Below are 284,596 nucleotides of genomic sequence, written 5' to 3'. Positions count from 1 at the left end.
AAGGACGGGGACCCTAATGTGCAATATTTTCGTTGTACATGCAGTACACTGTATTTTGAGGATCACACTCCGTGGGAATTGTACACTTCAGACAGCTCCCCCTTTTCACTATACCTGCGCTGAAAGTGGCTCTGTGTGTGCACGCCAAGCACTGCACCATTGCTGAGCCTGCTCCACCTCACCACTTGGCCTCTTAGACCATTTGCCATCCCACTCAGGTGAAGATGATTTCCTTCTCCCTCCCCCGTTAAGCTTTATCTTCACATAAACTTGTACCAGTTTAACATGAGCCACTGTTTGCCAGAAGCTGGTAATGGGTGACAGGGGATGGATCACTTGATTACCTGTTCTGTTCATTCCCTCTGAAGCACCTGGCATCGACCATGGTCAGAAGAGAGGATACTGGGCTAGATGGACCTTTGGTCTGACCCAGTATGGCCGTTCTTACGTTGTGCTGGTTTAACTTAAATTGATTTTTAAACTGGTTCATTTGAACCAATGTATATATGTGACAGGTTTCAGAGTAGCAGAAGTGAGCTGTAGCTCACGAAAACTTATGCTCAAATAAATTTGTTAGTCTCTAAGGTGCCACAAGTCCTCCTTCTCTTTTTGTAGGCATGTGGACGCTCTTATTTCGGTTTAGTTTAATCCTGTGGAGAAGAAAAAAATAGTAAGATGGACCAAAATTAGTCCACTCTTAAATAAATTTGCACATGCATTTGTGCCAGCTTAATTAAATCAGTTTAAAACCACACCTCTAGTTAAACCTGTGAAGGTTTGTGTGTAGATAAGACCTTAAGGGGCAGTTTATGTAGCTTAGAGAATGGTGAAGGCTGAAGCTGAGCAGCATTGTTAGGGTGTCAGGAATCAGGTGATACAGGGTTTAGGGCACAGCTGCTGAACAGGTTAGTGCAGGAAGAAGCAAAAGCAGTATCTGGACTGTTGTGGCTGCGAGGGGATAGAGAAGGTAAAGAGAGAGCATAGTTCTATAGCATTATGCAGTAAAAGAATAAAGTGAGCTGAGCAAATACCTGAGCAAGGAAAGGTCTCCACTGAACTGATGGCTGCAGACCTGAGTCTGGGTGGGATGTTGCGTAAGTTGCCTTTGAATGAAACCCTCTGTCATGGTGGCCATATGAGAATGCAGCTAATTATGTGGTGATCATTCAGTTAATCAAGTGTCCTCTCCAGGTGAAGCAGATCGAAAAGCGTGACTCTGTTTTAACGCCAAAAAACCAGATTGAGAGACTGACTCGACCTGGATCTTCCTATTTCAACCTGAATCCGTTTGAAGTAAGTCTGAGCCCTCTCCTTCTCATTGACTCCTACTTAGATCCTTGTGTACCTACTGGATATTTAATTACCATAGAAAAATACATCTAGGCATAGTCCCATATAGCAAGGGTTCACCAGATGGACTGTGTCCTCACGCTCCCTGCTCAGCCAAGAGGAGGCACAAGCTATACATGCACCTCCTGTTGGCAGGTTTCACTGGTATACTGTGTCACTGACAGACTTGGCAGGTTTATGGCTGGCATCTTTTGGGTGAGGGTGTAACACGACTGTCTCACCAACTTCTGGTCTTATCAGACTCTCGACTCCATTGGTATTTACTGTTTGTGCATATTAGTTTGGACATCTGAAGCAAAGCTTTAGAACAGATTACATAAAACTTTGTTCCCTGGAGCAATTTGCAGGGCAGTAAGTAAATTCAAGTCAGTTACCTATGGCACTTTAGAGGATCATCAAGGTGTGAGAAATTGGGGTGTGCCCCCTAGCTCTCAGTGCATCATGCATTCATGCTGTAACAAAGCCTTGAAGCTGTATTGTACATATAACAAGCATTAGCCTGAGCTGGCTCTTCTGAGCGTGCCTTTGTGCAAGATCTCCTGTTCCTGTCTCTAGCCTGAGAAACTCTCAGCCTTTTATGTTCCTGAGTTTGAGCTAAAAAGAAGCCCAGTTGCTCAGTCTGCCAGGGTGAATCTGCAGAATAGTTCTACACAGAATCCTGACACTTGGTTAGAAAGTGGACACATTTTTTCTGAAAACCCTGTGAAATCCAACAGCTGTACAGGGGTTTTCTCCATGGAATTAAAGTTAATTTCCAATTTATTTAATTAACATAATCCTCTGCAGTGCCTATAGACTCAAGAGTTGAGCTCGCACAGAAGTTCATTTCCCAGATCTTTCATTCAGAAGACCAGTTCATAAGAGAGATTTCCTAAATTCAAATGCAGCCTAATGGGCACTTCCTTGGACAAACTTCCAACCTCTGGACTGCTAGGCTGTCACTCAAGAACCAGGCAGTGAAACTCACCAGTCTGTTTTCATTTCAAGATGAGAAAAATGCATAAGTTAAACAAACCGTGTAAATGGTAAAGCCTGACATAGATGTTTGATCAGATCAAAAGTGATGTTAGTAATTTTGGGCAGGAAACAGATTGTTAAAAATGACTTAACCTGCCAGTATCTCACTGAATACTACCAGCTCTGATTTTCTATTCCAGACAAGTTGAGCTGTACTGCAGGGCTGAAACTGGAGTTAGCAGCTAAAGGTGGCTTCCTGGCACCTTTGCATCACTGAGATACTGGGGCCAGGTGGAGACTGGAACAGCAACATGTCCAGCCACGCCCCCTCTGACTGACTTTTTGTCCCTGTATGCCAGTGAAACAGGTGTTACAGGGCTGGGCCGCAGGGAACCTGACAATTGGTGCCTGTCATGAAACTCTCTCTGCTGTGGGTACTTCTAGGTACTACAGATGGATCCTGATGTCACAGATGAAGAAATAAAGAAGAGGTTCCGGCAGGTATGTGACCATTTTGTTGGTCTAGCTATGGTAGTGCCGAATGCCTCTGGAGGGACCTTGAGAACTTGAGCAAAGCTGGGTCAGCTGTGTGTGACCATAAGGAGAATGCCCATTAGCAGCTCTTGCTATTTATAGTGGCCGGGGTGTGAAGGCTGCAAGTTGCCGGGGAAATACTTTGCTGCAGAGCAGTGTGTGGCCAGGTCTGCGAAGAAACTGGTCTTGGTTTGACCAAGAGAGCGTTGAAGTGCCCAGTGCGTATTTATGTTTGCAAAGTCCATGACCCTGCCCTGCATGATGGATTGTATGTGTAGCTAAGGACTCCAGTGAGCACTTGACTTCCCAGTATTGTGGGAGAACAGGATGCGGTGAAGGGGATTCTACTCCAACTGTTGCATTGCATCTCCCCCAAGTACCCCTGTGGCCTGAGGAAATGAGCGTGGGGCTGGGAGTCAGGAAGCCCTGAGTTATTTCTCAATGTCTGTGACTTGCTGGCCTTAATTCTCTGCACTTTGCATCCCTTGCATAGAGAGGGTGTTCAGGCCTCTCAGCTGAAATATCCCATGCCCTAGAAATAACCTCACTGAGGAGCAGGGCATATCTGTGTGCAGCAGAGTTTTGAGCTAAGCCCAGTGAACAGAGGCCTCTGGAGCAGCGGGACTTAAGGAAGGGTGTTTGTTCTACAATCTGATCAGCACAAGCTAAGGACTGAGCATTCTGTTAGAATTCCTTTTATTGAGCTCTTGTGGATCTGCAGAATCATGATGCCCACCTCAAATTTAGCCCTAAAGCTGCCACTGGTTAGAATGTCCCCTTCAGATCTTTACTGATACTACACTGAGTGGTGGAAGCTCCAGTGAGTCAATTTTCTCTTCACTAGGAGAGAATCCTGTGCTATATAAGCAGTGTGATGCCTTTTTAGCTGATGCTTTTCTCCTGTCGGATGTCGTTTACCTCAGAAAGGGTCCTTTGTTTCCATGGAGGCATCTATGAAATATCCATTATCTGTAAAAATGATTATAATCTTGCAATACTTCTTCATTCTTTGTAGTTATCCATATTGGTGCATCCTGACAAAAATCAAGATGATGCTGAAAGAGCCCAGAAGGCCTTTGAAGGTAATACCCCTGACAATGTCACATATGGTGCTATTGTACTGGTGTTTCTCCTTAGCTGGTTTTGATGCTTTAGTTTATTAGATCAGGAGAGAGCTTGTTCTCTTCCCTGGGTGGTGAGGGGCTGCAAACTGGGCCTTGAGTGCAGATGTATTTGGAGAGAGAGAGAGAGAAATATAGCGAAGTGAGCTGTAGCTCACGAAAGCTTATGCTCAAATAAATTTGTTAGTCTCTAAGGTGCCACAAGTACTCCTTTTCTTTTTGCGAATACAGATTAACACGGCTGCTAGTCTGAAACCTATTCAGTATGCATCCGATGAAGTGAGCTGTAGCTCACGAAAGCTTATGCTCAAATAAATTGGTTAGTCTCTAAGGTGCCACAAGTCCTCCTTTTCTATTCAGTATGGTTACTTTCGCTTATAGCTGCAGAATTCCTCTAGGTGGCAGCAGTTGCTTTGTTACAGTCTGATAATACGGTGGTTTTCAAACTTTTTTTTTTTTCTGGCAACCCAGTTGAAGAAAATTGGTAATGCCTGCGACCCAATGGAGCTGGGGCAGAGGGATTTGGGGTGTGGGAGGGGCCTCAGGGCGGGGGCAGGGGGTTGGGTGCTGGAGGGGATCAGGGCTCTGGGCTGGGGGGTAGGGCTGGGGATGAGGCGTTTGGGATGCAGCAGGGGGCTTGGGGTTGGAGGGGGCTCAGGACTGGGGCAGGGGGTTGGGGTGCTGGCTTTCCTTGGGAGGCTCCCAGTAAGTGGCACAGCGAGGGTGCTAAGGCAGGCTTCCTACCTGTCCTGGCACCGCGGCCCACACTGCCCCCCGGAAGCAGCCAGCAGCAGGTCTGGCTCCTAGGCGGAAGCGCGCAAACAGCTCCATGTGGCTCTCTCCTGCAGATACCAACCCCCACAGCTCCTATTGGCTGGTTCCCAGCCAATGGGAGTTCGGAGCCTTTGCTCTGGGCGGGGACAGTGCATGGAGCCCCGTGGCGCTGACCCCCCCGCCCCCCCAGCCTAGGAGTCCGACCTGCTGCTGGCCACTTCCAGGGTGCAGTACGGTGTCAGAACAGGTAGGAACTAGCTTACCATAGCTGGGCAGCACTGCTGTTGGGACTTTTAATGGCCCAGTCGGTGGTGCTGACCAGAGTCTCTGCAACCCAGTACTGGGTCGTGACCCGCAGTTTGAAAACCACTGTGATAATAGACAAATTGAAACTCAAGTGGCTTATAGATCTAGTGGGACTTCTCTAACTGGAGTAGAAAAATATGTGGACTGTGTGTAGGGCAGTGTTGTGTGGGTTTTAGTCACACACTTTGCACTAAAGCCAGGAGGAGTCATGCAGCATAAAACTAACTGCCTAATGCTCTAAAACCCCACTACTTACTGGGACTGACAATTTCAAGCTTAATGAATCCTAATTGTGGCCCAAGGAAGGTCTTTGCCATTGGAATCTGTATTGATATTTCTTCTAGCTAGTCAAGTTGTGACTGACTTAGGAGATCCCTGGAAACAGTCTACAAAAGTCACGTAGTAGCTTAGACTAGTAGTGTTTTGTGAATATGTTTTTTATCAAATGGAAAAAAAAGTCCCATTCAATTACATCATGTAATGGCAGACAACTAAAAAGTGACAAGTTTTTAAAGTGCTTGTATACAAATGCTAGAAGTCTAAATAATAAGATGGGTGAACAAGAGTCTCTCATATTAAAGGAGGATATTGATATAATAGGCATCACAGAAACTTGGTGGAATGAGGGTAATCAACGGGGCACAGTAATACCAGGGTACCGAATATATCGGAAGGACAGAACAGGTCATGCTGGTGTGGGAGTGGCACTGTATGTGAGAGCACAGAATCAAATGAAGTAAAAATCTTAAATGAACCAAACTGTACCATAGAATCTCAATGGATAGTAATTCCGTGCTCTAATAATAAGAATAGAGAAATAGGGATATATTACTGACCAGGATGGTGATAGTGACTTTGAAATGCTCAGGGAGATTAGAGAGGCTATTAAAATAAAAAACTCAATAATAATGGGGATTTCAGCTATCCCCACATTGACTGGGTACATGTCACCTCAGGACGGGACGCAGAGATAGTTTTTTGACACCTTAAATGACTTTTTCTTGGAGCAGTTAGTCCTGGAACCCACAAGGGGAGAGGCAATTCTTGATATAGTCCTAAGTGGAGCACAGGATCTGGTCCAAGAGGTGAATATAGCTGGACCGCTTGGTAATCATGACCATAATATAATTAAACTTAACATCCCTGTGTCACGGAAAACGCCACAGCAGCCCAACACTGTAGGGAGACTGCACAAAAATAAGGAAGTTAGTGAAACAGAAATTAAAAGGTACAGTGTAAAAAGTGAAATCCCTGCAAGCTGCATGGAAACTTTTTAAAGACACCATGATAGAGGGTCAACTTAAATGTATACCGCAAATTAAAAAACATGGGAAGAGAACCAAAAAAGTGTCACTGTGGCTAAACAACAAAGTAAAAGAAGCAGTTAGAGGCAAAAAGACATCCTTTAAAAAGTGGAATTTAAATCCTAGTGAGGAAGATAGAAAGGAGCATAAACTCTGGCAAATGAAGTGTAAAATATAATTAGGAAGGCCAAAAAGGAATGTGAAGAACGGCTAGCCAAAGACCTAAAAAGTAATAACAATTTTTTTTTTTAAGTACATCAGAAGCAGGAAGCCTTCTAAACAACCAGTGAGGCCACTGGACGATCAAGAGGCTAAAGAAGCACTCAAGGATGATAAGTCCATTGTGGAGAAACTAAATGAATTCTTTCATCTGTCTTCATGGTTGAGGATGTGAGGGAGATTCCCAAACCTGAGCCACTCTTTTTAGGTGACAAAGCTGAGGAACTGTCCCAGACTGAGGTGTCATTAGAGGAGGTTTTGGAACAAATTGATAAACTAAACAGTAATAAGTCACCAGGACCAGATGGTATTCACCCAGGAGTTCTGAAGGAACTCAAATGTGAAGTTGCAGAATTACTAACTGTAGTCTGTAACCTATCATTTAAATCAGCTCCTGTACCAAATGAGTGGAGGATAGCCAATGCGATGCCTATTTTTAAAAAGGGCTCCAGAGATGATCCCGGCAATTAAACGCTGGTAGGCCTGACTTCAGTATCAGGAAACTGGTTGAAACTATAATAAAGAACAAAATTGTCAGACACGTAGATGAACATAATTTGTTGGGGAAGAGTCAACGTGTTTTTTGTAAAGGGAAATCATGCCTCACCAATCTACTAGAATTCTTTGAGGGGTTCAACGAGCATGTGGACAAGGGGGATCCAGTGGATATAGTGTACTTAGATTTTCAGAAAGCTTTTGACAGGGTCCCTCACCAAAGGCTCTTAAGCAAAGTAAGCAGTCATGGGATAAGAGGGAAGGTCCTCTCCTGGATTGGTAACTGGTTAAAAGATAGGAAACAAAGGGTAGGAATAAATGGTCGGTTTTCAGAATGGAGAGAGGTAAATAGTGGTGTCCCCCAGGAGTCTGTACTGGGCCCAGTCCTAGTCAACATATTCATAAATGATCTGGCAAAAGGGGTAAACAGTGAGGTGGCAAAATTTGCAGATAATACAAAACTACTCAAGATAGTTAAGTCCCAGGCAGACTGCGAAGAGCTACAAAAGGATCACTCAAAACTGGGTGACTGGGCAGCAAAATGGCAGATGACATTCAATGTTGATAAATGCAAAGTATTGCACATAGGAAAACATAATCCCAACTATACATATAAAATGATGTTGCCACTCAAGAAAGTGATCTTGGAGTCATTGTTGATAGTTCTCTGAAAATATCCACTCAATGTGCAGCAGCAGTCAAAAAAGTGAACAGAATGTTGGGAAACATTAAGAAAGGGACAGATAAGACAGAAAATATCATATTGCCTCTATATAAATCAATGGTACGCCCACATCTTGAATACTGCGTGCTGATGTGGTCGCCCCATCTCAAAAAAGATATATTGGAATTGGAAAAGGTTCAGAAAAGGGCAATAAAATGATAAGGGGTATGGAATGGCTGCCATAGATTAATAATGAGAAGAGATTAATAAGACTGGGACTTTTCAGCTTGGAAAAGAGATGACTAAAGGAGGATATGATTGAGATCTATAAAATCATGACTGGTGTGGAGGAAGTAAATATGGAAGTGTTATATATTCCTTCTCATAACATTCCTTCTCAGAACTAGGGGTCACCAAATGAAATTAATAGGCAGCAGGTTTAAAACAAAAGGAAGATTTTTTTCATACAGCACACAGTCAACGTGTGGAACTCTTTGCCAGAGGACGTTGTGAAGACCAAGACTATAACAGAGTTAAAACAACAACAACAACAAAAAACAACTAGATAAGTTCATGGAGGATAGATCCATCAATGGCTATTAGCCAGGATGGGCAGGGATGGTGTCCCTAGCCTGTTTGCCAGAAGATGGGAATGGGTGACGGGATGGATCACTTGATGATTGCCTATTCTGGTCATTCCCTCTGGGGCACCTGGCATTGGTCACTGTTGGAAGACAGGATACTCAGCTAGATGGACCTTCGGTCTGGCCACTCTTATGTTCTTATGTTCTTGTTAGCTGTGGACAAAGCATACAAGTTGCTGCTGGACCAGGAGCAAAAGAAGAGGGCCTTGGATGTGATACAGGCAGGGAAAGAATATGTGGAACATACTGTAAGTACTCCATGTGTGACAGCCCTTGGTGCTTAGAGAATTGTTGTCATTTAGTTGTACAGCACAATGTATGCTAAAGGCAGAACAGGTGAGCTGTCCAAAACCCAGAACAGATCTGTGCCCCAAGGAGCTACTGTCCAGGTGCATGAACAAGAACGAACTTTAGTTAAACACAAGTAATTGGGCTCAATACAGGGGTAACTAGGTGAAATGTAATGGCCTGCGATATACTCGAGGTCAGACTAGATGGTCTGATGTTCCCATTTGGCCTTAAACTCTAAGAATGAATGATACTGAACAAACACAGGGAGGCAGAAGGTGGTTAGAACTGGGTAGTGGGGCAGGTGGGTTTTGGGAAGAAGCCCTGTAAAGTGAGGGAGGGAGCTGAAAGGTAGGCTTAGTTATACACACACTAAACTTGAGAAACAGGCTGATAAGGGGAAACTCAGGGGCTCTCTAAACCAAGAAACTCTCATCTGTTCTGCTAGCGATTGTGGCAAACTTCTCAGTAGACTGGAACAAAGTGTGTGTGTATCTATATCTATCTAGAGCCACGCACTTGGGTATAATGTAAAACACAAATCCAGGTTAAGTTCTCTGCAAAACACCTACTTCCATGGGTGTGTCGGAGTTGCAGAATTAGCTGGACACCACTAACCGAACACCAATAAAATGCTCTTTCTGTTCTGATATTTGTTGCTCTTTAGGTGAAAGAGAAAAAGAAGTCGTTAAAGAAGGAAGGAAAGCCAACCAACGTAGAGGAGGATGATCCAGAATTAGTAAGTTGCATGAAAGCAGATATTTTTTGGGACTGTTTAAAGGGGCTGAAAGTCAAAGAGGAATCTGTTCTTGGCCCAATGTAGTTTTGAGTGATCCTTTCCCAGTCGTCCCATGCCAGTTTCTGGTAGTTGGAGGTTTAGGGACACCTGGAGCAGGGGTTGCATCTGTGACCATCTTGGCTAATAGCCATAGATGGACCTATCCTCCACGAACTTATCTAATTCTTTTTTTAACCCAGTTACACTTTGGCCTTCACAAAATCCCATGGCAACTGTGCATTGTGTGAAGAAGTACTTCATTTTGTTAGTTTTAAACCTGTTGGTTGTTTTATCAGGTGACCCTAGTTCTTGTGTTATGTGAAGGGATAAGTAACCCATCCCCATTCACTTTCTCCTTACCATTCATGATTTTGAAGACTCTGTCATATCAGCCCTTAGTTGTTTCTTTTCTAAACTGAACAGCCCCAGGCTCTTTAATCTCTCTTTGTATGGAAGCTGTTCTTCTAATCATTTTTGTCTCTATACCTTTTCCAATTCTAATATCTCTTCTTTGAGATGGGGCGACAAGAACGCCATTCAGTATTCAAGGTGTGGGCATACCATGGATTTATATATTGGTGTTATGATGTTTTCTGTCTTATTATTATCTATCTCTGTCCTAATGGTTCCTAACATTGTTAGCTTTTTTGACTGCCGCTGCACATTAAGTGGATGTTTTCAGAGAACTATCCACAATGACTCCAGGCTAGAGGTCAACTAGGTGATCGCAGTGGTTCCTTCTGACTTTGAAATCTGAGACTATTATTTTATTTCTACAATGATACAGAAACATTTGTCTGTGACTTTGAAGAGTGTACAGCATTACAGAGAGACTGATTAGAGAGTATGCTATATAACCATGATGGCTCTTGCTGGGCATGTAAGCTCCTCTCTAAAAGGAATGCAATTAATTGTGTAGGTTTAGTATCTTTATCTCCAGCATTAATACCCTGTTAGAGGTCTGAATGCTTCACTCATTTAGGCCTTTATTGTTTGGCCAATATCTCATTTCACTGTGTTTCTAGTACTGAATAGCTCTGTGTCACTGTACTTTGTGCACTAGAATAGTGACATCCTTGATGTCAGCAGAAATATGTAAAGCTTTGGGGGGACTCGGAGCCCTTGCTAACACTATGGGCTACAATAAATTTTTGGCTTGGATAGCCTCTTCCAAACCAAATGTGTCCTCAGCTGCTATTCCAGTAATACTCAGACCTCGGGGGTTCAGGAGCCAAATCAGTGAGATCAGCATTACCCAACAGAGTCACGCTAGTGTGAATGACGGGGGAAATGTTTAGTTTATATACACACATAGTATTCGCACAGCAAATAAGTTAATAGCTTAGTGCAAGTTGATACCTTAATTGGTTAATAACATAGTATAAGCATCTTGATTGGTTAATAACTCAGATTGGTTAATAATTGAATCACACAATGTTTTAATATGTGCTGCAAAGAGCCACAGGAGACAGGTTAAAGAGCCACGTGCAGCTCGAGAGCCAGTCTGAGTATCACTGCTGTAAACAATGGCATTACATGATAGCAAAAAATACTCGATGTAAGTTCCTTCTTCATCACTAGATTTTTACAAAGTGAAAGCCAGAGGTGTTCATGGCTCTAACAGGGCTTTGGGGGATGCTCAGTCAGTGAGCTCACAAAGAAGTCTGTTTCAATAGGTATTTGGAAACTAAAGGATATTCTACAGTTTCAGTTTTTTGTTCTTACAAAGGGACTTTCTGTTGACAGCTAATAAAGAGCCCTTAGTGAAGTGCCACTGTTTACTTTCCATTTGTTTCTAGAAGTTCCTTGCTATGTATGCTTGTTATTAAAGGTTCTTTTATTTAAATCCAGGTTTCCCATTTTTCAGCATGTTTTGTTTTTTTTAGTGTAGAATGATTTTGCAGTGAAGTCCATAATACCGGGGTAGTGACCTCATGTTCTTTCCATAGCAGCAGTCAAGACTACATTGCAGGACTCAACAGAAGGGTAGCAGGGCTTGTGAGTGAGAGCTTTGATTCTGACTCTGCTTTAGTAATAGCAAGTGGGGGGAAAAAAGACCATGTCAGGCTAACAAAGAGCTCTTTTCTGATGCAGGCCATAATGTGAGATGACTCCTCCCTGTCCCCATTAGGTTGGGTTGCTATTAAGGTGGGCTGCCTTGAAAATAAGAGAGCGTTACAATTTTTTGAGCATTAAAATTCTATCCTGTGGGCCTCCAGAAGGTACATGATTCTGACCTTGGGTGATACTTGGCTCTCTTGCTGTGGGAGGAGGTGCTGGGTAGGGATGTTGGGCAGAGTGGCTTTGTGGGGCAATACCCAGCCCCTGCATGCTTTCCCCTCTCTTTCCCACCAACGATGGAACTGAAGTGGGGTGCACTTCTTCACTCCAGCCAACCTTACCCAATAGGCTGTGTTACCAGAGTGTTTCTGTGCAGCATTATCCCATTCCCCTGGCTCTGCAGCTGCTGGCAACAGGGATCCTGATGTAAAGGGTAATTGTCCCCCTAGCAAGGGAAGGCTGGAGTGGCCTGCTGACCTGTCAGCTCCTGTGGAAGTCAATGGAAATGTATTAACTTGGATGCCAAGAGTTGAGCTTTTGTGCCACACCACATTGATTAACGCCTCTTAACTATGGGTCTCATATGGAGCTTCTTGTCCCTAATAACCCATGGATGCTAGACTGTAGAACTGAAGGGCTAGTGTAAAACAGAGGCTTACGTAACCACATTACGATGCATTATGTTGTTGAAATAAAGTTCTGTTGCTTACAGTTCAAACAGGCTGTGTACAAACAGACAATGAAGCTCTTTGCTGAACTGGAAATTAAAAGGAAAGAGAGAGAAGCTAAAGAGATGCATGAAAGGTATGACAACATTGGAGTTCCATCTGTGTGAATGAGGATCTTTTTTCAAGTTTACTGAGAAGAAACAATGTGTCATGACTGCAGAATTCTGTCTGTAAATTTATGGTGTGGAGACTTGGTTCGTAAAGACAATGTTATTTTAAACTGAGGATGCTGGCATTTCCCAGAGGAACAATTAAATAAATTGGCGCATATGTTTGTATGCAAGTAGTGTGCAAAGGGCTAAATTCCTAATGTTAATTATGTGCCTGAAATCTTTTGGGTGTTGTGTGGTGTCATTTGGTGACATCCATGTCCTGGTGGCTCACCAGTCAGTGTTTTATATGGTCTAGTATATATATGTTCTGCCGTTTTCATCTGTATGGTTTGCAAGTAGGTCTTGTGTCAATAATGCTACCTTCAGTTGCACTTTTCTTCTACTAGATGCTTAGAAGTGAGTATTTCTTCCATCTGTTCTGATAAAAAGTTAGTCTCCCCTTTGCAGTCAGAACAGATGTCTCAGATGTCTCTGTGGTGAGGGGTTTTGTGTGTCTTTTTAATGTAGATGCTGGTTGGTCCATAACTATTGCTTTATGACCTCTTGTACAGGAAGCGACAGAGAGAGGAGGAAATTGAGGCTCAAGAGAAAGCCAAGCGAGAGCGAGAATGGCAGAAGAACTTTGAGGTAATCTGCAGCATAACCAGTTGCCACCTGCATTTAGGGAGTCATATCTGCTCTTGGGTAGGCTGCAGAGCATGTACATGAAGAACAAGGAAGGTCATCCCATTTTGTTGAAGACACGAGGCACTCCAAGTAGGCACGTTTTAGTGAAGGATCCTACAGGAACCTGTTTACTGCCTTATTGATGGGCAGGAACTACCCCCTTGCGTGTCTCATGAGTACTGAAGGGTGTCTCACAGCCAAGGGAAAGGATGTGATCCCTGCTCCTTCTGAGAGTAGATGTCTGGTGAATTGCAGTCCAGTGTCTTTCACCTCCAGGTCACCGACTGATACCTACCCCAAGTCAGGAGATTGGGTTGCCTCTGAGCCCAGGTCATTGGTGACCAATAAGAGTTAACCTCTGATGGCTGTTCAACAACCAGTGTGGAATTGGAATTAGTCGGTGGGTCCCAGGCTAGTTTCAGGTGGTTAGGTGTTCACATCACAAAAATTGCCATCTCAATTTGCTGAGATTGACAGAGACGCATAGTATCAAAGACCAAAGGGGGGCAGAGGTGGAGCTCCCCTCTGGGTATGCTAATGTTGGGAACTGGAGTGATTGACACACCCCCACACCTCCCTCTAGCTGGGAGAGAAGGTTTAGAGACAGAAGAGCATGTGAATTCTTGGTCAGAGCATGTGTGTGTGATTGGAGTGGAGACCCTTGCTGAGGTTGTTTCAGGTTTCTTGTTTCTAGGAGAGATTCTCCTTTGAGTTCTCAGTGCTGCAAGACAAATGTTTTTGCTTTAAATGAGATTGGGACCCGGAAAGTGACCCTGAAAATGGCACCCTAAAATTCCATGTTTCTCTGAATCCATTTCAAACCCACTGAGTTCACAAATAAAAAGCTCTTCCTGGCAGCCAGTGGTATATGCTCCTGCTGGTCACTTGAGGCTCTTTCTGGCATGTGCATTAACACCAGCAACAAAGGTCTGGCAATCGGAATGTAGTGAACCATTCTGGCCTGAGAGCCAGAGGGGAATCCAGCTTCCCTCCCAGAGCTGTGAGGCTCTGCAGGGCAATTTAACCTCATTTTGTGTTACTGAAGCCAGTATCTCTGACAGCTTCACATAGGGAGCAGGTCTACAGAACAGGAAGAACTGCGTTTATTCAATTGCATTCCAGACAATAACTGCACTTTATATGTAAACTTGACCCAGGTTTGTATTTTAGAATGGATTCACTCCTGCTGCATCTCCATTTGACTCGTTAGTGTTTGTTCATGTATGTCTTGCTTTCCTCTCTGCTGCCTCATGGTTCTGTCTGAGTCTGCTTCCTGGAATTCCAGGAGTCAGGAAAGGAAAGGATCGGTTAGTGCCTTGTCTGTCCCTGGACAGTGAGAGATGGTTTCCTATGTTGTCAGATGCCACCAATGTGGTGCTCTGCTCTGTTCAATGTTGATAACAGTCGGCTGCGTGCGTGCGTTCCCTCTGTGTGCTGCCCCGGCTCTGCGCAGATAGCTGACACAGTAGACCCCGAGAGAACCCCCAATGACCACAGACGAGTGGCACCCGGCCAGGTTTATTGTCAAACGAAGCACAGTAATAGTTTCCCACAGACTCTACAGAACATACTACGAATGTGTGCCCCCTGACAACGGACCGGCTCAGTCAGCGGTGAGACTCTCCACTGCCCCCTAGGCCAGACAAAGACATCCCCTCAGGGGTGCATTCTTGTACACAGGTACAAACAAGTTACACATCACTCCTGAGGCATCGAGGTACAACCCCTCTGCGTGTTGGGGTGCTGCCTCTCTCCTGGTACATGTTGATTTGAACAAATGAGTCTATCCATCATATTATCCTTTTGACCCTGTCTTTTAGGATGGGTCAGCCTGGTCCTCGTTATTTCTGTGGAATGTGTTTGTACCAGACTGTTCTGGTGCCATCCTGGCACCTGTTTATCCTATTAGTGCTTGATCCTCTTTAGATATGTGTATACGTCCAATTAGCAGCCTTCTTCTTGCCAACTTTTGTGAGCAGGGCCTGCCTCTGGCTCGCAGCTTAACTTTGCTTTATGTTAGCAAAGTCTTGACCATTCCTTTGGTTCAGGCCTCAGGCTAATGCTGGGCCTCTGATACAAGGCTTATGTTTCAGGACCTCATCTTACTACATCCTACAGGGCATTTGGCAGGGTTTGGCCAAGACATTTTGAGGTGACCTGCAAAGGAGGAGCCCTGGAGAGTTGTCTCTTTGGCTGGCCTGAAAGTTCTCTCAACTTTTCCTGCTGTGTTTTTATGTAAAAAATTCAGATTCTGTCATGTGAATTTTGTTCTATGGGCACCTGAAGAACTGAGAGGGCTCTGACATCATCAATATAACAGAAATGCAACTGAATAATTGAAAGAAGGGATTTTTATTCAGACAGTTGAAAACTCTGGTTTTGTTTAAACCATTTAATTCAGACAGCCTGCAGACACTTGTGAGAAAAGCTCTTTGCTCAAGATTCAGCTCTTTACCTATTCAATTATGGGCCAGCAGAGTCCCCAGCCCAAACTGGGAAGCAAGTCTAGAGATTCTGGATATTGGTAGGATTAAAAGCAAGAGGAAAAAAATGCTTTTAAAAAGCTCCGAATCCTTTTTGGATATTAGCAACAACAGGCACGGTCGCCCATTCTGTGCAGGTCACCATCCCTAACCGAGACTGGGGGGTGCGGCTGTGGAATTGCCAGCTTGGTACTTGTGGCCCTTTCCCTAATGTCTATTTTCTGGTACTTTTGTCCCTTTCTGTGCTCCTCCTTGTCTTCTGAGTTGGTCTGGATCAGCTGTATTGTCTATTTCCACCCCAAGGGGCTTTCTACGATATGCCCCCTCCTGCATTTCCAAATGCTCACAGCTTTATTTTACAACAATTCTAGTTAAAGTTGGAGCGTGTGGCTCAGTGGGGGCTATTTAGGCCTGGCTTGAGAGTTTAGCCGTTTACAGTGATCATTATGAAGAACAAGCAGGTCAGAACATCCCACCATGCTCATGCAGACTCTGAAAATTCTCATTCACACCGATTCCAAGCCTGGAAAGTTTCCCGCAGTTGGGAGTATGTGAATCAGGGGCCTAGATTGGAAGCAGTTGTGCAGCTTTCTCCAGGCAGGGAGCTGGGGCTGCTGCTCTGCGAGGATGCGCAGGGTTTTCAGCCTGAGGCCCAACGCGTCCGCATTCGTCCATGCCCGCTTTCGGTACTAGTTTAACCATCTGTGTAGAAACTATTCTAGTTAAATCAGGCCAACCTCCTAGGGTGGCTGCAGTTATTCAGGTATGGAGGTGCCCCACTCTGGTATAGCTCATTTCCCCTAATGGGTGGAAATGAGTAATACTGGCTTAAGTCTTTTCATACCAGGAAACCCTAGGGGGTGCATAACTGGCACCCTAGGGGGTTGCTCTGATTTAACTGTTGTGGTTAAAAAGTCATCCCTGAATTGAAATATTTAAATTGGTACAAAATCTGTCTAGACCTGCCTAAGTTCAGGAGGGCCCAGAGGCCATAATCAGTACACTGAGGCAGACTCAGTGCTTGCTCTGCTTGCTGCATGCTGCTCAGATGATGTGAAGGAAACACCCACCCACCAGGACACTCCTTGTTCTGTCCCACTGTCTGGGCCTTCAGCCTGTTGGCTAATAGGAGCAAGGTCTGTGGGGTGTGCTCTTGGCCCCGCTTGAGGCTGGTCTTGCTTACCCACCTTCCAGTCATGTCCTAGAGCTAGCAGAGGAGGAGAGTAAAACATACTGCCAAGAGCCCTTCCTCCACCACACCTCTGTAATGGGGATGGCTTGGGAAGGGGGTGGTGTGAAGAAAGGAGGAAGGGAGAGACTGAAAAAGTGGTGTCTGGGGTGGAGGTTAATGCTGAGGCTCTACTGGGATGTGGGGTGGAGGGTGGGGAAAGGCTGAGAGCTGTGACCAAGGACTCAACAGGGGCTTGGTTCTTGGATGATTAATCAGTGATTTAAGGCAGAGATGGGAAGTGAGGTTTCTTGTTCGCTTTGTGCTAATGAGGATTTGATGGCCCCAATTACTGCTGCAAACCCCTGGCTGGTCTTTGCTAGAGCAAGACACCAACATACTTCTCTTGCACTGGGAGGTTGGAAACCTGCCAGCAGCTACTCTTGTTCATATTCTTGTTCATCTGCTCTTCTCAGTCCCTGTCTGCTGTCCAATGGCCTTCAAGCAGCTGGCAGTCATCTGCACTCTTGATAGGGCAGTAGTCCCCAAACTTTTTCAGTTTTGGCTCCCCCCCACCCCCCACCTGGTCTGCACCCCACTTAAAAGCTGTGGTCAGGAGCCGGGGCTGAGAGCAGGGCCAGGTGGTGCTCCCTCCCCACTCCCTGTGGGGGCTGGCCGAGGACCCCCCCGGTGCCCTTTGAACATTCCTCCGTGCCGCCTTTGGGAGGGGGATGCACCCCACAGTTTGGGGACCACTGTACTAGGGGATCTCTGTGGGGAGTCCCCTCTGCTGGGTGAAGAGGAAAATGCCAGCAATCTGCTAGAGTTGGTAGGACGTGACCCATTCTTGTCTCTTGTTAACCCTTCCTCCTCCTTTGTCCTGTTCAGGAGAGTCGGGATGGCCGTGTGGACAGCTGGAGAAACTTCCAGGCAAATACAAAAGGGAAGAAAGAAAAGAAAAACAGGACCTTCCTGAGACCCCCCAAAGTAAAAATGGAGCAGCGCGAATGAGTCCAGCAGCAGCTATGCACGAGCAAGTCTCCTCAGCCCCTCCCTGCTTTTAAGGACTTATTGGCCTCTAGAATAATACTTGCTTTTTAGTAGATTGCTTGGTTCCAGTACAACTGAATATTGGTCAAAGTATTTTTTGTACTCTGTACATTTGAATTAGGATCGTGGTATAAAATCAGTCATGAACCAGCTGCTCGTAAAATAACTGGCTTAGGAGGGTCCCGCTGTTGTTACTGTCCTGTTTGTTTGCAGCCCTGTAATTTAATGTTTTGTACTTCAGAGATTGTGTTGTTCCACCACCTTCATGTATAGTTTTGTGAGAGTCGAATTAAACAAGATGCTTGAAATGGTGCCCGGCACCTTCCCGGGCCTCGTCCTTCTCAGCAAGTCAAACTTCGGAAAGATCTCTACCAGCCAGGGGTCATTTGCCAGCCCGACACGGGTGGGGAGCTTGAGCCTGACTTGGAGTTGTGCAGTTAAGTCTTCTGCAGTTCCCCACCAAAGTGCGTGGTGCTGAAAGCCACCCCCTGTGTGTGATTCCTAAACTGCAATCTCCTGGCTCTCCAGTTCAGAGCTCTGGGAATCTCAGACTTGCTAGTCACCTTCTGTAAAGAAAAAACTCTCTGTTCTGTATGTAAAATAAATTTTTACCCAGGTTATTTGATTCTTGCTCAGAATTATTCCAAAGATGCAAATTTGAGCTGTTGAGGGAGAACATGAGCTTCTGGTACTTGGCACTTCTTTGCTTGGTGTGAATGCTTCCTCAGGCCAGCTCCTGCTCCAGCACCTGCTTGCAAACTCATTAGATGGTCACTATAGAAATTGCTATGACTTGACTCTAGAGCGTGGAGATCCCTTCTCCAAGTCACTACTTTGGCACTTCATTCCATAAGCAGATGCAATGGGCGTTAATGTGCCAAGTACAGAGTCAGACTGGTGAAGAGCTGAGCGAACGCAGTTTGCTGCTGTTCCATGAATCCACTTCACTCTCGTCTCCAGTTGCAGGGGCTGCACTTCCTGTACATGCTGGAAAGCCTCCTGCCATTCTCTGCCGTCCGTCTGAGGGCGTGGACTGGGTGTGAGCTCAGGTGGAGTGCTGCTGGTTCCTGCAGGGAGGTGACTGTTTCCATGCTCTTGTTCCTGAGAGGAATTAACAAGTGTTGCTGGATTCTCTCTGGAGGTGGGATCAGTTGGTTGTGGCGAACTGGCTGTCTGGAGCACGACTAGGATGTTTGCCAGAGAAGTTTCCATCCATCCTGCTCAGTCTGGTTCTGGAGATGCTGGTGGAGCTTTGACATGTGACCTGCCAAGTGGGTTCATTCCCTCATGGCTGGTAAAAGCTGTTGAGTCCAGTGTTGGTAGAAATTGCCCCTACTTCCTGACGGGGAGATAATTTGTCAGCCTGCCTCATGGGCACTCTATTCACTGTGAATTAGTCACAGCAATGACTCCATTTTCAAGGTCGAATCTCCTTTCCATGAGGCCACGTTTCCCACAAAGCTCTTCTTGCTTGCAGGATTGCTTTTGCAGGCTCATACCACAGCAGAACTAGTTTTTTAGCAAATTGGAGCTGTATTGGAGCAGCTGCCTGTTGATTGGCTGTGAGAAAAGGTCTGCTTGGCTTTGCCATGATAGCTCAAAAAATCTAGCAATGGCTCTTGCTGTCTGTGCAGGCTTCATAATTGTGGTAATTTCCTCCTCCAGACTCCTGCCTGTGTCCCGTCTACTCTGGCCAGGAGGCTGGATGCCCTTGGGCACTGGAGCTGTCTATCTGTGGCATGTAGAGGCCCAAGCACCGTGCCATTGCTAGATAAAGACTTCTCCAGCCCCTTGAAAAGATGCTGCTGGGTTGGTTTGGGTCCCATGTTCAGTTTGTAAAACAAGGTGGCTTTTATAGATTCCAAGGACAGAAGTGACCACTGTGATTACGTAGTCTGACCTCCTGTGTAAAGCAGCACAGAGAACATCCCCAAAACAATTCCTAGAGCAGAGCTTTTAAAAAACATCCTATCTCGATTTAAAAATTGTCAGGGATGGAGAATCTACCACAACCCTTGGTAAATTGTTCCAATGGTTAATTACTTGCACTGGTAAAAACTTATGCTTTATTTCAGTTTTAACTTCCAGCCATTGGATCATGTTATATCTTTCTGTTAGACTGAAGAGCCCATTATTAAATAGCGGTTGCCCATGTGCCACCTATCGACTATACTCGTTACCCCTTTTTCCTTCTTTCTTAAGCTAAATCAGTGGTCTCTTCTTTGAATGGTCTCTGCCCATTCCTGCTGCTGAGGATGTACCATGGGTGCAGCTAGTGGCTGTCCCTCTTGGAGGGCTTGTGCACCCCGGGCCCCTCCCCACAGCACTGAACAGTCAAAGGTGGGGCTCTCGGGGGCATGGCACACCAGCAACTTCAGTTCCTTCCAGACTCTGTAGTAGATGGACCAGGAGCCATACAGGGTCTGTCTGACCCAGACTCATGGGAATAGATCATTACCACTTCCGCTACCTTAGCTGGCCAATTTTTATCATTTAAAAATGTCTTGCGTTGCCTTTCTTTTCTCCCAGGATCTCCGCACCGGCTGCAGAGCCCTCCCCACCCCAGCACTGACACTAATGCAGAGCATCCCATCCCCACCCTCGGCACCCTGCTGTAGAGCCCCCCTCCCCCAGTTGCCAGATGTTAGAACCAAAGATTGAGAAACCAGGGTTCAAGAGTTGGGTCACTTGCCCTGCTGTTTTTCCTGCTTCAGGCACAAGTCCATTTGGCTTGCCCGGGGTGGGTGGGTGGTAATTCCCCTCGCTGCTCCACCCCCAGGGCTAGAAAGCAGCATCTCTGGGCTGTGCCATTGCAGGAGGAATTAGTAGCTCCTCCTTCTGGCTGCAAGATGCAGCAGTCCTGTGAGGTGCCTAAAAAGCCTGGCAAAGTCTTGTCAAGCTCCTAGACTGGAGCCAGTCCTAAAAAATGCTCGGCCTTAGAGGTGTCTGCGTCTGCTGACAGCCTGCCCTCAAGGGTTTTCCCCTCAGGATCCCGCTCTTCTGGTACTGTGCACTGATGTGTAAAAGTGTCCCCTCAAGGCTCCAGCCACCAAAGCCAGAGTCAAAATAAAGTCTGGTTTCAGAGTAACAGCCGTGTTAGTCTGTATTCGCAAAAAGGAGTACTTGTGGCACCTTAGCGACTAACCAATTTATTTGAGCATGAGCTTTCGTGAGCTACAGCTCACTTCATCGGATGCAACTGAGGGCCAAGGCTCTAATATGGATTCATTCTCTGTGCTGGACCTAGGGCTACAGTGCCAGTCTTATGCTCATGATAAGCCTGATAAGGTGCCTGACGCCCTTTCAGAGCCATCAGTTCCTACAGGATCCATAGTTACCGTAGTGACATAGGTTCATCTCATCAAGCCCCTGAGATTCCCTTGTGAGGATCCACCCTTAGATCAGGCGCCCCTCAGTGGCACTGGATACTTTATTCGCAGTGCAAAAAGACAGTTTGGGGGTGGGGGGGAATGTAAGGTAGTAGGGATGGTTCCTCCTCTGGGGGAAAGGGAGAAAATTGTACAGGGCTAAGCTAGTTTCCCCAGTTATGCAAACCTCCCAGAAACAGTAACCGCCCCTTAGGACTCTTGCTGGTTTTCCAGGGCAATATCTGACTCTTCCCAGCTTCGCATTTATTAAAACAATTATCATCTTTGGAAACCTCTGAATCTACGCTCTACTCTGGAAAGAGACTGACTGACTTGACACCTTCCTTATCCTTCCCCTCCTAGGAAACCTAGAGAGCATTACCAAGGCTCTTGGCTCCAGCCCTTCATACCATGAGATCACCCTTTTTCATCCAGGTATATGTTCATAGAATCATAGAATATTAGGGTTGGAAGGGACCTCAGGAGGTCATCTAGTCCAACCCCCTGCTCAAAGCAGAACCGATCCCCAATTAAATCATCCCAGCCAGGGCTTTGTCAAGCCTGACCTTAAAAACTTCTAAGGAAGGAGATTCTACCACCTCCCTAGGTAATGCATTCCAGTGTTTCATCACACTCCTAGTGAAAAAGTTTTTCCTAATATCCAACCTAAACCTCCCCCACTGCAACTTGAGACCATTACTCCTTGTCCTGTCATCTGCTACCATTGAGAACAGTCTAGAGCCATCCTCTTTGGAACCCCCTTTCAGGTAGTTGAAAGCAGCTATCAAATCCCCCCTCATTCTTCTCTTCCGTAGACTAAACATCCCCAGTTCCCTCAGCCTCTCCTCGTAAGTCATGTGTTCCAGTCCCCTAATCATTTTTGTTGCTCTCCGCTGGACTCTTTCCAATTTTTCCACATCCTTCTTGTAGTGTGGGGCCCAAAACTGGACACAGTACTCCAGATGAGGCCTCACCAGTGTCGACTAGAGGGGAACGATCACATCCCTCGAAATTAGGAATTAATTCCCTGCTGGGTAGTGGCAGGGCTGGAAGGTACCACAATGGGAAATGTGGCCATAAAACCCTTCCCTCTGGTACTTCCCCAAAATCAAAAGGACTGAGCAAGGGCAGCTGCAAAAGGAGCCTTTTCACGTAAGGGCTCAAAGAGAGGGCCCTACACTGGCTTTGTCCTGCTTGCGTTTGTTACTCTTGCTGCTACCAAAGGAACAGTCTACTTCACTAATCCTGCATGTAGTGGCTGGGGATGAGATGGAAAGTCCTATTGAACTCACAAGACAGATGTACAGATCTGGACCTTCAGACTCTGCTAGATGACCATAGTTGCATCCTCTCCCCCAGAGGATATGCTATAACTTCATGAGCACAGAGAAGGAGGCTACTACCTTACACGTCCCTTCAGTGACCTAGGAGGAAATGACATACCTAGCTTTCAATATCCTGGGTTCACCATCTAGGAGTCAGATTACCTTGCCAGGCCTAGGTGACCTACTGTAGCCAACAAAGAACACCTGAATAAACCCAGCTGCTGGGCAGGCACTTTCTAAATCTGCAGACAAGTTGTACTATCTGCCTCATGAGGGCTTCTTGCTTTCCCAGCCCCAGATTTGTTGGTAGTGGTGGTTGCCAGTCAAAGGGCTGTAGGAGATTGAGTCCATTCTAGCCCTTCAGACAGTGAAGGTAAGAAGCTAGATGCTCCTCTGCCACACTAGGCATTAGAGTAGTGAACTCTCAAGCGCTGATGTCCCAATACCAGTATCCCTTCTGGGAGAAAATAGCACTGTTTGCTCAGTCACTGCTGGAAGAACAGAGAAAACTGGCCAAAGCCCTAATCCCTGACACTCAGCTGATAGTTAAGCATGGCCTGAGGGCATCCACCATCGCTTCTGATATGAGATCTAGAGCTGTACCATATGCAGTTGCCCCAAGCCACCATTCGTGGCTGTTTACTTAGACTGGGGAGGAGACTTCCCATTGGATGGTGGAGGGCTGTTGCTGCAGAACAGAAGAGGTTCTAGAGAAACTGAAAGAGACCAATCCTATTGCAAGGGCTCTGGGGACATCTCAACCCCCCTCTAAAGAGATTCAGGGTGCTGTTGTTTTGTTATCAGAGACATTAAACCCAACTTATACTTCCCTTTCTGTTCAAAGGAAGCAATGCTGACAACAGTTCCCTGCTCAGCAGTGACAGAAGTATAAGTCCTAAAACCCCCAAGAGAGGAGATCTGCCATATCATCTTCCGCTGCCCCAGCCTTTCAGCTTCAGCAGGAAGCACGAGACCCCTTCAACCTTCTCACTGTTTTCCCTTTTTGGAACTTGTGTCAAACAGTGATGTCCTTCCTCAAGCTGAGAGGCCTTCAGGGGCATGCACAGCTCTGTACGCTCATCCAAAGATGAAGCCTCTACATTGGCTAGCAAAATACTGTATACCAAATTCAGACAGCATGTTTATAAGATTGGCACTGCCCAGAGATGTGTTCCTGTCCTTCATGATGGACTCAACTTTGCAAAATCTCAACAGAGTTGTCTTCAACCCTTCAGCTCTCTCGGCCACAATCACTTCCAGTATTTCCAGGCAGGGCTAGGAAGCTCATTACAAGACGCTGCCAAGGCACCATCACTGGAATTTCTGCAAGAAAAACCTAACAGCAACATTCTAGAATTAAGAGCAATTTATAAGGTTCTCACGTCCTTTCCTCCCCAGCCAACAGCACCGTTCTATATGAGCAAGCGGGTGCGCAATTCCAGCCAGCTGTACGAAGAGGCCAGAGCTCTGTGGGAGTGGTGCATAAATATAAATTTGTGTATCTGAGGTAAATGTATACATCTAGAAGCAACTATTTTAGCCATAACTGCAGGATGGAGAAATCTATCCTGGGAAGCAGTGACTCTGAAAAAGATTTATTTGGGGTGGGGGGGGGAGGGGAAGAATGTGGGGGACAGTCAGCTGAACATAGGCTCCCAGTGTGATGCTGTGGCCAAAAGAGCTAATATGATCCTGGGATGCATAAAAGGGAATCTTGACTAGGAGTACAGAGGTTATTTTACTTCTATATTTGGCAGTGGTGTGACTGCTGCTCGAATCCTGTGCCCAGTTCTGGTGCCCACAATTCAAGAAGGATGTTGAAAAATTTGTGGGGGGGAGGGATAGTTCAGTGGTTTGAGCATTGGCCTGCTAAACCCAGGGTTGTGAGTTCAATCCTTGAGGGGGCCAGTTAGGGATCTGGGGCAAAAAACAAATTGGAGATTGGTCCTGCTTTGAGTAGGGGGTTGGACTAGATGATCTCCTGAGGTCCCTTCCAACTCTGATATTCTATGATTCTATGGAGCAGGTTCAGAGAAGAGCCATGAGAATGATTAAAGGATTAGAAAACCTGCCTTATAGTGACTGACTGAAGGAGCTCACTCTATTTAGTCTATCAAAGAGAAGGTTAAGGGTGACTTAGTTATAGTCTGTATATACCTACATGGGGAACAAATATTTGATAATAGGCTCTTCAGTCTAACAGAGAAAGGTCTAACACAATCCAATGGCTGGAAGTTGAAACTAAACAAATTCAGACTGGAAATAAAGTGTACTTTTTGACAGTAAGGGTAATTAACCATTGGAACCAACTTACCAAGGGTCGCGGTGGATTCTCCATCACTTAAATCAAGATGGGATGCTTTTCTAAAAGGATCTGCCATAGGAATTGTTTTGGGGAGGTTCTCTGGGCTGTGTTATATGGGAAGTTGATCACAATGGTCCTGTGTGGCCTTGGAATCTATGAATCATACACTGAATTTATTCTATAGTTCTCTGCTTTGCAGGCAAGGAGAGCATACAGGCCAATCTGCTGAGCAGAGACCTGTGATGAGCCTGAGCAGTCACTCAAGGGCTCGGAAGCAAGCAATGTCTTCTCTCTCTGGGATTATCTAGAGAGAGACCTGTTTGCAATAAGGTACAACTCCAAATGTGCTCCAGAACAGGAGCAGACAACCTGTCCATCTGGATGAATTTTTTCTAGACTGGGGAGTAGGTCTCCTCTTTGTGTTTTCTCAATTCCTCCAATTCAGGGAGTTCTCGGGAAAATCAAACACGATGGAGCAATGGCTATCCCTATTGGCCTGGCCTGAGCAAGACAACAGGGGTGGTTCTTTGAGTGATTGCACATATCTGTTCCACTGTAGAGGTGTGCTGGGGACTGCTCCTCTCTATATGCCTGTGTGAGGCAGCCGGGCATGCTCACGCCGCCCCAACAGGTACCACTAAGGGAAAGTCTCTGGCAGCTGTGCACTGGAGCACGCATACGCCTACAGTGGAATGGACGTGTGCAACACATAATGCAGAACGACTGCTACGGAGAGGGTGTGAACCGTTTCTTCTATGATCTACTGCAGCTATCACAACTGATTTATCTGTTTTCCCCCCCTGCAATTCCAAACCTAGTGAGCCAGCAGAAAGGTTGGATTTGCCATCCGGCGCCAGACTCTCTCCGCTTGGCAACATCAACTGTAGGACTTTCAGAGATCTGGAACTGTCCTTTGGAAAAGGCACAGGAGATTCTGCTAAACTCCGGGGAGCAATCAGTTCACCACTGTTATGATCATAAGTGGAAATGATTCTCTTTGTGCACAAGCATCAGTAACACAATCGCTGCTGCAGTTGCTGTTCCACCCATCCCGCAGTGCCAGCTTCATTTAAAACACTTGGGACACTCCAGCTCCTCTGTAAACGTACATCTCACAGCTAGGTCAGCTCATTGCAGCTTAGTCTAGCAAGAGGCTGTTTAGCCAGGCAATAGTAAACAGACCTGAAGGGGTTAATGAACATCTGCCCTCTAGTTAGCAACCCTCCACTGGTGTGGGACCTCAGTGTGAAGCTGAGTAATCAGCTCATGAACCCTGCATTCAGCCTATGGGAGAATGGTCTCTGTTTCACCTATCAGTTCAGACAGCCTTTACTATAGCTATAAAGGGTGAGTGAGCTGCATGCTCTCATGACTCACCCCCCTTCTACAGTCTCTTACAAAGATGAAGCCAGATCCAAATTTTCTCCACAAGGTGGTTACAGAATTCTATCTTAACTAGTCCATAAACTTGCCAATGTTTTCCCCTAGGCCACACTCTTGCTCAGGGAAGCTTGGATGCTAAGAGAGCATTCACCTTCTCATTGAATTAGAACCCAGGAGCTCCCCAGTGCTGTCTCTCCTGGGGAGAGCAGTAGAGTGCAGGCAATCACATCACAACATCTCTCCGAGTAGATCAGACTCTATTGAAAGTGTTAAACATGCCTGGTTTCAGAGTAACAGCCGTGTTAGTCTGTATTCGCAAAAAGAAAAGGAGTACTTGTGGCACCTTAGAGACTAACCAATTTATTTGAGCATGAGCTTTCGTGAGCTACAGCTCACTTCATCGGATGCATACCGTGGAAACTGCAGCAGACTTTATATATACACAGAGAATATGAAAAAATACCTCCTCCCACCCCATTGTCCAGCTGGTAATAGCTTATCTAAAGTGATCATCAGGTGGGCCATTTCCAGCACAAATCCAGGTTTTCTCACCCTCCACCCCCCCACACAAATTCACTCTCCTGCTGGTGATAGCCCATCCAAAGTGACAACTCTTTACACAATGTGCATGATAATAAAGTTGGGCCATTTCCTGCACAAATCCAGGTTCTCTCACCCCCTCACCCCCCTCCCAAAAACCACACACACAAACTCACTATCCTGCTGGTAATAGCTCATCCAAAGTGACCATTCTCCCTACAATGTGCATGATAATCAAGGTGGGCCATTTCCAGCACAAATCCAGGTTTTCTCACATCCCCCCCACCCCCATACACACACAAACTCACTCTCCTGCTGGTAATAGCTCATCCAAACTGACCACTCTCCAAGTTTAAATCCAAGTTAAACCAGAACATCTGGGGGGGGGGGGAGGAAAAAACAAGAGGAAATAGGCTACCTTGCATAATGACTTAGCCACTCCCAGTCTCTATTTAAGTCTAAATTAATAGTATCCAATTTGCAAATGAATTCCAATTCAGCAGTTTCTCGCTGGAGTCTGGATTTGAAGTTTTTTTGTTTTAAGATAGCGACCTTCATGTCTGTGATTGCGTGACCAGAGAGATTGAAGTGTTCTCCAACTGGTTTATGAATGTTATCATTCTTGACATCTGATTTGTGTCCATTTATTCTTTTACGTAGAGACTGTCCAGTTTGACCAATGTACATGGCAGAGGGGCATTGCTGGCACATGATGGCATATATCACATTGGTGGATGTGCAGGTATACGAGCCTCTGATAGTGTGGCTGATGTTATTAGGCCCTGTGATGGTGTCCCCTGAATAGATATGTGGGCACAATTGGCAACGGGCTTTGTTGCAAGGTGTCACGGTTCCTCCCCCACTCTGAACTCTAGGGTACAGATGTGGGGACCTGCATGAAAAACCTCCTAAGCTTATCTTTACCAGCTTAGGTCAAAACTTCCCCAAGGTACAAAATATTACACCTTGGACTGGCCGCTACCACCACCAAACTAATACTGGTTACTGGGGAAGAGCTGTTTGGACGCGTCCTTCCCCCCAAAATACTTCCCAAAACCTTGCACCCCACTTCCTGGACAAGGTTTGGTAAAAAGCCTCACCAATTTGCCTAGGTGACTACAGACCCAGACCCTTGGATCTTAAGAACAATGAACAAGCATTCAGTGTTTTACAAGAAGACTTTTAATAAAAAAATAGAAGTAAATAGAAATAAAGAAATCCCCCCTGTAAAATCAGGATGGTAGATATCTTACAGGGTAATTAGATTCAAAAACATAGAGAACCCCTCTAGGCAAAACCTTAAGTTACAAAAAAGATACACAGACAGAAATAGTTATTCTATTCAGCACAATTCTTTTCTCAGCCATTTAAAGAAATCATAATCTAACACATACCTAGCTAGATTACTTACTAAAAGTTCTAAGACTCCATTCCTGTTCTGTCCCTGGCCAAGACGACTACAGACAGACACAGACCCTTTGTTTCTCTCCCTCCTCCCAGCTTTTGAAAGTATCTTGTCTCCTCATTGGTCATTTTGGTCAGGTGCCAGCGAGGTTACCTTTAGCTTCTTAACCCTTTACAGGTGAGAGGAGCTTTCCCCTGGCCAGGAGGGATTTCAAAGGGGTTTACCCTTCCCTTTATATTTATGACACAAGGATAGGTTCCTGGGTTAGTGGTTCTGTTGTGTGGTATGTGGTTGTTGGTGAGTATTTGCTTCAGGTTGCGGGGCTGTCTGTAGGCAAGGACTGGCCTGTCTCCCAAGATTTGTGAGAGTGTTGGGTCATCCTTTAGGATAGGTTGTAGATCCTTAATAATGCGTTGGAGGGGTTTTAGTTGGGGGCTGAAGGCGTTCTGTTATTTTCTTTGTTAGGCCTGTCCTGTAGTAGGTAACTTCTGGGAACTCTTCTGGCTCTATCAATCTGTTTCTTTACTTCTGCAGGTGGGTATTGTAGTTGTAAGAAAGCTTGACAGAGATCTTGTAGGTGTTTGTCTCTGTCTGAGGGGTTGGAGCAAATGCGGTTGTATCGTAGAGCTTGGCTATAGACGATGGATCGTGTGGTGTGGTCAGGGTGAAAGCTGGAGGCATGCAGGTAGGAATAGCGGTCAGTAGGTTTCCGGTATAGGGTGGTGTTTATGTGACCATTGTTTATTAGCACTGTAGTGTCCAGGAAGTGGATCTCTTGTGTGGACTGGACCAGGCTGAGGTTGGTGGTGGGATGGAAATTGTTGAAATCCTGGTGGAATTCCTCAAGGGCTTCTTTTCCATGGGTCCAGATGATGAAGATGTCATCAGTATAGCGCAAGTAAAGTAGGGGCTTTAGGGGACGAGAGCTGAGGAAGCGTTGTTCTAAATCAGCCATAAAAATGTTGGCATACTGTGGGGCCATGCGGGTACCCATAGCAGTGCCGCTGATCTGAAGGTATACATTGTCCCCAAATGTGAAGTAGTTATGGGTAAGGACAAAGTCACAAAGTTCAGCCACCAGGTTAGCCGTGACATTATCGGGGATAGTGTTCCTGACGGCTTGTAGTCCATCTTTGTGTGGAATGTTGGTGTAGAGGGCTTCTACATCCATAGTGGCCAGGATGGTGTTATCAGGAAGATCACCGATGGATTGAAGTTTCCTTAGGAAGTCAGTGGTGTCTCGAAGGTAGCTGGGAGTGCTGGTAGCGTAGGGCCTGAGGAGGGAGTCTACATAGCCAGACAATCCTGCTGTCAGGGTGCCAATGCCTGAGATGATGGGGCGCCCAGGATTTCCAGGTTTATGGATCTTGGGTAGTAGATAGAATATCCCAGGTCGGGGTTCCAGGGGTGTGTCTGTGCGGATTTGATCTTGTGCTTTTTCAGGAAGTTTCTTGAGCAAATGCTGTAGTTGCTTTTGGTAACTCTCAGTGGGATCATAGAGTAATGGCTTGTAGAAACTCGTGTTGGAGAGCTGCCGAGCAGCCTCTTGTTCATATTCCGACCTATTCATGATGACAACAGCACCTGCCCTGTCAGCCTTTTTGATTATGATGTCAGAGTTGTTTCTGAGGCTGTGGATGGCATTGTGTTCTGCACGGCTGAGGTTATGGGGCAAGTGATGCTGCTTTTCCACAATTTCAGCCCGTGCACGTCGGCGGAAGCACTCTATGTAGAAGTCCAGTCTGCTGTTTCAACCTTCAGGAGGAGTCCACCTAGAATCCCTCTTTCTGTAGTGTTGGTAGGGAGGTCTCTGTGGATTAGTATGTTGTTCAGAGGTATTTTGGAAATATTCCTTGAGTCGGAGACGTCGAAAATAGGATTCTAGGTCACCACAGAACTGTATCATGTTCGTGGGGGTGGAGGGGCAGAAGGAAAGGCCCCGAGATAGAACAGCTGCTTCTGCTGGGCTGAGAGTATAGTTGGATAGGTTAACAATATTGCTAGGTGGGTTGAGGGAACCATTGCTGTGGCCCCTTGTAGCATGTAGTAGTTTAGAAAGTTTAGTGTCCTTTTTCTTTTGTAGAGAAGCAAAGTGTGCGTTGTAAATGGCTTGTCTAGTTTTAGTAAAATCCAGCCATGAGGAAGTTTGTGTGGAAGGTTGGTTTTTTATGAGAGTATCCATTTTTGAGATGGGATGTGAGAAAACCTGGATTTGTGCTGGAAATGGCCCACCTTAATTATGCACATTGTAGGGAGAATGGTCACTTTGGATGAGCTATTACCAGCAGGATAGTGAGTTTGTGTGTGTGGTTTTTGGGAGGGGGGTGAGGGGGTGAGAGAACCTGGATTTGTGCAGGAAATGGCCCAACTTGATTATCATGCACATTGTGTAAAGAGTTGTCACTTTGGATGGGCTATCACCAGCAGGAGAGTGAATTTGTGTGGGGGGGTGGAGGGTGAGAAAACCTGGATTTGTGCTGGAAATGGCCCACCTGATGATCACTTTAGATAAGCTATTACCAGCAGGACAGTGGGGTGGGAGGAGGTATTTTTTCATATTCTCTGTGTATATATAAAGTCTGCTGCAGTTTCCACGGTATGCATCCGATGAAGTGAGCTGTAGCTCACGAAAGCTTATGCTCAAATAAATTGGTTAGTCTCTAAGGTGCCACAAGTACTCCTTTTCTTTAAACATGCCTGCGTTCCTCCTCCTTGGGGGCTTAGAGTTCACTTGACTACTTGGATGGCTGCTTCCCTCCACCTAGCTATGCCGCTGGCCTCAGCCTGGTTTAGTTAGCATCTGTAAATGACAGGGCAAGCTGCCCTACCAGAAGGCAGGTTTAAACTGCTGGACAAGTGTGTACACTCTCCCTCTCTCTCTCTCTCTCTCTCTCTCGCTGTGGTTTAACTAACATGGTTTAAAATTGCACCTGTAGCAGCTTTGTATGTAGGGCCATCATAAATCTGTAGTGCTGTTCTCTGGGGAGATTTAGGGGACTATTTCCATAAATATTAGGAATGAAATTGTGTGTCTAAGCTGCATATTCAGTAATCTTGTGTGACGTTCCCCTCTGGTGTTATCCAGACCGGTGATCTGCTAGGTCACTCCAATCTTTGACTCAGGGAGCCAGCCTTAGCCTGCTCTGTTGTGAGAACCCCCACTCCTGGGCTGTTCCCGCACAGCCTCTGGCATGTAAGCTGCTCCTTGGATTGTGCAACTGAATGACACTAGCCAATATCTCTGGCCCCAGACATAACCCTAGGAACCTCCGTCTTGCAGCGTCCAGTTATACCTGCTGGATGCTGCTAGCTTATATGAGTTTGCCAATTTAACAAAGAAATTGATATGTTATCCCAAGGGGAGTCTCTGTTATGCTTCAAACCAAACACACTGCTTCAGGTAGAATAAACAAACAGGTTTATTAACTACAAAGATAGATTTTAAGTGATTATAAGTCAAAGCATAACAAGTCAGATTTGATCAAATGAAATAAAAGCAAAATGCATTCTAAGCTGATCTTAACACTTTCAATGCTGTTATAAACCTAGATAATTCTCACCACAGGCCAGCTGGTTGCTCTTCAGCCAGGCTCTCCCCTTTGATCAGCACTTCAGTCACTTCGTGTGGTGTCTGTAGATGTAGGTGGAAGAGAGAGGAAGAGCATGGCAAATGTCTCTCCCTTTTATCATGTCCTTTCTTCCCTCCTGGCTTTGCCCCCCAGCTTCAGAGTCAGGTGAGCATTACCTCATTGCAGTTCCATACTGACCAAAGAGGGGGGTGATTCCCTCCAGAGTCTAACAGATTCTTTTGTTGCTGCCTAGGCCAGCATCCTTTGTTCCGGTGAGGCTGGGCTGGGTTTGTCTCATACCTGCCCTAATGAGGTGTGAACTGCCTCTCTGCTCTTGGAGAGTTTTTGCCTGGGCTTATTTTAAGCCATGAGGATACATTTTCAGCCTCATAACTACATACATGAAATTACAACCTGTAACATTACTGTAACAACCATGCTCAGTGCATCATGAGCCTTCCAAAGACACCCAACATGACAAACTTTGCATTGGTTACCCCACAGTCATTTTACAAGGATGAACACGGGCGTGTAGGGTGTTCCCCCGAGGCACAGAGCATCACACCTCGCTAGTGCACTCTAATAGGATGGTGAAGTATGCAAATGGTCAGTTTCCTCCCCCAACTGCAGGGATTGCATGCACCAATAGACACGTGTGGGGCACACATTTGTGCATCTAACACTTGTGAACGTGTGGCCCTTAGCTGGGGCCTGTGACTTTGTTCTCACAAACTGGAATTTTTCTCTCCTTTCGAAACCAGTGTAATTGCAAAATAGCACACAAAAAATTCCCCTGCAATGCTCTCTTCCCACCTACATTGGGCAAGTCCTGTGAGTGAGTGCACATGTGAGCTGTTGTTACATCAGAGTCTCAGAGCTGGACAGTCTTCCCATGATTCAGCAGTGCCACAATCTGCAATCTTTATAAGCATATGAGGAAACAGCCTGTCACATCTGAGTGCAGTGCTCCCAGAGCAGCGTATGCCAGTGCCTAAGAAAGGCAGACCTGCCATGGTGCTGGTGAGCAGATCCCTTGTTTAGTTGCTAAGGCATGAGCAGCACAGTGAGGGTGGGCAGGGCTTATGCCTTCACTTGTACTGGGGACAACAACCCAAGAAAAGTAACCAGGATTGGGCCAGTCACCTAGGCTGCTCGTGTCGCAGGAGGCCGGCTCCAAAGCTCCATTAACACCAGTTTTCAGAGTAACAGCCGTGTTAGTCTGTATTCGCAGAAAGAAAAGGAGTACTTGTGGCACCTTAGAGACTAACCCATTTATTTGAGCATGAGCTTTCGTGAGCTACAGCTCACTTCATCGGATGCATGTAGTGGAAAGTACAGTGGGGAGATTTTATATACACAGAGAACACGTATATAAAATCTCCCCACTGTATTTTCCACGGCATGCATCTGATGAAGTGAGCTGTAGCTCACGAAAGCTTAGGCTCAAATAAATGGGTTAGTCTCTAAGGTGCCACAAGTCCTCTTGTTCTATTAACACCAGTGTGTTGCCTGAGGCACCAGTGTGTTGCCTGTCCTGGCTCCATCCCTTCCCTGAGGCCCCACCCTGTCCCACCCCTTCTCCAAGGCCCCGCCCCCGCTCACTCCATCCCCCTCCCTCTGTTGCTTGATCTCCCCCACCCTCACTCACTTTCACCAGGCTGGAGCAGGGGGTTGGAGTGCGGAGGGGGGGTGAGGAGTCCACCTGGGGGTGCAGGCTCTGGGGTGGGGCTTGGGATAAGGTGTTTGGGGTGCAGGAGGGGTCTCAGGGCTGTGGCAGGAGGCTGGCGGGTGTGGGCTCCAGAAGAGAGTTTGGGTGCAGGAAGGGACTCTGGGTTGGGGCAGGGGGTTGGGGTGTGGGGTCTCGGTAGGGTGACCAGATGTCCCAATTTTATAGGGACAGTCCCGATATTTGGGGCTTTGTCTGATAGAGGCACCTATTCCCCCACCACCCCGTCCCGATTTTTCACACTTGCGGTCTGGTCACCCTAGGTCTCGGCGGCACTTATGGGAAGTGGCCGCCAGGTCCCTACAGCCCTTAGATCAGTGGTTCTCAAACTTGTGCACTGGTGACCCCTTTCACATAGCACACCGCTGAGTGCAATCCCCCCCTAATAAATTAAAAATACGTTTTTATCTATTTAACACCATTATAAATGCTGGAGGCAAAATGGGGTTTGGGGTGGAGGCTGACAGCTCGTGGCCCCCCAGGTAATAACCTAGCAACCCCTTGAGGGGTCCTGACCCCCAGTTTGAGAACCCCTGCCTTAGCTGCATGGGCGGCCAGGGAGGCTCTGTGCGCTGCCCTCGTGCCCACAGGTGCCACCCCCAGAGCTCCCAATGGTCGTGGTTCCCAGCCAATGGGATCTGTGGAGCCAGCCCTCGGGGCGTGGGCAGTGCACAGAGCCTCCCTGGCTGCCCATGTGTCATTGGGCTGCAAGGACCTGGTGGCTGCTTCCGGGAGCCGCAGAGAACTAGGGCAGGCAGGGAGCTTGCCTTAGCCCCAGGCCCCCGCTGTGCCGTCGACCAGACTTTTAACAGCCCAGTCAGTGATGCCGACTGGAGTTGCCAAGGTCCCTTTTCAACTGGGTGTCCCACTCAAAAACCAGATGCCTGACAGCCCTACCCTGTGTGGGAGGGAAGTTCTGAGGGGGAAAGCGGGCCCAAAGGAGTGACTTGCCCATGGTCCCATGCTGGGTAGGGTTGCCAACTTTCTAATCGCACAAAAATGAACACCCTAGCCCTGTCCCTTCCCTGAGGCCCCATCCCTGCTTACTACATTCACCCTCCCTCGGTGGCTCACTGCCCCCCACCATCCTCATTCACTTTCACTGGGCTGGGGCAGGGAGCTGGGGTGTGGGAGGGGGTGAGGGCTCTGGCTGGGGGTGCGGGCTCTGGGGTGGGGCCAGAAATGAAGGGTTCAGGGTGCAGGAGGGGGCTCTGGGTTTGGGGGAGCTCAGGGCTAGGGGCAGGGGGTTGAGGCTCAGGGTTGGTGTGTGGGCTTACCTCGGGCAGCTCCCGGTCAGTGGCGCAGCAGGGCTAAGGCAGGTTCCCTGCCTGTCCTGGCTCCATACTGTGCCCCAGAAGTGGCCTGTTGGTCCAGCTCCTAGGCGGGGGGACCAGGAGGCTCCATGCGCTGCTCTTGCCTGCAGGCACCACCACCCCTTCCCCCAGCTCCCATTGGCCACAGTGCCTGGCCAACTGGAGTACGGAGCCGGTGCTCAGGGTGGGGGGGGCCAAAGGTGAAGCTCAAGGTGGGGGGCCTGTATCCTGAGCCCCGCCATCCAGGGCTGAAGCCCTTGAGCTTTGGCTTTGGCCCCAGCAAATCCAACACTAGCCGTGGCAACCCACTTTGGAGTCCTGACCCACAGTTTGAGAACTGCTGAATAACACCACCAACAGTCCTGATTTACAAGGGGCTATGCACGGCCTCGTGCCTCCCACAGCCTCCTCCCTGGGAGGGGACCTGCCGTTCAACTTCTCAGCAGCAGCCCAGTTGCCAGAAAAGCTGCTAAACGCTGTGTGAGTCAGTGGGTGGGATTCCCAGTGCCTGGTCCAGGCCACACCCTGAGAGGAGCAGCAAGTCTGGGGAGTACTGCAGCTGCCAAGAGGAAGATGACTCACCTGCGAACCCATGCACCCCTCCCCTTCCACACCTCCCCTTCTTGCTCATTACTCTGGGGCAGAGTCTTCTGAGCATACAGGAAACAGGCTCCATTCTCAGGGATCCCTCAGAGCTTGGCCTTTGCAAAGGCTCCTGGTGGCTCCAGTTCCCAGTGCTCTGCTGCTTCATGTCCCGAAGGTAAGAAGGTCCTTTCCTGTCGTTCTCCTGGGGGAATCTCTCTCCCCCATCACTGGGCTGATCCCTTGGCTGCCTCCAAAACCCCTCTGCTTCCTCCACCTGCCTGGGCCAGAAACCGTCCTGTGCATCCCTATTTGAGCTGGGGCCTCTGCCCGTCCCTGGGCTGTGCCCAGCACTTGTTTTCGGTGCAATCAGCGCTCCCTATGGCTCCCTGTCTGAGCCTCCAGGAGAGCATCCAAGGGCACGTGAGAATGAATGGATGTCTGCAGTTCCCCCCCCCCACCCAATCACTCACGGGGCTCAGAAGGCTTCTGCCTGTGCTCCATTGTGGTTCCGGGACAGGGGGCCAGTGGGAAGATGGGGGCTACATGGGGGCTACCTTCCTCATGCTGGTGATGAGCTATCTTTAGCTCATCACACCCAGCCTCATCAGGGTGGCAGGAAGAGAGTTCCTGCTAAAGCTCAGTGCAGAAAAAAGCAACATTTCCTCCTGCCGCTAAGGGTGTCTGGTGTCTCGGTGGGATCCAGCTGCAGTCGTATCTGCACCTGCATTCTATAGGGTTGCCGGGTGTCCAGTTTTCGACTGGGAAGTCCTGTCAGAAAGGGGACCTGGCAGTGTCTAGTCAGCACTACTGACTGGACACCAAAAGTCCAGTTACCTGAGTAACCGTCCGCAATCGGCCTCTGATCCGCTCGAGGATGGTGGGAAAAGCAGGGGCTGCTGAAGTGGGAGGAGCACTCAGGAACTGCCTGGCTCTGGCAGAGAGAGGTACAAGCAGCTGGTGTCCAGGGGGAGGGCTCTTGAAGCATGCGGCATTTGAGGAGCGGGGTCGGTGGCCAGATTCACCACCCGGGACCCCTTCTCAGCCTAACTCTGTACTAGGTTTAGCCACCCACCCTCCCACCCCACAGCGGAGCTAGTCTCCCATTTTGCAGGGAAACTGAGGCAGAGAGTGGAGGTGACTGGTCCAAGGTGTCACAGGGAGTCCATGGCAGAGCAGGGAATTGACCCCAGGACCCAGGCTAGCAACCTAACCACTGGTCCTTTCAGCACCCCTTATCTGGGCCTTTGTCCCTTCCAGACTAGTGCAGTGCGTGTGCTTTGGCACCTGAAGGCACCCTGCAATGGGCAGCAGGGTTCAGCCTGTGTCAGGAGCAGTGCACTGTGCTGAGGACCCCCTGGTGGCCTCTGGGGTTCTGGGTTGAATTGAGGGGGCCTGGCTTTGAGCTGTAGAGTCCTATCTGGACTGGGCGCAGCCTGTCTGGGGGCTGTCTCTCCCCAGGTCACACTGCCATGGCTGCGGTGAGAAGAGGCACTGGCTCTGGAGCCACCTGGGATAAAAGGGCCATGGGATTTACTGCCCCTGGGTCCCCCAGGAGTCCCAGTATGGGAACCCCCAGGGTGCCTGGCAGGGCCCATCTCCATTCCCAGGCCTTTGGGGAGCACCGGCCCGGGGCTGCCATGTCACAGGTGGCTGGTCATTTCTGGTCAGCTGTTTTCTGCCAGCTGCTGCTTTGTTTGAGACATGGGGCAAAGGTGCCCAGAGGTGCTGGCGCTTTGGGGGCTGCTCTAGCCAGTCACAGGCCAGGAGAGGTTTGGCACCATTTCACTTGGCCAGGGAATATCAAGCTGGGAGTAAGCAGAGATCTGAGGAGCGAGCAGGCCAGGCCACTGTTCTCCAAACAGGATGTTCTGTGCTGCTCTCTCCTGCAGCAGGTCCATAGTGCTACATTCTCACCAGAAGCCACTGGTGCTCGCTCCAGCAGCGCCAGGAATTTCCCAGGGAGAGACCTGCACACGGTGCGGGGAGGGGGGGGATGGACACAGAGAGCCAGGAAAATCCCATTCTTGGGTGGCCAAGGATTGAACTGCGGGGGCCAGAGTGTGGTACTCAGCTCACAGCCCCTGAATTCCCCACGCCCACCACTACTCTCGCCACTCCTGCGCCTACCTGCTGGAGGTGTCTGCACCAGTCAGAGGCAGCAGGACGGACAAGGAGCAGAGATGCCCGTGGACCCACTGCCTGCTCTTTGGGACACGGCATCCAGTCTGAATCAGTTCCACACCCCAGCTGAACGTTCCCTGTGCAGGAAATGATTTCACAATTCTTGCTACAATTAGAAAGCTAATGATTTCACAGCACCATCACTTTGTTAGTTTCGCCTTCATTAATTAACAGAGAAGCTGCCAGAGTAGATCAGAGCGGAGTGCCCAGGATCCTGTCTCTGACAATGCCAGCACCAGCTGCTGCAGAGGAAGGTGGAAGGAGCCCTGCAGCAGCAGTTACAGGATAACCTGCCCTGGGGGAAGGCACCTCCTGACCCCTTTGACCCCTTTAGATAAGGGTTGGCTCCTCCTCTGAAACAGGAAGATTTGTGTCCCTTCAAAAACTCTTGCTTAGGTTTAATAATAATCTCTACTATCATATCTCTGCACATTCTTGTTCTCCATACAAACGGCCAATCTAGTTTTTAATTCAGTTAAGCTCTTGGCCTCCGTGATACTTTGTGGCAGTGAGTTCCATAGGTTAATGTGCATTGTCCAGAATGTATTTGCTTTGCTCAGTTTTAAATGTGCAGCCTCACATTTTTATTTGATGTGCCCTTCCCTGCCCAGCCACCAGGTGGGACTGTCTTATCCACAGCTCCTCGTGGTGGGACTGGAACCCATGACCTAGGGTTGAGAGGTATCACTGGCCCATCCCCAGTCTCTTGCAGTCAGTAGTTCTGATTTTGCTTAGAAGCTCCCTAGGAAATGAGCCCGTTCTCCCCGCACCCTGAGTCTGTCCACAGAGACAGGAGGAACTGGCTGTGCACACAGCCTGAGCACGCCAAGGCTCTTGGTTTCGTCACACGCTGGAGCCGCCCAGCAGAGCCTCCCCAAGGCTGCGGTGTCTGAACTGTGAGCAGGGCAGAGCAGGGGTGCTAAGTGTGCGGCTGGGAATAGGCTGGAGAGAATCAAGACTCCAGGAAATGGCAGGGAAGCAGGCCACTGCCTGGGTTATTTATTTTTGCTGCGGCAGTCGTGCCATAGGACCCCAGATAGGGAGCAGCACCCAATTATACGGGGCGTTCTGCAAACACTGCAAAGAGTGTGTGTCCCTGCTGCAGAGCACCCACAGTCTAGGACTGACACAACGGGCAGGTGAGCAACCGACACCACAGGGATGGGCAGCAATGCGGGTTTAGCATCAGGAGTCAGTGGTCACCAGCTGAGGGAATGCCAGCTGGGCCGTAAGACAAAAAGTCTCTGCCTGATGGAGATGTGCTACCTGAAGGGTTAGGGAGGAGGGGACAGCATGGCTTCTGGGAAGGAAAGAGGAGCAGCTGCTTTCTCCAACCTCAGCTCTGGGGGACAGGGAACTCCCCTTGTGCTGATAATCACCCCAGCCAGCAGGAGGGTGCAGGGACCCACTGCTTCCAGGTGTTAGGTCCAAGGACATCATTTTGGGGGTGTTGCTGACAGGCAGGCAGGCCTGAGTTTGGCGGAGGGAGGGAAGAATACAGCATGGAGCTGGGAGGAGCTAGCCCCAAATCTCTGGGGATGCAGCAGCAGGGGGTGAAGGGGACTCCCAGAGGATTTGCCTTGTGCACAAATGGCTCCTTCCTGTTTTTTGGGTTCAGTTGAATAATGCTGCAGAGGCACTGAGCCCAGAAGTCTATTCGAAGCCTTCATGCCCATTGCAATACGTAGCCCCTCCACAGTGCCCTTCTACCCCTAGGAGGCACAGAGCCCAGGCTAGTGCTCTGCCCACTGGACTTCGCTGCCTCTTCAGGCTGGACCAGTGACCAGCCAGCCAGCACTCAAACACAGTGTCCTGCTGCATCCCAGGGATGGTCCTCCATTGGCTCTTGTGGGGAAAGCACCAGAGACAACCGCTGTGGGAGCTTTTCATACAAAAGCCACATGCACAGTTTGGAACGTCCTCCTCCTTCCAGATAATATGGCTTCCCCTGTGCAGCCAGCGCCCAGAGGTGCCACACCACAGGACAAGGGACTAGGCACTTGCCTCACAGCCACCCCAGCCCAGCCCAGGTTGAAGGCTGTGAACATACTCCAGGCCTAGCAAGCCAGCCTTGGGAGATGTTGCTCAGCCCCCTCCAGCTGGCTAGAGTCTCTGGAGTGAAAAGTTACTGTGAATCCTGGTGACTTAAGACATGGACCCGGCCCTGCACCTGAGAGCAGGTCTGCTCCTTCCACCTGTGCAAACTGAATGCTTCCCCACTTTGCAAGCAGCTCCTGCCCTGTCCCTACCAGGCTCCAGCACTTGGGCTCTGAGCGATGGGCTCCTGCCCACAGGCTAGGGGTGCGACCGCTCTGCTCCTGTGGCAGGTCTCTGCAGCGTTTGCCACTGTGCTGTGCTACTTGCCTGCAAAGGAGGACAAGCAAGGCCCTGAAATGGCTCCGGCCTTTCATCTCTGACTGAAGCCCAAGGTCATTCTGGGCAACGACTCCTCAACCTCCAGGACTCCCATCTCCTGGGGCTCATCCCCCGCCCTCCCTATTCATCAGCTGCAGAAAACCAACAGGTGAGCTGCCAAGATACCCAGGCTGAGGAACCAGCAGGGCACAGACCACACCTAGCTTTGCTCTGGCTTCATGGCCAATGTTACCTGCCCTGTCTCCTAGGCCTCTCGCTACCTGGCCAACATCAGCAGTGGGGTGAGAGGAGCGGCAGTAGCCACCCCACACGAGGCGGAGCTGATTCTGGCAGTGAGAGGGGAGTACTCTGGAGAACTCTGCCAGAGCAACCCCTTCCCTTGGCCCTAGACAGCTCGAGGGGCCCCTGGCCTTGGGCACCTCCTGTGCTGGCTTACCTGGAGCGGGTATTCCTGTGCCAGGCTGTGTGGACACTCCTCTCTGGGAAGCAACGTGGCTAGAACAGAGTTAGCTAAATTGGGTTTGTTACCAGCCATCGCTGACTCCACCCTGAGCCAGGTTTGTTCCAGAGTCAGACCATCCACACAGACCTGCAGCAAAATACCCGCATCACCACTAGGCATCCCGTTTAGCTGAACCGTCTGCCTCTGCGCAGGCCAGACTGATTCTGCCCTGCTCCTGCACACTCCCCCAGCAGAACACCCTCCCATCTGTCTGCATCCGGCCAGCAGGTCACAGCTGATCTTATCACCTGCTGAGCTGGCCACGAGTTAGGTAAAGGCCCTGATAAGGCTGCTGCAGTTTCCTGTCTTCAGGAAATGGAGGCTCAAGCTCTGAGAATGCGCCACGTGGTTCACAGTGCGGCAGTGTCTGCCCAGCCCTACGGGCTCCCAGGGACACATTGCCCGGGTCTTTGCTCTTTGCTCTGGCTCCCCACTGAACACCGCGTTTAGGCTCCTTGCCCTCGGTTTCAAAGCTTTGCCTGACACTGGCTCCACCTGCCTGAGATACCGGCTTTCTTCCCCCTCCGCCATGACTTTCCACAACAGCTGCTAACTGAGGGGGAGACCAACAATCGGGTTTGACAGAGTCCTCATGGGAACCAGACCCAGACGACGCAGCTCGCTGGCAGAGGAAACCAGGATGGACAGCCTGGCTGCCTTTAAAGCTAATGCAAACCCCATCACTATGGCCAGCACCACACTCCTGCTCTTCTGCATTCAGGAGCAGCTGGAGCCTGCCTACGGCAAGCAGGGAAGAAAGACAGAGAGGCCCTGGATGCCATTATTTTCTGCTGGGAGATGCTCAGATACTGCAGTGATGGGCCCAGTGCAAGAACCCAGATGAGAGAAAATGGATGTGAAATGCTGCTATATCAGCCTGGGAGCACATTCCACTGGCTCTGAGCTCATGCACCTTTCTCTTTTCCTCAGCAGGATTTGACTTCCAATTTGTAAAGGCTGCCTTTTTGCCTCTGACTCTTTTTACTCTGTTGTTTAGCCACGGGGACGCTTTTTTGGCCCTCTCACTATGTAGTTAAATTTGGGGTCACAGGTAACATTTCATTTGAGCGGCTATTACTCTGCTTCACAGAGCTTTACACGGTACACATTTCATTTCGTGTTGCATAACTTCCTGCTGTGTATTTGAAACCCTCTGGTTTGGAAATGGCCAGCAAGGCAAGCCTGTTTCCTGCTAGTCTATGGAGTGCTAACAAGGTGGAAAGCTACAGGTGCTGATTTAATATTTTTTTACTGGAATGAGTAAAAGAAAATACTGCTTAGGGCCATGGAAGCTTGAGCCACTTTGCTGACTCCTGCTCCCTGGAATGTGGCTGAGATGGGAGTTGACATACTCAAGCCATTGGCGAAATTAACCAGGCAAATGAGTTCACATCAAGGCCCATCTCAGGACTGCTCCCCACTGTGGTATGCTTTGAGAATCTAACTCAGCACTGACGCTTCTAGCAAAGGCAGAAACACTGAGCTGTGTTGCCTCCCACCTGAGCCCCAAGAAACCAGATTATGCAGCAGCTCACAGAGCAGTGCTTTGAGCTGTCCCTCGTGCTCTGCTGCAGGAGACCCCACGCTGCACTGCTGAAGCAATCAGGTTGGACAGTGCCAGTATCTGTGTGACCATGAATTAAAATAACAAAATAGACGAAATGTGGCCGGGCTGCACATGAGCTGTGTGTCTGGGGCACCCCTGGAATTGTAAGGCCAAGAGTTCAGAGAATCGCTCTCTGTTATTGCCAAGTGCAGTCGATTTAGAACGAGCATCTTATGTGGCTGAGTCACACGTCCCCCGGCTCAGTTGCTACTGAGTGGTGGAAGTACAGGTCTGTCCTGACCCCAGATCCTGCTGTTATTGGAATGACAGGGAGGTCTCTGAGAGACTTTCCAGTACTGCTGTGGCCAGAGCAGAACGATAGCACAGTCAGGGGCTGTCTTCATGTCTCTTTCCCAACAGAAAAAGCAGCAGGATACTTTTAGTGACAATGACTTTCAAGATGACAGCGTGTGCCTCCTCTGTAACATGCTGCAGCTACTCTGCGGCACGAAATGGCAGCTGTCTCTGCAGCCTGAAGACGCCTAGACACATAAAGGTACGGTACACAGAACACAAAACCATAACAGCTACATAGCTACATGTCCCCGAGTTATATGTGGTCCAGAATGAGGTCCTGATTCCTAATGTCTTGTATCTGATGTTGCTATTTGCACCTGTGCAACGGGGTCTCATCTGCTACCAAACAGCAGGATAGTGCATTACAACCACTCTGCACAGCCCTAAGTGAAAGCACCAGGCAGAGCCAGGCCCTTAATTTCTGCCTTTCCTGTGCGAATGCTGAATTCCTTGGGTTTCAGAAATGAGTGCCCTTAACATTCAGCAGCTGCTTAATGGAAATACACAGACCACAGCATTTCGCATTGACTCATTAGCTGTGTGCTAGATCCAGGCCAGTTGGGTACAGCAGAGTAGTCGAAGGCAGATATACTGGCCACTGGATAAGCAGTTTTCTGTTCCCTGAGTGACCACAGCAGGGGCTGCGCCAGGCTAGGGTGGACACCTGACTCCAATTAGCCTGCAAAGAGTCAGTTGAAGCTGTCAGGCTAATGAGAACACCTGACTCTAATTAAGGCCCCTCTGATACTATAAAAGGGCTCACTCCCATCAGGCTGAGGAAGTGTGGCTGATGGTCTGGGTAATGAAGATGCCTTCAAACCACTGGAAAGGGAGCCCTAAGGTAAGGGTGAAGAAGGCATTAAGAGAGAGAAGCGGGGGAGCTGTGGGGAAGTGGCCCAGGGAAATGTAGCAACTCTGGCAATGAAAGGTCAGCTGCTGCTATTAGGGTCCCTGGGCTGGAACCAAGAGTAGAGGGTGGACCTAGGTTCCCCCAACACTACAGAAACACCTCCTGGGAGGGGAAGACAGGCCCCTGTCAGGACAGGAGGCTAAACTGTTCTTGAATAAGCCTGTAGGGACAACAGAGACTGTGGGAGTTCTCTAACCAAACTCCTTGCTGGCTTATGATAAAAATGGCTCAGGAGACCCTTCCCTGGCCCTAGAGAGAGAAGGGCTATGTGGAGGGTCGCAGTGAGCCTCTGAGGCTAGCATAAACTGCCTGGAAGCACAGGACCTATGGGGACAAGGTTAGAGCTCTGCCACAGCTGCTAGTCAGTAAAACTGTAACAGACTTGTCATTATACCTTGCTGGGACAGTGACCAGCACTACCTGTGTGTTTATGCAGTGCCCAGTACAGCAACATCCTGATCCTGACTGGTCCCTCTGGGCATGATGGCAATTAATAACCGCATGTCTGACTGCAGGCAGGAGTACAGAATCTGCCTGCCTCATTCTTTATTTCAGAGTAGCAGCCATGTTAGTCTGTGTCAGCAAAAACAGAGGAGTCCTTGTGGCATTCTAGAGACTGAGAAATTTATTTGGGCATAAGCTTTTGTGGGCTAAAACCCACTTTATCACATGCATGGAATGGAAAATGTATATGTACATGAAAAGATTGGAGTTGCCTTATCACATGGAGGGTCAGGTCTAATGAGACAATTCAATTAAAGTGCGCTATTATCAACAGGAGGGAAAAATCATTTTTGTAGTGGTAATCAGGGTGGCCCATTTCAAACAGTTGACAAGAAGGTGTGAGAAACAGTAGGGGGAAATTAGTATGGGGAAATTAGTTTTTGTAGTGACCCATCCACTCCTAGTCTCTATTCAAGTCTAAGTTAATTGTATCCAGTTTGCAAATTAATTCCAATTCAGCAGTCTCACTGGAGTCTGTTTTTAAAGTTTTTTTTGTTGTTGAAGAATTGCAACTTTTAGGTCTGTAATCGAGTGACCAAAGAGATTGAAGTGTTCTGACTGGTTTTTGAATGATATAGTTCTTGATGTCTGATTTGTGTCCATTTAGTCTTTTATGTAGAGACTGTCCAGTTTGGCCAATGTACCTAGCAGAGGGGCATTGCTGGCACATGATGGCATTATCACATTGGTAGATGTGCAGGTGAATGAGCCTCTGATAGGCTGGCTGATGTGATTAGGCCCTATGATGGTGTCCCCTGAATAGATATGTGGCCACAGTTGGCAACAGGCTTTGTTGCAAGGATAAGTTCCTGGGTTAGTGGTTCTGTTGTGTGGTGTGTGCTTGCTGGTAAGCATTTGCTTCAGGTTGGGGGGGCTGTCTGTAGGCAAGGACTGGCCTGTCTCCCAAGATCTGTGAGATTGATGGGTTGTCCTTCAGGATAGGATGTAGATCCTTGATGATGCGTTGGAGAGGTTTTAGTTGGGGGCTGAAGGTGATGGCTAGTGGTGTTCTGTTGTGTTCTTTGTTGGGCCTGTCCTGTAGTAGGTGACTTCTGGGTACTTTTCTGGCTCTGTCAATCTGTTTCTTCACTTCAGCAGGTGGGTATTATAGTTTTAAGAATGCTTAATAGAGATCTTGTAGGTGTTTGTCTCTGTCTGAGGGATTGGAGCAAATTTGGTTGTATCTTAGAGCTTGGCTGTAGACAGTGGATCGTGTGGTGTGGTCTGGATGAAAGCTGGAGGCATGTAGGTAAGTATAGTGGTCAGTAGGTTTCCGGTATAGGGTGGTGTTTATGTGACCATCACTTATTTGAACTATAGTGCCCAGGAAGTAGATCTCTTGGGTGGACTGGTCTAGGCTGAGGTTGAGGGTGGGGTAGAAATTGCTGAAATCCTGGTGGAATTCCTCAAGGGCTTCTTTCCCATGGGTCCAGATGATGTCATCAATATAGTACAAGTAGAGTAAGGGCATTAGGGGATGAGAGCTGAGGAAGCATTGCATTATTCTCAAATAAATGCATTAAAATTATTTGTGCTCATTGACAGCTCTCTGGACTTTCTTTTAGAATATTGTTTTTTGCTGCCTGATTCATACAAGAAAATAGCATCTGCAAAGCTAGCATCTGGCAATCACCATTTATTGTCCTCATCATGTTCCTATTACGCCTCTGGGGTTTAGGGCAGTGACAAAGCTCCTCCACTCCCGTCTGTTTCTGGCGAGTGTTTCGGGTTCCCCAGCTGTGCCCCAGGTTTCTCAGCTTGGCTTCCACAGCTCTTCACCATGTTTTCGGCCTCATTTTCACTTGCCTTCAGGTGTCCATCTTATTGCTACTCTGGTGATGGAATCACATGACCGATCCATCTCCAATGCCTCCTGGCAATGATTGTGCTCAGATCCTCTTCGCTGCACTGTGTCAATAGATCTTGGTTTGAGATTGTTCTGGGCCAACCTCTAAGTAAAAGAAACCGCATGAGCCTGTAATGAGCCATGAGCCAAGGCTAATGTAGTGCCAATTTTTAAAAAAGGGAAGAAGGAGGATCCTGGGAACTACAGGCCAGTCAACCTCACCTCAGTCCCTGGAAAAATCATGGAGCAGGTCCTCAAAGAATCAATCCTGAAGCACTTGCATGAGAGGAAAGTGATCAGGAACAGCCAGCATGGATTCACCAAGGGAAGGTCATGCCTGACTAATCTAATCGCCTTTTATGATGAGATTACTGGTTCTGTGGATGAAGGGAAAGCAGTGGATGTATTGTTTCTTGACTTTAGCAAAGCTTTTGACACAGTCTCCCACAGTATTCTTGTCAGCAAGTTAAGGAAGTATGGGCTGGATGAATGCACTAGAAGGTGGGTAGAAAGCTGGCTAGATTGTCGGGCTCAACGGGTAGTGATCAATGGCTCCATGTCTAGTTGGCAGCTGGTATCAAGTGGAGTGCCCCAAGGGTCGGTCCTGGGGCCGGTTTTGTTCAATATCTTCATAAATGATCTGGAGGATGGTGTGGATTGCACTCTCAGCAAATTTGCGGATGATACTAAACTGGGAGGAGTGGTAGATACGCTGGAGGGGAGGGATAGGATACAGAAGGACCTAGACAAATTGGAGGATTGGGCCAAAAGAAATCTGAGGTTCAATAAGGATAAGTGCAGGGTCCTGCACTTAGGACGGAAGAACCCAACGCACAGCTACAGACTAGGGACCGAATGGCTAGGCAGCAGTTCTGCGGAAAAGGACCTGGGGTGACAGTGGACGAGAAGCTGGATATGAGTCAGCAGTGTGCCCTTCTTGCCAAGAAGGCCAATGGCATTTTGGGATGTATGAGTAGGGGCATAGCGAGCAGATCGAGGGACGTGATCGTTCCCCTCTATTCGACATTGGTGAGGCCTCATCTGGAGTACTGTGTCCAGTTTTGGGTCCCACTTCAAGAAGGATGTGGATAAATTGGAGAGAGTCCAGCGAAGGGCAACAAAAATGATTAGGGGACTGGAACACATGAGTTATGAGGAGAGGCTGAGGGAGCTGGGATTGTTTAGCCTGCAGAAGAGAAGAATGAGGGGGGATTTGATAGCTGCTTTCAACTACCTGAAAGGGGGTTCCAAAGAGGATGGCTCTAGACTGTGCTCAATGGTAGCAGATGACAGAACGAGGAGTAATCGTCTCAAGTTGCAGTGGGGGAGGTTTAGATTGGATATTAGGAAAAACTTTTTCACTAAGAGGGTGGTGAAACACTGGAATGCGTTACCTAGGGAGGTGGTAGAATCTCCTTCCTTAGACGTTTTTAAGGTCGGGCTTGACAAAGCCCTGGCTGGGATGATTTAACTGGGAATTGGCCCTGCTTCGAGCAGGGGGTTGGAGTAGATGACTTTCTGGGGTCCCTTCCAACCCTGATATTCTATGTAACTGCTACTGCAGGCCCCTGGCTCCTTCCTCCAGAGCAGCTGGCGATGGCCATTATCCGAGACAGGATTCTGAGCTAGAGGGCCCCTAGTCTGAGCCACTTCTGGCAGCTCCTCCAATTCTCTGTTAATTAATGAAGGTGAAACTAATGAAGCAGTGGTTTTGTGAAATCACTTGCTTTCTGCTTATAGTGAGAACTGACCTCATTTCCTGTGCATGGAATGTCTGGCTGGGCTCTGGAAATGATTTGGTTCTTTTAAAGAATTAAACACTTTGGACTGTTTCTATGTCTTGAATTGTCTCAGTATAAATCACTATTCAGCAAAAATGAGAAATTGTCCCTTCATTGCCAGCAAATAATCCTCCTCCCCACAAAATAACATGAACATTGGTGCTCTGTGTCTGTCTCTCTAACAGAAACTGACCACTGAGGCAGTGACGCAAGGGAGTCAGGGACACACAGGCATTCCCAGCCCCAGCTCCAAGGGGGTGGCTTTGGAATCCTATGTGCTCTGTTGGTCAGTGCATGTGATGTGTTGTCTTGTCTCTTCTATCTCTGGATGTGACTGCCCAACTAATCTGTGGCCCTTGGATCATATGCTAAGGCAGCATGGCCTAGAGCAGCAGTTCTCAAACTTCATTGCACCGCAACCCTCTTCAGGTAACAAAAATAACTGTGACCCAAGGAGGAGTTACTGAAGCTTGAGTCCACCCAAGCATGTGGGCCCAAGCCCAACCAGCCCAGGTGGGCAAGCCGGCCAAAGGTGAAGCCCACGGGCTTCAGCCCTGGGCAGGGGGCCTGTAACCTGAGCCCAGCCACCAAGGACTGAAGATCTGACTTCAGCTTCCACCCCAGGCCCCAGCAAGTCTAATGCCAGCCCTGGCAATGACATTAAAATAGGGTCATGACCCCCTTTAGGGTCCCAACCCACAGTTTGAGAACTGCTGGCCTAGAGGAACAACAGTTTACTCACTCTTGCAAATTTATCATAACATGATTTTTGGCCCTTGCTGCAGGCATGCTCACAATACTGCACACGAGACTGGGAAGCCAAATGAGAAACAGTGCCCTGGCACCAAGGGGAAGGGATAATGACCTGCAAGCCCAAAGACCACTCCTACCCCAGCTCTTCCACTGACGGCTGGAGACACTTGCTACCAGCAGTGGCAGATAGGCCACATGCTACTGTCTCAGCGTAACATCCCCTCCATAGACTTATCAAGCTCAGTCTTGAAGCCAGTTTTTTTTTTTGTGGTCCCACTGCTCCCCTTGGAAGGCTGTTTCAGAACTTCACTCCTCTGATGGTTAGACTCCTTTGTCTAACTTCAAGCCAAAATTTATTGATGGCCAGTTTCTATCCATTTGTTCTTGTGCACTACTGGTATGGAAATTCAACTTCCCTTCCTCAGGATTCATAGGCGCCAACTTCCCCTCTGCCTGGTGGGTGCTTGATCCCCCTGGCCCTGCCTCTTCCCACCCTGGCCCCACCCCCATTGCACCCTTTCCCCCAAGTCCCTGCCCCTGCTCCGCCTCGTCTCTGCCTCCTCGCCTGAGCGCTCCATGTCCCTGCTCCTCCCCCTCCCTCCCAGAAAGTCCTAAGCGCTGCCAAACAGCTGTTAGATAACTGGGGGGATGGGAAGCGCTGGGAGGGGGAGGAGCGGGGACATGGTACGCTTGGGGCTGGGAAGAAGGAGGTGAGGAGAAGGGAGCTTGGCTGCCAGTGGGTGCAGAGCACCCACTAACTTTTCCCCATGGGTGGTCCAGCTGTGGAGCACCCACAGAGTCGGGGCCTATGCTGGTATTTATCCCTCTGGTCTATTTATAGAGAGCAATCATATCTCCCCTCAGCCTTTGTTTGATTAGGCTAAAGCAGGCAAGCTCCTTAAGTCTCCTCTTGAAAGGTAGGTTTTCCATTCTTCTGATCATCCTCATAGCCCTTCTCTGCACCTGTTCCTGTCTGAATTCATCTTTCTTGAACATGGGAGACTAGAACTGCACACAGTATTCCACATGAGGTCTCACCAGTGCCTTCTGTAATGGTATCTTTGCTGTCTCTACTGAAAATCCCTTGCCTAATGCTTCCTAAAATGGCAGGTTTCAGAGTAACAGCCGTGTTAGTCTGTCTTTGCAAAAAGAAAAGGAGTACTTGTGGCACCTTAGAGACTAACCAATTTATTTGAGCATGAGCTTTCGTGAGCTACAGCTCACTTCATCGGATGCATACCCTGGAAACTGCAGAAGACATTATATACGCACAGAGACCATGAAACAATACCTCCTCCCACCCCACTGTCCTGCTGGTAATAGCTTATCTAAAGTGATCACCAAGTTGGGCCACTTAGGACGGAAGAATCCCATGCCCTGCTACAGACTAGGGACCGAATGGCTCGGCAGCAGTTCTGCAGAAAAGGACCTAGGGGTGACAGTGGACGAGAAGCTGGATATGAGTCAAGTGTGCCCTTCTTGCCAAGAAGGCCAATGGCATTTTGGGCTGTATAAGTAGGGGCATTGCCAGCAGATCAAGGGACGTGATCGTTCCCCTCTATTCAACATTGGTGAGGCCTCATCTGGAGTACAGTGTCCAGTTTTGGGCCCCACACTACAAGAAGGATGTGGAAAAATTGGAGAGAGTCCAGCGGAGGGCAACAAAACTTATTAGGGGTCTGGAACACATGAGTTATGAGGAGAGGCTGAGGGAACTGGGGTTGTTTAGTCTGCGGAAGAGAAGAATGAGGGGGGATTTGATAGCTGCTTTCAACTACCTGAAAGGGGGTTCCAAAGAGGATGGCTCTAGACTGTTCTCAGTGGTGGCAGATGACAGAACAAGGAGTAATGGTCTCAAGTGGCAGTAGGGGAGGTTTAGTTTGGATATTAGGAAAAACTTTTCCACTAGGAGGGTGGTGAAGCACTGAATGCGTTACCTAGGGAGGTGGTGGAATCTCCTTCCTTTGAGCTTTTTAAGGCCCAGCTTGACAAAGCCCTGGCTGGGATGAATTAGTTGGGGATTGGTCCTGCTTTGAGCAGGGGGTTGGACTAGATGACCTCCTGAGGTCCCTTCCAACCCTGATATTCCATGGTTGTGGGGCAGATGGTCTTGGCATTTTCTGGCCTTTTCCTGAGCCCACCAATAGGGCCCAGCACTCAGGTTCCCCAAGATTGCTGCTTTTGTTTGTGCAGCCATGGCCGGAGCAGGCAGCTGAGCCTCTCTCCTTGATAGTGGAGAAGAGGCTCAGGGACTCCCAGCCAGCTGCGTAGCCAGGTGGAGGGAACAGGGGGCGCGAGCCCAAAGGAAGGTGCCACCCGCTGCAGCACTTTTACTCACCTGGCAGCGCTCCAGCATCCAACCTTCACCCGCTCCGGGTCTTCGGCGGCAGGACCTTCACCCGCTCCGGGTCTTCGGCGGCAGGACCTTCACCCGCTCCGGTCTTCGGTGGCACTGAAGGTCCCGCTGCCAAGGCCCCGCTGCTGAAGACCCGGAGCGGGTGAAGGCCCCGCCGCCGAAGACCCGGAGCGCCCTGGGGGTGTAGGAGTGCCACCCTGGGTGGTGCCTGTCTTTGGGATCGCTCCCCCTCTTCCCTCAACGGGGGAACAGTGACAAGGAGCCACTTGCGCTCAGTGGGGGAGCAGCTGCTGCCCCGCTCCCCCCAGCTACGCCACTGCTCCCAGCTCCGCTAAGCAGCCAGACAGACATTTGGACACTGATGATCAGAGAACGCTCTCGAACCTGCAGAGGTCCCCTTCCCCACAGCCCTGCCCCCTGCAGGCTTTTCGTTCTTTCCAGTACAGCCTCTCCCCGCAGCAGCCCCAAGCGCCCCCTGCAGGCTGATTCTGACCAGAGGGGACGTTAGGGTTGCCAACTTTCTAATTGCGGACAACCGAACACCCTGTCCCGCCCCTTCCCCGAGGCCTCCCCCAACCCTGCTTCTTTGGGGCCCTGCCCCCACTCACTCCATCCCCTCTCCCTCTGTCACTCGCTATCCCCCACCCTTGCTCGCTCGCTCACTTTCACTGGGCTGGGGCAGGGGGTTGGGGTGCAGGAGGGGGTGAGGACTTCAGCTGTGGGGGCGGGCTCTGGACTGGGGCCAGGAATGAGGGGTTTTGGGTACAGGAGAGGGCTCCAAGCAGGGGGGTGGGACCAAGGGGTTCAGAGTGTGGGAGGGGGCTCTGGGCTAAGGCAGGGGAATGAGGTATGGGCTCTGGGCTGGGGGTGCAGGCACCAAGGTGGGGACAGAAATGAGGGGTTCAGGATGTGGGAAGGGGCTGGTGCAGGTGTGGGAGGAGGTTCAGGGTGAGCGCTTACCTCCAGCAGCTCTTGGGAGGCAGCCGGCATGTCCCTCCACGTGGCTCCTAGGCAGAGGGACGATTAAGGAGGCTCCATGCACTGCCACCCCTGCAACTCCCACTGGCTGCAGTTCCTGGCTAATGGGAGCTGCGGAGCCAGTACTTGAAGCTCCACGCACTGCCCCTGCCACCCTGGCTGTCCCTCTGCCTAGGAGCTGCAGAGACAGGGAGCTGCATGGAGCCTGGCAGGGAGCCTGCCAGCCCCGCTGTGCCACAACTGAACTCTTAAAGGCCTGGTCAGGGATGCTGACTGGAGCCACCAGGGTCCCTGTGCACATCTCAGTTGAAAACTGAACACCTGGCAACCCTAGTGGGAGGGCACACAGGGTAATATGCCCTCCCCCAGATTTGCTGCTTGTCTGTTACTGAGCACGCTCAGTATAATCTGCTGAAGCTGGCTGTTCTCACTGTGCCCCCCTGTTGGCAGGCTGCTGTCTCTGTGATTCTCCCGGGGGAAAAGCCAGCAGGTACATGCAGATTTGCACTCGCAGGGCTCGCAATAACACTCTAAAAATACCTGTCTAGGTAGCTCTTTGAAGTTGGGCCTCGGGCTGGTGCTCAGACCCTAAAGCCAAGGGAGCGTGTGTGGGGGATGGGGGGTGCTGTCTATCTACTATTTTTAGAGTACTAGCATGAGCCTTGCAAGCTCAAGTCTGACTCAAGGTGGGAGGCTTGCTCCAAAATGCTGTGTAAACATACCCATAGTGACCTTTAGTCACAGTGAGCTCTTGGGCAATGAGTTGGCCCACTGTCCTCTAGAGGAGACTTTAACACCACATTGTGTGTATGCATTACAGCAGTGAACAGAGGAGAAGCAAACACAGAGTTTGCTTGGGAACTGGCAAGTGCCAGGAGGATGAAGGGGTGATCACTAGCAGCCAGCCTGGATTTACCAAGAACAATCATAGAATCTCAAGGTTGGAAGGGACCTCAGGAGGTCATCTAGTCCAACCCCCTGCTCAAAGCAGGACCAATCCCCAACTAATTCATCCCAGCCAGGGCTTGGTCAATCCTGACCTAAAAAACCTCTAAGGAAGGAGATTCCACCACCTCCCTATGTAACCCATTCCAGTGCTTCACCACCCTCCTAGTGAAAGTTTTTCCTAATATCCAACCTAAATCTCCCCCACTGCCACTTGAGACCATTACTTCTTGTTCTGTCATCTGCTACCACTGAGAACAGTCTAGGTCCATCCTCTTTGGAACCCCGTTTCAGGTAGTTGAAAGCAGCTATCAAATCCCCCCTCATTCTTCTCTTCTGCCGACTAAATAATCCCAGTCCCCTCAGTCTCTCCTCATAAATCATGTGTTCCAGTCCCCTAATCATTTTTGCTGCCCTCCGCTGGACATCCTTCTTGTAGTGTGGGGCCCAAAACTGGACACAGTACTCCAGATGAGGCCTCACCAATGCCAAATAGAGGGGAACGATCGCATCCCTTGATTACCTTCTTTCACAGGGTAATTGGTTTGGAGGCTAAGGGGAAACACCGTGGACATAATATACTGGATTTCAGGAAAGCTTTTGAAACTGTCTCACTTGACAGGCTGATAAGTAAGCTGGAGAAATGTGGGCTTACACAGTGTCAACAGATGTTGGCTGTGTGTGTCTCTGCGTGCTGCACTGGATCTGGCCAGATAGGAACCTGCTGTATAGGCTATCAAACTGCCCAATAACTACAGACCTGTTTAGTAGCAAAGGCATCCGGCCAGATTTATTGTTAACAAAGCATGGTCCTAGTATCCACAGTCCACAGGATCATGGACACCAGTATGCCCATCACAATGGACCAGCCCAATCAGTAGCAGGACTTTCCACTGCCCCCTGGCCAGCCAAAGACACTCCTCATCTGAGACTCCATTTTATACACTGATACAAACAAGTTCTGTATTGCCCCTCTGACATGGTCCATTTCCACCCTCTTTTGAGGTTAGTTACCACCCATTACCTTGTACATGTTAGTTCAATCAAAACGTACCTATCCATCCCACTGTCAGCCTGACCCCCCTCAGAAAGGGGGTCAGTGTATTTTTGTATCATCCATAGGGCATGTGTTTGTACCACACTTGATATTAGGGTGTTCCGGTACCATCCTTCTGGCATGTGTCTGCGTGAGTGTCCTGTGCCCAGCACTTCTCAGGAGCGTGTGTGTGTTTGCAATACCAGCCCTGTTCTTGCCAGGTTCTGTGAGCCTGCATGCAGGCAGAGCCTGACTCTGCTCACAGCCTGTCTCTTGCTAACTTTCCTTCTTATTAGCAAGGCTTGACCACTACTTTAGTTCAGGCCACAGGCCGGGTCTCTGATACAAGGCCTTCTGTCTCCGGCTCTTTCTACTACAGACAGAACCACAATTAAGTGGACACAATTGGTTAAACAACCACAAACAAAGAGTAACTATTAATGGAACGATGTCAGATTGGAGGGAGGACTCAGGGGGGTTCCCCAGGGATCTGTTCTGGGTCCAGTATTGTTAAAAATATCTGTTAATGACCTGGATGTGGGAGTAGAGAGAACACTGATCACCTTTGCAGATGACACTGGGCAGGAGGTTGCCAACACTTTGGAGGATAGAGCTAAAATTCAAAGGGCTCTTGATAAACTGGAGAACTGGACTGTAGATGACACAATGAAATTCAGCAAAGACAAATGGAAGCTGCTACCCTTAGGGAAGAGAAACCAAATGCACAAATACAGAATGGGGGGAAACTGGCTTGGCGGCAGCAGCAGCACTGCTGAGAAGGATCTTTGAAAATTCGTGGCGAACAGGGGAAGTCCTGGATGACTGGAAAAAGGCTAATGTAGTGCCAATCTTTTGAAAAGGGAAGAAGGAGGATCCTGGGAACTACAGGCCAGTCAGCTTCACCTCAGTCCCTGGAAAATTGGTCCTGCATTGATCAGGGGGTTGGACTAGATGACCAACATCTCAGGTCCCTTCCAACCCTGATATTCTATGATTCTAACAACCATTCTCCATCTTTTTCATGGCAGTCTTTCAAATACTTGAAAGACTGAAGAGGCACATGATAGCAAACTAAACATACCAGTTCCTTCAGCATTTGCTCAGTTGACTTGGGGAGGGATAGCTCAGTGGTTTGGACATTAGCCTGCTAAACCAGGGTTGTGAGTTCAATCCTTGAGGGGGCCATTTAGGGATCTGGGGCAAAAATTGGGGACTGGTCCTGCTTTGAGCAGGGGGTTGGACTAGATGACCTCTTGAGGTCCCTTCCCAGGAGGTCATCTAGTCCAACCCCCTGCTCAAAGCAGGACCAATCCCCAATTAAATCATCCCAGCCAGGGCTTTGTCAAGCCTGACCTTAAAAACTTCTAAGGAAGGAGATTCTACCACCTCGCTAGGTAACGCATTCCAGTGTTTCACCACCCTCCTAGTAAAGTTTTTCCTAATATCCAACCTAAACCTCCCCCACTGCAACTTGAGACCATTACTCCTTGTCCTGTCCTCTTCTACCACTGAGAACAGTCTAGAACCATCCTCTTTGGAACCCCCTCTCAGGTAGTTGAAAGCAGCTATCAAATCCCCCCTCATTCTTCTCTTCCACAGACTAAACAATCCCAGTTCCCTCAACCTCTCCTCATAAGTCATGTGTTCTCTGTCCACAGAGTGCAGGAGAAGAGGCAGTCGGTTCAAACTACAGCATAGCAGATTAAATCTCAGGATAAACTTCCTAACTGCAAGAACAGTAGGACAATGGAACAGACGCCTCGGGAGGCTGTAGAACCTCCTTCACTGGAGGTTTTCAAACAGAGGCTGGAGCCATCTGTCTTGGATGGTTTAGACACAACAAATCCTGCATCTTGTCAGGGAGCTTAGACTCACTACATGACCTTTGTGGTGCCTTCTAACCCTATGATTGCTGCCCAGTTACAATGGCTGTGGGAACCAGAACTTTGCATTTGCTGGCCCAGATCCTGGGCTGTTCCGTAAATCATCTTTGGTGCCCTGATCTTGGGGCTGTCAAGCACTAAGCCAGTTCTCAGGAGCAACACAGTAGCCCAATGCTGCTTTAAGTTGCACCAGCAGCCAATGGCCCCAGGGCTGTTCTGGGAGCTAGGGATTCAGGCACAAGGATACCCCAGGCCATGTCTTCTTTCTTCCAGTCTTAACCCCTGCACCAGTGCCTGGTAGAGGGGAGGGTAGGAACTACTAGGTGGCTCAGCAATCCCTGAGGATCCCCTTGCAAAACAGGAGTCCTAGTGTGGCTGGATTCCCTGGGTTTAAGTCTGTTTAGTTCTGGCGTAAAGATGCAGAGCTGACTATTTACTGGAGAATCTGCTCCTGTAGCTTTTGTGCATCAAAAATCCCAGCCTCTGTGGAGTGGCCTGTTCTCAAGCAATTAATTTTCTTGGATTTGTAAAGGAAAAAGTACTCCGTGCACAGGCCAGCCCTGCTGCTGGGAAAGATGCCATTCAAGTGCGGTTTCCTTCCTGACCTCACCACAGGCAAGGGACCGGATTCCTCCTTGGCCTCCAAAGGCTAATTGTGATGTCCCTGTCTCTCTCTTTCAGGAACACAGCCATTAGAAGTAGAGTTCCTTTGAAATGCTACTGCTAATGGCTTTTCAGGGACACCCAGTCTTTGCTGTCAATTTGGTTTTCCCCCCCATGTCTTAGTTTATTTCTCTTTTCCTTCACCCTGCTATCACATGACATTTCCTCTTCTCTAATGACTTGGCAGGAAGCTTTTGCAATCCTTTCAGTTCTGCAATTCTGATCAATAGAACTGTGGGTGGAGGGAAGGCTGTAGCCACAAGCTGGGAGGGACAGGACCTGGAAGCAGACCCAGCAAGCTGAATACGCCGCTGCTCTTCGAAGGCTGGCATTGGAGAGATCACTCTGCATCCATGTGACTCTGGTAAGCAGGGACTAGCTTCCACTAGTGCTAGTCATATGGAATTCACATTCTATCCTGAATGTCTTAGAATGGTTTATCTGCGTTGGATTGCTGTGCCAAGCTGCGATGCTGTTGTCTGTCATGTATTGGGACAACATGGCCCAGTGGACTGGGAATCAAGGGACCGGGGCTCTGTTCCTAGCTTTGCCACAGCCTCACTGGCTGATATTGGGCAAGCGACTTCCCTGCTGTCTCTAAGTTCCCCTAGTATAAAATGGAACTAATGATGCTCACCCTTGTTTTTCAAGTGATTGGAGCTCGCTGGATGAACATGAAGTATCTTTATCTTGGAGACAGTGTGTATTGCCTTCGTTCCTGGCTTTGGCCATGGACTTTCTGATTTCAGAGTATAACATACTGATGAAGTGGTGACCCTTCCCATATTGAAAAGGAGGACTTGTGGCACCTTGGAGACTAACCAATTTATTTGAGCATAAGCTTTCGTGAGCTACAGCTCACTTCATCAGATGCATACTGTGGAAAATACAGAAGATGGTTTTTATACACACAAACCATGAAAAAATGGGTGTTATCACTACAGAAGGTTTTCTCTTCCCCCACCCTACTCTCCTGCTGGTAATAGCTTATCTAAAGTGATCACTCTCCTTACAATGTGTATGATAACCAAGGTGGGCCACTTCCAGCACAAATCCAGGGTTTAACAAGAATGTCTGAGGAACAGTGGGTGGGGGGGGGGAGAGGAATAAACAAGGGGAAAATAGATTTCTTTTTATAAAGACGCAACCATTCCCAGTCTCTATTCAAGCCTAAGCTAATTGTATCCAATTTGCAAATTAATTCCAATTCAGCAGTCTCTCGTTGGAGTCTGTTTTCGAAGTTTTTTTTGTTGAAGGATAGTCACTTTGAGATCAGAAATAGAGTGACCAGAGAGATTGAAGTATTCAAAAACCAGTCGGAGAACGTTATCATTCTTGACATCTGATTTGTGTCCATTTAGTCTTTTACGTAGAGACTGTCCAGTTTGCCCAATGTACATGGCAGAGGGACATTGCTGGCAAATGATGGTATATACCACATTGGTGGATGTGCAGGTGAACGAGCCTTTGATAGTGTGACTGATGTTATTAGGCCCTGTGATGGTGTCCCCTGAATAGATATGTGGGCACAGTTCACAACAGGCTTTGTTGCAAGGATATGTTCCTGGGTTAGTGGTTCTGTTGTGTGGTATGTGGTTGCTGGCGAGTATTCGCTTCAGCTTGGGGGGCTGTCTGTATACAAGTACTGGCCTGTCTCCCAAGATTTGTGAGTGATGGGTCGTCCTTCAGGATAGGTTGTAGATTCTTGATGATGCATTGGAGAGGTTTTAGTTGGGGGCTGAAGGTGATGGCTAGTGGTGTTCTGTTTTTTTTGTTAGGCCTTTCCTGTAATAGGTGACTTCTGGGAACTCTTCTGGCTCTATCAATCTGTAGCCGATGGGCAGGGGGAGCCTGCCAGAGCACCTTTCATCCCACTGGATCCCAGAGCATTTTATAAACCACATCCACAGGAATCACTTAATCTATTGCTGAAATGCAGTCACCTCTGACCTGAGCCCTTAGCATCAGCATTACTTAAGAGTTTACAAGAAGAAGCAGAGAGAACAATGTACCCCACTAAAGCTGCTGGGGGAATTCTTGGTAAACAGAACACAGTACCCAGGTTGGAATCTAGCCAAGACATCTGTAACAGGTGGCTTGGAGAGTTGGGTAGCCTAGTGGTCAGAGCTCTCAGCCTCCTACTTGGTTTAGGAGCCTGAGTCTTTAAAGCCAGTGGGGTAAGGGGGACCCAAGCCCTCCCTCTCCACCAGGGCCCAGCCCAGAGCCCTGTGCAAGTCAAGCTCTGAACTGAGGGATGGGGAGATGGACGGACAGAGGGAGGGAAGGGTGGCCCCAAGCAGGGCATCAAAACATACTGACCTTGGCATGTCCTACCAGACTGGGGTGTGGCCCCCTAGTCCAGTTTGCTTGGCAGCTTGCTGACCTCTCTTGGGTCCTGGGCAACTCCTTGGGGGGCCAGCCACAAGGTGGTTAGGGCAAGCCCCACAACATCTGTGGGGCCGTTCCCTCAGTTTCTTGGGGTTCTGGGTACGTAGGTCCCCTTGGCTGGGAAGACCATGTCCCCAGGTGGCAGCCTTGGCTAGTAGGCTAGCACTTCTTCCCCTCCTCCTAGGGACAGAGGTGCCCCAAGCACACCCTCCCCCCACTTGTCCCCCTCCCACCGTGCCTCCTGTATGCCATGGAACAACTGAGCACCTGGCTGCGAGGCACTGGGAGGGAAGGGGGAGCAGGCTGTCAGCCAGTGATAAGCAGCTGATGATTTTTCCCCGTGCGAGCTCCAGGGCTGAACGCCTACGGAGTCGGTGCCTATGGGTAGGAAGGCAGCTAGCTCCTGCCTTTCCGCCAGTCAGCCCTGAACTGGGCCAGGCTCTGTCCTTTCCTCCCCTCTCCAGGCCTGGCACTGTCTGCAGGAATAGCAGGGCAGGGCTAGCTGGGCCCAAGGGCTCTCCTTAACCCCTGCTGTTCTGGCTGGCAATTTCTCAGCTTCACCACAACACTGGAATTCAGACCCCGATTGAAAAGTACCATGGGATCTTTAATGATCAGAAGCAATTAGTGCTTCATGTTACATCTCATTCTAACATCAGGCCCTCAGCAGAAGAGTGCTCCTAACACCATCCTCTGCCATGGGTGCAGACAGACAAGTCTGACCTCTGGGTACTGTCACCCCTTCCCAGCTCTGCTCAGCAGGCCAGAGGGACTGAGTGGACGATGTGTACCTCAGCTGGGTCACTTTCAGCACATTGTACCAGGACCTGCAGAACACGTTGTGCTGAGCAATGAGTATGCAGCTGGGATGCACTGGACACATTGTGCTGGGACACCTCTTCACTGGGCCAGGACACACACCCAGGCTGAGATCCCCTGGCCCAGCTATCGTTGGGATGGGAGTGCTGGACAAGTTCCATCAGGCAGGTACTCCTGGGGCTGGAATACGTGAGGCTTATTTCCCCAGGACACAAGTATGTGTAGCACTCTCCATGCTTTATGGATGGGGAAACTAACAGACAGAGATGCAGTGACTTTTCCTGCATCACACAGTGAGTCAGGGCAGAGCTGGGAATGGAACCCCAGTTTCCACTCCCACCCTGGTGCCCAATCCAAGTCTAGATCCTACTGAGTGGAGACAGGCATGTGATGAGCTGGATACACCTGGTCAATCTGGGACCCAGCCTGATGTGGCCAGACCGTCCAGTGCCCTATGACAGCTCTGTGTCATGCTGGTGCAAAGGTTACAATGGCACAAACCCCTCCTGGCAAAGGGTGTATCCCCAGGGTTCCCTCTTGCCCAACTGGATCCCTGATTGCTGGGCAATATTGGAGATAGTGGCAGCTGTTCTAACTTAGAGCAGCCTTCAGGCTCAAGTTGGGACTGGGACCAGGATGGCTCCTGGATAAGGGGAACACAAAGATAATTTAAAGCTACTTTCTTAACCTGACTTCCTAAGGTGAACTAAATGCCTTGGTTGCAACTGAGGATCTTTCCATTTGTGCTGGGATGCACACTTGGTGTGCCAGGATATCCTGAATGTGCGGCACTCACTGGGCTGCAATGCTCACTCCCTGGGCTAGACCTACAGGATGTGGGGGGAGACGGGAACATGGTTGTTGGGGACACTGGGGCATGGCCACTAGGTAACCCAAGGGGCTGGAAGACCACGAGTGTCGATGAAGCCCCCTCGCACTAGGCCCAGGTGTCTTTGGCCCTCCCTCCCGCCTGGAGGCACTCGCAGCAGCTCTGCGTACTGGGGCCAAGTGTCCTTGGGGGGGGCCCCCCCCCGCCTGGAGGCACACCCAGCAGTTATGCTGAGAATCTGCAACATATTGTTGCAGAGTCAGACTGCCTGAAACTAAGCAAGGCCAAACAGGGGAGATATGGAAGAACAATGCTGAATAAAGCAGCTTTATGTATAGTTTAACAAATGATACAGAGTATCAGGGAACTAGCTGGGAACTGGATTGGCTGGCTATATGGATACTTGGGGCAGCTTGCTATTGGATAAGTATGCTGGGAAAAAGGATGTATAAAAGCTTGTATAACTTCCTGCTCTGGGTGCAGGATTTGAGATTTTATTCTCCCTGTACCTTTTTGCAGCTGCAAATAAACTTTTCTGCTTCTCTACCCCTTTGATTATTGGGTGTAGCACACTGGGTAACGAACCAACTCAAGCTGTTGTTCAGCCTCTCGGCACTGGGTGCCGGCAACATGGTTATTGCATTAAATAGGCAGAGAAATCCTTTCTGTTAGGGCAAGTGTGACGCACTAGGAGCAGGAAGCCTCTAGGAACTTGGTAACTGAATTCCTTTGTTGGCTGTCCTCTGCTATATATTCTGTACTTCAGTGCATAAAGCTGGCTTCCCTGGCACTGTGTATAATTAATACAAAGGGTTTGTTGTACATTCAGCATCAGCCTCCATTCGCTGTTAATTGGGAAGATGTTGCTGGTTTGACAGCCAGGAGCCTAAAGTCCCCTCTCTCAGGCACAGCATGGGTAGCTTCATGCACACACTGACCTAGAGGGGTCACTTCTGTTAGGGGGCTTATTCCTTCACCCACTTACTTCCCTGGTCCTTCTCACATGAACAGAGAGCAACAATACCCAAAGTCCAAAGGTGCAAACAATTTGATAGTTTATTGGGGTGAACTTCCAGCAAGCATGATTCCAGTTTCCTTCCTTAGTGTCCCCCTTCCCAGCTCTGACACCACAGAGCCTTACCTGTGTCCCTGTTCCTATTCCTGCCCTTAGCCAAACAGGATTCCAATTTCCCCACCCCCATTCCCTGTTCCTATCCCCCCACATACCCACCCACTTTCTGATTGACTGCAGACTATATAGTAAAACTTGAGTTCTGCTTAGCTATACCTTAACCAATCATTTTCCTGAAATTTAACTAACCATTCCTAACATATTGTAACATGATTATGTAACCAATTATATCCCACCACCTCAATTAGTTTACACCCAGCAAAATTAATTATACAGCAGACAGGAACAATCACAGAACCAGACCAAGATTATACAGACAAACAATAGCAAAGTGGGAACTATAATGACAAAACAACACAGAAGTGAGGATTTCACATCCCAGCTATTGATAAGTGAGTCCTTGCTGCAGTTTCCACGGTATGCATCCGATGAAGTGAGCTGTAGCTCACAAAAGCTCATGCTCAAATAAATTGGTTAGTCTCTAAGGTGCCACAAGTACTCCTTTTCTTTTTGCGAATACAGACTAACACGGCTGTTACCCTGAAACTTGCCAGACAGGAGGCTACTAAACTAAGTTTCCTTTTACATCTTCGAGGCACTTCCCTTTCTCTGGAGGCGATAGGCATTATCTGGACAGGATTGTATTCCTAACAGCCCCATAGCACCTTATTTCAATGTGACTAGTTTGGAATGTGAGGATGTGACCGGTCGCTTCCCAGCTTATGGCTGCCTCTGCTGCTTAGCCAAAGGCCTTAGCCTAAGCACAGGGCCTCAGACTGTCACAGTGAGAGAAGGCCCTTACAGTGGCAGACAGTGATTTTGATTCTTTCTTTTATACCTCTAGAACTAGCCAAGTGATAAGAATACACCTAAATTCTTAGAGTATAGGCCTTTACAGACAGGCCTGAATATCTATCTCCTAACAACTTCCACGAAAGAGAATGAAGAGTACTTGTGGCACTTTAGAGACTAACAAATTTTATTTGGGCGTAACTCCTTGTTCCTTTTGCTGATACAGCCTAACACAGCTACCATTCTGAAACCTGTCACCATTCCAGGAGAGAGTACAATTCAGTCTCCACAATCCAATCCCAGGTTGGATGGATGGACGGACAGAGAGAAGCACCTTCAAAGCCCCTGGTTGGTGCAGAAATTTGATTGTATTTCCCCAAAGTGCAAATTCCAGACGACGACTCTTGCCCCTTGCTTGAATAGTGACTCCTACCCCACTGCACTGAGGAAGGAAGGCTGGCCAGGAGGTGGCCTTGCTTGGAATGATTCCTGGATCTGATCTAAATTAGCACATGGAGGCTCTGTCTGGACATCTCCAGGCTACTAAATATAGTGTAGCAGCCACATGAGTGAATCTCCAGGTACAGCAGACAGGTTGGATTGGAACAAAGCCACAAAAAGACTTCTTTACTGAACAGGGTGGGGAGGACCAGGCTCAGAGGTTAACCACCATTGAACAGCATCACCTCAATCCAGAGCCCTCTGCACATGCCAGGGCAGGAACACTGTGCTGGCTGTCAAAGCTGATGGACCCCACAGGTAGCAACCGGTGAATTTGGAGCAAACCTCTAGCTCTCTCTTAGCAACACTCCCCTCTGTGCTGCTGGGGGTGATGCAGCCAGGGCAGTATCTTCTCACAGCAGTCAATATACGGGCTGCTTCAGTGATGCTGCTGAGTGAGCAGCCTGACTGAGCAAGAGCTTCTCTCTGCCGTTCCCTCAGCAGGTCCCAGTCTCCCAGCCTACAGACTCTCTTCCTCAACTTGCACGACTAAGAATTACCTCTTTCCCTTTTGGGGCACTCCTGCTCCCTGGCCAGGGCTCTTCTCTCGAAGACAGGCAAGTTGCTCTCGAGAGGTGCTCTATGCGCAAGGTGACCTAGTGAGGAAAACAGGGGCATGTGTTTGTGTTTTCTACTCAACTCCTGGCAGGGTGTTAGGGGCGGATTAGTTTCCTGTATGTTCTCTTCCACTGATAAGTCAGCAGAGACTCCATGGGGCCTTTCCAGAGTGTGACTGTGCCCAAACTCCAAGTGCTGCTGTAGAAAGTCTCTGAACACACCCACTGCCAAGGGCTGCTTGTTTGTAAACCTCCAATGGAATGGATCTATTTCATGGGGCATGCATGCACACCACACTGCACCCTGGGGGGACCAAAGGGAGGGGAAGGGCTGGGCACCACCACCAGGGGCTTTGATTATGCATTGGTTGCTTCAGCAGGCATTGTAGCTCACAGCATGGGGGATATATTTATACAGTAAAGTCATGTTACAAGAAACTCGGCATCTATCCCTATACAAACACATCCCGCCCTCAAAGAAATGGGTGAGCTCTTAGAGGTGGAGCTAACAGAGCTCACTGGGCCTGCTGCCCCATATACTCTATGGGGTTAACTAATGATTCTGGTTTCTCTGTGTTTATGTGGCAATAGGTTGTTGCTTGGTCAACAGTAAAGGAGAAAAGAGAGGCAGTAACCTATGTGAGAAGGGACAGTGAGGCACAATTAACCTTTGGAACTCTTTGTCAGGGGATGTTGTGAAGGCCAAGACCATAACAGGGTTCAAAGAAAGAACTAGATAAATTCATGGAGGATAGGTCCATCAATGGCTATTAGCCAGGATGGGCAGGAATGGTGTCCCTAGCCTCTGTTTGCCAGAAGCTGGGAATGAGCAACAGGGGATGGATCACTTGATTCCCTGCTCTGTTCATTCCCTCTGCGGCACCTGGCTCTGGCCACTGTTGGGAGGCAGGACACGGGGCTAGCTGGACCTTCGGCCTGACCTGATAGGGCCGTTCTTATGTTCAGTGCAAGTCAGACGGGCCAGCAGCAATTAAAGAGCAACTTCCCCACCACACAACTCCGGGAAAGAGGCTGAGATTGGAGGGGCAGGCGGCGTAGGCAGATATGAGCTTGTAGGGTGACTGGCCATTCTGTATTTTAAAGAACATGGCTTATGTGGTGCCTAATGCCCTGTGATATGACCAGTGTCCAAGAAGTAGACATTAGGAAGCACATCAGCTTTCCAGTTATAACCATGGAAATGCTCAGGCCCTGTGATACCAACACAGACTTTGTATCGCGAGTAAAACAATTTCAGGATGAGCTCTGTCCCATACTTTACAGTTGGCTCCTTCAAATCCCTGGAGAGGCAGGGTAGGGAAAGTGGTAGAATGGGTGGGGAGTAGCTGGCTGTGGAACTAGAGAAGTAAGGGAGGCTGGACCACAGAGCAAGCGGGCATAGGATGTAGGTGGGTATGAAACTGGAGTAATACTGAGAAGAGGAAGGAGCAGAGTGGGTGGGGGGCAGACAGCAGGGTGGGTGTCGGAGGTTGGAGAGTGAGAGGAGCGCTCAGAGGGGTGAGTGGGCACAGAGGAATGCGGGATATGCAGTCAGAGGGGATATGAACTGAGAACAGATAAATTTCAGAGTAGCGGCCGTGTTAGTCTGTATCCACAAAAAGAAAAGGAGGACTTGTGGTACCTTAGAGACTAACCAATTTATCTGAGCATGAGCTTTCGTGAGCTACAGCCCACTTCATCGGATGCATTTGATGAAGTGAGCTGTTGCTCATGAAAGCTTATGCTCAAATAAATTTTTTTAGTCTCTAAGGTGCCACAAGTCCTCCTTTTCCTTTTTTGAGAACAGACAGGTGGCTTTGGGGCTTGGCAGTGACCCTACACCCTGTAATCCTAGTTCATATGTTTTGTGTTCTTAGAATAAGAAGAAAAGAAGTGGACAGAAAATTTTCTGCCTTGGAAGAGTCGGGTCAGTGACACAATGTCCACGAAGTGGGGAGATAGCACTCTTTCACCTCTGAGTGTCTCCACCCTGCCCACTAACACCTCATGCAGGGTGGACTCTGAGTTCAGATACCCCCTTTTCACCATCTTGTACAGCTTCATCTTCATTCTGGGCTTCATTGCCAATTGCTATGTGCTGTGGATTTTCTGCCAGGTTTATGCTTGGAGGAAACTAAACGAAATCAAGATATTCATGGTGAACCTGATAGTGGCTGACCTGCTGTTCCTGATCACGCTGCCCCTGTGGATTGTTTACTATCACCACCAAGGAGACTGGATTATGCCTACATTCCTGTGTAACGTCGCCGGCTACTTGTTCTTCGTTAACACCTACTGCTCCATAGCCTTCTTGACAGTCATTACATACAACCGATTCCAGGCAGTGACCAAGCCCATCACAGCCGCTCAGTTCCCCACCCGGAGAAGGGGTATCTTCCTCTCCGCAGCTATTTGGGTGGTGATAGTGAGCAGTGCTTTGTACTACCTCATTGGCGATGGCACTAATGAGGAGAAGATTAACCAAGGCACCGTCATGCGGTGTTTTGAGCGCTATGACACCTCTGGCAACACTGTGCACATCCTCGCCACCCATGTTGTCATATTCGTCATTTTTGTCTTAATTTTCCTGTTTATACTGGTGTGTAACTTGTTCATTATCAGGACACTGCTGACCAAGCCAGTACAGCTGCAGAAGAGCACCCATGTCAAGCAGAGGGCACTCAGGATGGTGTGTACTGTCCTGGCTGTATTCATCATATGCTTTGTACCTCACCATTTCATTGACCTCCCCTGGACCCTAACAGTCCTAGAGTGGTGGCAGAAAGAAAACTGTCTGTTGCGCCGGCAGATCAACGATGCCCATCAGGTTACTCTATGCCTCTTGAGCACCAACTGCATGCTGGACCCTGTCATCTACTGCTTCCTAACCAAGAAGTTCAGGAAGCACCTTTCAGAGAATCTTAAAAACATGAAAGGGAGTCGCAAGTGTTCCAGGCCAACCACTGAAACAGTGACTGAGGGCATGGTGCCCATCAATGACCTCCCCACCAACCCCATGAGAAACGAATACAGCCCTGTCTCCTACTGAGCAGGGCTGGGCCACTTGTGTCATCAGCTTCCTCTCACTAAGCCAGGCCCGAGAGGGACACATCAGTGGGCCAGATCTCTGCATTTCCATCAGGAAGAGGAAATATGAGCATTCAATCCCCATACCCACAAATGCAACCAGAGGAATAGGGACCCTGCAGGGGCTGCAAAGGAGCAACTTCTGCCACATACTGATGCTTCATGGGACACTAATCACAGCTCAGTTGGTTTTCTTTTCTGTTGACCTTGTGCCCTTCCCACTCCTCCTATCTCCTTATGTGATCTGTCAGCACTTTAACATGGGAGGGCAAGGGATTGCCATGCAGAGAGCTCACCCTTATGAATGACAGAGATTCTATGGGATCTGATCCAAGTAACCAGCCTGGGGATAAGGGGGTGGTCTGTGAAAGTTGATGGGTATTGGTGATGTGCTGGAAATCTCTGCCATAGATCTCCCAATCTCTGGGATCTGTATGTATAGATTTTTAAGGTCACCAGGGACCATTATCTAGCCTGACCTCCTGCACATCACCAGCTAGAGAATGTCACCTATTCCTGGACCCAGGCCAATAACTTCTGGTTGAGCTAGCACATATCTTTCAGAAAGAGACCAAATATAAACTGAAAGCTCCAAGTGACAGAAGGTGATTGCCAGCATAGGAGTTAAGATAGCAAATGAATGGGTTTTTAATGCTTCATTCTCATTGCTTTTATTTATTATAGATGGGGATTTTTAAGAGGGAGTGGCTATTGTCCCTGCTTGTACTTCTACTGCTGGAAACAAAGAAATGTAGCTGGTTGCTTATTTGAAGACTGTTTTCTAATATTTTATCATTAAAAAACTAACAGGTTGTGGCCACACCCCAGGGCAACCTCCAAGCCACTCAACTGCTACTGTCATGTTAAGTCCAGTGCAAAAATATCAAGGGTTTTAAGCTCAGGCATTCAGTCCAGGGTGAAAGGGACCCTGCTCTAAACAGTGCTGGCTGCAGACAATATGGGCCCACAGAAAGCTGGTTATCCTGAGGGTGCTAGGCTTGATTACGGATCAGAAGACACTTAAGGCTCCTTATCTAACCCTGAGTTGCTCAATATTAAACTTCCTTCAAGCACAGGAAGTGGAACAGGGTGGGGAACTTACTTACATGAGTTTTTGGTTCCTAAACTCTTCTAGAAAAATTTCCCAGCTAGTGATTGGAAAAACTCATCTACCATGTCAACATTGGAAAAGGTTATTTATACCAGTTAGCAGCAGCCTGGTGATTCCAGCCAGAGAACTGCTAGGATTGTTTGTGTGGCAAACTTCAAACCTCTCCAATCATCCGACCAACAATGGTATTATATTATGCCCATATTTCACTGAGAGGATTCCCAACTCTTCAATCCCCAGACATCACTGGTGGACCACTGAAACTTTGATATCTGTGAGTGGGCAAAAAGTTCACTTTTCCTTTCTACTGTGGACCTCACAATGGTCACCTATGCATTCAGATGCTACAGTGCAGGACATGGATAAGAACCCAATCAGAACTGCATGTGCCTTTGCCTCCTGTAGGCTAGACTACTGCAATGGCCTCTGCTGAGGGCTGCCCACAAAGACTACACAGGGGCTTCTTCTAGTGCAGATATGGCATCCACTTGGTTATTAGAGCAAACCATGTTGATGTTTGCATTTATTATCAAAGGGCAAAGACAAAGATATTTGCACAGGACAGACAATGCACTCCAACTGGATTTTTTTTTTTTAAACTTAACCAAATCACTTAAAATATATCTGTTTAAAAATATTGCTGAGATTTTTCACTTCTGCTTCTGGGATGATCGTTTAAATTTTAGAGGAGGAACAGGATTATACTAATGGGAAATTGTTAAACTGCATGCAGGACAAGGATGACCTGACCTGACTTAGCAAAATGGATCCTCCAGAAGAGTCTTAAATAAATTTAAAACTTTTCCCCCTTGTGCTCAATCCTCTGATATTTTTTTCTACATTCACCAATAAATGGGGGGCTGAAAGGGGAAGTGAAGAGAAATGGGGGAGAAAAAAGTGACGTTCTCACTCAGCCCAAAGGGTAGAAATTCATAAATCAAGCCAAGCTGGATGCTTGTGATGAATCAAGTTACATATTTTTAAGCATAACATCTGTAATGATGAACAGAATCAGGGGATGAGGACTCAGACATAAAGACCAGAATGGACAATCATGATCATCCAGTCTGATCTCCTGCACAATTGCAGGCCACAGAACCTCACCTACTCACTCTTGCAATAGATCCATAACCTCTGGCTGAGTTACTGAAGTCCTCAAACAATGATTTAAAGACAGAAAATCCACCATTTATTCTAATTTAAACCAATGCCCACGTTGCAACAGAAGGTGAAAAAACTCCAGAGGAATATTTCTATAATAATGAATAGAAGTTGGGGTAGAATTCAAAGGCAACTGATATTGAATTTAACCTTCATTTATTTCCTCTGGTGCAGAGGAAAGTACAACTAAGGTCTACAGCCCTCCAAAGCCAGGTTGCCATGTGTTCACTGGCAGCGATTTTTCTTTTTTTAAACCACAGCAAGTAGGCCAGCCGGGACGATGAAAGAGAAGAATAAAACACAATCTAACCCAGTTAAGAAAAAAGGGAAAGAAATGAGGTTTCAGTCGGAAACGAACTTCTGAAACATTGGCTTGAGCCAGTAGCCAGTAATAGGCCAATAACAAGGAGCACTTTCTAAAAGACTGGGAAAGGGAAGAGCTTTGGACTTTGCTTAGAAAGGTGGGCATGAAATACGATGGGCTTGAACAGTCAGACTGAAATGATTTAAATGGCCAAAAACCAATTATTTTCAGAAACTTTCTGTAACAGAACAAAACAGAGAGAAGAAAAGGTGGTTCCATCCATTACAATAATGAAGTGAAGGTAGTGGACAGTACAGAGGACAAATGGTTGTGGAGACCCATAAAGTGACTAACAGTCATACGAAGAATCAGTATGGTGAAGAGCATTTCAATTTTTTTTTTTTCAGATTAAATTTTACATTGTGATTTCTGGTAGGTGAAGTCAAGACCGAATCACCATCTTGCCTGCTGAGAGGATTGATGGTAGCTGTATTCCATGAGCATAAATATTCTCTCTCAGGGCTGACTGCCATACCCCATTCACATTGAGTAGTCCTACTGAAACCAATGGGATTATATGAGAGATAATGTACAAATCAGTGTTAAGAGTATTAGCTTGAGGGCCAGATTATAAAATACTAGGGGCCAGGACTCTCTCTTTAGTTGTCTCGTATTGCACTGAACATGTTATAATTATTAAACAAGTAGCATTCTCAATAAACCACTTTCACACTCATTCAACCTGGTTTTCATTTCTCAGCTGAGTGACAGTTTTTTACTAGAGGAATTTTGGTTTGGATGTGCTTGTCCTTTCTCCAGTTGCATTTAGCTAGGGAGGTGCTGGTTTTCCAATGCCAAGGAATTCTACATGTAGTCAAAAAGATGTGCCAGATTGGCAAAGTTTATCTTGCATTTATTCTTTGGGCTGCTTGCAAGGATATGGAGGATGGAATTAAAGAGTATGTTCATCCACACATCTTCATCACATGATCCATTACATTGTGCCCAAATTCCTGTATCGCTAGCCCTTCCCAGGCAACAGGTTGAGACTTAACATCAGGGACAATTCAAGTTCCCCTCCTCTTTACTGGCAAAGAGTTTTTAAAGATTAACCTGAACCAAAACTCTGGTTTTCAAGTTTGGGCCCATTTCTGTTAAAGGTGACTGTATGACCTCAGCAAAGTCAGTAACTGTGATACTCAAACTACCAATCATTCCATGTGGGAATCCCAAAGCACTTTTCAAACAATGCGTTAAGTCTCACAGCACTCCTCTGTGTTAGGAAGTATTATTATCCTTGTTTTACAGAGGGATTTACCCACAGGAAGTTAATTGTAGGAATGGACCACACTTCTTTTAGTGTTAGGATACTGCAAGCTGCTTAGGGGAAAAACCCCAAATCAGCAATGAGTAACTAGATTGTTTCCTCCCTGATATCAAGAACAAGGGCACATTTAAAACTGATCAAAGGAAATATTTGTTCACACTGCACAATTAGCTTGTGGAACTCACTACCATGAGATATCATCTATAAAAAAGCCCATTCTGTATTCAGTGCAAAGTTTGGGTGGAGTGCAGTGAATAAGGCCAGAGACCACACACTGAATTAAGTTAAGGAAAAAGACCTAAGTAACCATTCCCTGAGCATCATCCAGTCTCGGCACAGAATGAGGCAGGGGTCCTGGAGAAAAATAAAATGTGATTATGTATTTAAAGACTATCACATGGATATGCATTGGGCAGGTGAATTAGGGTTGCCAGGGCAACAGTAATTCTGGCATTTCCTAATTTCTGAGTGCTTGATTTTGCTTCACTTTCTTTCAACAGTGTCTTTTGGTAAGCAATCCATAATTACACTGATGGCCGTAAATGTTAGTAAAAATTACTACTAGTAGTACAAAACTGGGTTTTAAAAATAAAGCAAACACTGGTTTACTAAGTATACCTCTCAACCTTCAAACCTGCCAGGGTGACACAATCATTCAAAAGGTCAGGTTTCAGAGTAGCAGCCGTGTTAGTCTGTATCCGCAAAAAGAAAAGGAGGACTTGTGGCACCTTAGAGACTAACCCATTTATTTGAGCAGAAGCTTTCCTGAGCTGCAGCTCACTGCATGGGATGCATGCAGTGGAAGATAAGGTGTGACTAAAGACCAAAATGTGGAACACCTGTGTTGTTACGTGTAGTACCAGGACCCACCACATGGACAAAATCCAGCCAGGCTGCTGTGGTGATAAAAACCTTTTTGCTTTAAGTTCACTCAGCTTGTTAGTTTAGATATTTTTTACCTTTTATTTCTTTGTAACCAATTCTGACTTTTATGCCTCATTACTTCTAATCACTTAAAAGCGATCTTTCTGTAATTAGTAAACTCCTTTTATTTTTTTTAATCTAAACCAGGGTGTGTTTGGATTGAAGCGTCTGGAACCTCTGTTTAAGATCACAGGGTTTGTGCATATGATTTTTTATAACGAAGTGACAGACTTTCTATGAGCTTGCACTGCACAGAAGGCAAGAGCTGGGCAGGGCATATCTGGAACTGGAAATTTGCTGGTGTCACTGCAATATAATTCAGGAGTGGATGGCTAAAAGCACTCATAATTCAGCTGGGAGTGATTTTGCATACTAGAGGCTGTGTGTATACAGACTAGGAGTGGTTCTCACAGCGAAGCACTGTAAAAGGCACCCCAGTTGGAGAGTTGAGGAGACACAGCTGTCCAACAGTCCAGCTTATACCCTGGGGAATGTCATAACTACTGGTAATTGGAGCTGAATTATTTGTACTCCCCAAAGGACTGAACTTCTGCTACACCACAAAACCCGATGTGACCCAGTGTGCCTGGGGCAACCCTTACTAGAAATGCCAAAGTCAGGGCAGGCTGCAAAAGGAAGAGCAGATACCCACCAGTCTTGTGAGTAACACTGAAGTTAAACTCCCCAACCAGTCACAAACTGTGCTTCTGATCCCTACACTGGTTATCAAGAAGCAACAGAAAAGGAATCACACAGCCCCCTTAGTGCATTCCAGTTCTCTGGCTCCCAGTCAGCATCTAGGTCCAGTACAGTGAGAAGTTATTTTAAAACTCTGCTCGCTATACAAAATGTTCTTCTGACCCCAAAGCCCCACATTGCCAGGTCAGTATTAGGTTGGATCTTACCCAAAATACCACATTGCCAGCGAATCCTTTAGCATCTAAAATGAAAGGTTTATTATAAAGCAAAAAGAAAGAACAAGAAGACCGTTGTTAAATGGTAAAGTGGTCACATACATACAAAGATTCAAAGTCCAAGTATCAGGTTTTTAGCGGTAATGGTCAGTTTGCTGGCTTGAAAGTCCCTCTGAAATATATCCACAGCTTGGATGGGTCATTCAGTCCTTTGTTCAGAGCTTCAGCTTGTAGCAAAGTTCCTTCATGGGTAAGAAGCAGGAATAAAGAGAAAATGGAGATGATGCAGCTGCACTTCATAGTCCTTTTGACATGTGGCTGGTACTTCCTTTGTTCCAAACACAAACTCATAGGACATGGCATTCAAAGGCCTTAGGGATGCCTTGCTAAGTCATAAGATGTAGTCGCTGGCCCTTTCAATCAGTTCATTGTACAGTTGATGTCCCTTAATGGGCCATCAGGCAGGCTTAGTGCTGATGCCATTTTGTCAGGAGGTGTCAGCCAGAAACACAGCACAAGTTCAGCAATATATCTGTAATATAAACGTGATACAAACATATAAACAAGATTATCATACTCTTCAAATCATAACATTTTCAGATACCTATACCTTACATTGCAAGGAATCTGACCAGATATGCTATTTTACCAATATTGGTATCAACACTCTTGTAAAGTGACCCGCATATTCCATACAGCATCATACCTGATACCACACTAATGTGGAGAATTAGAAGAATTCTTCCACAAACTCCGCCTCAAAGAATTCTTGCACAAGAATGATAACACCACCCACAGTTACCACGTCCTCATATACGGTCATAAGAAAAAATAATCATCTGACTGGACAGCCACAATGGTTGAAACCACAATCTTAATAATTACATTGATTGTCTTAGGAAAAAATTGAGGAAAGCGATCAAGAACAGTCAGCATGGATTCACCAAGGGAAGGTCATGCCAGACTAATCTAATCGCCTTCTGTGATGAGATTACTGGTTCTGTGGATGAAGGGAAAGCAGTGGACGTGTTGATTCTTGACTCTAGCAAAGCTTTCGACACGGTCTCCCACAGTATTCTTGTCAGCAAGTTAAAGAAGTATGGGCTGGATGAATGCACTATAAGGTGGGGAGAAAGTTGGCTAGATTGTCGGGCTCAATGGGTAGTGATCAATGGCTCCATGTCTAGATGGCAGCTGGTCCCAAGTGGAGTGCCCCAAGGTCAGTCCTGGGGCCGGTTTTGGTCAATATCTTCATAAATGATCTGGAGGATGGTGTGGATTGCACTCTCCACAAATTTGTGGATGATACTAAACTAGGAGGAGTGGTAGATACGGTGGCAGGTAGGGATAGGATACAGAGGGACCTAGACAAATTGGACGATTGGGCCAAAAGAAATCTGATGAGGTTCAACAAGGACAAGTGCAGAGTCCTGCACTTAGGACGGAAGAATCCAATGCACCGCTACAGACTAGGGACCGAATGGCTAGGCAGCAGTTCTGCGGAAAAGGACCTAGGGGTTACAGAGGACGAGAAGCTGGATATGAGTCAACAGTATGCCCTTGTTGACAAGAAGGCCAATGGCATTTTGGGATGTATAAGTAGGGGCATAGCCAGCAGATCGAGGGACGTGATCATTCCCCTCTATTCGACATTGGTGAGGCCTCATCTGGAGTACTGTGTCCAGCTTTGGCCCCCACTCTACAAGAAGGATGTGGAAAAATTGGAGAGAGTCCAGCGAAGGGCAACAAAAATGATTAGGGGTCTGGAACACATGATTTATGAGGAGAGGCTGAGGGAACTGGGATTGTTTAGTCTGCAGAAGAGGAGAATGAGGGGGGATTTGATAGCTGCTTTCAACTACCTGAGAGATGGTTCCAAAGAGGATGGTTCTAGACTATTCTCAGTGGTAGAAGATGACAGGACAAGGAGTAATGGTCTCAAGTTGCAGTGGGGGAGGTTTAGGTTGGATATTAGGAAAAACTTTTTCACTAGGAGGGTGGTGAAACACTGGAATGCGTTACCTAGAGAGGTGGTAGAATCTCCTTTCTTAGAAGTTTTTAAGGTCAGGCTTGACAAAGCCCTGGCTGGGATGAATTAGTTGGGGATTGGTCCTGCTTCGAGCAGGGGGTTGGACTAGATGACCTCCTGAGGTCCCTTCCAACCCTGATATTCTATGATTCTATTACTGCGAAATCCTTATCACATCACATCAGCACAATCTCTTCACCGCTGAAAGGACAGCAATACAGTCCCTGAAGTGCAAACACCAAATAGTGATTAAATCAGTAGACAAAGGGGGTGCCATTGTAGTCCTCAACCGTGACGACTACGTTAACAAAGCCAACTGACAACTCTCTGACACCACCTACTATAAAGAATTCAAAGAAGACCCCATATCACAATTTACCAAGGAATGTACGGGTATTATCCAATCCTTCTCCAAATAACTCCAAGGCCTGGTCTACACTACGAGTTTATGTTGGATTTAGCAGCAGGTAATAATTCGTAGTTAATTATTACGATTAATACGATTCGTAGTTAAATCGAATTAACCCTGCACCCGTCCACAAAACGAAGCCATTTTTTTCGATATAAAGGGCTCTTAAAACAGATTTCTGTACTCCTCCCCAATGAGGGGATTAGCCCTGAAATTGACATCGCGATTTTGAATTAGGGTTAGTGTGGACACAATTCAAAGGTATTGGCCTCTGGGAGCTATCCCACAGTGCACCATTGTGACCACTCTGGACAGCACTCTGAACTCGGATTCACTGGCCACGTGTACAGGAAAAGCCCCGGGAACTTTTGAATCTCATTTCCTGTTTGGACAGGCGAGCTCATCAGCACAGGTGACCATGCAGTCCCAGAATCGAAAAACAGCTCCAGCATGGACCGAATGGGCGGTACTGGATCTGATCACTGTATGGGGAGAGGAATCCATACGATCAGAACTACGTTCCAAAAGACGAAATGCCAAAACATTTCAAAAAATCTCCAAGGCCATGAGGGACAGAGGCTATAGCAGGGACGCAACACAGTGCTGTGTGAAATTTAAGCTCAGAAAAGAGTACCAGAAAACCAAAGACTCAAACGGACGCTCCGGGACAGAGCCCCAGACATGCTGCTTCTACGCTGAGCTGCATGCAATTCTAGGGGGGGCCGCCACCACTACCCCACTCCTGTCCATGGACTCCGAGGATGGGATACTCTCCGCCATGCCTGAGGATTTTGCGGATGGGGAAGATGAGGAGGAGGAGCATGACGAGCTTGAGGAGAGCACACAACACACCATTCTCCCTGACAGCCAGGATCTTTTTATCACCCTGACTGAAATACCCTCCCAACCCAATGAAGCCGGAGAAGGGACCTCTGGTGAGTGTACCTTTTAAAATATATGTTATAAAAGCAAGCGTTTTTTAATGATTAAGTAGCCCCGAGGACTTGTGATGCATTCGTGGCCAGTACAGCTACTGGAAAATTCGGTTAACATATCTGGGGATGGAGCTGAAATCCTCCAGGGACATCTCCATGAAGCTCTCCTGGAGGTACTCTAAAAGCCTTTGCAGAAGGTTTCTGGGGAGAGCAACCTTATTCCGTCCTCCATGGTAGGACACTTTACCACACCATGCTAGTAGCAAGGAATCTGCTATCATTGCATGACAAAGCCTGACAGCGTATGGTCTCGGTGTTTGCTGGCATTCAAGCAACATCCGTTCTTTATCTCTCTGTGTTATCCTCAGGAGAGTGATATGGTTCATGGCAACCTGGTTGAAATAGGGGAATTTAATTAAGGGGACATTCAGAGGTGGCCATTCCTACTGGGCTGTTTGCCTGTGGCTGAAAAGAAATCCTCCCCGCAGTTAGCCACGCAGTGGCGGGGTGGGAGCATCGGCGCTGAGCTGTTTGCGATTGGCTAGCAGGGATCTTCCCTGATACCAGCCACGCGGTGGGGGGAGGGGTAAAGCGATCATCTCAGAGAAATGGAGGGTGGGGGTGTTAGTTTGTTTTCTGCTGCTGCACGTTAAACTTTTGAAAGTTTTGTTCAGAGTTACAAAAATGTCCGTTCATCCCATTCACAAGTTGTTTGTAACTCTGAGCTTCTACTGTAGAAGTTGGTTCAATAAAAGATATTATCTCATCCACGGTGTCTCTCTAAAACCATAACTGACAGACTATGTTTAACCATTTTAAAGGCTGTGTTCTCATTGTGTGAATATCATTAAAAAAACAAAAAACAAAAAAATTCCAAATAATCTCCTAGGCAATCATAGAATCATAGAACTGGAAGGGACCTCGAAGGGTCATCTAGTCCAGTCCCCTGCACTCAAGGCAGGACTAAGTATTATCTAGACCATCCTGACAGGAGTTTGTCCAACCTGCTCTTAAAAATCCCCAATGATGAAGATTCCACAACCTCCCTAGGCAATTTATTCCAGTGCTTAAACACCCTGACAGTTAGAATGTTTTTCCTAAAGTCCAAACTAAACCGCCCTTACTGCAATTTAAGCCCATTGCTTCTTGTCCTATCCGCAGAGGTTAAGAAGAACAATTTTTCTCCCTCCTCCTTGTAACAACCTTTTATGTACTTGAAAACTGTTATCATGTCCCCTCTGTCATCTCTTCTCCAGACTAAACAAACCCAATTTTTCAATCTTCCCTCATAGGTCATGTTTTCCAGACCTTTAATCATTTTTGTTGCTCTTCTCTGGACTTTCTCCAATTTGTCCACATCTTTCCTGAAATGTGGTGCCCAGAACTGGACACAATACTCCAGCTGAGATCCAATCAGTGCGGAGTAGAGCGGAAGAATTACGTCTCGTGTCTTGCTTACAATACTCCTGCTAATACATCCCAGAATGATGTTTGCTTTTTTTGCAACAGCATTACACTGTTGACTCATATTTAGATTGTGATCCACTATGACCCCCAGATCCCTTTCCGCAGTACTCCTTCCTAGGTAGACATTTCCCATTTTGTATGTATGCAAGTGATTGTTCCCTCCTAAGTGGAGTACTTTGTATTTGTCCTTACTGAACTTCATCCTATTTACTTCAGCCCATTTCTCCAGTTTGTCCAGATCATTTTTAATTTTAATCCTATCCTCCAAAGCACTTGCAACCCCTCCCAGCTTGGTAATGTCCACAAACTTTATAAGTTTGCCATTTATCTAAATCATTTATGAAGATATTGAACAGAACTGGACCCCGAACCGATCCCTGCAGGACCCCACTCGTTATTCCCTTCCCGTATGACTGTGAACCACTGATAACTACTCTCTGGGAATGATTTTGCAACCAGTTATGCATCCACCTTATAGCAGCTCCATCTAGGTTGTATTTCCCTAGTTTGTTTATAAGAAGGTCATGTGAAACAGTATCAAAAGCCTTAGTAAAGTCAAGATATACTACATTTTCCACTTCCCCCCATCCACAAGGCTTGTTACCCCCTGTCAAAGAAAGCTATCCGGTTGGTTTGACACAATTTGTTCTTGACAAATCCATGCTGACTGTTACTTATCACCTTATTATCTTCTAGGTGTCTGCAAATAGATTGCTTATTTATTTGCTCCATTATCTTTCTGGGTACAGAAGTTAAACTGACTGTCTGTAATTCCCCGGGTTGTCCTTATTTCCCTTTTCATAAAGACCCCTCCACCCAGCAACTTCAGATTCCTAGCACAGATCTGAAGTATTTGAGCCATAGGAACATTACTACCTTTTCTGTGGACCGGCCTCTAGAGGAGAGGTTCCCAAACTTTTCTTATTGCGTACTCCCTTTGAGATCTACCAGCTCCCCATGTACCCCCTTCCACATTCAGCTGCCTGCCTCATCACTGAGACTTTGTGTGTTCTTCTTAACACTACCTGTCTTTAGCCATCTGTCCATATTTCACTGTTACGTACAGATATAGTTATAGTGCAATGTACACAACTGAGAAAAAAAAACCCTGTTTCTGAGCTCAGTTAGACTGGACAGTTGCTGGACAATTGAATCCGTGCTGTACAGTGACTGGAGGCAATGGCTCTGTACCTCAGCATCTCTATAATCTCATTGGTAAAGCTTGAAGTAAATTAGCTACCATATTTATATAACAAATTCCCATGGAGTTTTAAAGTTTCATCTGTGTAGTTTATTATGAAAATACAATAAATAAAATTAATAAATAAAATCCACCATTACACAATTTCTCCCACATATCCCCCAGATATGTCTCACATACTCCCAGGAGTACACGTACCACCATTTGGGAACCCCTGCCGTAGAGGGAGTCTTGACACATACAGAGAGTAATTCACAGACCTATTTGCTAGGCAGAATATTGGCAGTTAGAACTGCAGTTCTATCCCTGGCTCTGGGAAGGAAGTGTGATCTAGTCGCTAGCAATAGGATAAAGAAAACACATAGGTTTGGCACATTTAGTCTGACAGGCAGTGTAGATCAGCAGATAAAGATAGGGTCTATCATGTTAGAAACCTATTCCTAGAGTTCTATTCCCAACTGCAACCTCTCTGGCGATTTGTAAAATGGGGTGGCTACCACTTGACTACCTTCTAGGATTGAAGTCTTGGTCTGTCATCTGGGCTATGAAGTGCACAGAAATACAAACAGCAGTCTGTAAAGTTCCCAACTCAGTGCACCTTCCCTTAAGATCTGTGGATACTTTCACTCAGTAGAACAGGCAACCTGAATAGTCTTAAAAAGTTGAACAGTCTGCAAAATCTAGTATGCTTTAGAGACTTGCAACTTGGTTATATAGTCAAGTCAAAGGGAATGTACAGGTATTAAAAAATTTGAAGGGTTCCTAAATGCAATATAAACACAGTGAATATTGTAATGTGAAATTTAAAAAAAGCCTGACAAGTATTAAGGCTATCAAGTATGTTCTCTAATTTCTAACAAAGTCCACTTGAATGCCACACATCATGAAAATAAAATACTCTACTCTTCTATGGTGCCTTCCATCCATGGTTCTCAAAGTGTTTTATAAATAGGCCTCACAACACTTCTGAGATATGTTTTGCTTTTTTGAAGCAGAGAAAATTATTTAGAAAGTTTAATTATATGCAGAACTTTTTTGGATGATAATCAAAAGCTGAAAATATAGCAATGCATTCAGGAGCAATATGAAAAATAAATGGAGAATTTCTCATCTTCATTTAATTTCCTCCTTCCCCTCCTCTGGACTTTCTTATATGCTGCTCATTACACCTGTAATTAGTTTCCAAACCTAACTGCCATGCCATCTCTCTCCCCTTCCTTCACATCCCTCCTAACATTCACTTTGGCTTGAGAGTACAAGTTTAAAAAAAAAAGAAAAAAAAAAGGTAAAATAGCAGAGTACCTGTATGATCTTATTACTGCAACCATTGTCCTACCTATTTTCCCTTCTCTCCCTCTGCCACCCCCTTTTTAATTAGAGACAAGGTGGGTGATCTTTTATTGGACCAACTTCTGTTGGTGGGAAGAAGCTTTCAAGCTACACACAGCTCTTCCTCAGGTCAGTGCAGCTCTGTGTTGTTTGAAGGCCTGTCCCTTCCACCAACAGAAGCTGGTCCAATAAAATATATTTCCTCTCTCACCTTGTTTCTCTTACCCTGGGACCAACATAGCAACAACAGCACTGCAAACTCCTTTTTATTACTCTAGTTCAGGGATTCTCAAACTCTACCCCTTCACCTGACCCCTTTCTGACAAAACGGGGGTGGTGGGGGTGGCGGCGGCAGCAAAGCCCAAGCTCCACTGCTCTGGGCGGGGGAACCAAAGCCAAAGGGCTTTCAGCCCCCGGCAGGGGGCCTGTGACCTGAGCCCTGCCACTAAGGGATGAAGTCCTTAGGTTTCGGACCTGTCTGGTGAGACTCAGGCCTCAGCTTTGGCCTCATACAATGGGGCACAGTCTTCAGCTCCAGACGGTGAGGCTTGGTCTTGGGCTTCGGCTGCTGACCCCAGAAAGTCGAACACCAGCCCTTGGCGATCCCATTGCACGATCAGGATCTCACCCTGTAAACTCCCGCGGGCATGGGTCACACCTTCACTTGTTCCTGTGTCATGCCTAGCTTGGGTGCTCAGCTACCAGTAGAGTAAGCGAACCTTCGGGTCAGGCAGCCGTGGTGCTCGCCACCTTGGCAATCGCAGGCCTCCTCCACGCGTCCTGGCTGTTTCACTGCACTTCAGGACACGCCAGAGCAGGGGTGGGCAGACTACAGGCCGCGGGCCGCATTCGGCCCGCCAGCTATTTCACCCCTGCCTCAGTCTCCTGCTGCGGAGCAGGGTCTGGGGCTTGCCCGGCTCTGGCATTGCGCCTGGGGAACAGGGCCGGGGCCGCTCCAAGCGCTCCTGGGAGCAGCAACGTGGTCCCCGTCCGGCTCCTACGTGGAGGGACAACCAGGGGGCTCCGCGCTGCACACTGCCCCCACCACAAGCGGCGCCCCATTGGCCGGCACCCGCAGCCAATGGGAGCTCCAGGGGCAGTGCCTGGGGCCCCTTCTCCGGCTCGCTGTAAGGGACATGCCGCGGCTCCCGGCAGCCACCTGAGGTAAGCGCCGCCTGGGGCCTGCAGCCTGGAGCCGCGGCCCAGGCCCCAGCCCAGAGCGACCCCCCGCGGCACGGTCTGTCCCAGGCGGGGCCCCCGGCCGGGCCCTGGCAGCGAGAGCCGGGGCCGAGCAGCTCCCGGGTGACCCCTCGTGGCCGGGCGGCACCTGCGGCGGGCGGGGCTCAACCGACCCGGCTGCCCGCGCTCCCCAGCGCCCGGCGCCGCCGAGGGGAACGCAGGGGCCGGGCCCGGCCCGCGCCCGAGCCCAGGACGAGGAGCGAACCAGCGGGACAGCCGAGCCGGCCGCCCCAGCGTCACTTCCGGCCGATCGGGGTTCTGCTTCCGGGTCACGCCGCCCTGACTGGGCTCCGAGCTGAGGGCGGCTTGTCTCGACCCGCTGCCGCTGCCATGCCCCCCGCGGGACGCGCTGCCGCTGCCGGCTCCCGAGCTGCCGCCCCACGGTGAGAGGCTGCTCCGCTGGCCCCTGCAAGCGCCTTCCCGCGAGACCCAGGGCCCCGCCGGGAGAGGCCCACGCGCGCCCGGCCCCCCCGCGGGGCCCCGCCCGGCCTCGGCTGCGGGGCCCGGGGGTGGGGCTCCTGGGGCCGCGCCGGGGCGGGCGTGGCGGCTGCGGGCTTGCGGCCCCTGGGCTGCCTCAGGGCTGGCTGGGGAGGGCGCAGCCCCCGAGCGCGCCGGGCGGCCGAGCCGTCTCCCTGCTGAGTCCTTCCGCCCAGCCCCAGTCGCCTCTGGAAACCGCGACCTCGCTTGCGCCCGAGCGGCGAGCGCGGCTCCTGCCGCGTGGAAGGCTGCCGAGCGTGAGCCGTGGGGCGACGCGTGGTCGGGGCTCCGCGCACAGCCCGTTCCCGGTGGTTCCGAGCAAGACAGCGCGTCCTGGGGGGCCGCTCAGCGAGCCCCTCTTCTCTGTGTGCAGCGAGCGGAGAAAGGAACAGCGAGATGTTCGGGCACATAAGAATGGGAGGGAGTCCTCAAGACAAAGCGCAATGCTATGATACAAATGAGAGCTGCACCTTCGCTGTGCTGTGCTGGCCAGGCCGCCTCAAAAAGAATGTTGTAAAATTAGAGGGGTTTTAATTCACTCTTCTCTTCTGAATCATAGAATATCAGGGTTGGAAGGGACCTCAGGAGGTCATCTAGTCCAACCCCCTGCTCAAAAGCAGGACCCATCCCCAATTAAATCATCCCAGCCAGGGCTTTGTCAAGCCTGATCTTAAAAACTTCTAAGGAAGGAGATTCCACCACCTCCCATTATGACAGGTTTCAGAGTAACAGCCGTGTTAGTCTGTCTTTGCAAAAAGAAAAGGAGTACTTGTGGCACCTTAGAGACTAACCAATTTATTTGAGCATGAGCTTTCGTGAGCTAAAGCTCACTTCATTGGATGCATCCTGTGGAAAGTACTGAAGATCTTTTTATACACACAAACCATGAAAAAATGGGTGTTTACCACTACAAAAGGTTTTCTCTCCCCCCCACAAACCCACTCTCCTGTTGGTAATAGCTTATTTAAAGTGATCACTCTCCTTACAATGTGTATGATAATCAAGGCGGGCCATTTCCAGCACAAATCCAGGGTTTAAGAAGAACGTCTGGGGCGGGGGCGGGGGGGTAGGAAAAAACAAGGGGAAATAGGTTGCCATTCATAATGAGTTAGAAACTCCCAGTCTCTATTCAAGCCTAAGTTAATAGTATCCAATTTGCAAATGAATTCCAATTCAACAGTCTCTCGCTGGAGTCTGGATTTGAGGTTTTTCTGTTGTAATATCGCAACTTTCATGTCTGTAATCGCGTGACCAGAGAGACTGAAGTGTTCTTCGACTGGTTTATGAATGTTATAATTCTTGACAGCTGATTTATGTCCATTTATTCTTTTACGTAGAGACTGTCCAGTTTGACCAATGTACATGGCAGAGGGGCATTGCTGGCACATGATGGCATAGATCACATTGGTGGATGTGCAGGTGAACGAGCCTCTGATAGTGTGGCTGATGTTATTAGGCCTTGTGATGGTGTCCCCTGAATAGATATGTGGGCACAGTTGGCAACGGTCTTTGTTGCAAGGATAGGTTCCTGGGTTAGTGGTTCTGTTGTGTGGTGTGTGCTTGCTGGGAAGCATTTGCTTCAGGTTGGGGGGCTGTCTGTAGGCAAAGACTGGCCTGTCTCCCAAGATTTGAGAGAGTGTTGTGTCATCCTTCAGGATAAGTTGTAGATCCTTAATAATGCGTTGGAGGGGTTTTAGTTGGGGGCTAAGGTGACGGCTAGTGGCGTTCTGTTATTTTCTTTGTTGGGCCTGTCCTGTAGTAAGTGGCTTCTGGAAACTCTTCTGGCTCTATCAATCTGTTTCTTCACTTCCACAGGTGGGTATTGTAGTTGTAAGAGTGCTTGATAGAGATCTTGTAGGTGTCTCTGTCTGAGGGGTTGGAGCAAATGCGGTTGTATCGCAGAGGTTGGCTGTAGACGATGGATCGTGTGGTGTGGTCAGGGTGAAAGCTGGAGGCATGTAGGTAGGAATAGCGGTCAGTATGTTTCCGGTATAGGGTGGTGTTTATGTGACCCTGGACATTACAGTGCTAATAAACGATGAAGTGGATCTCTTGTGTGGACTGGACCAGGCTGAGGTTGATGGTGGGATGGAAATTGCTGAAATCATGGTGGAATTCCTCGACGTCTTCTTTTCCATGGGTGCAGATGATGAAGATGTCATCAATATAGTGCAAGTAGAGTAGGGGTGTTAGGGGACGAGAGCTGAGGAAGCGTTGTTCTAAGTCAGCCATAAAAATGTTGGCATACTGTGCGGCCATGTGGGTACCCATAGCAGTGCCGCTGATTTGAAGCTATACATTGTCCCCAAATGTAAAATAGTTATGGGTAAGGACAAAGTTCAGGCACCAGGTTAGCCGTGACATTCATAGAATCATAGAATATCAGGGTTGGAAGGGACCTCAGGAGGTCATTTAGTCCAACCCCCCTGCTCAAAGCAGGACCAATCCCCAATTAAATCATCCCAGCCAGGGCTTTGTCAAGCCTGACCTTAAAAACTTCTAAGGAAGGAGATTCTACCACCTCCCTAGATAACACATTCCAGTGTTTCACCACCCTCCTAGTGAAAAAGTTTTTCCTAATATCCAACCTAAACCTCCCCCACTGCAACTTGAGACCATTACTCCTTGTCCTGTCCTCTTCTACCACTGAGAATAGTCTAGAACCATCCTCTCTGGAACCACCTCTCAGGTAGTTGAAAGCAGCTATCAAATCCCCCCTCATTCTTCTATTCTGCAGACTAAACAATCCCAGTTCCCTCAGCCTCTCCTCATAAGTCATGTGTTCCAGACCCCTAATCATTTTTGTTGCCCTTTGCTGGACTCTCTCCAATTTATCCACATCCTTCTTATAATGTGGGGCCCAAAACTGGACACAGTGCTGTAGATGAGGCCTCACCAATGTCGAATAGAGGGGGAAGATCACGTCCCTTGATCTGCTAGCTATGCCCCTACTTATACATCCCAAAATGCCATTGGCCTTCTTGTCAACAAGGGCACGCTGTTGACTCATATCCAGCTTCTCGTCCACTGTAACCCCTAGGTCCTTTTCTGCAGAACTGCTGCCTAGCCATTTGGTCCCTAGTCTGTAGCGGTGCATTGGGTTCTTCCATCTTAAGTGCAGGACTCTGCACTTATCCTTATTGAACCTCATCAGATTTCTTTTGGCCCAATCCTCCAATTTGTCTAGGTCCTTCTGTATCTTATCCCTCCCCTCCAGCGTATCTACCACTCCTCCTAGTTTAGTATCATCCGCAAATTTGCTGAGAGTGCAATCCACACCATCCTCCAGATCATTTATGAAGATATTGAACAAAACCGGCCCCAGGACCGACCCCTGGGGCACTCCACTTGACACCGGCTGCCAACTAGACGTGGAGCCATTGATCACTACCCGTTGAGCCCGACAATCTAGCCAACTTTCTCCCCACCTTATAGTGCATTCATCCAGCCCATACTTCTTTAACTTGCTGACAAGAATACTGTGGGAGACCGTGTCAAAAGCTTTGCTAAAGTCAAGAAACAATACATCCACTGCTTTCCCTTCATCCACAGAACCAGTAATCTCATCATAGAAGGCGATTAGATTAGTCAGGCATGACCTTCCCTTGGTGAATCCATGCTGACTGTTCCTGATCACTTTCCTCTCATGTAAGTGCTTCAGGATTGATTCTTTGAGGACCTGCTCCATGATGTTTCCGGGGACTGAAGTGAGGCTGACTGGCCTGTAGTTCCCAGGATCCTCCTCCTTCCCTTTTTTAAAGATTGGCACTACATTAGCCTTTTTCCAGTCATCTGGGACTTCCCCCATTCGCCACGAGTTTTCAAAGATAATGGCCAATGGCTCTGCAGTCACAACCGCCAATTCCTTTAGCACTCTCGGATGCAACTTGTCCGGCCCCATGGACTTGTGCACGTCCAGCTTTTCTAAATAGTCCCTAACCACCTCTTTCTCCACAGAGCGCTGGCCATCTACTCCCCATGCTGTGATGCCCAGCGCAGCAGTCTGGGAGCTGACCTTGTTAGTGAAGACAGAGGCAAAAAAAGCATTGAGTACATTAGCTTTTTCCACATCCTCTGTCACGAGGTTGCCTCCCTCATTCAGTAAGGGGCCCACACTTTCCTTGACTTTCTTCTTGTTGCCAACATACCTGAAGAAACCCTTCTTGTTACTCTTGACATCTCTTGCTAGCTGCAGCTCCAGGTGCGATTTGGCCCTCCTGATTTCATTCCTACATGCCCGAGCAATATTTTTATACTCTTCCCTGGTCATATGTCCAACCTTCCACTTCTTGTAAGCTTCTTTTTTATGTTTAAGATCCGCTAGGATTTCACCGTTAAGCCAAGCTGGTCGCCTGCCATATTTACTATTCTTTCGACACATCGGGATGGTTTGTCCCTGTAACCTCAACAGGGATTCCTTGAAATACAGCCAGCTCTCCCGGACTCCTTTCCCCTTCATGTTAGTCCCCCAGGGGATCCTACCCATCTGTTCCCTGAGGGAGTCGAAGTCTGCTTTCCTGAAGTCCATGGTCCGTGTCCTGCTGCTTACCTTTCTTCCCTGTGTCAAGATCCTGAACTCAGCCAACTCATGGTCACTGCCTCCCAAATTCCCATCCACGTTTGCTTCCCCCACTAATTCTTCCCGGTTTGTGAGCAGCAGGTCAAGAAAAGTTCCCCCCCTAGTTGGCTCCTCTAGCACTTGCACCAGGAAATTGTCCCCTACGTTTTCCAAAAACTTCCTTGATTGTCTATGCACCGCTGTATTGCTCTCCCAGCAGATATCAGGAAAATTAAAGTCACCCATGAGAACCAGGGCGTGCGATTTAGTAGCTTCTGCGAGTTGCCGGAAGAAAGCCTCATCCACTCATCCCCCTGGTCCAGTGGTCTATAGCAGACTCCCACCACTACATCACTCCTGTTGCTCACACTTCTAAACTTAATCCAGAGACACTCAGGTTTTTCTGCAGTTTCGTACCAGAGCTCTGAGCAGTCATACTGCTCCCTTACATACAGTGCTACTCCCCCACCTTTTCTGCCCTACCTGTCCTTCCTGAACAGTTTATAACCATCCATGACTGTACTCCAGTCATGTGAGTTATCCCACCAAGTCTCTGTTATTCCAATCACGTCATAATTCCTTGACATCACCGGGACCTCCAGTTCTCCCTGCTTGTTTCCAAGGCTTTGTGCATTTGTATATAAGCACTTGAGATAACCTGCTGATTATCGGGGATATTATCGGGGATAGTGTTCTTGATGGCTTGTAGTCCATCTTTGTGTGGAATGTTGGTGTAGAGGGCTTCTACATCCATAGTGGCCAGGATGGTGTTATCAGGAAGATCACTGATGGATTGTAGTTTCCTCAGGAAGTCAGTTGTGTCTCGAAGATAGCTGGGAGTGCTGGTAGCGTAGGGCCTGAGGAGGGAGTCTACATAGCCAGAGAATCCTGATGTCAGGGTGCCAACGCCTGAAATGATGGGCCGCTCAGGATTTCCAGGTTTAGGGTGGTGACTTCTTTCTGTAGCTGCACAGGAATCCTAATTTTGGCTAGGGGAGAAAAGTTTGCTGTTCTGCTGACATCATGTAGCTGTGGCCTTTCCTTTCCTTAAAATCATGTAATTGTGAATACCCGTTGTGCTACTTGTGATGTGAGTCTGATTGCTTAGTATATTTTCACAAATTTTTAATTAAACTTTAATGCTTCTTATCACTTAAAATCTTAGGAGTGAGCACTCATTTGTGGCTTAGATGGTTTAAACTTTATGTGAAATTGGACTTCGAAGTGGTCACTGGCCCATCAGCCTAGAATTGTCTGTTTTGCACTTTGTGGTACTGACTGTAGCAAGTCCTAGATATTGGCTGACCATAATTCTCAGTCCTCATTCATTTACCATCTGTAAGCATTTTAAACCTTTAAGTGTCTAATTATAGGATAACTTTGAATTGGGCTGTATATAAAAAAGTATCCGTATTTTACAGAATGTGTGTTAATAGGATTTGTGGAAGGATCTCCATGATAAGCTAACATACTGTTTATTAGCTTTCATGTGCCACAGACTGAGCTTGTTGGTGTAAATAGCGGGCCCCACAAACAGCTGATGACTGTCCTGGATTTATGGTGAGCTTGATCTGGGTCAGGATCCAAAGACAGACAAGAAGGCTGGGTAAAGCAGATTGGAAGGTTTTCATTTGGTAGACAAATCTAATCATTAAAATAAAGTGGTCCCAAAATGTTGTTCTCCTTGGGTATTGAGGTGTGCTAGAAATGTATACAGTACATAGATATTGGCAAGTCAAAATTGCCCCTGAATTAATATTTGGAAAAATTCAACCTGATACCAATAGATTTTTTTCCCCATGCTTTGCAGTGCTAGGCTAGTGCAGGAGAATTTGAATGTGAAATTGACTAAAAACTACTTTCAGTCTCCCACCTGAGAGAAATGGAAAAAGTAAATGACATTAAAGGTGTAAAGCTAATTAGATTTTTAACATTTTCAGTTTTAATCTTTGCAAACTTGTAAAAATGATACTTAAGATGACTGCCTCTTTAATATCCCAAATCAGGGTGTAAGGTTACAATATTAGGAAGTCAGAGATACATGAGATGGTTTGAGATAGTGTCAAGCTTTGCTATAACAGATCTTTATGGTGGGGAGAGACTGCTTAAGGGAACTCTCTTCTCCTAAGCCCATAAACTCTAGGGTTAGTGGCAGAGACTGCTAATTTTTATTTAGTACCACTGTGGTTAGTGCACGTCTGGACAAATGACAATGTTCCTGCCCAAGGAACTAACAGTCTGAAGCCCTGATCCCACTAGCTAATCCATACAGACTCATGTGTCCATGTGGATGGATGAGGTCAGTGGGGCTCTAAATGAGCATAAAGATCTATCACTAGAGATCAGCTTGTAGTATCACGATCCAGGTTACTACATAATGTGATGATGCATTATGGTGATAAATAAGGAGATGGGGGAAAAAAAGAGGACAAATATTACAGCAAGATCTACTTTTGCTAGTAAGACATACATGTTCCTCGTGGGGTTTGTAACTTGGATACTTCTACTATAAGAGCAAGAGTAAGGTTTTATAGACCTCACTGAAGGGGTTTGTTTTAAGCAGGAGAGTCTTGAGAAAGAAGATGAGGCATGGTGATCTGGGTGTGAACAGCAGCAAGGAAAAAGGCCAGGAGATGACACTGGGAAGGTGGCTCATTGTGTGCTTTGAGGGGTAAAATCAGTTGAGTGGGAAGTGCTGAATTGTGAGGGGCTTTGAAGATAAAGGTCAGGTCAGGAGCTCAAATTTAAAAGATATAAAGGCATGGGGAAGCCAGAGCTAGATATACGAGATCTGGTCAGAGCATCAGGCAAGGTACCTTTTTTTTCCTCTCTCTTTTTTTAACAGTAGCATTTTGATGGTTTGGAGAGTCTAGAGGCAAGGAGACTGCACAAGGAGGTGATGGCCAGTTTGACTACTGCATTATCCTTACGTAAACTTCTTTTCCATCCACCTCCTGACACCACCTACAATGCAGCAATCCATTTTTAATACAGAAACTTACAGCATATTGTCAAGTATCAGGGGGTAGCCATATTAGTCTGTATCCACAAAAACAACAAGGAGTCCGGTGGCACCTTAAAGACTAACAGATTTATTTGAGCATAAGTTTTTGAGGGTAAAACCCTCACTTCTTCACATGCATGGAGTGAAAGTTACAGATGCAAGACGTAAATATACTGACACATGAAGAGAAGGGAGTTACTTCACAAGTGGAGAACCAGTGTTGACAGGGCCAATTTGATCAGGGTGGATGTAGATGAGGCGGTGTCAATTCCAGGAGAGGCAAAGCTGCTTCTGTAATGAGCCAACCACTCCCAGTCCCTATTCAAGCCCAAATTAATGGTGTTAAATTTGCAAATGAATTTTAGTTTTGCGGTTTCTCTTTGAAGTCTGTTTCTGAAGTTTTTTTGTTCAAGGATAGCTACTTTCAAATCTGTTATAGAATGTCCAGGAAGATTGAAGTTTTTCTCCCACTGGCTTTTGTATGTTACCATTCCTGATGTCCGATTTGTGTCCATTTATTCTTTGAGGTAGGGACTGTCCAGTTTGGCCAATGTACATGGCAGTGGGGCATTGCTGGCACATGATGGCATATATCACATTAGTAGACAGACAGCCCCCCAACCTGAAGCAAATACTCACCAGCAAGTACACACCACACCACAGAAACACTAACCCAGGAACCAATCCCTGTAGCAAACGTTGTTGCCTACTCTGTCCCCATATGTACTCTAGTGACACTACCAGAGAACCAGCCACACAAGCCACACCATCAGAGGCTCATTCACCTGCATGTCTACTAATGTTATATATGCCACCAATGCCCCTCTGCCATGTACATTGGCCAAACCGGTACTCCTCCCCGCGCCTCTGCCCTGAGCCCCCTCCCGCACTCCGCACCCTTCCTGCACCTCAACCCCCTGCCCTGAGCCCCTTCCTGCACACCACACCCCCTCCCACCCTCTGCACTCCCTCCCGCACCCCAGCCCCCTGCTCCAGCCCTGCATGCATAGCCCTGCATGCAATTTCCCCACTCAGATGTGGCCCTCTGGCCAAAAGGTTTGCCCACCCCTGTTCCAAACTTAGCACGGAGTCCCATTGGGTAGATAGAAAGATTAACCTAAATAATCTATACAGAAGCCCCTGGAACCCCATAAGATTCGATCCTTAATCCATGAACTATTGGAATTCATCTACAAAACTTTTCTCAAACATTACATGAATATATTGTCTCATACTATAGAATTAGAATTTATCATCCCTATTCCATGATGAGATCTTTGAGCTATAATGTATCTTAATTAAAACTATCTTTTAGATAGGTTCTTTCCTCTACAAGCATTTTATCAAAAAAATCCAATTTAAATTAAAAAAAATCCGATTTTTAATTTTTTTTTAAGATAATTGATTTTTATCCACCCTGTTATTATCTATCCCTTTCCTAATGGTTTCTTACATTCTGTTAGCTTTTTTGGCTGCTGCTGCTCATTGAGCAGATGTTTTCAGAGAACTATTCACAGTGATTCCAAGATCTCTTTCTTGAGTAGTAATAGCTAATTTAGACTCTATCATTTTGTATGTCTATTTGGGATTATGTTTTTCAATGTGCATTGTTTTGCATTTATCAGCATTAAATTATATCTGCCATTGTGTTGCCCAGTCATCCAATTTTGTGAGATTCCGTTGTAACTCTTCCCATTCTGCTTTGGATTTAACTATCGTGAGTAATTTTGTGTCATCTGCAACCTTTGCTTCCTCACTGTTTATAAGAATATAAGAATGGCCATACTGGGTCAGACCAAAGGTCCATCTAGCTCAGTATCCTGTCTTCCGACAGTGGCCAAAGCCAGGTGCCCCAGAGGGAATGAACAGAACTGGTAATCACCAAGTGATCCATCCCCTGTTGCCCATTCCCAGCTTCTGGCAAACAGAGACTAGGGACACCATCCCTGTCCATCCTGGCTAATAGCCATTGAAGGACCTGTCCTCCATTAATTTATCTTGTTTGTTTTTGAATATGTTGAACAGCACTGGGACCAGTACAGACCCCTGGGGGACACCACTGTTTACCTCTCTCCTTTCTGGAAACAGGCTATTTATTCCTACCCTTTGTTTTCTATCTTTTAACCAGTTACTGATCCAGGAGAGGACCTTCCCTCTTATCCCATGACTGCTTATTTTGCTTAAGAGCCTTTGGTGAGGGACCCTGTCAAAGGCTTTCTGAAAGTCCAAGTACGCTATATCCACTGGAGCACCCTTGTCCACATGTTTACTGACACCCTCAAAGACACCCTCAGGCATGATTTCCCTTTACAATAGCTATGTTGACTCTTCTCTGACAAATTGTGTTCATCTGTGTCTCTGATAATTCTGTTCTTTACTATAGTTGCAACCAATTTGCCTGATACTGAAATTAGGTTTACTAACCTGTAATTCCCAGGATTGCCTTTAGAGTTATTTTAAAAATTGGTGTCACATTCTATCCTCCAGTCATCTGGTACAGAAGCTGATTTAAATGATAGATTACATACCACATTGAGTAGTTGTACAATTTCATATTTGAGTTCCTTCATAACTCTTGGATGAATACCTTCTGGTCCTGGTGATTTATTACTGTTTTGTTTATCAATTTGTTCCAACACCGCCTCCTAATGACAACTCAATCTGGGACAGTTCCTCAGATTTGTCACCTAAAAAGAGTGGCTCAGGTGTAGGAATCTCCCTCCCATCTTCTGCAGTGAATACTGATGCAAATAATTCATTTAATTTCTCCATAGTGGCTTTATCTTCCTTGAGTGCTCCTTTAGCACCTCAATCATCCAGTGGCCCCACAGATTGTTTAGCAAGCTTCCTGCTTCTGATGTATTTAAAAAAAAAAATTTGTTGTTATTTTTTGAGTCTTTGGCTAGTTGCTGTATGTGGCCTACCTAATTGTTCTTTACACTTGACTTGCCAGAGTTTATACTCCTTTCTATTTTCCTCAGTAGGAAAGAAGCCCTTTTACCTCTAACTGCTTCCTTTACTTTGTGGTTTAACCATGGTGGCACTTTTTTAGTCCTCTTACTATGTTTTTAAGGGGTATACATTTAATTTGAGCTTCTGTTATGGTGTTTTTAAAAAGTTTCCATGCAGCTTGCATACATTTCATTTTTGGGACTGTACCTTTTAATTTCTGTTTAACTAGCTTCCTCATTTTTGTGTAGTTCCCCTTTCTGAAATGAAATGCCCCTGTTGTTCTCCTATTTACTTGTCACATGGAAGTACATACAATAATGCATACAGAACTGTATTTGAATACAGTGAACTTCCAAGATGTTTAAAACAAATTCAGTAAGGATTAATTTAATTCAATAAAGTTCATTCAGGATATTGCAGGAAATTTTCAGTCTGTCACACTGCTTTTCCCTCTTGTATCCCAACTGCGACATCATCTCTGCAATGTCCAGATTATTTCTTAGGGTATTCCTCAGCTGGGCTTGTACTGCCTCTTCTCCCCACAGGCAGACAGAAACCAAGATTTCTTTCCTGGATTAGGCAGCAGCACACGGCTTTCCTGCATCTTCAGTTGGAGCCAGGTGGGCTATCAGGAAGAGAAAGATTTTAAAAAAACACTGGGATTTGCAAAGGCTTCCAGTCAGTGAGCAGCAAAGAACAGAACTGTGTCCAGAACAGTCACTGTTGTGGGGCAGGGGCACTGTGGGACAGGGCTGGAAGTCTGTTTTTACGAGTGCGGTGTCGACACAGGCATTTTATTGGTGGAACAGCGCTGGTAGTTAGGTGGCTTTTGTCATTTGGGGAGGTGGCTTACTTTGATCAGAAAGTCATGGTTTTACCGGTAGGACTCAAAATTGAGTGTGGATGCTCACAAGGATGTGCCAAATAAAAGCATGTTTTACCAGTAAAACTTTTTAGTGTAGACCAGGCCTAAGTCACCTTAAATGTCTTTTTTAGTTGACAGAAACAATATTTTTTTTAAAGCGCAGTGATCCTCTTTGCTACTTTCAACTAAAAAACAAACTGAATTTTAGTTAAAACTGAGACTTGGCAGGCTGGTACATACCATGTGCTACACCCATCCAGTGATTAGGTCTTCTAAAAACCTGTTTCAGAGTAGCAGTCGTGTTAGTCTGTATTCGCAAAAAGAAAAGGAGGACTTGTGGCACCTAAGAGACTAACAAATTTATTTGAGCATAAGCTTTTGTGAGCTACAGCTCACTTCATCGGATGCATTACCTGTGTTATTCAAGTTTGAAAAGCGACATTATCAGAAGCCAACTAGCTAGAGACCTATATATAAAAGTGACCTTCCCAGCAATGTTCAGGAACAGCACTCTGACAAGAATCTGAGCAGCTGCAAGTGAGGACTGGTCTTCTTACCAGAGCATTATCTATAGCATTTGCTGGTGGGCCCTATGACTAGGAGGTTAAGGAGAGCCTTTTTTTCACTTTCTTTCCGTCTTGCTGTGAATTCTCTCTCCCTTTTTGTAATTTATTGGAGGAGTTATGGTCTAATTTATTAGGAGGCAGCCAGGGGAGTCTTTGCTTCTTCCAGCAGCTCCTTTCTTTGAAGTACATCTCAGTAGTATTTCAGAGGGATGCCATTTTACCATTCTGGTACCTTGAGTGGCTGATCTATCTCCTTGTTCCAAATGTAGGTGCTGAAAGGTCTTCATGAAGCAGTGCTACTTGTACAAACTCGGCAGATTGCTTACTCACAGACCTACTAGTTTGTCACTCAAGACTGATGCCAAGGTTACTGCTGTGGGAAGAAAATGTCCACCAATGCCGTAACAAACTGCTAATATGGGTGAGGTCTAGTTGCTGTGCTCCACTCCTGTTCTCATTCCCCAGCTCTCTTGTCTTCTCCTCAAGGTCTTCACTCATCAGCCTCTCTGGCTCGGCCATGTAACTAAGCTACAGGCTGTACATCCAAAAGGTTACCCGGTATTATGGCTTTCCATTTCTCAGATCAGCCATCATCTTTTACCTCAATAGTTTAAACTTTAACTCAAAAGAAGACTTGAATGATTGTGCACAGGCCTACATCCTTTCTTGGGGATGTCCCAAACTAGATATAACACATGGGTACAGAAGATGGCCTCTCCATACCCTTGGAGCTGTAAACTACAGCTCTCAAATTGCTCTTTGGCTAGGCGGCTATATTTACTTTCCAAAAGCCGCCCCTTGCCAAGTCTTGAATCAGTGTTCCTCATACCTGAGGCTATCACAGATCTTTCTCCTTCAAGAACCATAATCTGAAACACAAAATCAGGTCAAAACTCAGTACCGCTTTGTCCTTAGAAGATCGTTCTTATCAGTCTAGATGCCATATCATCACAAGGAATTCCTCTCTGAAAATTCTCCAGTATAATCATCTGAGTTGGATTATACTGGTCTTTTCACTGCTGACTTAATCTGCTTGAGAGAGATTGAGACACTCTCCTCCTTAACCAAGTGGGATCATAGAATCATAGAATATCAGGGTTGGAAGGGACCCCAGAAGGTCATGTAGTCCAACCCCCTGCTCGAAGCAGGACCAATTCCCAGTTAAATCATCCCAGCCAGGGCTTTGTCAAGCCTGACCTTAAAAACCTCTAAGGAAGGAGATTCTACCACCTCCCTAGGTAACGCATTCCAGTGTTTCACCACCCTCTTAGTGAAAAAGGTTTTCCTAATATCCAATCTAAACCTCCCCCACTGCAACTTGAGACCATTACTCCTCGTTCTGTCATCTGCTACCATTGAGAACAGTCTAGAGCCATCCTCTTTGGAACCCCCTTTCAGGTAGTTGAAAGCAGCTATCAAATCCCCCCTCATTCTTCTCTTCTGCAGACTAAACAATCCCAGTTCCCTCAGCCTCTCCTCATAAGTCATGTGTTCTAGACCCCTAATCATTTTTGTTGCCCTTCGCTGGACTCTCTCCAATTTATCCACATCCTTCTTGTAGTGTGGGGCCCAAAAGTGGACACAGTACTCCAGATGAGGCCTCACCAATGTCGAATAGAGAGGAACGATCACGTCCCTCGATCTGCTCGCTATGCCCCTACTTATACATCCCAAAATGCCATTGGCCTTCTTGGCAACAAGGGCACGATGCTGACTCATATCCAGCTTCTCATCCACTGTCACCCCTAGGTCCTTGTCCGCAGAACTGCTGCTGAGCCATTCGGCCCCTAGTCTGTAGCTGTGCATTGGGTTCTTCCGTCCTAAGTGCAGGACCCTGCACTTATCCTTATTGAACCTCATCAGATTTCTTTTGGCCCAATCCTCCAATTTGTCTAGGTCCTTCTGTATCTTATCCCTCCCCTCCAGCGTATCTACCACTCCTCCCAGTTTAGTATCATCCGCAAATTTGCTGAGAGTGCAATCTACACCATCCTCCAGATCATTTATGAAGATATTGAACAAAACCGGCCCCAGGACCGACCCCTGGGGCACTCCACTTGACACCGGCTGCCAACTAGACATGGAGCCATTGATCACTACCCGTTGAGCCCGACAATCTAGCCAGCTTTCTCCCCACCTTATAGTGCATTCATCCAGCCCATATGTCCTTAACTTGCTGACAAGAATACTGTGGGAGACCGTGTCAAAAGCTTTGCTAAAGTCAAGAAACAATACATCCACTGCTTTCCCTTCATCCACAGAACCAGTAATCTCATCATAGAAGGCGATTAGATTAGTCAGGCATGACCTTCCCTTGGTGAATCTCGATTAGATTAGTCAGGCATGACCTTCCCTTCCCCAGTACGTCCCTCGGCCCGCGCCGCTTCCAGCAGCTCCCATTGGCCTGGAGTAGGGAACCGCGGCCACTGGGAGTTGCGATCGGCCGAACCTGCAGACGCGGCAGGTAAACAAACCGGCCCAGCCTGCCAGGGGCTTTCTCTGCGCAAGCAATGGAACAAGTTTGGGAACCACTGCTCCAAAGCAGCATAAGCTTTTGACCTAGACTTAATCACCAGTTCTTTCACTAAAATTTACCAAAAATTACTTCCCTAGTTCAAGTCAGCACAGCTCTCCCTGAGTAGCTCTTGGGAGAACACTCCCAAACAAAGAATTGTTGTTACCCCAGGAACTTCAAGGATTTAAGGAGAAGGCTGAGATTTTTTTTTTTTTTTAATTTCTGGCACAACATCTAATATGTGAGCTCTTGAAATTATAGGAGTTCTTAAAATTTCAGGAGCCCCTTACCTTGATTTTCCTAGCTTCTCAAACTTCTGCTCCCCACACGATCTGGGCGGGGAATAAGCCAAGCCTTCCTAGATAATGTAAAAGATATAAAGGTAATAGTGGATGCAGTACTTTTGCACTTGGGGGGGGGGCCTTTAATTCTGGTAGGTCCAAAAAAGAGATTCTAAAGGTTTTACTCCAGTTTTCTATAGTATCCAAAAGACATTGAGGTTTCTCCTTAATGCTTGACCTATCCACACTAACCCTATTGGTGATGAAGGCCTAGTTGGATATGGGAAAAACTGGTTCTGGTCCAGAAAGTAATTGCCCTGAACCACAGCTGACCTGAAGGAAGCCTGTTTCCATGTGCTCTTATGACAATGACACCAACACTTCCTCCATTTTGAAGTAAAAGGATCAGCACAATTGATTCGGCCTGTGTTTCACGTGGTTACAAGATTAGCAGTACTGTTTTGTCTGTCGTCTCTGCTGTGATCAAATCTAGTGGTCATTCCAATGATCTGTTTGAGCCAGCAAAGGTAAAGATAAAGGTACTGTTGTGCAGTATTCCACACAGTCAGGATGAGTCCTTAGTGATTATGTCATGATTTCATTATCGACCTGCAAAAGAGTTCCCTTGTTCCTTTTTGAAAAATGTTATTAATCTGATAGTTCTCTAAGACATAGAAGACTCCTGTTTTCTCAAGAGAAGTTAATAAAGATCCTTAATATGCTCAACCCATTGATCCAATCTCTAATTGTATTGGCCCTGCTGTGTCTGCCCCGACCAGCATGAGGGGATTTTGTGTGAATGCCATAATATAGGTCTCACACCTTTTGGGGATCCCTGCAAATGTGCCTTTTTAAACATTGGAACTTTCAGGACCAATATGTCTCATACTGTTTCTCCCAGCAATGGTGGAAATAAAAAGTGAACCAGCTCAGGGAAAATTCCTGGCCGACTCTTCTGTTTGGAGTAGAGTCAAAATCAAGAAAAATGATCCTGTTGGGGAAACTCATCACAATATCAGTTTGTTGGAACTAATGATGGTCGTAAATAGTGTAGAGTCCTTACTTCACGGAATTCCACAGTGTCTCAGCCTGGCATATCAAACGTGTCTGTGATGGGGCATACACACTCCGCGCTAGCATGGATGAGGTTAAGGAGCTGTTTTGAGCTGGAGTGGCCCTGCCCCTGTGCATCTATGGATCAGGCCAGGTCTAAAGGAGTTAACAGGAGGAAACTCTGCTCAGATGAGGACAACCCTGGGAAGAGAACAGGCTGTAAAGTTCTTCAACCCTGAAGAGAGGGCTGGCAGCCTGCAGAGCCCCTGCTCTCACAGAACATGGGAGCAGATTCCCCTAACAAAAAGGAGGAAAAAAGAGAGATGTAAACTAGAGCCCCAGTGAACTTTGGAGTATGCTGTGAAATTCCCAGGGCCCTTTGAAAGAAGAGGGGCCCGTATCCCTGAAAGGAGCTGTCTACAGGTGTTTCTTTTTCATTCTTTGGTTTAACTTTGTTTATTGACTGTAGATTGTTTGTTGTTTCACCTGAGACCCTGAGAGAGGGGCTGAAACAGCCAAGAGGCTTCGGCTGAAGGTTTGAGCACTGGCTGTCTAGAGAGACCCACTCTGCGGCACCCGCTGGGATGGGAGTAATTAGACTCTCACATGTGTGCGTACCGCATGTATTTCCTAAAGGGGAACCTCTATCATGTTCACATTCGTGACAGTTGGTGGAGAATATGGGCATGTTGATAGCCCTTGGGATAAGGGAAAACGATGTTGCTTAAAAAATAATGGACAGATTATTAACATGGGTTGTGGAGAACCCTCAGCTTGCCCAGCAGGAACAGCAGCAGTTGCTGCAACAGTTGGCCACTCAGCAGCAACAGCAGATGGCACAATAGCAGCAACAATTGATTAGTGATCTAGTGGCCCAGCAACAGCATCCGCAGCAATGCCTAGTGCAATAAATGCTGTTCTTTTTCCAGTCTGCGGGGGCAACAGGGAATCCAACAGCAGGGACCTGAAACCCAACCACATCGACTGCATCGATCCTGGTGAAGTGTATGAAAATGGGCCCTGGTGATGACCCTGAGGCATTCCTTATGACATTAGAGTGCGTGGTGGTAGCAACATAGTGGCCCCAGAGGAGTGGGTCATCTTGTTGGCCCCCCTCATCTGACCAAATGTTCCCAGATGGCCTACTAGGAGATCAACCTGGTGACTACTCAGGATTACCCCAGAATTAAGGCCACCGTCCTCAGCTACTTGTATATCACACAGGAGACACACCAGTGGCTAATGGACTCAGTACTACAGCTGGAATGGGCAGTATGCAGCCACTCACCTGGATGACATCATCCTTTATAGTCCAGAGTGGGACAGCCACATAAAGCAGTTCAGAGCAGTGCTTCAGGCCCTCGCACATGGTGGCCTAAAAACTACCCAAGAAAAACGTAAAATAGGGAACCACAAAGTCACCTCTTTGGGGTACACCATGGGAGGGCGCTGTCTGCAGCCATTAGTTAGTAACATCCAAGTGTTGACAGCTGTCCAGTGCCCACACAAAAAAACAAATCCAGTGCTTAGTGGGTCTGGCAGATACTATTTGCACTTTATGCCAGGATTTCCCACAATTGCAGCCTCCCTCCCAGACCTCATAAAGAAAGGAAGGTTCGAGTGGTCTGATAATAAGGCTTTCAAGACATTGCAGGAGCTGGTCCTTTTTAATCCAGGCTTTTCAAAAGGATTTATCCTGCAAACTGATGCTTCAGACGTGTCCTAAGGGCAGTCCTTTTGAAGGAGATTGAGGGAGAAGAACACCCATTACTTTATATAAGCCAGAAGCTTTTCCCTCGAGAAAAGATATAGTCCATCATAGAGAAGAAAGCATTCGCAGTAAAATGGGCTGTTTACTCCTTATGGTATTATTTGTTGGGAAACCCCTTTTCTCCAGTCACAGACCACGGTGAGTTAGGTGGAGTTGTCTTCCTGGATTCTGGCATCAATTGTTTTTGCCAGTAACCTTTCATGAGATCTGAAGTGGAGTATATCTGGTAGCTTCCAGACTATGGAAAATACTAAATCACAGATACTGTGCTGGTAGCTGTCATTACAGGGGAGCACACTACCACATACAGATTCATGACAGTGACAAACAAAAAGGGCTTACATAGACTGGCATGGAGGAATAAGAGCAGGTCCTGAACTGAAGTAGCCACCAGGATCTTATCCCTGCTGGTCAAGGCCTGTTGATGAAAGCTACCTACATACAGGGCAAAATGAACCTTCGAGCTAATTGGCACAGTCACAGAGACCTGTTACTGAGCAATTGAGAATTAGGTCTGTGTGATGGGGTGTGCATACCCCACGCTCTACTGGGCATGCACCAGGTGCTATGCTAATATAAAAGGGAGCAGCCCAGCTCAGTCTGGGCTGACTTTCGGAGAGAAAGGACCTTTGGTGGAGGCTCCAGCTGAGGAGCTGTCACAGCCCTTGCTTCCGGGAGCCGGAGATGCCGAGATCTGGATTGGAGATCTGTGGCCAACGGAGCCCCAGGGAATTACCTGTGCTGAGGAGCCCAGAGACCCTGATTCCCCATGGACTGCAGCTTCACAAAGTGTGATAGGAAGTGACCTAGAGAGGGTGAGCAAGTGTTATCTCCCACGTGTGTGAGGTCAGTGTGTTTTGGTGGGATTCTCCGCTGACCCAGTAGCAGACCACTCCACCACTGTTGGGGCCCAGTAGAGTCAGGTGGGCCCAGGACCCCCTACCCGGGCTGCCCCCCTGGAGGTGGGCTCTCAGGTCTTGGCCATTAGGCATCACTGCCCTGTACCTGAGGGCTGCTATGCTACCCTGCCTCATATCTGAGGACTGCCATATTGACTCTAGCCATTAGGCAACGCTACCCGGCACTCAAGGGCGGCAGTATTGACACTGGCCACTAGGCCACGCTGCCCTGAATTCGGGCTACTGTATTCACTCTGGTCACTGATCTAAGGTGCCCTGAACTCAAGGACCACTGTATTGACTCTGGCTATTGGGTCAAAAGTTCCTGGGGCTTTTCCGGTACACCTGGCCAAACTCCAGTCTTTTCCGCTCACGTGTTTCTCACTTCTTTAAAAGTTGTAGCTTGGGGAAAATGTTAGGTCAAAAAAACCCACTGGGACACAAACTTAGTTCTCAGAGTAGCAGCTGTGTTAGTCTGTATCCGTAAAAAGAAAAGGAGGACTTGTGGCACCTTAGAGACTAACCAATTTATTAGAGCATTAGTTCTGCAAGTGTGGCTGTCAGGGCTTGTCATATTGCCCCCATCAGCTTTACAAAAACAGTATTTTGTCCCACTTTGTAAACCCTGCACACTGGCTAGCTATGCCAGTAAAATTGGCAGTCCGGCTGAAGCATAGTCAGGGACTAGCCCATGCCCTACCTGTCATGTGACTACAACTGAAATCCTCTCCACTCTACTTTCTTTACTGCTGTCCTCTCAGAAAGCCCCCACACGCTCTTGCATAAATCCTTCAGCTGTCTCTCTTCCCTGTGCATAGACTCAGATTAACTTGGATTTGGAGACTCACTGACTGGGGTTAGTGGTGAGCCTTGAGGCCGATCAACTCCACTGCTGCCATCTGAAGGCAGCAGCTGACCCAACCCAGGCTACTGGCTGCACTTCTGAAGTTACTACTGGGGGAATTCTGCAATACTGCGGAATGCAGAATTTTGCAGAATTCCCTGTTTCCCCTGCAGAATTTCTGGCTGCACTAGGGGCCGCTGGGCACTGCAGAGCCCAGTTCACAATGAGCGGAGCGCCCAGCCTGGCGTGGCTGGAGGTTGCATGTTCTTTGATCCTCATTCTCCCGGCGGGACAGTGAAGAAGTTGGGGGGGGGGTAGTAAATGCTCTGGGGGTGTTGGTGTCTGGCCAGAGGCTGCCCCCCGGCTGGGCTCTGTGGGGATTGGGGACTGGTGTCTGAGGCTGCCCCGCAGCTCAGCTCTGTGGGGAGGGGGTGTGATGGAGTGTAGGCAATGGGGAGTTTTGACCTGGGAATATTGCATGGGCGTTTTACTGGTACTGTCTGCATTGGTGCTGGATGGTGGTGGGATATCAGGGTGTGACTTCTCTTGAGCGATGATACCTGAGCACATAACCTGAGCCCAGGAGGGGGTTGGGGCCAGGTGACACCTTCTGCCCGGGAAACTGGACAAAGGCTGGAGGAGGAGCCAGGGTGTGTGGCTGGGTGAGATTGCTGGAGGGGGTTTCAGAGTGGAAGGCCCAGAACCGGGGTCTGGCCTCCCTGGTGCCCAAGATGGACCTGACTGAGGGGTCCTGTTTTCTATAACTACAAGCTCTGTTTTGGACTGTGTTCCTGTCGTCTAATAAACCTTCTGTTTTACTGGCTGGCTGAGAGTCACGGTGAATCGCAGGAAGTTGGGGGTGCAGGGCCCTGTCTGCCCCGCAGTTGGGCTTTGTGGGCAGTGGGGGCTGGCATCTGGGCAAGGGACTGCTCTGTGGCTGGGCTCTGTGAGTAGGGGGAGCTGGTGTCAGGGGGCTGCCCCGCGGCTGGGCTCTGTGAGTAGGGGGAGCTGGTGTCAGGGGGCTGCCCCGCGGCTGGGCTCTGTGGGTAGGGGGAGCTGGTGTCAGGGGGCTGCCCCGCGGCTGGGCTCTGTGGGTAGGGGAGCTGGTGTCAGGGGGCTGCCCCGCGGCTGGGCTCTGTGAGTAGGGGGAGCTGGTGTCAGGGGGCTGCCCCGCGGCTGGGCTCTGTGGGTAGGGGGAGCTGGTGTCAGGGGGCTGCCCCGCGGCTGGGCTCTGTGGGTAGGGGGAGCTGGTGTCAGGGGGCTGCCCCGCGGCTGGGCTCTGTGAGTAGGGGGAGCTGGTGTCAGGGGGCTGCCCCGCGGCTGGGCTCTGTGAGTAGGGGGCTGCCCCGCGGCTGGGCTCTGTGGGTAGGGGGAGCTGGTGTCAGGGGGCTGCCCCGCGGCTGGGCTCTGTGAGTAGGGGGAGCTGGTGTCAGGGGGCTGCCCCGCGGCTGGGCTCTGTGAGTAGGGGGAGCTGGTGTCAGGGGGCTGCCCCGCGGCTGGGCTCTGTGGGTAGGGGGAGCTGGTGTCAGGGGGCTGCCCCGCGGCTGGGCTCTGGGGGTAGGGGGAGCTGGTGTCAGGGGGCTGCCCCGCGGCTGGGCTCTGTGAGTAGGGGGCTGCCCCGCGGCTGGGCTCTGTGAGTAGGGGGAGCTGGTGTCAGGGGGCTGCCCCGCGGCTGGGCTCTGTGGGTAGGGGAGCTGGTGTCAGGGGGCTGCCCCGCGGCTGGGCTCTGTGAGTAGGGGGAGCTGGTGTCAGGGGGCTGCCCCGCGGCTGGGCTCTGTGAGTAGGGGGAGCTGGTGTCAGGGGGCTGCCCCGCGGCTGGGCTCTGTGAGTAGGGGGCTGCCCCGCGGCTGGGCTCTGTGGGTAGGGGGAGCTGGTGTCAGGGGGCTGCCCCGCGGCTGGGCTCTGTGAGTAGGGGGAGCTGGTGTCAGGGGGCTGCCCCGCGGCTGGGCTCTGTGAGTAGGGGGAGCTGGTGTCAGGGGGCTGCCCCGCGGCTGGGCTCTGTGGGTAGGGGGAGCTGGTGTCAGGGGGCTGCCCCGCGGCTGGGCTCTGGGGGTAGGGGGAGCTGGTGTCAGGGGGCTGCCCCGCGGCTGGGCTCTGGGGGTAGGGGGAGCTGGTGTCAGGGGGCTGCCCCGCGGCTGGGCTCTGGGGGTAGGGGGAGCTGGTGTCTGGGGGCTGCCCCGCGGCTGGGCTCTGGGGGTAGGGGGAGCTGGTGTCAGGGGGCTGCCCCGCGGCTGGGCTCTGGGGGTAGGGGGAGCTGGTGTCAGGGGGCTGCCCCGCGGCTGGGCTCTGGGGGTAGGGGGAGCTGGTGTCAGGGGGCTGCCCCGCGGCTGGGCTCTGGGGGTAGGGGGAGCTGGTGTCAGGGGGCTGCCCCGCGGCTGGGCTCTGGGGATAGGGGGAGCTGGTGTCAGGGGGCTGCCCCGCGGCTGGGCTCTGGGGGTAGGGGGAGCTGGTGTCAGGGGGCTGCCCCGCGGCTGGGCTCTGGGGGTAGGGGGAGCTGGTGTCAGGGGGCTGCCCCGCGGCTGGGCTCTGGGGGTAGGGGGAGCTGGTGTCAGGGGGCTGCCCCGCGGCTGGGCTCTGGGGGTAGGGGGAGCTGGTGTCAGGGGGCTGCCCCGCGGCTGGGCTCTGGGGGTAGGGGGAGCTGGTGTCAGGGGGCTGCCCCGCGGCTGGGCTCTGGGGGTAGGGGGAGCTGGTGTCAGGGGGCTGCCCCGCGGCTGGGCTCTGGGGGTAGGGGGAGCTGGTGTAAGGGGGCTGCCCCGCGGCTGGGCTCTGGGGGTGGTGGCGTCTGGGCCAGGGGCTACCCCATGGCTGGGCTATGCAGGGGCTGGTGTCAGGGAGCTGCCCTGTAGCTGGGCTCTGTGGGGAAAGGGGGGCCTGGTGTAAGGGGGCTGTCCCACGGCTGGGCTCTGCGGGGAGCGGGGGCTGCTGTCATGAGGTGCCCCATGGCTGGGCCCGGCAGGGGCTGGTGTCAAGGGGCTGTCCTGTGGCTGGGCTCTGTGGGGAGGTGGGGCTGGTGTCTGGGGGCTGCCCCACTGCTGGGCTTTTCAGGGGGCTGGGCTCTGTGGGGAAGGGGGTCTGGTGTGAGGGGGATGCCCTGTGGCTGTGCTCCATGGGGGTGCGTGTGTCTGGGGGCTGCCCTGCTGCTGGGCTTTGGGGGGAGGGGGCACTGGAGTCTGGGGGCGGCCCCATGACTGGCCTCTGCAGGCGGGGGAGGGAGGGCGGCTGGGCTCTGGGGGTGCAGGTGTTTGGGCCAGGGGCTGCCCCGCGGCTGGGATCTAGGGGTGCAGGTGTTTGGGCCAGGGGCTGCCCCGGGGCTGGGCTCTGCGGGGAGGTGGGGCTGGAGTCAAGGGACTGACCTCCTGCTGGGCTTTGGGGAAGGGGAGCTTGTGTCAGGGGGTTGCCCCACAACTGGGCTCTGTGGGGAGTTGGGTGGGCTGATGTCTGGGTTCTCAGGGCATGGGGTGTCTGGTGTCTGCCGCTTGGCTGGGGTCTTTGTGGAGGGTGGGCTGGTGTCAGAGAGCTGCCCAACGGCTGGGCTCTGTGGGGAGGCGGGGCGCTGGGGGCTGCCCCACCGCATGGGTCTGGTGGGGGCTGGTGTCTGTGGGGCTTCCCTGCCACTGGGCTTTGTAGGGAGTAGGGATTGGTGTCTGAGGGGCTGCCCTGCAGCTGGACTCTGTCGGGAGTGTTGGCTGGTGTCTGGGGGGTGCTACACAGCTGGGCTCTGTGGCGAGGGTGGGGGAGGGGCTTGTGTTTGGGGTGGGGGGTGTCCTGTGGCTCTGCTCTTGGTGGGGGAAGGGATTGTGGGTGTCAGGTCTGGGGAGACAAAAGGGTATCTGTCTGTGGAATGCAGGAGAAGGGAGAGCAAAGGACTAAGAGCAGATGTGTGGCCAAAAGAAGTTCTGTAAAGTCCATTTTTGTCTCCTCTGGCATTTGGAGAAGAGGCATTTATGTGAACAAATTTCAGAGTAACAGCCGTGTTAGTCTGTCTTTGCAAAAAGAAAAGGAGTACTTGTGGCACCTTAGAGACTAACCAATTTATTTGAGCATAAGCTTTCGTGAGCTGCAGCTCATTTCATCGAACGCATTCAGTGGAAAATACAGTGAGGAGATTTATATACACACAGAACAAGAAAAAATGGGTGTTTATCATGCACACTGTAAGGAGAGTGATCACTTAAGATGAGCTATTACCAGCAGGAGAGTGGGGGCGGGGGAGGGAAACCTTTTGTAGTGATAATCAAGGTGGGCCATTTCCAGCAGTTAACAAGAACGTCTGACGAACAGTGGGGGGGGGAGGGGAGAACTAAACAAGGGGAAATAGTTTTACTTTGTGTAATGACTCAACCACTCCCAGTCTCTATTCAAGCCTAAGTTAATTGTATCCAATTTGCAAATTAATGTGCATGATAATCAAGTTGGGCCATTTCTCTCACCGGGGGTGAGAGAACCTGGATTTGTGCAGGAAATGGCCCAACTTGATTATCATGCACATTGTGTAAAGAGTTGTCACTTTGGATGGGCTATCACCAGCAGGAGAGTGAATTTGTGTGGGGGGTGGAGGGTGAGAAAACCTGGATTTGTGCTGGAAATGGCTCAACCTGATGATCACTTTAGATAAGCTGTTACCAGCAGGACAGTGGGGTGGGAGGAGGTATTGTTTCATATTCTCTGTGTGTATATAAAGTCTGCTGCAGTTTCCATGGTATGCATCCGATGAAGTGAGCTGTAGCTCACGAAAGCTCATGCTCAAATAAATTGGTTAGTCTCTAAGGTGCCACAAGTACTCCTTTTCTTATTATCTAAGGGGTTAATCTCTTGTTCATGCAGCAATTGAATAGACTGCGTGTGATGTAAGCTTTTAGAAATGGTTCTTTTTGAAAAACTGTTTGTTTTATAAAGTAGCCAGATGGCACTTAAATAATTAAAATAAATAATAGAATTGAAGGACAAGGAAAAAGAAATGGGGGGAGTAGACTGAAGGACAAGGGGAAAGAGAGAGAGGAGAAATAGGTGTCTGTTGTTCACTGTGAAAATCTGGTTACCATAGCTGCAAGACCTCACTAAACCTCTTGAATCCTTGTAGATGCCTTGCCATTATTTTATGCGTCAAGGTAACCTTTTTGATACTGATTATCTTAGCCAGGACAGTAAGTGAACTTGATGCACTCTCAATAAAGAACCATATCCCTCTATTTCTGTTTGGTTGAAGTGGTACTAACCTGCTCTGGACTTTATATTCAGAAAAGTCTCCGGGTTACGTCTGAGACTGTCAGCAGTAACAACTTTATGCTAACTATGGTTAGGCTTGCCAGAATTCAATTTTTACTTTTTTATAATTTCAATGGACAATAAATATGTTCAATTTTAAGCATTGTATTTTTATTTTTTATTTAAATTTTCAAAATTGTGGGAAATCATGGAGGGGGATCAGAGAATAATTTTTTAATGACAGTAGATGTTGAAATTAAAAAAGTTAAAGCTTTAAAACAATTAAAGCCTAATTTTTCAACATCACATGTCAAAATATATGAAGTAAATAGTCTTAAATTACTCTAATAAATTCTCAAGCAGTACTTTTCTTTCTTTGCCTCTCTGTAAATTTCCATTATTATCAATGGAAATATCAGTTTTCACCGGTTTGTGTGTCTGGTGAAATCAACGTTTATTGACATTTGTTGAAAAAAATCTAAGCCTTCCAAGCCTAACTATGATTAATACTTGAAAAGATCCCAGCTCTCTGCCAGAAAGGCAGTTGGGCTAGCTGTGGAGAGAGGGATGGAGAAAAATAGGAGTTTTAAGTTTATTCTTCTTCCCCAGTGAACCCGGAAGCCCCTTTAGGCAGGGCTTAAAAAATTTCTCAGACAGCTGCTTGTCTGAGGGGAAGATACAAAAGATATGGGGATGGGGGCCTCAGTCTGTAAGGTCCGGGTGAGAAGCTTGGGTTTACCTGCCAATAGTGGCTGAGAAGGATGAGGGAGCTCAGGATTGTCTTAGGGTGCTGTCGCTAGACCCTGATTGGAGTCTCTACCTTTTTGCATTAGTCTGTCTCAATGGTGTCTAATAAATCTACAGCTACTCCCCTTCCCCATGTGCTGGTAGGGAGGAGTTTTCTGATTCTTCTCCATCCTAGAGTTTCCTGGCTGCAGGGGAGGCAGGGATTCCTACTATATGCTTTTCCCAGTGTTGTGGATCCTGAATAGGGGGAGAGAGATCCCTCTTGGGGGTCGGTGGGGGGTGTGTGTGAGATAGAGAGGGAGAGATGGTCTTACCTTGTGAATAGCTTTAGGTCCTTTTTCCAATGCAGTTCATAGCCTTGCGAAGTAGAAGAGGTAATAAACTAACATGATACTTGGGTTTAAATCCTACTCACCAGCTCCTGAACAGCATCAATAAAACTGATAAGAGTTATGTTAATTTTGTTCTGCTTTTTCAAACAGCCTCAGTGAGCCTCAGCAGGCATGTTGGAGCTGTCTGTCTGCAGACTCATGGAGACAAAACTTTTAGTTACTTGTTGGACATAAAAAAAATTTGTTTTTTTGCAGCCATAAGGGCAACAACTTAATTTAAAGAAAAAAGTGGAATCTTATATTCTGCAGAACATATTCGAGTAGCTCCGCCCCCATTTGTCAAGGGAAGCTTCCCAAATTGTGTTTAGAAGTTTGTGGTTCTGGGACCACTTACGCTCACCGTTTTTATTTCAAGTCCACACATGTAAATTAGGAGCTATTTAATGTACCCGTTTAGTTTTTATCATAAAAAGTGAAATGAAAATGAGCATTACTGCTCATGGAGCATTGAGGGGTGGGGTGGGGTAAAGGCTCACCTATTTCAGAGGAACCTTCATTAAAAAAAAGATTTTGGAACCGGTTACTGTGGCAGCCTGTTGTTGCTAAGACACAAATTGCAACAGATGCCTAAAACTGCTTGCACCATGATAATATCATGGCTGATTCTAAAGAGAAATAATATATCACTAAATTGGTCACAGATACAACATTTTATCTACAGTCGTGGCTTACTGCTGAGCATGGAAACAGATTTGGGGAAATGATGAAAGATCTATTTAGAGATTAATCTTCAAATATGCTGGATCCTGGCAGCCTTTAATAGTCAATATATGAAGTCAAGACATGCATTTGCAACATATTTATCACTTCATGTTGAAAATAAAATTGAGGGCAGCCTGAGGTAAATAAATACAGGTCGCTCTTAGTGACTGATGTGCTGTGGCTGTGTAAGCTGACCTGCTTGAGTGCTGAAGAGGCTTGAGTCTACCCAGTGTTCTGGAAGGTTACTTACCTATTGTGTTTTAACATGCACTGCAGTCTGTGTAGGTTAGCTACAGGAAAAGTTTAGCAGTGGCCTGTAGAGGGTGGTGGTGTTTTTTAAAATGTACTTAAAAGAGTATTGTAAACTTTATTTAGGATAGATTTTCCCTAAGAAGGTGCAGTTCTAGCAATTGTCATAATGTGATATATAAAAGTACAAGCAAACCACAGAGACATAGCTTGCTTGCATGCATAGATATGTGTATAGCACATGTGCATAATTTAGTTTCACAGGGCAGTGTTTAAGGACCCCATCATTGCATGTTGACTGAAAACAACAATTATACTCTGGACATCCAATTTATTCAGCACAGGTGTAACTGGATTGTGAATTTAGAAAGTATGTTTTTGATCAAGGTGTAAATTCAGTTACCACCAAAACAGGAAATAATTAATCTCGCTGTCGTTTATGATGTTATGTTTCAGTGATCAAGTCTTCTATCAGGAAGCTAAAAATGAAAATGTTATAAAGGTAGATCATTTTATGTTTATGATCTAATTTTGTTCACTCTAGATTGGTTTGAAGGGACACTTACATTTTGAGCCTAAAACATCCCAAGGTTTTGGTTAAAGAAAAAATTATTTTACGTAACTTAAGATAAAAATAGAATTTTTGCTTTCACATGTTATGTTTTTGAAATTCCGGTGAAAACAAGATTTTCTATTTAAAATTCTCCAGTGTTTGCAATCCAACTATTAGAGCACTGTATGAGTGGAAAAGAACTAAAAACAACAAAACTGACCAATGAACGTAACAGGACAACTTATTGAGTGATCCATCCCCTGTCATCTTGTCCAGGCTTCTGGCAGTCAGAGGTTTAAGGCATCCCAGAGCATAGGGTTGCATCCTTGACCATCTTGGTTAATAATAACCATTGACGGACCTATCCTCCATGAACTTATCTAATTCCTTTTTGAAGCCACTTACGCTTTTGGCCTTTACAACATCCCCTGGCAATAAGTTGCACAGGTTGATGGTTGACTGTGCATTGTGTGAAGAAGTACTTCCTTTTGTTTGTTTTAAGCCTGCTGCCTATTAGTTTCATATGGTGACGTGCTGGTTCTTGCATTATGTGAAGGCGTAAATAACACTTCCCTATTCTCTTTCTCCCTGCCATTCATGATTTTATAGGCCTCTATCGTATCCCTCTTTAGTTATTTCGTTTCTGAGCTGAATAGTCCCAGTCTATTTTCTTTGGAAGCTATTCCATAACCATCATAATCATTTTTGTCTCTGTACCTTTTCCAATTCTAATGTGTCTTTTCTGAGATGGAGTGATCAGAACTGCTCAGAATATTCAAGGTGTGGGTGTCCAATAGATTTATATTGTGGCGTTATGATATTTTCTGTTTTATCATCTATCCCTTTCCTAGTGGTTCCTAACATTGTTAGCTTTTTTGACTGCTGTTGCACATTGAGCAGATATTTTCAGAGCACTATCCACGATAACTTCATGATCTTTCTTGATTGATAACAACTAATTTAGAACCCATCATTTTATATGAATAATTGGGATTATTTTTTACAGTGTACATTGCTTTGCACCTATCAACGTTTATATATAGTGTGCATGATAATGTTAATAATATGGGACTTTGCAAAGAAGCCTTCATAAATTTCTTGTGAGGCATTTTGAATGAGGAGGAGATTCAGTAATTGTTAGTGTTAGAATCCCAGTTGTTTTGAGATTACTTGTTTTGAAGTTAAAACCTTGGGTTGCCTTTTCTTCTTACTGTAATTTTCTTCCTATTTCTAATTTCAAAGGCTAAAATATATTAAAAAAATCCATGTATCATTAAATATAACAATGATCAATAGAACGTTTTCCCGTCTATAATAAAGTACTACTTTAGGCTTCAGTATCACTGCAAAGAGAGAAAATCCGACTTCTCCAAGAAAATATTTGTAATACTGGTTATATAATTTAAGTTAAATCTCTAGGGACAAAAGGCCAACATTCAGACAAAAATCATAGAAATGTATGTTTGGAAAGAACCTTGAGAGGTTAGCTGGTCCATTGCCTCCATGCTGAGGCAGGACCAAGTATACCTAGACCAACCCTCACAGATGTTTGTCTACCCTGTTCTGAAAAAGCCTCCAGTGATGGGGATTTCACCACATCCCTTGGTAACCTGTTCCAGTGCATAACTGTCCTTTTATAGGTTTCAGAGTAGCAGCCGTGTTAGTCTGTATTCACAAAAAGAAAAGGAGGACTTGTGGCACCTTAGAGACTAACAGTTTTTCCACTGAATGCATCCGATGAAGTGAGCTGTAACTCACGAAAGCTTATGATCAAATAAATTTGTTAGTCTCTAAGGTGCCACAAGTACTCCTTTTCTTTTTGTCCTTTTATAGTTAAAGTTTTTCCTAATATCTACCTAAATCTCTGTTGGTGCAGATTACTACTTGTCCTTCCTTCAGTGGACATGGAAAACAATTAAGCACCATCCTTTTTATAACAGCCATTAACATATTTGAAGACTGTTATCAGGTTCCCCCTCAGTCGTCTTTTCTCAAGACTAAACATGCCCAGTTTTTTAACCTTTCCTCACAGGTGAAGTTTTCTATACCTTTTATCATAATAGTGTGGTAATAATTCTAATGCTCTGAGGTGAATCACCTAACATAAAATTACTAATATATTTAATATATAATAATGTATTTCTCTTATGACATAACACTATTTAATAAGGGGGTGGGGAACCTAAAGTCACCCTGCCTACAAATTAGGTAACAAGATATTGGAAAGTTCTAGCTCAGAGACAATTTCACCACTATCTGAAAACTTGCTCTTTAGATTTCTGGGAATCCAGGTGCACACCCGAGCAGCACCATAGCCATCACATAAGTACATTTCGTTTTTCCTGATCAGAGTTTAACAGGAAACTGCTGATGAAAAGTCAGAGCGCAAAATTAATTCTTTCATTTGTGCATGGAACATTTTTTAAAATTCAAGCGTCCATCATTCCTGGAAGGTTTTACAATTTCCTTTCTAAAATTGGTCCAGGTAAAAATTGACTGGTCTGTCTATAGAATTGTTTTCCTCTTTGATTGCTTTTGTCCTTTTATTATAGTGGAGATCTAAGTCTCAGAGACTTGGGTTTGGAATATTTTTCTGTTTATTTTTCACATGCTTGACCTATGCAGAAGTGTCTGAAGTGTTTCTGTCCTGTTGGGTTTTGTTGGACACATACTGCATATCCTTTTCTGTGACTTTTCATTTCAACAGCCTGTAGACCTGCAAAAGTTATTGTGGGAAAGAAAGAAAAACTTATTTCTTTCACTTGTTTAGTGTTGATTTAGGTTCCTAATTACTGCTGGTAAATACTTTGAGAACAGAGTTTTATATCACAACTAAGGTGCAAGTGCCGAGGTCCTGTGAAGAGGAGGTAATGGAGGAGCTGAGGTAAAACTGATCTTGTGATTCAATTTAGCTTCACATCAACAGAGGGCTTCATTAGGAGGACATCGGGTAACATGTCCACATCTCAAATTGTTCTTCAGGGTTTCCAGCCAGCTAAAGTAAGAACATAAGAATAAGAACATAAGAATGTTTTCCTGCTTTGAGCAGGGAGTTGGACTAGATGACCTCCCATAGAATTCTGTGATTCTATGAATGGCCCTACTGGGTCAGACCAAAGGTCCATCTAGCCCAGTATCCTGCCTTCTGACAGTGACCAGTGCCATGTGCCTCAGAGGGAATGAACAGAACAGGTAATCATCAAGTGATCAGTCCCCTGTTGCTCTTGCCAGCAAGTTAAAGAAGTATGGGCTGGATGAATGGACTATAAGGTGGATAGAAAGTTGGCTAGATTGTCGGGCTCAATGGGTAGTGATCAATGGCTCCATGTCTAGTTGGCAACCGGTATCAAGTGGAGTGCCCCAAGGGTCAGTCCTGTGGCCGGTTTTGTTCAATATCTTCATAAATGATCTGGAGGATGGTGTGGATTGCACCCTCAGCAAGTTTGCAGATGACACTAAACTGGGAGGAGAGGTAGATACGCTGGAGGGTAGAGATAGGATACAGAGGGCCCTAGACAAATTGGACGATTGGGCCAAAAGAAATCTGATGAGGTTCAACGAGGACAAGTGCAGAGTCCTGCACTTAGGAAGGAAGAATCCCATGCACCGCTACAGACTAGGGACCGAATGGCTCAGCAGCAGTTCTGCAGAAAAGGACCTAGGGGTTACAGTGGATGAGAAGCTGGATGTGAGTCAACAGTGTGCCCTTGTTGCCAAGAAGGCCAGTGGCATTTTGGGATGTGTAAGAAGGGGCATTGCCAGCAGATCGAGGGACGTGATCGTTCCCCTCTATTCAAAATTGGTGAGGCCTCATCTGGAGTACTGCATCCAGTTTTGGGCCCCATACTACAAGAAGGATGTGGAAAAATTGGAAAGAATCCAGCGGAGGGCAACAAAAATGAATAGGGGACTGGAACACATGACTTATGAGGAGAGGCTGAGGGAACTGGGATTGTTTAGTCTGCGGAAGAGAAGAATGAGGGGGGATTTGATAGCTGCTTTCAACTACCTGAAAGGGGCTTCCAAAGAAGATGGATCTAGACTGTTCTCAGTGGTAGCTGATGACAGAACAAGGAGTAATGGTCTCAAGTTGCAGTGGGGGAGGTTTAGGTTGAATATTAGGAAAAACTTTTTCACAACGAGGGTGGTGAAACACTGGAATGCGTTACCTAGGGAGGTGGTGGAATCTCCTTCCTTAGAGGTTTTTAAGGTCAGGCTTGACATCCCTGGCTGGGATGATTTAGTTGGGGATTGGTCCTGCTTTGAGCAGGGGGTTGGACTAAATGACCTCCTGAGGTCCCTTGCAACCCTGATATTCTATGATTCTAAGATCTCTATCAAGCATTCTTACAACTACAATACCCACCTGCTGAACTGAAGAAACCGATTGACAGAGCCAGAAGAGTACCCAGAAGTCACCTACTACAGGACAGGCCCAACAAAGAAAATAACAGAACGCCACTAGCCATCACCTTCAGCCCCCAACTAAAACCTCTCCAACACATCATCAAGGATCTACAACCTATCCTGAGGGACGACCCATCAGTCTCACAGATCTTGGGAGACAGGCCAGTCCTTGCTTACAGACAGCCCCCCAACCTGAAGCAAATACTCACCAGCAACCACACACCACACAACAGAACCACTAACCCAGGAACCTATCCTTGCAACAAAGCCCGTTGACAGCTGTGTCCACATATCTATTCAAGGGACACCATCATAGGGCCTAATCATGTCAGCCACCCTATCAGAGGCTCGTTTACCTGCACACCTACCAATGTGATATATGCCGTCATGTGCCAGCAATGCCCCTCTGCCATGTACATTGGTCAAACTGGACAGTCTCTACGTAAAAGAATAAATGGACACAAATCAGATGTCAAGAATTATAACATTCATAAACCAGTCGGAGAACGCTTCAATCTCTTTGTACATTCGATTACAGACCTAAAAGTTGCAATTCTTCAACAAAAAAAACTTCAAAAACAGACTCCAATGAGAGACTGCTGAATTGGGATTAATTTGCAAACTGGACACCATTAACTTAGGGTTGAATAAAGACTGGGAGTGGATGGGTCATTACACAAAGTAAAACTATTTCCCCATGTTTATTCTTCCCACCCCCCACTGTTCCTCAGACGTTCTTGTCAAGTGCTGGAAATGGCCCACCTTGATTATCACTACAAAAGGGTCCTTACTACACCCCCCCGCCCCCAGCTCTCCTACTGGTAAGAGCTCACCTTAAGTGATCACTCTCGTTACAGTGTGTATGGTAACACCCATTGTTTCATGTTCTCTATGTATATAAATCTCCCCACTGTATTTTCCACTACATGCATCCAGTGAAGTGAGCTGTAGCTCACAAAAGCTTATGCTCAAATAAATTGGTTAGTCTCTAAGGTGCCACAAGTACTCCTTTTCTTTCTGCGAATACAGACTAACACGGCTGCTACTCTGAAACCTGTAGATTATGGAAGAATCTGAATCTCCTTTGCTATTGGTAGAGCTCCACATTCCACCAGCATGCAGGCCCACTGCCTCAGTGGTACCAACCTCCTGTCTCCCCTTAGTTTTGGAGTTCTGTTGGATTGGATTCTGCGGGGAAGGGTTATGAACGAGAAACTGAGCAGTGGTTGGTCATGCAGCACCCTTTGTGCTCTTGGTATGAGATCATACCGTCCTAGTGGACACTGCTGGCTAAAATATTCTGATCTCGAGTGCAAGGGGTGCATGCATGTCAAGAGTTGTATGACATTTTTTTTTCCATACAATTTTTATGGAAAACACATCTCAAAGAACTCCAGTTACTGTAAAGGTAGGTAACTTTTCTGTTGTCCTCACTGAGCATGCTCAAGTCAAGCCTCGCTTTGCATCTAGTGCTGATCAGACTCTGCATGCGCTATCCCTGCAGAGTGACTGAGCATATTCCCTCTAGCCCCAGGCTACAAGGGTGAAGCTGGATTGTGCAGGTAATGGCTGATAGGGGTTGAGGTGGGGTTGGGCACTGGAACTGAGAGCAGGGAACCTGGCTCTCTTGTGCTCTCAATGATGCCCCTGCTTCCACCCAGGCTGTGTATAGGAGGAAGGAAGAAGCTGTCTGATTTAAATGCAGAAAGGACAAGAGCTGGACCTGGAGCATTCCTGGGGAGGATCAGGGGGTAGATTGGGATGGAGAGCCTGGGGGGTGGAGGCTGGCACTGGCTGGGCAAGGAGGCGATGTCTGGGAGCCAGGAAGGGGCACAGGGAACCAGTAGGTGGGGGAGGAACTGAGATTGAATGAGGAGCCGAGAGGGATACTGGAACTAGGAACCAATGTGGGTGGGGGGAGACAGAACTGACAGGAAGGCAGGGTGTGGAGGAAGAACTGGCACTGGCTGCACAGAGACAAGGAGCCAGGTAAGGAGAGGGCACTGAGATTGGATGAGGAGATGGGGGTGGGGAAACGGATCAGGGAAGGGAAGTGCAAGGAGGCTGGGGAGTTTGAAGTGGGGACTGGGAAGGGTTGGGCAGGAGGACTGGGATGGGGAGACTAAAGGGGTGAGAGGAAGGCTTCTGCAGAAGGCAGACTGGGGTCAGAAGCCTGAGGAGTGGAGACTGGGATGAGGAACTAGTGGTGGGGAAGAAAGGGGACAGGTTGCAGGGAATGGGGCGAGGTCAAGCTTGGGAGAAATGGGCAGAAGGGTCTGTGCCCACTAAACACAGTCCCCTCCAAAGCCTGGGATGGAACCCAAGATCCCTGAGTCTCACTATTCCTCTGCTGTCAGCAAATATCTGTGAAACCCATTGGCAAAGTGTCCCAGGCCTTACTAGTGCTGGTGTACACAGAGGGTAGCAACTTACTCTTGCTATCATTTACTCCGTTAGCTCAAGTGACAGAAGTCTGTGTGGTGGATCTAACGGTTCCAACCCTTTTGATGAATCATGTGGGGGTCAGTATAATGCTGCGTGATGGAATTTCAATTTTTTTTTTCAGTTTGCTTTTTTAAAAACCTAGAAGAGCTCCCACACACAATTACATTAAAAGAACACTGTTAAGATTGCAAAGTCAAGCATTCCAAAGTTAGGAATTGCTAGAATTAAAGTTACTTGTGCAACCTTAATTCAGCTCGCTTGTGCATATGCATATGGTACAGTCTTCAATTACACAGTCACATACCATTTTTCCCTCAGGATCCCTACCTCTTTCAGAGCACAGAATGGACAGGGTTCACTGAATGAGCAGCTATTCAAAACTTTGTTTTCTTATTGTTTAATGTGCGGCCCCAGGCATTATTTACTCCACACTATTCAAACCCTGCTCTGAAGGCAGAATTATTAATTTCCTCACAGGGTTTTCACTGATGCTCATCACTACAATATCTGAATGCTTCACAAATATTAATGAATTTATTTTCAGAATGCCCCTGAGGTAAATGGGTGTGTGATGGGCTGTTCTGGGCTCTTTGAGGCCCCCTGATCCTACCACACCCTGACCCAACCCAGAAAGGAGCAGTGAAGGTGGGTTCCTCCAGGCCTACCTAGAAAGGTTACGGGAAGCAGCCAATCATTTCCCAGCCGGCTCAGTTAAAAGGAGCTGCAGGGCCTGAGCAGGGTCAGTTGCTAGCTGGGACCGGAAGGGTGAGGAAGGAGTGGAAGGCTGAGAGACTCCACAGATAAAGAGACTGGGGATAAACCCTGCTCAAGTTGGGATAGGACTGTGAAGCTCTCCAGGTGCAGAGGCCTGGGAGAGAAAATCCTAACTAAATGGTGGCAGAGACGGTTACAAGCTCTCCAGGCAAAGAGGTATGAGAGAAGAGTCTGAGAAATCAGACAGAGATTAAGAAACAATTTGGAGGCCTGGTAGAGAGACCCCTCTTAAACAGGGAACAACAGATGGAGAGCCCAAGAAAGTGATGGGACAGAGTGGGAAGCAGCTGAGGGAATGCAGCAATAGCAACTAGTAAAGAAAGCAGCATGTTGGGTGTCCCTGTGTTGGGACATAGAGTAGTGGGCAGGCCTGGGTCCCCCCCGCTAGCAGAGTGGCCAAAGCCTCGAGAAGGGGATACATTTCATTTTGGAGCCTGAGAATGGGGCTAGAATTTAAACAGGCCCAGAGATGGGGCTGAAGACCCTGCAGAGGACCAGCCATTTGTTGGACTTTGTTACCCTGGAAGGGGTTTGTTCATTCATGAATATTAACTGTGTGACTTAGTTGGAGGGCTGAGCCAGTGAAGACCTGCCTGATGAGGCAATGGCCAACGGGGTACTGCGAAAAGAGAGAGTGAGTGCAGGTTCACACCTGGCCAACAGGAGGTGCTCACGAGAGTTGAGTGTCCCCCATCCCCGGGTGCTATAATTCCTATTTTATAGATGGGCACCTGATGTTATGGTTGAAAGTATCCAATAATATTTGGAACACAATTTGAGAAACCTAGGGCCTGATTTTTCAGAATATTTAACATGTTATTTAAGGCTATAAGAAAGTTGTGATTTGTTTGTTTCAAAAGTTGTGACCGTAGTTGGTTAAAGTTGTGGTTTTGGTGTGAGGACAAATTTGAGGGCACCAGGTCACAATACCAGTCACTGAAATTTGGCCTGGCTGCCCTTCTATCATGGTGGAAGGGGAAGCTGGTTCAAATTTGAGTGAACGGTGTTGTGACATTGTGAGGGAGTGGTGTGGCAAACTGGCACATAGGGTCACAATGCCATTCAAATTTGCAGTAGTCACAGAATGTTGTGGTATGTGTTAGAAGTGTGGTTTCTGCAATAAAATTGGAGCGCATGGTTTTCTTGTAACCTTGATTATATAGCACTCTGTATGTTCAGATCACAGCTCCCGCTGAATTCAGTTGCAGCTGTGAGTGTTCAGCATGTCTGCAAAGCAGACCAACTATCTCAAGTCAGGCAACGAGAAAATGAGGAACATAAAATTAATGGCCAGCTGTGAAAAGTTTGTTTTAAATGGCTTGCCCAGCATCATACGGGAACGATGGGGCAGAGACAATGTACAGAATCCAATTCTCTAGGACAGCTTTCAAGTGCCTTAATTATTAGACCTCGCAGTGGTGAAAGTAAGCCGGTACACAGCCAACCATACCAGCAGGGGTCAGCTTCCCCAGGCCAGCAATTTAAAAGGGCTGGGGTTTTGGCTGCTTGCCGGGAGCCCTGGGCCCTTTAAATCCCCACCAGAGCCCCACTGCTGGAGCCCTGGGATTCTGGTGGCGATTTAAAGGGCCCGGGGCTCCCAGCCGCTGCTGCTGGAGCCCCGGGCCCTTTAAAGCGTGATTTAAAGGCCCCACCTCTTACAGTTGAGGACCCGCCCCCTTCTGGTGGGGCCCCATCCCCCTGCTCAGGACCCTGGCCCTGTGTACCAGTAAGTCCTTTAAGTTACTTTCACCCCGCCTCCTCATTCACTGCACTCTGATATTACCCAGTAATGTGCATCTTGTACTGCTCAGTACCCTTCTGAACAGTACAGGCTCATAGAAAGTCTCATTTCATCAAAGGGAAATAATAACGCACCAGCCTTGTTATCCCAACTGGAGTTTCCCACACACACTAATCCAAACATAGTGTTTAAGTTAAAACACTAAGATAAATTTATTAACTACAGAAAGATAGTTTTAAATGATTGCAACTGATACATAAAAGTCAAGTCTGGTTACAAAAGAAAATAAAAGGGTAAAACGCAAGCTAATACCTAATGTAACAAGCTAAGTGAACTTAAAAACTTTGGGGTAAGGATAGCTCAGTAGTTTGAGCATTGGCCTGCTAAACCCAGAGTTGTGAGTTCAATCCTTAAGGGGGCCATATAGGGGTCTGGGGCAAAAATTGGGGATTGGTCCTACTTTGAGCAGAGGGTTGGACTAGATGACCTCCTGAGGTCCCTTCCAACCCTGATATTCTATGAAAAACAAAAGGTTTTGTCTTACCATATTCTGCAGAAAATTTCACAGGCTCAGTTTCCTTTCAGCCTGGGTTCAGTTTTTTGGGAGTCGATGTCATGAGCAGAGATAAAGGAGGAGAGAGGTAAATTGGAGGCCACAGTCTCTCATTCTTATACCACTCTCCCCTCTTTGAGGATTACCCACAGCTGGGGTGCAGGTGACAAGCAGTCTCTTGTTGACATAAGGTCTGGACTGTCTCCATGATGAAATGAAAATTTCTTGTTTATACCTTTCCCCTGCAGAATGGCACCTTAAGCTCTTTAACACCTCGCTGGGACCAGTGTATCCTTGTCACTGAAAAACTGGTCTGTGTGTGTTACCCAGAATTACAGCATATTTTTGTAACAATCATACAATAGAGTATTATAACTACACATATAGTGTTGCTATACATATTCCAACAGGATAATTATATTCAGCAGATTGACATTTCAAGTGATACCTCACAAGGCACGCTTTGTACCAAATTTATCATCGTCTTGTAAAAGTGGTGAACATAACAGTATAGACCATCACACACTCCTTCCAGCTTCTGCAACAAATGAGGCCAGGTCCAACAGTCTCCTTCCCAACACAACACTGATTCATTCTCTGAGCACCATCAATCTTGTGCACTGAAGGACGGAAGGGCAACTATGGAAAAAACAGTATGTGATCACATAATTAAAGACTGTATCATTATGTATATGCATAGACAACCTTAATTCTGGAATTCCTAACTATGGAGTGCTTAGCTTTGCAACCTCACTAATGTTCTTTTAAAGTACTTTTTTGTGTAATTATACTTACACATAACTTGTGCTTAATTTTCAAATGACTATGCTTTCTGCAACATCCTTGTGAGGTGGCTAAATATTACACCTGTTTAACAGATTGAGTGAGTTAGAGAGGTTAAGCGACATACTAACAGAGGGAGATAGTGTCGAATGGCACTAGTACTAATGAGGCCTTGCCCTCTAGTCCTGTGGTCAGACCACTACTTCCATAGTATCTTTCTTCTGAAGTAAATTTTGGGAACATGATGGATGTGTTAACTGGCAGCAAAGCTTTGAAATTTGATGTTGAAACAATTTTCTTTTAGTAAAAATACTAAACTACCCAAGAATTCATTCCTTCTTTAAATTTTTGAGTGGGTTACTTTGGCAATCTATGGTTGCTAAGATGCAAATTGCTACAGATGTCCTAGAACTGCTTGCACCATGATAAGTATCATGGCCACTCCTAAAGCAAAATAATAATGAGAAATCATTGTTTGCCATAGTTACAGTGTTTTAAATATGGGTGTGGCTTATGGCTGAGCACTTAAACAGATTTGGGGAAATGATGAAAGATCTATTTAGAGATTAATCTTCAAATGTGCTGGATCCTGGCAGCCCTTTAATAGTCAACATATGAAGTCAAGACATGCATTTGCAAAATATTTATTGATTCTTGTTGAAAATAAAATTGAGGGCAGCCTAAGGTAAATAAATACAGGTCACTCTTGGTGATTAATATGCTGTGGCTGTGTGAGGCTGTTTACCTATTGTGTTTTAATAGTCTGTGAAGAAGGTTAGCTACAAGAAAAGTTTAGCAGTGGCCTGTAGAGGGTGGTGGTGGTGGTTTTTAAAAATGCATTTAGAAGAGTATTGTAAACTTTATTTAGGGTAGATTTTTCCTCAGAAGGTGCAATTCTAGCAATTGTATAGATTTTCTGTGTATGTATAAAAGTACATGCAAACCACAGAGACATGGCTTGCTTGCATGAGTAGATATGTGTATAGCACATGTGCATAATTTAGTTTCGCAGGGCAGTGTTTAAGGACCCCATCATTGCATGTTGACTGAAAACAACAATTATACGCTGGTCATCCGATTTATTCAGCATAGTTGTAACTGGATTGTGAATTTAGAAAGTATGTTTTTGATCAAGGTGTAAATTCAGTTGTTACCAAAACAGGAAATCTCGCTGTCACTTACTATGTTATGTTTCTGTGATCAAGAGCATTCTATCAGGTAGCTAAAATGAAAATGTTGTAAGAGTAGATCATTTTATGTTTGTGATCTACTTCTGTTCTCTCTAGATTAGTTTGAAGGGATATTTGGGATGTGTTAGGCTCAAAATGTAATGTTTTGTTTAAAGAAAAAATATTTTACATAACTTAAGATGAAAATGGATTTGCTTTCACTTATTATGTTTTTGAAATTCCAGTGAAAACAAGATTTTCTATTTAAAATTCCCCAGCTGTGTTTGCAATCCAAACATTAGAGCACTGTATGAGTGGAAGAGAACTAAAAACAACAAAACTGACCAACATATTCTCTGTTCCAGCTAAGTGTACACTGGAAAGTATTTGTTGTGATAAGTTAATTGAAATTTTAAAATGATCACTTTAAAATACTGATCTTGTGATTCAATTTGTCCACCTAATGAAACCATTTGTTGATGTGATGCTATCCGGTAATGTGTCCACATGTCAAACTGCTCTTTAAGGTTTCCAAATAAAGTGATTGATTTTTGCTTACATTTACATATCTTCCATAATCTTCATTTCTCTTTGCACTAAACTATCTGCCAAAAATATCTAGCCTATGTTCCATCTTTTAACAATGTGACTAGTTTATTATAGGTATAATGAACTTCATCTTCAAATTACTTTGCTTTTCACAACATCCTTGTGAGGTAGCTATCTATTGTACCTGTGTAACAGACTGAGTTGAGTTAGAGAGGTTAAATGACTTGCTAACAGAGGTTGGTAGTGTCAGATGGGGTTAATAATCAGGAATTCTTGACCTGCAATCAGACCTCTGCTACAGTATATTTCATCTGAAGTTAATTCTTGGGACGTGATGGATATGTTAACTAGCAGTAAAGTTTTGAACCCTGACTTTTGTGCAGGGGACTGGACTAGATGACGTCTCAAGGTCCCTTCCAGTTCTATGATTCTATTATTTAAATAGCTTTCTTCTAGTAAAAAATTCTACAAAGGATTTCATTCTTTCTTTACATTTTTACACAAGTGTGCGAACTAAATGCTTTAATATTTGTAATCCATAATTCCATTATAGCCCTGTAGGGTTTTCAGCCTGGGTAATTTTCCTTTCTGAAATAAAATAGATGGTGCATATAACATGACTGCTATTTTAAGGAGCAATTAAGGAGATCAGAGTTTGCGTCTCAAACTTGATTCTTTATTCCTTGTCTGGGAATGCTATCAGGCAAGTCAGTGTAGCCCTTAGCTTCATTAGCTGTATGTTTTATTCAAACAACCTTTGTGCAACCTACGAGGGGTATTTAACTGGCTGTGGAGAGCTCGCTCTCCTCAGCTGGAGGTGTGCAGACTTTCAAAGAAGAAGAGCCATTTTTTTGTTTTTTATCTTTGACCAAAATATTTTGGGAGCAAAGCTACATGCAAAGCTACTTGTTGAATTAGAATTTATCAACTAATAATAATTGAACATATTAAAGTTATTACTACTCATCAATACTTTTAATGCGACTTCTGCCATTTGAATTTGAATATAAACAGGAGGGGGCAGGGGATTGGGGTGCAGGAGGGGGTGCGGGTGCAGGACGGGTTCTGACCTGGGGCAGGGGGTTGGGGTGCAGGAGGGGATGTGAAGTGCAGTCTCTGGCCGGGAGGCGCTTATCACAGGCGGCTCCCAGCCAGCAGGGCTCAGGCGAGCTGCATCCTGTGGCCCCATGCTGCTCCCAGAAGCGGCTGCCTACTGGCAAGTCTTTGAACGCCCCTTGCGGGGAGGGAGGAACAGCGGGTCTCTGTGCGCTGCCCGCCCCCGCAAGCACCGCCACTGCAGCTCCCATTGGCCGGTTACCAGCCAATGGGAGCTGTGAGGATGGGGGCAGTGCGCGGAGATGTGCCAGCAGCCACCGCTTCCGGGAGTGATGTGGGGCCAGAGCCCTGCTGCACTGCCGGCTGGAAGCCGCCTGTGGTAATCGCCTCCTGGCCAAAGCCTGCACTTCGTACCCCCTCAAAAAACAGCTGCCCGCAAGTGGCTCTGGAGCCACAGGTTGCCGACCCCAGTCCTAAGTGCTCAGGGAATTAAAGGTGGGTGGAGGGACTCTGTGTGTGGAAATTTTTAAATTATATTTTTAATAAAGCAAATTGAGTGGATTTATTCATGAATGGGGCTCAGGAACATTGTTACAGAGCACTTCTGTGCATGAAGAAGTGAAAGATTAGTGTGTGTTTTCCCCTGAGCTGACTTAGTCAATTGTACTACTTAAAAAAAAAAAAAAAGATCTTGGCATACGCAGCTTTTTGGTTTGTTTGTAGCTTGGTTTATTTCCTGCCTGGTGTCTGTTCTGTATAGATTAGTATACCGTGCTCATCACCACAGTATCTGAGTGCCTTCCACTAGTGCTAGGTGTTATGGTAATACACATTCTAAATAGTCACATTGCTTAGTTGTATTAACATGTGTCACATTTGTTCTTGGAGTGGAAGGTGATAAGATTTATGATGGTCCTTAGTTCCTCAGAGAATTCATTCCAGTCTTGAAACAGCCCTCAAGAAAGCTCTGCTATTGCCCTGGTATCTTTGTTCTTTTTTGTCTTTTAAAAATAATATTAGTCAAATTAATACATAACGTATTGTGGTTCTCCAGTTCGTACTAAATCATAAACAAGAGTTAAATTTACCTCCCAGCTGGGCGTCCAATGTTTTTTTTTTTCTCATCAGAGACATTCTTCCCGGACACATCTATGTAAGTGTAGGAAGGCACATTAAATAACACGTAATTTAATGCCCTCAAATTTTGTTAGCCCATTGAGCTGCTTTATGGTCTGGTTGTTTCATGTCCTTCATAATTGTCTGGGGCTGCCAAATAGCATTTTTCATGATCTTTGACTCAATCTGCATTGCTGGGCTACATGTTTATGGAATTTCTCATGTACTTAAATTTAAGACACGAGTTGGAGTAAGAATCATAGAATATCAGGGTTGGAAGGGACCTCAGGAGGTCATCTAGTCCAACCCCCTGCTCAAAGCAGGACCAATCCCCAATTAAATCATCCCAGCCAGGGCTTTGTCAAGCCTGACCTTAAAAACTTCTAAGGAAGGAGATTCTACCACCTCCCTAGGTAACACATTCCAGTGTTTCACTACCCTCCTAGTGAAAAAGTTTTTCCTAATATCCAACCTAAACCTCCCCCACAGCAACTTGAGACCATTACTCCTTGTCCTGTCATCTTCTACCACTGAGAATAGTCTAGAACCATCCTCTTTGGAACCCCCTTTCAGGTAGTTGAAAGCAGCAATCAAATCCCCCCTCATTCTTCTCTTCTGCAGACTAAACAATCCCAGTTCCCTCAGCCTCTCCTCATAAGTCATGTATTCCAGACCCCTAATCATTTTTGTTGCCCTTCGCTGGACTCTCTCCAATTTTTCCACATCCTTCTTGTAGTGTGGGGCCCAAAACTGGACACGGTACTCGAGATGAGGCCTCACCAATGTTGAATAGAGGGGAACGATCACGTCCCTCGATCTGCTGGCTATGCCCCTACTTATACATCCCAAAATGCCACTGGCCTTCTTGGCAACAAGAGCACACTGTTGACTCATATCCAGCTTCTCGTCCACTGTTACCCCTAGGTCCTTTTCCGCAGAACTGCTGCCTAGCCATTCGGTCCCTAGTCTGTAGCGGTGCATTGGATTCTTCCAATGCCAAGCTGGTCGCCTGCCATATTTACTATTCTTTCGACACGTCGGGATGGTTTGTCCCTGTAACCTCAATAGGGATTCTTTGAAATACAGCCAGCTCTCCTGGACTCCTTTCCCCCTCATGTTATGAAGAATGGCGAATAATTCACTTCTCATAGGAAAGCTGCAGGCTGTTAGGTTTGTAGTGTCTCAGATTTTTTTCAGACAGTAGGAAGCTTTTCGTATTAGAATAAAGTTTAGGATGTAAAGACTTAAAGCTGCTGTGATAACTGCTGTTTACATATTACTCTTTTAGGTTAACCCTATATCCTAATATGACTTAATCATTTTTGTTTGTGCCATAATGTTGCAGGTAGATACTGTTTTCCTTCTTAACATAATGTGTAAACATAAGAAAACAAGATTGCCCTTACCAGTAGTGCTACTAATGTCTGCTCACTCATTCATGTCTCCTCCTAGCTTGTAACTTATTTTCATAAACCATTTTAAAATAATGCTTCATTCAGGTTAGGGGTTATTTTTATATTTAATGCTTAAGGGGAACTACAGTCTATTTCATTTTAAATGCTTTGAGAATTTAGATTATTTACTTTCAGGGGTTTCTTAATAAAAACCAGTGATTCAGCGAAGCTACACTTCAGCTGACCTGGATCATAGAATCATAGAAGATTAGGGCTGGAAGAGACCTCAGGAAGTCATCTTGTCCAACCCCCTGCTCACAGCAGGACCAACACCAACTAAATCATATTATATTGGCTATATTGCTCCAAAATACTGAAAAGCCATAAGCATTTCTTTGGTTATTTACCGGGCAGTGTACGAGATCTTATGAATATTGACAAATCTTTATAGATGTTCCTAAGGAATCAGAAATATTCCAGACTTACCAAGAGATGCATTTTACTTTGTGTTTTTCTGCCTTCAGAATAAAATGATTTTCATACTAGAACAGAACTAAAATTTCATGTGAAATAGTAAAACATAGATTCCATAACTTTGAAGTTTTAATAACAGATAAAGATCGACACAATTCCCCAAAAAAGCTATTGTGAAGAAAAGTTAATCTTCTGATAAAATCTAAAAATGCTAATTTAGAGGGCAGAGATGGCTTCTTTTAATATAAAAGGACTAATTTTAATTAAGACTTTTCTAGAACTCTTAAGGAGTCCTGTGCAATTATGGTTCTATTAAAAAACACTACCTTTTCTAGAGTTTCAGAGCAACAGCCGTGTTAGTCTGTATTCGCAAAAAGAAAAGGAGTACTTGTGGCACCTTAGAGACTAACCAATTTATTTGAGCATGAGCTTTCGTGAGCTACAGGTCACTTCATCGGATGCATACTGTGGAAACTGCAGAAGACATTATATATACACAGAGACCATGAAACAATACCTCCTTCCACCCCACTCTCCTGCTGGTAATAGCTTATCTAAAGTGATCATCAAGTTGGGCCATTTCCAGCACAAATCCAGGTTTTCTCACGCTCCCCCCCCCCACACACAAACTCACTCTCCTGCTGGTGATAGCTCATCCAAAGCGACCACTCTCCTTACAATGTGCATGATAATCAAGGTGGGCCATTTCCAGCATAAATCCAAGTTTAACCAGAACGTCGGGGGGGGGGGAGGAGGTCGAAAAAAACAAGGGGAAATAGGCTACCTTGCATAATGACTTAGCCACTCCCAGTCTCTATTTAAGCCTAAATTAATAGTATCCAATTTGCAAATGAATTCCAATTCAGCAGTTTCTCGCTGGAGTTTGGATTTGAAGTTTTTTTGTTTTAAGATAGCGACCTTCATGTCTGTGATTGCGTGACCAGAGAGATTGAAGTGTTCTCCGACTGGTTTATGAATGTTATAATTCTTGACATCTGATTTGTGTTCATTTATTCTTTTACGTAGAGACTGTCCAGTTTGACCAATGTACATGGCAGAGGGGCATTGCTGGCACATGATGTCATATATCACATTGGTGGATGTGCAGGTGAACGAGCCTCTGATAGTGTGGCTGATGTTATTAGGCCCTGTGATGGTGTCCCCTGAATAGATATGTGGGCACAGTTGGCAACGGGCTTTGTTGCAAGGATAGGTTCCTGGGTTAGTGGTTCTGTTGTGTGGTATGTGGTTGTTGGTGAGTATTTGCTTCAGGTTGGGGGGCTGTCTGTAGGCAAGGACTGGCCTGTCTCCCAAGATTTGAGAGAGTGTTGGGTCATCCTTCAGGATAGGTTGTAGATCCTTAATAATGCATTGGAGGGGTTTTAGTTGGGGGCTGAAGGTGACGGCTAGTGGCGTTCTGTTATTTTCTTTGTTAGGCCTGTCCTGTAGTAGGTGACTTCTGGGAACTCTTCTGGCTCTATCAATCTGTTTCTTCACTTCCACAGGTGGGTATTGTAGTTGTAAGAATGCTTGATAGAGATCTTGTAGGTGTTTGTCTCTGTCTGAGGGGTTGGAGCACATGCGGTTGTATCGCAGAGCTTGGCTGTAGACGATGGATCGTGTGGTGTGGTCAGGGTGAAAGCTGGAGGCATGTAGGTAGGAATAGCGGTCAGTAGGATGGACATTGTTGTAAAAGGACTGAAGGTAAAAAATCCATTACAATCTACATACCACACAGACTGTGCTGACAGCTTGTGCCACACGCTCTCAAAGAAACTGCGGAATCACCTGATCAACATCCTCTACAGCAAACAGGGAAAGATTAAGAATGAGCTCTCAAAAATGGATACTCTCATAAAAAACCAACCTTCCACACAAACTTCCTCTTGGCTGGATTTTACTAAAACTAGACAAGCCATTTACAACGCACACTTTGCTTCTCTACAAAAGAAAAAGGACACTAAATTTTCTAAACTACTACATGCTACAAGGGGCCACAGCAGTGGTTCCCTCAACCCACCCAGCAATATTGTTAACCTATCCAACTATACTCTCAGCCCAGCAGAAGCAGCTGTCTTATCTCGGGGCCTCTCCTTCTGCCCCTCCACCCCCACGAACATGATGCAGTTCTGTGGTGACCTAGAATCCTATTTTCGACGTCTCCGACTCAAGGAATATTTCCAAAATACCTCTGAACAACATACTAATCCACAGAGGCCTCCCTACCAACATTACAAAAAGAAGGATTCTAGGTGGACTCCTCCTGAAGGTCAAAACAGCAGCCTGGACTTCTACATAGACTGCTTCCGCCAACGTGCACGGGCTGAAATTGTGGAAAAGCAGCATCACTTGCCCCATAACCTCAGCCGTGCAGAACACAATGCCATCCACAGCCTCAGAAACAACTCTGACATCATAATCAAAAAGGCTGACAAAGGAGCTGCTGTTGTCATCATGAATAGTTCGGAATATGAACAAGAGCCTGCTCGGCAACTCTCCAACACCACTTTCTACAAGCCATTACCCTATGATCCCACTGAGAGTTACCAAAAGCAACTACATCATTTGCTCAAGAAACTTCCTGAAAAAGCACAAGATCAAATCCGCACAGACACACCCCTGGAACCCCGACCTGGGATATTCTATCTACTACCCAAGATCCATAAACCTGGAAATCCTGGGCGCCCCATCATCTCAGGCATTGGCACCCTGACAGCAGGATTGTCTGGCTATGTAGACTCCCTCCTCAGGCCCTACGCTACCAGCACTCCCAGCTACCTTCGAGACACCACTGACTTCCTGAGGAAACTACAATCCATCAGTGATCTTTCTGATAACACCATCTTGGCCGCTATGGATGTAGAAGCCCTCTACACCAACATTCCACACAAAGATGGACTACAAGCCGTCAAGAACACTATCCCCGATAATGTCACGGCTAACCTGGTGGCTGAACTTTTGTGACTTTGTCCTTACCCATAACTATTTTACATTTGGGGACAATGTATACGTTCAGATCAGCGGCACTGCTATGGGTACCCGCATGGCCCCACAGTATGCCAACATTTTTATGGCTGACTTAGAACAACGCTTCCTCAGCTCTCGTCCCCTAACGCCCCTACTCTACTTGCGCTATATTGATGACATCTTCATCATCTGGACCCATGGAAAAGAAGCCCTTGAGGAATTCCACCTTGATTTCAACAATTTCCATCCCACCATCAACCTCAGCCTAGTCCAGTCCACACAAGAGATCCACTTCCTGGACACTACAGTGCTAATAAACAATGGTCACATAAACACCACCTTATACCGGAAACCTACTGACCGCTATTCCTACCTACATGCCTCCAGCTTTCACCCTGACCACACCACACGATCCATCGTCAACAACCAAGCTCTACGATACAACCGCATTTGCTCCAACCCCTCAGACAGAGACAAACACCTACAAGATCTCTATCAAGCATTCTTACAACTAAAATACCCACCTGTGGAAGTGAAGAAACAGATTGATAGAGCCAGAAGAGTTCCCAGAAGTCACCTACTACAGGACAGGCCTAACAAAGAAAATAACAGAACGCCACTAGCCGTCACCTTCAGCCCCCAACTAAAACCCCTCCAACGCATTATTAAGTATCTACAACCTATCCTGAAGGATGACCCAACACTCTCTCAAATCTTGGGAGACAGGCCAGTCCTTGCCTACAGACAGCCCCCCAACCTGAAGCAAATACTCACCAACAACCACATACCACACAACAGAACCACTAACCCAGGAACCTATCCTTGCAACAAAGCCCGTTGCCAACTGTGCCCACATATCTATTCAGGGGACACCATCACAGGGCCTAATAACATCAGCCACACTATCAGAGGCTCGTTCACCTGCACATCCACCAATGTGATATATGCCATCATGTGCCAGCAATGCCCCTCTGCCATGTACATTGGTCAAACTGGACAGTCTCTACGTAAAAGAATAAATGGACACAAATCAGATGTCAAGAATTATAACATTCATAAACCAGTCGGAGAACACTTCAGTCTCTCTGGTCACGTAATCACAGACATGAAGGTCGCTATCTTACAACAAAAAAACTTCAAATCCAGACTCCAGCGAGAAACTGCTGAATTGGAATTCATTTGCAAATTGGATACTATTAATTTAGGCTTAAATAGAGACTGGGAGTGGCTAAGTCATTATGCAAGGTAGCCTATTTCCCCTTGTTTTTTTCGACCCCCCCCCCCCCCCGACGTTCTGGTTAAACTTGGATTTATGCTGGAAATGGCCCACCTTGATTATCATGCACATTGTAAGGAGAGTGGTCAGTTTGGATGAGCTATTGCCAGCAGGAGAGTGAGTTTGTGTGTGTGTGGGTGGGGAGGGGGGTGAGAAAACCTGGATTTGTGCTGGAAATGGCCCACCTTGATTATCATGCACATTTTAAAGAGAGTGGTCACTTTGGATGGGCTATTACCAGCAAGAGAATGAGTTTGTGGGGGGGGGGGGCGGGGGCGGAGCGTGAGAAAACCTGGATTTGTGCTGGAAATGGCCCAACTTGATGATCACTTTAGATAAGCTATTACCAGCAGGAGAGTGGGGTGGAAGGAGGTATTGTTTCATGGTCTCTGTGTATATATAATGTCTTCTGCAGTTTCCACAGTATGCATCCGATGAAGTGAGCTGTAACTCATGAAAGCTCATGCTCAAATAAATTGGTTAGTCTCTAAGGTGCCACAAGTACTCCTTTTCTTTTTCCCCTGTTGGTGTTTCTGTTAAAGAGAATCACTAAGGTGCTGGTTCCATGGGGTTTTACCACTTCTCACATAGAAAAGATATTAAAATGTAAATGCAGTGCATGCAGGCAAGTGTGTGTGTATGGGGTGGGGCTTTCTTCCACATCTGGTGGGAAGGTCTGAAGGTGGCTAAATTTTGGATATGTATCCTGGATATAACTTTTGAAATTAGTTTAGAAAATCACTGGATCCAGATGGCACTTGATCCTTCAATCCTACTTCAGGGATTACTTTTGCAAGGGGAATTATCTACTTAAAAATGATAAAATTCTCTCCTCTCTTAGTGGCACATACAGAAAAATGGCTTTTAATAAAATGAATCACTGAAGTTAATATTGGTCACTGAATGCTGCTGCTACTTTTCCTTCTGAGCATGTTTTTAAAGTAAATTTTGTGTTGTTGAAAGTTTCCAGATTAACCATTCTAGAGACTCAAGCCTTCTTTTTGTTCACTTAGTCATCTGTTTGCATTGTTGTGGTGGCACAAGCTTCCCCAGGTACACATCCTGCCATCCCTCTGCCCTGCAGTGACCCCTTCAGGGAGAGAAAAAGTGAAGTTTAGTCCTCAGATTTACTCACTCCTGGACAGCTAGACCAGTAAGAGTTCCAGCTGAAGCCCCAATTCATTTCACATAGGTCTGAACTTAAAACAAATTGGAAAATTGTCTAAATTTGGAACTAAACTGAGACCCCTTGCTGGCTGATTCCAGGTAGAACACTGATTAATTGAAGAAGAGGACTTGGATGTGGGGAATAGGATGTCACTAAGGGAAATGAACGAAAAATTGGAAAATTTTGGCCAGCTGATTAATGAAATAGTTGGAAAATCTGAGGAACGCATCTGAACTGGCCTTTGAGTAGGGACCAGGGCACAAGGATGTCTCCCCTTTGGATCAGGAAGGAGACCTCTCTCTCTCTCTCTCTCTGCTTGCATATGCATGCCTGCTCATATTTTGACATGGAGGAACAGAGGTCATTGTGTGGGAAATGAAAAGTTACCATCTTTTGGGTCCAAATTCAGACTAATAAAGCAATTAGCAATGCAGATACAGAAATCCTCAAACTCCTTACCTATTTAAGTGGTTCTACTTCCTGATTCCACAAAAAAGTTACAGGACAATATATGTTGGGGCGGAAACATGTAAACCTCCTTGTGGTATTTGTACAATAGATTCAGTGCAATCATCAACCTTCTGGGATCTAACAATTTAATGATTTAACAATGATTTAACTACCTCCTTGTCTACACTACCACTTACAGTGCTGAAACTTCCCTTGCTCAGGGATGTGAAAAAACACCCCTGAGCGATGCAAGTTTCAGCGCTGTAAATTGGCAGTGTAGACAGTGCTACAATGCTGGTAACTATTCCCTTCACGGAGGTGGGTTTTTTTACAGCGCTGGGCGACCTCTCTCCCAGCTCTGGAGCCACGAAAACACAGCCATGTTTAAAGCTCTGCCGCAGCAGCGCTTCAACATCGGCTGTGTAGACATACCCTTATTCAAACTTGTTCCTTTGCTTTACGGTGTGAGAGTGGTGAATTGAAAAATACACCAATCCAGAGGTGAATTTTTGGGTCTAGCCTACTCCACTGCATCCTTTAGTGTCAAACTAAATTGAAAGCAGTTTGCATAGACCTTGTTTGAATAGTTTCCATTAGCTTTTTCTCATCATGACAGTACAATTTTTGACTGAATTTGCTGCTGACAAAAGGTATTGGATTGACAGTCCTGGAGGGTGAGGGCCTCCAATACTGTGTAGACATAGTGAGGCTGTAACAGTGCAATCTCGCTAAGTAAGCTGCCTCAACCCTGTCCTGAAGGGTCCAGCTCTTTTTAGGATAAGAGAGGAAGTTGAGTGTCCTTGGCCTCTTATCTCAAAATGCCAATTAGGCTAGACTAGCTCAATTATATTTACTTTTTTTCTGTTAACTATAACATAGATAGCACTAGACAGTTTTTTCTGTAGTCAGCATTGTCACTGTAAAACTGGGCATATTCATTCTGCAAAAAGGAGATGTGATAGAGTAATGTGTACAAATACTGTAAACGGACTTTAGAGGTAGAGTTTGCTAAGAAATGGCTTAAAAGGCTTCAGTGTTTTACAGTTTATTTTAAGTTTTCCTGGTTACTTTATTTGTAGTCTATCATCTTGACAGCATTTTCCCCCTAGGGAGCCCTTTTCCATTTGGCAAATAGGATTTTTTATCCCCCTGTGTTTTAATAGGAAATTTTGTCCCTCTGTATTAATGTGGAAAATTTTCATTTTAACAGCTTCAGATTCTGTTTGTGCCTAGTATCTACAGCCCACTGCACACCAGTATTGCCTGGGTTGTAGGAAGCAGCAGCCTTCACTCTACATTTATTTGCTTTAGATTGTTTGTTTTAAAGGCAGACCCTTTAAGGTTCCTTTACTGCATTAAGTTTCTGTCTTTTTTTCCCCTTTGTTGGTTTATGGTATTAAAAAGGCACTTGTGGGAATATTGAATTTTTATATTAATAGTGTTTCTAGTAGATCTTTTGAGTATAGTACAAAGTGAATGTGAACAGAATTTTTCTTATTGACATTGTAGATGGTCCAGAAGGCCACAAATGCTTGAATAATTTGCTAGATTCTGTGCTATATTATCACTGCTCAAAGACATGCTAATCTAGTAGGCGCTGTATGTATTGTACAATAGTCATCGTATGGAGAGAAGGAAATTAAACACCCAGAGCAAAAGTGACAGTAATAAAACAGATCCAATGCATCATAAAGAAATCAGTGGAGTTTGTATAGTATCCCTAAAATGTGTGGTTTTCTGTAAACTAAAAATTAGGGGGCAGTAGCTATTTCACAGAAGCAGCTTTTGATATCAACTATAAATAAATAAGTCACTTTCCAATTCTTTTCTTTTTTACAATGTCTTAAAACTTTGTATACAAACCTATGGATCGCAATTGGACTTAATTTTAAATAACTACAGTTTCTTTTTTGTTTTGTGGTCCCCATATGGAGTCTTTAACTCCGTGTTATGACTACTGCATTAGTGTGTCTATGCACAGTGACAGTATGGCACAGAATCATTGTTACAGTAGTAAAACTAGCACTCGCTTTTTGGATCTTCCACAATGTCAGTGTAAGACAACCTGGTAACAATACAGTACGTAATACTAATTTAGTGTTCTTGTCCTCATCTCCCTCTGCTGTATTTTTTAATTCAGTGAAACCCGAAGGGAAATCAAATACAGAAACTAAATACAGAAAAGTGATCTTGGGGATCTTCCACATCTCATTGTACCTAGATACTGCAGAGTCTCTGAACACCGAGCAATCTGCAATACCGTACATTTTGAAGTGTTGAAGTATATTTTAAGGCATAATCTTGCATTGGTTGGATGATGCACTAGGTGACCTAACAGAGCTGTCTGCTGTCTAATGTCTAATTTCATACGCCTATAGGGTAGAGAAATGGGGCAGATCATCATGAAATGTCTCTTTTTCCATCGTAGCTTAGAACCTTAGCATTATTTTAACCCCTTCATTCCAGAATTAACTGCTACCACATGCAGAAACAATATATTAGTGGCCCTTGGGTGGATAAGGGATTGAAATAAATGTGTTAAATATTGTACATTTTAAAACCTCAAGGTGTATCATCGTGAAATATTTCATTATAGTTTTCTATTCAGTATCTTTAATTTCATTATTTAAAATTGTATAGAATCTGAAAAGTATACATTCAAGCAAATACAGTTTGAGGGAAAAAAGTATCTTTTCACTGATATTTTAATTATTTGTTGGTATTCATATCACAGTATCTTTAACTTTAATCATTTGCAATTTGAGAGACGTACTTAGTTCCAGCTGAAATTTTAAAGACTCAAAGCCAAAGCAGATGGTTCCGGAAAAGGAGTATTTGCTACTAATATCAATCTGGGTTTCTGAGGGAATTATCTACATCCTCACTGAGGTTTAACATTCCAAACTTGCCTGTTTAAGATTTTTAAAATAGGATTTAATGCAACATGAGTCCTTTTTACTTGTCAATACTTTTAACACAGGTTTGGCATGGAGATACAGTGTCAGAATTTTGCTATAGGAACAGAAGCCAGAGAAATTGATATATGAAATGTTATAGTCCATGCTTCTTGCTTTTTGTGTCTTTTATTTTGAAGTTTAGGAGAATGATTTTTCAGTAAATTGAACAAACTAAAGAAATGATGTGTAAAGCATCTGTCTTTTTGGAATATTTTTTTTTTATTATTTTTTAATAATACTGACTCTAGCAAACAACTACTTGCCCGCAATGATAATAAAATAGCTTAAATTAATTAATAAAATTACAAATCAGGTTTAAATAAAATATCAGCACTAAAACTTTATTAATTTGATTCAGATTTCAGTGGGTCTCTGTCATTCTATTTTGTAGCTGATGAAAATTGCTATTTATTTTTAGTAGAATCTTGTTTCTTGAAGACAGTTCAGCAGTTAAACACTGAACTGTTTTATTAAAGGACGCAAGTTATTTTTCACAATTAAAAAAGAAATGTACTGTTTCACAAGTCTTATTCAGAATCTTGAAACTCCAGACTGCCTCCTGTCATTCAGTGGCTTGCTGTAGGTTTTTGAATTATTCATGTTTTGTATACAGGTTTATATTCCTGGGTACCAGTTACTTTCCTCTTGCTGTGACTTCATGTTTTTTACAAGGTTGGCCATCATTTGGAAGTTTTGAAGACCCAAGTATGTGGACTAAAGGAAAGAGTACAACAGTTCAGACTATGTAGGGGACCTAAGGATGCTTGGGCGTGTGTTTGGTAAAATATGATTGTACTGGTTTTAAAGATTATCTAGTGGAAAGTGTGTAGATACACTAATCAAAGCATGGTTACCTTAATTTTTCATGAGTTAAAAAATCTGCTTTTTAAATTAGTTTGTAATAAAAATTAGAATTCATTTTCTCTAACTTTTTAACAACTTTCTGCCAGCCAAGGCGTGTGTTTGCTAAATAATATGGCATATGCCACCCACCTTGTGTCCTTACAAAAGGTGAATAAAACATTAAACAGACACTCTAAACTAAAAAGCTATGTTGCTTAGAGAACTCCTAGTCCTCTATCCAACTGCACTATAGTTATCCCAATATCTGTAAGGCATGCTTTCTCTTCTGCTGGTTGTGTTCTGTCTGCTTCTCTGTAACTCTAGCTGCAACTTGGATTGCTCTCTATAGGATGTCCTCCGTATAAATGGCTATTCATTGTAGCAAATGTTTCACACTCTCCTTTCCTCTGGGAAACAGTCTTGGCTCAAGTTCAGTTGTCACCTGGACGAGAAGTTTCTCCATTTTGATTTTGGTGTTGTGAAGGTTCCTCCCCCACTCTGAACTCTAGGGTACAGATGTGGGGACCTGCATGAAAAACCTCCTAAGCTTATCTTTACCAGCTTAGGTCAAAACTTCCCCAAGGTACAAAATATTCCACCCGTTGTCCTTGGACTGGCCGCTACCACCACCAAACTAATACTGGTTACTGGGGAAGAGCTGTTTGGACGCATCCTTCCCCCCAAAATACTTCCCAAAACCTTGCACCCCACTTCCTGGACAAGGTTTGGTAAAAAGCCTCACCAATTTGCCTAGGTGACTACAGACCCAGACCCTTGGATCTTAAGAACAATGAACAATCCTCCCAACACTTGCACTCCCCCTTTCCTGGGAAATGTTGGATAAAAAGCCTCACCGATTTGCATAGGTGACCACAGACCCAAACCCTTGGATCTGAGAACAATGAAAAAAGCATTCAGTTTCTTACAAGAAGACTTTTAATAAAAATAGAAGTAAATAGAAATGAAGAAATCCCCCCTGTAAAATCAGGATGGTAGATATCTTACAGGGTAATTAGATTCAAAAACATAGAGAACCCCTCTAGGCAAAACCTTAAGTTACAAAAAAGATACACAGACAGAAATAGTTATTCTATTCAGCACAATTCTTTTCTCAGCCATTTTAAGAAATCATAATCTAACACATACCTAGCTAGATTACTTACTAAAAGTTCTAAAAAGAAAAGGAGTACTTGTGGCACCTTAGAGACTAACCAATTTATTTGAGCATGAGCTTTCGTGAGCTACAGCTCACTTCATCGGATGCATACCGTGGAAACTGCAGCAGACTTTATATATACACAGTGTATATATAAAGTCTGCTGCAGTTTCCACGGTATGCATCCGATGAAGTGAGCTGTAGCTCACGAAAGCTCATGCTCAAATAAATTGGTTAGTCTCTAAGGTGCCACAAGTACTCCTTTTCTTTTTGCGAATACAGACTAACACGGCTGTTACTCTGAAACCTGTCATTATAAAAGTTCTAAGACTCCATTCCTGGTCTATCCCTGGCAGAAAACAGCATACAGACAGACACAGACCCTTTGTTTCTCTCCCTCCTCCCAGCTTTTGAAAGTATCTTGTCTCCTCATTGGTCATTTTGGTCAGGTGCCAGCGAGGTTACCTTTAGCTTCTTAACCCTTTACAGGTGAGAGGAGCTTTCCCCTGGCCAGGAGGGATTTCAAAGGGGTTTACCCTTCCCTTTATATTTATGACAGGTGTAATAAATGGTTTGATTTGGAGAAGCTTTCTGCAGGGCCGGTGCAAGGAGGTTTCACGCCCTAGACGAAACTTCCACCTTGCGCTGCCCCCCCCCCGCCCTCTCTGCGGCAGCTCCCCGCCGCCCCCTCCCCTAGGCCTGGGGAGCCCCCCGCCCCAGCTCCCCGCCCCAGCTCACCTCTGCTCCGCCTGCTCCCGGAGCACGCCGCCGCTTCCACCACCTCCCAGGCTTGCGGCGCCAATCAGCTGTTCGGTGCGCAAGCCTGGGAGGGAGAGAAGCAGAGTGGGGCGGGGCTCAGGGGAGGAGGCGGAGCCGAGGTGAGCTGGGGCAGGGAGCGGTTCCCCTGTGTGCTGCCCCCCCCGCCCCCGTTGCTTGCTGCAGGTGGCCCTCCCTTTGCCCCCCTGCCCCAGCTCACCTCCGCTCCACCACCGCCCCCAACCACTTGGCGCCCTAGGCGATCGCCGAGTTCGCCTAGTGATTGCACTGGTCCTGGCTTTCTGCATTCGTGGTAGCAAGATGTCCTATTTGTTTGAGAAGGAGGATCTTCTGATTGTAATTGTAACTCTGTTTATAAACTAGATGTGAGTTTGGCTTAAGTTGTTCAAAGCTAATTCCAGTGTTTGTGAGAACAAATTTGCCCTTTTGATTCATTTGAAAAAAAAATTATAAATCCAGATCAGAAAACTAAGGTAGTTTTCACTCTTGCTTTCTATGCAAAACCAAACTGAATAAAAAAACGTTGTGGAAGCATTAGGTCAAAATGTCAGATAGGATTTGAATCAAAATTTTATTTATAAAGTAATCATCTTCTTTTTTGTTTCAGCTTTAAACTTTCACAGAATTTACTCTGTAGTTCTGAAACTATTTCAAGAATCTTTAAATTCCACAATTTTTCTTTTTAGTCTTTATTTATAAAAAGGAGTAAATTACAAAAATTTAATTAAAAAGGAAATTAACTTTTTATATGTAAAATGAGGCTATGAATTTAAACAGACAAACCACAAATTCAGACTACTGCCCACTCCTTCATCTGCTGTGCAGTATATACAGAGTAAATTTTTTAGAAGTGTCTGTCACTTAAGAGTCTTAATCTCAGTGAAAGACGATGCTTAAGAGCCTAAGTGCCTAAAGTAACTTTTGAAAATGGGACTTTTAAGCCCTTTTGAAAATTTTGGCCACAGTGTATAAGATCACCCTTGTTACAGACCCTGCAGTGCTTCCCACTGATTTGGGAACAGAAACCTTTTGTGCGTTTTGCTCCTGTGTCAATATGAAATTGTACGTGCCACACAAGATCTCTTGCCAGTGCTCAGAGACTGTGATGCTTTTCAATAACCAGCATGAGTTAAGGACCAGAGTGGTTATAAGTAGATCTGAGCAAAAAATTTTCAGCGAATAGTAAATTCACAGATAAATGCATTTTTCAGGTTACTGAAACAAAAATGGGGAAAAAAACAAAAAAGTCAAGTGGTTTGTTTTGGCCATTTCAAAATTAAACCTTTTGTCTTTTTGTTTTGAAAGTGTTTTGCTTTGAAGTTTAGCTAATTAAAAAGGTGTGTGTGTGTGTGTGTATATATATATATGTGTGTGTGTGTGTGTGTACACAATAATCCTCCCACCCACAACCCCAAAATGGAGAACTGAGAAATTTCAGGACAAACAGGTTTTGTTTGACCCAAAGTGATTTTTTTTTTTTTGAGAAAATTTTTAAAAAATTAGTTTTGGTTTGAACTGAACTGGATTTTTGGGCTCAGTTTGAATATATTGTATACGGTCATACCTCTCAACCTATTTATTTTTAATTGGGATGATTTCATTATATGGAAGGTACTCAGATACCACAGTGATGGGCAAAATATAAGAACCTAAATGGTGAGAGAACAGCTGCTATATGATATGAATATAGGGCCAATCCTGTTTCCATTGAAGCCCATGGCAATGTGACAGGATCAGAGTCTAACACAGTCAGTAAATTATGCACATTGCTGTTGTTCATGTATTCCTAACTTATTATGTATTCTTTCAGTGCTTTTTGTGGTTGCTTTTACCTAGCTGTAAAATGGTTTTGTACCTCTTTTGTGTGCTATATGTGTCTTTTTGTGGGGAAGACTGATTTCTAGGGAGGGTATGAAATTGTTTATAACTTAGTGTACATCGTGGGAGAAGTGTCTTACTCCATTGAATGCATATTGAAGGTAAATCAGTTCTTGAAACACTCATTGATTTCAGCGTTGTGAGCAGAGTTTGGCTGATGGGTTTTACGTCAGTGGTTTGGAGATAAAGAGGTGATCGAAGAGAAATTAAACTTTAAACTGTAATAGTTCATATTCAAAGTTGGCTGTCACTATTTAACCACTTACATTTTGCGTCCTGTTGGTACTGTTTATTGACATAAGTCTAGTGGATTTTATTTTTTTAAATGCCAAAAAGCCAGCAAATGAAAAAAACACTGGGGAAGTAATGTTTTTATTTAATTTTTTTGAGTAGCAGACAATAGGAAATCAGTAAAACAATTCTGAAAGTAGTCTCCTTCAGAATGCTCACTTTTCTGTGGTAATTCCAGTGGGTCTTGACTCTTGCTTGTTGCCGTCGGCCCTTAATACAGATAGCATTTAGTACTAAAAGCTTTACTTTCTTTGAAATTAACTTTTTCTTTCAAAATAAAAGGTCAGACTACTCTTTCTTAAGTGTGTAATTTAAACAGTAATTGCTAATAATCAGTCTTGCTTGTAGAAACATTTAGTTGTGAGTCTTGTCCTGATTTTTTGTGTGACAGTTATGTAAATGTCCTAAATTAAAACAGGTTAGATTTTATCATTCTGTTTACTGACATTGTAGCCTGCAGTTGATCACTTAAATTAACTCTGGTAATCCTAAAGTGTTTTTTACAATCACAGCACACGTGTATGATTGAAATGTTTAATATATTGGCTTCTATAGTGAGTATGTTACAAGGGAAATGCAGTAGAAATGTGCCACGTGCGTTTAACCCCCCCGCCCCACCACCACCATTGTTTATGTCTTTGGGGCTTACTGATAAATCTTTGTTATAGAAAACCTCCATATGTGAGTTTGGTCTCTTATTTTAGAGATGGCAACATGACTTTAGAAAGCTTGAGAGCAGAAAATATAGAAATGAATATTCTCTGATAGCCTAAATGATAAGCACTTCACAAAGTATATAAAGCTATGAACACCTTTTTTAACAGGCTTTGAAGACTGCAGATGAAGACACCCATTCTAATCATTTAAGAATATTTAAAAATTAATACTCATGGAAGAGGCACAAGACTTACCAGAACAACCAGTAAGTATATTTGTAAAATATTATAAATTATTGGAAAATAAATCAGTAGTCTAAAAAAAGTCAATTGTGATTATTCTAAAGGATAACAGGAAATATGTCTTACATTTATTGTTTCTAGAAGTGGGGATCATTCTTGCTGTTGGTAAAATATATTGTCCATTAGCCTCACTGGGGTTATACAAACTACAGTAATAAAACAAGTAAATAGGTACATTTGAAGTTTTTAATATCTTAGATTAAAATCATGGATAATAAATATTTGCTTTGTTCAGAACCTGTACAATGAAATATATGGTTTCAAACCATATATAGAAATTGAAAAATTACTACTTAAGATAGCACTTGTAAAATAGTTACTGTAAACTCTACGCTCTTTAATTTCTTCTGGTACCCTGGAGAGCTTAGAGAAGTTCCCTATTCCTTAGTACATTGTGAGCAGCTGTTGCAGGAGAGCAGTATTGTCCCCTTTAATTTAGTTTAATTTAATTTAATTTAATTTAACTGTGTCTGTAGGTAAGACGTATGGTTGGAGTGATATATGTTTTTAAATCCTGTTTGCTGCATCCTAAATCCAAAGTTCTGCTAATAAAGATTTTAGGGTGAATAACTAATTTTTAAATACTGTAACAAAAACAAGAAATTTTAATTTTTACTATTTATATTTACAGTTTCAAAATTACTGAGGTGCTTCTTATCACTGATCATGCTCTTCTTGATAGAAAATTTGTCAACAAAGTTCTTAAAGATATTTGAAATGTTAGTGCATATTTGTTTTTTAAATTACTTAGATGGAATGTTGTTGTCAGTTCTGGAACAGAAAATGTGAATGCAGGATAATAGTCAGCATATTTGATATAAAGTCCTACATCTAACTTTAAAGTAAATGCAACAGTGTAATAATTAAACACATTACTTTACAGACAAAAAATGAGTGACAATGTTATATTTAGAATTCAGTCAAGCTTGATGCAAACAAAATGAGAAAACATTACTTCATTTTTATGGTAGGCTGTGGCTACTTTTTATACTGAAGTTATCAAATGTACTAGAAAACATGGGGATATTTTGGGGAGGAATGTAGATTTAATAATCTTGGCATAGGAAATATTTTGGGGATGTTCAGACTGAAGAACTGCATCTCTTCCAGTTAACTAGTCTGAAAAATCTAGTTAATATTTTTCAGAGTAACAGCCGTGTTAGTCTGTATTCGCAAAAAGAAAAGGAGTACTTGTGGCACCTTAGAGACTAACCAATTTATTTGAGCATGAGCTTTCGTGAGCTACAGCTCACTTCATCAGATGCATGCCGTGGAAACTGCAGCAGACTTTATATATACACAGAGAATATGAAAAATTACCTCCTCCCACCCCATTGTCCAGCTGGTAATAGCTTATCTAAAGTGATCATCAGGTGGGCCATTTCCAGCACAAATCCAGGTTTTCTCACCCTCCACCCCCCCACACAAATTCACTCTCCTGCTGGTGATAGCCCATCCAAAGTGACAACTCTTTACACAATGTGCATGATAATAAAGTTGGGCCATTTCCTGCACAAATCCAGGTTCTCTCACCCCCTCACCCCCCTCCCAAAAACCACACACACAAACTCACTAACTTGCTGGTAATAGCTCATCTAAAGTGACCATTCTCCCTACAATGTGCATAATTAAGGTGGGCCATTTCCAGCACAAATCCAGGTTTTCTCACATCCCCCCCACCCCCATACACACACAAACTCACTCTCCTGCTGGTAATAGCTCATCCAAACTGACCACTCTTCAAGTTTAAATCCAAGTTAAACCAGAACATCTGGGGGGGGGGGGGTAGGAAAAAACAAGAGGAAACAGGCTACCTTGCATAATGACTTAGCCACTCCCAGTCTCTATTTAAGCCTAAATTAATAGTATCCAATTTGCAAATGAATTCCAATTCAGCAGTTTCTCGCTGGAGTCTGGATTTGAAGTTTTTTTGTTTTAAGATAGCGACCTTCATGTCTGTGATTGCGTGACCAGAGAGATTGAAGTGTTCTCCGACTGGTTTATGAATGTTATAATTCTTGACATCTGATTTGTGTCCATTTATTCTTTTACGTAGAGACTGTCCAGTTTGACCAATGTACATGGCAGAGGGGCATTGCTGGCACATGATACCCCCCCCCCCCCAGATGTTCTGGTTTAACTTGGATTTAAACTTGGAGAGTGGTCAGTTTGGATGAGCTATTACCAGCAGGAGAGTGAGTTTGTGTGTGTATGGGGGTGGGGGGGATGTGAGAAAACCTGGATTTGTGCTGGAAATGGCCCACCTTAATTATGCACATTGTAGGGAGAATGGTCACTTTGGATGAGCTATTACCAGCAGGATAGTGAGTTTGTGTGTGTGGTTTTTGGGAGGGGGGTGAGGGGGTGAGAGAACCTGGATTTGTGCAGGAAATGGCCCAACTTTATTATCATGCACATTGTGTAAAGAGTTGTCACTTTGGATGGGCTATCACCATCAGGAGAGTGAATTTGTGTGGGGGGGTGGAGGGTGAGAAAACCTGGATTTGTGCTGGAAATGGCCCACCTGATGATCACTTTAGATAAGCTATTACCAGCTGGACAATGGGGTGGGAGGAGGTAATTTTTCATATTCTCTGTGTATATATAAAGTCTGCTGCAGTTTCCACGGCATGCATCTGATGAAGTGAGCTATAGCTCACGAAAGCTCATGCTCAAATAAATTGGTTAGTCTCTAAGGTGCCACAAGTACTCCTTTTCTTTTTAGTTAATATTTTGTAACTCTTTATGTATCACAAGAATAGATAAACTGACATGGGGACATTCAGTGAAAGGCAGGAAATTTAAAACTAATCAAAGAAATACTCTCCTATACTATGCCATCATGTGCCAGCAATGCCCCTCTGCTATATACATCGGCCAAACTGGACAGTCCCTACATAAACAGATATATGGACACACATCAGATATTAGGAATGGCAATACACAAAAACCTGTAGGAGAACATTTCAATCTCCCTGGACACACACTAGCAGATTTAAAGGTAGCCATCCTGCAGCAAAAAAACTTCAGGACCAGACTTCAAAGAGAAACTGCTGAGCTTCAGTTCATTTGCAAATTTGACACCATCCGCTCAGGATTAAACAGACTGTGACTGGCTCGCCAACTCCAAAGCAGTTTCTCCTTCCTTGGTGTTCACACCTCAACTGCTAGAAGAGGGCCTCATCCTCCCTGATTGAACTAACCTCGTTATCCCTAGCCTGATTCTTGCTTGCATATTTATACCTACCTGCCTCTGGAAATTTCCACTACATGCATCCGACAAAGTGGGTATTCACCCACGAAAGCTTATGCTCCAATAAATCTGTTAGTCTATAAGGTGCCACAGGACTCTTTGCCACTCTCCTATACTAAACACATATGAGTGGGGGGAGGGATAGCTCAGTGATTTGAGCATTGGCCTGCTAAACCAGGGTTGTGAGTTCAATCCTTGAGGGAGCTATTTAGAGATCTGGGGCAAAAATTGGGGATTGGTCCTGCTTTGAGCAAGGGGTTGTACTAGATGACCTCCTGTGGTCCCTTCCAACCCTGATGTTCTATGAAAACTGCTGCAAGAAGATTCCATTAAGATTCAGAGCTCTGTATGATTCAAAGAAGATCAGACATTTATATAGGTCATGAAAACATCCATAATAGCATCCATAGGTAAGGAAAACATAGGTCTGTGATTACTCATGCTTCAGTTATAAGCCAGCCTCTGACAGGAGTTAGGAGGAAACTTACTCTATGGACAGGTTATTCCAAAACTACCCACTATGAATTTCCTTGCAATTTCCTCTTAGTCTCCTACCACTGTCAGAGATGGAACAGTGGAATAGATTGACCACTGCACTGATGGTCAATACTGATTTGTATTGCCTGTAAATATTTGTTTGTCACCTGTACATAGTAAAGAAGGGAACTAATGAATGTAGCTAACATTATTTTTCACAGAGAGAGCATTGTTGAAACCTATTGTTTACATTTAAAAATAAGGAAAGGAATGAATTAATCCTTGCAAAATGCTACTAGCTCATCAGCACTTGATTGATATTTTATGTATCTGGATTCCCAGTTTTTCCCCCCTTTGATTAATTACGGCAACAGTTACTTTGAAAATCTAATCTATTACAAAACTACTGATTACTAGTACAAAAGATAATCTGTTACATATTATTGACTACTTATGTGATATGTGTTTCCAAAATATTTGGAAGAATGGGGAAAAAGGAGTAATTCCAGACAATTTATTATTTCTTATTTCAGTAAGTATTATTCAGATACGGAATAACTGTAATGTCTGCTTGAACTTTACATGAATTGCTTTTTATAAATGACAGGTTTCAGAGTAACAGCCGTGTTAGTCTGTATTCGCAAAAAGAAAAGGAGGACTTGTGGCACCTTAGAGACTAACCAATTTATCTGAGCATAAGCTTTCGTGAGCTACAGCTCACTTCATCGGATGCATACTGTGGAAACTGCAGAAGTCCTTATATACACAGAGACCATGAAACAATACCTCCTCCCACCCCACTCTCCTGCTGGTAATAGCTTATCTAAAGCGATCACTCTCCTTACAATGTGTATGATAATCAACTTGGGCCATTTCCAGCACGAATCCAGGTTTTCTCACACACCCCCCCTTTTTTTTTTCCCCAAAAACCACACACACAAACTCACTCTCTTGCTGGTAATAGCTTATCCAAAGTGACCACTCTCCTTACAATGTCTATGAAAATCAAGGTGGGCCATTTCCAGCACAAATCCAGGTTTTCTCACCTGAGAAAGATTAAGAGAATTTAAATGGCTTGTTTGAGAAGTACTGCAAGATCTGGGGACTGGAAGCTGAGTTATAAAAATTCAAAATTGAAAACAATTGGGGGGAGGGATATCTCAGTGGTTTGAGCATTGGCCTGCTAAACCCAAGAGTTGCGTTCAATCCTTGAGGGGGCCATTTAGGAATCTGGGGCAAAAACTGGGGATTGGTCCTGCTTTGAGCAGAGGGTTGGACTAGATGATCTCCTGAGGTCCCTTCCAACCCTGATATTCTATGATAGAATCCCAATCCATTTTGGACCAGAAGTGACTGACCAAATCTTTGTTTAAATTGATCCCCCTAGAATAGTACATCATGCTACCATTAGACTACTGAGCCATCCACAAATGCAGTATTAAATACTAGTTTAATTTCTCTTTCTCAAAAATGCAAGTTGGGACTTCCGATTTGCTACTGTTGTGAACAAAGAAATGATTTAAACTTCTTGCCTCAAGCATTATTTAGCTAGGGAGAGGGTAAGGGATCCTAGTTCATGGCAGCTGAGCACTGGGTGCAGTCTGAGTGCTAGATCTGTTCAGAATAGGATTGTTTTAGAATTAATGAAGTTCCTTGGGTTACAAAGAAAGGTCCCTATCAAACCTTGGGAGTTCAGTATCCCAGTGCAAAAAAGTGGGCGGGGAGTGGCTGGGGCAGGAGGGAGACAGGGAAAAAGCAACCTTGCAAACAAATTCTGGGGTAGCAGTAGCTGTTTAAATGAGAGAACCTACAGGTTTCACTATTTAACTCCAGGACTCAACCACAAGGCTACTTGAATTCAAACAACTACTAATAGTAACTGTGTTGCAAACAATGATTAGCTTCTAACTGCAGCCTGTCACTTGTGTACAGAGATTGTCAAGGACAGATCTCACTCATGGTGTCTTTGAACATTTTCATCTTTGCAGGTGAAAAAGGCCAAGATGCAGGAATCTGGAGAACAAAATTTAAGGTGTGTAGTACTGATTTTGATGTTAGTTTTCACCAATTGTCAGGTTCTTGTTTTCATTGTATGCTTCAGTTGAGAAAGCAGGTTGCTTTGTGCATTTTTCACAAGACATGGGCTTTTATCATTCATTTTCATTTATATTCTTTGAGACACTATGAGCTTTTATAAGAATGCTAAATCTTGCCAAAAGCATTTTCTGTGAATGACTGCATAGAATTCAAATAGCATCAACTTACATCTTGCTTTTAATGTTGCGTTGTAGTGCTCTATTTAATACATTCCCTGGAGCAGTCAGGTGAGACAACCATTCACTGTGTAAGGAATTCTCTGATTGATAGGATCTTTTATTTTGGAATTAATTCAATGGTACATAATTTTTACTTAGTAGCTCTTTTTAAGTACATCTTTTACTTTGATAATATTAATCACTATTACTACATTTAGAGGGAAGCGTGCTATGCATATCAAATTGTATGAGAAAATGAGTGGGACAGCATTGTCTTTTCTGATTGTTTTTCTGTCTTTAATTGGATTGTCGTGACCCATGAGTCTCAAACCTGGGTCTGCACGATTTCCAGGAGCAGCCATGCTCCAGCCCTCCATTTGGCAGTCTGCTGATGCTTGCCTGCCTGGGACCAGAGAAGACCAGCTCCAGTTTGAGGCTTTGCTGGTTGGTCCTACTTAAGCCAGCAGTAGGAACAGGAAGCTGTCCAAACAACTGGGCTCCATCCCATTCTGGACTGCGTGCCTTGTGCTTCCTGCTCCTGCTGCTTGATTTCGTGGCATCTGATTTGTGGTTCTGACCTCTCAGTGTCCTGATCCGGCCTGACTCTGGTTCCTGATTTGTTGTTCTGAGCCCCAGTTTGTCTCCTGGCAGAGGTGAAAGTAAGCCGGTATGGTCCAGTATGGTATACTGGCAAGAGCCGGTAAACAGCCGACTGTACCGACAGGGAGCAGCTTCCCTAGGCCGACAGTTTAAAAGGGCCCTGGGCTCCTGGCAGCAGCCGGAGCCCCAGGCCCTTTAAATCGCCGCCAGAGCCCTGCTGCTGGAGCCCTGGGGTAGCGGCAGCGGCTGGGAGCCCTCCAGCTCCGGCAGCGATTTAAAGGGTCTGGGGATTTAAAGGCCTCGGCCCTTTCTTCCGAGGCCTCACCCCACCTTGCTCAGGACCCCGGCCCTCCGTACCGGTAAGTCCTTAGCGTTACTTTAACCCCTAGCTCCTGGTATCCTGACCCAGCTGACTCCTAAACCCTATCTTGTGACTGTGGACTCTGGCTCTGACTACTAAATTTGGCCACCCACGACCCAGCTGTGACATGGATTGTTTTTGTCCCTTTGGGAACATTTACACGTTGCAACAAAGGTTGTATTAGATTTCTGTGTTCTATTAAAAGTTTATTATTTTGAGAAAATTAGTGAGTTAATACTCTGAAGGACGTGAGGATTTGAGGTTTGTACAAAGAAATGCAAGGATATCTTCCAGATTCTACTGTGTGTTGGTATATGTGAAATAGTGCAGAATGCAGAATGTTTCCCTAGCAGCCTGTGGCCAATGTTAGCTAGGAAGGTCAAAAGCAATTGCTTAAAATTTCCAGTGCTGTTAGTGCACAGATTGGTGATGTTGGTGGCTAATGTGTGCTTTTATCCTTTCAGTCAAGTGAGCACCACAGAAGTCAGTGATCAGAAATCTGAATCTTCAAACCTTGGCCCAAACCTTCCCATGTCAAGTGAAAGTAAGGCTCGTTCTGACCCCCTCACTCCCTTCTTTGTGTCCATTGGTTCCTCAGGGTCCTCTTCACCAAGCAAAAACTTCTTGGTCCTTCACCGTTTACCTCACCTTATCTTTCAAATCTAATTACTTATCAGAGGCCATCCCCTGCTTTTGTTCTACTAATGATGCCAATCTCCATCTCCCTCCTGTCACTTTCTCTCATAGACACCTTCCTGACCTCTCCCACGCATATCCCTGTTCTCGAGAAGAATTCCTCGTCAAAATTCACAAAGCCATTATCGCAACCTCTTAAATCCCTCTTTAAAACCCACCTTTGCTGCGATGCCTACATATCGCTACTGCCTGGCCTTGGTTGTGACTACTAATGCAACATTCCTGCCTCTGTCATTACTGTGTCTTCCCCATTCCCCTATTTGCCTGTTCATTCCTCTTTGTGCATTGTCTAAATCCTAGATTGTGATTTCCTTTGGGCAGGGATTGTTGTTTGGTAATGACAAATGAGTGGGAACCATCTCTCATAAATTGTCACTACCTCAACACGAACACTGAGTGGAGTCTGTTACAATCATTTGCACTGCTAAAGCACAGTTAATCTGAAGCTCTCCGAGCTTTACAGAAAAAGTTTCTCAAAACCACTGTGAGGGTAAGTAGTTTCATTTTGCAGATGGGAAACTGAGATGCAGAATAAACAACTCGCAGAAGGTCACACAGTGAGACAGTGGCAGAGGTGGGAAGGGGAGTACATCCTCTGTACTTGATGTGGAGCTTAGTGTCATCAGCATACTGATAGCCCTGGATTTTCAGAATGCCTAAAAATGTCCCCGAGTGCCTTTTAATACAGATGAACAAGAGGTGACAGAATAGAACTCTGTGAGGGTCCCCGTTTGAGGACTTCCATGGTGCATACTGTCTACAATCCACTGAGGGCTTGTGTACATGAAGAATTAGTGCATAGCAAGCTGAGGTATAAATCTATAGTGTACTCCGCTTGCTGTGCACTAACTGGCTGTGTGGACCTTGCTACCACACTACAAGTTCTTCAAGTGATGGTCCCTATTGTATTCCACTATGGTTATGCATGCACATCATGCGCTCAGAGAATTTGAAAGTAGTGTCTATTGGTCCGTGCATGTGCCCTGACTCTCCTCGTGCTTCTGTCCAAGGTGATATAAAGGGTGGGGTGGACCGACTGCATCTCCAGTTCCTTCTCACCACCACATGGTCTGGGTCAGAACTTTGTGTCCTCCTCTCTCATGCTGTTCTAATTGCAGTTGTAAATAGCTTTATCGGTTTTTAAGGCAGTTTACCTAGTTTTATTTCTAGTTTTAATAATTAATAGTTTTAACAGTTTAGTGAAGACTTCAGGGATTTCCTGCCCCCATTCATACCCCTCTTCGGATATCAGACTATGATGAGGACTTTGGGTTTCAAACTCTGAATCTCTTGACCACTATCCCTCTCAGTAAGTGACAACCAATTCAGTGCTGCCTCTACTGCTTGGGAGAAGCTCACATCACAGCTTTGTGTAGTCCTTCCCCAACTGTACCTGAGAGGGCTGTGCACTTCATCTCCACAAGTATCTCATGGAGATGGTCATGAGACTGCAGTCAGATACATGCCAGGGAACACCCCTCCCTCCCCACTGTACATCGGCCTGATTCTGTGAGGAGTGCACCTCCTGGTGCTACGTCAAACTCTGATGCCAGCAGAAGCACCTCCACAGACCCCATGATGGGGTCTAGTTGGGAGATTAGAAAGCACTCCAATAAGCCTGGGACTAAGTCTTCCTCCAAGTTCAGGAAACTGGACAGCTCAGCCCCAGGGGCCACAGCACATTTTAAGTCCCACTGGCCTGAGAAGAAGACCCATAAACAATGGGATCCAATGGTTCCAGGTGGCGAACTGTCGGTACCGCCATCTCCAGCCCCTCACAAGAAGAGAGAACCTCCTGCACTGGGACAGACATCAGCATCGGTACTGGCGACCAGGAAAGAGAGAGTGCTTCTTACACCAGGTAAATCTGGAGCCATGGCTGCACCCAAAGAAGTCTTCACCTTGCTGGATGCAGAATTGTTATTTCTATTAGGCCCCTCCACTTCCGGAGAACGTAAGTCCCTGCTATGGATATGCTTATGGTACAGGGTCTCTCGCCTTCTTTGCATATGTTTGTACACCATTCCATCAGTTCTGACAGTACCACTATTGGAACTGGAATCTGCCTTTTTCTCTTCCAGTGAATTGTAACCAGGGGCAGAACCACCTGTATGGTACTGCTCCTATACACCATCATGGAGACTGACACACCAATGGGAACAACCTCCTATGCATTTGTCTTACTGGCCATATTGGGGACCATTAGGATATTGCAGCATCCTCATTCGGAGCTTGCCTGGTCTGTGAGAGTGTTGCCACCTGTTTCACCCACTAGGGATCCCTCAAGCAGGCCCACAAATCCAGTAGCGGAGGAGGAAGAATTTTATACCCTGGTTCTGATGGTCCCTCCAGAACCGGCTAGACCCCCATCCTCGTCGCTGGACAAAGCTGTGACTGCATCATCCCCTTCCCCACTTGATGACTTCAGACAATTTCAAGATCTACAGAGAGTTGCAGGGGAACTCCAAATCCCACTGGAAAAGATTCTGGACATTCTTCAGTCTTTAGGACCAGAGAGAATAGCTCTGAGAATCAATGAAACCATACTGGAGCCAGCCAAGACCGTGTGGCATATGCTGCCACATGCACCGCCACTCCTAAAGGAGAGGAGTGATGGTACAGTGTCCTGGTCAAAGGCTCAGAATTCTTCTTTTCCCACCCAGCTCCAAACTCACTGGTAGTTCAGGCTGCTGCTGAGAGAGCTAAACAACAACACCCTCAATCCACATTAGTGGACAAGGAAGGGAAGTGTCTAGATCTTCTACAGAGGAAAGTCTTCTCTTCCTCTTCCTCTAGTTTACAGTTCAGGATAGCCAATTATCAAGCATTGTTGGCTAAATAGGACTTCCTGAATTACGCTAAATTCAAGGAATTCACAAATAGTCTCCCACAACAAGTTCATGTCTGCTTTCAGGCCCTCACTGAAGAAGGCAAACTCATAGCCAAAACTACCCTCCAGTCTGCAGTGGATATGGCTGATACCTCTTCCGGGGCCATGGCTACAGCTATTTTGATGCACAGAAAGTCTAGGCTTCATGCTTCTTGTTTTCCTAGGGAAGTCCAGAATACCATAGATAAATCTCTTCAATCGGAAGAAAGATGAGTCTTTGTATACACTAAAAGACTCCAGGGCTACTCTTCGCTCGTTAGGCATCTATACTCCTGCCTCAAAATGAAAATCCCACCACCTGTTGTCTACCCAAAGGTACAGGTCTCTTCATTATCACCCACAGAGACCATATGAACTTCCATGAAAGCAACAAAAGGTCCAGAGGTCCAAATTATCCAGGCCCCCCCACAGGCTTCAATGTCTCAACCCCCATCCTCAAGCCAAGAGGTATTTTTGACACAAGCTTGAGAGCCGATAATCACTGAGAGACTCATGACCCTTCCGCTCCATTTGGGGGTCCTTTAGCACTCTTTTCCCATGCTTTGAGTGTGATAACAATGGACACGTGGGTGCTGAATGTCATCAGCTGTGGCTATACAATCGAGTTTGTAATGCTCAAAGACCCCCCCTTCGGGGACCACTCTTACAACAGTATTCTTACCCAAAAGGTGAACTCTTTATTACAACGAGAAGGAATAAAACACGTTTCTCTAGCATATCAAGGAACGGGTTCTATTCGACCTACTTCCTCATACCCAAGAAGAGGGGTGGCTGGAGACCAAACCTCAATCTCTGCCACCTCAATTGCTTCATCCACAAACTGAAGTTTCGCGTAGTGGCGTTGGCAACAATAATTCCATCCTTAGAAAAAGGCATCTGGTTCCCAGCTCTCCATTATGAAGGATGCTTCTTCCACATCAACAACCACCCTGCCCATAGACATTTTCTCAGATTTATGGTGCGCTCCAACCATTTCCAATACAGAGTACTGCCTTTTGGGATAGCTACTGTTCTGAGTCTTCACCAAAATATTTTCTGTAGTAGCAGTTCTCAGGCTTTATGGTCTCCTTGGTTTTCTATACCTCGACGACTGGCTCCTAGCCGCCAGGTCCTGCCAAGAAGCCCACTCATCTACCTTCATGTTACTCAGCCTCCTTGCTTCACTAGAAGTCAGCATCAACATCAAGAAGTCAATCCGTAACCCCACATAGTCATTGGACTTCATTGGAGCTAGCATAAACTCTATCATGGCACAGGAATACCTGCCTACAGACAGTGTTCAAGCAATGAATGTTGTCATAGCTCGCATCACGAACAACCTTTTTGTACCAGCCAAGATGTGCCTCTCTCTACGTGGCTATGGGTTTCATGTGCCTACGTGCCCCCTTTGTTAGTCTTCACCTTGTCTGCCTGCAGATATGGCCTCAGTCTGTGTACTCACTGAACCTTCAGTCTATGAACCTCATGCTGACAGTCCCACCCAAGATACTATCATCCCTCCTATGGTGGACAGGCCCACATTGCATATGTATGGGAGTCCCCATTTTTTCCCTCTTCCCTGGACAGAACTATCATCACTGACATGTCACTATTAGGCTAGGGAGCACATATGGATGACCATACCACACAAGGGACATGGACACTTCAAGAATTCAGAATGCACATCAATGTCCTAGAACTTTTGAGCGGTAAGAAAAGCATGTGAATCCTTTCTTTCACTCATTTGCTGTCATCATGTTCTGATCATGTTGGACAACACCACCACAGTCTCTTTTTTTACCACAACAAACAAGGAGGAGTGAGATCCGCCTCTCTATGCACAAAAGTGGTCAAATTCTGGAACTGGTTCATCAGCAATCAGATCAGCCTATCCGCAGCCTATCTTCCGGGGATGCGGAATGTGCTCACAACGTCACTCAGCAGACATTTTGCGATCAATCACGAGTGGGAACTTCACAATGCAGTGCTATGTGACATCTTCGCGCAATGGGGGACCACAACCAAGGACCTATTTGCTTCTTAGACAAACATCACGTACTGCTCCAGGAGAGCCTTCGGTTACTGCTCTCAGGACGAGGCCCTCTTTTGGCCCTCTTCTCTTCTGGTCACACCAGCTAACCTATACCTTCCTTCCTGTACCGCTCCTACCTCAAGTGCTCCACAAAATCCATAAGACAAGGCAACAGTCATTCTGATTGCCCCCTTCTGACCCAGACAGTTCTGCTTCCCCAATCTTCTGCTCATGTCGTCCCACCCACCGATCCCCATCTCGTACTTCCCAACCTTTTGACACAGTGCAATGGTGAGATCAAGCACCCCAATCCATGTCCACTCCACCTCAGTGCATGATACTTGGATGGGCATCAACTATAGAACAGGCATGTTCCTCAGTGGTACAAGACATTCTCTCTAAACAGCAGGAAAAATTCCAGTAGACAATATTACTGAGCTAAGTAGAGATGGTTTTCGTCTTGGGCACAACATAAAGGAGTTTTACCAGAAGCAACTGATATTTCCTAATCCTGGACCACATTCTGTCCTTGTACGCATTGGACCTTGCTCTTGGCACTTTGAGAGTCCACCTACCGGTGATCAGCACATTCCATCCTCCTGTGGAAGGTTACTCTATTTTTACACACCCACTAACTGATTGATAGATTTTTGAAAGGCCTCCTCAGAACCTTCCTATCTCTCCAAACAATTGCATCTCAATGGGACCTGAATCTGGTACTCTCTGTATTAGTGAAGCCCCACTTTGAGACAATATCATCTTGCTCTATGTCCCTCCTCTCCATGAAGGTCGCCTTTCTTGTTGCTATCACTTCGGCGAGGATACAGGAACTCAGAGCTATAATGGCAGATGCGCCATTTACAGTCTTCCACAAAAGTAAGGTTTCCTTACGCCTATACCCGAAATTCTTATCTAAGGGTTCACATTAACCAGTCCATTCACTTACCTGTTTTCTTCCCGAAACCACATGCATCTGCAGAAGAACATCTTCTCCATTCCCTCAACGTTCAATGAGCTCTGGCCTTCTGCCTGCAGAGAATGAAACCAATCAGAAAGTCTATTTACTGAGGTAGCAGAGAGACTTGGGATAGGCCATCTCCACCCAGAGAATCTTTCAAATGGATTTCTAGCTGCATTATACTCTGCTACCAGCTGTCAAACCTCCCCCAATAGAGGTATGGGCTCACTCCAAGCTATGACCACAGCATTATTTCAGGTTGTGCCTCTCATAGATCTGTAAAGTAGCCACATGGGGTTCTGTCCACACCTTTGCAACACACTATACCTTTGTGCAGGACTCGGTGGCAGATGCATCCTTCGGCATGGTGGTTCTTTGCATAAGCCTTCCACCCTCATCCTTGCATCCTCCTCCAACTAAGGTACTGCTTGCCAATCGTCCACAGTGGAATACAATAGGAACCATCACTCAAAGAAGAGGAGGAGATTACTTCCCTTTAACTGCAGGTTCTTCGAGATGTGTGATCGCTATCTATATTCCACTACCCACCCTTCCCCTGTGTTTTGTATTTGTCTGATTCACAGTGGAGAAGGAACCGGAGACGCAGTCTGTCTGCCCTGCCCTTTATCTCCTTGGACGGCAGCACAAGGCGAGTCAGGACCAATGGACTCTACTTTCAAATTCTGACTCCAGTCGCATGGTGTGCATGCGTAACCCGCAGTGTAATACAGAAAGGGGCCACATTTCAAAGAATGCCCAATTACAGGAAAATAACCTCCTCTCCCCTTGTGCACTTTGACCTGCTGCTGTTCAGTAGAAGGGCAAAGCACATTAGGGAACATTTAGTTTAAAATTGCAGGGCCCACATGGCTAGTTAGTATGCGGCAAGCTAGTGCGCTGTAGATTTACATCCCATCTTGCCATGCACTAGCCCTTTGTATAGACAAGCCCTGAGACTTTCTTTGTCATCTCTACTCATAACCCACAACATGCAATGGTTAATACTAAGCAGCTTCTGTAAGGTTCAGACTGTATGTTTTCAGGATTCTAATATCATACTGGATTACATTGTATAATTAAACTACATCCCAAAACACTAAATTAAAAGAAAGTTATTTTGGTTGCAAAGTCAAAATGTCAATTGAAGGTTGCCTGTGCAACTGTAATTTAGCCCCCCAGTGCATACAATTCTTTAATTACATAATCACACCCTATTATTTCCATAGAACCTCAGCCTCATTCAATGCACAGGGCAGACAGCACTCAGGGAATGAGGCAGCTCTTATGCTCATCATTCAGTGTGTGGCCTTTGCCTTATTTATCGTGCCCCATCCAAGCCCTGCGCTGAATACAGAATTAGTAATATGCTCATTGGCTCTTCTGTGGCTCTCATTGATATAGTATGAAAGCCTCACAGACACTAATGAGTTTATATTCACAACTTTCCTGTGAGGTAGGAGAGTATTTATCATCCCAATTTCAAAACCGTGAAAACTGAGACAAAGAAAGAGCTTTATGGATGCAGGCTGAATCAGTGCGAGGGCCAGGATCTGAACTCAGATCCTCCTGACTGCCAACTCCTGTGCCTACAACTCCACATCTCACTGCCTTGCTGCCAGAGGTGGTGAGTGAGCTCCCACTGAGCTCCCATTGACTTGCCTCACTGTTCTGAGCACTCAGCACTTCTGTGTATCCAGCCCCTGGGTTGTCACATTGGGCAACCAGCAAGTGAGGGACATGCAGCCAGTGGCCAGTTGCCCACAGCACTGGTTGAGGAAGCATGGGAAGTGTGTGGGAGAGCCAGGCTAGAAGCCAGTTCTAAGTGGCATTTAAATGCCTTTACCCCAGGACCACCCTTTTTCTTCCAGCAGTTCCCTTCCTCATTCTCTGTGTGCCGTCCAACTTCTAGAGCAAACGAGGCAGAGAGCCCACAGACTAGAGTGACCTTATTTACTGCACAGCCCTGATTCATTCCCTGAACACCGACTGCCCTGTGCACTGAATGAGGCAGAGGTCTTGTGGAAAAAACAGTGTGTGACCATGTAATTATAGAGTGTATCATAAGGCACACGCACAACATTAAATATGACATTTGTGCACTTTTGAGTGCTTACCTTTGCAACCCGGATAACTTTTTAAATTTCCATTTGCGTTTTTAAACAGAAAAAAGTAAAAACATTGGCTTGAACAACTGTAATGAACTTCACATTATTAGTGTTTGAACTGCACCTCAGATGTACTACTTGAGCTACAGGGCTAAGTACATTAGCTGGAAGCAGAAGGCTGTTACTGTATATGAACAAGCCACTAGAGGAGGATGGATAACCACAGAAGCAATGACTTGACTAAGTAGCCCCCTTTTACAGACAGTATAGCCAAGGACAAGATATGGCAGGCTCTTCTGAACAGGCGCTGAGGCTAAGTGGACGTGTTTTCAGACTGGCCCTGTTATGCTGCCCATGGAAGATAGGTGAACTCTTGTCTCATGTGGTATCCCCAAGGGTGAAGTGGGCTGCCAGGGCCATGTGCAGGATCCAGAGCAGGTGGTAACGCTTGGTACTCTCTCCCTTGCTGCTACGGCTGTTCTGGCAGCAGCCAGGCTGTTTCTCTGCTCCATGAGTTCTTGTCCTGTCCCCAAGAGATGGGTTGGGGGGATCCTGCCTAATGTAGTGCCACCAGAAGGAGAAGATGGGCTGCTGGGCCCATGTATTTTGGGGGCAGAGGAGAGGGGTCCGGGGGCAGAGCCTGGCTCAACTTGACCTCGCAGTCTCTCTATCCCTTAGCCACCATAGCTGCTCTGGTAACAGCTGGGTTCCATGGGGTTTTCAGTGCAGCGCGTGCTGAAGTGAGGCATCGGTGCATGTGCAGAACTTTAGAATGTTCAGGGGATTTGTCACACTCCCAAAATCAAGGTGTACAGTGAAAGCCACAGATTCTGGTGTTATCATCTCTGAAGGGACAACTTGCTGCTTTGAATGTTGCACTTATTTACAGGGGCAGGAAGTTACATTTTTCACCCTGTTTAAACAGCACGTTTGTAAATATTTTTTAAGCCACATATCTAAAGCACTCCAAAAACTTACATTGTTTGTCAGATTAGAACACATTGTGAGATGTGCTAATGTTTCACTGTGATTCGTTAAGTTTTGTTACTTTTTTGTAAATTGTGTAATTTAAAAAAAATCCTTTCTTTACAATTCTGTTGTATAAAATGTTTCTTTTTCAGTTCTGACATGCACTGATTACATCCCAAGGTCACCAAATGACTATACCTCACAGCTATATTCTGCAAAGTAAGTTGAACAATTGGTTCTAAATTTTATAACTGCATTTTTCTCTAAACTCTTAAAACTTTTGATTTAGTTCTGAAAGAATTCAAATATGAAATTGCAGAACTATTAACTGTGGTACATAACCTATCAGTTTAATCAGCTTCTGCACCAGATGACTGGAGGATGGCTAATGTGACACCAGTTTTTAAAAAAAGGCTCCAGAGGCGATCCCAGCAATTACAAGCTGGTACTGACTTCAGTACCAGGGAAATTGAAACTACAGTAAAAAATAGAATGATCAGACACATAGATGAACATGATTTATTGGGGAAGAGTCAACATGGTTTTGTAAAGGAAAATCATGTCTCACCAATCTATTAAAATTCTTTGAGGGGAGTCAACAAACATGTCAACAAGAGTGATTCAGTGGATATAGTATGCATGGACTTACAGAAAGCCTTTGACAAGGTCCCTCACCAAAGGCTCTTAAGCAAAGTAAGCAGTCATGGGATAAGAGGGAAGGTCCTCTCATGGATGAGTAACTGGTTAAAAGATAGGAAACAAAGGGTAGGAATAAATTATCAGTTTTCAGAATGCAGAGAGGTAAATAGCAGAGTCACCCAGGGATCTGTACTGGGACCAACATATTAATAAATGTTCTGGAAAAAGCGGTAAACAGCGAGTTGGCAAAGTTTTCAGATGATACTCAGGATAGTGAAGTCCAAAGCAAACTGTGAGGAGTTCCAAAAGGATCTCACGAAACTGAGTGACTGGGCAACAAAATGGCAGATAAAATGCAATGTCGATAATTGCAAAGTAATGCACATTGGAAAACAGTCCCAACTATACATACAAAACGAAGGGGTTTAAATTAGCTGTTACCACTCAAGAAAGAGATCTTGGAGTCATTGTGGACAGTTCTATGAAACATTTGCTCAATGTGCAGTAGCAATCAAAAAAGCTAACAGAATATTAGGAACCATTAGGAAAGAGATAGATAACAAGGCAGTAACTACAATAATGCCTTTATATAAATCCATGGTACACCCACATCTTGAAGACTGTGTGCAGATGTGGTCGCCCCATCTCAAAAAAGATATATAGAAATTGGAAAAGGTTCAGAAAAGGGCAACAAAAATGGTAAGGGTATGGGACAGCTTCCATATGAGGAGAGATTAAAAAGATGGTGACTTTTCAGCTTGGAGAAGAAATGACTAAGGGAGGATATGATAGAGGTCTATAAAATTGTGAGTGGTGTGGAGAAAGTGAATAAGGAAGTGTTATTTACTCCTCATAACACAAGAAACAGGTGTCACCCAATGAAATTAATAGGCAGAAGGTTTAAAACAAAGAAAGGGAAGTATTTCTTCACACAATGCACAGTCAAACTGTGGTACTCTCTACCAGGGAATGTTGTGAAGGCCAGAACTATAACTGGTTTCAAAAAGGAACTAGATACGTTCATGGAGTGTAGGTCCATCAATGGCAATTAATTAGCCAAGATGGTCAGGGATGCAATCCCATGTTCTGGGTGTCCTTAGTCTCTGATTGCAGAACCTGGGAGTGGACAACAAGGGTTGAATCACTCGATAATTGCCCTGTTCTGTTCATTCCCTCTGAAGTATCTGGCGTCGGCCACTGCTGAAAGACGGGATACTGGGCTAGACGGAACATTGGTCTGATCCACTATGTCCATTCTTATATTAACCTTCCCCTCCTACCATCTCAACCTGCATTTAGTAGAACATTTCACATTGCAGAATGGTATATTTAGAGACAACAAATTAGCATTGCTGCATATGTGACCCAGACCAGCACACGGTGAAGCCAATGGAAAGACTGCCATTGGTTTCAGTGGGGGTTGGATTGGGCCTTTAGTGATTACTAAGTGACATGATACCTTAGCAATGACTGAGAACATAATGTATTATAGACTCAAGCCCAAGGTAGTCAGTGAATAAACAAACTGGACATGAGTGAAAATGAAATCGTTTCCTTATGTATAAAATCGTTTCCTTATGTATAAAATCCAGACACACTGGAGAGAGAGAAAAAGGAAAGGGCTAAAATTTCCAAATGAATCTAACTGATCTAGGAGCCCAAACCCCACTGACTTTCAGTGGGATTTAGGCTCCTGTGTCACTTAGGTCCTTTTGAAAATTGTACCCATGATCTAATTCACGTAGATGAGTGTGGAAGGGTTCCCTGTTGTCTCCCGTGCTTTGTTTTCTCTAGTCATAAATATTCCAAGTGAATGAGCTTCCCCCACTTCCCTTTGGAGTCTGTTTCACAGTCTAACAGTAACTGGATGTGTCCTCTCATATTCAGCTTTATTGTTCCTTCCCTTAATTTTATTCTATTGCTTCTAGTTCTGCTCCTTTTAGCACCCTGAATTATTCTTGACAGTTCCCTTGTCCCTGAGGAGTGAAATTGTCATGGTGTAGGGCTCTGGAGTAAGGGAGGTGAACATCAGGACTGGGGCTCTGAGTTTGACCGGGTGTTTGGGGAAACAGTGCTGTGTCTGGAACACTGGGTTGATATGTTCCTGGTAGTTTGTTATTTTTGGGATGGATGGGGGAAGAGGTTGATAGGGGGCAGCAGGGTCAACCCGGGGTCCTCATCCGCTATTTCCCATGCCATTCTCAGAAGGGACAGGGACGCACACCAGAAAGAGGGGGGGAAAGGAGAGAAAAGGGGAGGAGAAAAGGCCAACTACTCCTCCACAATTGGCTGCAAGTAGGGGAGGAGGGCGCCAAGGGGGATGGGTGGGGGGATCTCAGGGACACCAGTCAAGGCAGGGGAGGGGAAGGGGCGCAATTACCAACACATGTTGGAAATACCGGTGCCTCCTGCTGCACTGGGAAGGGGAAGGACTATAATATCATTGGGGGGTGCAGTGAACAAAGGAGCTCAACATAAAAGGGGAAGGGGCACAAGCCCGTAGGGGTGGGACCTGGGCACACTTAACGAGGGGACTGGACGATGGGGGAGGGGATGGGAGGGGAGGGCAATGGAGAAAGGAACGGGCTGGAAGCAGGCCAGGGCAGGAAAACTGCAGGGGCCAGGGCGGGGCAGGCAAACTCCCAGGGACTGGAGCGGGGCAGGCAAACAAGCAGAACCACTGCTGTGAGATCTGAGCGGGAGTGGGGGCAAATATGGGCAGCAAGGGGAAAGAGGGCAAACTGCTGTGGGAAGGCCGGTGGGCAAAGCAGAGGGTTGGGAGATGCACCAGCTGAAAGTAGCAGAGGAGGGGAGGGCAAGTCCAAAGGGAGGGGAAAGACATTTGTGCCCACGTGTACTTGCATAGCACTGGCCTTGCTTGGTGCTGCTGCAGTCCCAAATGGTGGAAAAAAGGGGCAAGGCAAGCGGCTGAGCGGAGGGGTGAGGAACAGGTCCAGGTGGTAGGTGGGGGGGTGATAGAGGGGGCAGGAGTGGTGGTGGTGATTGAGGGGAGAAAGATGGACCGGGGGAGGGCTCTGCGCTGCTCCCCCTGCACCCCACAGCAACAGTAACTACCACCACCACAAGAGCAAAGATGGAAAAAGTCGCTCAGTCCTGCAGTAAGCCCCCTCCACAGTGTCCTGCAGTGGTCCTGCGAGCTCTCCCAGCAGCAAAGGTCCTCCTCTTCTTCCCCAAGGCAGCAGCAGGCTTTCAGACAGCAGCAACCAGCAGACAGGCAGGAGGGACCCCACAGGTGGTAGCAAAACAGTGGCGAGGTCCTCACTCCCCCTCTGGGGAGCAGGCCAGCAGGGTCTCCCAAGGAGCAACAGTAGCCCAGGGAGAGCACCAGCTGGTGAGGTTGGGGGGGCGGGAATCCGGCCCAGACGAAGCTGAAGCGGGTGCTCTGGGCCCAGTAGTAGCAGCTCCATGCCAGCAAGAGTGTCCTCCTATTGGTTTCTAGGAGGTGGGCAGGTGCAAGCCCGCCTATGGCTAAAGGGCTCTCCCCCAGCCTATGGCGAGGATCCACTGAGCCTGGGACTCAAATAATTACAGGAGACAACAGGAAAAAGTAAGGACAGTTGTGAGGGTCAAAAGTAGAACACCTGGCAGTTTATGTTGATGGGCAGGCAAACTGCTGCCTTCTGAACCATAATGAGCCTTTTCAGTCTTGAGCCTTCATTCCCAGGTGGCAGTGCATTGTAGTATCTAGCTTGAAGGTGGTGAGTGTACAGATCACAATGCCAGGTCCTCCTCTATCTGATTTGCCACAGATGAAAAAAGATATCTTTACCAGCTGTGGTTACCTGGATATCTGGTAGCAGTGAGGTATCTAGGAAGGCCCCTGTGGGACTCAGAAGATCTGGGTTCAGTTCCTCACTCTGCCACAGATTTCCTGTGTGACCCTCGGCAAGTCACTCAATTTATCTTTGCCTCAGTTCTCCATCTGTGAAATGGGGATAATACTCCCTTTCTTCTACCTGGTGTATGTCTTGTTGGTTTAGCCCCTGTTCCGTAAACATGTACATGCTTGACTTTAGCCGTGTGAGAAATTTTGCTGAAATCTGTGGTTTCGCTTATGTAAAATTAACCATTTGCATGAGTTTGTAAGACTGGGTCTAAGATTGGAAGCTCTTCAAGGCAGCAACTGTTTTTTACTGTATACATGTACAGCACCTAGCACAATGGGCCCTGATCTCAGTCAGGGGCTCTGGGCACTATGCTGCATATCATCTCGATGATTTGAGAATAGATGCCCTTGATGGAAGATGTTATGGTGTTTGCTACTTCCTACAGATATTTCTCTCTTCCCATCAACATGCCTTCCATCTCACCAATATTTAGCGTCAACTGTCCCTCTTTATTTAGGCACTGATGACATCTAGGCACTTGCATACCTGGGAAAAGGAGCTGTCAGCATCAAATGTAAAGGAAATGGGAATAATCAGATGTTACATCTCCAGTGTTCTCTTCATACATTGTTTAACATTTTCTCAAAAGGGAGCTAGGTATTCCAATCCTAGTCACTGGGACTCGAGGTCCTTTTAGCCTCCTTTGAAAACCCCAGCCTAGATGTTTACCATTTACTTTACATATTTTGTTCCGTTTTATTAGCGGTTGAATGTAGTTTCCTGTTGGTCATTTCTAGGATCACTTGTCTTTCCTTTTTTGAGGATTGATACCGCCTTCTCTCCCCTGCCAGCCATCCTCTGGTACCTCCCCAGTACTCCATGACTTTTCATAAATAATGGTTTGGTAAGCTTACAAACTTAGGATGTGTGTCATCCGGACTGTAGAAAAATGGATCTCACAGAAATCCTAAATGTTCCCTTGCCTGCTTCTTATTAATATTAGGTCTTCATTACTTCCTAATTGTCCAAACATCTCCTTTATTTCTCTTGATGAAGTTAGATTTTAAAAAAACATTTATTAAGCCATTTAAGAGATGTTACTGCTATTTCACCCTCCTCATTTATGAATGGCTTTACTTTCATGTTAGTTTATTTTTCCTGGATACCTGCTCCTGTATTTTCCACTCCATGCATCTGATGAAGTGGGTTCTAGCCCACGAAAGCTTATGCCTAAATAAATTGGGTAGTCTCTAAGGTGCCACAAGGACTCCTTGTTGTTTTTATTATAAAACCCTTCTCATATTGTTAACCTTATTGGCTATTATTAGCTCATTCTGCTATTTTCTTTCCCTATCAGGTATTCTTTCCAGATTCTGTGCCTTTCACTGTGGTACTGGAATGCCTTTATTGATTGATTAGTCTTGTTCAGTTGCTCCCTGCTCTGTCACTTCAGTATAGTTTTTTAAACCTCAGCTCAGAGCTTCAAGCCACATTGTCATCTGCTTGTTCTTTATCTTGTTTTAAGACAAATCGCCATCATCACCTTGATTTTCGTCTTAGGATGCCCCAGCCTTCTTCTATACTTGTAGATTTTAGTGTTTTCTCCCATTGCACAATAATTTCTAGATATCTTAATTCCCCATATTTGCCTTCATGCAGTCTCAGAGCCTCATGCTGCAGTTGTGTGTTAATGTGTTAAAGCACTTACAAATTGTAGTATGGACAAGTCCTAAGGCATTGCTTTGTTGCCAAACAGATGGGATGGCTTTAATTGGCTTGCAACGTTTTTTACTTTTTTAACAGTTAAACATTTGTAACTGTATATCCCTTTGATTAATTGATATTAATGATACTGGCTGGGATTTCTAAGGGAACTCTGTGCTCAAATCCTACTGAAACTGGTGGAGCTTGTCACTAACTCGTTTAGACTCTTCTGAAACTACTAAAACTGTGGGAAAGCACCCTGACTTCCCTGAAATGCTGGGTACCCACAGCTCTTTAAGACTTCATTTGGAGATGTGGGTGCTTGGCATCACGGAAAATGAGGCCTAAGAGCGTCTATCAGCTGGTATATTCTCCTCCTGAGTTCCTTAAAAAGCAAATGTCTCTGTATTTATAATTAGCACATGTTTCTAAAGCACCCTTTCAGGATGTTCTTGTGCATGATGAGAGCTGCATAATATGAACATTTTAATTCTTTTTTTTATAGGCCATATGCACATATCCTTTCTGTACCTATATCCGAAACGATGACCCCTTATCCTGGTCAGACTCAGTATCAAGCTCTACAGCAGACTCAACCTTATGCCATCTACCCACAGACAACCCAGACCTATGGACTACCTCCTTTTGGTAAAACGTCAACAGAAAAGTTGTTTTAAAGGTTTTAAATTCTCTTCAAACAATGTATATAATTGTACTTCCCATGCCCATTGCTTTTCCAGCAAACTTCCCAGGCATTTTAGAGGGAAGAACTTACAGAAGACCGCAGGCTTGGCTTTCAATAATAGAACAGTTGGAAATGAGGGAATAATGTGTTTAGTTGACAGCTGTTCAGGTTTAAAGTGCATTGTCTCTGTGGTGGGAATGTCGTGTTAAATAGATCTTGTAAAAAATCTGATGTACTCTGTTAATTCTGGTGGACTGGGAAGCTGACTGCAGGGATGTTTGATGCTTGGGGATTACAGTTTTCCCAAATTATTACTTGACTGCTTCAGTGCTGATTTATGTACCAGGTGAAATGGGACAAAGCACCTCTCCAGTGTTGCCCAGTGTAACATCTCTGCACTAGGTATCCTCTTTCTTTCCTTTTTGCTGGTACATTAGTACTGGCCTATTGGCTTGTATTAAAAGACCTGTTGCCTCACCTCACATTTCACTGCATGTTACACTGTCTTTGAGATTACTTAGCTAATAATAGTATTTAGCTCCGTAGTTCCTGTTATGTATTAAGCCACTGAAACAGATGGTTACATTACAGTAACATTTAAGTTCTGCATTAGCCATTTCAGGGTGTCATGAGTGATTGTACCACTGAATTTTCCTTTGGATTTTCTCATTTTCTAATATTGTGAACCCCCAAATTAAAAAAATTATGAGTCAGACGCCAAGAAATCGTAAGATTGCCGCAAAAGTAATGAGAGAAACAGAAATCAATCCTGTCTTTTGGACTGTGTTCCAATTTCTGAACTCCCCCTGCCTCCTCTCTAGTGTGTGGGTGGCAGTTTGCTTCCGTAACTTACATGAAAACAGTATGGCTTTATCACCCGTTAGCAGCTGGACCACATAATACTCTGCAGCTGCGTCCATTTGAAGAGATCTAGTTCTTCATCTTAAGTGGTAGTGGCTCATGATTTTATATCCACAGTCCAGGGATCAGTCCCCACAGATGACCCCAAGAGACGCTATGCTGTTTAACCAATTCTGGTGCCCAGCATCTCACTCTTGTCTTACAATACTTGTGTAACCCACTGAAATGTGTGTATGTCACGTCTCCTTGTATGGGCTAGTCGACAGAGAGTAACATGCTCTTCCTCTCACCAGAGCTCCTACAGTAGGGGTCAAAATTGCGCCTCTCACTGTAAACCTGAGAGAGTTGGCAACACTGTCCAATTTGCCATATTGCTTCTGAAAAATTCACAAAGTGGAAGAGATTTGGCTCAATTTTATTAGAGACCTGGGTTCTATCCCCAGCTCTGGCTGCTGAAATGGTGCAAGCTTTGTTATCTCATTTGTGAAATCGGAGAACGATGGTGTTTCTTGGGGTCAAAATAGGCATGTTTAAAAAAAAAAAAAGATAGTGGGAATGATTCCTCTTCTAATTACTTATATATTGAGGGTCTGACTCCTCCGTACCATCTTCTTTTCTGCACTAGTGTTCAGATATTTGCCCTTTGATAGAATCATAGAATAGTAGTACTAGAAGGGACCTCGAGAGGTCATCCAGTCCAGCCCCTTGCGCTCAGGCAGGACTAAGTATTATCTAGTTCATCCCTGACAAGTGTGTGTCTAACCTGTTCTTAAAAACCTGCAGTGACAGATTCATGACACTAGCTGGATGAAAGCTATAGAACTAGGAGTCTTCGGTGATGTATGTGTGTGGGGGTGTCTGTTAGAAATTCTGGCTCTTTGGAGGCGGGGAATTGGGTGACTTTGAGGACTTTGTGCTTCAGCACTTTCAGCCAAGTCTGTGTCAGTAATGACCAAGATTTATTACCATTTTGGGTATGTTCATGGAAAGAGGTCAACTGAATTGGTGGTGTCAGCAGAGTCCCTAGTGGGTACCTACATTGCATTTGGCCCCCGGTGTCCATCTTGTTAGATCCTGAGATCTGTGTGGATGGTGGAGACTGCATTCCCATTTCACCCAAAGGGGTGATTCCTTTCATGTGAAGCGGGGGGTCAGCACAGAGAAACTTACAGTGCTGCAGCTCTCTTGATATCTAGGTCTTCACTCACATGTACTGTTCGTGAACACTCTGTTCGCTGTAGGAATACATAGAACAATCACGCTGTACTGAGCAAAATGAAACAAGAATGTCAATCTCTATAGTCTTGAGTTCATGTGTGTCTGCCTCGCTGTGTATCTGGTCTGTGATTTCAGGATGTTGTTTGAGTCACATATAGTTTTGTGTTAATCTGAGCATTTGTTTAGAGGTTCATTCAGTTGCTACCATAGATGACCTGTGAACTGATAGTTCATTTACTGGAAACATGAAGAATATGCATTGCTCTGTGTGTTCTCTTGTCTTCCTACATGTGTTTCATTGATTATCCTAACAGTGTGTGGATTTGGTTGGGTTTTTTTTGTTTGTTTTTGTGAAAGTGTTTAGGCCAAGATTTTAAACAATGGCACTTAGACACTCAATCTAAGTCCATATTTAGGCATCTAAAGAATTGGTCTGATTTCCCAAAGCACTAAGAGCCCTGCAGCTCCCATTGCTATTAATGCTTCTGGAGAATTCTGCGCTACTGGGCATGTGCAGAATTCATGTCTGGCCACAGAATTTTTTTCCACAGAAAATACATTCTGCCTGAGAAGTGCTGCAGTTCTGACTTTCATCCACCAGAGGCTGCTATGGTGTCAGAACCGCCAGCAGCATGCATGCAGCCAGTTACGGGCTGTTCTGGCACCAGAGCAGCCTCGGGTGGGCAAAAGACAGAACTGCAGCTCTTCTGGGGCAGAATGTATTTTCTGTGCGGGGAAAAAAATTGTGCACAGTGGCACAGGATTCCCCCAGGAGTAGAAGTTCATCCCAGCACCCTGCCCGTGGAGCCAGGTTAGAACAGACAAAGTGGGGCACACAGGGTTGCGGGGTGTGTGTGTGTGTGTGTGTGTCTCCACAGCCTGGGGTTCAGAATGGCTAGTGAGCTGGATAGACTGGGGTATGGGCTCAGGAGCTAGTGGGATGACAGCATTGAGCCAGAGACTGCATGAGAGTGGGGGTGCAAGGCCACAAGGGGATGGGAGAGGAGGGCTGCAGAGCCATGTGGGGATAGGGGCAGATGTGCCTGACTGAATGGGAGAGGCTTGGGGTCAACCAGGGTCTGCATGGAGGAGGCTCCCCAACTCCCTAGCAATCCCTCCCTTCCTCCCCGAAAAAATTTGTTCCATACCTCTCCCACCCACACCCAATAACCCACCAGGTTCACTCCAGGCTCCTTTCCTCTCCCTCAGTTTCTCTGTTAACACTAACTCCCTCAAACCTTTGCATTGCTTCTTATGGGTGGAGGAAATAAGTTTCTGTTTTGCAGTTTGAATGAATTATTCGAAGTTCTATATTAATGTGCCTAGTAAGGAATGTATTTGTAAAAAAAAAACAATACCCGAATCTTTTTTTTGTCTGTATTGTTACAGACATGTTTGCTGACAGGTATTTTGAAATAAATTATCAAAATAATTGAAACTGGCTTAATTATATTGTTATTTTGACAAAATATGCAGAATTTTAAAATATAATGCAGAGAATTTTTAATTTTTTGGTGCAGAATTCCCCCAGGAGTAGCCTTTAGTAGGAGCTTTGTATTCTCAGCACCATTTAAAACCTGACCAGTTGTCTGAGTATGGATTTAGGAGCCTAATGGTAGGTTCCTATTTTTTAAAATTTTGTCCTTAACCAAATGTGAGGTCGGCACTGAAAGATGTATTGTCTTAACAAATTTAGTAACAGCCCCAGGATGATCTCACTCTGTGGGGATGGCACATGCTGAGTCTGGTCAACAGGTAGGAGCTAGGGGACTGAGCATACTCCATGTGGATGGATGGAGGATAACTCTGGTAGACTCTAACAGAACTCTACTAAGCATGTGTAAACTTGGCTAAATTTGAGCAGATTTTCAGACAGATGGGAAAAAATACATTTCTGACCCAAATGCGTGATGGCACTAGAGCTTCTCAGTAAAGTGGTTATTACATTTTTTTAAGGAGAGCATTGTAGGAGGAGGGGAAACAATAACAGAAAATGTGGAAATGGCAGAGGTGCTTAATGACTTTTGTTTTGGTTTTCACCAAAAAGGTTGATGCTGGTTGAACGTCTAACATACTGAGTGCCAGTGAAAATGAGGTAAGATCAGAGGCTAAAATAGGGAAAGAACAAGTTAAAAATTACTTAGACAAGTTAGATGCCTTCAAGTCACCAGTGTCTGATGAAATGCATCCTAGAATACTCAAGGAGCTGACTGAGGAGATATCTCAACCATTAGCGATTATCTTTGAAAAGTCATGGAAGACGGGAGAGATTCTAGAAGACCGGAAAAGGGCAAATATAGTGCCAATCTATGAAAAGGGAAATAAGGACAAAACAGGGAATTACAGACCAGTCAGCTTAACTTCTGTACCCAGAAAGATAATGGAGCAAATAATTAAGCAATGAATTTTCAAACATCTAGACGATAATAAGGTGATAAGTAACAGCATGGATTTGTCAAGAACAAATTGTGTCAAACCAGCCTGATCGCTTTCTTTGACAGGGTAACAAGCCTTGTGGATGGGGGGGAAGTAGTAGATGTGGTATATCTTGACTTTAGTAAAGCTTTTTGATATTGTCTCGCATAACCTTCTCATAAACAAACTAGGGAAATGCCACCTAGATGGAGCTACTAAGAGGTGAGTGCATAACTGATGGGAATACCATTCCCAGAGAGTAGTTATCAGTGGTTCAGAGTCATGCTGGAAGGGCATAATGAGTGGGGTCCAACAGGGATCAGTTCGGGGTCCAGTTCTGCTCAATATCTTCATCGGTGATTTAGATAATGGCATAGAGAGTATACTGATAAAGTTTGTGGACAATACCAAGCTGGGAGGGGTTGCAAGTGCTTTGGGGGATAGGATTATAATTCAAAATGATCTGGAGAAATGGTCTGAAGTAAATAGGATGAAATTCAACAAGGACAAATGCAAAGTACTCCACTTAGGAAGGAACAATCAGTTGCACACACACAAAATGGGAAATGACTGCCTAGGAAGGGTATCATAGTGGACCACAAGGTAAATATGAGTCAACAGTGTAACACTGTTGCAAAAAAAGCAAACATCATTCTGGGCTGTATTAGCAGGAGTGTTGTAAGCAAGACGTGAGAAGTAATTCTTCCACTCTACTCTGCGCTGATTAGGCCTCACCTGGAGTATTGTGTCCAGTTCTGGGCACCACATTTCAGGAAAGATGTGGACAAATTGGAGAAAGTCCAGAGAAGAGCAACAAAAATTATTAGAGGTCTAGAAAACATGACCTATGAGGGAAGATTGAAAAAATTGGGTTTGTTTAGTCTGGAAAAGAGAAGTCTGAGAGGGGACATGATAACAGTTTCAAGTATATAAAAGGTTGTTACAAGGAGGAGGGAGAAAAATTGTTCTCCTTAACCCCAAAGGACAGGACAAGAAGCAATGGACTTAAATTGGAGCAAGGGCAGTTTAGTTTGGACATTAGGAAAAACTTCCTAAATGTCAGGGTGGTTAAGCACTGGAATCAATTGCCTAGGGAGGTTGTGGAATCTCCATCATTGGAGATTTTTAAGAGCAAGTTTAGACAAATACCTGTCAGGAATGGTCTAGATAATATTTAGTCCTGCCGTGAGTGCAGGAGACTGAACGAGATGACATCTCGAGATCCCTTCCAGTCCTGTGAGTCTATGTACTTCCCCATAATGGACAGCTAAACCACTTTTGCTGAAACTTTCATAAATAAATAAATTCCATCTGAGGTAGATACCCAACATGGAAAATTTCAGCCCAAGAGGTTTAAGTGAAAGCTGGTTTCCATATTGGAAGAGAAGGTTCAAGATCTGGAGAAACAAGTATCGACCCTGCATTGCATAAGAGAAACGGAAGATTTCCTGGCCAGACATCAGGATTTGCTTCTACTGGCACAACATTCTGAAGATTCAGAGCATGCTGCGCAGCGGGGACAGAAGGACGGTGAAGAAATTTGGCAGCACGTGACCTCCAGAAGAAGAAAGGAGAACGTCCATGTACGAGCAATGCAGATTCAGGTAAGCAACCGTTTTTATGTTCTCTCCACAGGTACGAATGCGGAGAGTGGACTAGATGATACATCTGAGGGAAGGGAGCAGAAGGAGACTCCGCCGATTGGAAAGCATGAGATGCACTGTCGTAGGGAAGGGAGTTCCACGACCACTGCTCCCAAGAGAAGGAGGAGGGTGATGGTGGTTGGGGACTCCATCCTCAGGGGGACTGAGCCATCTGTCTGCCGCCCCGACTGGGAAAACCGAGAAGTCTGCTGCTTGCCAGGAGCTAGAATTCACGATGTGATGGAGAGACTGCCGAGACTCATCAAGCCCTCGGATCGCTACCCCTTCCTACTTCTCCACGTGGGCACCAATGATACTGCCAAGAATGACCTTGTGTGGATCACTGTAGACTACGTGGCTCTGGGAAGAAGGATAAAGGAGTTTGAGGCGCAAGTGGTCTTCTCGTCCATCCTCCCCGTGGAAGGAAAAGGCCTGGGTAGAGACCGTCGAATCGTGGAAGTCAATGAATGGCTACGCAGGTGGTGTCAGAGAGAAGGCTTTGGATTCGTTGACCATGGGATGGTGTTCCAAGAAGGAGGAGTGCTAGGCAGAGATGGGCTCCACCTAACGAAGAGAGGGAATAGCATCTTCGCATGCAGACTGGCTAACCTAGTGAGGAGGGCTTTAAACTAGGTTCACCGGGGGAAGGAGACCAAAGCCCTCAGGTAAGTGGGGAAGTGGGATACCGGGAGGAAGCACGAGCAGGAGCGCGCAAGAGGGGAGGGCTCCTGCCTCATCCTGAGAAAGCAGGACAATCAGTGAGTTATCTTGAATGTCTAGACACAAATGCAAGAAGCCTGGGAAACAAGCAGGGAGAACTGGAAGTCCTGGTACAGTGAAGGAATTATGATGTGATTGGAATATCAGAGACTTGGTGGGATAACTCACATGACTGGAGTACTGTCATGGATGGATATAAACTGTTCAGGAAGGACAGGCAGGGCAGAAAAGGTGGGGGAGTTGCACTGTATATAAGGGAGCAGTATGACTGCTCAGAGCTCTGGTGTGAAACTGCAGAAAAACCTGAGAGTCTCTGGATTAAGCTTAGAAGTGTGAGCAACAAGGGTGATGTCGTGGTGGGAGTCTGCTATAGACCACCGGACCAGGGGGATGAGGTGGACGAGGCTTTTTTCCGGCAACTCACGGAAGTTACTAGATCGCAGGCCCTGGTTCTCATGGGAGACTTCAATCACCCTGATATCTGCTGGGAGAGCAATACAGCGGTGCATAGACAATCCAGGAAGTTTTTGGAAAGTGTAGGGGACAATTTCCTGGTGCAAATGATGGAGGAACCAACTAGGGGCAGAGCTCTTCTTGACCTGCTGCTCACAAAGCGGGAAGAATTAGTAGGGGAAACTAAAGTGGATGGGAACCTGGGAGGCAGTGACCATGAGATGGTCGAGTTCAGGATCCTGAGACAAGGAAGAAAGGAGAGCAGCAGAATACGGACCCTGGACTTCAGAAAAGCAGACTTTGACTCCCTCAGGGATCTGATGGGCAGGATCCCCTGGGAGAATAACATGAGGGGAAAAGGAGTCCAGGACAGCTGGCTGTATTTTAAAGAATCCTTATTGAGATTACAAGGACAAACCATCCCGATGTGTAGGTAGAATAGTAAATATGGCAGGCGACCTGCTTAGCTTAACAGTGAAATCCTTGCTCATCTTAAATACAAAAAAAGAATCTTACAAGAAGTGGAAGCTTGGACAAATGTCCAGGGAGCAGTATAAAGATATTGCTCAGTGATGCAGGAGTGAAATCAGGAAGGCCAAATCACACTTGGAGTTGCAGCTAGCAAGAGATGTTAATAATAACAAGAAGGGTTTCTTCAGCTATGTTAGCAACAAGAAGAAAGTCAAGGAAAGTGTGGGCCCCTTACTGAATGAGGGAGGCAACCTAGTGACAGAGGATGTGGAAAAAGCTAATGTACTCAATGCTTTTTTTGCCTCTGTCTTCACGAACATGGTCAGCTCCCAGACTACTGCACTGGGCAGCACAGCTTGGGGAGGAGGTGACCAGCCCTCTGTGGAGAAAGAAGTGGTTCAGGACTATTTAGAAAAGCTGGATGAGCACAAGTCCATGGGGTCGGATGCGTTGCATCCGAGAGTGCTAAAGCAGTTGGCGGATGTGATTGCAGAGCCATTGGCCATTATCTTTGAAAACTCATGGCAATCGGGGGAAGTCCCAGATGACTGGAAAAAGGCAAATGTAGTGCCCATCTTTAAAAAAGGGAAGGAGGGGGATCCGGGGAATTACTGGCCAGTCAGCCTCACCTCAGTCCCTGGAAAAATCATGGAGCAGGTCCTCAAGGAATCAATTCTGAAGCACTTAGAGGAGAGGAACGTGATCAGGAACAGTCAGCATGGATTCACCAAGGGCAAGTCATGCCTGACTAAACTAATTGCCTTCTATGATGAGATAACTGGCTCTGTGGATGAGGGGAAAGCGGTGGACATGTTATTCCTTGACTTTAGCAAAGCTTTTGGTGTGGTCTCCCACAGTATTCTTGTCAGCAAGTTAAAGAAGTATGGGCTGGATGAATGGACTATAAGGTGGATAGAAAGCTGGCTAGATTGTCGGGCTCGACGGGTAGTGATCAATGGCTTAATGTCTAGTTGGCAGCCGGTATCAAGCGGAGTGCCCCAAGGGTCGGTCCTGGTGCCAGTTTTCTTCAATATCTTCATTAATGATCTGGAGGATGGTGTGGATTGCACCCTCAGCAAGTTTGCAGATGACACTAAACTGGGAGGAGAGATAGATACGCTGGAGGGTAGGGATAGGATCCAGAGGGACCTAGACAAATTGGAGGATTGAGCCAAAAGAAATCTGATGAGGTTCAACAAGGACAAGTGCAGAGTCCTGCACTTAGGACGGAAGAATCCCATGCACCACTACAGACTAGGGACCGAATGGCTAGGCAGCAGTTCTGCGGAAAAGGACCTAGGGGTTACAGTGGACGAGAAGCTGGATATGAGTCAACAGTATGCCCTTGTTGCCAAGAAGGCCAATGGCATTTTGGGCTGTATAAGTAGGGGCATTGCCAGCAGATCGAGGGACGTGATCGTTCCCTTCTATTCGACATTGGTGAGGCCTCATCTGGAGTATGTTGTCCAGTTTTGGGCCCCACACTACAAGAAGGATGTGAAAAAATTGGAAAGCGTCCAGGGGAGGGCAACAAAAATGATTAGGGGACTGTAACACATGACTTTTGAAGAGAGGCTGAGGGAACTGGGATTGTTTAGTCTGCGGAAGAGAAGAGTGAAGGGGGATTTGATAGCTGCTTTCAACTACCTGAAAGGGGCGCAGGGGGTTCTTGGGGTAGTTGGCCTTTACATGCCCCGGCTCGTTACATTTAAAACATCGTCCAGCTGACGGGTCACTGGGGCGAGGTGGGTTGCTGGAGAACGGTGTGGTGGGACGATAAGGTGGCTGGAGGGTTCCTTGGGGGGTAGGTGGAGCCTTGGGCAGCCCCCGGTAATAGGGTGTGGTCTGAGGTTGTCTCTTCTGGTATCTGCTCCAACTGCGACCAGTTCTTTTCTTCTCTGCCACCTCCACCCATTTGGCTCCAATCTCCCCCGCCTCGATTACAGTTTTGGGTTTCCCATCTAGGATGTATCTTTCTATTTCCTCAGGAACACCCTCTAAGAACTGTTCCATTTGCATTAGGAAGGGCAAATCTACTGGAGATTCAACACTTGCTCCTGATATCCAGGCATCCCAATGTTTCACAGTGTGGTAGGCATGTCGGGTAAATGAGATGTCTGATTTCCACCTTAGGGCTCTGAATCGCTGATGGGAATGCTCGGGTGTTAGCCCTATTCTGATTCTCGCCTTGGTTTTAAACAGTTCTTACTGGTTCATTTGTGCCTTAGGCATTTCAGCCGCCACCTCAGCTAAGGGTCCACTGAGCTGCGGCCTCCGCTCTACCATGTATTGGTCTGTAGAGATGCTGTACCCAAGGCAGGCCCTTTCGAAGTTTTCTAAGAAGGCCTCGGTATCATCGCCTGCCTTGTAGGTGGGGAACTTTCTGGGATGGGAAGTGGTACCTGGAGAAGGATTGCTAGGGTTTGTTGGTATATTCTGCTGAGCCCTTGCCTTCTCCATCTCCAGTTCATGCTTCCTCTCTTTTTCTTTCTCTTCCTCCACATGCTTTCTCTCTTTTTCCTTCTCCTCCAGTTCTTTGGCCTTTGCCTCCATAGCTGTTCTGTGAGCAGCCACTTGGTGGTGTTCTGCCTCTTTCACTGCCTCCCTTTCTTTGTCCTTTGCCTCCATTGCTCTCCTGTGAGCAGCTTCTAGGGCTTTTTCGGCTTCTTTCACTGCCTCCAGTTTGGCTAACTCCAATTTGTGTAGTGCCTTGGTGTCTGTCATCTTTACCTCTCTGTTTTTAACTAACTTTACACCCGAGGGTTAGACATAAAACAAACAAAACTTGGCTTGTAAAATTTTGTTGTGCTGTAATAGGATACCTATATTCTCTGATAGTGATTGTCAGCCAACAGAAAAATCCAAAAAAAGAAAAAAACCCAACAACAAACAACAATAAAAAAAATTTTAAAAAACCCCCCAAAACCCTAACACCTTTGTCTCCAGGCAAATAGGCAGAAAACCCCTCTAGTTACTTTTAGGTGTAAAAAAAAACCAAAAACCTTCAGGTCTGTGAAGACTTGTGAATTTCCCTGCAGGAGGTTAACTACTCTGCCTTTAGGTAGAGAAAATTGCAATTCACAAAAGATAATTCCCTTTTGTCTCTGCTCTGGCCCCAAAGCAAAGCAAAAAAAACTTGCAACTATTTCCAGTTGGAGACCTGCTTTCTAGCAGCCCAAAGGATTTTAAAAATTTCCTTTTAAAATCTGTTTTTCTGGTTCAAAAAATCTCAGATTGATCTCAAAATGATTTCAAGTTAATTCCACCGCTCTGCCACCATGTCAAGGTTCCTTCCCCACTCTGAACTCTAGGGTACAGATGTGGGGACCTGCATGAAAACCTCCTAAGCTTACTTTTACCAGCTTAGGTTAAAACTTCCCCAAGGTACAAACTATTTTACCCTTTGCCCTTGGACTTCCACTGCCACCACCAAACGTTTATCTGGGTTTATTTATTAGGAAAGCGTTTGGAAACATCTTTCCCCCCAAAAATCCTCCCAACCCTTGCACCCCACTTCCTGGGGAAGGTTTGGTAAAAATCCTCACCAATTTGCATAGGTGACCACAGACCCAAACCCTTGGATCTTAAGAACAATGAAAAAGCATTCAGTTTCTGAAAAGAAGGATTTTAATAGAAGTAAAAAGTAAAAAAAAAAATCACCTCTGTAAAATCAGGATGGTAAATACCTTACAGGGTAATTAGATTCAAAACATAGAGAATCCCTCTCGGCAAAACCTTAAGTTACAAAAAGACACACAGACAGGAATATCCATTCTATTCAGCACAGCATAATTTCTCAGCCATTTAAAGAAATCATAATCTAACGCATATCTAGCTAGATTACTTACTAAGTTCTAAGACTCCATTCCTGTTCTGTCCCTGCAAAAGCATCACACAGACAGACACAGACCCTTTGTTTTTCTCCCTCCTCCCAGCTTTTTAAAGTATCTTGTCTCATTGGTCATTGTGGTCAGGTGCCAGCGAGGTTATCCTAGCTTCTTAACCCTTTACAGGTGAGAGGATTTTTCCTCTGGCCAGGAGGGATTTTAAAAGTGTTTATCCTTCTCTTTATATTTATGACAGGGGTTCCAAAGAGGATGGATCTAGACTGTTCTCAGTGGTGGCAGATGACAGAACAAGGACTAATGGTCTCCAATTGCAGTGGGGGAGGTTTAGGTTGGATATTAGGAAAAACTATTTCACTAGGAGGGTGGTGAAGCACTGGAATGCTTTACCTGGGGCGGTGGTGGAATCTCCTTCCTTTGAGGTTTTTAAGGTCAGGCTTGACAAAGCCCTGGCTGGGATAATTTAGTTGGGGATTGGTCCTGCTTTGAGCAGGGGGTTGGACTAGATGACCTTCTGAGGTCCCTTCCAACACTGATATTTTATGAGTCTATGATTTTGAGTTTGGCATTATCCTGCTGTCTATAACAATAATGAGAATGGCTTTGTAAGATGATATGTTACATCACATTAACATATGTAGGTATTTTTATAGCAGTTGTGCTTAGTGAGTACTGTAGTTAGGGTTGAAAAAGGAGTTTCCTTCTGAACCCCTCTTTTCATGTATGGTCTCAGCCCAAAAATGAAGGGTTTTCTTTGGCAAATTTGAGCCAGTTCTGTTCAGCCATCTTTGAATTATATCAAATTGGCACAATACACTACTTCCTACTTCTAAAAACTAGTTTCTTTCACTGTGATGACTCAAACCCAGCTGAGCTGTGAAGGTTCTGTCATGGACTTCTCACGGATGCACACATTACTGTGCAGTTTCCATCAGTATTACGTAAATTCATCAAGGCCACATACAAAGATGTGAAGTGGTCTGTAAGGATGAACAACCGAGCAACAGAGTGGTTCGGTGTGGACAGTGGCATGAAACAGGGCTGCATTTTATCTGCACTCTTGATTGGCATTACCATATACTGGATAATGAAGTGTATTAGCAACACAAATACCAGCACAGCATGAATAGGTGGCAAATGCCTAGAAGTACTGAAGTTTAATAATATTGTGCTACTGAACAACATCCCTGAAAAGTTACAAAGACAGACAACCTGGCAAAAAAAGCAGACCATGCTGGGCTTAAAGTTAGTTATGCTAAAACAAACATCCTTGAAACCCAAACGTCAATCATTAACATCACATTAAAAGGCAGAAATATCAAGAAAGTAGAATGGTTCATCTACCTGGGCAGCACCATGTTAGCCAATGGAGACCTCAAGAAGGAAATGACATCAAGGGTAGGAAAGGCATCCACAACATTTACTAAACTCAACAATGTATGGAAATCAAATATATATGTCACCAGAACAAAACTCTGAATTTTCAGTTCAAACATAATTTTGGTGTGAACATACAGCTGCGAAAGCTGGAGGTCTATTAAAACATTAGACAGAAAATTAGACACCTTAAAAAATAAGTGCCTATGAAAGATTCTGGACATTGATTGGAAAGACTTCTTCAGCAGTTAAAAGATCTGAGAAATAATCAGCCAGCAGCTTGTTTCCATCAGAATCAGAAGGAAATGCTGGACATATCTGGGGCATGTATAATCCTAGAATTGTAGGACAGGTGTTTGTCTAATCTGTTCTTAAAGATCTCCAATGACGGAGATTTCACATCCTCCCTAGGCAATTTATTCCAGTGCTTAACCACCCTGACAGGAAGTTTTTCCTAATGTCCAACCTAAACCGCCCTTGCTGCAATTTAAACCTATTACTTCTTGTCCTATCCTTAGAGGTTAAAGAGAACAATTTTTCTCCTTCCTTTTTGTAACATCCTTTTATATTCTTGAATACAAGTACTCCTTTTCATTTGTTTCAGTCTTCCCTCATAGGTCATATTTTTAGACCTTTAATCATTTTTGTTGCTCTTCTCTGGACTTTTTCCGATTTGTCCACATCTTTCCTGAAATGTGGTGCCTAGAACTGGACACAATACTCCAGTTGACACCCAATCAGCATGGAGTAGAGTGGAAGAATTGCTTCTTGTTTCTTGCTTATAACACTCCTGCTAATACATCCCAGAATGACGTTAGCTTTTTTTACACCAGTGTTTCACTGTTCACTCGTATTTAGCTTGTGATCCACTAAGACCTCCCGATCCCTTTCTGCAGTACTCCAACACACAGACTCCCACATGAAGCTGTCAAGTGGAAACCAACTGCTGTGAGAAAATGAGGGTGCCTAAAAGAAACCTTAAGAAGAACCCTTAGCAGGGAGGGCCAAAGAGTTGATCTGAACACCACAGAACAAATGGAAGCAGCAGCAAATGATAGAGGAATGGAAAAAGCTGGCTTCTGCCCTATGCACCAACATTGGCACAAGAAGGCTATTTAATAAAAAAAAAAAAGTAAAGGAAACTTCTAGAAGCTGACATCTGCACTTGAGCCAGACAAATGAGACTATTTTGCTTTCCTCTGTCCTCTTCCTTCAAGTAGAACTTGGAAATTAAATACAAAGAAATAAAAGTAATCCTACTTGTAAAATTTCTCAGTTAAAATGTGGAAGAGGCTCTCAGAAAATGAAGAGTCTCTTTAGCAGTTCTATCTCAGCCACTTGGCCCTTGTGCAAATCCATCCTGTTACTTATCACCTTATTATCTTCTAGATGTTTGCAAATTGATTGCTTAATTATTTACTCCATTATCTTTCTGGGTACAGAAGTTAAACTGACTGGTCTGTAATTTCCTGGATTGTTTTTATTCCCTTTTTTATAGATGGGCATTATGCTTGCCCTTTTCCAGTCTTCTGGAATCTCTTCCGTTTTCCATAACTTTTCAAAAATAATTGCTAGTGGCTTAGATATCTCCTCAGTCGGTATCTTGAGTATTCTAGGATGTATTTCATCAGGCCCTGGTGACCTGAATACATCTAACTTGTCTAAGTAATTTTTAACTACTTGTGATGTTATTGACATAAACTGTGACCGTATAGATCATTGTTGCAACCACTGTTATATATTTGCAGCAAATACTGTACAAAGGTTGTCGTGTGAGATGTCTATAAAAAGGTTATGATTATGCTATCTGTATATGTGTATCATTTTGTAGTTGAAGTTATGAATATTGGCTATGTATTTGTATCTCAATGTGTTTGAGTAGCATTAGTGAAGCATTTGGTCAGCTTCTTGAGAACAGAATTTGCAGATTAAGTGCCCAATCAAGAAACACTTAACTGACAATGGACCTTGGGAGACTCCAAACCACATGAGAAGTCTTACTGGGAACGTTCAAGGTAGCATGTGAGCAATGGCTGTTCCCCCCCGTAAGAAAACTGAGTCATGCATGGACATGTGACTTGCCCATGTGATTCCAGACTCCAGCTTGCTGCTGTGATTTTCCACAGTAAGAACAAAGGGGTGTCCTTCCATATGGCAGAGAATATAGAAGGCCCTGGGAGCCCCTCCATCTAGTCTTCAATCCTGCTTCTTACCTCTGGAGGAACCTTGCTACAAACTGAAGCTATGAACAAAGGACTGAATGACCCATCCAAGCTGTGGAGGTACTCCAGAGACTTGATTTGAGCCTGAAGTTTATTCCATCGCTGCTTGAAGCCTGAACCAAGAACTTTGCCATTACCTGTATGTAATTGATTCCATTTAACCAATTTTAGCTCTCATCTATATTTTTCTTTTTATGAATAAACCTTTAGATTTTAGATTCTAAAGGACTGGCAACAGCATGATTTGTGGGTAAGATCTGACTTGTATATTGACCTGGGTCTGGGGCTTGGTCCTTTGGGATTGAGAGAACCTTTTTTCTTTTACTGGGGTATTGGTTTTCATAACCATTTGTCCCCATAATGAGTGGCACTGGTGGTGGTACTGGGAAACTGGGGTGTCTAAGGGAATTGTTTATATGACTTATGATTAGCCAGGGGGTGAGACTGAAGTCCTCTCTGTTTGGCTGGTTTGGTGTGCCTTAATGGTAAAGGAAACCCAGCCTTGGGCTGTAACTGCCCTGCTCTAAGCAATTTGTCCTGAATTGATACTCTCAGTAGTGTCCTGCCAGAGGCAGCATTGTTACACTTGTTCTTTCCCTATTTTAGCTTCTGATCTTACCTCATTTTCACTGGCATTCACTACGTTAGATATCCAGTCGCTACTAACCTTTTTGGTGAAAAGTGAAACAAAAAAGTCATTTAGCACTTCTGCCATTTCCACATTTTTTTGTTTTTGCTGATGTTGGAATTAGTTCAGAAAGCAGCTGAAATCAGGAGCTTGACGAGTCTGCAGAACCCTGCTCCAGACTAGGCTGCCTTGTTGAGATGTTGCTCTTGCTGATTCAGTTCCAGCCTGAGTGCAGTAGGCAGAGCCTTAAAGGGGCACATGGATTGAGAAGTCATACTATATGTGTGCCACTGTTGTTACGGATATTGCTTAAGATCACTGGAATTGTAAGAGATTTGAGGAAAAGCTTATTCTCCTCTGTTTGCAGTTTGTTTACTTTGGGCATTTGTGAGCCCTGCCTATACAGTCAATTCACTGTTTTCCCCTGAAGGCAGTCAGTCATTTTCCCATTTGTGTCAGTTTTTGCACAGAAGCAAGGGAAAGATTTTTTTAAAAACAAATAGTCAAGTGTAATTGTAAAACCACATGAATCAGCAGGAGATTCAGGGGCAGATGCAGAATCTGATGCTACTTAAAAAAAAATATAAAAATTAAGTACTAGATAGGAAGTTGAGTGTCCCTTTAATGCTGTAGGAGCCACCAAGTGTCCACTGAAGCCAATGGAAGGACTGCCATTGACTAAATGAGTGCTGGATCATTATCTTACTGAGTAGCAGTCTGGGCTACTGAGAACACTTTGTAGCAGTCCAAGTCCCAGAGAGTGATGAGTGGCTCCTTGGTGTCAGCATTGCAATAGCTCCTATTGTTGGATCAAAGAATTTTCCATTGAAAGGTTTAGAAACTAGCCTTGCTGGTCTCTAAGCTGTTTTTTTACAGCTAGCTTTATCTCAGCAGCTCAAATCCAACCCGAGAATCAGGAATTTGCTATTGCAAAATAAAAGCAATATTGTTTTTTATATGTGACTTTCTCACAGACAAACAGACAAACTGTTCTCGGATAGTAAACATGCTGTTTGGTCCCAGCGTATTTGTTTGTAACTGGTCCAATTTATCCGATTCAGGTGCACTGTGGCCAGGTATGAAACCTGAAAGTGGTTTAATTCAGACTCCATCTCCAAGTCAGCACAATGTTCTTACCTGCACTACAGGGTTAACCACAAGCCAGCCCTGCCCAGCACATTATTCTTATCCTATTCAAGGTAACTTGGCATGGTTTTTATATACATCTCTCTCCACCTATTCGTGTCCAGATACCACAAATGAAGAGGCCAGCATGTTTGCTCTTGGTTTGTGCATGCTTCTCTGTGCCTTGCAAGCCATATTTTTCTCTTCTTGTATGCTCCAGACCCTATGTGTTGTGTGTGTGTGTGTGGTTTGTACTCTATATAGAGCTCTGCCTGCACCCAGCTGGCTTATGCCATGCTGATGAATCCTAACATGGTGAAGAGCAAAGGCACGGTGGGAAAGGGGAGACTGAATGAATGTTATTCACTTGCATGCCGCTCCTCAGAATGCTCTTGTAGCTCAAGCTGTTTCTTAGCAGTCCTGGGCGTGAGTTGCACTAAGATTCAAGTGTTGCTTCTTGAGGCAAAGGGTGTTCTTTTCTGTGTGCCAGCTAGGGTGGCAGAGATGGTCTGCACTGGGTACCAGTGTGTGTGCTTGCTTCACTATACAAGGTGAGCTAGAAAGTGAAGCTGTAGACACTGGAGCTGGATACAAATATCCACCCACCCCCCTCCAGCGACTCACATTTTAATATTGGGAAGTAAAAGTGCTACAAAGTTACTTGTTTCAGGTTGGATTTTTGCCATTTTATTAGTGAAAATGTTTTCTGATGAAAATTCATCCTTTGACAAATTTCTCAGAGTTTTGACAGGTTTCAGAATAGCAGCCGTGTTAGTCTGTATTTGCAAAAAGAAAAGGAGGACTTGTGGCACCTTAGAGACTAACCAATTTATTTGAGCATGAGCTTTCGTGAGCTACAGCTCACTTCATCAGATGCATATCGTGGAAACTGCAGCAGACTTTATATACACACAGAGAATATGAAACAATACCTCCTCCCACCCCACTGTCCTGCTGGTAATAGCTTATCTAAAGTGATCATCAGGTGGGCCCTGATTCTGAGAAATGGCCCACCTGATGATCACTTTAGATAAGCTATTACCAGCAGGACAGTGGGGTGGGAGGAGGTATTGTTTCATATTCTCTGTGTATATATAAAGCCTGCTGCAGTTTCCACGATATGCATCTGATGAAGTGAGCTGTAGCTCACGAAAGCTTATGCTCAAATAAATTGGTTAGTCTCTAAGGTGCCACAAGTACTCCTTTTCTTTTTTCAGAGTTTTGAGAACCTCCCAGAACTGTCTTTTCAGAAAGGAATTTCAAGACGTGCTAGTTTCTCATTTGTGTGGGTTTTAACATGACTTAAATTGTACAGCTGATGAAGTGCATCATTATGACTGATGCTTTCTCAGCTCACTGCATTGTGAGCAGGAAAGGCCCAAGGATACATTTATCCTGAACTCATTTCCTATCATAGGGTTAGAAGGGACTGCAGGAAACATCTAGTCTAACCCCCTGCCAAGATGCAGGATTTGTTGTGAATTAAAATTGGAAAAGTGACTGTCTGTCTAGAAATGGCACCTTTCAGTGAAGCTGCTCTGTGTGTACCTTTGCTGACAAAAAAATAAATTTTCACTTCTTTGGAAATTGCCACAAAAATAAGAAGATAGGGAAGAGGTTGCTGGATGCTGTCCTGCATCGTGCACCATCACTTGAATTGCCAGCTAAGTTCCAAGTGCAGAATACAGATGCACCGGGGTGATGTGAGAGGTAGAAGAGACCCAGCTTGACCATCAGATCCTTGGAGTTGGAGGCTCTTCACTTACAAACTGCACGCGTTTGATACGCAGAGAGAGTATAAATCTGGAGCCCCATGCTATCGTGTGAATGGAACCGCCGTTCGGAGCATAGTTGTGCTTTCTAAAACGTGTCAGCCTTCCCTTTGAATTGTCCAGCTTTTTTCATGGTCACTGTGATCATTTCGTCATATAGAGATAGTGACGTTTTCTAGAGAGTTTCGCAACCTCCAATAAGAGCTATTCCTTTCTTCTGTCACACCCCACATCACCACCATCAGAATGAGACAGAAAGATGAGACATGAGACGGCAATTCAGGAGAAGGAGAAGTGGAGATTAGTAGTGAGGAGAAGGAAGGAGGGATTATTTATTTATTTGTATTGCAGTAGCACCTAGGAGCCTCAGCCAGTGATTGTGACCCCATTGTGGTAGGCACGGTACATGTATAACAAAAAGACAGTCTCTGTCCCAAAGATCTTCTAATTGAAGTCTCAGATGAGAGAACAGGTGGATAGAACAGGCAGATGGGAGAGAAGCAAGAAACAATCGTACAGCACAGCTCACCATGATGGGCAGTGGTCACCACCTGCCTAACCGTTGTAAGCACCAGGGCAAAGGGGAGTTTTCAGGAGGGATCGAAAGGAAGATACTGAGGTGCTTTGCGGATGGTTCTGGCAGCTCCTCCCAAGTGTAAGGGGCAGCCGGGGGGACAGCCCAAAAGTGTGTTTGAAAGGTTACCCAGTGGGCACTGAAGGGCAGTATCGTGGGCAGAGCAGCACCGCCATCGCGTGACAGAGAATAGATGGGTGGGGGTAGGGCTTGGAGGGCCTTGGAAGTGAAGACAGTAGTTTGTGTTTGGTGCAGTGGAGAAGGGGACCCAGTGGAGGGATGCAGAGAGGAGTGACGTACTCGAAGCCATGAGCTAGGAAAACGATCTCTGCAGCAGCACTTGGAATGGATACAAATGGGGCAGGATGGGATTTGTCAAGGCTGGAAAGGAGGAGGGTGCAGCAGTCAAGACATGAGGTGATGGGAATCTAGATGGGAGTTGTGGATGGAGAGGAAAGGATGTACTCAGGAAAAATTGGCAGGGTTTAGGCACTGCCTCATTGTGAGTATCTAGGAAGAAGGCTGGGTTGAAGATAACCCCCAGGGGTGGGCTTGAGTGACACGAAGGATGGTAAGTTCATCCATGGTGACTGGAGTTGCGGGAGGAGGAGGTTAAGAGGAGAGGCTGAAAGAGAGAGAAGGCACTTGATGAGGAGAGGGAGAATGTTCTGGATTTAGGGCAGCATGATAAACAGGGCAAAGCTAGAGGGGGCAAAAGGAGATAGGCTGGCAAGAGGACAGGGAAGGGAGAGAGGAGTGAGTTGGGATGTAGCTAGGCGGGCTCTCCATCTAGTTTTAAGCCAGACAGCCTTGCTTTTCTAAGGTTTGTCCCCCATCGGGAACTGAGACCAAACTGGATGTGGTTTCACCAGATATTGGATGGGGAATGACATTTTGAAGAGTCCCCTGCCCGCTGGCATGATCTTGCACAATAGTGCATGTGAGGTCATGCTGTGTGGGGGTGTGGCAACATGCTTTTCAAAATGGTGTCCATCATGTGGCATGGTGCTTGTGAGATCATGCTGGCAGGGGCGGAATCACACAAGTGCGGGTGGGCCCACATCATTCCCGGAAGTACTGGAATGTCTGGTGTTCTGTGACTGTGTGAGTGGCCACACTGGATTTAGCCAAGGGCAAGCTTAGATAGGGCTTGTTGATGAGGACAGGAAGTCTGAAGGAGATGAAAAGGCTGGTGTGGTCTTAGCAGGGGAGGTACAATTTTAGCAGCAGCATTTGGCTAGTCGGGAGATGGTTAAAGTGAAAGATGAGAAAAGTCTTTGCCTTGGGGACAGTGATGGAAGGGTGAATTTGGGAGATATTAGGAAGAAAAACTTTAGAATTTAACAAGGCACTGGATGCTGGGAGTTGGAGGGAGCACTGAGATATGAGCCTGGAAGAGAGGGAGGGAGAAGTTGTCAGTGTAGACAGAAAAGGAAGGGAGACTGAATGGTGGGGTTAGGAGGAAAGATCAGGTCAGTTTTTGGAGTGAATGCGGTAGATTTGGTAACCTCACCATAGAGATGATTGTCGAAAGTATCAAGAAGTTACGGTCACTGGGAGAGGAGAAGAGGCAGATGCTGAGAACAGGTCTATTTGGGACACTAAGAGACAGCTGCTCCTACCCTATTAAAGGACATGCTGCAGAATAAGATGCAGTCAGCCAGGTAAGAGGAGATGCCAGAGATCTCAGACAGACACAATAGATGAGATTGGAAGAGAACATGATCAGCTGTGTCAAAAGTAAGAGAAAGCAAGAAAGATGAGGGCAGATACCTGTAGATGTAGCTATTAGAAAGCCAGTAGTGGTGATCCTGGGGAGGCCGTTAATATAGTGGAAAGAGCAGAATCCAAACTGGAAAGGATCAAGGGCAGAGCTGGAGGAATGGGAAAACACATTAGTAGAACAGACTGTTTGATGACTTCAGAGTCAAAGGGTCTGAGGAAGATAAGGTGGCAGCTAGAGTCTTAATGTTACTTAAGCATAATTTATTTAGAATAAATGTTCTTTAAAACAAACCCTAAAAACCTGACTGAACTCACAGGAGAATATGTATTCAGTGGTATGTGGTTATGCTGTATTATTGGCCCAGTTGATATGTATTGTAGTCCAAATTCTGTATGTTTTGGTCTTCAGACTTCTGCCTAAGTAATGCCATGGCTCAGGACTCTGGTGAATGCCCGGGTGCACTTACTGACTTCGCAGACTTGGGTAGTGTACTCAGGTGAACATAAAAGCTCCCCCTGGAGCTGAAAAGCAGATGATTTTCTTTGAGCTAATTTTGCTAATGTGTATCCTTTAGATCTAATCCGGGAACCCACAACTCCTACCCTGCATGCCAGAGTGGGCACGAACCACTGTGGTCAGATGTAGAAGGAATTACTGCTCCTTGCCTCCCCCACTGCTTCACTCCATGTAGGAGCAAAGCAGCCAAGTCAAACTTACAAAATTTGTCAATTCCACTTCCCTGCTCTGCTCTCTGTTACTAGCATGTGAAGCAGAGCAGGATAGGGCATTTTAGGATGGTTGAAGCAGAGCATTCTGGGGTGAATGGAGCAGTGAGGGGGACGGTGAAGATTCAGGGTCTGGAGAAGCAATCTGGAAACAGGAGGGAGAAGTAAAGAAAACCGGGGGTGGAGGGGAAGGGTAACAAAAGGAAGACACAAACCTCTGTGACTCCATTTAAACATGGGACCTGGGGATAGTTCCTTTTGGCACGTCAGCATGGCAGAACGATGTTGCTGTATTTGTGGCACACACAGAAGAGTTGTTGACCCTCAGGGTAACCTGTGTCCGGCGGTTGCTGAAAGAGTATTGCTGATGCAATTGAGTATAACCCTGTTTAGAGACCTGGTACATTACAACGTGTAAACAGGTGGGCCGTGACCAGGCGATATCCTCAGGGTGTTGGGTAACAAGAGAACGCATGAAGGGGAGATTGTCTGTGTTGCTACCAGAATCCAAATATGTTTTTTTCCTTTCTATAGTTTCTTTGATCCATTTTAATGGAGCAGCAGCCTCCTGTCCCTGGTTAAGGCTGAGACTTGCTTTCCGTTGTAAGCCTGATCTTGGCCTCCCCTGTAACTCCTCAAAAATCTTTATTTCAACTTCGGAAAGTGTGTGTGTGGCCTGTGGCCATTAGACGATTTCTTGCTCAAATCCGAGATGCTTCTTTGATCCCATGAGGTAGGCAAGGGCAAGGGCAAGTCCTGGGACTCGAGATAAAGATAGAACATCCTGGTATGCCTAGTGTTACAGACCTGTACTGTTCACCAAGGTGAGGGATTTGCAGTGTGCCCCATGGGGACCCGTGAACAGCAGGGGCGCAGCAGCAGCCCAAGGACTCCGCCTTACCTTGGCCCTAGTGACTCCTGTAGCCCTCCAGAGCTCTTAAGCTTTGCAGGTTTCCCCAGAGGATCCTACAGATGTCCTGGTTGCCTGGTTTCCTGACCAGCTTCCCCAACCATCTGCCCCCACTTCGCAGGCTCTCAGGCTTCTTCTAGTTCCATACTGGGAGCAGGAATCAGATTTTCCTCCCCACCGACTTTTTGAAGGAGTTTCTGTAGGTCTTAATGGATTCTGCAAGGGGCCAATGGCTCTGCCAGTGTGGGTGTAGCAGAGGTAGGGTAGGGCACTAGGTGTTTTCCATTGAGAGATTCCACCTGAGTGGAGCTCACTATAAATAGTTGGTTCTCTTTCTCCAAGAACACATCGCCTTGTGCAGTTGTTCCCCATCTTCCCCTTTCCTTGCTAAGGTTTCTGTCTGGGCACAGGAATCCCAAGGTGATGAAATTCCTCTGAGGCATCCACAGGATCCATTGCAGAGTTCTGCTTCTGGGTTGGTGAGGAGCATTTCCAGACAGCTGCGCTGTGTGCGTTGTTCTGAGAAAGGGTGTCTTCTAAATGTGCTAAACACCTCTTTCCTTGGGGCTTCCTCTTCAGAGTGGCATTCCTGCACCAATGGTGTCTTTAGAGAAGAGAGAATTACCTCACTGTCATTCTGTGTTTCTTGAGATGTCATCTTGGAGGGTTCTCACTCACCTCTCTGAGGGAAAGTCTCCTTTCTTGGGTATTTTTTTCTTGCACCGGGGTTTTCCTTTTTCTCTGAGGCACATCTTGGATCAGTTTTTCTTTCTGGGAGATTCACCTCCTACTAAATTGAAGGAACTGACTGGAATCCTCAAAGGGCAGCATCTAGACTCACCAGGCAGCAAGCGATGACCAGGAAGGGCCTGGTGTGAGCTCTTCCCTTCCGCTGCCTCCCTCAAGGATGGGAAAACACCAAACCATTGAAGAGCCTGGGTTGTTTTTTGGTCTCGTGCTGAGATTCCATCACAGGTGGCATCTGTAGAAAATTCTTATTTTTTTTATGGCAGGAGATAAGATGGGTGATACTGTGCAGTTTCCACAAAGATCTCTTTACAATCTGTGCTGCCATGAACCTTTGTTTTTTATGGAGTTTGGGCAAGCATGACGGAGGCATAATAGCATTCTCTGATTGCACCTAATGTGTACACTTGGATTTCACTGGGCTTGTCATTTTGTGTTTCGGCCTCCTGAGACCCAAAGCAGGCCGCAGTCTAATCTGACTATTCTACTACTTGAAAACCATAAGTGCTGCTAATTTACATCTGTCCCCAAAGGGAGGCACAGAGGGACTCCAGGGATTCAGGTGAACTAAAATTGTCTGAAAATGCAACCCTTCTATGGACACTGGTTGCTGTGGGAAAAACTTAAGAATCTTAAGCACCTCAAAATATTCGTACTAGTAAATCTGTGTCTGTGAGTGCATGGTCTGTCTCACAGAGCTGCAGTCAACAGTGATCTCAAGGGACCTCTTCCAGAAAATACTTATAATTTAACACGGATTTCAAACGTTAAATACCAACAGTTTCTCAGTATGAAGTAGCTTTATATGTAATGACTTAAATGGGTTTTAATATTTCCTGAAGTTGTTGAATTCAGTAGGATCAAATATTTTAAGGTCTCATCCACAATGTTGGATAAAAATGTTAGCAGAGCTAATTTAAATGCTATTCAGATCTCTTACTGTTAGTATAGATATATTTGTTTTTATGTGTTGTAACAAATACAGACAAATACATCTTGTGTTCTGGTCTTTGTTGTCCCAAAATTTGAAATAAAAATTAATAGAAAAACATGTCAAGTTAACCTAATTTGAACTATTTTATGTGACAGGAATGGAGGAGGCAAGGCCTTTTGAAAAGTGTTCTATAGCGAATTATAAAAACATAGTTTTAAAACATTACGCTCCGTCCCTATTGTCCTGGCAAACCCTGTTGAAGCTGTTAGTTAGAGTGTAGTTGGGGCTAGAAATGTGACAGCTTCACGGTTACAATAGGTCTTCTCCCTTTTACATTATTAAAATGTATTAACAATACGATTTATTTACCTTTTTACAGCATCAACTACCAGTGCTAGCCCAGTCTCCACGTCCTCGACTGTTGTCAATATTTCAACACCAGCTGTAGCCAGCATCTCACACCAGGTAAAACATCTTGCTAGCTTTTCTTCTCTTGGGCACATCTGGTGTAGCTTTTGTTTTCAAATATTCTGACATCATAGTAGTTGGAGTGTAACTATTTATTCATTTTCTTGAGAGTTCCTGAGTATTTTAAGGCTAAATATTTGTAACCCACCTTAAATGGTCCCCAGACCTTGTTCACTACAGCATTTTCTTGCCAATGGGGACTAGTTGGGGCATGAAGTAAATTCAAAATTCTGTTGTTTGGGCACTGGATTTACAGAGAGCAAGTTCACTGTGTGTGGAGAATTAGTTTTGTGGTTAAAGTACAGGACTGGGAGTCAGTAGAGCTATTCTTCTTCTCCTGACCACCACAGATTTCCTTTGGGACCTTGAGCAAGTCACTTCACTTCTCTGTACCTCAGTTTCCCACCCTGTCAATTTAAAGAGAAGTGAGGGTCAGTAACCATAAAGCACTTGGAGATCAAATCATAGAATATCAGGGTTGGGAGGGACCTCAGGAGGTCCTCTAGTCCAACCCCCTGCTCAAAGCTAAATCATCCCCAACTAAATCATCCCAGCCAGGGCTTTGTGAAACCTGACCTTAAAAACCTCAAAGGAAGGAGATTCCACCACCTCCCTAGATAACCCATTCCAGAGCTTCACCACCCTCCTTGTGAAAACGTTTTTCCTACTATCCAACTTAAGCCTCCCCCACTGCAACTTGTGACCATTATTCCCTGTTCTGTCATCTGTTACCACTGAGAACAGTCTAGAGCCATCCTCTTTGGAACCCCCTTTCAGGTAGTTGAAAGCAGCTATCAGATCCCCCCTCATTCTTCTCTTCCGCAGATTAAACAATCCCAGTTCCCTCAGCCTCTCCTCATAAGTCATGTGTTCCAGCCCCCTAATCATTTTTCTTGCCCTCTGCTGGACTCTTTCCAATTTTTCCACATCCTTCTTGTAGTGTGGGGCCCAAAATTGGACGCAGTACTCCAGATGAGGCCTCACCAGTGCCGAGTAGAGGGGAATGATCACGTCCCTCGATCTGCTGGCAATGCTCCTACTTATACTGCCCAAAATGCCTTTAGCCTTCTTGGCAACAAGGGCACATTGATGACTCATATTCAGCTTCTTGTCCACTCTAACCCCTAGGTCCTTTTCTGCAGAACTGCTGCCTAGCCATTCGGTCCCTGGTCTGTAGCAGTGCATGGGATTCTTCCATTCTAAGTTCAGGACTCTGCACTTGTCCTTGTTGAACCTCATCAGATTTCTTTTGGCCCAATCCTCTAATTTGAAATCCCTGTGTGGCAGGCATTACAGAAGTGTAAGTAGCATAACTATGATTAGCTTATGGCTTGTCTACACTTATAACGCTACAACAGCACAGCTATGCCACTTGAGCGCTTCAGCGTAGATGCTACCTGCACCACTGAGAGGAGGTCTTCTGATAATGTAGGGAATCCACCTCCCCAAGTGGGAGTAGCTAGGTCGATGGAAGAATTCTTCTGTCTACACAGTGACTTAGGTCAGCTGAACGACTTTGCTCAGGGGTGTGGATTTTTTATAGCCCTGATCAATGTAGTTAATTGACAACCTAATTTTCAAGTGTAGCTTCTACAATGAAGAATATAGTCACACAGCTTTTTAAACCCTTCTCAGTCTCCCTCAGCAAGGAAAGGGGAAGGTGATGCATCCAAAGAGTCTGACAAGATGGTGAGCAGAGAGAGAGAACCCTTCTGATATAGCTGGAATTTAAAAGCCATTCATTAGCAGGCAGCACCGTTTCTTCTCCCTCCATAAGTCTGGAGTGGGTGATCCTGTCTGCCTACTTGCTCCTTCCCCTTTGGGGACCAGTTCTTTCTGCCATAGAGCTCTCATGGTGCTGGGGGCCAAAAAGGGGGAGAGCCTGAGCTTTTGCTTGCGCGTCTCCGTCCCAAAGGCATTCTAGGCCAGCAGCCCATTTGGTTTTCAGTGTTTTCTGAGGAACAGCCTTTTCCTACCTTATTTGATCCTTTCTTTGAATAGGAATACCCTACCTACACAATTCTCGGCCAAAGCCAGTACCAGCCATGCTATCCGAGTTCTGGCTTCGGGGTTATAGCACCAGCAGACAGCAGCATGGAGAGTCCCACGTTAGCAACCACCACATATCCAATTGAAAAAGCAAATGCCATGGTGCCTACGCGGACGGAGCAGAGACTTTTCTCTGGTAAGTGCTGCAGCTTTAGTAGGGTGGATTTCAGACCCCCTCGGTTATACAGCATGCTGGCAGGCCTGGGGGAGTGAAATTCAGAAGTGTAACGAGGGGCATCGTGTGTTGATGTGTGCAGAGCACACTCCATCCATTTTCAAAGAAGGATGTTTGCCATTTTGTTTCTCCTTTGGGCCTAAAATATCTGGTTTTCTGACCCATTCTGCAACCTATTCTCCCACTACACACCCTTCAGTATGATGCGGAAGACTGTGGAGGTCATATGGTTATAGGTGCCATCTGCGTTAAACTAAAGAACTTTCTGCCTGTCTCTGGTGGCTGCTGTCAGGTGGGTATTAAAGATCCCTTGGAACACTTCAAATAAAAGTTAAAGATAACTTTGGGGTGATGGCCAACATTCCCGCTCTCATGTATGGGCTAGTGCAGCTGTGTCACTGCACTGCGGGCATCTAACTCACTGTTGTGCAAAGCACTTTGGGATTCCTTAGCTCTGAAAGTCACCTGCATGAGAACAAGTTATTTCCCAGCATTCCACATGAAATTCTTCCCTTTCCTTCCTCCAATCCCCTTTGTCATATTAACTGGCACTGATGAAGGCAGCTCTGCTTGTTGCCTTTTTCCCCCCATGGTGACATCCGTTTGTTTCCCAGTGCTTCTGAAGCAACTTTCTTCTTCTAGTGAGGGGAAACCAACATGCGCTAAGTAGAGACTCCTTTCCCAGTGGACCAAGTGTCAGACAGTTCCTCTAGCTCTTAGCGATACCCAGAGTGTTCCCATCAGTTGTTTCTAAGGCCCTTCAGTGAAGGGAAATGAAAGTTAAACCAGGCTCTGCAGGGGAAGGGGAGCTGACATTTTCATTTCTAAATTAGCAGATGTTTTGCCTCTCTCTAACTCTGATAGACCCAGCTTCCCCATGATGACCACTTCCCTTGGCTATGGTAGGATGAGCTGGTGAAAGCTAGGGTCTGGGAAGGTTGTGAGGAGGGATCCTGAGGAAAAAAGAAACACTCACTTTGCACTTATTTTTATTGGCTGAGCTTGAGGCCTTATGCTCAATTTGATGGCATTTGTCTGTCTGTCTGTCACGGGATAACTTCTGAATGCCCTGTCCAATTAATTCCAAATTTCAGCAAATGTTCTAGGTATTAGTGTGTGCCCTGTTGTGCTGGGGGGAAGGGGAAAATGGGGGATACATGGAGCCCCTACCGTGTGTTTAGCACAGCCACAGCTTCATGCACCTGTGCAGTTGTCTGTAGATCAAAGAACTGGCAGATTATACCGATGAGCATCTTCCAGCATAACAGTACCCCACATCTAATCTCTGCCCACCCTCCCAATAGAGTGTAATGTGTTAACACCCTGAATGACTTTGCTCCCAGACATAAAGAAGAGAAACAATAATGATGAGGAAAGGTGGGGGGGTTATACAGAGCCATGGTTGGGGATGAGAAGAATGGGGGCACACACAGCGCCCCTGATATGAGGGGAAGAAGGGGATAGCAGAAAATCCCAGTGGGGAAAAGAATAGGGGACATTGGTATGGGAGTAAGGGGGGTGTGAACACCTTGGGATTGGGGGACCCCAGCTGGGAGGGGGACCTTGGTATGAAGGAAAATGGGGGTACACACAGGGCAAAACTACTGACATAAGAGACAGAATGGGGGATCCTGGAATGGAGGGAGGAAGAAATGGTGGCGCACACAGCCCCTGACGTGGGGTAGAAGGGGGAGGGTGTGCACACAGCCCCTGACTTGGGGGTTAATGGGGGACCCTGGTATAGAGGGAGGAGGAAATGGGGGCACACAGAGCCCCTGGCATGAGGGGTGTGTGGGAGAGTTGCTGGGAGTCCTTAAAGTAGAGGGGGGTGGGAGGGTGGCCCACAGGGAGCTGATGGAGGGATACAGTGAGCCCCTGGTGGGTGTAATGGACTCAGCCTTCATGAGCTATGAAGTGTCCTATCCCCTAGTATGTGTCATAGTCACACACAGAGATTTCATATGTAGAAATCCTCTCATCAGAGGGATAAGATTGTCCTGGAATCTCCAGGAATTAAAGATCAATCTTTAATTAAAGATTGTCATTTGATGAAACCTTCAGGAATATGTCCAACCGAAATTGGCAGCCTTGTCAGAGGATGTGAAAGCACTTTTCAAAACCCACATTGTAGAGCTGGGAAAATGAGGCACCAAGAGGGGAAGGATGTTTTAAAAACAGAGAAAAGCTGTAAGAATGATTCAAGGCCTAGAAAACCTGCCTTGCAGTTAGTGAGTGAAGGAGCTCAACCTGTTCATCTTGTCACTTGTCTATAAATATTTACAGGGACAAGATTTCTGATTGTAGCAGGCTCTTTAATCTAACATTGAAAGGCATAACAAGATCCAGTGGCAGGGGGGTTGGTCAGCAAAGTTCAAACTGGAACTAAGATGTACATTTCTTTTTAATAGTGAGTGTAATTAACCATTGAAACAGATTGCCAAGCAATGTAGTAAATTCTCCATCATTTGGAATCTTTAAATCAAGATCAGATGTCCTTCTAAAAGAAATGCCTTAATTTAACTACAACTCATTGGCCTTCATGCTGGAATTATTGGGTGAAATTTCCTCACTGATCTAAGGTAGAAACCAGGAAAAGGGAATTTCCAGAAAGCATTTCATATATAAATGTCTTTGTGCGTCCCGTTAATTATCCGCAGGCTTTTGTCAGTTAAAAGAAGCAGAAAATGTAACCGAGAAGGGTTTAACTGTTGGTCCAAAGCTGTTTTCCTGTTGGCTGGATGACCTTTTCTGCTGATGTCATGTCATGATTCAACTCACAATAGTGCATGACTGGGACCTCATCACCAAAAAGCCCACGTCCCTCTCTTACAGGGGTAGAGATGGATCTGTTGCTTCCTGAGCCGCTCACAGAAGGATTGAGAGGGCAGTGGTGGCTTCCCTTTGGAAGTGCCACTGTGGGAGGAGCGTTAGGCCAGAGCCTGGCTAGGCTGCTTGGCAAAGGCTGAGAAATTGTGGGGCTGAGTTTAACTAGCTGCTGCTTAAAAAAATCTGATTTTAGATTTAGGGCTCCGAGTTCAGTAGCTTAAAATACCTTAAAGAGGGAAATTAATGCTTGCCATTGCTCCTCACCTGTTAGACCTGCTGCCTTTTCAGCAAGGTCTGTTGGCCCTCCAGCAACAGTTAATTAAACAGTGGTGGTTTAATACTCCCTGTTGAGTCTCTCCTATTTCACACTGCATCGAAAGTAGTACAAAGTACTAACCGCTGCTGAGTGGCAGCTGGGTTCTGGGGGACGGGCAGTTAGGAAAGGCACCCAACTAGCCCGGGAACCTGGGGGAAACGAGATGTTAAATGAACTAACTTAATAATAAGTGTACTCTAAAATGGGTCCGAATCTTTCCGAGAGAACTCTTTCTTGCAGGAACCTTCTAAAAATATTGAGTTACAATTTTTAAAATGAAACTTAAATTGAAGTAGCTCTAATAGCAGCAAGGCAGAGGAGGGGTTGTGTTCTTTGTACAATTCTTAAGTGGCTGGAGGAACTCTGTCATTGATCTTGTACCTGGTACCCACCCTGCAGCATTCATTCCTGGGTATGTCTACACTGTGATAAAAAACTTACAGCACAGAGTCTAGGGCAATTGGCTCAGGCTTGCAGGGCTTGGGCTGTGGGGGTAAAAATTGCAGTGTTGACTTTCAGACTGGAGCCCAGGCTCTGAGGCCCTCTCCTTGTGAGGTCTCAGAGCCTGGGCTCCAGCCCAAGTGTCTACATTCAGTTTTTAGCCCCATAGCTCAAGCCCCACAAGCCTGAGACACCTGACCTGGGCCCGCAGTGTAGACGTACCGTCTGACTTCACCCCCATCATGGCTTACTACTGAATTGACTGGGGAGATGGGTGTGTATTGACATGACTGGACAGAGAAACTTTGCATTTGCTCTATGTAGTGTTCAACTCCTGGTGCCTCAATGAGGTGCAATAACATCTCCTGTTTTCTGACTCTAGTATATGGCCAAGAGCTGTCAGGAGGAGAGATGTGTTGGGACTGGGTGCTCGTTTTGTATGATCATGAGATGGGAACAGTGTTGTGTGTTTCTTCTAGGAGATCCATCCACAAGTCCATCTTTGCCAAGAGCAACAGCCAGTAAAGAGTTAGATGAGCAGACTAGGAAAAACATGGCTGGGAAAAACAGGGGCAAGAGGAAAGCAGATACCTCCTCCCCTCAGGACAGTGAACTGGAAGTAAGTGAACAGTCTGGTTTCCTGAATAGTCACTTTGGAAGAGCAGTCAGGCCAGCGTGTCTCGCTTCCCCTTTCTGGCGGGGGAAAGGGGCTGGGATAATTGGGTAAAAAACGGGAGGAACACTGGAAGTCCAGAAATGCGTCTCTCTAACCAGAGGCACAAAACTAAGACACACTGTTGATGGAGCTTGATAAAAGAGCAGTGGGCCATTCCTATAGGGGACACTCCACCTAACCACAAAGTGGGTGACACAGCAGGCATGGCCTGATGAACTTCATCCTAAGGTACCTAAGGAACTAGCTGAAGCAATCTTGGAATAAATTGGTTAGTCTGTAAGGTGCCACAAGTACTCCTTTTCTTTTTGTGAATCTTGGAACTGTTTCAATTATCTTTGAGAACTCCTGGAGGACAGGTGAGGTCCCAGAGGACTGGAGAAGGGCAAACCTTAGTACCTAACTTTAAAAAGGGAAGCAAAGAGGATGTGGTGAATTATAGACCAGTCAGACTAACTTTGGTACCCGGGAAAATATTGGAACAAATTATTAAGCAATCCTTTTGTAAGCACCTAGAGGATAATAAGGTTATGAGGAATGGCCAGCATGGATTTTTCAAGAACAATTATGCCAGTCCAACCTAATTTCTCTCTTTGTTAGGGTTACTGGTCTCGTGATTAAGGAGGAAGCAATAGATATATCTTGATTTTTAGTAAAGCTTTTGACACAGTCCCACATGACATTCTCATAAGCAAACTCAGAAAATGTAGTCACGATGAAATTCCTATAAGGTGGGTGCCCAAATGATTGAAAGACTAGTCAGAGTATGTATCAGTGGTTCACTGTAAAACTGGTAGGGTGTTTCAAGTGAGGTCCCGCGGGGATCAGTCCTGGGTGTGGTACTGTTCAATATTTCATTAATGACTTGGATAATGGAGAGTATGCGTATAAAATTTGCTGACAATGCCAAGTTGGGAGGGGTTCCAAGCACTTTAAAGGACAGGGTTAGAATTCAATACAATATTTCAGAACTGGTCTGAAATCAACAAGGTGAAATTCAGTAAAGACTAGTGCAAAGTAAGAAAGCAAAAATCAAATGCACAGCTCAAAATGGGGAATAACTGCTAAAAAGGATCTAGGAGTTTTAGTGGATCATAAATTGAATATGAGTCAACAATGTGGGGCAGTTGGTATTATGCTAGGGACTGTTAAAAAAAAAGTGTTATATGTCAGGGCTGGTCTACGCTACAAACATACCTCTGCATAGCTGCTACTTTCAAGGGTGTGAAAAATCCACACCCCTGAGAGATGAAGCTATGTCAACCTAATCCCTGGCGTAAACACTGCTAGGTCAACAGAAGAATTCTTTCATCAACCTTGCTACTGCCTGTCAGGGAGGTAGATTAACTACTTCGCTGTAGTGTGTGTCCGCACAGAAGCGCTACAGCAGCTCAGCTGCGCCATGTGGCTTTTTACGTGTAGACATATCATCGGACACAGGAAGTAATTGTCCCGCTCTACTTGGTACAGGTGAGGCCTCAGCTGGAGTGCTGTGTCCAGTTCTGGGTGCCACACTTTAAGGAAGATGTGGATAAATTGAAGAGAGTCCAAGAGGAGAGCAATAAAAATTATGAAAAAGCTGACCGTGAGGAAAATCTGGACATGTTTAGTCTTGAGAGAAGAAGACTGAGGGAGAACTGATAAGTCTTCAAATATGTTAAGAGCTGGTGTAATAAGGATGAGGACCAATTATTCTCTATGTCCAGTGGAGGTAGAACAAGAAGTAATGGGCTTAATCTGCAGCAAGGGGGATTTAGGTTAGATATTAGGGAAAACTTTTTAACTATAAGGGTAGTTAAGCTCTGGAATAGGCTTCCAAGGGAGGTTGTGGAATCCCTGTCATTGGAGGTTTTTAAGAACAAATCAGACAAACACCTGTCAGGGATGGTCTTGGTTTACTTGGTCCTGCCTCAGTGCAGGGGGTTGGACTTGATGACTTCTCGAGGTCCTTTCCAGCCCTACATTTCTATGATTTTGCTGTTTGCTGCAGCATGGCACTTGGAATATTCCAAGATTAACCTCCTTTTGTAATTCCTTTCCCAGCGAGTCTTTCTGTGGGACTTGGATGAGACCATCATCATTTTCCATTCCCTTCTCACAGGGTCGTACGCCCAGAAATATGGAAAGGTAATATTGTCTTACCTCTTTCTCAGAGGTAAGATCATAAATGTTATCAATAAGTATACATTAATTGTAGGTGAAAGAAATAGAAAATGCATACTGCTTCTTCTCGGAGTGATGGTCCTGTTGTTATTCCACTGAGGGTTATGTGCATGCTTCTCCTTCCCTGCCCGCACCCAGGAAGGCCAGACTTCTCTGTGCCCTAAGAAGCACCTCATGGAGGTTGCCATGGGACCGCAGTCAGACCCTCCCTTGCCCCCGTACATCGGCCTGAGCAATCCAGGAGTGCACCCCCTGCTGCAGAGTCCCAGTCCGGTTTCACCTGTACCAGCACTATGAACCCCATGCTGGGGCCTGGTCATGAAACACGCAAGCATGGCAGTAAGTCTTCCTCCAGATCCAAGAAAAAGACTACACTGCCATGAGTTCCAGCCATGGTGGAGCCCACAAGAGTGACAAGAAGTTGCATCGTTCGCCAGATCCACCAGTCCCGGTTCCTGAACCAGGCATTTCCTCCTGCAATGGCTTTGCTGGTACAGCGTGAATTGTCCATACTGAGGCAGGCCCCCTTACGGCCCTGCTTCCGTCCGTGGACCAGGTGCCGTTGAAGCCAGGGAGAATTGGATGTGCTCTTGGGCTTCACAAACTGTGTGCCCTAGAATGGATAAGGTTTCCGCATGTTCTGGTCCATTCGCCTGCTAAGAGGACCCCCTCTACTACATCAGATCTGCCTCCTTCTGGTCATGTTCCTACAACATTCCCCATTCCATCCACCACCACCACCTCCCCCCCAACCACCCCCATGTTCCTCTGAGTCTGAGGATTCATATGCTACCTATGGTCCGCCACTTTCTCTTCTTTCTATGAAGGTCACTTGCCTGGTGGCAATCACCTCTGCAAGAAGAGCTGGCAAACTGGGAGCCATGATGGTAACCCCCCTTTCACCTTATGGCCCTGCTTCCGTCCATGGACCAGGTGCCGTTGAAGCCAGGAAGAAATGGATGTGCTCTTGGGCCTCGCAAACTGTGTGCCCTAGAATGGATAAGGTCTCTGCATGTTCTGGTCCATTCAGCGGTGAAAGTAAGCCGGTACGCCCCGGTACTGTGTACCGGTAAGAGCCAGTGCGCCGTACCAGGACCGACTTTCTGAGAGGGCAATTTAAAGCCCTGGGGTAGCAGCGGTAGGGCTGTGGCGGGGATTTAAAGGGCCCTGGAGCTCGAGCCGCTGCTACCCCCTGCCCCCCCAGGGCCCTTTAAATCCCCACCAGAGCCCCGCCGCCGCTACCCCGGGGCTCGGGCAGCAGGGCTCAGCCGGGGATTTAAAGGGCCCTGGAGCTCCAGCCACCGATACCCTCCCGGGGCCCTTTAAATCCCTGCCTGAGCCCTGCTGCCAGAGCCCTGGGGTAGCGGCGGTGGGGCTCCGGAGGGGATTTAAAGGGCCGGGGCGGTAGCGCCGGCTGGAGACCCAAAGTCCTTTAAATCCCCACCTGAGCCCTGCTGCCCGAGTCCTGGGGTAGGGGTGGGGGGGCTCTGGCAGGGATTTAAAGAGCCCCGGAGCTCCAGCCACCGCTACTGCCCCGGCCCTTTAAATCCCCGCTGGAGCCCTGCTGCCGAAGCCCTGGGGTAGTGGTGGTGGGGCTCCAGAGGGGATTTAAAGGGCCAGGGCGGTAGTGGCGGCTGGAGCCCTGGGGCCCTTTAAATCCCTGCCAGAGCCCCCCCACCCCTACCCCGGGGCTCGGGCAGCAGGGCTCAGGCGGGGATTTAAAGGACTCGGGGCTCCGGCAGCTGCTACCACAGCGGAACCCCAGGCCCTTTAAAGCTCTGCCAGAGCCCAGAGCCCTGGGGTAGCAGTGGCAGCCGGGAGTCCCTAGGGCTCCTCAGTGATTTAAAGGGCCCAGGGCTCCGCTGCGGTAGCAGCAGCTGGAGCTCTGGGCCCTTTAAATCACCCCTGAGCCCCGGGGCTCCCAGCTGCCTCTGCAGCTGGTAGCTCGGGGGTGATTTAAAGGGCCACGGGCTCCCAGCCGCCACTACTGCAGCTGGAGCCCTGGCCCTTTAAATCAAGATTTAAAGGGCCCGGGGATTTAAGTCCACACCTCTTCCAGTTGAGGCCACGCCCCCTGCTTAGGACTCTGGCGTACCGGTAAGTCCTCTAACTTACTTTCACCCCTGGGTCCATTCGCCTGCTAAGAGGACCCCCTCTACTACATCAGATCTGCCTCCTTCTGGTCATGTTCCTACAACATTCCCCATTCCATCCCCCCCTCCCATCCCCGTTCCTCTGAGTCTGAGGATTCGTATGCTACCTATGGTCCGCCACTTTCTCTTCTTTCTATGAAGGTCACTTGCCTGGTGGCGATCACCTCTGCAAGAAGAGTTGGCAAACTGGGAGCCATGATGGTAACCCCTCTTTCACCACTTTTCATAAGGATATAGTTTTGCTGCGCTTGCATCCTAAATTTCTACCAAAAGTGGTTTCCTGCGTCCACTTCAGTCAACCTATACATTTGCCAACCTTCCTTCCCAAACCACACACTTCAAATGAGGAATGGCAGCTTCACTCCCTCAATGTCCATAGGACCCTGGCCTCTTACCTACAGAGAACGAAGCCCTTCTGGAAGTCTCCTAGACTATTAGTTGCCATAGTGGAGACAATTAAAGGCCAGACCATCTCCACCCAGAGAATCTCAAAGTGGGTCTCAGGATGTGTTACGCTCTGCTATCAGTTATCGGAACGGTCCCCACCAGCTGGGATATGGGCCCATACCATAGTGTGCAAGCATCAACTACCTCCATACTCCACAATGTGCCCCTTGCAGACATACGTAAGGCGGCCACATGGAGTTTGGAACACACCTTTTCTTCTCATTATGCTTTACTGCACGATTCTGCAATGGACACCTCATTCAATGCAGTAGTCCTCCATTCCCCGGTTCTCTGTCATCTTCCTCGCACCCTCCTCCTATATAGGAACTGCTTGTTCATCACCCTCAGTGGAATGCAGTAACGACCGTCACAAGAAGAAGTAATAGTAGTGGAGGTTACGTACCTGTAAGTGGATGTTCTTTGAGATGCATGGTTCCTGTCTGTATTCCAATCCCACCCTCTTTCCCCTCTGCGGTAGAGAAGGAACTTGAGATGCAGTTGGTCCACCCTACCCTTTGTCGCCTCAGGCAAAACCACGAGGCAATGCAAAGGCACGAGCACAGACTGACGAACACTATTTTGAAAAGCTCTGGCTCTGGGCACATGCACGTAACCCTCAGGGGAATACACAATAGGGACCTCGCATCTTGAAGAACCTCCAGTTACAGGTAAGTGACCTCCCCTTTTATTTGAACAAAGGGGTAACCACTTCAAAGAAGAGAATACTGGATCAAGTACCTACAGAGCTAGGAGGTAAAGACTGCAAACACATTCATTTTAATTAAGTACAAGGCTATGAATTGATGTATTTTTGAAGTGCAGATGTTGGCAGAAGTTAAGGATCATGCACTCTGTAATTTCAGCCCCTTTCCACTGAGATCATTTAATAACTTTCATCATTTGGAGGTTTCATTTGTCGAATATTTTAAGTGCTTAAATGTAAACTAAAAATAACTGTTTTGTTTTACATTTTAAAAATACGTCAGTATTACAGCTGCTATATAATTTTCAAAATATAAAGCACATTAAGCTTGCTTTTTTTATTGTGTGGTCACTTCATTGTAACCAACAAAACATGTCCCTGTCATTAGTATGAATCAGTGTGTTTCCAATATAGAGTGAAGGTAAATAGAGCCTCTCTGAAACATACTAAACAATCACAAATAATTTTTCTGTTGTGCTGCTGGAAGTGTATCTGTCCAAACTGCACAGCACTGGAGTTTGATTTGTTTTGCTTTGATACTTTACTAGAATCTGGCTTTTCTTCAAGTGCCCACAGTATTTGGATATTACAATCCATACAATTGAATGGTATGAAAAAAACCCCCAAAACCCATGCTAGCACATTCTAGCCTTAGGATCCAGTGGGAATCCTGTGAAACTTCTTTGGCAAGAGGTTTATTTCTACTTAGTACAGAACCAGGGCAAAATTTTCTTTCTCTGTCCTGTTTTCCAGGACCCAACTCTAGTGATTGGCTCAGGTCTGACAATGGAGGAGATGATTTTCGAAGTGGCCGACACACACTTATTTTTCAATGACTTAGAGGTATGTGCCAGTTGTTTGTTCAGGAACCTAAACATCAGAAACTTCTGGATGAGAGTACTATTTCTAATGACAAACACAAGTGTGAAGCAGAACTTAATATGAAAATCTAATAGCATCTACCAGAACTAAAGTTGTACAGGAACAAAGCTGGTGTGTGAGCCAAGATCATACAAAATGGAATGCACTCAGTCAATCAGCCTGCTCTAATTGACAAATACAGAAATGCTGTTGAGGTGTGTAAGGCCTCGCTTCGCCCAGCCAATCATAATAATTCATTATAAATTAGAATATTATATATAATAAATATGGCTTACCCAAGGAGGTATGGAAGTACTTCAGATTATGCAAATAAATGGTTGGGAATAGAAATCTGATCTTACTGACATTTAGTCTCTTACTGTAAACACTAGTCTACATTGCCCCTGAGTACACAGTTCTGTTTTTAAAAGGTAACACTATAGCTGCTGGGTTTAGATCAGGAACCAGGAGCTATTACATGTGTGAGCATCTCGGTGTACTCCACAATTGCTTTTAAAAATGCAAATATTAGAAAAACTGCCAAAAATTTTCATTAGTGTTTTCAAAAATGTAATTTTTTTGTTAATTTCCTACTGGCCCTGTTTGGCTTTGAGCTTTACAAAGAAAGCAATCAAGTTATGTCACCATTCCAGCTCATAATGCTTGTCAGGTCTCCGCACAGTTCAGTCTGGATGGTCTGAGATGGTAAAGCCCAAAATACAGCCTCTCTTGGAACAACTCAGTGTTCCAAGGTAGAAAGAGCTACATAAATGATTTTGCCTTGACATTTATAAGAGATTGCGTAACCTTGGCTGCATTAACATGAATTTGATACAAGTGTAAACATGTTCTGTGATGTTACTACTGTAGGAAATGCACTTTGGGCTAATTAAAGACATTGAAGTGAGGATTTTGAATTGACTATAATCTCCCTATTGCCACCTGTCACAGTTTCTGACGTTACTGCACTTCTGACCCTTTTGTAGCCTCTTTGCTGGCATCCCACTTAGCTGATGGCTAAAGGTCTGAGACATTTCTCAGGGCAGAGTCCTGTGAGTCTTTCCCTCTAGACTGGGGATTTCAGCTGCAATTTCTCCTGTAGTTCACTGTGGTTGTCCCAGCAGCAGCAATAAATAAAGTATTATTTATTCAGAACAAAAGTATTACAGAAAAAACGTATCTTAAAAACAATCAGCAAGTCACCTACAATACTCAAATGGCCAGACAGGGAGATAGATATCTGTTACCTCCTGCCTGAAAGTAGCATGTCCCAGCTCTCTCACATCCTGGTGACCTTCCTTAACTTCAAGACTTTGAGAACATAATTTTTAGCATAGATACATAATGCCTTAAATATTATCTGTACACACATTTCACTATGATTATTAGGAATCATAGTGGACTACTGGCTCTTGGCAGAGATCTCACATCCCACCCTCTGGTGAACTATTGTACAGATCTCTGATCCAGGGGATCCCTGTAAAACCCTGCACTCCCTGTGCGCTCTGCCAGTTGGCACCAAGGGGTCCGTGGGTCCCAATTCCCATCAACAACAATGAGAACTCTGCACTTAGGTTTGTATCCTGCACTACATTCAGCATTTCCCCTGGTTCCTGGTGGTGACTCTACTAGGCTCTTTCCTCCAATTCCTCATGTTTGCTACGACTGGTTCAGCTCAAATGGGGGAGCGATGTTGGGATCAGTAGTTTAGACTGGGCTGCAAGCAGCCACCAGTGTTTTAATTAGACCGAGCCAATGACTGACTAGTTTTTTTGGTGTCCAAAGAGAAACATTATAAACACAAAATAAAAAGGTTAGTTTCAAACCAAAACTGAATTTTCTCTGTTTTACTTGACGAAACAAAAAAAATGAAAAAATTTCATTTGGCTCAATCAAAGGTTTTGAACGTCAATTCGAACCAACATTTCATTTGAAATAATGTCAAATGAAGTGAGCTGTAGCTCACGAAAGCTCATGCTCAAATAAATTGGTTAGTCTCTAAGGTGCCACAAGTACTCCTTTTCTTTTTGTCAAATCAATGTATTTTGACATTTTCAAAATTTGTTTTCAGGTTTGGGGTTGCTTTTTTTTTGGCTGAAACTGTTTGCCAAATTCAACCCAAATTTGCGAATGGGTTTGGTGCCCCGAAAAATGCATTTATTGGCCAATTTACTATTTGCCCCAAAAATTGCACTGAGCTGTAGTTTTAACTGCCCCATGACCTCGCCTGCTCAGGTCTACACAAGGTAGTTAAAATGCCAACAGTGGCCAGTGAACTTTTTGATACTCGTGGTCTTACCATCACCTCCAGTGGTAGCAGCAAGGGAAAAATTTTCAAGAAAAAGGGCATTTAGGGATATGATTCTGCACGGGCTCTTTGCTCTACTGAGCACTGCGCTGTTTGCAATATCGCCACTACATTACAGGTTGATGGCATGTCTCCATGGCTGGTTTATTGGGATGGAATTAATTTGGATTTGGATAATCATTGATCAGATGATGTTTCAACATTGCACAAAGATACTGTAAAATACAGTGTGGATTTGGTAGCCAAGGTGAAAGTCACAGATGAGCTTCATGCAGTATAGCTGCAGATGTTGATACAGCCCAGGATATCAGAGAGACAAGGTGGGAGAGGTAATGTCTTTTATTGGACCAACTTCTGTTGGTGAGAGAGACATGCTTTCAAGCTTACACAGAGCTCTTCTTCAGGTCTGGGAAAGATACTCCCACTGTCACAGCTAAATTCAAGGTTGAACAGATTTTTTAGCATAAGTAGGTAGTACATACTCTAAGGGACCATTCAAGGAAGAGTGGCACATTAACACCTCTGGAGCTTAAATTCATAACTCTGCTAGGCAGTAAAAATCATGGACGGAACAAAGATGCTGGATTTATGGCTGTTTATAACAATCTGTAACCCACTAACCCCCTCTTTGTGTCCTGTGACTGCAGAGGTGTGACGGGCCACTCTACCTTGAATTATCCCTTACAATATGTGCTAACTACTTATGCTAAACAATCTGTTCCACCTTGCATTTAGCTATGATGCTGGAGTACCTCTCCCAGACCCTGAAGAAGAGCTCTGTGGGTATGTCCACACTGCAGCCAGACACCTGCAGCTGGCCTGTGCCAGCTGGCTTGGGCTGGTGCTGTGGGGGAGTTTAATTGCAGTGTAGACTTCCAGGCTCAGGCTGCAGCCCAAGCTCTGGGACCCTCCTACCTCGCAGGATCCTAGAGCCTGTGCTCTGGCCCAAGCCCAGAAGTCTACACTGCAGTTAAACAGCACCACAGCCTGAATCCCATGAGCCTGAGTCAGCTGGCATGGGCCAGTCGTGGGTTTCTAACAGCAGCGTGGACATGCTGCGTGGGACTCACATTTGTTCCACCTCACCCACTTTGTCACTCTAAATGAGCATCAGAAGTTCAGTTAGGGTAAACTCCGACAATTTCCAGTTATTTGTTCAAATGTTCTGAACCTTTGAGTCGCAAACCTGAGCTGAAATGTCATGGAAGCAAACTCTGCCCAGACATTTCTGGTACTTCAAGTTCCAGTCTTGGGCAGAACTTGCAAGTGCAGAGATGCTGAGGAATGAAATCTTAAATGTGAGAGGCAAAGATAACTGAAGTTCTTTGAACCTCAAAAAGGTTTGTTTTGGGAGACAGGATGGAAGATTTCATCTTTCATCTAAACCAGTTTGCTAATCCTGTTGGGTAATCTAAGATTTGTACACATACAACCAGCCAATTTCTGTTCTATCAGTGCATTCCTCAGCTTCAGCAATCTGTGGGTCTTTTGTCTTGAACAGGAGTGTGACCAGGTGCATGTAGAAGATGTTGCATCAGATGACAATGGACAAGACTTAAGGTGGTATATTCAAGAAGTGTGTGGAGTGAGCAACTGGTTTAGTGCTTCTCTGTATGAGAGATTTACTACAAGAAAAGCTGTGAGGGAAGGGGAAGCTACTTAGCCAAACAATCCAACATAACCACTTGTGTACTCTGTTGTACTATCTGGTGGTTGAAACTGGGTAAACTTGAGGAGCAGGCTCCAAGTCTGAGATCTTGCCCTCTGAAAGTCCTGCCAGAGTCTTTGACATGATGCCGTGCAGCTGTGACCTAGGGTGAATGGTTGATACAAGCTAGAAAGACCTTCTAGATCATTTTGGCCAGCACAGGCTTACTCCGTTGTTGGTGGTTCTTACATTTTATCATAGAGGGGCCATCTCCTAATCTAAGCTTCCTGCTTTCCCTGGGCCAACTCTACACCTTGATTCACAGTAAAGCAATATTAGGACAGTATTGAGGAGACAAGATGGGTGCAGCAGTCTGGGTGATATCTGTGCTTCTCCTTGGGGGATGGAGGCGGGGGGGCCTGGCATCTCATTTCTTCTACCTGGCGGGAGTGTCCTTCACACTTGCTAGGCCTGAATCTCCCCCCATACAGGCAGCTCTCCTCTCGCCAGGCCACTCTGCAGTCTGGTTTTGGGCTGGCTGCTGCCCCTCCATACATGATGGTCTTTGCAAATTGTCTTGATTGAATTTACGCCAAAGAAACTGTCCACAAAGAGATGAAGCAGCCATAGAGGGTTCAGAAAGTGTTTTCCCCCTCTCTCCCAGTTTACCCAAATTTAGGGTAATGAGAGCAAGTGCACAATGCTGAGAGAAACCAAAGACAAATTGCTAAAATTTCAGCTACTCACATGGAAACTGGTCAGCTGGGATAGAGTTTAGCAAAGCAGCCTCTTGGCTCCTTACACAAAGGCTTCTGGGTGTAGCTAGCTGTAGAGCGCGCAGGAGGAGAGGCTTTTTGTGATCTGGGCTCATGTAACACACAGGAGTCGGTCTGAGCTGTAACTACAGTTGGACCATGAAATAAGTGACACCAATATAACTAAGTTAAAACAGTCACAGAAGACTGCAGGGAACTTCAGAGCAACCTAACACAACTAGGGGACTGAGGAACATGCTGGCAGATGAACTTCGGTATTGACAAGTTCAGGGAAAAGCACATTGAAAGGAATAATTTGAACTACTTTGGCTTCCAAATTAAGCCTTCAGAAAAAGAGACCAGGCTATGGTTGTGGTCATGTCTGTGAGTGCATCGACTCGGTGCAAAAAAAACAAACAAGGTGTGAAGTGTCATGAAACAGGCTAGAGAATACCACTGACGGTATTTATAATGGCATGTCCTTACCTTGGAAATTGTACCCTATCACCTGACAGTAGAAATGACAGTCTATTTAATGGGAGACTTGGAACCCTACTGACACGTTAGTCTGGGTGTAAAACAGTACCAGACAATCTTGGACTGAATAATGAAAAAAATTGTCTAAATACCTAGAAGAAAGAATTATGTGTAGTAAGCAGCATGGACTCAGTAAACCTAGACTGCAGTTGACAAATCTGCTGGCCGGAGGGAGACCGGTAACACAGTAAATGAAACTTAACTAGATTTCAGTGAAACCTTTTTGTATTGAAGCCAATGAAAGCAAGGAAGTCAGAAAGCAGCTGCAAAGAAAACTGGAACACATTGGCTGAGAGGTAGCAAGGTCTTAATGGGGAGTCACCAAATGAGGGAGGTAGCTAATGGGCTACTATAGGCAGTCTCTGGCTTGTGCATCTCAATACAATATGATCTGAAGTGCAAAGTGAGGTTAGTGAGATGCCCTAAACCCAGGAGGGATTCTCAGACATAGCTTTTATGTAGTTTAGGTTCTAGATACATGTCTGTGAATTTAAACAACTTTATTAGAACTTTTCACTTTAAAAAACAACAACCCCAATGTCTCAAAGAAATGTGGCAAGCTCAGCAGTGAAAAAAGGGAAAGTGACTTATTTAGAAAGCCTTGGTGCAAACACAAGTGCCAGTGTGTGTGTGTAGAGAGGCATTTCCAGTAAAGCAAAGAGGGTAATAGTACTGCCCCCTCTTGACCGGTTGAGACTGTACTGGGGACGCTGCGTGGAGTGCTGCCTGTCTCCCCAGTGGAGGGTTGAGAAGGGTGAGACCTATGAAAAGAGAGTGATTACATTTGATTACTGAGGCCTGGTGATTAAAGGGGAATCATAGAATATCAGGGTTGGAAGATCATCTAGCCCAACCCCCTGCTCAAAGCAGGACCAATCCCCAATTTTTGCCCCAGATCCCGAAATGGCCCCCTCAAGGATTGAACTCACAACCCTGGGTTTAGCAGGCCAGTGCTCAAACCACTGAGCTATCCCTCTGCTCTGTTATATATAATGCTATATAACTGGGAGGTGTTAGCCAAGGGAGAAGAAGATGGTTTCTGTAGTTGAGGGAGTGCAAGAGGAATAGTCTCACACTTTGAATGCAGCGGTTCAGGTGCAGTGGTGAGACCTGTTGAGCATTGAGGTAAATTGCCCAGTGAGCACACACAGTTCCCATCTTCACTGGTGCTGAGGAACAGGCCTGTTATGTAGAGAGGACCGGTCTGCAATGGGGGGAAGGACTGGTGGTCCCAGAGGCTTGATCAGCCATGGGCAGAGTGTGAAACTAGAAAACCACCAGTTAGGAGGATGTCAGCCAGCCTGCTGCTGCAGCTTGTGTAACAGGTTTGTTTTTCTGCTCTAGTAACTACAGTTTCTCCACGGATGGCTTCAGTGGCTCAGGAAACAATGCCAATCACAGCTCCGCAGTGGGGGCACAGGGAGGAGTGGACTGGATGAGAAAACTGGCTTTCCGCTACCGCAAAGTGCGAGAGATCTATGACAAGCACAAAAGCAATGTTGGAGGTGAGTGCAGGCCACGCACGTGTGCACAGGTGCTGGAACCTTGACCACAGGTGAAGTTTGAGCACCATGCACAAAGCGGGGTTCTTGCTGGAAGCTGTTCCACATACAGTAATTTTTACTCATCCTGGTGCTTGGGCATTAGCAAAGCCGCCACCCCCTAAGGCAGCATATGGGATCCACCCTTTGGGAGAACCCAGACCATCCATTCTTTCCATTTCCTAGCTTCAGGGGCATGGCCACTCCCCCGTGACATGTTGCATCATTTTCATGTGTTGAAAATGCATTAGCCAGAACTGAAAGGCAATCTGATGCAATTTGCTAGCTATGTAGGTTGCATTGATCAGTTTCCAGTGCCTTTAGCAGGTTATAATCTTTCCATTAAATGTAAAATGTCCCATTGCTGCTGCTTTTGTACAAATAGCTGCATATTGCTCACCTTAAATCGCTTGAAATAAACCATTCTGCACTTCACAACATTTATTTTCACAAACCTTGATTTGTTTCCCGTGTGAAAAAGAGAGACATTCAAAAGGTTGTTCAGCAGTACAGAGTGCAGAATGAGACTGGTTTGTGATGTGAGATGGAGAATCCCACAACTGGAAGTGTAGCGCGTTAGGCCTTGTTTGCATTGGCCAGGTTTAGCTTGTGTTGGTGTGGGGCTGGACTAGAGTTGCTGGAGGTCAGGACTGAGGTGAATTGGCACAATGTTAGCTGCTGAGGGGTGTGAAATGTTGCACGTTTTCACGCTACCTACATCTCCCTAGGTTCACTGGATTCATCCTTAACCGCCGGGAGTTTTCCTGAAATGTGCGCTGTGTGCACTCTTCAGACTGCTGGGCCCACAGTCTGATGCGCCTTTTTTAAAATCTGTCGGCAAAGTTCTTTGAATTCCTTATCCAGTTTCTTCTCTTCCCCTCCTCCCACAAAGTGTTCTCCTAACAACCCCAAAACTCTGCATTGCCCACACTAACCCAGGAGCAGTAGTGGGATGTGCAAATGTACTGGTGACAGCCCTGCTACCCCTTGTATTTAAGTCTTTTAACTAAAATTGGAAGTCTCTTTCTAAAAGATCTGTACTCTAGCTCTCAAACCTACATTCTGGGCTTGGTTCAGGATTTACTGGGTGGAATTCTCTGGCCTGTGCTATGGAGGAGGTCAGACGGGATGATCAGAATTGTCCCTTCAGGCCCTATGAATCTATAAATATAGTGCTTTACTGCTTCAGTGTGCTCCACCCCAGTGTCAAGGGTGTTTGGTCAGCATTTTTCCTTTCTTACAGGTGGAGAAGTTCAGATACAGAGAGGTTATAGACTTGCCCAAGGCCACACAGTAAGTCTGTGTCAAGACTGGGAATAGAACCCAGGAGTTCCTACCTAGCTCCTTGCCCTTCACTCAGTGCACTTTGGAATGGAACAAAACGGAACAGATGATACTGTCAGTACTCTAAGGGCTAGTCTTACGCAATCATGTCAAAGTATCGTGAAATGCCCTGCCCTGTTCCCTCTCCCCACACTCCTTAGAATTCAAACACCAGTTACAATCCTGACTTCCCAACCATGTCACCTGTGTGCCTGGAAACTGATTTACCAGCTGTTGTTTTCCTAATCTCATAGCCAGGTTTGAAAACAACCCTCCTCACATGCCTTTTCCAGCCAGTCAGACCAGAAAGCACTGCTGCTACCTTGAGGCCCGAATGGGGCAGTTCTCTGCACTGGACAATACCTCTACTTGGGGAAATATGGTTTTCTAAGGAGCTTTTTGTTTGTCTGCACCTCCTGTAGGCCTCCTCAGCCCACAGAAGAGAGAAGCTTTGCAGAGACTACGGGCTGATATAGAAGTGTTAACGGATTCCTGGCTGGGAACTGCATTAAAATCCCTACTTCTCATACAATCCAGGTATGGAACTGGGGCCAAGTACATGTCACTCCAACAGTAACTGTCCGTGACCAGCTGCCCAGGCCCCGCTGCAGCGCCCATTCCTCTGTCAGAACAGGAGTAACTCAGCAGAACTTGTGGAGGGGCAGAGTGACCCTCTCACCCTGCTGCTTGCCCAGCGTTACAATGACACACCTGTGCCGAAAAGCAGAGCAAAAGGCTGTGTGATCAGCAGCCCCTCGAAGCAGCTAATGCTTGTAGTACCCGTGCACAACTTTCTCTAGCTGCCTATTCCTTAGAACATTTGATATAATTTTTGGAGGGGATCCCTTGGGCTCTCTCTGTTCCCTCCCACTTTGTGTTTCTTCCCCCCCAGAGACCTGAGATACAGCAGCCCTCTGTTTGGCTAAAGTAGGCTGGGCCTGGCTTCGGCAGGTGTTTGTTACTGTCTACATAAGCATCAGTCAAAGGAAGTGCTCAGAACTGAAACTGAGTGCTCCTTTCCCAGTGGCCAAAGGTGCTGCTTCCCTCACCCCAGGGGAGTGAGGGACAGACTTCTGCATGACAGCACATTGCTGTGTTCTTAGCTCCGACTCAAACTGACTTGCGTGCTCATGTCAGTGACTTGGAACAGAAAGCAATAGTGATGGACAGAGCCCAGCTACTGTTAAAGGCACTGAATGCAGTTTAAAGAAGAGGAGGGATGTACAAAAAGCACTAAATGTAAGAGAAGGATGAGGGGGAGAGCAAGGAGGAGACTTTTTCAGTAGGCAAAAAGAGAGAGGCTAAATTACAATCTGCTTTGAAAAGTACAGCAGTGTCCAGCAAAGCATGTGGCCCCTGCTATGGTTGCCTAAGCCAGCTGTCCAGAGCCAGCCCCTGCACCCTCTGCCATGGCTGTGTTTTTCATTGTTAATTCTTTTACCCTTTAGAAAAAATTGTGTGAATGTCCTGATCACGACGACGCAGCTGGTGCCAGCTCTTGCCAAAGTTCTCTTGTACGGCTTGGGAGAAGTGTTCCCCATTGAAAATATTTATAGTGCTACAAAAATAGGTACGGTTATTGCTCCAAATAGCTCTTTGTTGTTGCCAGGGGTGCCTGTTTCGGAGTGCTGGCTGGGACCTCTAGAGGGAGAGCCAGAGCTCAACTATGTCAGGGATTTTAGCACTGTTGCTACATCACCAGTGTGGATGGACTGCACTGGCATAATGCATGGTTTGTACCTTCACAGTTTATCCTGGGATAAACCCCACTTAACACAGGTGCAGAACATTCATGCCAGTTTGGCACTCGGGTAGCTGTCCTGGTGCAAAAAACCCTAATGTAGACGAAGCCCCAGTAACACAGCTAAGTTTGAACAGCACTGCCCAAGACTGCCAATTGTGGGCTTCTGCCCTCATCCTTGTCATCGGGCACTTCACAGAGAGTATACTGAATATGGCTTCAGTACAGCTCCTGAAGTATTCAAATTGTTTTAACACATTCTTATCAGTAGATATTTGAGATTTAAGCCTCTTCAGTAAAATCTCTTCAGGAAATAGAGAGTCCGCAGCCACCTGGCATACAGTGCAGGGACCCAGCCTCCTGCAGCAGACACAGCCATTGCTAAAGGGACTTGACAGAGGCGTTGCTCAATTGGCAGAGTCTCACTGTCCCTCTCAAGGCCCAGTTTTGGTCAGGCCCTGTGTTGGGATGTGCAGGAGAAGGGAGGGCCCTGGTGCTGGCCAGAATTCCAGGGAGAGCACAGGCCCTGCTGGCAAGCCTCTGGGAGCTAGATGCCTGACAGAGCGAGAGGGCAGGGCCATGACTTTACCCTCCTCAGCACCGGACAGCAGAGCCAGTTGGGTGGAGCGGGGCAGGGCTGTACTGCACCCTCTCGGGAATGGTGTAGCTGCTGTGTGATGTCTGAATTGACTAACAGTCCTGCTGGGGAACTCCTTGGCTTGCACCCCTCAAATGGCCTGGATATGGCACATTGGCCCATCTAGTCACTGGAGCTAGATCTGTAGTTGCAAAGCGTTTCCAGCCAGTCCTTGGGAAGGGAGTGGCAGGCACAGACAAATCTCTCCCTGGTGCCCAACTCCCCTAGTATGCAGTGGCTGTGAGCTCATCCTTCTAGACAGCTCAGTACTGGATTTGAAAAAGACATGGACTTGGGCTCCCGCATCAGAGAAGGAGCCAGCATTTGTATTGTGTGCTTTGAAAATGACCCTCTCTCTATCCTGGGATGGAAATAAGAGCACTGTGTAAATGAGAAATCTCTGCTGCCTGGCTCTCTCCAGCTGCTCGTGTGAAAGGGAACAGCTTGTACCAGTAGAGTCCAAAGCAGGTGTTCTGTCCTTGCCGAGGAGATGGTAGCCTTGTGAAAGGAACCAAACGAGAGTCTGTCCTTGGCCTGGCAGGGTGGGCCTGTGCTGGGGTGAGTAGTGCTGCTCCCACAAGCATTCACCATTGGGGTGTGTTTTGGCAGGTAAAGAGAGCTGTTTTGAGAGGATTGTGTCACGATTTGGAAAGAAAGTAACTTATGTGGTGATCGGAGATGGGCGCGATGAAGAGATAGCAGCTAAACAGGTGAGTGTCTGGGACTGCAGCTCAGGTTGTGGGGCTGGTGCGAACTGGGGGGCTGAGCTTGCACTGCTCTTCTTTTCCACAGACTCTGCTCCTGGGGCTTGGCTCTTCTTCCCTGGCTGCTCCCCAGTGGTGTGGAGCTCCTCCCCGATCCTCCTGTGACCTGCACTCCATCCCAGCTCTTCCCCTCTTGCCTCTGTGTAGCTGTTCATCTTGGCCTCTTCATCTCCTGGTGCCGTTGCCAGCATAAACTCTGTCACATTGTGCTCCTCTAGTGTTCTCCCTTGTGTACGTCAGTGAGGATCCACTGTAGGTATGCATGTGTCTCACATGCATGAGATTGGATTATTTTGAATTGCAGTACCTGGCAGGACCGAGCATGTGCCCTGTGTCTCCTTTTGGCCCCTGCCAGGGCAGAAAGGACAGGCAGCAACAACCCTCCCTCAGTTCCCTCTTACCAGCCATGGCAGCGAGACTGAGCCTAGATGGTGTCTGACCATCTAGTCTTTCACTCCAGCTAAACTTATCAAAAAACTCCTTCTGAGATTCTTCAGAACCACCTTCATTCTTTATTTTTATTGGCCTATTCTGTTCTTAGCACTTGTCAAACCAACAGCTGCTTGCAGATCCCCTGTACAACCTGCCCATAGAGACAGCCCACCTGTACAGGAACTTAGAATGGCGGACTCCAAACATGCTGCCTTCTATGCCTTCTACAAATGCAAGAAGGCTGGGAAACAAGCAGGGAGAACTGGAAGTCCTGGCACAGTCAAGGAATTATGATGTGATTGGAATAACAGAGGCTTGGTGGGATAACTCACATGACTGGAGTACTGTCATGGATGGATATGTGCTGGAGGAACCAACTAGGGGCAGAGCTCTTCTTGACCTGCTGCTCACAAAGCAGGAAGAATTAGTAGGGGAAGCAAAAGTGGATGGGAACGTGGGAGGCAGTGACCATGAGATGGTCAAATTCAGGATCCTGAGACAAGGAATAAAGGAGAGCAGCAGAATACGGACCCTGGACTTCAGAAAAGCAGACTCTATCCAGTTCCATTCCCTACCTGATATCCACCCACCCCCACCCCATCCCTTTTCAGGGACCTTTTTAACAAGAGCCTATAACGAACAGAAGTGGACCCCATTGCTTTGCCTAGGAACCATAGAAGAGGTACCTCAGGAGTGCAGGAGAAGAGGCTTCTAAACCTGATATTTCCCTGTCCCAAAGAAGAAAAGAGGTCTTCACCTATCCTAGACCTGAAGAGACTCAGCAAATACATATGCCATCTCAGATTCAGGATGGTAATATTTGCCTCCATGAACTCCAAGCTCCACTGGTTTGTGGCTCTTGATTTTCAGGATACATACTTCCAAATCGCCATCCACTTGGCCCACAGGAAGTATTAAGCATTTGCAGTGGGGCCCGACTGTCATCTGTACAGGGTTCTGTTCTCTGGACACTCTACGGAGCGAAGAGTGTTCACCAAGTGTCTGTCCATGGTGGCCGAGCATCTAAGGAAACAAGGAATCTATGTCGCCCCGTATCTAGACAACTGGCAGGTCAGACGCAGATCCGAAGGGGAGATCAAAGCCGCTCATATCCTCGCTCCGTTCTCCCACTTGGGACTCCTGGTAAACCATGAGATGTTGTCTTTTGTACCAGCACAGATGTTAGAGTTCAAAGGAGCTCTGCTCAACTCCTTTGAGGAAAGCTTTTGCCAAACTGAGGACAAGTTCCAGTCCCTGCAGTTGTAGTGTGTGACCCACAGACAAGGCCAACAACCACAGTGTGTCCATGTCTGAGACCCTTGGCCTTAAGTCTGGGCTCACATATGTGACACCACTTACCAGACTTCACCTGAGCCTCCTGCAGCACTGGCTGAGGACAGTCTATTCCCCATCTAGGCACCTTATGACCAAATAAGTCTCAGACCTACCCCATGTCCTGTGGTACCTCGAATGGTGGCTAGACCCACTGTACATAAGAAAAGGGGTACCTTTTTTAATCCCCTCCCTGATGATGATGCTGGTCACAGGCTGGAGTGTCCACCTGAACCACCTGCAGATGCAAGCTTTCTGGCTTCAGGATGATCTAAAACTCCATGTGAATGTCTTGGAACTAAGAGCCATCAGGCTGGCTTCCATAGCATTCTTATCTGCCCTCTGGAATGCCACAGTGCAGATCCTTATGGACAACACTCTGGTGATGCACTACATGAACAGGCAGGGAGGTACTCAATCATCTCCTTCCTGCCTGGAGGCGATTGTGTTCTGGAAATGGTGCCACTGACGCACAGTGACTCCACTAGCTCTGCACTGAACAGGCGTTAGCAACAACCTAGCACCTTCCTGAGCAGGAACGTGGCAACCAACCACAAGTGGTCACTGTGGAAATCCATCCCTAGATCCAGTGTTTTGCTGGTGGGCTATTCCCACCATAGGCCGGTTTGCATGGTGAACAATGCCACATGCAAGGACTTCTGCTCCATGGGAGGTTTTAGTCCCGCTCGCTTACAGACACCTTTCTTCTTCAGTGGTCTCAAGGACTACTTCCCTTTCTGTCGATCCCCAGGATCATATCCAAGATCAGATGGGACCAAGCTATGGTCATAATGATAGCCTCTTCCTGGCTGAGGCAAGTTTGGCTGTCAGGTCTCCTGCAGACATCTCCATTAATACACCTTTCCACCTACCTGGACATGCAGTTGCAGAACCAGGGGCTGGTATTGCACCTGGACCTGTAGTTGCTGCATCTGATGGCCTGGATGTTGGAAGGTTCAACAGGACTGATGGAGACTGCTCCCTGCAGGTCCAGGAGACCCTTCTGCAGAGTCAGAAACCCTCCTGTGGGAAGACTTGCTCCTCGAAGTGGAAAAGATTTTCCATGTAGACAACTCAAAATGATGTAAACCCAGCTAAGGCCCTGATACCAAAAATTCTGGACTACATACTGGTCCTTGAAGCAGGAAGGACTAGGCCTTAGCTCCCTTAAAGGCCATCTGGCAGTAGTATCAGTGTGCCACACTCCAACGCAGTTACACTCTGTTTTTTCACACCAGACAGAGTCAAGATTTCTCAAGGGCCTTCTCCAGACCTGCCTCCAGTAAGAGACTCTACTCTCACATGGAAGGTTCATGTGGTTCTCCTATATTTCATGGAGCCCCCCTGAGAATAATTAGCAGAATGCTCACTGTGCCATCTCACCATTGAGACTGCCTTTCTCATGGCCATCACATCAGCACAGAGTCGCTGAAGCACAAGCTCTCATGGCTGGACTGCCATGTACCTTCTTCGACAGGGAGCAGTGGTGATGAAATCACCCTGAGTTCAGAACTCCACCTGAACCAGTCTCTATCATTACCAGTCCTCTTCCCGAAGCTTCATACTCTGACTGTTCCAAGAGCCTGCTTTGTTACATCAACAAGGCTAAGCCTCTCAGACCTCCTCCCTGCCTCTTCGTGGCCACATGTGATGTGTTGAAAGGCCAAGCCATCTCCTTCCTGCAAATCTCGACGGAGAGCACACAGTGCGTTTCCACTTGCTATCGGTTGGCTGCTGCGTCTGCCCCTCCAAACATCAAGGCTCGCTCCAGCAGGAATTGGCAACATCTCTGGCCTGCTGCAGAACTGCACTGACCATTGTAGGGCAGCCACGTGGAGCAACCCACTGACCTCTGTGAAACATTTCACAGGTTCGGGACAGCAGTGCTTCAATTCAATTCCTGTTTGACTGATACAGCCAAGACTCCTCATCCCGCTATCCAGGGAGAATTACGAGGGAACTGAAGGAGGGTCATGGCTGTCCTTCCTTTTATGCCCTCGTATGGGAGCATGAGGAGGCATGGGGCACATGCACAGCCTCGATGGATGCTTCTCAAAAGACCCCAATCTGACACCAGCGGTGCATGCAAACCTACCGTGGGATCCACGCTGACCACATCATCTCAAAGAACCACAGTTGCTGGGGGGACTGTAACCCTACTTTCCTCTCCCCCAAGGCATGCTGTTTAACAGTGGGTGTACGTACAGGATGATGTGGAGCCTGACAGAGTTAACATGGTGGGAGATCCTTTAATTTGGAGAATTACTTGACTCTTGAGGGCTTGATTTCTCAGCCTTAATGTCTCCCTTGGGTGCTTCCTTTTTTGGTTGCATTTAACTTGCATTCATAGCCTGTTAGTACAATACCATCCTCATTAGATAATCGCAGAGAATGTTACCGTATTACATTGATTGGTGAGGTGCAAGGTCTCTGAAACGAGTGAGGACTCCATTCCTAACAGTCGTTAGATCACTAGATTGCTCCTGGTTATCCCCTCTCAGTTTTATAAATTAGACTAACAGTGGGTATTGACAGTTTGGTTAAGCAAGCTGTTCAGGGTTGTTCAATCCAATCCTGCTAACTGCCAAGTGCACTAAGTCACTGTCTGTACAGTCTTTATGCAGACTTGACTCTCATGCATGTGCCATGCGGCTGCTTTCTCATCTAAGCATGCTCCTCCTGTAAACTAGGCAGCGAACTGTCCTCTGAGAGCAGCAGCCTGAGGTCAGCACCTTCTGTAATTCAGCTGACTGCAGCCTTGTTCATCCTGAACATAGAGGTGTGGGTAGCACAGGCATGAACAGGCCAGCGGAATCCTGGTGGCCCAGTGTATGCTAGGGCCTGTCAGCTTTGGGACTGCATTGTCAAACTCGACCTATGCACTTTGATGTGACTATGTGGAGATGGATAGCCGTTCTGTAACCGTGTTTTTGTAACTCTCTGTTGCAGCACAACATGCCCTTCTGGAGGATCACGAACCATGCAGACCTTGTGTCCCTTCACCAGGCCCTCGAGTTAGACTTCCTGTAAGAAGCTGAGAGGAGCAAATGTAGCTCCTTTCAAGCCCCTCTCCAGGAGGGGCAGAAATCTTGTCTGTCTGGGAGCTTTCTTTTCACCTTGATGAAGAAATGTAGCTAATGCAAACTGTACAGTAGGAGGTGACATCCGGTCACTTCCTCAGGAGCACGGGTACTGCCAGGTACAAAGGGGTTTACCCAAAGCAGCAGACACAGTATAGCTGCAGTCTTTAATTGTTCTCTGTTTTCTAAAGAAGGGAATGACTGGGGCTAAGGAGCTCTAGCTGGTAATCGCCAGAGATTCACTGTGCTTATCCTTGTGGTAATATAATAGCAACAGATTTTGTAAGATCCCTCTCCTATTCTAACCAACTTAGTTATAGAACCCACAGTGAATGTATAGACATTATTTTTATAGAAAAGAGTCCAGCATCTGGGGCAGGGTTGAATTTTTCCCGTCTTGCAAGGCCAAAAAGTCTGTTAATTTTGAAATATTAATGAAAATGTCAAAAATACCTCTGTCACTGTGAAAATGAGCCCCGCCCCATCTGTTCAGAGAAGTTAATTTAGTGCCATTTCTTTAGATTTTGTTCCAAGACAGCTTCACTGCGTAGTAACGAGGAAGAAGGGCATGTATCCAGGACTTGTAGTTCCCCCTATAGGAAAAGGTCTGCTTTCCTAGTGAACGCTTGCATCTCTATTCAGTCACCACAGACCCCTTCCTCTGGGCCCTATCTCCCAGCTAAGAATTACCAAATTCTAGCCTCGCCAATGGCCAGTGATCTGGACTACAGAGTGATGGGCACTATAGGAACATGTGCTGTATTTCATTCAGCACTGCTGATGTGATGGGAGGTTCTTCACTTGGCCACCAGTGATTTGAGGCACAATTATCCTCATAAATTATATTAGGAAAGGAAATGTCAATGAGCTTTCTGGGCTGTTTCTCCCAGTTCTGTCTGGGTCCAGTAAGTTCCTGTTGGCAGAATCAGGTTCAGTTGCTTGGATTCCTCTTCCCACTACACTACAGACCCCGTTACACCCAACAAAAATCCCTTTGTCAGTGGAATTCTGTTTTCTAGGACAACTGAGACCCAGAGCCACTAGCAATGAGTGGAGACACCAACCCCCTCCCCCACTGCACCCAGACATGGATTGTAGCTACATTGGCCTTTCTGCTAGGGCGTAAGTGACAGCAGCTCCCAGTGAGAAGACCTGTATCTTAGCACCACCCTGCTCGGTACTGGCCATGTGTTAGACCTTGGAGATTGCCAGAGGGCAGTTCCAGTGTTAGCTGCAGGGCTTTGTTGTGCATAGCTCTCCCCATCCCATGTGAAACGCTTCTGCCTCTTTCCTAAGCATGTGCCATGGTAGCACCTGAACATGTCGACTGGGAGGTTCCTGTGTACAGTGTAGGAGCCTCTCATGTCCAGCAGCAGCACGTCCTCTCTGCTGTTCGTGCTCAGCTGGGTTACGAAAGGTTTGATGTACCCGAAGGATCCCATCTTTAGACATCCTGAGCTCCCGAGACAGCCCTTGATCTGTGATCTGGAACCTGTAGAGGGGATGGTCTGGGAAGCTCAGCACTTCACTCCAAAGAGCTACACACTGAGAGGGACATTGAGCTGCTGCATATTTTGGCCACAGCTACCAAAGTGCCTGACCTACTCCCCCATCGCAGCAAGCTCATGCATTTCTAAGGAAATCCACTGGCAGTGAGCCCTGTCTGTGCCAGAGACAGTCTGAGAATTTGGCGTTATGGCTAGCATCAGCTCAGCTGCATGGGTGTAGGCAGTGCTGGAGCCTGCTGGCTGCTGCCACTGTTCGAAGCACTGTCAGCTCTGAACCTTGGGACAGCTGGATGGGTTTGCTAATCTAGGCAGAGCCGGAGTGGTGAGAACTGGGGAAGCATAGGGGTCTCTGGATTTCAGGTGTATTTATATCTTTGACCTCCTTGATAAAACAACAAATAAGGAATGTCGTCTCCTCCCGACGGCCAAAGGGAGCCCTGGCACTAGGAGCCTGCCTTTCTTGTTCTATCCACTCACTAGCCACTAGTTTTGCACTCTGACCTTAAACTGATATACTCCAGAGCTGGGTGCATTTGTAGCTGACTCCCCAAGAAACTTCTTCCATGTGTTTAGTGGCATGTACATAGAAACCATTCAGTCTGGGAAGCAACTTCCCTGGTAGAGAATCTGTGATGCCAGTTTCAACAGTGAGTAGTTACTTAATGGCTCATTATATGGGAATTGTCCTAATGTCTGGAACTACATCTGTATTTGTAACTGCTGCTCTGTTCCCTGCATTGGTGGCTGGAGGGAGGCTGCCTGGTCATGTAGTGTTCAGACACAGCAGTGTGTCTCGCTCATGTTGCTGCCATTACCCCAGTGAGGTTTACACACTGGCATTGGGAGGAGACCCCATTGTCTCTGCTCTCCCTAACATGTTGTGTGCTGGGGGAGGAGGACGTGGGGCAGGGAAGGCATGCACTGTATATGGAGGTGCCCGTGTGTTTGGAGACGCTAGAGGAGTGCAGCGAGGGATGTCCTATATGTGACAGGAAGTACTGGAGTTGCCTTGTTCTCAGCTCCTTAAAGCACCTATTTGTAAAATAAAGCCCATAGAAGGGTTAGCTACTACATTAACCACTGAGAGTGGGGAGCAGCCAGCAGGAAAGTAACCACGTGAAAATGCAGTTTCCAAAGACACAGATGCTGCGTGCGTCTGAAGATGAGAAAGTCTACTTTGGATGATCAAAGGAGAATCCGTTCTGGTTTCCAGAAGCATCTCTTGCTGGTGAGGGTCACTAGCCAGAAGCTCTTTTGTAAACATGCTTGAGGCACTTTGTCCTGTGAAACTGAGCCTGTTTGGAACACGTCTCTCATGCTTCAGTGAGCTTAATTTGGGATTTGAAATCTGTGCCTTAACCTCGGGACCCCCCTCCCCCCCTTCAGTCACTGTACAATGTAGAACTGCAGGGGAGCTCTGCCTTGGGGGGACGCTCCGGTGCTTGCAGTGAGTGTAAAAGCCAAGGTGCTGAGCAGTCAGATAGCTGGCAGGCTTTGCTTTGTGTTTGTTTACTTCAGATTATTTTAAGGAACCTTTAAGACCTCAGCAAAATTTAGGCTGAGTGTGAAACTATTGCAGCCATTGACCTTTCCTAGCGATATTTATACGATGTCCCCTCCAACATATGTAAAATACTTTTCTACCAGGAGGTTGTCGGTACATTTCTGTGTTACATTAATAAAGGTTAACCTGGCTGTTTTATTCTTTCCTCGGCTGGCTGCATTTGTGAGACTTGTCCCTTCTCTAATGAGTTGGCAGGCGTGGGATTCTCTTCAGAAGAGGATTGTTTGAAAACCATTTCTGCTGCCTGCTGCTTTGTTGCTTTTTGATTATTTTCAATTTGATTGTAATTTAACCAGCAACTTGTCAAATTCTAAAGCTGGAAAAGCTGCACAGCCCTAAAATGCTCCCTCTGAGCATTCCTATGCCCTCCTGGCGGAGTCGGTAAAGTCTGTGTCCTCAGCTTTGCTGTAGCCCTGTTACTTTAGAAACCAGCCTGTTGATGCTTACTGGTTCCCAGTGCCCTGGCAGGGCTGCATTACCCCTTTGTACTCGAGTATATTAGCAAGCAGGTGGTTCCCCCTGGACCCGCCAGATGCCTTACACAGAACTAGGTGTTGGTTGCAGTGTATGTATATGACTGAGGGCATTAATGGCTGTGGATTCCGTGACCAGTCATGTTCTGTGTGATGGGAACTGTCCTATAAACTGGAAAAATAAAGTCTATTTTCTGTAATAATTGCTATGGTCTGTTCTCTGAAAACCTGTCACATCTCCGCCCAGCAGCAATTGTGCCCTGGCACGGATGGTGTCCCTAGCCTCTATTTGCCAGAAGCTGGGAATGGATCACTTGATCATTATCTGTTCTGTTCATTCCCTCTGGGGCACCTGGCATTGGCCACTGTCGGACGACAGGACACTGGGTAGATGGACCTTTGGTCTGACCCAGCCTGGCCGTTCTTACGTTTAGTGTAAATGGCACTAAAGCCACTTGCTGGCTTTAAAATTCAGTGCGACAGCCCTGCAGCTGATTATGGGCAGGGGAAAATTCTGAACCCTCTCCTGGAAGGGCCATCTCTCAGGGCGAATGAGGAGCATGCTCTTCATGGCTCATGCCAGACTTTTGCCTCTGTGCTGTGGCTGCCAACATGGGGTAGTTTGTGCTTGCTGCGTGGGCTGGACGGAGAACCACAAGCTCATGCTGCACCGTGGGGAGAAACATTGATCAGTTCTGTGACTTGCATGGAAGTTTTTTGATTGTGTTGTTTAAATTATAAGTTTTTATTTTTAAAAATAAACCTGTTTAAAACTAAATCTGAATTTAATACAAGATCTGTTATGGCCAAAACTTATTATAATCTCTTAAACATTTAAATAAAAAATAACTGCTGAATCCATGAGCCTCTAGCAAAACCTTTGGGTTAAAAGCTGTTTTTCTATAGAAAGATGTTTCCCTCTGATTCTTTCTAACTTCTGAGGCTAAGCTTTATAAAAATGGCACGATCGGGAGCCACGTTAATGGTTTCATCCTGTGGGGGACCTGGGGATGTGCTATTGGGTGCAAAAGACTGTCATCACAGGCACTGGGACCCGGCCTCTGACGCTAGGAGACACCATCATGTATCTCGTCAGGATCATCCATTGAGCCCACCTCGGGGTGGGGGTCTCATACTCCTATTTTATAGCTTGTCCCTACATGAGCCCTGATGGCCTCAGTTCTCAAATTATGAATATTTATGACTCCACCTGCCATGGAAACTTATTCTCGAGCTCATGAAAAAAGTGATCTGCCCTAACTCCCAGCCCTTGCTTCTGGCTGGGGCTGGGCAGTTCCAGTAAATGGCCTTGCTCTGTCCCCTTGCATGTGTGCACAGACATCCACTAACTTTTGAACTGCCTCCCTCTCTGTCTCTAAACAAGTACAATACTGCAGTGCAACAGGCCTGTGAGTTACACAAGCAGAAGTCTTGGATTGCTGTTAGTTCTTCTTTTTCTGGGGGGGGGGGGGGAGGCAGGGAAGTTATGTAAGGGGGAGAAGGAGCAGATTGTGCAACCGGAAAGGAGCAACACCAGTATCAAAACGGCACTGGGAAGAAGGGACAGCGTTCTTCAGAGTGCAGCCTTAGTGCTAATTTCAACACCTGGAAACGGCAGGGAAATATCCACCATGGCTGCAGGTCATAAAAAAGACCCTATTGGAATATTTTCGAGAGATTCCTGTACCTCTGGATAAAAAAGGAACAAGTGCTGAATGTAAACAATGCACCGAAAAGATGCAAGGCACACCAATTTTGGTACATTAACTTCTGGCCCCATAATCTGTTTTTAACTAGCATAATTTCAACAGGTTCTGGATTATATCAGAATGGCCTTTTTGCTTTACTCTGTCTGGTTCTCTTGCACCTGTTTATAACATGCTTTCTTTATTGAAAATAACTTGACCTGCTTTCCATGTAAATTCCAAAGGCGGCAAAGTTTTAGACTAATTATCAGAACATCTGAAATAATCAGTTTAATTCACTGACCACAGTTAATCCCCTCTCTCTGATAAATCATTGTTATAAATGTGAAACGTGTTTTACATACATGTCTTATCAAAACATAACTTTTAAGGTAGCTTTGTTTAATAAAAATAAATTTTATTGTTTTGTTTGTTTAAATTCCAGTTACCATCCTAATGAGCAAAAAGTTATCTAGTAAATAGCAATATATCATTCACCATTTTCTAATCTACTAAAAATGTACAGTTAAGAATCTGAAAATATTAAGCTGTATATTGCTTACATAAATGTATATTGTTGTAGTGAACTCTCCGAGGTAGCAAAAGTGTTCAAAATCTCGTGTCAAGGCTCTATGTGGTTGTAAATCAACATGTTCATCTCACTTAATGAGACAGTCATTTTCTAAAGGAAGGTGCAGAAGTACAAATGGAGAAGTTGACTAAAATCAATAACTTAAATCAATCCACCCTGCTTTGCACAGGCCAGCTGGGAGCAGTACTCGTCCCAGTCTAGTGTGCAGTTACCCCCCTGAAAAGGGTGCCACATCCCCAGCTGGGGGGGGCCTAGTCTGTCAGTTCATGATGTTTTCCCAGTCATGTGCTTTGGGCTGCAGCTACCTGGCAGTGACACAAGATGCTCCAGCCCTCTTGAGCGCTGCCTGGGGAAAAACCCCTTCTGTGTGTCTGCCTGACTCTTGCCCACCTTCTAGGGCTTTAGCAACTCTCAGCCATTCTCACAGGAGGTGAGGAAACAAATTACTCCACAGCCAAAGGCAGCACCCCATCTCTCCTGTGAATAACAGGGCAATGCCTCCACTCCTCTCCCACACGTGGGCCTGAAGGATGGTGTGGAAATACCATGGGCCATGCAGGGTGGGTGGGGAAAGTCCCCCCAGGTGGAGGGGATGTTTCACCCGTATGGGCCATGTGGGGGAAAGGGTTCCCTCCCTTTGCCTCACAAGGCACATCTCATGTGTAGGCCCGCAGCTCTATGCCCCACCTCTTGGGGTGGTGTGAGATTGGCAGGGGTGGGGATAGGGTTGAGGCTGTTGGGAAAGCTTTTGATCTGATTTCCAACCGTCCCCCGTGTCACCAGGTGGGTGGCTACTAGGGGTGGGCGCTCAGGGTTATCCTGTAGTGCTTGGGCATAAGGGGCAGGTGGCACTGATAAGTCGACCATCCTGGCCCCCAGCTCCCTCCCACCCCATTGTTTCAGCTGGTGCTGACCTTTCGCAGCTGGCTGGAAAGCCCTCCAGCAGCGAGAGGGTCCCATCTCTGCTGCTGTTCCTGAGCTCTGGGCCTTGCCCCAGGTTCCATCCCAGGGATGGGGAAGGCCTTGATGAACATGCAGGGACCACAGCAGAGACATTAGGCAGAGCATGAGGGGTGTAGGAGCCAGGGCCCCAGTCAGATCCTAGAACGTATCCTCTCTGCTCCTGTGGGGGGTCAGGAACTAGAGCCACCCTGGCCCCAGCACAGGCCTGGCTGGGAGGAAAGGGCTAGAGGGCAGAAAGAGTTTGGCTCTGGCTAGGCCTGGAGCATCTTGTTTAGGGCAGAGGCCCTGGCCACTGAATGGCTGGTGCCCAAGGGAGATGGTACTAAACAGTGGTTTGTTGGCTGTATCTTTCTTAGAGCTGGCGCAGAGAAATCACCTGCTGCCTTCTGCTGGAGTTACCTTAAACTACATCTGGACAGGTCCTGGTCTCCCCTACCACTCCCTCCCTCACTCAGTCACCTCCTACATCCTCCCCAGAGTCCAGAGCTGTCATTCCTCTTCCCGACTCACCAGCAGTGGGCTCTCCCCAATGGGCTGAGGCCAGGCAGAGCCCCACACGCTGATGCTCCTGGCCCATCACCTAAATTGCTGGGACTGCATTCTCCTTCCCTGCGGGCTGTGTGGGAATGGCCCTGGGGGACCCTGCCATCTCCACATGTGGGGTCCCTCCCAGCTTGCTGATGCATGCCCCAGGGACCTGCTCACCTGTCTTGTTCAGGAGCCCAAGTCTCTAAGGCATCTAATCCTGCTGGGAGCTGCTCTATGCAGCCTGTTAAATCCGCAATGGGAAGGATGTTTCAAGCTGAAGTTCAGTGCAGAACAGCCCTGACACAAAGCCGGCAGCCCGTGAGATGTGATAAGGACAACTGTCCCCTCACCCTGAAACTGCAACTCGTTTCCCTTGTGAATGGCCTCACTGTGGAAGCCAGGTTTCCATAGGGCCTGATCCCAGTCTGCATTTACAGGCCAGCCCTGGGTCTGCACTACTGGATTCTGGCTGGTGTTCCAGGGTGCTTGGGGAGCACAAAGCATTATGGGCCCAATCCTTTTTATCACGATTGGTGCTGTACAAACAGAAGAAGCCCAGTGGTGGCCTGGCCCAGCCCAGTCCTGTGTTGGCCTGCGCTAGGCCTGGCCTAGTGGCCATTCGTCTAACAGACTGTGCTTGAAGACCACGTAGGGCGGCTGTCAGCTCGGCTCTGAGCACACTAAGAGCAGCTCCAGTCACACAGCAGCGTGGCCCCGATGGGAAGGTGCCCTGCAGCAGATTTATTGGTGCCTGGGGGGGAGGGGGGGCCATTATTTTGTTCTGAAAATTACACAAGGGCCTGTGCAGTTGGGCTTTACCAAGCTGCTGGGTACTCCACCCAGTGCCGACACTTTCTGCTGAGAACTTCTAACAATAAATTCAGAGAGGTCAGGAGGAGGTGTCTGCAGGGCCTTGCTAACCCTGGCCAATACTGGAACATGGCCCATCCCCAATCCCCTCTTAAAGGACACTGGGCGCTCATGGAAACAAAGATGGGAAGGGCCCGTCAGCGAGAGCTGGGCCCCTTGGCCCTGCCAGGCTTGGATACACCCTTCCTGTGCAGCTGGAGGGTTCTTGTCTCTCACAGGCAGGCCTGGGCCTCCTGAAGCTGCCACCTTTAACCCCTGCAATACCTAACTGGCTCTCAGCAGTCCAGCATCAGTGGGAAGGGAGTGACTGATGCTAAGCCAAGAGCAGCCAGTTGTGATGGGATTTTGGAGCATCTTGGAAGCTGAATCAACCAGTGCAGCTCCTGACCTTAGGCAAGGCCTGCATGCTCCCAGACTCCTGCCCTGGTGCTGGAGGGAAGGGAGGGGGTGGACTGAGGACCAGGGTCCTGCAGAGCTGGCCATCCAGCCAAACCCAGTGCCAGGGCTGATACTCGCCCGCCACAAACCTCAGCCCCTCTCCTGCCCAGCTGGGGCAGCTTTAGGACTGTTACACGGAAACACACCTCTCCAGCTGGGCACCTTGGAAAGTGCCTAAAGCCCCAAGAGCCAGGCCAAGAAATGGCAGGAGGCCAGGCTCAGATGCTTCCCACAAACTGGAAACTAAGCAACTTAGCTACACCACACTGGAAACTGCAATCAATCAGCAGCCCCGCTCCCACCAGGGCCAACCACAGCCAGTGTGTGGGTCCCTGCAGGAACCAAGCGTGACAACTCCCACACCAAGCTCTTGACTTCCAGCAGCTATTTCCTAATGCTGGGAAAGCAACTCCTCACTACCCCACCAAGATGAGCAGAGGGTCAGCAGAGGGTGAGCAAAGGGCCAGGGCAGAGGGCTGGGGGGGGAAAGGGGCCACGATCGGGGCTGGGATTCATGCAGGAACACACCAATTATCTTTGCAACAAAGAACCAACACTGGAAAAACTTCAACATTTTAACTTTGTTTTGAAAAAGAGCAAAAGGTTTACTCAGCTCAGAGCATTCACCCCCCATCCCCCGAATTCTCCAAGCCATTCCCCTCCCCCCACCCCACCATTCTCCACACCAGTGGTTCTCAAACTTTTTTTCTGGAGACCCAGCTGAAGGAAATTGTTGTTGCCCATGACCCAGCAGAGCTGGGGCAGAGGGCTGCGGAGTTCAGGGTGTGGGAGAGGGCTCTGAGAGGGCTGCGGGGCTCAGGGTGTGCGAGGGGGCTCCGGGCCGGGGCAGAGGGCTGCGGGGCTCGGGGTGTGCGAGGGGGCTCCGGGCCGGGGCAGAGGGCTGCGGGGCTCGGGGTGTGCGAGGGGGCTCCGGGCCGGGGCAGAGGGCTGCGGGGCTCGGGGTGTGCGAGGGGGCTCCGGGCCGGGGCAGAGGGCTGCGGGGCTCGGGGTGTGCGAGGGGGCTCCGGGCCGGGGCAGAGGGCTGCGGGGCTCGGGGTGTGCGAGGGGGCTCCGGGCCGGGGCAGAGGGCTGCGGGGCTCGGGGTGTGCGAGGGGGCTCTGGGCCGGGGCAGAGGGCTGCGGGGCTCGGGGTGTGCGAGGGGGCTCCGGGCCGGGGCAGAGGGCTGCGGGGCTCGGGGTGTGCGAGGGGGCTCTGGGCTGGGGCAGAGGGCTGCGGGGTGTGCGAGGGGGCTCTGGGCTGGGGCAGAGGGCTGCGGGGCTCGGGGTGTAGGAGGGGGCTCTGGGCCGGGGCAGAGGGCTGCGGGGCTCGGGGTGTAGGAGGGGGCTCTGGGCCAGGGCAGAGGGCTGCGGGGCTCGGGGTGTAGGAGGGGGCTCTGGGCCGGGGCAGAGGGCTGCGGGGCTCGGGGTGTAGGAGGGGGCTCTGGGCCGGGGCAGAGGGCTGCGGGGCTCGGGGTGTAGGAGGGGGCTCTGGGCCGGGGCAGAGGGCTGCGGGGCTCGGGGTGTGCGAGGGGGCTCTGGGCCAGGGCAGAGGGCTGCGGGGCTCGGGGTGTAGGAGGGGGCTCCGGGCCGGGGCAGAGGGCTGCGGGGCTCGGGGTGTGCGAGGGGGCTCCGGGCCGGGGCAGAGGGCTGCGGGGCTCGGGGTGTAGGAGGGGGCTCCGGGCCGGGGCAGAGGGCTGCGGGGCTCGGGGTGTAGGAGGGGGCTCTGGGCCGGGGCAGAGGGCTGCGGGGCTCGGGGTGTGCGAGGGGGCTCTGGGCCGGGGCAGAGGGCTGCGGGGCTCGGGGTGTGCGAGGGGGCTCTGGGCCGGGGCAGAGGGCTCGGGGTGTAGGAGGGGGCTCTGGGCCGGGGCAGAGGGCTGCGGGGCTCGGGGTGTACGAGGGGGCTCTGGGCCGGGGCAGAGGGCTGCGGGGCTCGGGGTGTAGGAGGGGGCTCTGGGCCGGGGCAGAGGGCTGCGGGGCTCGGGGTGTAGGAGGGGGCTCTGGGCCGGGGCAGAGGGCTGCGGGGCTCGGGGTGTAGGAGGGGGCTCTGGGCCGGGGCAGAGGGCTGCGGGGCTCGGGGTGTGCGAGGGGGCTCTGGGCCGGGGCAGAGGGCTGCGGGGCTCGGGGTGTGCGAGGGGGCTCTGGGCCGGGGCAGAGGGCTGCGGGGCTCGGGGTGTGCGAGGGGGCTCTGGGCCGGGGCAGAGGGCTGCGGGGCTCGGGGTGTAAGAGGGGGCTCTGGGCCGGGGCAGAGGGCTGCGGGGCTCGGGGTGTAGGAGGGGGCTCTGGGCCGGGGCAGAGGGCTGCGGGGCTCGGGGTGTGCGAGGGGGCTCTGGGCCGGGGCAGAGGGCTGCGGGGCTCGGGGTGTGCGAGGGGGCTCTGGGCTGGGGCAGAGGGCTGCGGGGTGTGCGAGGGGGCTCTGGGCCGGGGCAGAGGGCTGCGGGGCTCGGGGTGTGCGAGGGGGCTCTGGGCTGGGGCAGAGGGCTGCGGGGTGTGCGAGGGGGCTCTGGGCCGGGGCAGAGGGCTGCGGGGCTCGGGGTGTAGGAGGGGGCTCTGGGCCGGGGCAGAGGGCTGCGGGGCTCGGGGTGTAGGAGGGGGCTCTGGGCCGGGGCAGAGGGCTGCGGGGCTCGGGGTGTAGGAGGGGGCTCTGGGCCGGGGCAGAGGGCTCGGGGTGTAGGAGGGGGCTCTGGGCCGGGGCAGAGGGCTCGGGGTGTAGGAGGGGGCTCTGGGCCGGGGCAGAGGGCTGCGGGGCTCGGGGTGTAGGAGGGGGCTCTGGGCCGGGGCAGAGGGCTCGGGGTGTAGGAGGGGGCTCTGGGCCGGGGCAGAGGGCTGCGGGGCTCGGGGTGTGCGAGGGGGCTCTGGGCCGGGGCAGAGGGCTGCGGGGCTCAGGGTGTAGGAGGGGGCTCCGGGCCGGGGCAGAGGGCTGCGGGGCTCGGGGTGTGCGAGGGGGCTCTGGGCCGGGGCAGAGGGCTGCGGGGCTCGGGGTGTGCGAGGGGGCTCTGGGCCGGGGCAGAGGGCTGCGGGGCTCGGGGTGTAGGAGGGGGCTCTGGGCTGGGGCAGAGGGCTGCGGGGTGTGCGAGGGGGCTCTGGGCCGGGGCAGAGGGCTGCGGGGCTCGGGGTGTAGGAGGGGGCTCTGGGCCGGGGCAGAGGGCTGCGGGGCTCGGGGTGTAGGAGGGGGCTCTGGGCCGGGGCAGAGGGCTGCGGGGCTCGGGGTGTAGGAGGGGGCTCTGGGCCGGGGCAGAGGGCTCGGGGTGTAGGAGGGGGCTCTGGGCCGGGGCAGAGGGCTGCGGGGCTCGGGGTGTAGGAGGGGGCTCTGGGCCGGGGCAGAGGGCTGCGGGGCTCGGGGTGTGCGAGGGGGCTCTGGGCCGGGGCAGAGGGCTGCGGGGCTCGGGGTGTAGGAGGGGGCTCCGGGCCGGGGCAGAGGGCTGCGGGGCTCGGGGTGTGCGAGGGGGCTCTGGGCCGGGGCAGAGGGCTGCGGGGCTCGGGGTGTAGGAGGGGGCTCTGGGCCGGGGCAGAGGGCTGCGGGGCTCGGGGTGTAGGAGGGGGCTCTGGGCCGGGGCAGAGGGCTGCGGGGCTCGGGGTGTAGGAGGGGGCTCTGGGCCGGGGCAGAGGGCTCGGGGTGTAGGAGGGGGCTCTGGGCCGGGGCAGAGGGCTCGGGGTGTAGGAGGGGGCTCTGGGCCGGGGCAGAGGGCTGCGGGGCTCGGGGTGTGCGAGGGGGCTCTGGGCCGGGGCAGAGGGCTGCGGGGCTCGGGGTGTAGGAGGGGGCTCTGGGCCGGGGCAGAGGGCTCGGGGTGTAGGAGGGGGCTCTGGGCCGGGGCAGAGGGCTGCGGGGCTCGGGGTGTGCGAGGGGGCTCTGGGCCGGGGCAGAGGGCTGCGGGGCTCGGGGTGTAGGAGGGGGCTCCGGGCCGGGGCAGAGGGCTGCGGGGCTCGGGGTGTGCGAGGGGGCTCTGGGCCGGGGCAGAGGGCTGCGGGGCTCGGGGTGTAGGAGGGGGCTCTGGGCCGGGGCAGAGGGCTGCGGGGCTCGGGGTGTGCGAGGGGGCTCTGGGCCGGGGCAGAGGGCTCGGGGTGTAGGAGGGGGCTCCGGGCCGGGGCAGAGGGCTGCGGGGCTCGGGGTGTAGGAGGGGGCTCTGGGCCGGGGCAGAGGGCTGCGGGGCTCGGGGTGTGCGAGGGGGCTCTGGGCCGGGGCAGAGGGCTGCGGGGCTCGGGGTGTAGGAGGGGGCTCCGGGCCGGGGCAGAGGGCTGCGGGGCTCGGGGTGTAGGAGGGGGCTCTGGGCCGGGGCAGAGGGCTGCGGGGCTCGGGGTGTAGGAGGGGGCTCTGGGCCGGGGCAGAGGGCTGCGGGGCTCGGGGTGTGCGAGGGGGCTCTGGGCCGGGGCAGAGGGCTGCGGGGCTCGGGGTGTGCGAGGGGGCTCTGGGCCGGGGCAGAGGGCTCGGGGTGTAGGAGGGGGCTCTGGGCCGGGGCAGAGGGCTCGGGGTGTAGGAGGGGGCTCTGGGCCGGGGCAGAGGGCTCGGGGTGTAGGAGGGGGCTCTGGGCCGGGGCAGAGGGCTGCGGGGCTCGGGGTGTAGGAGGGGGCTCTGGGCCGGGGCAGAGGGCTGCGGGGCTCGGGGTGTAGGAGGGGGCTCTGGGCCGGGGCAGAGGGCTGCGGGGCTCGGGGTGTAGGAGGGGGCTCTGGGCTGGGGCAGTGGGACTGCGGAGCTGGTGCTCAGGGCAGGGGCAGCGTGCGGAGCCCGACGACCCCACCCGGAGCAGGACCTGCTGCTGGCCCCTTCCAGGGCGCAGCGCGGGGTCAGAGCAGACAGGGACTAGCCTGCCTTAGCCGGGCAGCGCCGCCAACCAGACTTCTAACTGCCCAGGCTGCGGTGCTGACTGGAGCCGCTGCGACCCAGCGCCTTCCATGCCGCGACCTGCCGTTTGAAAACCACTGCTCCACGCCGTTCCCTCCCACCCCCGAACGCTCCACACCATTGCCCCCCCACCCTCCTGAATCCTCCACACCATTCACCTCCCCTCCACCGCCCTGAATTCTTCACATGCTTACCCCCATCTCTCCAACAGGAACATGCTGCTGTTCCCTCCTGAAAGTGCGGAGCTAGAGACTAGGTCTCTGTTGAAGGCACATTATTATAACACCATATATTTATACCCTTCCCTTTATAAACGTCAACAAACTAACACCCCCTGCAGTGGCCAAGTCATCCCTAGAGGCTCCAAGCCTCGCCCAGTGTGGTGCCGTGGGTCACCCACTACTACAGGGAAGCTTTGAAATTAGCAACAAAACACAGGTGCAGAGAAATTCCAGACAAATGGAAAACCTGGCAGGTCCTGCCAAGAACAGAGCACACGGTTTCCCATTGAACTCTGTTGAAACAGAGCAGTGGAGAGCCTGGCAGGGAAATGGGGATGGGGCTGAACAGGGCAATGTGCAGAGCAGAAGCCGGGAGGCCACAGCAACCAGCAGGAACAAGTGGGAAGTTCCTGTAATAGAGCGGATCCTGGGCCAGGGGCCCAACGATAAAGGGTTAATGCGTCCAGCACTCTTACAGTGGGTTCTCCCATGACACTCGCTGCAGTGCCTATCCCATTAGAAGAGTGCCAGACCAGAACAGGCTTCACAGCTGCCCGTGCTGGATGCCAGCTGTTGGGCCCTACATGCCAGTGCCCTCAGCCCGCCTAGCTCGCTCCAATCTCCTCTCCCTGCGACAGCTGCCCATTCCAGAGGTGTGGTGCCCAGTCCCTGGGAACACACTGCAGGCACCGAGATGGCTGGAGCCAGGTCCGGCCTGGGATCCCGCAGCACAGATCCCTGAGGTGTAAATCCCTCTGCCTGGAGCAGGGACAGCTGCGCTCAGAGAGGCACGTTGTCCAGGTCCCCATTCCCCCAGTTTCACCCGGCCTGCAAAGAGACCAAGAAGTGGTTCTGGGACAGCTGGTACATCCGTCTGTTCACAGGGGCCGGCACTGGGCCAGCTCGGAAACCGGCTAGTCCTTCTGCAGTGTCTACTTCATCATAGCTTGCCTGGCACTGGACCTGCAGCGTGGGGTGGAACCATTTGTAGTAGGCGATTCTCAGCAGCAGCCCGAGCACGAAGCAGACCAGGGCAGCGAGAAGCACAGGGAGCAGAAAAGAGCGCTCATGCAGAGGGGCATTGTGCCAGAGCCAGGAGCCAGCGAGGAGCACGCTGTCCACCAGGATGAAGCCATGATAGATCGTGCTGCGCTGCCGCGTCTGCCCCTTGGACACGTTGAACCAGCAGAAATATAGAATCACGGCCACCGTGGCCCTGTAGAACCACTCCCACCTGGGGCACTCCATGAAGTCAGTGCCCTGCAGCCAGACCCAGAGGAGCATTGCAGCCCAGATGCCCAGGAAGTGCAGGCCGACGTAGCACGGGAAGAGCGTGGCGAAGAGCGCGACTGCCAGGACGCGGGGGCAGATGAGGAGGAAGTTCCACAGGAAGTAGATGGTGGAGGAGAGCGGGCCCAGCTCATGCTTGTCCAAGAGGAAGCAGCGGAGGGACTGGTGATAATCCAGCAGCGACCACGCCACGCATAGGGAGGCAGTGAAAATCCCGAGCCCTATGACAACAGCGGGAGAAAGGATCACCGGGGACCACAGGCAGTGGGGGCAGCTGCATGGAGCATCAGGCAACAGCTCAGGCCCTGGGCACCAGTGACCGGCATGAAGAGGTGCCGGCTTCACCCCAACGAGGCATCACTGCAACCAGACCCTGGATCAACGAACAAAGCCCACGGCTCTCAAGGGCCCCCCAGCCAGAGGGCTCTGTGTCACAGCTGCTCTCACGTTCCCTTGCACACCTCCCTCGCTCACTCACCCCATAGGCCTGCGCTGAAACATGCCACTTCCTGCTTCAGGGAGCCCCAGAAATGCTTAGGAAGTGCCTGGCCACAGGCCAGCCCTTATTCCATGCCCTGCTCCCTGTGAGATGCCTGGAACGGGAGTGCCCCACCCCCACGGGGCAGCAACAGAGGAGAACTGCAGGGCTCAGGGGAAGCCCTCCTTGGCCTGGATGCCAACAGCCAGGGGAGGCGGGACACCGTGGGGCTGGGAGGTGACTCAGCCATTGCCATTTAGGACTGAGTGGGGTGTAGCCACAGGACCGGGCCTGAGGTTAAGGCCGGAGGCACCCTGCTACTTCCTGACTGAGGCAGCCCAGCCTGGAGGGGGGGACTGGACCAAGCTCCTCCCATTAACCTGGTCTGTGCCGCCCCCTGCAGCTAAGCACTAAAGGGGGGGGGGGGTGTAATCCTGACCCGCTGGAGACAATGGAATAGCATCTGGCCCTCAGCTGAGCAGGGGGCTCAGGGTTGGCCCAGTTTTGTGTCCCACTGGGAAGCTCTGAGAGCCAATCGATCTCCGAGGGCACTGCCCCGGTGCCCACCCCACGTGCCCAGATGCAGGGAGTGCCATGCCTGCACCTGGATAAGCACACAGCTCTGTGGTCCCAACACATCCCTTTCCCGGCTGAAGCAAGCTCTGGGCTCAATGCAGGGCCTTGCTTTTGCCCCCCCTTGTTCAGAGTGTTCTGCCACCTCCCAGAGAGGATCCCTCCCCATGGGCACCAAAATCCCAACCCCTCCCCTCTTCTCAGCAAGCTGCTTTGCAGCGTCTGAGATGGGCACATCAGCACAAAGGGGAAACACTTGCGACTAGGCAACGGTCCGGTCTCCCAGCAGCCGGAACCCCCTTCCTTGCAGCATACCGCATCCCAACCCTGCAGAGTCTGGCCAGAGGGTGTCCTGGGCGCAGAGCCAGTGCACTCAGACGGCACCGAGCCTCTAGGGATTCATCTCCCCGCTACACTGGGCAGCTCTAACTGGAGCCCTGCACTGCACAACGCCCAACCCCAGCTCTGAGCTAATGTGCTAGCGAGAAATCCCCCAGGGCTGGGACCACAAGACACTGTGGGCAGGAGGGGTCAACCAGGGAGAACCAGCACCTCCCCAGTCTGACCGACGGGCTCCAGAACGAGGCCCAGCTCTCGTATCCCTTAGAGGCCGGAGCTGAAGCAGCTCAGGGGATCGTTCCCTTATCTCACTCGCCCACTCCTCACCAGGTGGCTCTGTGATAAGGAATCCCCCGTGCCGTGCCGTGCCCTGCCCCCACCACGCCCAGGAGCTGTGCCACTCACCCTGGAAAGGCTCCAACTTGTTTGTATGCAGAACGATGGAGAGCACAAGCGTGAGCTGGGGGGTGCCCTCCAGGAAGGTCTCAAAGAGGCGCAGCATGCTGATGTCGTGGGACAGGAAGACAGCGTAGTCTCGCTCCTGTGCAGTCTCCACCCTGCATGCTCGCCAGCCCGCTCTCAGCACACGGAGACACCTGCGCAGACATCACGGCCCTGCCATGAGAGGCTGCTCTACACCAGGGCAGCACCTCTATGCCACAAATACAGCTCTGGCTGTCCGTGGGATTCCAGAGCCAGCCTGCCCTCAAGACAGCTCTAAATCCGTGCGGGTCAAAGTGAATGGGACACTCATTCATGCCCTTCACATCAAGGGAGATCTCATGTGAATCCCTAGTACCTGCCTTGCCCTGACTTCTCTCACGGACACCTATCTATGTCACCAGTCAGCATTCATCATATGGATGATGCAGAGCGTATGCTGACACCAGGGTCCCAAATCAGGTTACATTTCCTGCATGAATAACTTCAGAGTGTCACTCATTTGGGCGCTTTGGGCTGTGTTTGACAGGCTGAGATCTCCCACTCACCTGTCAAGTCACTTTACGCCCAAAGTTTAGGCTGTATTAATAATCCACCATCAAAAAAAAAGAAATCCAGGGGGTCATTTTTCCCCCAGTTCCAGTAAAAATGACTTTTGGTTTGAGTTTAACATTCCCCTGCAGTATTTGCAACCCAAACACTGCAGCACGGAGCACTCCACAGACTGACCTGAAATCCACTAGAAGCAGACCAGAACCAAAAGAGAAAGTGACTTACTTTCCTTGTCCGAGCTGAACAAAGCACAACCCCGGGCAATCAGCTCAAGTGGTGAACAGCAAACAGTCTGCCCAGTTTTAACAACCATAGGTTCAAATGCAGGAAATGACATTGCTTTTTACACACAAGATACTGAACCTTCCAGTGGCAGCCTGAAACACAGCCCCAGTGTGCAGGAAACCCTGGGAGCTTCAGCAGTTTGTTTCTGTGCCCTGGGCAGAGAATGAATGAAACCCTCCACCCCGAGAAGAACATGGGGCACTTCCAGAGGCGGTGCTGGAGAGGGACAGGCCCCCCGTGAGCCCGGCGCAGCACTGAGGCTGTCTGCATCAGCCTTTTCTCAACGCGTGCGTGGGGGCTGCCAGCAGAACACCTAAGCAGGTCTAGGCAACGGGATGGTGGCCTCTGAGTCCTGTCTACACTAGCCTTCCTGGTGCTACTACTCCCAGCAGGGAAAACCCAGGTGGAAAAGGTGGGACGTTTTAGGGGAAATGGCTGGAACTGACAAGGCAGCTGCAGTAGCTTAGGTCTCCTCTGCACCAGAAAACAGCAGAGCGTCAACAACCAGGTTAGCTGACCCACGGCTCTCCGTGCTTGCCGCTGGGCTGTGCCGTGCAGCCAGCCCCAGACCGGAGGCCGCGCGGGCGAGGCCTGAGGCAGCTGAGCGTGTCTCACACTCGTAACAGCAGAAAAGGTTTGCTAATACAACTGCGCCGGTGCTGCTGGACGGGCAAACCCCCCTCCTGGAGGTAGAGCTTCTGCTGAGACCCGTTGCACAAGCGAAGTCACCCATGCTGGCTGACGCGCTTCCAGCCATGTCTCTACCCGGGGATTTGCCGGGACAGCAACGCTGCAAACAAATCCACCTCTGACGGACGCTGCTACGCCAGCAGAAGCATATGGGCCTGTCTACACCTAAGTGCTGCAACAGCGCAGGGTGAAGACACCGAGGCGAGCTTTCCCCACTGGCACAGGAATGCCCCCTGTCCCAGAGCCGGTGACTATGGCAAGAGGAGAGGCTCTTCCCTCGACAGCACTAGCCACACTGAGGGCGAGGTCGCTCTCGGGCGCGGGAGAGCCATACCCTGAGGGACGTCGTTATACCAGTATAAGTTGGCAGCGTAGACCAAGCCTTACTGCAGACCTGGCCTCCTTGTGCACGCTGGGAACAAAGACAAAACCACGCACTGTTTCGTATGCGTTAGCACCAGGGAGTTGCACAGTTCTGATGTTTCCTCATGCGGTCACCTACTGCAGCTGCCCCACCCCAGCCAAGCCCTGCCGCCCACCAAATGAGTCCCTGGCCAGCAAGTTACTGTTTGTATAATGGAGGGGCACCAAGGAGGGGAAATGAAAAAAATTACATTGTCTTTCAAAATCAGCTTCATCTGGGACCCGGGAGCACAACCCGACCGTGCACTAAGAATGACTGAGGGGCCTCACTGTTCCCGGCACGAATACAGGGGCCTTGACTGCGCACTTCCAGACCCCTGCTCTTTGGATTCCAGTTGAACCTTAACCCTGAATTTCCTGGGTTTGTAACAGCTGGTAGGGGGATAATTACAGCCACTCTGTGATATTTTAACCCTTCGGTTACTGACTGCAGTGTAGTGTAGTTTTTATTTGTAAATTATAACGCTCAGCCGCAGGGCCTGCAGGGACCTCCTGGACCCCTCTCCAGCTGAGGTCAGGGTGAGGACAGGTGGCCCTGGGCTGCAAGATCTCAGCAGAGGGGGAGTTACTGGGCAGCCTCCTTACCTGTAGAGATAGCCTAGCTGGAGGAGGTGCAGCGCAGCCAGGCAGCGGCCACTGGGAAGTTCCAGTTCGACGTTGTCCGTCCGGTACCAGGCCCAGCTGAAGCACTGCATGGCCAGGGAGGAGAGGCCCAGCAGCGCCAGCACCAGCCCCCCCCAGAGACAGTGCCCAGCCTGCATGTAGCTGGCGGCCACCCACAGATCAGCGACCAGGTCTACCAAGAAGGCAGCAGTGCCCAGCAGGGCGAAGAGCAGGTCCAGGTACCGGTACCGAGGGGATGGGGCGGGGGGGCCACCAGAGCCATGGCCTGACCCTGCCATGGCACAAAGGGGCCACAGATGTCGCCGCCCTGCTCGCCCTGCACAGCCCTGCTCTCTGCCCGCTGTGCCCCGTGCCGGAGGGGCCGGCTCCCACCAAACCCTCCCGGGACCCTCCCTGCGCTGGCTAATCCCCCCCCCCCCGGGCTCCCCCCTGCCCCTGAGGACCCCTCCCCCCCCGGGCTCCCCCCGGCCCCTGGGGACCCCTCCTCCCCCCCGGGCTGCCCCCCGGCCCCTGGGGACCCCTCCTCCCCCCCGGGCTGCCCCCCGGCCCCTGGGGACCCCCCCCAGCCCAGCCCAGCCCAGCCCAGCCCCCCGACAGGCCCCGCCCCCCGGACCTCCAACACCCCCCCAGGCCCCCCGAGCCCCGCCCCCCAGGGCTCCGCCCCCCGACAGGCCCCGCCCCCCACATTATTTGGCTCCAGGGTCCCGCTGAGGCCTGGCCCGTGCGGGCCGCGGCTCTGGGGAAGGTGGGGCCTGGGGGGCGTTGGGGTCGCCGTGCTGAGCGTAACCCAGGCTGACGGAGGCCGGCGCGGGGCCCTAGCCGCACAGCTGGGCTCAGAGCCGCCGGAGCAGCGCGGCCGAACCACACAGGCAGTCGGCCCCGCTCGTCGGCCGGGGCGAGTGGCCCCGGCTGGGTCCTCGAGCCCAAGTGGTGACAACCCCTCCCCGGGCTGGGTGCTCCCCTGAACCCCACCGGACTGTCTCCCGAGGCTCTTCGGTCTAGCAGAGGAAGCTTAACCCAGTCCAAGGGCTGGACGTTGAAGCTAGAGAGACTGGAAATAAGGTGTGAGGAAGTTGGGAATTTCCCTTGTTCTGGTGTACCTGCGTCTATGTGAGTCTTACTGGTTTGGATGAGTACTGTGCATGCCCCAGTTTTCCTGTGTGACGCATCGGGCCTCGGTGGTGGGAACAGAGGTGTGTGACTTCGGCTGAGACCCTCTGGAGTCCCCCCACCCTGCCCTTTGTAACCTGAGACCCAGGAGGGGGCTGCAACCAGGTGATGACCAGATGACTCTTTGCCTGGGAAGCGAGACAAAGACAAGGAGGAGGGGCAATGGGGGTATCCGAGGTTGGGGCTTTGGAAGCGTGACCATCTGCTTGGGGGGGACTGGAAGAGGGGAGTCCGGGGCTTCTAGCCCAGAACTCCGTAAGAAAGTCACTGAATTTGTGGAATTCATAACTGGGGGGCAAAAAGCTGTGCATATCTTCCGCCACATTGCCGGAGGGAGCAGATTTCATGATCTTACGCTGTACAGTTCTCTGTGCAGCACAAGACAATACAGTTTTGGGTTTAGACTCCGGAGGGGGGTGTGCACTTGATTGCTGGGCAATTCCTGAGCTGAGTCTTCCCATCAGAGCTGATCTCAGTGTCTGTGTCTTCCTGCCGCTGGGTGTGTCCCGACCTGTGTGTGTGCTGGAGGAGGCTTGAGGGCCTGGCTCATCAGGACAGAGTGAGGGAGCCCAGGCTGGTGGAGCGGGGGGGCTCAGTGGTACCCCAGTACATCAGGTTACACCCCGAAGGGGGGGTAACCCACCACACCATAGTCACGGCTCCTCCCCTAGAATCATAGAATATCAGGGTTGGAAGGGACCCCAGAAGGTCATCTAGTCCAACCCCCTGCTTGAAGCAGGACCAATTCCCAGTTAAATCATCCCAGCCAGGGTTTTGTCAAGCCTGACCTTAAAAACCTCTAAGGAAGGAGATTCTACCACCTCCCTAGGTAACGCATTCCAGTGTTTCACCACCCTCTTAGTGGAAAAAGTTGAATTATGTTCCTAATTCAAATTTCTGCACTTGGGCTACAATCCTAGTGACGAGGCAGGGTGTAGTTCCACACCTGTTAGCAGGTCGAGTTAAAGATTATGGGACTCGTGGGGTGAACAGCAATTTCCTCGCCCACATTCCTGCTTAGAAAGCACCAGGCAGGACACCATCCCTTCCAAACCCAACAATCTTTATTAGAAGGGGTCAAAGTCATGTCATAAAACCCCTGGAATAAAAACAGATTTCATCCTCTTCTGGAGTAAATTCCAACCCCTGAGGCATTTGCTGATGTTGATGTATGTGCTGCATTCTCTGTTTGCACAGAGCTGGGGCTCCACCTAGGCAGAGTCACCAGAGGTGCCCCTGGAAGCGGAGGAGGCCCAGCAGTGAGCAGAGGAATAAAAGGGGTTTTGCTGGCAGAGAGGATACAGCTGTGAAGCTCCTGGCTTTAATGCATTCATCGTATTTTAGAAAATCAACTTCCCTGATAGCACAGACATGATCAGTCTGGCAGCTTTCGTCACACTCTGTGAGGTCATACTTGACTGAGTTAAACTGGTAGTACTGTTGTAAGTAGTTCTTGTCCTTCGATATCTTCTCCAGGACCATGTGCATGGAACGTGCTGACCCGTCAGGGACCTGGAAGGCTTCAGTCAGCCGGTACTCTCTCTCCCATCTTGGGGCCACCAGGTTAGCATGAGTTAGGTTTAAATAATAAGTCACTACCTCCTGCAGCGAGAAAGAGGAGACCAAGAGGAGTGTTGGGGCAACCGAGCACAGAAACAACACTGGGAGCGACCAATTCGGCCAGGGCTGCGATGGGGCTGGGCTTCAGCAGCCTCCCCGTCACTGCTGCTGGTGTGGGGCGCTTCCGCCCACGCCAAACCCAGCGTGGAAGAGACACCAGCCGCCTGGGGAGCGGTGAGCAGGCGTCTGGCAAGCTCTGGCCAATTCCAGCAGGACAGTTCTGGCTGGATGTTAGCTCTGCTTGGGGGCCCGGCCATCATGCTGGGGGCTTTATCCCATCAAGTAACAGGCCATGTGCAAAGGGCTGTTAATGGGGCCCAGGTTAAAGGTATCTCAAACCTGAGTATCCTGCAAGGGTCAGCTTTAAAAGAGTTTGACCAACTGGATTTGTGCCCCACTTTGCGTCTTTATGCTGGATGGAGAAGGGCTGGCAGGGCGCTTGGGGTGTTTGTTTTTACCACAGAAATATCAGGCTTGTGGCGCTTTGCAGGGGGGCGTGGGGGAGGATGCAGGGTTACTGTAAGCATGAGCCCTTCCTGGAGGAGATGGGGGACTGAATCTTTACTAAAGGCTGCCTTTCGCCAAACTGTTCCTTGCTCAGCAAAGTTACCGGGTGTTAACAAAATCAAGGCAAAAGCAGAGCTTTAAACAGTCTGGTTAAAACCCCTGCTGCTCTGTCTCCCAGCATTCACTCTCTGGGCTCCCGAGATCTCTCCTTGACTAGTTCTCCAGGCTTCCAGAGAATCTTCCAGGACAAATAAACGTTGCTTTTCTAATGGACCAAACAGAAGAGTTTGATACTGTCGGGCCTTCCTTATTCACTGTAAAGAAGCAAAGAAGGGCACAAGCACATTTTCACCTTTCTAGGTAGCACAGATAACTGAGTCAGGGGCCCCCCCTACAACACAGCTATTCCCTGATCCGGTTACAGTACGGGTCCCATTCACAGTGTAGACCAGACCTAAACCATATTCTGTATGGGAGCTAGAGTCTTGCATGTGAGCTCCAGTCAGCTGTGATTTTATTCCCCAAATGGAAGTGCTGGAAGCCCCATTGCTAGGGATATTTAAAACCAGACTGGGTAAAGGCCTGCAGAATAAACTGGGAGGAGCAATCCTGCACTGCCCTGGAGGGCTCTGATCCCAGCAGCTCGCTACACCCACATCACCCTCCCAAGCTCCCTGGAACTTACTGCCATTGTCCTACTGAATCAAACCTTCACGTGCATTGTGACACTGGAATATTTTGCCCCTGCCTCTCTCCCTTTGGCCTTAGATTACCTCTGGGTCTGATTTATTAGAGCAAAGTGGAGGTATTGGGTGAGTAGCCCCTGGGCTGTTGCAGTCACACCCCAAGGGGACAGACCATGCAGTGTGGGGGCACCTCCCACCTTCACTTGCAGGGTGCCTCGGTCATAGTCAAAGACTCGGATCCCAGGGTTGTTGGCACCGTTGTGCACTCCGGGTAGCGTTGTTTTCCAGGGAGTCACTCCTGGGGCTAAGAACATGGTGGCGATTGGGGAACCTGAATGGAAAGGCAAAACAAAGCATGTGTGAGTGAACGCCCTGCCTGCGTCAGGCCCAGTCCAGCTACAACCCCGGTGCGTGGCATCGGTAACTATCTGTGATGCTGCTGCCTGCCCCACTTCCCTCGACCATGTGTCAGTGGGGCTCGTGAATCCGCTCCTAATGGCATCACGGCGCATGAGCGGCCGCCAACATCTGGGCTGACACCAGGGTTGAACTGGGGCCCTCCCCAGTTAAAAGCACAAAACTCTCTACAGCCTGAGCTAAAGAATCAGGCTCTGCAGCTACGGGTTGCAACAGCTTCACATCCTCTGTGGCCAGGGCCAGACTAACGCAGGGGCTTTAGGGGCTGTAGCCCAGGGCCTCGGGCTAAGGGCCCCCCACAAAAATCCATAACTATACACAATGTAGTGGTCACCAACCCGTCGATCGTGATCGACTGGTCCATCCTGGAGCTTCTGCCAGTCAATTGCAATCTCCAGGCCACTAAAAGTCCAGCAGCACAGCAGGGCTCAGGAAGGCAGCCTGCCATAGCCCCACTCTGCTCCCGGAAGGAGCCGGCTGCTGGCACATCCCTGTGGCCCCTGGCACGGGGGCGGGAGGAGGCTCCGCGCACTGCCTCCACCCGCAGCACCGTCCCCGCAGCTCCCATTGGCCAGTTCCCGGCCAATGGGAGCTGCGGGGGCTGCACTTGCAGGCGCGGGCCGCGCATGGAGATATGCAGTCCCCCTCCCCCCAGGGATGTGCAGAGACGTGCCAGCAGCCGGCCACTTCCGGGAGTGGCGTGGGGCTATGGCAGGCTGCCTGCCTGAGCCCTGCTGCACCGCTGGCTGGGAGCTGCCTGTGGTAAGCGCCTGCACCCCACACCCCAACCCCCTGCTCCCGGTCAGACTCCCCTCCTGCACCCAGCTCCCTCCCAGAGCCCGCACCCCTCAGCCCGGAGCCCCCTCCTGCACCCAACTCCCTCCCAGAGCCCGCACCCCTCAGCCCGGAGCCCCCTCCTGCACCCAGCTCCCTCCCAGAGCCCGCGCCCCTCAGCCCGGAGCCCCCTCCTGCACCCAGCTCCCTCCCAGAGCCCTCAGCCCCCTCCTCCACCCAACTCCCTCCCAGAGCCCGCGCCCCTGAGCCCGGAGCCCCCTCCTGCACCCAGCTCCCTCCCAGAGCCCGCGCCCCTCAGCCCGGAGCCCCCTCCTGCACCCAACTCCCTCCCAGAGCCCTCAGCCTGGAGCCCCCTCCTGCACCCAGCTCCCTCCCAGAGCCCGCGCCCCTCAGCCCGGAGCCCCCTCCTGCACCTAGCTCCCTCCCAGAGCCCGTGCCCCTCAGCCCGGAGCCCCCTCCTGCACCCAACTCCCTCCCAGAGCCCGCACCCCTCAGCCCGGAGCCCCCTCCTGCACCCAACTCCCTCCTAGAGCCCGCACCCCTCAGCCCCCTCCTGCACCCAGCTCCCTCCCAGAGCCCGCACCCCTCAGCCCGGAGCCCCCTCCTGCAGCCAACTCCCTCCCAGAGCCCGCACCCCTCAGCCCGGAGCCGCCTCCTGCACCCAACTCCCTCCCAGAGCCCACACCCCTCAGCCCGGAGCCCCCTCCTGCACCCAGCTCCCTCCCAGAGCCCGCGCCCCTCAGCCCGGAGCGCCCTCCTGCACCCAGCTCCCTCCCAGAGCCCGCGCCCCTCAGCCCGGAGCCCCCTCCTGCACCCAACTCCCTCCCAGAGCCCACGCCCCTCAGCCCGGAGTCCCCTCCTTCACCCAGCTCCCTCCCAGAGCCCGCACCCCTCAGCCCGGAGCCCCCCCCTGCACCCAACTCCCTCCTAGAGCCCGCACCCCTCAGCCCGGAGCCCCCTCCTGCACCCAACTCCTTCCTAGACCCCGCACCCCTCAGCCCGGAGCCCCCTCCTGCACCCAGCTCCCTCCCAGAGCCCGCACCCCTCAGCCCAGAGCCCCCTCCTGCACCCAACTCCCTCCCAGAGCCCTCAGCCCGGAGCCCCCTCCTGCACCCAACTCCCTCCCAGAGCCCGCACCCCTCAGCCCGGAGCCCCCTCCTGCACCCAACTCCCTCCTAGAGCCCACGCCCCTCAGCCCGGAGCCCCCTCCTGCACCCAGCTCCCTCCCAGAGCCCGTACTCCTCAGCCCGGAGCCCCCTCCTGCACCCAACTCCCTCCTAGAGCCCGCACCCCTCAGCCCGGAGCCCCCTCCTGCACCCAGCTCCCTCCCAGAGCCCGCACCCCTCAGCCCGGAGCCCCCTCCTGCACCCAGCTCCCTCCCAGAGCCCGCACCCCTCAGCCCGGAGCCCCCTCCTGCACCCAACTCCCTCCCAGAACCCTCAGCCCGGAGCCCCCTCCTGCACCCAACTCCCTCCTAGAGCCCGCACCCCTCAGCCCGGAGCCCCCTCCTGCACCCAGCTCCCTCCCAGAGCCCGCACCCCTCAGCCCGGAGCCCCCTCCTGCACCCAGCTCCCTCCCAGAGCCCGCAACCCTCAGCCTGGAGCCCCCTCCTGCACCCAGCTTCCTCCCAGAGCCCGCAACCCTCACCCTCTCCTGCACCCAACTCCCTCCCAGAGCCCGCACCCCTCAGCCCGGAGCCCCCTCCTGCACCCAACTCCCTCCTAGAGCCCGCACCCCTCAGCCCGGAGCCCCCTCCTGCACCCAGCTCCCTCCCAGAGCCCTCAGCCCGGAGCCCCCTCCTGCACCCAGCTCCCTCCCAGAGCCCGCACCCCTCAGCCCGGAGCCCCCTCCTGCACCCAGCTCCCTCCCAGAGCCTGCGCCCCTCAGCCCGGAGCCCCCTCCTGCACCCAGCTCCCTCCCAGAGCCCGCGCCCCTCAGCCCGGAGCCCCCTCCTGCACCCAGCTCCCTCCCAGAGCCCGCGCCCCTCAGCCCGGAGCCCCCTCCTGCACCCAGCTCCCTCCCAGAGCCCGCGCCCCTCAGCCTCTCCTGCACCCAACTCCCTCCCAGAGCTTGCACCCCTCAGCCCAGAGCCCCCTCCTGCACCCAGCTTCCTCCCAGAGCCCGCACCCCTCACCCTCTCCTGCACCCAACTCCCTCCCAGAGCCCGCACCCCTCAGCCCGGAGCCCCCTCCTGCACCCAGCTCCCTCCCAGAGCCCTCAGCCCGGAGCCCCCTCCTGCACCCAGCTCCCTCCCAGAGCCCTCAGCCCGGAGCCCCCTCCTGCACCCAACTCCCTCCCAGAGCCCTCAGCCCGGAGCCCCCTCCTGCACCCAACTCCCTCCCAGAGCCCGCACCCCTCAGCCCGGAGCCCCCTCCTGCACCAGCTCCCTCCCAAAGCCCTCAGCCCGGAGCCCCCTCCTGCACCCAGCTCCCTCCCAGAGCCCGCACCCCTCAGGCCAGAGCCCCCTCCTGCACCCAGCTCCCTCCCAGAGCCCTCAGCCTGGAGCCCCCTCCTGCACCCAGCTCCCTCCCAGAGCCCGCACCCCTCAGCCCGGAGCCCCCTCCTGCACCCAGCTCCCTCCCAGAGCCCGCACCCCTCAGCCCGGAGCCCCCTCCTGCACCCAGCTCCCTCCCAGAGCCCGCACCCCTCACCCTCTCCTGCACCCAACTCCCTCCCAGAGCCCGCGCCCCTGACCCCGGAGCCCCCTCCTGCACCCAGCTCCCTCCCAGAGCCCGCACCCCTCAGCCCGGAGCCCCCTCCTGCACCCAGCTCCCTCCCAGAGCCCGCACCCCTCAGCCTGGAGCCCCCTCCTGCACCCAGCTCCCTCCCAGAGCCCGCACCCCTCAGCCCGGAGCCCCCTCCTGCACCCAGCTTCCTCCCAGAACCCGCACCCCTCACCCTCTCCTGCACCCAACTCCCTCCCAGAGCCCGCGCCCCTGACCCCGGAGCCCCCTCCTGCACCCAGCTCCCTCCCAGAGCCCGCACCCCTCAGCCCGGAGTCCCCTCCTTCACCCAGCTCCCTCCCAGAGCCCGCACCCCTCAGCCAGGAGCCCCCCCCTGCACCCAACTCCCTCCTAGAGCCCGCACCCCTCAGCCCGGAGCCCCCTCCTGCACCCAACTCCTTCCTAGACCCCGCACCCCTCAGCCCGGAGCCCCATCCTGCACCCAGCTCCCTCCCAGAGCCCGCACCCCTCAGCCCGGAGCCCCCTCCTGCACCCAACTCCCTCCCAGAGCCCTCAGCCCGGAGCCCCCTCCTGCACCCAACTCCCTCCCAGAGCCCGCACCCCTCAGCCCGGAGCCCCCTCCTGCACCCAACTCCCTCCTAGAGCCCACGCCCCTCAGCCCGGAGCCCCCTCCTGCACCCAGCTCCCTCCCAGAGCCCGTACTCCTCAGCCCGGAGCCCCCTCCTGCACCCAACTCCCTCCTAGAGCCCGCACCCCTCAGCCCGGAGCCCCCTCCTGCACCCAGCTCCCTCCCAGAGCCCGCACCCCTCAGCCCGGAGCCCCCTCCTGCACCCAGCTCCCTCCCAGAGCCCGCACCCCTCAGCCCGGAGCCCCCTCCTGCACCCAACTCCCTCCCAGAACCCTCAGCCCGGAGCCCCCTCCTGCACCCAACTCCCTCCTAGAGCCCGCACCCCTCAGCCCGGAGCCCCCTCCTGCACCCAGCTCCCTCCCAGAGCCCGCACCCCTCAGCCCGGAGCCCCCTCCTGCACCCAGCTCCCTCCCAGAGCCCGCAACCCTCAGCCTGGAGCCCCCTCCTGCACCCAGCTTCCTCCCAGAGCCCGCACCCCTCACCCTCTCCTGCACCCAACTCCCTCCCAGAGCCCGCACCCCTCAGCCCGGAGCCCCCTCCTGCACCCAACTCCCTCCTAGAGCCCGCACCCCTCAGCCCGGAGCCCCCTCCTGCACCCAGCTCCCTCCCAGAGCCCGCACCCCTCAGCCCGGAGCCCCCTCCTGCACCCAGCTCCCTCCCAGAGCCTGCGCCCCTCAGCCCGGAGCCCCCTCCTGCACCGAGCTCCCTCCCAGAGCCCGCGCCCCTCAGCCCGGAGCCCCCTCCTGCACCCAGCTCCCTCCCAGAGCCCGCGCCCCTCAGCCCGGAGCCCCCTCCTGCACCCAGCTCCCTCCCAGAGCCCGCGCCCCTCAGCCTCTCCTGCACCCAACTCCCTCCCAGAGCCCGCACCCCTCAGCCCGGAGCCCCCTCCTGCACCCAGCTTCCTCCCAGAGCCCGCACCCCTCACCCTCTCCTGCACCCAACTCCCTCCCAGAGCCCGCACCCCTCAGCCCAGAGCCCCCTCCTGCACCCAGCTTCCTCCCAGAGCCCGCACCCCTCACCCTCTCCTGCACCCAACTCCCTCCCAGAGCCCGCACCCCTCAGCCCGGAGCCTCCTCCTGCACCCAGCTCCCTCCCAGAGCCCTCAGCCCGGAGCCCCCTCCTGCACCCAGCTCCCTCCCAGAGCCCTCAGCCCGGAGCCCCCTCCTGCACCCAGCTCCCTCCCAGAGCCCGCGCCCCTCAGCCCGGAGCCCCCTCCTGCACCCAGCTCCCTCCCAGAGCCCGCACCCCTCAGCCCGGAGCCCCCTCCTGCACCCAACTCCCTCCCAGAGCCCTCAGCCCGGAGCCCCCTCCTGCACCCAACTCCCTCCCAGAGCCCGCACCCCTCAGCCCGGAGCCCCCTCCTGCACCCAGCTCCCTCCCAAAGCCCTCAGCCCGGAGCCCCCTCCTGCACCCAGCTCCCTCCCAGAGCCCGCACCCCTCAGCCCAGAGCCCCCTCCTGCACCCAGCTCCCTCCCAGAGCCCTCAGCCTGGAGCCCCCTCCTGCACCCAGCTCCCTCCCAGAGCCCGCACCCCTCAGCCCGGAGCCCCCTCCTGCACCCAGCTCCCTCCTAGAGCCCGCACCCCTCAGCCCGGAGCCCCCTCCTGCACCCAGCTCCCTCCCAGAGCCCGCACCCCTCACCCTCTCCTGCACCCAACTCCCTCCCAGAGCCCGCGCCCCTGACCCCGGAGCCCCCTCCTGCACCCAGCTCCCTCCCAGAGCCCGCACCCCTCAGCCCGGAGCCCCCTCCTGCACCCAGCTCCCTCCCAGAGCCCGCACCCCTCAGCCTGGAGCCCCCTCCTGCACCCAGCTCCCTCCCAGAGCCCGCACCCCTCAGCCCGGAGCCCCCTCCTGCACCCAGCTTCCTCCCAGAACCCGCACCCCTCACCCTCTCCTGCACCCAACTCCCTCCCAGAGCCCGCGCCCCTGACCCCGGAGCCCCCTCCTGCACCCAGCTCCCTCCCAGAGCCCGCACCCCTCAGCCCGGAGTCCCCTCCTTCACCCAGCTCCCTCCCAGAGCCCGCACCCCTCAGCCCGGAGCCCCCCCCTGCACCCAACTCCCTCCTAGAGCCCGCACCCCTCAGCCCGGAGCCCCCTCCTGCACCCAACTCCTTCCTAGACCCCGCACCCCTCAGCCCGGAGCCCCCTCCTGCACCCAGCTCCCTCCCAGAGCCCGCACCCCTCAGCCCGGAGCCCCCTCCTGCACCCAGCTCCCTCCCAGAGCCCGCACCCCTCAGCCCGGAGCCCCCTCCTGCACCCAACTCCCTCCCAGAGCCCTCAGCCCGGAGCCCCCTCCTGCACCCAACTCCCTCCCAGAGCCCGCACCCCTCAGCCCGGAGCCCCCTCCTGCACCCAACTCCCTCCTAGAGCCCACGCCCCTCAGCCCGGAGCCCCCTCCTGCACCCAGCTCCCTCCCAGAGCCCGTACTCCTCAGCCCGGAGCCCCCTCCTGCACCCAACTCCCTCCTAGAGCCCGCACCCCTCAGCCCGGAGCCCCCTCCTGCACCCAGCTCCCTCCCAGAGCCCGCACCCCTCAGCCCGGAGCCCCCTCCTGCACCCAGCTCCCTCCCAGAGCCCGCACCCCTCAGCCCGGAGCCCCCTCCTGCACCCAACTCCCTCCCAGAACCCTCAGCCCGGAGCCCCCTCCTGCACCCAACTCCCTCCTAGAGCCCGCACCCCTCAGCCCGGAGCCCCCTCCTGCACCCAGCTCCCTCCCAGAGCCCGCACCCCTCAGCCCGGAGCCCCCTCCTGCACCCAGCTTCCTCCCAGAACCCGCACCCCTCACCCTCTCCTGCACCCAACTCCCTCCCAGAGCCCGCGCCCCTGACCCCGGAGCCCCCTCCTTCACCCAGCTCCCTCCCAGAGCCCGCACCCCTCAGCCAGGAGCCCCCCCCTGCACCCAACTCCCTCCTAGAGCCCGCACCCCTCAGCCCGGAGCCCCCTCCTGCACCCAACTCCTTCCTAGACCCCGCACCCCTCAGCCCGGAGCCCCCTCCTGCACCCAGCTCCCTCCCAGAGCCCGCACCCCTCAGCCCAGAGCCCCCTCCTGCACCCAACTCCCTCCCAGAGCCCTCAGCCCGGAGCCCCCTCCTGCACCCAACTCCCTCCCAGAGCCCGCACCCCTCAGCCCGGAGCCCCCTCCTGCACCCAACTCCCTCCTAGAGCCCACGCCCCTCAGCCTGGAGCCCCCTCCTGCACCCAGCTCCCTCCCAGAGCCCGTACTCCTCAGCCCGGAGCCCCCTCCTGCACCCAACTCCCTCCTAGAGCCCGCACCCCTCAGCCCGGAGCCCCCTCCTGCACCCAGCTCCCTCCCAGAGCCCGCGCCCCTCAGCCCGGAGCCCCCTCCTGCACCCAGCTCCCTCCCAGAGCCCGCGCCCCTCAGCCCGGAGCCCCCTCCTGCACCCAGCTCCCTCCCAGAGCCCGCGCCCCTCAGCCTCTCCTGCACCCAACTCCCTCCCAGAGCTTGCACCCCTCAGCCCAGAGCCCCCTCCTGCACCCAGCTTCCTCCCAGAGCCCGCACCCCTCACCCTCTCCTGCACCCAACTCCCTCCCAGAGCCCGCACCCCTCAGCCCGGAGCCCCCTCCTGCACCCAGCTCCCTCCCAGAGCCCTCAGCCCGGAGCCCCCTCCTGCACCCAGCTCCCTCCCAGAGCCCTCAGCCCGGAGCCCCCTCCTGCACCCAACTCCCTCCCAGAGCCCTCAGCCCGGAGCCCCCTCCTGCACCCAACTCCCTCCCAGAGCCCGCACCCCTCAGCCCGGAGCCCCCTCCTGCACCAGCTCCCTCCCAAAGCCCTCAGCCCAGAGCCCCCTCCTGCACCCAGCTCCCTCCCAGAGCCCGCACCCCTCAGGCCAGAGCCCCCTCCTGCACCCAGCTCCCTCCCAGAGCCCTCAGCCTGGAGCCCCCTCCTGCACCCAGCTCCCTCCCAGAGCCCGCACCCCTCAGCCCGGAGCCCCCTCCTGCACCCAGCTCCCTCCCAGAGCCCGCACCCCTCAGCCCGGAGCCCCCTCCTGCACCCAGCTCCCTCCCAGAGCCCGCACCCCTCACCCTCTCCTGCACCCAACTCCCTCCCAGAGCCCGCGCCCCTGACCCCGGAGCCCCCTCCTGCACCCAGCTCCCTCCCAGAGCCCGCACCCCTCAGCCCGGAGCCCCCTCCTGCACCCAGCTCCCTCCCAGAGCCCGCACCCCTCAGCCTGGAGCCCCCTCCTGCACCCAGCTCCCTCCCAGAGCCCGCACCCCTCAGCCCGGAGCCCCCTCCTGCACCCAGCTTCCTCCCAGAACCCGCACCCCTCACCCTCTCCTGCACCCAACTCCCTCCCAGAGCCCGCGCCCCTGACCCCGGAGCCCCCTCCTGCACCCAGCTCCCTCCCAGAGCCCGCACCCCTCAGCCCGGAGTCCCCTCCTTCACCCAGCTCCCTCCCAGAGCCCGCACCCCTCAGCCAGGAGCCCCCCCTGCACCCAACTCCCTCCTAGAGCCCGCACCCCTCAGCCCGGAGCCCCCTCCTGCACCCAACTCCTTCCTAGACCCCGCACCCCTCAGCCCGGAGCCCCATCCTGCACCCAGCTCCCTCCCAGAGCCCGCACCCCTCAGCCCGGAGCCCCCTCCTGCACCCAACTCCCTCCCAGAGCCCTCAGCCCGGAGCCCCCTCCTGCACCCAACTCCCTCCCAGAGCCCGCACCCCTCAGCCCGGAGCCCCCTCCTGCACCCAACTCCCTCCTAGAGCCCACGCCCCTCAGCCCGGAGCCCCCTCCTGCACCCAGCTCCCTCCCAGAGCCCGTACTCCTCAGCCCGGAGCCCCCTCCTGCACCCAACTCCCTCCTAGAGCCCGCACCCCTCAGCCCGGAGCCCCCTCCTGCACCCAGCTCCCTCCCAGAGCCCGCACCCCTCAGCCCGGAGCCCCCTCCTGCACCCAGCTCCCTCCCAGAGCCCGCACCCCTCAGCCCGGAGCCCCCTCCTGCACCCAACTCCCTCCCAGAACCCTCAGCCCGGAGCCCCCTCCTGCACCCAACTCCCTCCTAGAGCCCGCACCCCTCAGCCCGGAGCCCCCTCCTGCACCCAGCTCCCTCCCAGAGCCCGCACCCCTCAGCCCGGAGCCCCCTCCTGCACCCAGCTCCCTCCCAGAGCCCGCAACCCTCAGCCTGGAGCCCCCTCCTGCACCCAGCTTCCTCCCAGAGCCCGCACCCCTCACCCTCTCCTGCACCCAACTCCCTCCCAGAGCCCGCACCCCTCAGCCCGGAGCCCCCTCCTGCACCCAACTCCCTCCTAGAGCCCGCACCCCTCAGCCCGGAGCCCCCTCCTGCACCCAGCTCCCTCCCAGAGCCCTCAGCCCGGAGCCCCCTCCTGCACCCAGCTCCCTCCCAGAGCCCGCACCCCTCAGCCCGGAGCCCCCTCCTGCACCCAGCTCCCTCCCAGAGCCTGCGCCCCTCAGCCCGGAGCCCCCTCCTGCACCGAGCTCCCTCCCAGAGCCCGCGCCCCTCAGCCCGGAGCCCCCTCCTGCACCCAGCTCCCTCCCAGAGCCCGCGCCCCTCAGCCCGGAGCCCCCTCCTGCACCCAGCTCCCTCCCAGAGCCCGCGCCCCTCAGCCTCTCCTGCACCCAACTCCCTCCCAGAGCCCGCACCCCTCAGCCCGGAGCCCCCTCCTGCACCCAGCTTCCTCCCAGAGCCCGCACCCCTCACCCTCTCCTGCACCCAACTCCCTCCCAGAGCCCGCACCCCTCAGCCCAGAGCCCCCTCCTGCACCCAGCTTCCTCCCAGAGCCCGCACCCCTCACCCTCTCCTGCACCCAACTCCCTCCCAGAGCCCGCACCCCTCAGCCCGGAGCCTCCTCCTGCACCCAGCTCCCTCCCAGAGCCCTCAGCCCGGAGCCCCCTCCTGCACCCAGCTCCCTCCCAGAGCCCTCAGCCCGGAGCCCCCTCCTGCACCCAGCTCCCTCCCAGAGCCCGCGCCCCTCAGCCCGGAGCCCCCTCCTGCACCCAGCTCCCTCCCAGAGCCCGCACCCCTCAGCCCGGAGCCCCCTCCTGCACCCAACTCCCTCCCAGAGCCCTCAGCCCGGAGCCCCCTCCTGCACCCAACTCCCTCCCAGAGCCCGCACCCCTCAGCCCGGAGCCCCCTCCTGCACCCAGCTCCCTCCCAAAGCCCTCAGCCCGGAGCCCCCTCCTGCACCCAGCTCCCTCCCAGAGCCCGCACCCCTCAGCCCAGAGCCCCCTCCTGCACCCAGCTCCCTCCCAGAGCCCTCAGCCTGGAGCCCCCTCCTGCACCCAGCTCCCTCCCAGAGCCCGCACCCCTCAGCCCGGAGCCCCCTCCTGCACCCAGCTCCCTCCTAGAGCCCGCACCCCTCAGCCCGGAGCCCCCTCCTGCACCCAGCTCCCTCCCAGAGCCCGCACCCCTCACCCTCTCCTGCACCCAACTCCCTCCCAGAGCCCGCGCCCCTGACCCCGGAGCCCCCTCCTGCACCCAGCTCCCTCCCAGAGCCCGCACCCCTCAGCCCGGAGCCCCCTCCTGCACCCAGCTCCCTCCCAGAGCCCGCACCCCTCAGCCTGGAGCCCCCTCCTGCACCCAGCTCCCTCCCAGAGCCCGCACCCCTCAGCCCGGAGCCCCCTCCTGCACCCAGCTTCCTCCCAGAACCCGCACCCCTCACCCTCTCCTGCACCCAACTCCCTCCCAGAGCCCGCGCCCCTGACCCCGGAGCCCCCTCCTGCACCCAGCTCCCTCCCAGAGCCCGCACCCCTCAGCCCGGAGTCCCCTCCTTCACCCAGCTCCCTCCCAGAGCCCGCACCCCTCAGCCCGGAGCCCCCCCCTGCACCCAACTCCGTCCTAGAGCCCGCACCCCTCAGCCCGGAGCCCCCTCCTGCACCCAACTCCTTCCTAGACCCCGCACCCCTCAGCCCGGAGCCCCCTCCTGCACCCAGCTCCCTCCCAGAGCCCGCACCCCTCAGCCCGGAGCCCCCTCCTGCACCCAACTCCCTCCCAGAGCCCTCAGCCCGGAGCCCCCTCCTGCACCCAACTCCCTCCCAGAGCCCGCACCCCTCAGCCCGGAGCCCCCTCCTGCACCCAACTCCCTCCTAGAGCCCACGCCCCTCAGCCCGGAGCCCCCTCCTGCACCCAGCTCCCTCCCAGAGCCCGTACTCCTCAGCCCGGAGCCCCCTCCTGCACCCAACTCCCTCCTAGAGCCCGCACCCCTCAGCCCGGAGCCCCCTCCTGCACCCAGCTCCCTCCCAGAGCCCGCACCCCTCAGCCCGGAGCCCCCTCCTGCACCCAGCTCCCTCCCAGAGCCCGCACCCCTCAGCCCGGAGCCCCCTCCTGCACCCAACTCCCTCCCAGAACCCTCAGCCCGGAGCCCCCTCCTGCACCCAACTCCCTCCTAGAGCCCGCACCCCTCAGCCCGGAGCCCCCTCCTGCACCCAGCTCCCTCCCAGAGCCCGCACCCCTCAGCCCGGAGCCCCCTCCTGCACCCAGCTCCCTCCCAGAGCCCGCACCCCTCACCCTCTCCTGCACCCAACTCCCTCCCAGAGCCCGCGCCCCTGACCCCGGAGCCCCCTCCTGCACCCAGCTCCCTCCCAGAGCCCGCACCCCTCAGCCCGGAGCCCCCTCCTGCACCCAGCTCCCTCCCAGAGCCCGCACCCCTCAGCCCGGAGCCCCCTCCTGCACCCAGCTCCCTCCCAGAGCCCGCACCCCTCAGCCCGGAGCCCCCTCCTGCACCCAACTCCCTCCCAGAACCCTCAGCCCGGAGCCCCCTCCTGCACCCAACTCCCTCCCAGAGCCCGCGCCCCTGACCCCGGAGCCCCCTCCTGCACCCAGCTCCCTCCCAGAGCCCGCACCCCTCAGCCCGGAGCCCCCTCCTGCACCCAGCTCCCTCCCAGAGCCCGCACCCCTCAGCCTGGAGCCCCCTCCTGCACCCAGCTCCCTCCCAGAGCCCGCACCCCTCAGCCCGGAGCCCCCTCCTGCACCCAGCTTCCTCCCAGAACCCGCACCCCTCACCCTCTCCTGCACCCAACTCCCTCCCAGAGCCCGCGCCCCTGACCCCGGAGCCCCCTCCTGCACCCAGCTCCCTCCCAGAGCCCGCACCCCTCAGCCCGGAGTCCCCTCCTTCACCCAGCTCCCTCCCAGAGCCCGCACCCCTCAGCCAGGAGCCCCCCCCTGCACCCAACTCCCTCCTAGAGCCCGCACCCCTCAGCCCGGAGCCCCCTCCTGCACCCAACTCCCTCCCAGAGCCCTCAGCCCGGAGCCCCCTCCTGCACCCAACTCCCTCCCAGAGCCCGCACCCCTCAGCCCGGAGCCCCCTCCTGCACCCAACTCCCTCCTAGAGCCCACGCCCCTCAGCCCGGAGCCCCCTCCTGCACCCAGCTCCCTCCCAGAGCCCGTACTCCTCAGCCCGGAGCCCCCTCCTGCACCCAACTCCCTCCTAGAGCCCGCACCCCTCAGCCCGGAGCCCCCTCCTGCACCCAGCTCCCTCCCAGAGCCCGTACTCCTCAGCCCGGAGCCCCCTCCTGCACCCAACTCCCTCCTAGAGCCCGCACCCCTCAGCCCGGAGCCCCCTCCTGCACCCAGCTCCCTCCCAGAGCCCGCGCCCCTCAGCCCGGAGCCCCCTCCTGCACCCAGCTCCCTCCCAGAGCCCGCGCCCCTCAGCCCGGAGCCCCCTCCTGCACCCAGCTCCCTCCCAGAGCCCGCGCCCCTCAGCCTCTCCTGCACCCAACTCCCTCCCAGAGCTTGCACCCCTCAGCCCAGAGCCCCCTCCTGCACCCAGCTTCCTCCCAGAGCCCGCACCCCTCACCCTCTCCTGCACCCAACTCCCTCCCAGAGCCCGCACCCCTCAGCCCGGAGCCCCCTCCTGCACCCAGCTCCCTCCCAGAGCCCTCAGCCCGGAGCCCCCTCCTGCACCCAGCTCCCTCCCAGAGCCCTCAGCCCGGAGCCCCCTCCTGCACCCAACTCCCTCCCAGAGCCCTCAGCCCGGAGCCCCCTCCTGCACCCAACTCCCTCCCAGAGCCCGCACCCCTCAGCCCGGAGCCCCCTCCTGCACCAGCTCCCTCCCAAAGCCCTCAGCCCGGAGCCCCCTCCTGCACCCAGCTCCCTCCCAGAGCCCGCACCCCTCAGGCCAGAGCCCCCTCCTGCACCCAGCTCCCTCCCAGAGCCCTCAGCCTGGAGCCCCCTCCTGCACCCAGCTCCCTCCCAGAGCCCGCACCCCTCAGCCCGGAGCCCCCTCCTGCACCCAGCTCCCTCCCAGAGCCCGCACCCCTCAGCCCGGAGCCCCCTCCTGCACCCAGCTCCCTCCCAGAGCCCGCACCCCTCACCCTCTCCTGCACCCAACTCCCTCCCAGAGCCCGCGCCCCTGACCCCGGAGCCCCCTCCTGCACCCAGCTCCCTCCCAGAGCCCGCACCCCTCAGCCCGGAGCCCCCTCCTGCACCCAGCTCCCTCCCAGAGCCCGCACCCCTCAGCCTGGAGCCCCCTCCTGCACCCAGCTCCCTCCCAGAGCCCGCACCCCTCAGCCCGGAGCCCCCTCCTGCACCCAGCTTCCTCCCAGAACCCGCACCCCTCACCCTCTCCTGCACCCAACTCCCTCCCAGAGCCCGCGCCCCTGACCCCGGAGCCCCCTCCTGCACCCAGCTCCCTCCCAGAGCCCGCACCCCTCAGCCCGGAGTCCCCTCCTTCACCCAGCTCCCTCCCAGAGCCCGCACCCCTCAGCCAGGAGCCCCCCCTGCACCCAACTCCCTCCTAGAGCCCGCACCCCTCAGCCCGGAGCCCCCTCCTGCACCCAACTCCTTCCTAGACCCCGCACCCCTCAGCCCGGAGCCCCATCCTGCACCCAGCTCCCTCCCAGAGCCCGCACCCCTCAGCCCGGAGCCCCCTCCTGCACCCAACTCCCTCCCAGAGCCCTCAGCCCGGAGCCCCCTCCTGCACCCAACTCCCTCCCAGAGCCCGCACCCCTCAGCCCGGAGCCCCCTCCTGCACCCAACTCCCTCCTAGAGCCCACGCCCCTCAGCCCGGAGCCCCCTCCTGCACCCAGCTCCCTCCCAGAGCCCGTACTCCTCAGCCCGGAGCCCCCTCCTGCACCCAACTCCCTCCTAGAGCCCGCACCCCTCAGCCCGGAGCCCCCTCCTGCACCCAGCTCCCTCCCAGAGCCCGCACCCCTCAGCCCGGAGCCCCCTCCTGCACCCAGCTCCCTCCCAGAGCCCGCACCCCTCAGCCCGGAGCCCCCTCCTGCACCCAACTCCCTCCCAGAACCCTCAGCCCGGAGCCCCCTCCTGCACCCAACTCCCTCCTAGAGCCCGCACCCCTCAGCCCGGAGCCCCCTCCTGCACCCAGCTCCCTCCCAGAGCCCGCACCCCTCAGCCCGGAGCCCCCTCCTGCACCCAGCTCCCTCCCAGAGCCCGCAACCCTCAGCCTGGAGCCCCCTCCTGCACCCAGCTTCCTCCCAGAGCCCGCACCCCTCACCCTCTCCTGCACCCAACTCCCTCCCAGAGCCCGCACCCCTCAGCCCGGAGCCCCCTCCTGCACCCAACTCCCTCCTAGAGCCCGCACCCCTCAGCCCGGAGCCCCCTCCTGCACCCAGCTCCCTCCCAGAGCCCTCAGCCCGGAGCCCCCTCCTGCACCCAGCTCCCTCCCAGAGCCCGCACCCCTCAGCCCGGAGCCCCCTCCTGCACCCAGCTCCCTCCCAGAGCCTGCGCCCCTCAGCCCGGAGCCCCCTCCTGCACCGAGCTCCCTCCCAGAGCCCGCGCCCCTCAGCCCGGAGCCCCCTCCTGCACCCAGCTCCCTCCCAGAGCCCGCGCCCCTCAGCCCGGAGCCCCCTCCTGCACCCAGCTCCCTCCCAGAGCCCGCGCCCCTCAGCCTCTCCTGCACCCAACTCCCTCCCAGAGCCCGCACCCCTCAGCCCGGAGCCCCCTCCTGCACCCAGCTTCCTCCCAGAGCCCGCACCCCTCACCCTCTCCTGCACCCAACTCCCTCCCAGAGCCCGCACCCCTCAGCCCAGAGCCCCCTCCTGCACCCAGCTTCCTCCCAGAGCCCGCACCCCTCACCCTCTCCTGCACCCAACTCCCTCCCAGAGCCCGCACCCCTCAGCCCGGAGCCTCCTCCTGCACCCAGCTCCCTCCCAGAGCCCTCAGCCCGGAGCCCCCTCCTGCACCCAGCTCCCTCCCAGAGCCCTCAGCCCGGAGCCCCCTCCTGCACCCAGCTCCCTCCCAGAGCCCGCGCCCCTCAGCCCGGAGCCCCCTCCTGCACCCAGCTCCCTCCCAGAGCCCGCACCCCTCAGCCCGGAGCCCCCTCCTGCACCCAACTCCCTCCCAGAGCCCTCAGCCCGGAGCCCCCTCCTGCACCCAACTCCCTCCCAGAGCCCGCACCCCTCAGCCCGGAGCCCCCTCCTGCACCCAGCTCCCTCCCAAAGCCCTCAGCCCGGAGCCCCCTCCTGCACCCAGCTCCCTCCCAGAGCCCGCACCCCTCAGCCCAGAGCCCCCTCCTGCACCCAGCTCCCTCCCAGAGCCCTCAGCCTGGAGCCCCCTCCTGCACCCAGCTCCCTCCCAGAGCCCGCACCCCTCAGCCCGGAGCCCCCTCCTGCACCCAGCTCCCTCCTAGAGCCCGCACCCCTCAGCCCGGAGCCCCCTCCTGCACCCAGCTCCCTCCCAGAGCCCGCACCCCTCACCCTCTCCTGCACCCAACTCCCTCCCAGAGCCCGCGCCCCTGACCCCGGAGCCCCCTCCTGCACCCAGCTCCCTCCCAGAGCCCGCACCCCTCAGCCCGGAGCCCCCTCCTGCACCCAGCTCCCTCCCAGAGCCCGCACCCCTCAGCCTGGAGCCCCCTCCTGCACCCAGCTCCCTCCCAGAGCCCGCACCCCTCAGCCCGGAGCCCCCTCCTGCACCCAGCTTCCTCCCAGAACCCGCACCCCTCACCCTCTCCTGCACCCAACTCCCTCCCAGAGCCCGCGCCCCTGACCCCGGAGCCCCCTCCTGCACCCAGCTCCCTCCCAGAGCCCGCACCCCTCAGCCCGGAGTCCCCTCCTTCACCCAGCTCCCTCCCAGAGCCCGCACCCCTCAGCCCGGAGCCCCCCCCTGCACCCAACTCCCTCCTAGAGCCCGCACCCCTCAGCCCGGAGCCCCCTCCTGCACCCAACTCCTTCCTAGACCCCGCACCCCTCAGCCCGGAGCCCCCTCCTGCACCCAGCTCCCTCCCAGAGCCCGCACCCCTCAGCCCGGAGCCCCCTCCTGCACCCAACTCCCTCCCAGAGCCCTCAGCCCGGAGCCCCCTCCTGCACCCAACTCCCTCCCAGAGCCCGCACCCCTCAGCCCGGAGCCCCCTCCTGCACCCAACTCCCTCCTAGAGCCCACGCCCCTCAGCCCGGAGCCCCCTCCTGCACCCAGCTCCCTCCCAGAGCCCGTACTCCTCAGCCCGGAGCCCCCTCCTGCACCCAACTCCCTCCTAGAGCCCGCACCCCTCAGCCCGGAGCCCCCTCCTGCACCCAGCTCCCTCCCAGAGCCCGCACCCCTCAGCCCGGAGCCCCCTCCTGCACCCAGCTCCCTCCCAGAGCCCGCACCCCTCAGCCCGGAGCCCCCTCCTGCACCCAACTCCCTCCCAGAACCCTCAGCCCGGAGCCCCCTCCTGCACCCAACTCCCTCCTAGAGCCCGCACCCCTCAGCCCGGAGCCCCCTCCTGCACCCAGCTCCCTCCCAGAGCCCGCACCCCTCAGCCCGGAGCCCCCTCCTGCACCCAGCTCCCTCCCAGAGCCCGCACCCCTCACCCTCTCCTGCACCCAACTCCCTCCCAGAGCCCGCGCCCCTGACCCCGGAGCCCCCTCCTGCACCCAGCTCCCTCCCAGAGCCCGCACCCCTCAGCCCGGAGCCCCCTCCTGCACCCAGCTCCCTCCCAGAGCCCGCACCCCTCAGCCCGGAGCCCCCTCCTGCACCCAGCTCCCTCCCAGAGCCCGCACCCCTCAGCCCGGAGCCCCCTCCTGCACCCAACTCCCTCCCAGAACCCTCAGCCCGGAGCCCCCTCCTGCACCCAACTCCCTCCCAGAGCCCGCGCCCCTGACCCCGGAGCCCCCTCCTGCACCCAGCTCCCTCCCAGAGCCCGCACCCCTCAGCCCGGAGCCCCCTCCTGCACCCAGCTCCCTCCCAGAGCCCGCACCCCTCAGCCTGGAGCCCCCTCCTGCACCCAGCTCCCTCCCAGAGCCCGCACCCCTCAGCCCGGAGCCCCCTCCTGCACCCAGCTTCCTCCCAGAACCCGCACCCCTCACCCTCTCCTGCACCCAACTCCCTCCCAGAGCCCGCGCCCCTGACCCCGGAGCCCCCTCCTGCACCCAGCTCCCTCCCAGAGCCCGCACCCCTCAGCCCGGAGTCCCCTCCTTCACCCAGCTCCCTCCCAGAGCCCGCACCCCTCAGCCAGGAGCCCCCCCCTGCACCCAACTCCCTCCTAGAGCCCGCACCCCTCAGCCCGGAGCCCCCTCCTGCACCCAACTCCCTCCCAGAGCCCTCAGCCCGGAGCCCCCTCCTGCACCCAACTCCCTCCCAGAGCCCGCACCCCTCAGCCCGGAGCCCCCTCCTGCACCCAACTCCCTCCTAGAGCCCACGCCCCTCAGCCCGGAGCCCCCTCCTGCACCCAGCTCCCTCCCAGAGCCCGTACTCCTCAGCCCGGAGCCCCCTCCTGCACCCAACTCCCTCCTAGAGCCCGCACCCCTCAGCCCGGAGCCCCCTCCTGCACCCAGCTCCCTCCCAGAGCCCGCACCCCTCAGCCCGGAGCCCCCTCCTGCACCCAGCTCCCTCCCAGAGCCCGCACCCCTCAGCCCGGAGCCCCCTCCTGCACCCAACTCCCTCCCAGAACCCTCAGCCCGGAGCCCCCTCCTGCACCCAACTCCCTCCTAGAGCCCGCACCCCTCAGCCCGGAGCCCCCTCCTGCACCCAGCTCCCTCCCAGAGCCCGCACCCCTCAGCCCGGAGCCCCCTCCTGCACCCAGCTCCCTCCCAGAGCCCGCAACCCTCAGCCTGGAGCCCCCTCCTGCACCCAGCTTCCTCCCAGAGCCCGCACCCCTCACCCTCTCCTGCACCCAACTCCCTCCCAGAGCCCGCACCCCTCAGCCCGGAGCCCCCTCCTGCACCCAACTCCCTCCTAGAGCCCGCACCCCTCAGCCCGGAGCCCCCTCCTGCACCCAGCTCCCTCCCAGAGCCCTCAGCCCGGAGCCCCCTCCTGCAACCAGCTCCCTCCCAGAGCCCTCAGCCCGGAGCCCCCTCCTGCACCCAGCTCCCTCCCAGAGCCCGCACCCCTCAGCCCGGAGCCCCCTCCTGCACCCAGCTCCCTCCCAGAGCCTGCGCCCCTCAGCCCGGAGCCCCCTCCTGCACCCAGCTCCCTCCCAGAGCCCGCGCCCCTCAGCCCGGAGCCCCCTCCTGCACCCAGCTCCCTCCCAGAGCCCGCGCCCCTCAGCCCGGAGCCCCCTCCTGCACCCAGCTCCCTCCCAGAGCCCGCGCCCCTCAGCCTCTCCTGCACCCAACTCCCTCCCAGAGCCCGCACCCCTCAGCCCGGAGCCCCCTCCTGCACCCAGCTTCCTCCCAGAGCCCGCACCCCTCACCCTCTCCTGCACCCAACTCCCTCCCAGAGCCCGCACCCCTCAGCCCAGAGCCCCCTCCTGCACCCAGCTTCCTCCCAGAGCCCGCACCCCTCACCCTCTCCTGCACCCAACTCCCTCCCAGAGCCCGCACCCCTCAGCCCGGAGCCTCCTCCTGCACCCAGCTCCCTCCCAGAGCCCTCAGCCCGGAGCCCCCTCCTGCACCCAGCTCCCTCCCAGAGCCCTCAGCCCGGAGCCCCCTCCTGCACCCAGCTCCCTCCCAGAGCCCGCGCCCCTCAGCCCGGAGCCCCCTCCTGCACCCAGCTCCCTCCCAGAGCCCGCACCCCTCAGCCCGGAGCCCCCTCCTGCACCCAACTCCCTCCCAGAGCCCTCAGCCCGGAGCCCCCTCCTGCACCCAACTCCCTCCCAGAGCCCGCACCCCTCAGCCCGGAGCCCCCTCCTGCACCCAGCTCCCTCCCAAAGCCCTCAGCCCGGAGCCCCCTCCTGCACCCAGCTCCCTCCCAGAGCCCGCACCCCTCAGCCCAGAGCCCCCTCCTGCACCCAGCTCCCTCCCAGAGCCCTCAGCCTGGAGCCCCCTCCTGCACCCAGCTCCCTCCCAGAGCCCGCACCCCTCAGCCCGGAGCCCCCTCCTGCACCCAGCTCCCTCCTAGAGCCTGCACCCCTCAGCCCGGAGCCCCCTCCTGCACCCAGCTCCCTCCCAGAGCCCGCACCCCTCACCCTCTCCTGCACCCAACTCCCTCCCAGAGCCCGCGCCCCTGACCCCGGAGCCCCCTCCTGCACCCAGCTCCCTCCCAGAGCCCGCACCCCTCAGCCCGGAGCCCCCTCCTGCACCCAGCTCCCTCCCAGAGCCCGCACCCCTCAGCCTGGAGCCCCCTCCTGCACCCAGCTCCCTCCCAGAGCCCGCACCCCTCAGCCCGGAGCCCCCTCCTGCACCCAGCTTCCTCCCAGAACCCGCACCCCTCACCCTCTCCTGCACCCAACTCCCTCCCAGAGCCCGCGCCCCTGACCCCGGAGCCCCCTCCTGCACCCAGCTCCCTCCCAGAGCCCGCACCCCTCAGCCCGGAGTCCCCTCCTTCACCCAGCTCCCTCCCAGAGCCCGCACCCCTCAGCCCGGAGCCCCCCCCTGCACCCAACTCCCTCCTAGAGCCCGCACCCCTCAGCCCGGAGCCCCCTCCTGCACCCAACTCCTTCCTAGACCCCGCACCCCTCAGCCCGGAGCCCCCTCCTGCACCCAGCTCCCTCCCAGAGCCCGCACCCCTCAGCCCGGAGCCCCCTCCTGCACCCAACTCCCTCCCAGAGCCCTCAGCCCGGAGCCCCCTCCTGCACCCAACTCCCTCCCAGAGCCCGCACCCCTCAGCCCGGAGCCCCCTCCTGCACCCAACTCCCTCCTAGAGCCCACGCCCCTCAGCCCGGAGCCCCCTCCTGCACCCAGCTCCCTCCCAGAGCCCGTACTCCTCAGCCCGGAGCCCCCTCCTGCACCCAACTCCCTCCTAGAGCCCGCACCCCTCAGCCCGGAGCCCCCTCCTGCACCCAGCTCCCTCCCAGAGCCCGCACCCCTCAGCCCGGAGCCCCCTCCTGCACCCAGCTCCCTCCCAGAGCCCGCACCCCTCAGCCCGGAGCCCCCTCCTGCACCCAACTCCCTCCCAGAACCCTCAGCCCGGAGCCCCCTCCTGCACCCAACTCCCTCCTAGAGCCCGCACCCCTCAGCCCGGAGCCCCCTCCTGCACCCAGCTCCCTCCCAGAGCCCGCACCCCTCAGCCCGGAGCCCCCTCCTGCACCCAGCTCCCTCCCAGAGCCCGCACCCCTCACCCTCTCCTGCACCCAACTCCCTCCCAGAGCCCGCGCCCCTGACCCCGGAGCCCCCTCCTGCACCCAGCTCCCTCCCAGAGCCCGCACCCCTCAGCCCGGAGCCCCCTCCTGCACCCAGCTCCCTCCCAGAGCCCGCACCCCTCAGCCCGGAGCCCCCTCCTGCACCCAACTCCCTCCTAGAGCCCTCAGCCCGGAGCCCCCTCCTGCACCCAGCTCCCTCCCAGAGCCCTCAGCCCGGAGCCCCCTCCTGCACCCAGCTCCCTCCCAGAGCCCGCACCCCTCAGCCTGGAGCCCCCTCCTGCACCCAGCTCCCTCCCAGAGCCCGCACCCCTCACCCTCTCCTGCACCCAACTCCCTCCCAGAGCCCGCGCCCCTCAGCCCGGAGCCCCCTCCTGCACCCAGCTCCCTCCCAGAGCCCGCACCCCTCAGCCTGGAGCCCCCTCCTGCACCCAGCTCCCTCCCAGAGCCCGCACCCCTCAGCCCGGAGCCCCCTCCTGCACCCAACTCCCTCCTAGAGCCCTCAGCCCGGAGCCCCCTCCTGCACCCAGCTCCCTCCCAGAGCCCTCAGCCCGGAGCCCCCTCCTGCACCCAGCTCCCTCCCAGAGCCCTCAGCCCGGAGCCCCCTCCTGCACCCAGCTCCCTCCCAGAGCCCGCACCTCTCAGCCTGGAGCCCCCTCCTGCACCCAGCTCCCTCCCAGAGCCCGCACCCCTCAGCCCGGAGTGCCCTCCTGCACCCAACTCCCTCCTAGAGCCCGCACCCCTCAGCCCGGAGCCCCCTCCTGCACCCAGCTCCCTCCCAGAGCCCTCAGCCCGGAGCCCCCTCCTGCACCCAGCTCCCTCCCAGAGCCCGCACCCCTCAGCCCGGAGCCCCCTCCTGCACCCAGCTCCCTCCCAGAGCCCGCACCCCTCAGCCCGGAGCCCCCTCCTGCACCCAGCTCCCTCCCAGAGCCCGCACCCCTCAGCCTGGAGCCCCCTCCTGCACCCAGCTCCCTCCCAGAGCCCGCACCCCTCAGCCCAGAGCCCCCTCCTGCACCCAGCTTCCTCCCAGAGCCCGCACCCCTCACCCTCTCCTGCACGCAACTCCCTCCCAGAGCCTGCGCCCCTGACCCCGGAGCCCCCTCCTGCACCCAGCTCCCTCCCAGAGCCCGCACCCCTCAGCCCGGAGCCCCCTCCTGCACCCAGCTCCCTCCCAGAGCCCGCACCCCTCAGCCCGGAGCCCCCTCCTGCACCCAACTCCCTCCTAGAGCCCTCAGCCCGGAGCCCCCTCCTGCACCCAGCTCCCTCCCAGAGCCCTCAGCCCGGAGCCCCCTCCTGCACCCAGCTCCCTCCCAGAGCCCGCACCTCTCAGCCTGGAGCCCCCTCCTGCACCCAGCTCCCTCCCAGAGCCCGCGCCCCTCAGCCCGGAGCCCCCTCCTGCACCCAGCTCCCTCCCAGAGCCCGCACCCCTCAGCCCGGAGCCCCCTCCTGCACCCAGCTCCCTCCTAGAGCCCTCAGCCCTCAGCCCGGAGCCCCCTCCTGCACCCAGCTCCCTCCCAGAGCCCGCACCCCTCAGCCCGGAGCCCCCTCCTGCACCCAGCTCCCTCCCAGAGCCCGCACCCCTCAGCCCGGAGCCCCCTCCTGCACCCAACTCCCTCCTAGAGCCCTCAGCCCGGAGCCCCCTCCTGCACCCAGCTCCCTCCCAGAGCCCTCAGCCCGGAGCCCCCTCCTGCACCCAGCTCCCTCCCAGAGCCCGCACCCCTCAGCCTGGAGCCCCCTCCTGCACCCAGCTCCCTCCCAGAGACCGCACCCCTCAGCCCGGAGCCTCCTCCTGCACCTAACTCCCTCCCAGAGCCCGCGCCCCTCAGCCCGGAGCCCCCTCCTGCACCCAGCTCCCTCCCAGAGCCCGCACCCCTCAGCCCGGAGCCCCCTCCTGCACCCAACTCCCTCCTAGAGCCCTCAGCCCGGATCCCCCTCCTGCACCCAGCTCCCTCCCAGAGCCCGCACCCCTCAGCCCGGAGCCCCCTCCTGCACCCAACTCCCTCCCAGAGCCCGCACCCCTCAGCCCGGAGCCCCCTCCTGCACCCAGCTCCCTCCCAGAGCCTGCGCCCCTCAGCCCGGAGCCCCCTCCTGCACCCAGCTCCCTCCCAGAGCCTGCGCCCCTGACCCCGGAGCCCCCTCCTGCACCCAGCTCCCTCCCAGAGCCCGCACCCCTCAGCCCGGAGCCCCCTCCTGCACCCAGCTCCCTCCCAGAGCCCGCACCCCTCAGCCCGGAGCCCCCTCCTGCACCCAACTCCCTCCCAGAGCCGTCAGCCCGGAGCCCCCTCCTGCACCCAGCTCCCTCCCAGAGCCCGCACCCCTCAGCCTGGAGCCCCCTCCTGCACCCAGCTCCCTCCCAGAGACCGCACCCCTCAGCCCGGAGCCTCCTCCTGCACCTAACTCCCTCCCAGAGCCCGCGCCCCTCAGCCCGGAGCCCCCTCCTGCACCCAGCTCCCTCCCAGAGCCCGCACCCCTCAGCCCGGAGCCCCCTCCTGCACCCAACTCCCTCCTAGAGCCCTCAGCCCGGAACCCCCTCCTGCACCCAGCTCCCTCCCAGAGCCCGCACCCCTCAGCCCGGAGCCCCCTCCTGCACCCAACTCCCTCCCAGAGCCCGCACCCCTCAGCCCGGAGCCCCCTCCTGCACCCAGCTCCCTCCCAGAGCCTGCGCCCCTCAGCCCGGAGCCCCCTCCTGCAGCCAACTCCCTCCCAGAGCCCGCATCCCTGAGCTCGGAGCCCCCTCCTGCACCCAACTCCCTCCTAGAGCCCTCAGCCCGGAGCCCCCTCCTGCACCCAGCTCCCTCCCAGAGCCCTCAGCCTGGAGCCCCCTCCTGCACCCAGCTCCCTCCCAGAGCCCGCGCCCCTCAGCCCGGAGCGCCCTCCTGCACCCAACTCCCTCCTAGAGCCCGCACCCCTCAGCCCGGAGCCCCCTCCTGCACCCAGCTCCCTCCCAGAGCCCTCAGCCCTCAGCCGGGAGCCCCCTCCTGCACCCAGCTCCCTCCCAGAGCCCGCACCCCTCAGCCCGGAGCCCCCTCCTGCACCCAGCTCCCTCCCAGAGCCCGCACCCCTCAGCCTGGAGCCCCCTCCTGCACCCAGCTCCCTCCCAGAGCCCGCACCCCTCAGCCTGGAGCCCCCTCCTGCACCCAGCTCCCTCCCAGAGCCCGCACCCCTCAGCCCGGAGCCCCCTCCTGCACCCAGCTCCCTCCCAGAGCCTGCGCCCCTCAGCCCGGAGCCCCCTCCTGCAGCCAACTCCCTCCCAGAGCCCGCATCCCTCAGCCCGGAGCCCCCTCCTGCACCGAGCTCCCTCCCAGAGCCCGCACCCCTCAGCTCGGAGCCCCCTCCTGCACCCAACTCCCTCCTAGAGCCCTCAGCCCGGAGCCCCCTCCTGCACCCAGCTCCCTCCCAGAGCCCTCAGCCCGGAGCCCCCTCCTGCACCCAGCTCCCTCCCAGAGCCCGCACCCGTCAGCCTGGAGCCCCCTCCTGCACCCAGCTCCCTCCCAGAGCCCGCACCCCTCAGCCCGGAGCCCCCTCCTGCACCCAGCTCCCTCCCAGAGCCCGCACCCCTCAGCCTGGAGCCCCCTCCTGCACCCAGCTCCCTCCCAGAGCCCGCACCCCTCAGCCTGGAGCCCCCTCCTGCACCCAGCTCCCTCCCAGAGCCCGCACCCCTCAGCCCGGAGCCCCCTCCTGCACCCAGCTCCCTCCCAGAGCCCGCACCCGTCAGCCCGGAGCCCCCTCCTGCACCCAACTCCCTCCCAGAGCCCGCGCCCCTCAGCCCCCTCCTGCACCCAGCTTCCTCCCAGAGCCCGCACCCCTCAGCCCGGAGCCCCCTCCTGCACCCAGCTCCCTCCCAGAGCCCGCACCCCTCAGCCCGGAGCCCCCTCCTGCACCCAGCTCCCTCCCAGAGCCCGCACCCCTCAGCCCGGAGCCCCCTCCTGCACCCAGCTTCCTCCCAGAGCCCGCACCCCTCAGCCCGGAGCCCCCTCCTGCACACAGCTCCCTCCCAGAGCCCGCACCCCTCAGCCCGGAGCCCCCTCCTGCACCCAGCTCCCTCCCAGAGCCCGCGCCCCTCAGCCCGGAGCCCCCTCCTGCACCCAACTCCCTCCCAGAGCCTGCACCCCTCAGCCCGGAGCCCCCTCCTGCACCCAGCTCCCTCCCAGAGCCTGCGCCCCTCAGCCCGGAGCCCCCTCCTGCACCCAGCTCCCTCCCAGAGCCTGCGCCCCTCAGCCCGGAGCCCCCTCCTGCACCCAACTCCCTCCCAGAAAGGAACTAATATAACAGCTGTTCTAAGATAAGTAGCCACCTATTTTGAATTAACTTAACTATATTCTACATGTTTTAAGACTGAAATGTAACCACTGAATGACATTATGTTAATTAAAAGACAAGTTTTGTATAGCGTTAATAGCCTCAATGCCATAATTGTGATCATTTTGTTTTAAATTAGGAAAAAGACTTGTATACAAGGGTCCCACAAAATCTATTAGCCCCAGGCCCACAGGGGAGTTAATCTGGCTCTGTCTGTGGCTCCCACTCAGAGAGCTCCATGGCAGACACTGACCAGTGAGTTACGCGGGCTGGAAAGATCTGTGCCACTACCCCATAGGGCCTCAGCAGGTGGGGACGGAGTGCCTGGAGGACAGTCACCAGCCTCAGGTGGGGCAGTGCACTCTGGCCCTGCACAGTGCTGGGAGGCAGGAAGACTCGCCGAACAGTAACACCGGCAGGCTTACAGGTCTTGCCACACCATGGTGACAGCGGTTTTCAGCAAAGGGTCCCCTGATTTGGTACTGACAAGTCTATGTGCTAGAATAGACCGGACCAAACCACCGTCCATTCAATTTCAGAGAGTGTGATGCAGAACAAGTCTTTCCTAGCATTTGGGGAACGGTTACAGAGAACCATGGTCAGTAATGGGATGTTCTCCTAGAGTGGACGGGGCTGTGGGTGAATGGCTCAGACCAAGCCAAGGAACGGTACCTCCATTGCTGTAAAACATCCGAAAGCTGTCAGTGTGATGGTGCCCAAAGAACTGGGCCGCTATCACTGCATGGTGCTGCTGCACGATCTCTGTATAGCGTTTGTTAAAGTGCTTCCGGAACCAGGATTTGCTCTGCTTCTTCTCAAAGAAGCCAGGCGGGATGTGCCCTGCAATATAGACCTACAACAGGAAAGAGCCGGGCTGAGTACAGACTGAGTGCGTGCGCCCAAGCAGAGTAGAGGCTCTCCAGGGTTTCTAGACTAAGGAGGAGCTCAGCAGCAGAAGGGGCTTCCAGGAGGGACATTCCAGGGTGGGAGAAGTCAAGAAGAAAACAGTTTTACCATTTCTTCTGCTTTTGACGCATTGGTCAGCACATCTTCCAGCCACTGGAACTGCCCACTAGGGTCCTCCAAGCCAGCTGTCTGATTATTGCTATCATAGTACAGATTGGTGTTGAGGACAATCATTCGTCCTTTGGTATTGGGACCAAGCAGCTTCTCGCTGTAGAAAGCACCTGCAAAACACAACCAGCAGGAGACGGACCTGATGGTACAACATTTGCTGGCTTTTGTGCCCCAAATTCCCCTCCTGTTTCTACCTCAGGTTCAGCTCCATGGTGATAGCTATGATGGGGGCCCTAGTCTGGGCACGGCTGCCAGCACATTGAACACCATGTGCTGTGGATCTGATCTGAGCAGGGTTAGTGGATGATGGTTAGCAGACCAGAAGCTTCCTAGAGCCCTGCCTGCATCAGTGCTCCCAGAGCTGCTTCCAGCCATGCAGCTGAAGTGCTGGTCATGCAATGATGGGAAAGGTTTTATGAAGAAGCTCAAAGTGGCCCAGCACACCGCTCTCCTGCATGTCTGGGAGTTTGTAAATGCATCCTTTGTTCCTGTTCAAGGAGGACACGTTCATCTGGAGTAAAATTATTTCAGGGCAGTCTATGGCTCTAGTGTAACCAGCACTTCCACCCATGGCTGCCTATGTCAGACCAGGATTAAGGGAGGCTCTGAGTGGTGATCTGCGCAAGTCAGTCCAGGAGCTGGAGAGACAGCAAGAACCACGGGCTCTGTCTGAGTCCCACAGCCTCAGACCCTCATATTCATTACAGCCCAGTCCTACATCTTCTGTACTATAAGGGACACTCCTAGGCCACCCTTCTCGTGCAACTGTGAGAAAGCAGGAGAGATTGAGGTACAAGGAACCATCTTTCCTTTTCTCATGTGTAAGTGAATTCAGAGCTGGTGAGTGGCACCAGGTTGGCAGCCTATTGCTAGGGCCCTTCCTCTAGCTGCAGATATGCCCAAAACTGCCCTATCTGTAGAGGGCAGCATTGCATGGGCAGCATGTCACTGGGGATTCCTCCGCCTTCTTCCCCCAGCAGTGCAGACAGCGGGAGCTAGCCGTGCCGGATGACGGGCATGCCTGCTTTGAATGCCGGGATGGAGGCGCTGCCGAGCCATGAGCGCCACAGTTCTGCTGTGGCGTTGTAGATCCTGTGCGTCTCAGCTGGGAACTGGTTCTTGGGATGGAAGTCATGATTGCCCATCGCAGGATAGACTTTAGTGCCTGGAGAAAATCAAGAGAAAACATGAAGGAACTTGTGGCCTGTTTTGGTGCTGGAGTGCAAGAGAGTTAAGGGAGAGGACAGAATGGCTCAGGGTAGGGCAAGAGAATATGGGGCCAGTCAATGCTAGGTCACCCCTTCGCAGGGCAGGAATGGCTGAATGACATTCCCATCCAACATGGTGGTCTCAGCCGAGGGGCTGGGGAACAAAAACGCTAATAGGCCCCTTGTGAGCAGCCTGAGGCCTGGACAGGGTTTGGAGTGAATTCCCCTCTCGTGCATGGAGACATCTGCACTGGGGACACCTGTGGTGTTCTGAACTGCTGCAGCTCCACCAAAATACCTGTAGCAAACCTAGGGAGAGAAACCCTGCCCCTCACCCCCGGACAGAGGGCCAACACGTCCCAGTGAGGGGCTATTTTGAGGGCTTTAAGTAGAGTCTAGGGAGGAATTGTGCAGGTCAGTCCTTGGGGAGGAGCTGTTTAGGGGAGCACTTGAGGAACTGCTTAAAGTCAGCACCTGGGGAGCCATTTATAGTGAGTGACTTAGAGTGAGCACAAAGGGGATAGGGAGTGCTTAGGGTGAGCACTCGGGGGGAGGGGGGGAAGAGGATAGGACTGTTGGGTGAGCCCCCGGCGAGGAGCTGTTCAGGGCGAGCACTCGGGGGGCGGGGGGGAGACTGTCGGGTGAGCCCCCGGTGAGGAGCTGTTCAGGGTGGGCATTTGCAGGGACATGGAAGCTGCCAGTTTCCAGAGCCGCAGCCTGGCACCTTTTGCCAGCAGTGCAGTCAGCTGTGGGAAATGCTGACTGACTCCATGCTGTGCACATTTCACCCCTGCAGGAGCACTGGAGAGACACTCACTCAGGAGGGGGCCTTTTGCACTAAACCGCTTTCAGAGTAACAGCCATGTCAGTCTGTATCCCCAAAAAGAAAAGGAGGACTTGTGGCACCTTAGAGACGAACAAATTTATTTGAGCATGAGCTTTTGTGAGCTACAGCTCACTTCATCGGATGCATTCAGTGCAAAATACAGTGGGGAGATTTATATACACAGAGAACATGAAACAATGGGTGTTACCATACACACTGTAAGGAGAGTGATCAGGTAAGGTGAGCTATGACCAGCAGGGAGAGCCGGTGCGGGGGAGGGGGGGAGACTTTTAGAGTGATAATCAAGGTGGGCCATTTCCAGCAGTTGACAAGAATGTCTGAGGAACAGTGGATGGGGGAGGGGGAGGGGGGGAGAAATAAACATGGGGAAATGAATGTTATAATTCTTGACGTCTGATTTGTGTCCATTTATTCTTTTACGTAGAGACTGTCCAGTTTGGCCAGTGTACATGGCAGAGGGGCATTGCTGGCACATGATGGCATATACCACATTGGTAGATGTGCAGGTGAACAAGCCTCTGATAGTGTGGCTGATGTGATTAGACAGCAACCAACCTGAAGCAAATACTCACCAGCAACCACACACCACACAACAGAACCACTAACCCAGGACCGTATCCTTGCAACAAAGCCCGTTGCCAACTGTGTCCACATATCTATTCAGGGGACACCATCACAGGGCCTAATCACATCAGCCACACTATCAGAGGCTCGTTCCCCTGCACATCCACCAATGTGATATATGCCATCATGTGCCAGCAATGCCCCTCTGCCATGTACATTGGCCAAACTGGACAGTCTCTACGTAAAAGAATAAATGGACACAAAGCAGACGTCAAGAATTATAACATTCAAAAACCAGTCGGAGAACACTTCAATCTCTGTGGTCTCTCGATTACAGACCTAAAAGTGGCAATTCTTCAACAAAAAAAACTTCAAAAAACAGACTCCAACGAGAGACTGCTGAATTGGAATTAATTTGCAAACTGGACACCATTAACTTAGGCTTGAATAAAGACTGGAAGTAAAACTATTTCTCCATGTTTATTCTTCCCCCCCCCCCTCTCCCCCCCCCCCCCCCCCGTTCCTCACACGTTCTTGTCAACTGCTGGAAATGGCCCATCTTGATCACTACAAAAGGCTTTTGTTTTTTTCCTCTCCTGCTGGTAATAGCTCACCTTACCTGATCACTCTTGTTACAGTGTGTATGGCAACACCCATTGTTTCATGTTCTCCGTTTATATAAAATCTCCCCACTGTATTTTCCACTGCATGCATCTGATGAAGTGAGCTGTAGCCCACAAAAGCTTATGCTCAAATAAATTTGTTAGTCTCTAAGGTGCCACAAGTCCTCCTTTCCTTTTGCACTAGGTTTCTCAAGTGGGCAGCCGTGGCCCCTCCGAGGAATGATCCACGTTTGGTTTTCCAGAGACACAGTTCAATTATGGGCTTGATGTACTTTGCTGGGGCATTCCAGTGCTAGGCCAGCATCTCTCCACTGATCTGGTGGGTCCAGCCCCAGTGTTGGGATAATTTCTTCTCCCCATTGCTGAGATGTTCAAGCAGGAGAGGAGGTTTCCAATGGTTTTTTTCACCATGAATTATTCAAAGGCTGCTGCTATTCCAAACTTCCCCCTTGCAGTGTGTTGCCCCTTCAAGAGTGAAGCTAATCAGAGACCATAAGGGTGTTCTGGACCCCCTCCACCCCTCCCAGGCGTAGAGTTTATAAATCATAGGAAGGGGGACAAATATTCCCTCATATCCCAAGTGTGCTAGATTTCTTGACCCCTTAGATGGCTGCCCCTTCTCTAGATCTGCCATCTCTATCTGGCTGAGCTGGTCTTTCCTGCCAGTGGGATGCTGGGTCAGATATTCTCTGCACTGCCACCTTCTTGGTTTGTCAGCTCAGGTGAATCGTACCTGGAAACGCCCGTTTTATCAGAGCAGTCAAATTGGCAATTATTTCCAGCACTGCTTCTTCTCCAAGTTTCTCATTGGGGACATGAGGGGTATCGTCACTGGAAAACAGCACAAACATCACATGCAGCTAGCAGTCTGAAAGGGAAGAGTCTGTATGCAGAGTTGTGATAACCATGTCAGTCCCAGGATACTAGAGAGTCAAGGTGAATAGGTGTAAAAGCTACTTCCTCACTCACCTTGTCTCAGGGAAGCACCTGCACACACAATAGTAAAGGCAGCCTGTAGGTAACTTACGCCTAGCATGGGGATGTGATTTCACGTGAACATTTGGGGAACTGTTCAGGGCAAGAGTTTGTTCCATTTTGTTCAGCTTTTTCTTTTTACATTAGAAATCTGGGTCTGGCTATACTCTGTTGTTTCTGGAAGATGCCATGAGGTTATGAGTTACACATACCAAGAGAATAAATCCTGATTAACTGAGGGGAAATAAAGCTCTTTGTTTGTAACACACCTGCCTGCCTGCACAGCTGGAGAAAAGCCCATTTGTTAGAGATGCAAACTCCCACCTCTTTAATCAAGGGCTCCCAACTCTGCTCTCTGGGTGCTCCAAGAAGGACCTCCAGCAGAACCGGAGAGCAGACATGACATTCCCCATATGTCATACAATCATAGAATATCAGGGTTGGAAGGGACCTCAGGAGGTCATCTAGTCCAACCCCCTGCTCAAAAGCAGGACCCATACCCAATTAAATCTCCCAGCCAGGGCTTTGTCAAGCCTGACCTTAAAAACTTCTAAGGAAGGAGATTCCACCACCTCCCTAGGCAAGTGTTTCACCACCCTCCTAGTGAAAAAGTTTTTCCTAATATCCAACCTGAACCTCCCCCACTGCAACTTGAGACCATTACTCCTTGTCCTGTCCTCTTCCACCACTGAGAATAGTCTAGAACCATCCTCTCTGGAACCACCTCTCAGGTAGTTGAAAGCAGCTATCAAATCCCCCCTCATTCTTCTCTTCTGCAGACTAAACAATCCCAGTTCCCTCAGCCTCTCCTCATAACTCATGTGTTCCAGACCCCTAATCATTTTTGTTGCCCTTCGCTGGACTCTCTCCAATTTTTCCACATCCTTCTTGTAGTGTGGGGCCCAAAACTGGACACAGTACTCCAGATGAGGCCTCTCCAATGTCGAATAGAGGGGGACGATCACGTCCCTCGATAGGCTCGCTATGCCCCTACTTATACATCCCAAAATGCCATTGGCCTTCTTGGCAACAAGGGCACACTGCTGGCTCATATCCAGCTTCTCGTCCACTGTCACCCCTAGGTCCTTTTCCACAGAACTGCTGCCTAGCCATTCGGTCCCTAGTCTGTAGCGGTGCATTGGGTTCTTCCGTCCTAAGTGCAGGACCCTGCACTTATCCTTATTGAACCTCATCAGATTTCTTTTGGCCCAATCCTCCAATTTGTCTAGGTCCCTCTGTATCCTATCCCTGCCCTCCAGCATATCTACCACTCCTCCCAGTTTAGTATCATCCGCAAATTTGCTGAGAGTGCAATCCACACCATCCTCCAGATCATTTATGAAGATATTGAACAAAACCGGCCCCAGGACTGACCCCTGGGGTAGTCCACTTGATACCGGCTGCCAACTAGACATGGAGCCATTGATCACTACCCGTTGAGCCCGACAATCTAGCCAACTTTCTACCCACCTTATGGTGCATTCATCCAGCCCATCCTTCTTTAACTTGCTGACAAGAATACTGTGGGAGACCGTGTCAAAAGCTTTGCTAAAGTCAAGAAACAATACATCCACTGCTTTCCCTTCATCCACAGAACCAGTAATCTCATCATAGAAGGCGATTAGATTAGTCAGGCATGACCTTCCCTTGGTGAATCCATGTCAAACAGCCCCTTTTCAAACCAAGTCTCCCAGACTCTTCTTTAGTGTCATACCAAGGGGCACAAAGCTGTTTGCAAACCCTTCTTCTGGTGCCTTGAACAGTGCACAGCTCTGCGTCCAATGACTCTGCTAACGGCATCGGGCCAGGAGAGCGAGTGCAGCCTAGGGGCTGTCAGTCATGGTGCCCACTGCGTGACCGCTGTGGGACTGCCTGTGTGCAGAAGGGACTCCTGGCCTGAGGTGCAGGGGTCTGGTTATGATTTGTGGCGGGGTACTAGTCGGACTCCGCCAGCAGCAGGTTCCTGAGTTGTTAGGTAACTAGATTAACTCCTTCGTGCTCTGTAACGATTGGTCAATTGTTAATACGTACACTGTATATGTTACCAGTTCTCTGGTGCTATCTGGCCAGGAGATATCTGCTAGCCAGGCTGCCCCACTGTGACTCTGCCTGACCCACACAGCTCCAGTGTGGATGGGTTCACTTCTAGAATAAAGGCTATTGTTTAAATACCCACCGAAGGCTCCAGAATTAGTTATCTCGAACCAGAGGAACCTGCAAAGGAGCACTCCTTCCTGCCTGAGAAGAAGTGTCTGACAGCAACACATGCCTTACTCCTAGGTAGTTGAAATGTCCCCAATGATACACAAGGGAGAACTTGGGAAAGGCTGGCCGTATTTAGCAGCTTCTTCATTAGTGAGGACAGCAACTTCTGCTTCTTTATCCTTGTCTCCCCTATATTGCGCATGCAGCTGCTGCAGCAGCTTGGGAGCAAGGCCACATATCTCCTCTGTCTTGGGATGCTGCTGCCCTTGCTCCCCAGCTCAGCCCAGGTCTCACATTGCAAGCATGTCCAAATCCCAAGTGGATACTGTAGCAGGACCCCAGAATAGCCTCCAAATACAGTTTTGAGGTTCACTCTTCCCTAACCATTGTCCCAGCTCAGCCTGTACCTTCTACCAACACTGCTGGGAGCTCTGGACTCCTGAGGCATGCTGCAGGAATGGCCATTCTACAAATAATTAGGAGAAATAAATGGATAAGCAGTGTCTTTTTCTTAAAGCCCCAGCTTCTGGAGTCTTGTGATTATGTGGGAATCTCCATTTTCAGTTCTTTAACACAGAAGTTTCTAGCTCTCATGGCTATGGACCCCTCAACGACCGATTGCATCTAACTCTCCCTCTCCCCCCAACTTTATCATCTTTTAAATCTCATTATTTTAAAGCCAGTTTCATGATTTAAATGGGGTTGACTCATAATGCCACTGTGCAAGACATCTGGGATTCTGTGTGCAGCTCTGGTCAGCCACACTCAAGAAAGAAATATGGGTTTAAGAACCCGGAACAGGAGCAGAGAAGGGCTACTAGGATGATCAGGCAAATGGAGAGCCTGTGTTACAACAAGAGACTAGAAGAGCTTGGCTTGTTTAACCTAGCAAAATGAAGGCTGAAAGGGATCCGTACTGCTCTCTAGAAATACATTAGGGGGTAAATGCCAGGGAGGGAGAAGGGCCCAAAAGGTATTTAGGTGGCTAACACCCACTGCAAGTTAGGTGTTTAAATGCCTTTGAGGATCTGGTCCAAGAGCTATTTGAGCTAGAAGACAATGTTGGAACAACAAATGGGTATAAATTGGTCATGAATAAATTTAGGCTGGAAATTGGAAGACGGTTTCTAAACATTACAGGAATGAGGGTCTGGAACAGCCTCCCAATAGGAGCAGAGAGAGCGAGAAACCTTACTAGTTTGAAGAGGGAGCTTGATAAGTTTATGAACGGGATGATATGATGATAGAAGGAGACTAGATCTGATGAGCTGGAGGTCCCTTCCTGGCCTGTGTTCCTATAATTTGGGAGCACTTGAGACTGGCAATAGTGGATCAGATTCCTCTGTAACTGAGTGGGGGCTCTCTCTGCAGCCACACATTTGCTAATTGCAGAGTAGCAGCTATTACCCGAAGGTGCTCATGTGCACTGTGAGTAGAATTCAACGTGTTTCTGCACATGACACCTAATCACAACATTCATAGGGCATGATCACATGATAAGTCCTATCTTTCACTGCTATGCATGGATGGACTCCTTACCCAGTCCAAAGGATGAAGTCTGGATCAGGCAGGATCTCCTTCATGGCATAAATGGAGGAGTTTATGAGAATCCAAGGAGAATCACACATGTAATTTCCCCATGTGCCTGCATCGGACACTGGCTGGGAGCCAGCAGACGGACACACCTGGAGAGGGTCTGTTGCCACGCTGTATTCTGGGTCCAAATGGAGGTCTGTGATATGCCAAAAGTGACCTGCCAAAGACAGAACAAACACCACCATGCAGTGCAATCAAACACCGGAAGTAGCTGTGCCAGCTGGGAAGCCATGAGGTCAGAGAGCGTTATACAGCTAGATTTCGATTGGAATCATTCCCTTTGCAGATACTGGTATTCCCAAACCAGCGTCCATGTGGGAAGTTTACTGACATAACTTCCAAGCCCGCAGTAGAGGCTCAGTGGGGAGGGCTCTGGCCTGGGAGTTGGGAGACCTGTCCGCAATTCCCTCCTCTGCCACAGACTTCCTGTGCGACCTGGGGTAAGTCACGTAGTCTCTCCAAGCCTCAGTTCCCATCTGTAACAAGGGGATAATAGCAGTGACCTGTGTCCCGGGGGTAAATACAGTACAGAGTGTTAGGTATTCAGATACCTGGCCCCCATCAGTGCAGTAAGTACCATAGACAGACAAGATAATACTATACAGCACGGTCCAAACACACACTGCTGGGCAGTGCAATTCAAACTAACCACTCAGTGCACACAGCTGCAGAGACTGAGGGTCTGTTAGAGCTAACAAGACAATGTACCTGCAGTGGGTGGACAATCCCTGACCTAGGTAATCCCTACCTGAAAGTTAAACATGCCTTGTGTCTTCAATAAACTCAGCAGTGCTGCATCATGAGAGGGTTGGGGGCTTCTACTTCCACCATAAGACCCCATACTACAGTCAAGCAAATGATTAATAGAATTATTATCAGTGTGATGGTTTCCAAAAGCAGACCCCAGCATGTGGCCACACTACCCTAGTAGAACCCCTGGCCAAGCCAGAGTGCAGAACTTGGATTTTGGGCAGCTAAATCTCAGCTGGGGTTAAAGCACGGCTAGGGTCAGAATCAAAGCAAGGAGCCTGCCTGAACTGAGCAATCTGGAAGAGGGAGAGATGGGGGTTGCTCCCCAGGACAGAAAAGCTGCCCTGTGGACATCTCCCTGTTGTTGCTTGGTGTCTGCAGGAGAGGCTTTGCTGAATGGTGCTGTGTTGGTGGAACAAGCCCTCGGTCAGTGGGAGACCCAGAGAGGATTTGGGGTTTTCTTAACTGCAGCCTCCTGTGCAGTGCCTTCGCCCCTTCTTCGGGGGCAGTGCAGACCTGGCAAACCCTCTGCACCGGCGCTGCGGGGGAGCCTCCTGCAGACGGAGCTCGGGGGCTGTTAGTCACCACTGCTCTGGGCAGATGGCACAGCCATCCTGGCAGCGCAGCAGCGGGAGATCTCTAAAGGTGCTGTCACAGACGCTGTCAAGCTGGCAGCATTTCGGCTGGGCCCTTCCCCTGGAAGGGCTGCCCTGGGTTCTGCAAGGGTGAGTGAACGGTTTCTTTAAAATCTGCAGCAAGACAAGGGCAAGGAAGTTTTCAGGCAGGAGCTGCCTGCTGAAGCAGGAACAGACAGATGCCAGGCAACTGCAGGGAGATGATGGTTGTCCTTACGCTAATCAAGTTCCTTGTTTAGTGCTGGAGGAAAGTGACTCCTCCTGCGATTCTTTATTGTGTTCTCTGCACATAGGGGTTCTGGGGAAGCCAGCACTTTCCAAGCTGAAGCTCTTTGCTCCACAATGCTTTTTGACCCCGTGGCCGCATCCACCTTCTGCTGCCAGGACCCCATCCCCCAGTGGAATCCACAAAGGAGCAGCTGCAGTTTAGTGGAGTGGGAGAATGGAGGAGCAGGCCATAGAGCCAGCAATCCCCTTTCTATGGGCCCCCTTCTGGTTTTTGCTCCTCTTGGTTGTAGCAGTGAAGCGGAGCCCCTGCCCTCCATTTACAAAACATTAGCCTGGCCTGGCTGTCTGCTGAGTAGCATTTCAGGGGAAGAGTTTAGTTCTGACTTGATCTTCTCTCTGAGGGGAGCCATTTCCCTGACTCCCTGAGCTCTTGCAGCAGCTGAGCACTTGTTTACTCTACGCACGCACAAGAACCCCATTCCCAGACTAGTACCTGGAAAGGACTGAGCTCTGGTTTAAGTCATACTGCAGATGGCAAGTGAGTTCTGGGCTCCATCAGCTACAGGTGAGCTTTTGACTGACCCTGCCTCTATTCAGAAAGGATGGGCTCCATCTAAACCAAAACAGGACCAGACTGGTGGCATATAAAATGGAAAAGGTCATAGACGTGTGTTTAAACTAAGGGCTGGGGGAAAGCTAGCGAGTGTGGAGAAGCACATGGTTCAGACAGAGACATCCCTTAGGGGAGGTTTTATTAAAGGGGATTCTCTACATCCTTGCAAAGAGAGGATAGAAGTTGATAAAGTACAGGTAGGAACTGAAAAAAGTCCCATCGCTACATCACATAAAGGCAGACAACGTAAGACTGACAAATCTTGTAAGTGCTTGTCTACAGATACAAGAAGTTTAAATACTATGATGAGTGCACTTGAGTACCTGGCATTAAATGAGGATATGGATATAATAGGTATTACAGAAACTTTGGTGGAATGCTGATAATCAATGGGACACAGTAACACCAGGGTACAAAACATATCGGAATGACAGAGTAAGTCATGCTGGTGAGGGAGTGGCACTATATGTGAAAGAAAGCGTACAGTCAATATAGTCAAAATCTTAGATGTATCAGTGGGGCCACTAGACAAAGAAGCACTCAGGGAAGACTAGGCCATTGCGGATGAAGCTAAATGAATTCTTTGCATCGATCTTCACTGCAGAGAGTCTCACACCTGAGCCGTTCTTTTTAGGTGACAAATCTGAGGAACTGTCCTTGATTGCGGTGTCAATAGAGGAGGTTTGGGTACAAATTGATAAACAGTAATAAGTCACCAGGACCAGATGTATTCACCCAAGGGTTCTGAAGGAACTCAGATATGAAATTGCAGAGCTATCAGGGCCAGCTCTAGGTTTTTTGCCGCCCCAAGCTCCGAGAGCACAACTGCCCAAGGGTGGCCGGACGCCGCCCCTGGAATTGTGCCTCCCCAAGCACGTGCTTGCTTTGCTGGTGCCTAGAGCCGGTCCTGAGAACTGCTAACTGTGGTATGTAACCGACACTTAAATTGGCCTCTGGAGACTGGAGAATAGCTAATTAAGGCTGATTTTTAAAAAGGCTCCAGAGGCAACCTGGCAATTACAGGCCAGGAAGCCTAGCTTCAGTACCAGGTAGATTGGTTGAAATTATTGTAAAGAACAGAATGATCAGACATATAGATGAACACGATTTGTTGGTAAAGAGTCAACATGACTTTTGTAAATGGAAATCATGCCTCAGTCTATTTGAATTCTTTGAACTGACCAGAAAACAGGGATAAGGGTGATCCAGTGGATACTGTGTATTTGGACTTTCAAAAAGCCTTTGATGATATCCCATGACTCCTTACTTTGCCCAAGAGCCTTTGGCAGGGGACAAGAGGGAAGGCAATCTCATGGATCATAACTGGTTACAAACAAAGCTGAACCAAACAGTGGGAATAAATGGTCAGTTTTCATAGCAGAGAGAGGTAAATACCAGGGTCCCCCAGTGATCTGTCCTGGGACCTGTGCTGTTCAACATGTTCATAAATGATCTGGAAAAGGGGTAAACAGTGAGGTGGCAAGGTTGCAGCTGATACCAAATTACTCAAAATTGTTAAATCCAAAGTAGACTGTGAAGATTTACGAAGAAATCTCACAAAAGTGGGTAACCAGGGAAGGAAATGGCAGATTTAATTCAGTGTTGATAAATGAAAAGTAAGAATGCACAATGGAAAATGTAATCCCAGCTATACATACAAAACAATGGGGTCTAAATTAGCTGTTACCACTCAAGAAAGAGATCTTAACGTCATCATGAATAGTTCTCTGAAAACATCTGCTCAATAGGCTGTGGCAGTCAAAAAAAGCTAACAGAAAGTGAGGAACCATTAGGAAAGGGATAGAAAATAAGACAGAAAATATCATAATGCCAATATATAAATCAGTGGTATGCCCACATCTTGAATACTGCATGCAGTTCTGGTCAGCCCCATCTCAAAAAAAAAAAAGGATAGATTAGAACTGGAAAAGATACAGAGAAAGGCAACAAAACATCATAAGGGCTGTGTAACAGCTTCCACATGAAAAGAGATTAAAAAGACGGGGACTGTCCAGCTTGGGAAAGAGACGACAGAGGGGAGATAGGACAGGGGTCTATACAATCATGACTGGGGCGGAGAAAGTGAATAAGGAAGCGTTATTTATCCCTTCACATTAAATAACATAGGATATGACCCAGTGATCACCCAGTGAAATTAACAGGCAGCAGGTTTAAAACAAACAAAAGCAAGTACTTCACAGAGTGCACTGTCAACCTGGGAAACTTGTTGCCAAGGGGATGTTGTGAAGGCCAAAAGTATAACCGGCTTCTAAAAAGAATGAGAGAAGTTCATGAAGGATAAGTCCATCGATATCTATTATCCAAGATGATCAGGGACATAGCCCCATGCTGTGGGTGTCCCTAAGCCTCTGACTGCCAGATGCTGGGAGTGGACACCACGGGACGGATCACTCGATAAATTGCCCTGTTCTGTTCACTCTCCCTGAAGCATGGCTCTGGCCACCGTCGGAAGATAGGCTACTGAGCTATGTGGACCAGTGGTTGGACCCAGTATGGCCGTTCTTATGAGATTCCAATGTCCCAGCAGCAGCAGAGTCCCCAGAGTTCTGGTGTACAGTATTTCCAGGATGGCTGACAGGCTGAAGCAGGGCTGACTGTGACATGTTTCTCTGTTGGTAGCACATCCATCACCCAGCAGGTTAAGGCCTGTAGTTCGGTGCTCCTCCTTTCCCTAAAGGTTCCCCAGTTCCAAATAAACATAAACCCCTCCTCTAAACACCATCATCTCACCCACACATTGAGAACTTGCAGTGCTGCCTGTCTAACCGGCCCTATGAGTGGAAGTGGAAGCATTTCAGAGAAAAGAAAAGGAGTACTTGTGGCACCTTAGAGACTAACCAAGTGAGTTGTAACTCACGAAAGCTCATGCTCAAATAAATTGGTTAGTCTCTAAGGTGCCACAAGTACTCCTTTTCTTTTTGCGAATACAGACTAACACTGCTGTTACTCTGAAACCTGTCATTTCAGAGAATACCACTAGGGAAGTCCTGGACTTCAATCTCCTTCCTAGCAGCCTAAATTTGGCCTCCAGGACCTTTCTCCTATGGTACCTACATGTCATGACCACTGGCTCCTCCCCAGCACTGCACATAAGTCTATCTAGATGTCTCAAGAATCTTCAAGCTTTGCATCTAGCAGGGAATTCACCATGCGGTTCTCCTGGTCATCCAAACACAACTATCTGTATTTCTAATAACTGGATTCCCCACTACTATTACTTGTCTCTTCCTAATAAGTGGGGTCCCCTCCCCCAGAGGGGTATCCTCAGTGTGAGAGAACAGCAGGACATCATCTAGAAAGAGGCTGCTCAGGGCAAATTTCTGGCCTGTCTCACTCAGATTTGCTGGGGGGGGGGAGATGACCCCCAATTCAGCGAACTTGTTTAGCAACAGGGCAGGATACAAGCAGAGTGTTTCTCAAGCACTAGGAGCCGGCCCTGGCTGAGAAACCTGGCCATGCGCCATGGACTTGTGTCCGGGATCTGTGCATGATGCAAGTTGTGGGGAAGTGCTCTCTGCTCCCCACTGGAGCTGCAGTGCTGAATGTGCAGCTGGAATGGGTCAGGGATCCTTGACTTCACTGCAACCACGCAGGGGGCCTCACACTTGGAAGGGCAGAATTTTAGCACAAGGAGCATTGCCTCCTTTAAAGCTCCAACTGTGAGGTGCATTTAATACAGCTATAGATTACAAACAAGCACTCTCAGGGAGGCCATAGCCAGTGGTGAGCTGGAGCCGGTGCGCTGGAACCAGTTGTTAAATTTAGAAGCCCTTTTAGAACCGCGAGGGACAACCAGTTCTAAAAGGGCTTCTAAATGTAACAACCAGCCAAAAGTGGCGCCTTGGGCGCCGACCCCGTGGGTGCTCCGGGGCTGGAGCACCCATGGGGAGAATTTGGTGGGTGCAGAGCACCCACCGGCAGGTCCCCGCCCCACCCCCGGCCCCAGCTCACCTCTGCTCCGCTTGCACCCCTGAGTTACGCTCCACCCCGCTCTGCTTCTCCGCCCCCCCCCACCGCTTCCCGCGAATCAGCTGTTGGCGCGGGAAGCCGGGGGGCTGAGAAGCAGGGGGCGGCTTCGCGCTCAGGCCCAGGGAGGCGGAGGGGAGCTGGGGAGAAGGGGGCGAGGAGGGTCACCTGCGCCGCAGCAGCTAACCTTGGGCGGGGGGTGCAGGGGAACCGCTCCCCGCCCCAGCTCACCTCCGCCACCCTGGGCCTGAGCGCGAAGCCGCCGCCTGCTTCTCAGCCCTCCCAGGCTTCCTGCCGAACAGCTGATTCGCGGGAAGGCGGAGAAGCAGAGCAGGGCGGTGGGTTCAGGGCAGGAGGCGGAGCGGAGGTGAGCTGGGGCTGGGCGCGGGGAGCTGCCGGTGGGGGCTCTGCACCCACCAAATTTTCCCCGTGGGTGCTCCAGCCCTGGAGGTCCCAGAGAGCTGGCGCCTAAGGCGCCACTTTTGATGTGATCAGTGGGGGGAGCGGCCGCTCCCCCTGCTCCCCCCCAGCTACGCTATCCCACCTCTAGGAACCAGAGGAACCTGCCGGACGCTTCCTGGGAGCCGCCCCAGGTAAGCACCGCCGGGACTCCCCACCTCGCCCCCCGGCAGGTCCCTCGGGCTCTTAGGGGCAGGGCGGGGTGGGCACCCACTACGGTGGCCCACAAGACCCTCCTGCCCGGTTCTGGGGGCAGTCAGGGGACAGGGGTGGATGGGGCAGGGGTTCTGGGAGGGGGGAGCCGTCAAGGAATGTAGGGGGTTAGATGGGGCAGGAGTCCCGGGGGGCGGGGGCGGGCCACGACCCCCTCGTGGGGTGAGAAGGGAGCCGGTTGTTAAGATTTTGGCAGCTCATCACTGGCCATAGCAATTCAGAGCAGTCCCATAACCACACACAGCTATACACCTCGCCATCCCTTCCCCCACCCTAACCCCGTCTCTTGAGTTACGACGACACTTGGATTTCACATTCCTCAGGGCAGAGTGCGTGTCTGTTATCGGCTGGAGTCGACATATGGTGCCTAAACCCAACCCAATTAAAGGAACACTGTTAGCTTGCAGTCTAATTACTGAGTTAGGTTGTTCCAGGCCTCTCCCCCAGCCCCAAGGACCCTGCCAATAGCTTGTTTGTTTTTAAAACAATCTTTTTTCAATCTCATTTTCCTGTTTTTTTAAATATTCTCTCCCTTATTGCCCAGTGAAAAACGCACACACACATACACACACACAAAACCAGCTGCCTTAGCCACCAGCCCCACTATGCTACCAAATAGACCACATGAACAAACTGGACAGAGAAGGCCTTTGCCCCCTAATCTCTGTCACTTTGGGGGTAACTTGGGGGTTGCTCGGATAGTAGATACACAGGGAACAAGTACAGAAGTGTGCCTTTTCTTAAGTTTGACATGTTTTTCCAGTAACAGGGGCAGGGCCCAGTTCTCTGCCATCCTGCCTAGCCCAATGCTTTCTGCCTGTGCCTCGAAGCAGGGGACGTCTCAACACAATCTTATGTCAGTGGCCAGATGGAAATAAACCTCATGAATGCAAAGAGAGCCAGCCATGCACTGCCCCAGAAGCCGTGGGTATGTTCATATCTTGCAGCCTATTTAAAGAGATGTGAGCAAGCCAAGTTTAGTTTAGAAATCATGTTATGGCAAAGCTCCCCTTGGAAGAAGCAGGCTTTCCCCCAGTCTAGAGCAACCAGGCGGCCACAGGAAGCTCAAGGAGGCTGTTACCTTGGACGGTGGCAGCAGTCACAATCCTACAGCACATTAGAAGCAGCAAGAATCTCCAGGAATCCATCTGGGACAAAGAGCTCTGCCAGCTGCTTCTGCTTCTGACTAATTACCCACTTCGCTGCAGAGAAGAGAACCAATCCCAGGACGTTGTTACCTCACCTGACTCTGTGGCAATGTGTGAAGTGGGAGCAACTTCAGCTTGCCTCAAGAAAGACGTTCTCAGCCAATGGCGGGTCACTTGCAATCAAGTCTGGGCACTGCTGCTGCTGGGAGTCCATGCAGGGAGAGGGGAGCTGTTTGATCATGTTTAACTGAACGCTCACTTTGCTCTATTTCCTCCTAGTATGTTAGCTACCCCCTTGCAGACATTCACCAGAGAGGCTGTAGCACCCACGCAGGGATAGAGGAGTGGTGGCTTGCATTGCCCCACTCAGCAGCTTATAGGGGGCCAATTCAATCCCTGGCATAGGCAAGGGTGAACTACAGTATTCTCCCACAGTACTCTTCCCAGCAAGTTGAAGAAGTATGGGCTGGATGAATGGACTATAAGGTGGATAGAAAGCTGGCTAGATTGTCAAGCTCAATGGGTAGTGATCAATGGCTCCATGTCTAGTTGGCTTCCGGTATCAAGTGGAGTGCCCCAAGGGTCGGTCCTGGGGCCAGTTTTGTTCAATATCTTCATAAATGATCTGGAGGGTGGTGTGGATTGCACCCTCAGCAAGTTTGCAGATGACACTAAACTGGGAGGAGAGGTAGATACGCTGGAGGGCAGGGATAGGATACAGAGGGACCTAGACAAATTGGAGGATTGGGCCAAAAGAAATCTGATGAGGTTCAACAAGGACAAGTGCAGAGTCCTGCACTTAGGACGGAAGAATCCAATCCACCGCTACAGACTAGGGACCGAATGGCTAGGCAGCAGTTCTGCAGAAAAGGACCTAGGGGTTACAGTGGACGAGAAGCTGGATATGAGTCAACAGTGTGCCCTTGTTGACAAGAAGGCCAATGGCATTTTGGGATGTATAAGTAGGGGCATTGCCAGCAGATCAAGGGATGTGATCGTTCCCCTCTATTTGACATTGGTGAGGCCTCATCTGGAGTACTGTGTCCAGTTTTGGGCCCCACACTGCAAGAAGGATGTGGAAAAATTGGAAAGAGTCCAGCGGAGGGCAACAAAAATGATTAGGGGACTGGAACACATGACTTATGAGGAGAGGCTGAGGGAACTGGGGATGTTTAGTCTTCAGAAGAGAAGAATGTGGGGGGATTTGATAGCTGCTTTCAACTACCTGAAAGGGGGTTCCAAAGAGGATGGCTCTAGACTGTTCTCAGTGGTAGCAGATGATAGAACAAGGAGTAATGGTCTCAAGTTGCAGTGGGGGAGATTTAGGTTGGATATTAGGAAAAACTTTTTCACGACAAGGGTGGTGAAACACTGGAATGCGTTACCTAGGGAGGTGGTGGAATCTCCTTCCTTAGAAGTTTTTAAGGTCAGGCTTGACAAAGCCCTGGCTGGGGATTGGTCCTGCTTTGAGCAGGGGGTTGGACTAGATGACCTCCTGAGGTCCCTTCCAACCCTGATATTCTATGATTCTACAGGTGAACCTCTGAGCTGGTGGCATTCTCCAGGGAGGCCTCCTGGCCTCTTTTGGCTGCTTAAGTCAGCAAAAAGGAGGCACAGTGCAGGGGTGAATTCCCCTCTTGGGGTCTGAATATTTAGCTATCTCAAAGACCTACCTGCAGTGCAGATTTCAGGTGGCCTGTTTGCTCACCTGGTAGCCAGGCTCAGGACGCTTAGCTCTTCTCTTCCCTCACACACCACTCCCTTCCCACCTCATCACTTTTGTTGCTTTTCTCAGAATTTGTTCTACTTTCTTGGAACCCTTCTGGGGGCAGGTGCCTGGAACGGCATGCAGAGTTCAGGATGTTGTTGCTCCAGTCCTTCACAGAAAGGACATATCACCTCCTTGCTCCATTACATGACCCTTCTGTGCAGGTGACACCCAAAATCACAGGAGCTACCACACCACATTGCAAAGTCTTGCCTAGTTCACCGTGCACTCCTAGTCCAGGGCTCTCGCAGCTGGTCCTGCTTCCCAGTTTTCTCCCATCATTTGCCTGAAATATTTTTCCCCATACGTATGAGCTGTATTATTCCAAGTGGAGAGAAATAAATCAGCCAGCAGCCCTACCAAACCCACCACCTCATAGACTGTTCTGATAAATGGTGGGGGGGGTTTCACTTTTATGGACAGCCAGCCAGCCAATAGCTATAAAGTCCCTCTTAAAAAGAACAGGAGTACTTGTGGCACCTTAGCGACGAACACATTTATTAGACATAAGCTTTCGTGGGCTAAAATCGACTTCATTGGATACATAGAATGGAACATATAGTAAGATTATATATATATATATATATACACACACACACATACAGAGAAGGTGGAAGTTGTCATACAAACTGTAAGAGACTAATTAATTAAGATGAGCTATTATCAGCACGAGAAAAAAACTTTCATAGTGATAATCAGGATGGCCCATTTAGACAGTTGACAAGAAGGTGTGAGGATACTGAGCACAGGGAAATAGATTCAATATGTCTGCAGATACAGACTAACTCGGGCTGCTACTCTGAAAGTCCCTCTTAGTAGCTGTTCTCTCATTGCTCACCTGTAAAGGGTTAAAAAGTCTCA

The 284,596-nt window shown here is 49.8% G+C and overlaps 5 protein-coding genes across 8 annotated transcripts in view; 3 read left to right on the top strand and 2 right to left on the bottom strand.

The window, feature by feature from the left end:
• DNAJC8 (DnaJ heat shock protein family (Hsp40) member C8) overlaps positions 1-18,323 on the top strand; it is a 19,308-nt gene extending 985 nt beyond the window's left edge. Inside the window, exons 2-9 of the mRNA XM_084652456.1 lie at positions 1,192-1,293; positions 2,752-2,808; positions 3,857-3,923; positions 8,522-8,616; positions 9,324-9,395; positions 12,208-12,299; positions 12,888-12,963; positions 17,542-18,323. Of these exons, the coding sequence (XP_084508582.1) occupies positions 1,192-1,293; positions 2,752-2,808; positions 3,857-3,923; positions 8,522-8,616; positions 9,324-9,395; positions 12,208-12,299; positions 12,888-12,963; positions 17,542-17,664 (684 nt within the window). The 3' untranslated portion in view covers positions 17,665-18,323. The remainder of the gene's footprint in view (positions 1-1,191; positions 1,294-2,751; positions 2,809-3,856; positions 3,924-8,521; positions 8,617-9,323; positions 9,396-12,207; positions 12,300-12,887; positions 12,964-17,541) is intronic.
• Positions 18,324-56,113: 37,790 nt separating this feature from the next.
• On the top strand, positions 56,114-67,668 carry PTAFR (platelet activating factor receptor). Its single transcript, XM_084652173.1, has 2 exons — positions 56,114-56,203; positions 64,735-67,668. The coding sequence occupies exon 2, from the start codon at positions 64,797-64,799 to the stop codon at positions 65,904-65,906; it is 1,110 nt and encodes a 369-aa protein (XP_084508299.1). The 5' UTR covers positions 56,114-56,203; positions 64,735-64,796; the 3' UTR covers positions 65,907-67,668.
• A 12,877-nt stretch (positions 67,669-80,545) lies between these two features.
• EYA3 (EYA transcriptional coactivator and phosphatase 3) lies at positions 80,546-220,048 on the top strand. Of its 2 annotated transcripts, XM_084652448.1 has the most exons (18): positions 80,546-80,677; positions 138,976-139,073; positions 144,829-144,872; positions 146,521-146,600; positions 155,838-155,904; positions 162,382-162,524; positions 179,476-179,613; positions 187,307-187,392; positions 189,397-189,580; positions 193,682-193,821; positions 195,919-196,002; positions 200,095-200,184; positions 204,012-204,070; positions 206,795-206,955; positions 208,737-208,851; positions 209,763-209,884; positions 211,302-211,402; positions 216,170-220,048. In XM_084652448.1, exons 2-18 carry the CDS (start codon positions 139,041-139,043, stop codon positions 216,248-216,250), a joined length of 1,728 nt encoding a protein of 575 aa, XP_084508574.1. In that variant the 5' UTR covers positions 80,546-80,677; positions 138,976-139,040; the 3' UTR covers positions 216,251-220,048. The 2 variants fall into 2 exon arrangements, with proteins under 2 accessions (XP_084508574.1, XP_084508575.1); XM_084652449.1 differs by lacking the exon at positions 179,476-179,613.
• XKR8 (XK related 8) lies at positions 118,441-236,069 on the bottom strand. Of its 3 annotated transcripts, XR_014714531.1 has the most exons (5): positions 235,635-236,069; positions 233,064-233,254; positions 229,952-231,489; positions 152,600-152,682; positions 118,441-118,486 (listed from the first exon to the last, which is right to left on the bottom strand). XR_014714531.1 is itself a non-coding variant. In XM_084652455.1 (3 exons), the coding sequence occupies exons 1-3, from the start codon at positions 235,949-235,951 to the stop codon at positions 230,798-230,800; spliced, it is 1,200 nt and encodes a 399-aa protein (XP_084508581.1). In that variant the 5' UTR covers positions 235,952-236,069; the 3' UTR covers positions 229,885-230,797. The 3 variants fall into 3 exon arrangements, 1 of the variants encoding a protein (XP_084508581.1); XR_014714532.1 differs by lacking the exons at positions 118,441-118,486; positions 152,600-152,682 and adding an exon at positions 187,784-187,802; XM_084652455.1 differs by lacking the exons at positions 118,441-118,486; positions 152,600-152,682 and having other exon boundaries at positions 229,885-231,489.
• Positions 236,070-237,889: 1,820 nt separating this feature from the next.
• SMPDL3B (sphingomyelin phosphodiesterase acid like 3B) lies at positions 237,890-282,074 on the bottom strand. Its single transcript, XM_084609604.1, has 8 exons — positions 281,901-282,074; positions 273,878-274,091; positions 269,892-269,989; positions 266,938-267,081; positions 265,854-266,026; positions 265,512-265,692; positions 239,854-239,987; positions 237,890-238,445 (listed from the first exon to the last, which is right to left on the bottom strand). The coding sequence occupies exons 1-8, from the start codon at positions 281,965-281,967 to the stop codon at positions 238,065-238,067; spliced, it is 1,392 nt and encodes a 463-aa protein (XP_084465730.1). The 5' UTR covers positions 281,968-282,074; the 3' UTR covers positions 237,890-238,064.
• Positions 282,075-284,596: the final 2,522 nt, after the last annotated feature.

The sequence above is a fragment of the Lepidochelys olivacea genome (assembly GCF_965140295.1).
Source record: "Lepidochelys olivacea isolate rLepOli2 genome assembly, chromosome: 19".
In the NCBI taxonomy this organism is placed as follows: domain Eukaryota; kingdom Metazoa; phylum Chordata; order Testudines; family Cheloniidae; genus Lepidochelys; species Lepidochelys olivacea.
Note: the sequence above shows the minus strand (reverse complement) of the source record. Positions and strands in the feature narration are given on the sequence as shown.

What these genes read in the sequence shown, in the direction of transcription:
- EYA3 (XM_084652448.1), top strand. Translation starts at nt 139,041, where the DNA reads ATGGAAGAGGCACAAGACTTACCAGAACAACCA. An exon ending in GCACAAAAGCAATGTTGGAG is followed by an intron (nt 206,956 to 208,736) that starts GTGAGTGCAGGC and finishes CACCTCCTGTAG; the next exon opens with GCCTCCTCAGCCCACAGAAG. An exon ending in TTATAGTGCTACAAAAATAG is followed by an intron (nt 209,885 to 211,301) that starts GTACGGTTATTG and finishes GTGTTTTGGCAG; the next exon opens with GTAAAGAGAGCTGTTTTGAG.
- SMPDL3B (XM_084609604.1), bottom strand. Translation starts at nt 281,967, where the DNA reads ATGGATTCCTGGAGATTCTTGCTGCTTCTAATGTGCTGTAGGATTGTG. An exon ending in CGTCAAAAGCAGAAGAAATG is followed by an intron (nt 265,693 to 265,853) that starts GTAAAACTGTTT and finishes TTCCTGTTGTAG; the next exon opens with GTCTATATTGCAGGGCACAT. An exon ending in GAGGCACCCTGCAAGTGAAG is followed by an intron (nt 238,446 to 239,853) that starts GTGGGAGGTGCC and finishes TTCTCGCTGCAG; the next exon opens with GAGGTAGTGACTTATTATTT.
- PTAFR (XM_084652173.1), top strand. Translation starts at nt 64,797, where the DNA reads ATGTCCACGAAGTGGGGAGATAGCACTCTTTCACCTCTGAGTGTCTCC.
- XKR8 (XM_084652455.1), bottom strand. Translation starts at nt 235,951, where the DNA reads ATGGCAGGGTCAGGCCATGGCTCTGGTGGCCCCCCCGCCCCATCCCCT. An exon ending in CAGCTAGGCTATCTCTACAG is followed by an intron (nt 233,255 to 235,634) that starts GTAAGGAGGCTG and finishes ATGTCTGCGCAG; the next exon opens with GTGTCTCCGTGTGCTGAGAG. An exon ending in CAAGTTGGAGCCTTTCCAGG is followed by an intron (nt 231,490 to 233,063) that starts GTGAGTGGCACA and finishes CTGTTGTCATAG; the next exon opens with GGCTCGGGATTTTCACTGCC.